The sequence below is a fragment of the Pleurodeles waltl genome, chromosome 4_1 (assembly GCF_031143425.1).
Source record: "Pleurodeles waltl isolate 20211129_DDA chromosome 4_1, aPleWal1.hap1.20221129, whole genome shotgun sequence".
In the NCBI taxonomy this organism is placed as follows: Eukaryota; Metazoa; Chordata; class Amphibia; order Caudata; family Salamandridae; genus Pleurodeles; species Pleurodeles waltl.
The window spans coordinates 460,342,326-460,630,683 of record NC_090442.1 but is presented as its reverse complement, the minus strand read 5'-3'; the positions used below and the strand labels follow the sequence as shown (position 1 = coordinate 460,630,683).

The following is a 288,358-nucleotide window of genomic DNA, read 5'->3' as shown; positions in this document are numbered from 1 at the left end:
TGTTACTTTCTTACAGCATCAGCAGAGGCAGCACATGTCTCTCAGCCTTCCACAATCTGCTGGGATAAACAAGTAGCTCTTCAGGTAATAATGAATGCACCTTACAAGGAAACTGCACAGAGCTTCATGAGGGACTACTTCATCACACAGATCCCTTCTAGCTTCATGACCTGGGGAAAAACATCTTTCTCCTCACAATGGAAACACGCTGGGCTTCTCCTCTTGGACAGTCTCACCTTCTGCAGTGCCAGGAACACACTTTTCTTTTGTCAGCAGGCAGACTGGCTTTTAGGCATTTCAGGTAGACCCTTTACTCTTCCAGCAGAAAGTGCAGACTTCAGGTGATGTCTCCATTCCTTTGGGCGTCTGATTGTCAGGCAGACACCAGCTCTGGCTGTAGAGCAGCTATCTAAGTAGTCTTTGGAAAACTCCTTTCCTTGGTCAAGAAAACATAGGAGAGGTACAAAGTGGGATTGTTTGGATCCCACTTTTATAAACATTTTTCAGACAGTGATGTGGATCCACTGTCTAAAGCTTCAAAATCAGTTTGGGTTGATGCTCTTTGAAAAGTAATTTTCAGGCTGCTCTCCTGACACCACCGTCATGCAAACTGATGGTTCTCACAGAAGGCACCTATCGGCTATGTCCAAAACAAGGGCAAAATGAAGTGTATGATCTCAGCGCCTTGCTGTCATCAGCCTGCCTGAACCAGGAAGCAGAGACAGACTAAAGGGCAGGCCCTACCTAGACACTTTTTAAACATTCAAAACTTAAACTGCATAAACCGCAGTCCTCCCCCATTTCTCCTACCATTTGCCAAATGTCAACAGACAGGAAAAACTAATCAGCACCCACTTACTAACAAAAGTCTTCACAGAATTTCTAAAGGTAGTCTTGTCCCTTTTTCTTCACCTCAATGTCTGGGTCACCACCCTCTATCCACATAAATGCAGGCACTATCCTTCCACTTTTTGGGGAAGCTAACCTCATCCTCCATTTTGTGCCATGCTAATTTGGGGTATCCAAAATGGATTCCACAGGCTCAAGTAACAGGACCTACACTTACACACACGTGCTACACACACACTTGTATGCATAGGCAATGTCAGTGGAATATTGATTTTGGATTCCCAACACAGCAGTCCTTTACACAAGAGGGGTCAGCAGACCGCTCTCCCTTTGACAAAGAGAGAAAGGTCTGATCCCACTACAGATTCACAAACAATGGTGCTCTGCCACCACGACTTTACGTTATGTGCCCAGGGAATGGATAATAGCACACTTGCTGCACCCCCCAGGTCAAAAACAGGTCCTGACCTCGCATTATCAGGGGCAGGCCTAGAGCTCTGTGCACACGCTCGGACAGTGTTACTTCAGGGCTTAAGTAAAAGTCAGGATACCAGTTTCAAATGCAGTTGAGCATTCAGGACAGAGGAACACACCCATTTATCATGCAAAGGACATTTCTATCCCAACAGGGGTAGACAAAGCACAGTCAAGGTCTATTCAGATGTTTTAGCAAAGATCCTTTTTAATTGCATTGCAATACATGATATATCTGTTCACACTATTGTTTTTCAAATTTACATTACAACTTTCTTATAATCACTGTCCATTTGTGTTATAACTAACACAGGTATCACCCACACAGTAATAATGCCTCACCGTGAATGTAAGTGGGGATAAGGATAACTTGTTATCTATAACATTTTATTCCACAGTTTGCACGATATCCAAGCTCTGCAAATAATAGATATTATTATTATTACCTAATGTAATGGCATCTAATTTACCTTCCTCAGATAGATGAAAGGCTGAATTGTCCTAGCCAGGATTCAGATTTGGTATATTCAGATCAAAGCAAATGTTATCGAGCTTTTAAGTCACAGAGATATCCTTACAATTATGTTCGGATAGCGCGGCTGGGAGGGCAGAGGCCCACTGAAATCCAACACTGTGAATTATGGTGCCACTGCAGAGCCCTCACTATCAGCAATGGATTGTTTAGGCACTTGCAACCTTCTACCTATCCTGTGAAATAAAGTGAGTCTCTGATTTCTATGCCTTTGACACTAATTGTCAGCGTCAAGATACCTGCAAAGTAAATGTTGCACTTTATAAATGTTTGCTGATAATTATCTTTTAATAATAATTACTTGTTAACAATAATAGGCAAACACCCAGTGCTTTAGACACAGCTTAGTCTACTCGGTTTAAAGATCTCCTGACAGTGATTCCTTCTCATCCGCCCTCCAGAAATGGTAGTTTCTCCTTCTTAGTCCTAGCCTGGAACAGGCCTTGAGCCAACCATGTTCTTGGTACAACTTGGGGGGATGGGTTCTAATATGATATATTGGCAAGATATGGATGCCTAGAGATGGATAATATGCGATAACAAGTCATAACTCTTTGCCTTTTGTGAGTTACCACTCCACTCCCAAGACACCTTGATGTAAAAGGAATGTTTTTCATAATTTTTCTTATTGTGAATTTTATTATTAAAAAGTACTATTATAGTATATTGTGAGAATTTAATTTGATAATAATTATAATAGGAATTATGATTATATTAAATACCATGTAAAATGTATACTTTTCTTACGAATTTCTTTTACAAGAGCTGGTGGTGACTAACCGTGCAGCATCATGAAGAAGACAAAACAGCACATCCTATCCCTCTGATCCCCAGTGTATAATTCATTTATGGTCAAATGTCCAACATGACAAGCCTGCAGGACTACTCATCGTGGAAAACTTTGTTAGAGGCATGTCAAGTAAGGAATCACATTCAACGGTTAGACATTGCGAGAAATGTAGAAAGCAGCACAGTTCCCCAAGTATTTTACCACAGGAAGTGCAGTGGCCTATTTACTATGAAGAGAGATTTACAGACTATTAAGTGAAAAGGTGAAGCAAGTGTCAGTGATGCTGGAATGAGTGAGTGCACAAGTTAACACTTAACAGAAGAACATCATTAAAGTCAAATGTGTATGCTGATGGATGTATATTTTGTGAAAAGATAAAATTCCACAAGCGAACATCAACATGTGAGAAATTAAGGCCACAGAGCTTAGAGTTGACAAAAGACTGTGCGAGTGTGCAACCATTAATTGTGATTCAAAGATCTTAGCAGCTTATAGTAAGGACATAGTGGCTGCAGAAGCCCATTATCATGCATTTTGTTATAGGAACTATACAATGGTTAAATCAAAGGAGGAAGATCATGCATCTGGCATTCATACCAATGATCTCTACAAAAATATGAGAGATTAAGCATATGATGAACTATTTCAATACATTAGAACAGTGATTATTCCTAACAAAGAGGTAATAAATGTGACGACTCTCACTGAAAGGCTTGAAACCCTCATGACATGCAGAGGAATACAGGGACTAGACAAATCAACCAAGAAGAATATTAGAAGAAAATTGGACTCTGAGTTCAGTGACAGCCTCTACATATTCCCAGACAATAAAGGAAAATTATTGGTCCAACCAGATAGTGTCATGCTACAGGACATTGTAAGAGAAAACCAGAGTTTGAAAAGAGAATTAACAGTTTTAAAGGTTAAAGCAACAGACATGAACAAGATCATTGATCAAACATCATCACACATAAGAACAATGATTAAAACAAGCTTTGCATCAACACCATGGCCATATCATCCATCAGATGTTGATAAAGATTCATTTACAGTGCCTGATTACCTTAAATGGTTCCAGTTAGGACTTCTGACTGGAGATCCAGAAAACACAAAGCCATCCAAAAGGGATGCCTTATGAAATTAATCAGTCAGGACATGATATATGCAGTTACAAATGGCCATTAGAAATCCCCCAATCAATTGTTGCTCCCAAACGCCGTAAAAACACTGACAGGCAAAATTGAAATCATTCACACGCTAAACAGAGTTGGTCATGGGATTTCATACTCACAATTAGAAGAAAATGATACCACCTTGTGTCTTCAGAAGCTTGCTGCTACCTTAAATGAGCAAATTGTTCTTCCGGCCGACTTATAGCTTTATGTCTCTACTAACTTGCCATGGGATATTATTGATATGCTGAAAGAGACTGTTACTGGTAAGAGGGCAATTCAATGAGTCAGCGGTACAGCTGTGCATCCCAAGTTGTTTGGACCACAACAGCTCCTCTCCCAAGCATTGAGAAACAAAAGCAAAGAACATTGACCACCACAAATTCTGAAGAAGAGTTCATGTAAGTTTCTGGTGGATGAGTTGGGCTTCAGCCATGGATGACAAGTACCAAAGTCATACTGGAATGTGTTGTCCAATTGAAGCTTTCACAAAATAAGATCATAATCTGGGTTGTTACAAGACAAGAAGCAAGCCGGGCACAAATAATACCAAATTAGACAGGATTTAACATCAGTACTGGAAACCTAGTTAGTGTACACTATTAATGCCCCTGAAACTGAGTTGACAACTGTTTCTGAAATTTTGAAACAGTCAGAGCTGATAAGGGAATCACAGCATTTGGCTCTCCATGTAAAAGCAATTGAGATTGTGTGGATGCTTAAAGCAATGTACAACAGAATAATTCTTCGAATAGGTACCTTTCACACCATTTGCACATCATGGAAATTGCTTTCCAGGTGCTGGCCTTTGCGACCTTTGCATTGAAGCAGATATGATAGCAGAAGTATCAATATCATCAGTACTAGAAGGTTGTATGTAGAACTGTGCAGTTCTCGTACACAAGTGCATGTATGAAGCTATGTTGAGACTGGCTTGGTTGGAATTTATCCCCTTGCTATAGAGGAATTATGAATAGAACATTCAGATAGTCTACTTCTTCACTAAGGATGATAATGACTTTGCAAAAGGCATATGCCAACAGAGATTAGATGACCTCTTGCAGAATGCTGCCTTTGCTGAAGTAAGACAGCTTTGGGATGTTTTCCTGGAACATCTTCTGCATGACAATGGAGTTCTCTCTGAATTTTGCATATGGTACGGGGGTATTTTTGAAAATGTCTTGCTGGCTGTGCTGTGTGCTGCTTGAGAAAGAAAGAGGCATTTACATCTTGGCGCCATACACTCTATGATCCCATGGTGTTTTGCATATGACAGGAAGGACTAAGCTAGATATCCTCCTGTATACCATGCCGAAATAACATTACTTGCAGTGAAACATTCATAGATATGCCACAACTTTATCAACAGATGCTTTTCAGTTCAACAGGCAGATGTTAATTCTTTTGGAGAAATTCCAGTCAATCAATTAATAGAGGTAACAGTCAACAAAGACACACAGACTCCAGGTGGTATGACAAGGTTCAACCTCAAGGTGGGTGCTGTGAAAAAATATTATATGAAGGCTGAACACAGAAGTGCCTTTTTAGGTCAGATAAGGGAAATGGTTCATAACAACAGATCAGATCTCACTCACTAAGACCCACATAAGTCACAAATTGAAAAAGACGAAGATATTTTTATGAGAGCTGTTAATCTGGTTCAAAGCTGGATAAACCCATTTGTTGGCCCACATGATCTAATTAGTCTTTCCACAGCAAGAAAGGCTTCTTAAGACATAAGCCCTCATTATGAACACTGGTGGCTGAGCCCGCAATGCAGGTGGCGGCGGGAATGACTGCCACCGGGATGACGGGCTAAGGCGCCAAATATAGAAGGCTGTGGGAACCGCCACAGGCGGCCTTCCACCACCGCCAGGCTACAACCAACAGGCATCCTGACGATGGCAGAAATCATTTGCCGACAGGGCAACGCTGCCCTCCGGATAATGATCCCTTTTCCTCCAGCCTTTACCTGGCGGGTTCCCCCACCAGGGAAAGGCTGGTGGAAGGGGTTCTCCGGGACCCCCCAGGGGGCCCCTGCACTGCCCATGCACTTGGAATGGGCAGTGCAGGGGCCCCCGTGCAGTGCCCCATCGTGCAGGTCACTGCCCAATTTCCGGGCAGTGATCTGCGCAACGGGTCCTGCTGCACCCGCCACACACCAACATTGGCGGTGGCTCCATTTGGAGCCGCCGTCAATGTTAAGGCCCTTTTCCCTGCTGGGCCAGTGGGCGGAAACACTGTTTCTGCCCACCGGCCCAGCAGGGAAAACATTATACGGCCGGCAAGGTGGTCGTCGCGCTGGTGGTTTTCTGTTGACTGCCAGAACTGATCTCGGCGGTCATAATGAAATAGGTGAACACTGCTATACAGACTTCAAACTTGAGCGACTTGAGAATAGGTTTCATGACCCAATGAAAATGAACAACTAAAAACCTTCACTAACATGTCCAAGAAGAAGGCAGTGAACAGCAATGGCAAGACAATCATCAGGGAAGCAGACAAAGCACTATTTGGTCGAAGCATTGTGACAGCACAGAATCGGAACCTTCCAATGGCAGATGTACTCTCTCATCCCTTAGAAACTTTACCATGGGCTTTAGCAACTCCAGAAGGTCTGTTGCTAAAGACAAACAACACTGTTTTAGCAACATACTTCCAGAAAAATGTTTCCCCTGCTGAGGAAATACCTGGAAATTCAGCCACCCTGATTGATGGTATGGTTCTTGTTCAGAGAGTAAAAGGAGATGAATCAAACTTTGGGGAGGTGGCTATGTCTGTCTTGTCCATGACTTTGCAGGAAGGAAATAGGAGTCAAAGAATTGATGTTGTGTTTGATACATATAATGAGATATCTATTAAGAACAGCAAAAGGGCAATCAGAGGGGAAAAACTCGGGCACCAGCTGCAGAACATCTCACCTTCCCAGATTTTCAGACAGTGGAGGAAATTCCTAAGGCACTTAAGGAATAAAACAACTCTCATCACATTTCTTGTTAACCAATTGAGAAAACCAGAGTATTTTGTAAAATTTGAGAATAAAACACTGTTTGCGAACTGTGAAGATAAATGTCACAAAATCACATCTGAAGGGAGCCACAAAGTGCCAGATCTCAACAGTGCACATGAAGAAGCAGATCGTTGTTTGTTGCTAACAGACATACACACAAAACATTTTTGCAGCTTGGAGGTGAATGGGATCTCTCTGAAGAACCAATGGACAGATTGGAGCAATTCTTGTGCTTGCTATATACACCAACATCTTTGGTTCATCACATGACTGACTTGAGATATGACCTATTCTAGCTTGCAACTGCATTAGGAACTGCAAACTGCCAACACGTGGCTACTGTCTAAATGACCTCAAGTGCACTGACGTGTGCAGATTTCCCACCTGTGAAAATCAAACAGATGCAGAGAATGATGACACCTATTCAGAAGAAGATGATGACGACGAATGTGAGTAATAGAATTTTGTTCATGTTCACTCATGACATACATTGCCTATGTAAGATGTGACAACTATAATTATTTGAAACTGTAGGTGAACATTATGCATATAATCTATATCAATATATGAGGAATACAATAAAGATGTATTATTATTTTAAGGACCATGTTGTTATTATTACTATTAATAATTATAATTATTTTTAAATTATATTGAATTTAACCAATCTGGTGGAATTAAATTTATTTATCCACATATTATGATAAATTTGTATGCTATTTATCAAAAATATGAAAACCATTATGTTTTTTTGGCTATGGTTGCTAACCCAATGATATCAGACAATGGCAAAGAGTGATGACTTGCTATCACATATTTGCCATCTCTAGTCATTCATACCTTGCAAAAAAGTCATGTTAGAATCCATCCCCCGAGTGGTAGCAGTGGCTTAAATTTGGGGTTCTGGCTCATGGCTTAGAATATTCTGCTGGTATGACTCCAGATCACTCAAAATAATAATCTTTTCTGAAAAACCTCAAATTATTATCTGTTTACCTCACTGTAAGGCCAGTTCTCAGGACTGTCAGTTTCTGAGCACCGGCACACTCCCTCTGTATCTGCATGCTTTATAAATCCAATCATTAATATATTTATGTATAAATACCCAATAGCATCATGCTCGAGATTCACCACTACAGATGTAATAGAGTTAACATTTATTTTCAGAAGGGCTACTTTACGTGCAACAACAAACAAAATCAAAACTACTACTGGCACGAAGAGATTCCTGTTGCAAGGCTACAGTTTTTTACTGCATATTTTCTTTCGAGCGCCGAAGGGGGGGCAATCAAACCATTGACTCAGAGGTGCTGTAAGGCGTGGTCAAAATGGTGTCTGGGGGGGCACATAGAAGAGTCTTGCCCTGATGACCATCAATAATTACTAAACAGATTGTTGAAAATACTTTTTTCCTTTCATATGTTCTTAATGTGAGTGGGTTGTGAGAGTTTACTATGGACATTTTGCAGATAAATGTTGTATTTATGTTTGATGCAACATCCATAAAGTTTCTACTGGATCAAAACAGGACCGTACGCATGAGAAACGTAACGGTGTCACATTGCTGATTTGCAGTGATATTAGTGAGCTGCTGCTGTTTTGCAATATTAAAAACGCAGGTCACTACCCCTCAATATTGGATGTAAACACATTTAGAAATTGAACGAGTGTGCCTGTGCACTGGCAGGGACCCCATGAAAGGACTGAAACTAGATCATAAATTCAAAGCTGTTCCGAACAGGAGCCCACAAACTTCATTTGGCCTTGGCCCCCCAAATCCTTAAGATGTCCCTGCGTTGACTGACAAAAGCTTCTCTAACATGGTGTGACATTTTAAAACATGTTAGGAAGCCAAATACTTTCCAAAAGGCGGTTTCAGTTTACACACGCTTTTCTTACACTTGCCAAATACGTGAGAACATTCATAAATCAGAAGGGGAATATGCGATTTTACATTGTCATTGTTTACTTAAAAGTCCATTTCACTGCCCCTGTGAGCATTTGGTTGTCGTTTGATTAGCAATAACTACGCCGACAATAACGCTCTAGAATTATGCACACATCTCTCTGTCAGGGGCTTAACAGAGCGCCTCTAATGGGTTTTGACAATTTTTCCTTTTAAAGGTTACGAGCTCTTGGAGCAATTGGAATAATTTTTACTTATTTCAAAATTCGATATTTGCACATATCTGGTTTTGCACATTTCAACTGAGCGTTGAACACGAGACAGACGTCTACACGGTTTCTATGGGAACCGCTGTAAATGCACTGAGGCGCTGGGGTAATGTAAGTGGCTGCAATTTTGGCATGCAAGGGGGCTATTAGCCAGCACCCACCGGATTGGAACAGTCTCATAACATGACACATGGAGATTTCTTGTATGTGACAGATCTGCAAACATATCCTGAAAATGTCAATAACGTGGTGGCAGTGAACAAATGTAGCCCACATCAGAAAAGACAGCTCGCTCTTTGTGATTCAAATTATTTTTTTCTCACAATAGAAGCAGAGGGTAGTATGTAATTATATGGCCAGCGCACCCTGATTGCCAAACACCGCTGAGGCATAACACGAAAAAACAGCAAGACTGAAAATATTTACAATTCATTTAATTAATAATAATGAGAAAAACAGCTATCAGGCAACGGGCAGGCCTGCTTAGCATCACGGGATCCCCATATCAGCTAATAACTGTTTAACCCCAGCCTGCAAACTGCAACCACGGGTATTTGACTAGGCACAATAAAGAAAGGTACTTTTGTATATTAAGTTTATGCACGTTATTTAAGTATAAGTAGCGTTGGTTCTTATCACACAGTCCTTAGCGCCGCCATAGTGTCATTTTTTTTCCGCTAGGGCGATGCCAAGGTGGCATTTTTCCCACGCCATATTTACAAAGTGGCCCAATGCATGCATCACGCCACTTTGCAAACCCCTGCCACACATTATGTCTGCACCAGGCATAATGTATGCAAAGGGGGTGTTCCACCGTTAGTGGGGAGTAAAAATGACGCAAGGAAATCTTAGAGATTGCCTTACGCCATTTTTATTGGCACTTTCAATGCCAGCTTAGAGCAGGCGTTAAAAGAGAGCATACCATTATTTATAATGGGCCCCTATGTACTCTGCAGGAGTAGCGGCAACATTTTGGCACTACTCCTGCAGGGTACATCAATAGCATAAAAAAAATTATGCTATTGCCTCCTACCCTGTGCCACGGTGCGTCATATTTTAAATACGGCGCACACATGGTGGCAGTAGGGGGCGCTAAGGGGCACATGGAAAGTGGCGCTGCACAAAGTGCAGCACCACTTTACTTAAATCTGCCCCAGAATCTTGTTCATGACAAAGATAAATAGATCACTCACTCTATAGGTCTTACGTGATAAAGGAAGTTCAATAAATAAGTGCACAGATGTAATTCATCAGAGCACAATACATGAACTCCAACACTAGGGTTCCAGTTGAGACATGATATAAAATTATCCAGGGCTAATGGATAATTGTTGAAGTTCTCCAGTGGATTGTAGGACAAAAGGTAATACTGAGTGGACATTGTTATTACTATTAGGAACACAGTTCATAATAAAAATTGCTACAAAAATACTAATATCCTAAAAAATCCAGAAAGATGACCGAGCAGGCATAAAAGAGGAGAATTTAAATCTTTTTTTTTACTTCCAGAATGTGAACATTGCTTTGGAAGATTGCATATGATTAGAAATTTATATAAAAAACACCACTGAACACCATATAACTGACAAAAAGAAGTGATGAGGTAATTTCTCGTTGGTGACCGTGCTGCTGTCTGTGCTGCTTTAATGCATGTTGTTCAAGGAGATTGCTTGGGTTTCATGACAACTAGCTGAAACAAGCATTTGTATAACCAATAGGTCTCACCTATTGGCTTTGTTAATGTCTTTAAGATATGTTGTAGAGCATTGTGGCTGCTGTGCAGCATGTTGAAAAGTTATAATAAGAAAGCGTTATAAGCATTTGTGTTACCTTATATTTAACCAAGAGAAATGTCTTCTAGGTTTTTTGTCCTTGCAATGCTGGCAACTTCTTTCTGCATGTTCTAATGTTTGTTTGTTATCACTTTTTTATTTTGTTATTGGGGTGGGACATAAACAACAGGAGGGGGGAGGTTGGGAAATAGTACCTGAATTACAACAAGAACAGCAGACGGACACTAGGGGTGATTCAACAGTTGCCAGATTCCCAGGGCAGACTGAAGTGGTGCTGAGTGATGCTGAGGTGGTTGTGAGCTGGTGCGGAGGTGCTGAAGCAGGTGTCTTAATTAGAATTATTAATGAATGCCTATATATTTTGAATAATGAAATATGTAGAAAACATAGAGAAAAATAATGCACATGTTTGAAAATGTAACCTCGAAGAATGGCCACCAGTGTTCATGAAATGTACTAATTGATAGTTAATACTTATGAAATATTGAAAATGTACTAGACTAATGTAGTAATATGTCAAATTTAGGGTTTTGAAGTATGCTTTGGCTTATTAATTGTAGGCCTTAACTTAGTGAGTGTCTTGGCCTAGTTTTTCCAGGCCTCATGCAGAAGCTGTATTTCTTAGCATTTAACAAAATGCTGACAGAGTGAACTAAACTGTGAAATGTTCATTGTCTTGTTAAAAGTGCTTAACCAAAGCTTTCTATGGGAACAGACGGACAGGAGATGATGTCTCTAGTAATGTATCGAAATGTGTGTAATGTGTGTGAGATATACTTTCCCAGGACCAGAACAATGAAGACACTGACTGGAGAGGAAGATGCAACAAATTTGTTACCTGACGAGCCACATGATGAGGAAATCGTAAAGCGGACCAATCAACTTCGTGTGAAGAGAGAAATATTAGAATTCATAGATTTGGTATAGAAACATCATTGGATAGTGTTTAAATGTACGATTAATTGACCAATAGGGAATTAGGGGATAGTTTAGATGACTTTGATACAACAACACAACAGAGGAAAATCATTCAGACTAGAGAGAGATTTTAGAGAATTACTGCGATACTGAGAGTAGAAGAGACTTGAGATTGGGCTCATACTCTCTGACTGAGAGCCTGATGCTTTGCTGATCGACTGATGACCTGGGGATGAAGACTAACTCTGCTTGCTGACCCATACCGTGGATAGGTAGATATGACAATGTGACTGAATTGCATTTTATGCCTTTTCTTTCTAGGTACCAACTGCGCTGTCTTAATAGTTTTCCTAGCTAGATGCTTTCCTAAATTTGTGTTCAAAATAGTTTTGCATTAGCCCCACATGCTGATGCTAATCTGAGTTAGTTGAGGCTATTAACATGATGACCTAAAAATTGCAGGGACTAATGTTTGATGAGCTATCTTGCTGAATTCTATGTACGTGATTACTTTGTTGCAGCTGACTTTGCTATTGATCTGCACCATTGCCTTAGAATGTGTTTTGATTCAAGCCTTGATTAGATCGCGTTTCTTTTGTCACTTTGGTCAACCAGTATTGTTCTTATATGTGTTTCATTTGATTTTGAGATTAATCTACATGACTTGAGCATTGTTAATATAAGGGAAATAAATTACTAAACTTTTACTAAAGGTGTGGTTATTCATGGGTGAAAGGTCATGGTGCGTGACAATTACTGACTCTATTAATTATTGTTTTGACTAATGATTATTGATTATTGCGTATTGAATATTGATTCTGTTCTGGAGCTATGGTAAGAACATCTTGAACCAGTCAAAAGGTTCATCGACCTATACGCGTCCCCATGTAAGTTTACTGTAGGAAAGTACCATCTTGCCTGGCATGTTACCCCCATATTTCACTGTATATATGTTGTTTTAGTTGTATGTGTCACTGGGACCCTGCCAGCCAGGGCCCCAGTGCTCATAAGTGTGCCTGAATGTGTTACCTGTGTTATGACTAACTGTCTCACTGAGGCTCTGCTAATCAGAACCTCAGTGGTTGTGCTCTCTCATTTCTTTCAAATTGTCACTAACAGGCTAGTGACCAATTTTACCAATTTACATTGGCTTACTGGAACACCCTTATAATTCCCTAGTATATGGTACTGAGGTACCCAGGGTATGGGGGTTCCAGGAGATCCCTATGGGCTGCAGCATTTCTTTTGCCACCCATAGGGAGCTCTGACAATTCTTACACAGGCCTGCCACTGCAGCCTGAGTGAAATAACGTCCACGTTATTTCACAGCCATTTTACACTGACTTAAGTAACTTATAAGTCACCTATATGTCTAACCTTTACCTGGTAAAGGTTGGTTGCTAAGTTACTTAGTGTGAGGGCACCCTGGCACTAGCCAAGGTGCCCCCATATTGTTCAGGGCCAATTCCCCGGACTTTGTGAGTGCGGGGACACCATTACACGCGTGCACTACATATAGGTCACTACCTATATGTAGCTTCACAATGGTAACTCTGAATATGGCCATGTAACATGTCTATGATCATGGAATTGCCCCCTCTATGCCATCCTGGCATAGTTGGCACAATCCCATGATCCCAGTGGGCTGTAGCACAGACCCTGGTACTGCCAAACTGCCTTTCCCGGGGTTTCACTGCAGCTGCTGCTGCTGCCAACCCCTCAGACAGGCTTCTGCCCTCCTGGGGTACAACCAGGCCTGGCCCAGGATGGCAGAACAAAGGACTTCCTCTGAGAGAGGGTGTTACACCCTCTCCCTTTGGAAAATGGTGTGAAGGCAGGGGAGGAGTAGCCTCCCCCAGCCTCTGGAAATGCTTTCATGGGCACACATGGTGCCCATTTCTGCATAAGCCAGTCTACACCGGTTCAGGGACCCCTCAGCCCTGCTCTGGCGCAAAACTGGACAAAGGAAAGGGGAGTGACCACTCCCCTGACCTGCACCTCCCCTGGGAGGTGCCCAGAGCTCCTTCAGTGTGCTCCAGACCTCTGCCATCTTGGAAACAGAGGTGCTGCTGGCACACTGGACTGCTCTGAGTGGCCAGTGCCAGCAGGTGACGTCAGAGACTCCTTCTGATAGGCTCCTTCAGGTGTTGCTAGCCTATCTTCTCTCCTAAGTAGCCAAACCCTCTTTTCTGGCTATTTAGGGTCTCTGCTTTGGGGATTTCCTTAGATAACGAATGCAAGAGCTCATCCGAGTTCCTCTGCATCTCTCTCTTCACCTTCTGCCAAGGAATCGACTGCTGACCGCGCTGGAAGCCTGCAAAACTGCAACAAAGTAACGAAGACGACTACTGCAACTCTGTAACACTGATCCTGCTGCCTTCTCGACTGTTTTCCTGGTGGTGCATGCTGTGGGGGTAGTCTGCCTCCTCTCTGCACTAGAAGCTCCGAAGAAATCTCCCGTGGGTCGACGGAATCGTCCCCCTGCAACCGCAGGCACCAAAGAACTGCATCACCAGTACCCTGGGTCTCCTCTCAGCATGACGAGCGAGGTCCCTTGAATCCAGCAACTCTGTCCAAGTGACTCCCACAGTCCAGTGACTCTTCAGTCCAAGTTTGGTGGAGGTAAGTCCTTGCCTCCCCATGCCAGACTGCATTGCTGGGAACCTCGACTTTTGCAGCTACTCCGGCCTCCATGCACTTCCGGCGGAAATCCTTTGTGCACAGTCCAGCCTGGGTCCACGGCACTATAACCTGCACTGCACGACCTCCTAAGTTGTCCTCCGGCGACGTGGGACTCCTTTGTGCGACTTCGGGTGAGCACTGTTTCTCTCCACTTCATAGTGCCTGTTCCAGCACTTCTGTGGGTGCTGCCTGCTTCTGAAAGGGCTCCTTCTCTTGCTCGACGCCCCCTCTATCCCCAGACACAATTGGTGACATCCTGGTCCCTCCTGGGCCACAGCAGCATCCAAAAACCCTAACCGCATGATTTGCAGCTAGCAAGGCTTGTTGGCGGTCTTTCTTCAGGAAAACACTTCTGCACGACTCTCCACGGTGTGGGAGATCCGTCCTACAAAGGGAAAGTTCCTAGCCCTTGTCGTTTCTGCAGAATCTTCAGCTTCTACTGTCCAGTAGCAGCTTCTTTGCACCCACAGCTGGCATTTCCTGGGCATCTGCCCATCTCCAACTTGCTTGTGACTTTTGGACTTGGTCCCCTTGTTCCACAGGTACCCTCGTTTGGAAATCCATCGTTGTTGCATTGCTGATTTGTGTCTTTCCTGCATAATTCCCCTATCACGACTTCTAAGTCCTTTGGGGAACTTTAGTGCACTTTGCACTCACTTTTCAGGGTCTTGGGGTGGGCTATTTTTCTAACCCTTACTATTTTCTAATAGTCCCAGCGACCCTCTACAAGGTCACATAGGTTTGGGGTCCATTCGTGGTTCGCATTCCACTTTTGGAGTATATGGTTTGTGTTGCCCCTATCCCTATGTGTCCCCATTGCATCCTATTGTAACTATACATTGTTTGCACTGTTTTCTAAGACTATTACTGCATATTTTGGTATTGTGTACATAGATCTTGTGTATATTTGCTATCCTCATACTGAGGGTACTCACTGAGTTACTTTTGGCATATTGTCATAAAAATAAAGTACCTTTATTTTTAGTATATCTGTGTATTGTGTTTTCTTATGATATTGTGCATATGACACTAGTGGTACTGTAGGAGCTTCACTCGTCTCCTAGTTCAGCCTAAGCTGCTCTGCTAAGCTACCATTATCTATCAGCCTATGCTGCTAGACACCCTATACACTAATAAGGGATACCTGGGCCTGGTGCAAGGTGTAAGTACCCCTTGGTACTCACTACAAGCCAGTCCAGCCTCCTACATTTACTTATTACTTATTAAGGTCCGACGTGCTAACAGAGGTGATAGATGGTGCTCAGTGATGTTGAGGTGAGGCTCAGTGATGCTGAGGTGGTGTTGTGCTGGTGCGGAGGTGATGCTCAGGTGATGCCGAGTGATACTGAGGTGGTGCTGAGTGATGCTGAGGTGGTGCTGAGTGATGCTGTGGTGTTGAGTCATGCTGAAGTGGTGGTTCTGCACTAGTGCTCAAGTGGTGCTGAGTGATGCTGAGTTGGTGCTGTGCTGAAATGATGCTCTGCTGATGCTGAGGTTGTGCTGCTCTGATGCTGAAGTGGTACTGTTTTGGTGCGGAGTTGCTGTCGAGGCGGGGCTGCGCTGGTGTTGAGGTGGGGCGGTGCTGGTGCTGAGGTGGTGGTGCACTGATGCAGAGGTGGTGCTGTGCTGATGCTACAATGGTGCTGTGCTGATGTTGGAGTGGTGCTGCAGTGGTGCTGCGTTGGTGCTGAGTTGGATCTGCACTAGTGGTGGTGCACTGATGAGAAGATGGTGTTGTGCTGATGCAGAGGTGGGGCTGCACTGGTGATGAGGTAGTGGTGAGTGATACTGAGGTGGTGCTGAGGTGGTGGTGTTCTTCTGCAGAGGGGGTGCTCAGGTGGTGCGGAATGATACTGAGGTGGTGTTGAGTGATGCTGAGGTGGTGCTGAATGATGTTTTGGTGGTGCTCAGATGGTGCTGTGCTCAGGTGGTGCTGAGTGATGCTGAGTTGGTGCTGCACTGATGCTGAGGTGATGCTGCACTGGTGCTTAGGAGGTGCTGCACTAATGCTGAACTGATGCTGACTTGCTGATGAGTTGGTGCTGGGCAGGTTCTGGTGCTTTATAAGCTAAGGATATGCGCAATGTGTTATTTTATTAATTAAATGAAACTTCAAAACCTCAAATCCCTCCTATAAAAATGAAAATAGATTAATGGACTTCAAGGTTTCATACAGAAGGCCCTACCCTAAGTGTGTGCTCATAGCCTTCCTGAATGAAAGGGAGATTCCCTTCTATTCAGAAGAGTTTGCTGCATTTCAGACATCCCTTCCTGGCCACATACAGGCCTGTTTGAATAAAACTCACCAGCGTGTTACAATTTTCAACAATGAACCACACATTCAAATGCAGGAATGGACCACAACCCTGACCTTGCAGATGCTGTTTAAGAGGGATATGTTGATATCTGTGATTAAATTCAAATTTTGTGCCCTTATGCAAGGCTTGGGTGCATGAAGGCTTCATTACCCATCAATGGATGAAGGTGAACACTGCGCCCATGTTGATGAACTTTCGTGTATTTTTGAGATAATTTGAAACATACCATCTGTTCCTTACCAATGATAGAAAGTGCCTTAAAAATGGCCAACACCTGCTTTATTGTTCTTTGAATATTAGTCTGAGTGTTGCCAGTTTCTCAGGAACATTATTTGAGATAAACAAGGGGCTATTTGAGAAAAAAGAGTAGTTTATCCGTGATGTACTATCACAGTTTTCAAAGACCATGCTCTGAGCAGATGGGCACATGTGCTTGGTGGACTCACTTGCTGGTTGTTTTGAGCTCTTCCAGACAGCAGCTACACAGAGCAGATGGTACTATCTCGACATACCACCACATCCTATTAACCGGATCTGTGCCTTGGACGAGGTGACCTCGTCCAAGGCTACAGTTCCCGTGTGCCTTGGACGAGGTCACCTCGTCCAAGGCACACGGGAACTTGGGGGAGGGCTAGCGCGCCCCCCCTGTGCACCCCCCTCCCCCCCAAGGCAGGGATTGAAGGGGAAGACCTTCCCCTTCCACCCCGACCCCCCCCCCACCCCTGTGACGTCAGCGCGCGAACGCGTGCTGATTTGTCACAGGGGCCTCCCCCATCGCGCTGGAAGCAGAGCTTCCAGCGCGATTGAAAGAGAAATGCAAAGCATTTCTCTTTCAATCACTGGGAGAGGCCCGGAGGGGCTTCAAAGGGAAGGAAATGTATTTCCTTCCCTTTGAAGTCTCTCCCAGTGTTTCAAAAGCGCAATCCGGCTTTTGAAACCCCACTAGACACCAGGGATTTTTCTTTTTCTTTTAGAAAGTGACATAAGGGAGCGACCCCTTGGGCAAGGGTCGCTCCCGGGGCAGGCATTTTTCAGGAAGGCCTTTTCTGCCCCCCCCTGGGGGCAGATCGGCCTAATAGGCTGATCTGCCTCCAGGGGGGGCAGAAACCTCTAGGCACCAGGATAATTTTTTTTTTGTTTGTTTTATTTGTTATGTTATTTTTTTTTTTTTAGGTGGGGAGCGACCCCTTAGGCAAGGGTCGCTCCCCTAAGGGGCAAATTATAATTAGGCCATTTCTGCCCCCCTTGGGGGCAGATTGGCCTATTTTGATGAGGCCAATCTGCCCCCAAGGGGGGCAGAAACCACTAGACACCAGGGAGTTTTTTCTTTGCGTGAATTTCACGCAAGGGGAACGACCCCTTAGGCAAGGGTCGCTCCCCTGGGGGCAAATTGTATTTAGACCATTTCTGCCCCCCCTGGGGGCAGATTGGCCGATTTTAGGTCAATCTGCCCCCAAGGGGGCAGAAACCACTAGGCATCAGGGATTTGTTTTTTGGCGCCAATGTCACGCAGGGGGAGCGACCCCGTAGGCAAGGGTCGCTCCCGGGGGGGGGGGTTGGAGGGGCAAATTTATTTTAGGCCATTTCTGCCCCCAGGGGGGGCAGAAACCTCTAGGCGCCAGGGCAAATTTTTTTGTTGTGTTTTTTTTTGTTTGTTTGTTTTTTTAGAGATGGGGAGCGACCCATCAGGCAAGGGTCGCTCCCCTGGGGGGCAAATTGTATTTAGACCATTTCTGCCCCCCTTGGGGGCAGATTGGGCGATTTTAGGTCAATCTGCCCCCAAGGGGGCAGAAACCACTAGGCACCGGGGATTTGTTTTTTGGCGCCAATGTCACGCAGGGGGAGCGACCCCGTAGGCAAGGGTCGCTCCCGGGGCGGTGGGTGGGGGTTGGAGGGGCACACTTATTTTAGGGCATTTCTGCCCCCCCTTGGGGCCAGCTGAGCTAGAGGCCAAAATCCACAGGTAGGCACTTTGCAAAAAACACCTCTGTTTTCTGTGAAAAAATATGTTGTGTCCACGTTGTGTTTTGAGCCATTTCCTTTCGTGGGCGTTAGGCCTACCCACACAAGTGAGGTACCATTTTTATCGAGAGACTTAGGGGAACGCTGGGTGGAAGGAAATTTGTGGCTCCTCTCAGATTCCAGAACTTTCTGCCACAGAAATGTGAGGAACATGTGGTTTTTTAGCCAAATTTTGAGGTTTGCAAAAGATTCTGGGTAACATAACCTGGTCAGAGCCCCGCAAGTCACCCCATCTTGGATTCCCCTGGGTTTCTAGTTTTCAAAAATGCGCTGGTTTGCTAGGTTTCCCCAGGTGCCAGCTGAGCTACAGGCCAAAATCCACAGGTAGGCACTGTTTTCTATGAAAAAATGTGATGTGTCCACATTGTGTTTTGGGCCATTTCCTTTCGTGGGCGCTAGTCCTACCCACACAAGTGAGGTATCATTTTTATCGGGACACTTGGGGGAACGCTGGGTGGAAGGAAATTTGTGGCTCCTCTCAGATTCCAGAACTTTCTGCCACAGAAATGTGAGGAACATGTGTTTTTTTAGCCAAATTTGGAGGTTTGCAAAGGATTCTGGGTAACAGAACCTGGTCCGAGCCCCACAAGTCACCCCATCTAGGATTGCCCTAGGTCTCTAGTTTTCAGAAATGCATAGGTTTGGTAGGTTTCCCTAGGTGCCGGCTGAGCTAGAGGCCAAAATCTACAGGTAGGCACTTTGCAAAAAAACACCTCTGTTTTCTTTCAAAAATGTGGATGTGTCCACGTTGAGCTTTGGGGCATTTCCTGTCGCGGGCGCTAGGCCTACCCACACAAGTGAGGTATCATTTTTATCAGGAGACTTGGGGGAACGCTGGGTGGAAGGAAATTTGTGGCTCCTCTCAGATTCCAGAACTTTCTGCCACAGAAATGTGAGGAACATGTGTTTTTTTTAGCCAAATTTTGAGGTTTGCAAAGGATTCTGGGTAACAGAACCTGGTCCGAGCCCCACAAGTCACCCCATCTAGGATTCCCCTAGGTCTCTAGTTTTCAGAAATGCACAGGTTTGGTAGGTTTCCCTAGGTGCCGGCTGAGCTAGAGGCCAAAATCTACAGGTAGGCACTTTGCAAAAAACACCTCTGTTTTCTTTCAAACATTTGGATGTGTCCACGTTGCGCTTTGGGGCATTTCCTGTCGCGGGCGCTAGGCCTAACCACACAAGTGAGGTATCATTTTTATCAGGAGACTTGGGGGAACGCTGGGTGGAAGGAAATTTGTGGCTCCTCTCAGATTCCAGAACTTTCTGCCACAGAAATGTGAGGAACATGTGTTTTTTTAGCCAAATTTTGAGGTTTGCAAAGGATTCTGGGTAACAGAACCTGGTCCGAGCTTTCGATAATCTGACATTGCAGGGAAAAGTTACAGAGTAAAACGTAGAGAAAAATTGATGTTTTTTTCACCTCAATTTCAATATTTTTCTTTTTCAGTTGTTATTTTCTGTAGGAAACCCTTGTAGGATCTACACAAATGACCCCTTGCTGAATTCAGAATTTTGTCTACTTTTCAGAAATGTTTAGGTTTCTGGGATCCAGCATTGGTTTCATGCCCATTTCTGTCACTGACTGGAAGGAGGCTGAAAGCACAAAAATTGCAAAAATGGGGTATGTCCCAGTAAAATGCCAAAATTGTGTTGCAAAAATTGGGTTTTCTGATTCAAGTCTGCCTGTTCCTGAAAGCTGGGAAGCTGCTGAGTTTAGCACCGCAAACCCTTTGTTGATGCCATTTTCAGGGGGAAAAACACAAGCCTTCTTCTGCAGCCACTTTTTCAATTTTTTTTGAAAAAACGAATTTTTCACTGTATTTTGGCTAATTTCTTGCCCTCCTTCCGGAGAACCCACAAAGTCTGTGTACCTCTAGAATCCCTAGGATGTTGGAAAAAAAGGACGCAAATTTGGCTTGGTTAGCTTATGTGGACAAAAAGTTATGAGGGCCTAAGCGCGAACTGCCCCAAATAGGCAAAAAAAGGCCTGGCACAGGAGGGGGAAAAGGCCTGGCAGCGAAGGGGTTAAATCAAACCCCTGTGGGAGCGTCCGTGCTCGTTTCATGGCTGTCAAGTTTTCTGGACGTGCATCTTTGGGTGTGACAGCTGTTCACAAGGATGCTCAGTTTGGACAATAAGAATCAAGCCGGAGGGTCAGAACCTAAAAAACGTCATTACCTGGTGTGGCGGTGATGCAAAGGAGGGCACAGAGACTAACTGGTCATCTGCTTGTACAGAGCTACCCCCACTTCTGATTTAGTACCCACTAGCTGAGATAGTGTATCACACCCAATTTCAAGGCAGACACATGAACAAGGCTCCTAGTAATTTGACAACGAGATCGCTCACAGATCTGCCAGGTCTGCCAGTGAAGTCTCAAAGTTAGTCCTATATTTATACTTTTTTAGCGCCGCAGTTGCATAATTTTTTTATGCAAAAGTGGCACAAACTTGCAAAATACAATTGTATTTTGTAAGTTTGTGCCGTTTTGCGTCAAAAAGCGGCGCAAATGTGGCGCTAAAAAAGTATAAATATGGGCCTTAATGAGAACTGAAGCTAACAGTGTCCTATTAAAACTCACTTGTTTGGTGACCAGCATGCAGGACACTAACAGGCTGAGAACCCTCATCCCGCCCACCAAACAGAACTACTGGCGGAGACAGAGCACCCTCAGCACTCCCAGCAGACCAGAAGTTCAGCATCACTGCACTTGAGGGAGACAGACACAAACACACTTACTGAGAAGGACCACAGAGCTGTTCTGGGTGTCTGCCATGCTGGAGTACAGAACTTTGCTGTTTAGGATTATGAGTGATGTGAGTGCACAAAAAGGAAACACAAAATGATACCACTAATGCTAACGTCACAAGCAGAGTCCTCTGTGCAGAGTACAGTTCAGCATAAAGGGAATAGTTGGGAGCCGTAGCTATAATGCTACAAACATTGGGGTTATTCTTGCAGCAATGCTCGACAGAGGCCAGAGGTTATTTTAAACTGTGAGAGAATGGTATTGTTGACAGTCTGAATAGTTGAACGTCCCTCCCTGAGCCTCCATTAGAGAAATATACTCCTCCGGATCTGTTTCACTGCGCAGGTTTTGGCAAACAGAGAGAAAACTCTCAAACACAATTGGCCACCATGAAAACAACAGCACAAGATAACATATTAAGTCTTAAAGGAACCTCACTGAAAGGGAATGTCAGAATGAAACAAGAGAGCACGGCAGCTGTGAACGCATCAAACCTTGTTTGCTTAGTTATGATAACTTGTAAGGAGACGCGTCCTTAGGCCAATGAACCTTTTGACTCGTTTAAGATGCTCACACCATCCCCTCACATAAATATCACCAAATTAAACAATACAATTCATTAGAGTCAGTAACTGTACGCACCAGGACCTATTTGGCTATGAATAATCACACCATTTAAATGTTTATTTCCCTATATTAACAGTGCTAAAATCACTTAAATTAGTCTCAAAACCACATGATAAAGATACAAAAACAACACAGGTTGACCAAATCTTCTAAAGAATCTCAACTTAACTAAAGCTTTTATCATAAGGCTTTTGATGGCGATAGTATAGATCAATAGCAAGATTAATTGTGCATTGGAAATAGTTTACGTTGAAAAACAGCAATTGAATGTTGTCAGTTCGTTATAATCAGATGCATATGTGAATCTCCTCACTAACTCCAGATTAGCATTAGCATGTTGGGCATCATGCAAAAGTTTTAGTAACACAAATTTAGAAAACATCTAGAAAGGGCTCTATCAAAAGCAGCAGTTGGTACCTAGAAAACAAAAGATAAATCATCAATACATAATCTGCACACAGTATACCTGTCCTTAAAGATCAGCAAGCAGTGCTATCGTCATCAGGAGGGCTTCAGCATCAAGACAGAGGAGAATTTGGGAGGGGAACAGTTCAGAAGGCTCTACGTTCTCTGAACCATCAAGTTAATCTTTTGGGCAAATCAGGAAAGCGCTACAAGTTTTAAGCATCAAGCTCTAAAGTAAGCACCAACATCATTGCATGGAGCACAAAAATAACTCAGAAATAGCAGAGTAGCAGAATGTCAGCAGACAGGCTGTCAAGTGTCAAAGTGACAGAGTGTCAGAATGACAGTGCATTGCAGAGAAGTTGTGACATGAAACTCCAATAGTAGTGCGGTTTGGTTAAAGTTGTCCCACACTTGCCATTGTCAGAAGCATCTGACGATGTTGATTGTCCAATTATAATTTAAGTACATATTAGAATGAAATACTAGGCAGACATCCACATATTAATGATTGGTTCTTCTCCATTTGTTTACATCCAGTTGATACAATAAGTATAAACTTGAGGATCCTTCCGTACATTATCAGAACGCCCATTGTTCACTGCATTACCAAATATGCTTTGAGTCGACAGTTAAGGGTGAAGTAGAAACATTTTCAGGTTACGCATTTCCTCAAAAGAAATACATTTTATTAATACAAGTCTTAGACAAGTTTAAGACTCAAACAAAGGATTTGTTATACAATAGACATGAGATCATTCTATTAATGTTGCCTCTGTCAGTATTTGGCAGACATTCAGGATTCAGATTTAACTTGAGGCCTTTTAGTTAGCACGAGTAAAGTTTATAACATTTAGCTGTAAGTATAATAGAGCAATGCATTTGAAACAGATATAAACTCTTAATACATATTAATACATTATTTGTGAATAACTCCAACAATGATGGTGGCTAATCAAGTAGGCACATTATAATTCACACGTTATTTTCTACGTTAATACATTTTATATGCTAAATCAAATACAGGACTATACGAAATAATTATTAACATTAATTTCAGCTCTCACGATCTCTCCTTTGATGACTAAATTTATGATCACATCTTCATTCCAATAAATTTTAAATTTTGTCTCTTGCACATTTGTATTTATTCTTTTTCCCCTTAAAATTCCCCTAAATACTTTTTCCATTCTAATTTCCTCCCTCCTCTGATTCTTTTTCAGTCTTTTCATCTTAATCACATTATGCAATTTACGTATTCCCCATAATCCGATAAGCAAATCACAATCATCAAAATTCCCTGTGTTATCTTCATTAAGACTCCTTTTCCCAGGTTGCCAAGCAAATTTCCCACAGCAGCCATTCCTTTGCCAACTTTTTCCCAAACAGTAGGTTCAGTTAGTTCTTTCAAATCAGTTTTATTTTTGGTTAGATTGTTATTAAAGCCTCTACTTGCTTCACTTTTGTCCTGTATATATGAACAACAAAGTTGCGGACTAAGCAATTTACAAACTCTGCCCTCCTTCGCTAAAAGGATGTCTAACGAAGGCGGTTCTAAAGAGTCATAGCTCTTACCACAGCCATTTCACTGTCCATAAGGACAATGTCTCCTGCAAAATCTGTCAGCATGTTATCCACAATAGTAGACAACTGCTGAATTTTAACAGAATTCAGAACAACTCCTACTGACCGAATTATTACTCCAAATATGTCTATAACAATGCCAGAAACGGATTCTAGCTTTTGTCTCTTATTTTGTAATTCAATCATTTTAGGTAGTTAGTTCAAGTCTTCAAGTACATTTTTGAGAAGACTATCCCCAAATAACATGTGCCATACTATCCTCTAGGAAGACGGTACTATGCATTTTTCCCACAGATGTAATAAATACCAGACACTGCTGGATCCTGACCATTCAACATAAATGTCCATTTATACTGAAACAAAAACGCATCACTGCATTCACTCATTTCCACAAATACTTTATCAACTCTAGACTGTGGCCTATACACACAAATCTTTCCTACATGTTGCACATCTAAAGCTAATTTCCCTTGCTTAGTGATGTCAGTAAATGCATAGTCATTACCAGGTTTTCGCAAAACTAATCTCTCATCCATTTTTGTCTTCCATACTCTTCTCCTATCTTCTGTGTGATCTAAAAACTCTTTTCTACTGGTGTAAGCAAACATGTTAAGTTATTCTTATGTGCATAAACAGTTCCAAACGTTAATGTAGGCTCAAAGAAATCTCTCACTATTACTATGAGATCATCCTTAGCTATTTTATTAAGAGCTTTAATTTTAGGAACAGATAAAACACTACATCATGGTTGAAAAATAAATATTGGAGATACTCTTGGTTATAAAATCTTGTTAGTAAAAGGCTACAACGTATGCCGTAAGTCAATAGCAGACTATGATAAGCTATTCCTTCCTCAACAGAGGCTGGAATGTGTCTGCACACATTACACACTTTCACATCCATTGTATTAACATACTCACGCAATAAGCAATAGAAAACATTCGAAGAAAGTTCTACTTGTGTATCATCTACGTGCAAATATTTCTCATCTAATCTAAACCTATCAATTGCTGAGAGTGTAGTAGTTGTCTCTACAGCTGTGGTATGGTTGGCTTCAATCTTATCAATAACTGTTACACCTACAATCAATATCAGGCACACCATTATACAAACAATCGCCAAACCAATACCCATATATTTACAGCATTTATTTCTAGTGCCCTGTTGGCTACTCACGGTCTGTTAAGAAACAGAAAGTAGAAGCAATAAAAAAATGATTGCTATGCAGCAAACATCAAAAACAATCTTCAATCTTCTTTAGCAATTATTTACAGTTTTCAATCGTACTTTCAAGATCCTTTTGTCAAAAATCGGTAAATTTGTCAAAATCAGTTTGGCAGCTTGTTAAAATTCAGGTAGCAGCTTGGCAAATCAGGTTATCAAATTCTTTTACAGTAATGTTTTAAACAGTCTCTTTTTTCACATTTTCTCAGTTTGCAGTTTTCAACAATTCAGTTCAACGACTTTCTTCATGTGCCAAAATATTGACCTGGAATATCTTGATCAAACCAAAAATTCAAAAACTCTTCTTGTCATTCGTTGGTAATTACATATGCCCAATTAGGACCTGAGTATCTTCGATTTGCAATTTTTTTTCTCTTCAGCTTTTGATCTTAACTTAATTCACCATCACTCAGATCTTCTTTTCTGGTGGTGTCAACCTCTTCCTGGATTGATGGTACTGAAATTACCTTCGTTGTCTTTGACCTTGACTCTGGCAACTTGTCACCTTTCAAGGTTTTCCTATCAGTGCTCCTTTCAGTATTGGACATGAGTTACCTTCGTCTGACTTTCCCACAACTGTTTCAGGAGAAGTCAAATCTCTTTGGCTTTGATCTGCCTCAACTCCTTTCCTACTGGGGTCAGTTATTTGTTCAGTCTCTTTTTCAAGACCATCTGCTTCTGGGAGAACGCTCCTCTGGTCGGGTTCTCCTTTTGTTCCACTTGAGGTTGGCTCATTCTCATCCTCCTGTATTCCTTCCACTTCGCCTTCACAGGAGTGGGCAAGTCAGTTGAGGGGTGTTCCGGCACTTTTTCCAGTTAGTCTCATCTTCTCTCGTGCCTTGGATTATGTTTGGATGTTGTTGGTAATCTCAACAACTCCTCTTCTTGTTCAGTTGGTTTAGGTAACTTCCGAATGTGGCTGTCATGAATCCAGTTCGGAAGTCCAGCACACTTTACAGCTGTGGTAGTGATTAATACCACCTGGTACGGACCTTTTCACTGTGGCTCCAGACACGATTTCCTCATATGCTTTTGGATCACAACCCAGTCTCCTGTTGTCAGGTTGTGTCCTTGGTCTTGAGACGGTTGCAGTGTGGTAGCCTCCACCTCATGAGAGAAAGAGCGAAGCACATCAGCCTTGCCTTTGCCGTACTCCAATACCATATCATCTATTATGTTCACAAGAGCATTTGCAGGATAGCTGGCAATCTCATGGCCCTTCCCATGAGGATCCCGTGAGACGAAAATCCTGTTTTCTTGTCAGGCGTGATTCTCGTTGACATCAGAACTAGTGGTAATGCATCAGGCCATTTCAGATTTGTGAATGCACACATTTGTGATATTTTCAATTTCAAGGTACCATTCATCTGTTCTACAAGTCCTGAGGCTTCAGGGCTATAACTACAGTGCAGTTTTTGCTCAATGTTTAAAGCTGAACATAGCAGTTTGATCACTTAATTGTTTAAGTGGCTTCCCCTATCTGATTCTAAAGAGACAGAGAAACCAAAACATGGAATTAATTCCCTAAGCAGTAACTTTGCTACTGTGAGACTGTCATTTTTTCCTGTGGGATAAGCCTCAATCCAGTGACTAAAGATGCACACAATCACCAACATATATTTCAAACCTCCAAAGAATAGACATCTCATTGAAATCCATTTGCATTCTGCTGAATGGTCCTCCAGCCATGCCAATATGGCCCATACTGACCACTGTTCCTTTCCCCACATTCATTTGCTGGCATATGATGCACCTGTGGCAAATTGCTTCGGCAACCTGTCTAAATGTAGGATTAAATCAAAACTGCTTAAAAGTTCTGACCTTAGCATTCCTTCCAACATGTGTTTGACCATGATAGTATCTATCCATTTGAGTCAACAGGCTATCAGGCAGGACCACTTTACCCTCACCTGAGACTCAAACATCATCATCTGTTTGCATGCATTTCAATTTTTGCCAATCCCTACGCTCTTCTTTTGGGACATTATCCTGTAAGGTTTTTAACTCTTCCAACGTGTCTATAATGTGCATTGCATAATTTGTATAGATCTCATCATTTTCAGGTAACAATCTCCACTTTCCCTTGAAAGATATACCGTTGAAGGTACAAAACCTTGCGACTTGATCCTTTTATCCATTACCCATTGATACGTAATCCTTTGATCTCTCTTGTGCACTGCCTTTCACCACACCAATCTTTTCGGGCAACTGAATCGCTTGTAACAGTTCATGTATTCTTTCACCGTTTCTTACTGGTGAGCCTGAACAGGTCAGGAAACGTCTCTTTGATCACATATGTCGAATCCTTATTGACTGTCTGTGTAAATAGTAACTTTAATTTGGGTTGAAATTTGGCATGCTCTAGTAAGAGCCACCAATTCTGCCATTTGTGCAGAAAACACTTCTTGAAGCCATGAAGCTTCCAGTATGCCAGAGATAGTACACATTGCGTATCCTGCTCTCAATGTGCCAATAATATCTCTCAGGCAGGAGCCATCAACAAAGACAATTTGGTCATTTTCTTCAAACAAGTATCTCTAATATTGGCTCTTGGTTTTGTGCGCAATTCAGTTATTTCCAGACAATCATGTTCAATGTCATCCATTTTATCAATGTTAACATTTCCAGTTGGAAGCAAAGTTGCTGGGTTAAGCACTGTACATCTCTTAATTGTCTCGTTAGGAGATCCTAGGATGGCGATCTCGTACCTGGCCAACCTAGCACTAGTCAAATACTGAGTTGTAAGCAAGACCTCAATAGAATGGAGAACCATTATAGTAAGGGGGTATCCCATAACAATGCTCTCACACCGAGTGAGGCTCTGCTGAACTGCTGCAACGGACCACAAACAACTTGGCAAGGCTGCTCCAACTGGATCCAAAGTGGCTGAAAAATATGCCACTGGGCGATTCACACCGCCATGATTATGAGTCAAAACAGACAAAGAACATGCATCACGTTCATGACAAACAACTGAAAGGGTTTTGTGCAATCAGGCATACCCAAAGCTGGAGCTTGGCACAAACTCTCTTTCAGATCGGTAAATGTATTCATGCAGGCTTGATCTAGCACTAAAGGATGGGAAACATCCTTGTGAGTTAGTTTCTGCAAGAGCTTTGAAATGATTGAAAAATTCAGGATCCATTAGCAGCAGTAGCTCACCATTCCCCAAAAAATCCTCACATCTTTCTGGGTAGTTGGGGCTGGCATCTGTATTATGATTGCAAGCCTCTCTCTGGAGATTTTCCTGATGCCTTTCTCAATGAAATCACCCAAATATTTTACTTCTTTTTGACAGTACCGCAATTTAGCTGGGGACACTTTATGACCATTGTCTCCCAGATAGTTCAGCAATGCATTTGTATTATATTTGCACCCTTCTCTCGTTTTGGATGTGATCAGTAGATCATCAATGTACTGCACCAATGTCAACTGGTAAAGTATTACTAATGATTCTAAATTCTTTTTCAAGATCTGGTTGAAAATGGATGGTAATTATGAAAACCCTTGCAAAATCCTACACCAACAGTAGACCATATTTAAGGATTTGAAACAGAAGAGTTATCTGCTGTCCTTCTGAAGAGGCACAGAAAAGAACGCTTGATACAGGTCCACTACAGTGAACCATTCAGCATTGCATGGGATTTTAAACATAATCACAACTGGATTTGGCACTACTGGACAATAATTAACCACACTGTCATTTATTTTCCTCAAATCCTGAACAATTTGAATTTTCCCAAGGGCTTGCGCAGTGCCATTATTGGTGAATTACACGGGCTGCTCAACACTTCTTTTAAAATTCTTTGTCATCGAGTTCTGCTATTATGGGTATCACACTTTCAATTACCTTCTTTGTAGTGGTATTGTGGGGTCTGGGGAAGAACTGCATTAGGCTTTACTGTGACTCTAACTGATCAGAGGAAATTTCTCATTTACTGTGTCATTGTTAACATTAAGTATCGGATCATCTTCATCATCACTAATTGTCTGAATCTCAATGCCATCATTTGAGCTGTGTAGGGAAATGCCTCCCTTGGCATGGTTACCCCCTAACTTTTTGCCTTTTGTTGATGCTAGTTATGATTGAAAGCATTCTGGGATCCTGCTAACCAGGCCCCAGCACCAGCGTTCTTTCCCTAAAGTGTACCTTTGTTCCCACAATTGGCACAGCCCTGGCACACAGCTAAGTCCCTTGTAACTGGTACCCCTGGTACAAGGGCCCTGTGGCCAGGGAAGGTCTCTAAGGGCTGCAGCATGTATTATGTCACCCTGGGGACCCCTCACTCAGCACATGCGCACTGCCTCACAGCTCGTGTGTGCTGGTGGGGAGAAAATGACTAAGTCGACATGGCACTCCCCTCAGAGTGCCTCGCCCTCAACCCACTCCCTGTGGCATAGGTAAGTCACCCCTCTAGCAGGCCTTACAGCCCTAAGGCAGGGTGCACTATGCCACTGTTGAGGACATAGTTGCATGAGCACTATGCCACTACAGTGTCTAAGCCAGACCATAGACACTCTAAGTTCAGGGTAGCCATAAAGAATATATGGTCTGGGAGTCTGTCAATTACGAACTCCACAGTTCCATAATGGCTACACTGAAATCTGGGAAGTTTTGTATCAAACGTCTCAGCACAATAAATCCACACTGATGCCAGTGTGAGATTTATTGAAAAATAGAGATGCCCCTGTATACCAGTCCAAACATCAGTGTTAGGCTGACCAGTTCCTATCAGCCTGCCACAACCAGATGGGTTTCTGGCCACATGGGGTGAGTGCCTTTGTCACTCTGTGGCCAGGAACAAAGCCTGCACTGGGTGGAGGTACTTCTCACCTCCTCCTGCAGGAACTGTAAACCTGGTGGAGAGCCTCAAAGGCTCATGCCTGTTGTTACAGTGCCCCAAGGCATCCCAGCTGGTGGAGATGCCCGGCCCTCCGGACACAGACCCCACTTTTGGCATCAAGTCCGGAGGAGATAATGAGAAAAACAAGGAGGAGTCACCCACCAGGCAGGACAGCCCCTAAGGTGTCCTGAGCTGAGGTGACTCCTGCCTTAAGAAATCCTCCATCTTGGTTTTGGAGGATTCCCCCAATAGGAATAGGGATGTGCCCTCTCCCCTCAGGGAGGAGGCACAAAGAGAGTGTAGCCACCCTCCAGGACAGTAGCCATTGGCTACTGCCCCGCAGACCTAAACACCCCCCTAAATTGAGTATTTAGTGGCGACCCTGAACCCAGGAAATCAGATTCCTGCAACCTGAAGAAAGAAGATGGACTGCTGACCTGAAATCCCTGCACAGACGACGGAGACAACAACTGACTTGGCCCCAGCCCTACTGGCCTGTCTCCAGACTCAAAGAACCTGCACAGCAATGCATCCAGTGGGACCAGTGACCTCTGAGGACTCAGAGGACTGGCCTGCACCAAAAAAACTAAGAACCTCCAGAGAACAGCAGCTCTGTTCAAAAACAGCAACAAGAAACCAACTTTTAAAGAGACTCCAACTCTGCACCCGATGCCCCCGGCTTGAGTTCAGGACAACGAACACTGCAGAGAGGACTCCCAGGTGACTCCAACGACGTGGACACCCTAACTCGACCTCCCTGCAGCCCCACAGCGATGCCTGCAGAGAGGATCCAGAGGCTCCCCCGACCGCGACTGCCTGGTAACAAAGGAACCTGACGCCTGGACCAAGCACTGCACCCGCAGCCCCCAGGACCAAGAGGAACCGCCTACCAGTGCAGGTGTGACCAGCAGGCAGCCCTCACCCTAGCCCAGTTGGTGGCTGGCCCAAGAAGCCCCCCAGTGCCCTGCCTGCATCGCCAGAGTGACCCTGGGTCCCTCCATTGTTTTCTACGACAAACCCGACACCTACTTTGCACACTGCACCCGGCCGCCCCGTGCCGCTGAGGGTGTGTTTTGTGTGCTTGTGTGTCCCCACCCAGTACTCTACAAAACCCCCCTGTTCTGTTGCCTCCCCAAAGATGCAGGTACTTACCTGCTAGCAGACTGGAACCGGAGCACCCCTTTTCACCATAGGCGCCTATGTTGTTTGGGCCCTCCTTTGACCTCTGCACCTGACCGGCCCTGTGTTGCTGGTGCTGTGGCTTTGGGGTTGCCTTGAAACCCCCAACGGTGGGCTGCCTATGCCCAGGAGACTGAACTTGTAAGTGCTTTACTTACCTGAAAAACTAACCAATACTTACCTCCCCCAGGAACTGTTGATTTTTGCACTGTGCCCACTTTTAAAATAGCTATTTACCATTTTTACCAAAACTGTGTGTAATACTGTTTTACATCAAAGTTCTATACTTACCTGTGTGAAGTACCTTACAGTTTATGTACTTACCTCAAATTTTAATATTGTGGTTCTAAAATAAATAAAAAAAAGGATATTTTTCTATAGAAAAAACTATTGGCCTGGAGTTAAGTCTTTGAGTGTGTGTTCTCATTTATTGCCTCTGTGTGTACAATAAATGCTTAACACTACCCTCTGATAAGCCTACTGCTCGACAACACTACCAAAAAATAGAGCATTAGTATTATCTAATTAATTTTGCCACTATCAACCTCTAAGGGGAACCCTTGGACTCCGTGCAGGCTATCTCTCACTTTGAGATAGTATATACAGAGCCAACTTCCTACAAGCAAGTAATCGAGCATCTTGTTTTACACAATAAGTCTCTTACCAGTAGGGACACAGGACTTGAATCACAGACTCCGAATTTGTGCAAACCTTTAAAATTACCAATTTTAACCGGGACTGGTTCTGTAATTGGGTTCGGCAAATATTGATTTGCAACTCCTGCAGTCTGGATCGTCTTCCCTCATAGGGGCAGGTCTGGAACGTCTGCAGTTTGCACTGTAGAGCATGTAGCTCCAGTGGCAACATAAAATTAGACCTTATGACCATTCACCTTTCCTTTAACATAGGGAACATTTTGATCTACTTCTAATGAAGAAACCAACACACATTCTTCTTCATTTACCCAATCATCATCTATTCCATTCTCAATGTGTAAGGGGAATTGGTATACAGTATTATTACTCTGGTTCGATCTTTGACCTGTGACCATCTGAGAAAGTATCACCTGCTGCTGGTCCATAGAGGCTTGAGGTATTTGAATTTGTTGTCTAGGCACCATTTGCACCTGGGGTTGCATCTGTTGTATCTGGGGCACTTGTACCTGCAATGGCTGTACAGGTTGTATGGGCTGCAGGGCTTCGAAACCTTGCATTGGATTAACATTATTCTGGAAATTTGAATTTGGACCTCTCATTCTCGGTCCTCTCATGTTCTGGAAAGAATTTACATAATTTATTTGCTGAACAACACCTCCCTGATTTACCATCAGGCACACCCGTTTCCAATGCCTGGGGCCTCTGCAAGCGTGACATGGCAACATCCTTTTCATCCCTTGTGCCTCACCTTATACCACCACTGTATTCAAATCAGGACTACGATATACACTTCCCCTTCCTCCACGACCTCTACCTCTGCTTTGATTTTGAAACGGCATGTTTTCCTGTTGCTGCTCAAATGGACCACCTCCCTGAATTCCTGTCTGTGCCGCTTTAATCTGCATCACCATTGCCTTTTCTTTCAACTTTCTCTATTTCAATTCAATCTCATCACTACAGTATTTCGCATATTGCAACACCTCATCAATTGGCTTTGCTTGCCAACATATCAAATGGCTCTTAATCATCTGGCTAATTTCTGGTTTCAGTCTTTCGACGAATCTGAACACAAAATGAATCATGTCTTTCGGCTCAATTGTTTCTGTGCCACTGTAATGCTTAAATGCCTGTAACAACCTCTCATAGTATGCGTGAATTGACTCTTTCGCTTCCTGAGCTGTCCTGTCTATGCGCTGCCAATCAATGTTCTTGGGAGAAATTCTTGTTTTAAAAAATTCAATTACCTTTCAGTAATATTTCATTACTTCAGGAGATGGTGCACCTGTTACTGGATCTCTCTTTGGCTCTCTTGTTGGGCCATCTATGCTCCTTGTGCATTCATTATACAAGTCTGCTGGAACTACTATCTCTAAAAGAGTGTTCAAATCTTCCCACCAACACTTTGCAAATTTTACAAACTTGTCTATCTGCTGATACCTTTCTACAGGTTTCTCCCTCAACCTGGGATAATCATTTGTGAATGATAAAATATCACTTCTGCTCCAAGGGACATGTACAACATTTCCTCCTGGAATCTCTCTCATTGGTAACATTTTCACCGGATTCTCAGCCTGTTGCATGTTTGCAGGGAGAATGTCAGAATCCTTCTCCCCTTTCTCTCGTTTCTTTACCCATCGCCTTCCCGTTTGTCTAACGCTCTCCATGTCTGAATGCTCTGGAGTAATTCTTTAAGATGCGTTTTCTTGCCTGCAGTGATCATGTGTTCAAAATCTTTGATATCAAACTCAAATCTGTAACTCCTCTTCAAATATTTAGTTTTCTCAATGTCTATGTTGAATTTCTCTGCCAATTCTGCTAACCTTCGATGTACCTCACCTGCTTCCTTAGTAATTTTTAGACATAAGTATTGCAATTCTGCCTCAGTGTAGGACTCTAGTCGATTTACACCCATTGTTCCCTCAACAAGTTCACCTGCTTCCATTGCGAGCCTAACATAGTCTAGATATTTCCCTCCACTAGAAGCATCTTGAGGGCTCTTCAGCTTCTCTAACCACTCAGTTAATTGTTGAGCTGTCAAACCCTGCAGTGAGATTTTGTTGGAATGAGTACTTGGTAACTGTTGAACAGTCAAGTTCGGAGGTTGGGTTGTCATTAACTTCAAGATGGATCTGATGTGTGACCCTGATTCAGTGTTCGGAGGAACTCTGAAATGGCTCAAGTCTCACAATGACCCCGTTCCATCAAAAGTCTGTCCCACAGGAGAGACTATCCTGACATTTTCATTGAGTCCTCCTCCCAGTAGACTCTGACTCAGGATTCCCTGTTCATTTGTGCCATTGTTTCCCTGAGCAAACTGTGGTATGACTGGACCAATAGTGACAGGTACAGACACAGCGTCCGGACTCGGTCTAGCACTAGCTGCATCACTCCTGTGTTCTGGCTCATCAATACAGACATGTCTGTCTATGTCCCTGTTATAGGAGTGTATTTCAGAATTGTTTGTGGCTTTATTTGAGGCAGTAAAAGCGGAGTTGGCTCTGGCTGAACCAACATCAGTTTCTGATAAACCTGTCCTGTTGGCACTATTAGGTTAGTTGCTGCATCCACAATTCCACTGATTCGCAAGCAAAATTCGACCTGCAAATTTTACTCTCAATCTCTCAATGGGTCTGTCCTGGGTCTGTCCTGGTGCACATAGGACTCACCAAATCTCAGTTCGAAAAACCTTTCATTAAATTGAAAACACAACCTCGACTTGCCAACCACGCCTGAATGGCCTACTAAACAGACAAATTACAACAAAAAAAACTAGTGTCTCAAAACACTTTTCAATATACTCCAGAGTCTTAGATCTCGCAGGGCCCGTATACCAACAACCACATAGACAATTCTTTAGCACAAAGCGCCACATACTTGTGAAGTTGGCCGACTTCCCTACTCTCACACATCGGAGTACGTGCACTCCTACAATATCATTTGGAGTACGCAAGCTCGCTAAACCCTCACAAACAACTCAATTCACCTGCAATTTGCAAAAACTGTGCAGGTGCATAATCTACTCCAATCACCCTGTCAATAGAATGCCTAGAACATCTTCAAACAAACATAGGCAAACTCCAAGGGCCTGGGAAAGTCACCCTGGATGTTCAGGGGCACATCTGCTCTCTATTTTGCATCATTGAATACAAAAATCTTAACCAAAATCAACCAACGTTAGGGAGACGTATTTTAACTACAGGACTCTCTGATAATTTCTCTAAGGGATGATATGCTCTTAAAGTGACATACCCATCATGCTCTGCTACCAATTCTGTGAGCGTGTCAAACCTTATTTGCTGAGTTATGATAACTAGTAAGGAGACGCGTACTTAGGCCGATTTACCTTTTGACATGCTTAAGATGATCACACCATCCCCTCACATAAATATCACCAAATTAAACAACACAATTCATTAAAGTCAGAACTGTACGCACCATGACCCATTTGACCACAAATAATCACACAGTTTAGTATCAGATAAAATGTTGATTTCCCTATATCACCAACACTAAGATCACGTAAATTAGTCTCAAAACCACATGATAAAGATATAAAAACAACACAGGTTGATCGAATCTTTTATAGTATCTCAACTTAATTAAAGCTTTTATCATAAGGCGTTCGATGGCGACAGTACAGATCAATAGCAAGATTAATTGTGCATTGGAAACAAAATACATTAAGAAACAGAAATTGAATGTTGTCAGTTTGTTATAATCAGATGCATAGGTGAAACTCCTCACTAACTCCAGATTAGCACGTTGGGCTTCATGCAAACATTTTAGTAACACAAATTTAGAAGACATCTAGCTAGGACTCTATCAAAAGCAGCAGTTGGTTCCTAGAAAACAAAAGACAAATCAACAGTACATAATCTGCACACACTATACCTGTCCTTAAGGATCAGCAAGCAGCGCTATCTTCATCAGGAGGGCATCAGTATGAAGACAGGGGACAATTTGGGAGGGGAACAGTTCAGAATCGGGCTCCAAGTTCTCTGAACCATCAAGTTAATGTTCTGGGCAAATCAGGAAAGCGCTACAAGTTTTGAGCCTAAACCACTAAAGTAAACGCCAACATCACTGCATGGAGCATAAAAATAACTCAGAAATAGCAAACTACCAGAATGTCAGTAGACAGACTGGCAAGTGTCAAAGTGACAGAGTGTCAGAATGATAGGGCATCGCAGAGAAGTTGTGACACGAAACTCCAAGAGCAGTGTGGTTAAGTTAAAGTTATCCCACGCTTGCCATTGGTCAGAAGCATCTAGCGATGTTGACTGTCCAATTATAATTTTAGTACATATCAGAAAGAAAGACTAGACAGACATCCGCATGTTAATGATTGGCTCTTCTCCATTTGCGTACACCCAGTCGATACAATAAGAATCAACTTGAGGATCCTTCCGTACATTATCAGTAGGCCCATTGTTCTTTGCATTCCCAAATACGCTTCAAGTCGACAGCTACAGTGATGTAGAAACATTTTCAGGTTACGCATTTCCTCAAAAGAAATACATTTTATTAATACAAGTTTTAGACAATTTTGAGACTCTAACAAAGGATTTGTGATACAGCCGACATGAGATCGTTCTACTAATGTTGCATCTTTCAGTATTTGGCAGGCATTCAGTTTTAGCTGTGGCCTTGCTAACTTCAGGCCTTTTAGTTAGCACAAGTAAAGTTCATGACATTTAGTTGTAAGTAAAATAGAGCAATGCATTTTAAACGTATATAAACTCTTAATACATATTAATACATTATTTGTGAATAACTCCATATATGATGGTGGACAATCAAGAAGGTCCCTTATAATTCACAAGTTATTTTCTGTTAATACATTTTATATGCTAAATCAAATACAGGAATACACAAAATAATTATTAACGTTAATTTCAGTACACACACAGCCGTGAAGAAAGATGAAGCTCCTCAAACGAAGCAGCAGCCCGCATTACTTTTATCAACACGGCACCCAAAGTAAACAAAACACAAACACTTATAAGAAGTGCTCGTTCTAAAGTAAACACAAAACAGTAACAGTCACAGCATCAGGCGATGTGGGAGCAATTCAAAGAAAAACTAACCGAAAATCAAAAATAATGCATCAGACAAGCAATGGAGCGAGAGGTGGTGGTGACCCAGCTGAAAGTTAAAAAGTAATGTGTCAGACAAACGATAAATAAACGAACGAGGAAGACTAAATGTAACAGGGGCAGTCTCCCTGGGGGGAACAAAACACTAAAAGGCAGGACAAAGACAACAGAGGAACCATAGAAAAGCAAGATTGTACGGTGGGCACTACAAGGTACCAATGAGAAATGGTGGGCATGATCAAAGCCCATAGAGAGAGATATACAGCATGTCTCCAAAGACAGCCTGCGCTCGACCTAAAAGGACAAGAAGGATGGTAGGATGGTAAGGTGCACAACTTTTATCTGTAGCTGTTGAATCTTTGTTTTCTTTCATACTGTGATTAATGAATGAAGCTATCAGAGTTGAGCATGATAATCGGATGGTTTTTAGTTGACTTTGTAAAGTGAGCTACACATTTTTTCCCTGCCTAATAACCTACCCTTGTCTACACCTCTTCCTATCTCATTCTGATCGTACGCACACCTTCCTCAACTAGCTCCTGTCTCTCCTGTATGCTCTGTCTCCTTTAGAAACCTCAAAGGTACCATTTTTTTGACTATCTGCTTCCTCCACACCCACATGCCCCCAATCGCAACAATCAACATAAAAGACATAAATATGGACTAAAAACAGAATATCTTGGAATTGACTAGACATTATACCATATTCTCAACTTCACACCTTTGGCTACCCATCTAATCCCTCATGTCCCCAATTCCTACCCGCATACCTTTTTTCCCTAAACCCCCATTCGGACCACCATTCTACCCATTCATCCCAAGGACTCTCCTGGTGCAGTTACCTTCCCTTGCCCCAAGTCTCTAGTCAACTGACAGGAGCAATCAGAAGAGCCCTGCAATAGACCATGTAAACTGCCTCTGGTGCCACAATTGCCGGAGCTGCAACTTTAACTACAAGAATTAAGCAGTTATTTTGCTGGCTCATTTTTTAAATCAATAACCTTCATTGCTATGCATCACAAGAACCTGTGCAGTCCAGGTTATCTCAAGATCTTCTTCGACAATTTAATACTATGTCAAACTTGTCTCTTCTCCAACACTGAAGGGCTCTGCTTCCACCAACTGGTCACTAATCCGGCCACTCAGCAGGCCACATCCTTGATACTACAGTTTCTCAAATAACCCTAATCTCAGTCACAGGAAATAGCCCTGTTGCATGGAGTGATATGACTCTGTTTACTTTTCGCTGAACTTCCACATGGCTATAAAACACTCTCCAGGCTTAAGTCAACCATAGTTGCTATACTCTGGAAGATATTCATTGTAAACTTGTTCCCTCTCCTCCTCTCCAAACACTGCCATGGAATTATCCATAAAACAGTTCCACTGCTGATTACCAGGGGCTTTCGACATGGTGGTCCCTCCAAATATAGATTTATGACCTAACAGAAAGACTAACACTTTTGGAATGTCCACATAATCCTGCACTTGACGGTAAACCTTCCAATAGTTTGATGAAGTTTGAACACTCAACAACTTGGTGATACCTTAGCAAACCATTTCATTAAGAAAGCCATCAACCTCAAAGCCCACTTCCTCTCTGAACCAAGCAATGTTCTCTGATGCTCCACCACTAAACTGGACTAATCAAAGCCCTCAAATTACACTGAGCTCATTTAACTTTCTAACACAAAAGGAAATCTTTTTGCCAGCCACACATTTTCAACTCAATCCTGTTTAAGGCCTCTCTGGCATACAAGTGACAGTGATCATCAACTTTTCCTTACAAGCTGGTGAATTTCCAAGTGAACTGAAATCAGAATACATGAAACTTATTCTAGAGATACACGGTCTTGTCCTGGCTAACTTAACTAATGACTGACCAAGAGCAAATGCACCTTTGTTAGCCACATTCATAAAAAACAGCCTTCTGACATATTAACTTTCATCAAACAAAACAATCTAATGCCTGACACAGAATGGATTCAGACTGGGAAGAAATAGAGAAGCAATACTGATTTTGATTTAGGATGACCTTGAGCACAACAAAAAGGTTGCTGATTTCCTGCAGTTGACCTATCACCCGCTTTCAACCTACACTGTTGACCATCAAATACTAGCTAAAAGGCTTTTTGTCTTTGGAGTATAGAGCAAATTGCTCAACTGAATAAAATCCTTCATTAAGGTAAGGGCCAAGGTTTTTTCCTTACCATTATTCAATTATTTGCCCGACATCAGCTAAACAGGTGTCCCTGCAAGCTCCACCATTATTTTTTATGTTTACATTGCCCCTCGTCTTGAACTGGTGAACTCTTTCAACCTCCTCTGCTACAACGAGGCTGGTAGTAGTCATATCATGGCAGACATTCCAAATTCATCAAAATGTCAAGACTTGTCTAATGCCTATTGGCTGTAGAACAATAATTGCTAGAGAATCCCCTCAAACTCAATTCCTCCAAAACAGAAATTCTCACATGTGGGTCAAGGCAAATCTATAACCCAATACCCTCTTGGCCTAAGGGAATAGCTCAGTCGCCTACCATTTTGACTGAAGTGAAATTCGTCACAGTGATCATGGACTACAACCTCTCACTTGAATTCCAAGTCACCAAAGTAACCAGAGAGCCCTTGAGTATAATGAGGATTCTAGTACTCAGTTACCAATATCTAGGGCTCCTATACATAATGCAGGCAACACCAGTTCCATTGATATCAAGACAGGGACTTAAAATGGACTCACTAGAAACTCAGTCGACAAATGCAAAGAATATAGAACACAGGTTCCAGGCAAGTCCTCAATCTAAACAGTGGGTCCGTATTACACCTCCTCTCAAAGCACTAAATTGATTAGCAAGGACCAGAATATCCTGAAACACCTTTTGCATTGGATATTGAGTGATTCACAGGCTAGGACCTAGCTTTCTACAGTAGACATTAACACTTTACAGCTAAAGGAGAAATCCAAATGAGGAATGGCCCACTGCTGGTAGTTTCCACTTGCTATAAATCCGGGACAGGAGACAGCTGCTTCTGAATACGGACATGCAAATTATTGAATAAACTGCAAATCAATCCTATGAGAACATCTTGAGAAAATCAGATCTGTCAATTGCTGTTTACATTCCAGAAGGGCCATAAGGTTCTGGCTTTTCCTATAATCTAGTCTCCAGGCCACCAACAAACTTCTCCCAAATATGCACCTCAGAATCAGAGGTCTACAATAAGAGGTAGGAACAATAGAGAACTGCTGCAAAACAATACCGTTGTTCTACGATGTATAATTTCATTTACAAACTAGGGGCCATATGACAGAAATGTTGCACTGGTGCATAAAGAGCATACATGACAAAATATTGATTCTACTTTTCAAATGTGATAGATGGGACTAACCTTGAAGGAAAATCATTGTTCCAGTTTCATTACATCAACAAAAGCAGCAGCAAGTCAGCGGCCTGGCTTTTTGTTAAAGAGTTTTACATGGACTAGGAGTTTGTTTCTAAACATTCTGGGGTATATTTAGCTAGCAGTAACACCACCATCTATCCTATCATTTTGCCTGTGTGGAAAAATATTTCTGTAAAATGGACTTGGGGAAAATGTATTTGTTTCATTCCCTACTACACAAACAGCAATATAGTAGAATTTGGTTTTGCTCTGTTATTTGCACTAGTGACTATGCACAATTGCATGTGATAAACAGTTGGACTACTTTTAATGCAAATCTCAGTGTAGCATCCAGATATGACAGTCTGAGTAATTGGGCACTCTACCTTTCCCCTGGTGCCGCTCTCATGCCTGCCCACACACTCATGTCCTGCATCACACGCTGTTGCATGCTGTTGCAGGCTGGTCAGAGGATTGGCTGATCACCTGGAAGTCTGGAACCAGGAATCTTCTGTGGCATGAGCTGCCATAGTAGGAGGGCTCATGCTGCATCATTCCTCAAAAGGTTCACTGCTCAGGAATCTAGTAGCTCTCACCCACCTGATGCTGCTGGTGCTGCCACTGCTATTGTGCCCCACTCTCGCATGCAGCCATGTGAGCGTGGGTGTACGGCAGGGTAGGGGCAGTATCTTGCAGTGGGGTCAGGCTGGAGGGTTTTGAGTTAGCTGTAAGCCCGGGTGCAGTAGCGCTACAGCAAGTTTAACCCCCAGCCCAGTCCAGTCCAGGCCCAGTTCAGCTTCAAGAAGGATCAGTGAGGGTCTTCTGGGAGTGAGACCCTTTGTGAATCATTGTCAGCAAGATTCACTGTAGGCATTGATGTACATTGAGTGACTTGGAGCCCTGAGCCGGAACTATATGGGCGCTCACTACTGCTCACCTACAGTTTATAGTCTACAGTCCACAGAGTGCTGTTTGCTGCAGCTTTGCTCCTGCCTGTGGTTGGAGATGGCGGCCATTACTAAGCCCGGGGAGAATGTAAGTGCCAGTCCAGGGGGTGCTACAGTGCTACAGTGGCCTGCATCTTTAGTCTTGTGAGGAGGGGCCTGCCACTTCTGTTCTGTTGTTTTTCATTGCTGTGCTAAGCAACAAGCTATTTTCCTTTTGCCCTCTCTCCCTTGTCTCCTCCCTCATAGGTACTGTTCTTCCTTATAACTGCCTGAGGGTAACCTGTTTGAGTTACATGGGTAAGCGTAAGCCTGCCGCGGCCCCTAGGGTAGCTCCTGGTGTAACAATTGACAGATTCTTAAAGCGAGAAGTAAACATTATATTCAAGGAGATTGAACTTGCTGAGCGTCGATTGTCCTTTTCTTCATCACCCAATCTTGCTCCTAGTATTGCCTCTGTATCAGCATTACTGGTTTTAGACAACCGTTCTGCTAGCGGTGGAATGATGGTAACAGATGTGGAGCCCAGTTTGATGTAGAGGTGTCTGAAGATTATTGATGTTGATTTTGACGTTTTTCTGCTTACTCAGCTGCAGGGAGATAAGTTCACAACCCACAATAGTGAAATGGTCACCAGGAGGCAGGCTGTAAAAAGGTAAAAAGCTCCCGTTAACACTAAAGCTAAGAGGCCCTGTGTGTCTAACCTTACCCAAAGCCTGTTGAGTCTGCTAAGAAGACTGCAGAGGAAGATGCCATTAATGAGAAAAAAAAACTGTATACTGTGACCTTCAGGCCTCTATCCTAAGCAAGCTTCACCCTATTAGTTCTCACTTGGAAGCTATTGAAGCAAAAAGTAGGTTGCTTAACTATCTCTCCTGTAGGCAATAACTCTTCAGAGACACCCTCCGTGGGGTAAAGCGAAGGAAGGGGGATTTTCTGTAACAACTATTCCACTGGAGCAGTTACATCACATGCTGCCTCTCATGCTGAAATTGAGCACTGTAAACCAGCCTCCGTTACCCCACATGTAACTTTGGTTGAGGGTCACTCTCTGGAGTCCCACAATGTGTGGAGTACCTTCCTTCAACTCTGTACCAAGGCTACCTCCACCAATAATTTTGCTTCCTGTTGTGACTTACAGTATGTAATGATTTTGTCCAGCTGTTGCACCCCGGAGTCTGCGGTCGATCTTATCAACAAAATGGCACACTGGGTTCAAGGCAATATTAGGTGCAGAGGCAATATATCCTCAGAGATTCTTACAGCTAGGTGTGTGGGCTGGGTAGGGAAGATAAACAAGGAATTTGAGGGGGACTGTGTTCTTGCCACGTTTCAAAACCCCAGGGCTGTCTGTGATCTTTTTAGGGCCCTAAGGCACGGTCATGCCAATTATGGCAGAGTTAAGGTATTTACTCAAGGCTATTTCTATGGGGACCTGTTGTTGCCATCCAACAGATGGGAGAGACTCCCTCCTTTCAAGCCAGCCCAGTCCTCCTTATTTAATGTGTTTGTTCAAAACCAGTTTCCACACTGGGGGACCCTGAGAATTTCTAACTGTGAAACTATTGTGAGCCTAAGAAGTGACACAGCAGGAAACGGCACGTTGAGGACTCCAAAACGTCTGAAGGACAGTTAGTTGAAGAATTGAGCCTGAAAGAGCCCTCACCAGACCCTAGATCCAGCCCTCACCCAGTAGCACTGAGGTGTGGAAGGCCCTTAGGGAGAGGTGCCACCCTTATGTCGCCATCATCACACAAGGGGTTTCTAGTGCCGTTCTATGTACAAACCAATGTGGTTAAGGCCCTTTTTGGAACATTGCTGGTCTTATTAGCAAGATAGATTGTGAGGATTGGGTCATTTTTCTCCAGATGTATGACAATGTATTCTTTCAGGAGACACAGGCTTGTGAAAACTATTACCTTGACGGTTACCGCCCTTATGCTGTACCTGCTGCTCCATACTGAGCAGCCAGTGCTAGGGCTGGGCTAAAGTAACCCTTGATTGTAGTATCAGTCTGGTCCCCTCTTACAGCACCCTGTTCCATGCACTTCTTCTAAGGTGGCCAAAGGGCATTAGCATTGTTTTATACATTTTTACAATGGATTTTACAAAGGATAACATAACTAATTTTAACAAGTTATATGATTTTATTGTGGACTGAGAGGTTAAAAATGCACATTTGCCAAAGAATTTCAAATTGTCCTAGGGGATGACTTCAATGCAAAAGTGAGGTTGATGCAGAGGGAGCCTGGGCACTCCTTGGGCTCCAAAAATTGGATTATTCCCGTTCTTCCCCAAAGGGACTGATTGGTCAAGTCTTTTGACGTGGTCAATGTAAATGAAGTATGTGACCCCAATTTTGGATGTAACCCCACTTTTGAGAGGGATGAGTATTCTTCTGTCATTGATTACATCTTTGTTGCCCATGATTTGTTGGATAGGGTAACCCAGATGTCAATTATCCCTAGTGTCGCCCAGGGGCTGTGTTTGGTTTGGAAAAATGTAGATATGCATGTCCTTGTTGCTAGGCTGTGTTTTTATCATATGCCACTTGTTTTTCAATCAATGCTTCAGTACTTAGACATAATATTTGGAAAGGGCCAACTCATTTGTACGGCTGAACCAGGAGGTTAACAATTTGCTAATGAAGCCATATAGGTCCGGTCCCCCAGAGTTCAAGTGGTTTGACCATCCTTGCAGGATGGCATCCTCATTGCATCATGAGGCCCCGAAGGAGGTACCCAGAGCCCTACATAAGATACACAAATGTAGGCTGGAGTATAAGGCAGCTATGTGGAACAGGAACAAGGAACCGCAGAATGAGACTTGGGGCAATCTGATTAGGGCTTGTAGCTGAAGAATACTAGGGCTTTTTAGACAGAGGCAAATAAGATCAGATCTGTGTGTCCCAAGTCCAATTCTGTTGTCTTGTGAATCAGCCCAGAAGCCTGGGTAGTTCATTTCTTCGCCAACTATCATTATGAAGAGGTGGAGGTGACATTCCCACTAGCCCTGGAATTCACCTGTATTTAAATTCTTGAGGCAATAAAAAACGAGTCTCCCAAAAGAAGCCCCGGGCCCGGACAGTGTCCCCATGGACCTTTATAAATCCACTCCTGACTTTTGGGCTCCATTTCTCTGTAATGCTCTTAATGCTATGTGCAAAGTGGTCCTCCTGCAGACCTGGCACTCTGCTGTTATTGTACCAATTTTCAAGAAGGACAATTCGTAGTCCATTGGGTGCTATCAACCCAATGCCCTGCTTGATTCAGCTGTTAAGGTGGTGGGCAGAGCTGTACTTGAGAGCCTTCTCACCTTGCTTAAGGTGTCTGGCATGCTGTCGGAGGTGCAATGTAGGTTCCGTGAGGGCTTTGACACGATGGAACAATGCCTAAATCTTCACCTATTGGTCAGTAAATATACTGTTGCTAGGCAGGACACAGTCTGACTGGCCTTTATGGACCTCCTTTGGGCCTTTGACAGCATGACCAGGTCACAACTGTGGGAAATCTTAACTGACCTTGGAGTCGAGGTTGACCTGGGTCCGTTTTTGAGCACCATTAAATATGATTTGTCTACATCTGTGAGGTTTGGTCCATCTGGTGAATGGACTGGGAGCTTCGAGCTTGGGAGGGAGGGTACAGTAGGGTTGTGTTTTGGCCCCTATTTTGTTCCTTCTGTACATAAATGGCCTTAGCGCAGCACTTCTTGGGCCAGATGTACGAAATGTTTTGCATGGCGCAAACTGTGAAATTCGCAGTTTGCGCCATGCAAAGCGTGCATCGCGATGCACAATCCCATTTTGCGAGTCGGTAACTTGGTTACCGACTCGCAAAATCGGAATGCGACTCGCAAATAGGAAGGGGTGTTCCCCTTCCTATTTGCGATTCGCATCGCGATGCAGAATTGCTTTGTGACCGCGAACACGGCCGCAAAGCAATTCGCAGTTAGCACCCATGTGAAGTGGGTGCTAACCCATTCGCAAAAGGGAAGGGGTCCCCATGGGACTCCCTTCCCCTTTGTGAATGGCTCTAAAAATATTTTTTCAGAGCAGGCAGTGGTCCTATGGACGACTGCCTACTCTGAAAAAATGGAACCAAATGGTTTCATTTTCTCGAGTGTATTGCAACTCGTTTTCCTTTAAGGAAAACGGGTTGCAATACCAAAAAAAAAAAAATGCTTTATTAACAAAGCAGTCACAGACATGGAGCTCTGCTGTCTCCAGCAGGCCACCATCCCTGTGAGTGCAGGGATTCGCAAGGGGGTCGAAAATTGCGACCCACCTCATTAATATTAATGAGGTTGGTCTTTGTGACCCCCTTGCGATTCGCAGATGGTGTCAGGGACACCATCCTGCATATGGGATTGTGACTCGCAAATTGCGAGTCGCTCCGACTTGCAATTTGCGAGTCGCAATCCCATTTCTTCCTACATCTGGCCCCTTGAAACAGTTGTGGATGCTCTGCTCGTTGGCAGGAAATAGGTCCCTGTATTGCTATACGCTGATGATGCGTTTTTCTTATTTGAACTCCAAAAACTTTGATCTTTTATGGGGACCCTGGGGCTGGTCACGAATCAAGCTAAGACCTTCATTATGGTCTGTAAGCCTAGAAATTATAAGTTGCGGAGAATTTGTTTGCATGGTCGGCTGGTGGCCCAGTCTGAGGATTTTTCATATCTGGGCATTGTTATGGATTCCAGGGGTAACTGGGATCCCTGTTTAGCCAAAGTGAGGCAGAAATTCTTAAGTGTGGTGGGTTTTATTTTTAACTTGTCTAAAGGTATTGGAAAAAAAATGGTTGCTCCCTCTTCTGGATATTTGCAAGATGAAGTGTCTCTCTGCTCTTACTTATGCTGCAGGGATTTGGGACTATTACAACCAAAGCTCACTTCAGGTGAAACAAAATATGGTGTGTAAGTGACTTTTGGGTGTCCCACCTTCATGCCCCACTTATATATTACACCAGGAGCTAGGGAGGGATTTCGCTGAAGATATTAATAAACTTGCCCCTTGACTTTGTGTGGCGCTCCATCCATTGTCGGCCACCACAAATCTCAAGGGAGAGGCGGAGGGATGGTCGAAATAATTAAGAAAAAAAAGTAACTGTCCCACCGCTGGCCGCCTCTCTCCTCTTCTCACTTCTGATGGTGTACCAGCAGACCCCCACACAATGGAGTCCCCACCACAAGCCCCTAATCCACTGGAACCTTCTCAATGTTTGATCCCTCTGCAAGCACACCAATGAAATCAAGAACACCTTCAACACCCTCAATCCCAATGGAATGTTCATCACAGAAACCTGCCTCACCCCTCCTTCGCTTCTGACATTGCCACCACCACCCTCGCTGCATACAAGATGATCCACAGCAACCTCCCCAGGAGACACGGCGGAGGATTTGCCATCATCCCCAAAGACCACATCAACTGCACTTCCACAGACAACAACTCTACCACGATCATTGAACACCTCAGATTCCAGATCACGTCAGACACCAACACTAATTTCAGGAGAACCCTCACATTCAGAACCCCACACCAACTTCTGCAACCAAATCTCCAACTTCATTGCCCCCTGCCGATAGACTCCGACCACTACCTCTTCCTGGGTGACCTAAACTTCCACCTAGAAGACCCGGACGACGCAAACTCCACTGCACTCATAGAAAACATGAGCATCATAGGCCTCACCCAGCTGGTCACTTCCTCAACTCACTGCACAGGGCACTCCCTCGACCCCATCTTCTCCTCAAGTGACAGAATCAAGTTTTTCCACACCACCATGGTAACGTGGACAGACCACAACATCATACACTTCACCATCAACCAACTGCCTGAAGCCACTACCACTCTCTCCCCCGATGAATCTAGGCCAAGGTGAAGGAAGACTCATGGATCAATGCCCTCAAAGAATGCAGACCCAACTCTGCCCACACCCTTGAAAGCCACATCCAAAACCTCTCCATCTGGCTCACAACCACCGCCGACTCTGTCACCCAACTCAAGAACTCTTCCAACAACAAACCCAACAAACACACTCGACCCTCAAGTGCAACTGCAGGAAGCTGGAAAGACACTGGGGCACCAACAAAACCCCTGACAACCTCAACCACTTCAAGGCTGCCCTCAGCAACTACCACCACCAAATCAGGGAGTCCAGGAAAGCCACCTTGGCCACCCGCATCAAAACCAGCGCCAACTGCACCAAATAACTCTTCAGATTCATCAAGGAATTCTCCTGCCCATCCACCACCGAGAACACCATTCATCCCTTCCAATCCCTCTGCAATAAGTTGTCAGACTATTTCCACCTCAAGATAATCGACATCTACAGCAACTTTGACCCCTAGCCTGCCGACATCATCCTACCTCTCACCCCAGCCCACCCCACCCCTCCTCAACGCATCACTGAATGGAAACGGATCTCCACTGAAGACAAAGGGGGTCATTACGACCTCAGCAGTCTTTTTGCAAGACCGCTGAGGGACCGCCGTGCGGAAGACCGCCTATGCAGGCGGTTTGCCACTCGGCGTATTATGACTGTTGGCTGCTCTCCATCGTTATTCCGACGGAGAGCTGCCAACAGCCATACTTGCGGGCGGCGGGGAAGTGGAGGTTGCTCCATCTCCACCGCCATGCCAACAGAACACCGCCCAGCGAATCACGTCTTGTGATTCGCCGTGGTGGTGTTCTGTTGGCGGTGTGGTGTTGGCGGAGCTGCCCCGATGACTCCCGTCCCCTCCCGGAGGATCGACGGACCAGGTAAGTCGATCGTCCGTTAGGGGAGAGGGTGGGGGGGTTTTGTGTGTTGTGTGCGTGCATGGGGGTGTGCGTGTGTGTATGTAGAGGGGGTGTGTGGGTGCGTGTATGCTTGCAGGGGTGTTGTGTGTATGGGAATGAGTGCGTGTATGGCTGTGGGTATGGCTGTATGGATGTGTGGGTGTATGTTTGAATGTGGGTGTGTGTGTCTGACTGTGTGTGTGGATGTAGGCATGTATGTCGGGGTGTGTGCGTGTGTGTTGGTGGTGCCTGCATGCGTGTCGGGTGTGTGGGAGTAATGTTATGTTGGGGGTCGGGGTGGGGAGAGGGCCCTGCCACCTTTGGGGGGTGGCAGGGGTGGTGGGGGGTGTAGGGGAGGGAGTAGAGGTGGGGGTGGGGGGTGGGGGAGACCACTATCAGTGCCAGGGAAGGAATTCCCTGGCACTGGTAGTGCTTACCGCCATGGATTTCATGGTGGTTGAAACCGCTGGAAATCCACGGCGGTAAGCCGGGTCCAAATACCGCCAGCGGTATACTGGCGGCCGCCGAACTGTAGACCCAGGTCTCCAGCCCGGCGGTTGTCTCCGCCCTGGCGGGCGGGACGGAGAACCGGCGGATGACCATGGCGGGAACCGCCATGGTCATAATTCACCAAGGTACGACCGCCAGCCTGTTGGCAGTCTTACCGCTGGTTCTCCGTCATCCGCCAGGGTTGTAATGACCCCCAAAGTCACCATCATGTCCTCCACCCACTCTGGATCGCCCTCTGAGCCCTGTTCTCACCATTTCTACAAACTGGGAAAAGAACTTATCGGGGAACCCCTCACAGAAATCCTCAGCACCTCCATCTCCACAGCCATCAAGCCCAACTCCTTGAAACATGGGAAGTTGAAGCCCCTCCTGAAAAAACCCACAGCCAACACCAGCAAACTCAGGAACTATTGTCCCATCTCACTCCTCCCATTCCCCCCAAAACCTGGAAAAGGTCATCAACTGCCATCTCACAGATTACCTTAAACTCAACAACCCACTGGAACCCTCCCAATCCGACTTCTGCCCATACCATAGCACATAGACTACCCTCATCGCAACCACCGATGACATCAGATGCCTCTTCGATCATGGTGGATCAGCAGCCCTCATCCTTCTCGACCTGTCGGCTGCCTTCAACACCGTCTCTCACCACACACTCATCACCAGACTCCACAGCACAGGAATCCAAGGCAACGCACTCAAATGGATCGCCTCCTTCCTCTCCGGCTGTACTCAGAGAATCCTCCCTATGCCTCTGCCCCTAAGGAGCTCATCTGCAATGTTCCTCAGGGCTCCTCCCTCAGCCCCACCCTCTTCAACGCCTATATGGCCCCTATCACAGAAGTAGTACACTCCCACAGACTCTGCACCGTCTTCTATGCCAACAACACCCAACTGGTTCTCTCTCTCTGGCAACGCAGACGCAACTAGAGGCAATTTTCAAATCACCATGACTGGTGTAGCCAAATGCATGAAGTCCATTATTTTTTTTCAGCTGCTGACTCTTAGCCAGTGAGGTGACGCTCCTTGGCCATTGCGTAGGAGCCGCCGGTGGCTACATCTGCGCAAACCATAATGCCTTGCTAAATAGAGAAATTATCATCCATTGCCTCAAGTGTGAGAACGGCATGAACATCCTGTTGCTTGATTACATCAATATTGAATTCACAAAGTTAGGTAGCCCAGCACTTTTTACCATTCCCTCGTCAATTTGCACAGCGGATATACTTAGGGTAAAATCAAGGGAAGGTCAACAGCTCTTAGAGAAGATACAGAACTAAAAAGAAGGTCCAACAAAGAGTATGTGGAGATTCAAACTTCTCCATCTTTCTAACCATTTCTAGAGTGAATTGATGGCTCCTGGGACAGGTTATTACTTACCAGTTTCAGGTTAGGCTTTGCAAAGTAGCATCTTGGTTTTCCTCTTGGCCAATTTGCCCCCATCAAAGTACTGATATGCCCCTCTGATGAGTCTGCCCCCGCAACGTTTGTTGCATTTTGTTCTCTTCTGTAAGTTATATAAAAACCTTAATAAGAGGTTCTTGATCTCAATTTTATGCAACAAAGGGCTCAGATCCTCGAGACTAGCCCTAGTGTATCTGCAATAGCGTGATTCCCCTTCTAACTGTGCCAGTATATGTTCCTTCCTTAAACGTGCAATTACCGGAAGAAATTCTTTAATCTTGTAATTGATAGATTAACCTTTTATCCTATTATTACAAGATTTATACAGAATTTTTAATTGTATTTTTGTTAAAATGTGCACTTTACATGGTGTAACTGGTCATGCACATTCATAGTCTGCTTGACACTTTTTAACGGTGTATTTTAATTTTATGCATGTTTTTCCAACTATGAAGACTGTTTTGCTGTTTATTTTAGCTGTTTTCAGTGTGTGCTTTTATGGTCACTTTTGTGTCCTCAATAAAGCCTTGATTGATTAATGGATTGAGACTGTCTTGGGCAGTGTTTACTAACTCTTACACATGAAGTGGTAACTAAAACAGAGGAGGCAGGAACAAGGGGACAGGCAATTGAGACACACAAACGGAAATATATGAATCACGAGCTCCATATAGATCTGAAAGGCAAATTATTGTCACTAGAGCTTGACATGTTGGGCACAATGGTATTTGTTTATCTTCCAGTACATGAGGTTGTCTATACGAGCTCTTTTGCTGGCACAATGTGATAGACCAACCGTTGAGAATGTAGCTTTCCAGTATAAAGCTACCAGGCTATCTGAAAGATGAGACAGTGCGAGATATTGTTTGAGTAATTTGAAAGAGTTAGATTTGGAGCTAGGGGAAGAAGACCAGGGATGTAGATGGCAATAGATTCAGCCAATTAGGTGTAGGGTAAAGGGCAAGGTCAGAGACCTATTTAAAATGTATGTTAAGAAACTGTTAGGGTGGTCATCCTCCAACTTTTTGCCTGCTTTCCTCCACTGTTTTGGTGGTTTTAGGAGTCTGCACACTTTACCACTACTCACCAGTGCTAAACTGCATATGCTCTCTCCCTTACACATGGTAACATTGGTTCATCCCCAACTGGCATATCTGATTTATTTATGGGTCCCTAGTACAGTGCACTACATGTGCCCAGAGTCTGTAAATTAAATGCTACTAGTTGGCCTGCAGCACTGATTGTGCAACGTAGCCCATTAACCATGTCTTAGGCCTGCCATTGCAAGGCCTATTTGTGCAGTTTCACAGTCACATAGACTTGGCATTTAAAGTACTTGCCAAGCCTTAAACTCCCTTTTTTCTACATATAAGTCACCCCTGAGGTCGGCCCTAGGTAACCTATAGGGCAGGGTGCTATGTAGGTAAAAGGCAGGACATATACATATGTGTTTTATATGTCCTGGAAAAAGTCCTAAATTTGTTTTCCACTACTGTGAGGCCTGCTCTTTTCATAAACTAGCATTAGGACTGCCCTGGTATACCTTTTGACTGGTAGATTCTGATCTGAAAGGGGTAACCAAGTCATATTTAGTATGGTCAGAAAGGTAATAGAAAATTCTGCTTATTGATAAGGTTGGATTTTATATTACTATTTTAGAAATGCCACTTTTAGAAAGTGAGCATTTCTCTACACTTAAAACCATCTGTGCCTTACAGCCTGTCTCCAATCAACGTCTGGTCTGTGCTGGGTGACAGCTGCCTTGTGCATTTCACCCAGACAACCACAAACACAGGACACTCAGTCACATCTGCATTCATCTGCATATTGAATGGGTCTTCGTGGGCTGGAAGGGTGGAGGGCCTGACATTTACATTTCAATGGCCAGTGGCCTGCCCTCACTCAAAGTGCTGATAATGCCCCCACTGGGACTGTGGCAGACAGGACTGGGCTGAAGAGGAACATGTGCACTTGAAAACCACATTTTGACGTCTCCCCCACTTCAAAGGCATTTTTGGTTATAGGAACTTGGTCTCTGACTCCAGCAACTCTGACACTCCTGGATCTACACCTGCACCCTGTCAGAGGAGCTGCCTGGCTGCCCAAAGGACTTATCTGGACTACTTTGCTGATAAGGACTGCTGCCCTCCTGTTGTCCTTCTGGCTTCTGACTTTGCTGGAGGGACTCTTCCTTCCCCTGAAGTGCTCTCCGAGGGCTTGGATTGATCTTGACTCTTGTTTCTGAAGTCTCAGGGCCTACAAAGACTTCACCTCTTCAAGAAACTTCTTGTGTGTCAAAAATCGCCGCAACCCCTGCAGAAATCAACTCAAATCCTGCATTGCGGCAGAGAAATTGCCACAGCAGCCCGACCGGAATGATGCAGCACCAACTTCCCAGTTGGAAATTCAATGCAGTGTGTACCTCGTCATGGAAAATTTGAGGCATCACCTACCAAATTGACACAATGCCTGCTCCTTCTTCCAGCGCGTCAAGGACTTTCAACGCATCGTTCCTGGGCGTCAAAATATCCCCGCATCTCAGTGGGGAACCAAGACTGCATGCCGAAAAATGATGCAAACCCCTTGCAGTATGGAAAGAAACTACGCATCATCAGTGCTGCGTCGGAAAATCCAACGTAACACCTTATTTTTCCACGCATCTCCTCCTGTGCGGTCTCTGTGCGTTGTTATTTTTGACGCATCCCAGGTACTGTGTGTAACAACTGTTTATTTCTAAGTATTGAGACTCTTTTAAACCTTCTAAAAGTGATATTTCAACTTGTGCTGATTGAACCTTTGTCGTGTTGACCTTATTTTATTCAGATAAATATCATCTATTTTTCCAAACCTTTGTGATTTTTTCATTGTGTTAGTGTATGATTTATTGCACAAATACTTTACACATTGCCTTCTAAGCTAAGCATGACTACTCAGTGCCAAGCAACCAGAGGGTGGGCAGAGGATAATTTGGATTGTGTCGTGACTTACCCTGACTAGGATTATGGTCCCTACTTGAACAAGGGTGCATACCTCTGTCTACTAGAGACCCCATTTCTAACAGTGGCTTATCTCCTGACCCCATCTTCACTTTACATAGGAGATGGTGTTAAGCCAGTGAACCACAATATGGCTTTGTTATGGAGAGTAAATGCCAACGTTTTGTGCTCACAACTGTTGAGACAACCAACCGCGCTCAGTGAAATATATCAGGTAAGATATGAGGACTCCAATGCAGGGTGATTTCTCTATCCGAGACCTACCCCTTCACTACGCACGTCATATCCCCATCACACAACTTAAAATCAAACAAATGACACTATTGATGGTGACTGAAATGATTTACCAAACCTTTACTGGTGATCATAACCATTTCACATTACGACCATGTACCACTGCTTTTTGACTGCGATTTGTCCAACGAAACCTTGAAAATTATCAACTGATTTTGTGGAGTGAAAAATATGGACGCAGTAAACAGAATTCGAGAACAATAAAGAATTATTTTCCCCACTGAACTAAATTTCGATACCTTCCTGAATATGAAAACTGTGAGGGTGTGTCCCTGCGAGGGAATCTCAGCACAACTCAACATTAGTAGGACCCTTATGGGATTTAGGAGGAATGTACCCCACGCCGACTCACGATTCCATGTCACCTCAAATTGACAATGTCACCCAAAAGAGTAGGAGTAAAACACTTCTTCTGTCTTTCTGCATAAAACACTAGTTCTCAGAAGGAGTTGCTTCTGCATATGCATGGTTTGCCACTCGACTGGACAATCCTTTTCTATTTTTGACTAGGTCATTTGGCTTAGAAGCAACCATACCTGGCATAAGCCTCACATAATGCTTTCTGAAATCCATGTAAGTCTTGCCAACCTAAAACAACACACTAATTATAACTTTTAATTTGCTTAACAGACAGTTCTTTCATTTTATCTTTGGCAGGCCCACTGCACGTGCCTATGCATGAGATAATAAACAAATGTGCAGAGGACAAACATCTGTGACCAATATGAAAAGGCAGGTGCTACTAATATTGGCACAATGGAATAGATTGCTGAAAGAGCAGATGCGTGGGTTATGCATTAGTCCAAAGTAAACCTCGATCTGATCAATGGGCATTCCCTATGCCAAGAATGTAAGCACGCTGTTATTAAACTGAAAAGCCCTGGGCGTGAAGACGGGAAGCAGCATACTCTGATAATAAAACATGAGCTCACCACCAACAAATAATAGTAAGTAGAATACAAAACACTACTACTCTTAATCTTTTTTCGTAATATGCAATCATTTTTAATGGTTTCCAGGTATGAGAGTTCTGATTTTAACGTCAAATAGCTTTGTTTTTCCCATTGACCAACTTGCCGAGTGAATTGTCCTGGCTAGCATTGAGACCATTATTATATACTTTTTTGAATCCACTGTTTCATCATCGTGGAAAGTCCACGGCTTTTACAGAAAGCGCAATGAACAATGCCAATCGTTTATTATTGAAGCAGGTCTCAATGCTTTGCAGGCACATGAAATAAGAAACTGTAAAACTGCAAAATACCAGGAAATAGCAGTGCTATAGCGTTCAGGTTAGGTAAGTGTCCGGAGTCACACCCTGATGCAGAGATGCTATCATCATTATTAAGATGTGTTTTTAGTGACAACACGTAGCTGGTCGTCGAGTCTAGTACAGTGGGATAGTGCGGCATCTGGCCCGGCCTTGCCTGCTGAAGTGGCTAACATGCTGAGTGTTTTACCTGCGATCTCAGGGCAGCTGCATCCCACTCAGTGGCAGATGCACTAGTGAGCAAGGGGGCTGGATGGCAGAACAACAACAGCAAAGTCCCATCTGTACTTATCCAATATCCTCACCTTCACAATATTTTCCTTGTTGAAATTCTTTGTGGAACTCTATGTCATGGTAGTGTTTAGAAAATTAGGTGTCACGTGAATGAAAGGATTTCAGTAATGAGAGGTCCCTTACAGCTAGAGGTATGATGTCTCCCCATCTGTAGATTTCATATGAAGTTAACAACATGGTTCCAGTCAGCATATGGTGTTCAGGGAATAGAGAGTGTGATATACTCCATTTATAGCCATATTCCTCAACAAAATCTATCCCTTGAGGGCCTTGGTCCGGGGACTACCTATATCTGTAAAAGTGACCTTGGAAAGTCCTACCTCAATCGCTCTAGTTAATGTAAATGGAGGGGGATTCTGTGATACACCTCATTAAAGTTTTGTCATCAGGAGAAGTTTTCCTCAATTGTGTGAGGCTATTAAAATACGGATAGACTGTGGTTAGCCAGCACGGAGAAGCAATCATAGCTACTATGAGCTTTCTCTTGGAACAATCCTAGGCCAGCAGGACTGATGGCAGCCACGGTGCTTTGTGCAGTGTCACCGCTGGAGTCAGTCCACCATGGTCGAACAAGCACACAGGTCACCTCTCTTTTGAATGCCCTTTGTGGGTCAGATTATACTTGGGCTGCATTTGAGAAAAATGGTGAAACAGGCAACAGAAAATAGGAAGATGGATTTACACTTTGCTTGCTGTCCTCTTCCTGGGCGGACTGTGTCTCAGTGAGTGGAACACCATAGTCAGACTATTCGAGAAAGGTCCACATGCCGTGTTTTACCAGTTGGTTAAAAATCATCCAGCAGCCCCAGCGCAACCACTGCAGCAGTCACCCTGTGGATCTGCCTGCGACATAGATAACTATTTAGCTTTCAGTCAGAAGCCAGGATTATCGGTTATTTTTGGGTTGAAATCAACCGTGGAGTGTGAAAGGGGTCTCAAAAGAGTCACAGGCAGCAACAGGGAGTGAGGGGTGGAGGTGCAACCCAGGAGCTTGGGGAAGGGTTGAGGAAGCAATGGGCAAAGTGGGTGAGGTAGAAGGGGTATCATCATGGAAAGCTAGGGAAAATATGAGAGGAGAAGAGGCAAAGGAGAGAGCAAAAACATGCACTTCCATAAAATGTTGAAATAAAAAGGAAAAAATAGTTCCCTGAATATAACCAGTGGATACAATTCATCCAATCGAAAAGATGGTAAAGAAGCTATGCTACAAGTGAGGAACAAAACGAGAAAAGGAAGGAATGCCAATGAGTAAGAGCAAGTGAATGAGTGACAAAAAGTTAACAGATGCTAAACAATAAGCTGACCAAAAACCCACAATAAATGTTGGTATTGTCCACAACAGATGGACAAGTAATGCTTCACAGTGTTTAAAGTGACTCAGCCTCTGGTCATGGCTGTGTCCTTAGGGTCTTTCCTTGAGTTATTTTATACAAATTGTTTTTTATCACATTCAGGGAGGGTATATGACGCAATGGTATGTGCAAATTAAAAGTCTCAAGCTGCTTTAGGCCTCGACTAAAATATTTACTTTGATTGCTCTGAAAAGGAGCAGTTCCTTGGGGAACACCACTGGTGCTTCTTCGACCGACTCGCCCTTCCTTTTTGCACACATCTCTGTAGTTTCTCACAACAACCCCTGCCATCCCAGGATCAGCTGCAATCCCAGTAGCAGCAGACACAGGCAAAAACAAAACTCACCGGCGCAAACAAGTGCAGAGCTGACTCCAGGTGTTCCTTGAGAAGGGAAGCAACTCTGAAAGCAGAGGGGGAAGATTCTGATGGGGGACTAAAGCTATCCCTGGAGGCTGCGCTACAGGATGTTTGAGCCGCAACTTTGGTAAAGGAGGAAAAGGCCAGGGAGATGCATTTTCATGATGTTGATCAGAGTCTTGGCACTGGAGAGGGAACTGCTGGCTAACGTTTCAGTCTTTTCAAAGTGTCGCACATCGAGGAGCTATATAGGACATGCAGAGTTATGGGAGGGTCCCACAGACGGAGAGTTAACTACTGCCATTCGAAAATCACTTTATTCTAATTAGCCACTGGAGAAATTGTGTGAGGGGTTTGAGAATTTTTAAATAATTAGACTCAGTAAATATTTTGAAAATTCAATTTCTTTGGGCATGTTTACATTGAGATATAATGTGGCTTATATATAGATACAGTCCCCCTATTAACAGTCACTACAGCCGTCATCTTCTTAGTCAGTTCTTCCACAAATCTGTGGAAGGGCACAGAGTAAACCCAAGATTTGCTTCACTTTTAAACTTAATAAACTTAACAATATAACCTGTAGTGCTACCTTTTGAAGCAATCATTGGCAAAAGGCGAATGCCGACCTACTGGTTTTGTCAATGCTTATTTTTACATTACCATTCTATAATGCCAATGTTGGAATGGTAAAATAAAGCAGCCATAGTGCATAAGGATACATGTGTGTTCATGCATTGAGACAGAGGAGTATGAAAGCACACACAAAGCAGCCATCTTTGATTGTTTTTTTATCCTTTCCACGATTGGCTGTCAAGCAAGCAGTTGATGGGACACTTTAGGCCATCAAAAAGGTTTAAAAAATAAAGAGCAAGGCCGAGAGGTACAGGAATCAATGAAGGGGCCGGGGAAATGGAAGAGGAGTTTATTACAGAGAGACAAAAAGTGTGGAGCCCCGAATGGGGCTTCTTTTATGTGTTTTATGATTTGGAGTGCGCTTACGTTTTAAAAATGTGTGGGTCTTCTTTTGTGGTGCTTCCATGCTGCCTGTAGGTGAAATCTAAAAATGCAGGACTAGAGTCGGTCCTGGAGGATGGCGGTTTACTGTACATGCAAATCAAGGTAGAGGTTTGGGACCAGGTTTTTGTGTGGCTCAAGTTTCATGATTCCGATTAGCAATGGGTGGTGCTTCATGCAGGATCATAGCATCTTCTGACTACAAGCAGCAACCTGGAAGTGCTCAGTTGTGGAGTGGCTGTTCCTTGATTGGCAAAGAAAATCTGGTTGTGAGTGGAGAGTACCTGGGTTGGATTATTGTCTCTTTTCTATGTGCATGTGAACAGTACTTCTGGAGTGTAGGAAATAGACTGGTGGAAGAGCTGTTCTTCAAAGCACAGCAGAATTCTAAAGCCCTTATTACGAGTGGACTATAAATCCCTGAAATTACCCATCCCACAAAATTATGATTTTCAGGGATCTTTGTAATTCTGGGGGAGGACATATAACAGGAATTACAATATTTTGGTGGAATTACTGTGTGGAGATCAGGGAAAAACATGCAACAATCAGCACTGTCTTCCCATGCCAATTCCAACATGTTTTTTCACACAGAGATTTTGGCTAATTCACAATGTGATACATAACATTATAATTCTGATAGGCCCATTGCAATTCGTATGCCACTAGTAATCAGCACCTGCATGGCCACCTAGCTTGTGAATGTTAGTGGTCTGAGTTCCAAAGTCCGGCTGTCTAAGTTCAGAAAGCTCTAGTCAAAGTCGTTTGGACGAGGTGCTATAATATCTCGACTGTATTCAATAGGCATTATTTGGTCAAATATTTTTGGCCAAGTATCAATGATTTGATGATAGTTACGGGCAGATAGCACCAGTGTGGAAATTATATTTGAGATGTTTTCCCATGATTTATCTAAGGGCTGTAGTTACAGTTTGCAATAGCCATACAATAGGATGCTCGTGTGAATAAGAAACTATATAGTCAATTCATCACACTAACCAACAGGCAAGTCATATTTAATGAATATTGATTAAGATTTCTGCACACAAGTAGGGATATTTATTTAAAGAACCGATCCTTATTTGACTTCAAAGTTAGATAAACAAAAACTATAATTGTAGTCTTTATTTACTCAGCTGTGGTAATTAAAGCAATCAGCACAAAGACTTTCTGATTGTGTGCAATTCAAATGCAATAATATAATTTAATTGCATTACAACTTAAAGACTTAGGGATATGGAAGTGCCTGTTGGAACTTATTTTTCTTTATAAATATAGTTTCTATGTTTTCTATCTCATGATTTGGAGAGCCGGGAAGTGAGTAAAGGTTTATGGTGCATCTGCTTAAGTCTGAATTGCCTCCTGGCCTTGAACATTTTTGGAAACTTGTTTGAACATTTAACACTAATCATTTAAAGAGACTAAGGGCCTCTTTTAGAGTGTGGCAAAAGGGTACTCCATCACAACACATCAAATATTTGGACAGACAAGAAGATCTTGTTAAGGCAGTTAATACTGCCACTTGCGTTGAAGTCACATCTGGTAAAGGGGAAGCTTCCAGAGCTTCTGAAATAGAGTATTCTTCAGAAGTAACTTTCAGTGGTCCATACTGACCTTTCAAACAAGAACCATCAACTTACAATATAGTATCAGCCATTTCTAGAGGAACTTCTTTAATGTCTGATCTTGGTTTTTGTGCATAATTCAGTCACCTTGAAACAGTTGTGGTCTAATTCATCATCCATTTCTTCTTTCCATTCCATACCATTCTTGTCTGAAATTGGAAGCAGTGTTGCTGGATTTATACTATTGCATCTCCAAATAGAAGTGTTATCTGCAGCAAGTAACACATGCTCATAAACAGTCAGTCTGCAGTTTGGTTTATGTTGAGTTCTTGTTGTCTTTGTGAAAAGGATCTCAACCAAGTGAGGGACTTAAACAATTAAAGTATGACCCATCACAATTCCTTCACTTTGTGTAATTTCCAGACAAACAGCTGCAACAACTTTCAAACAATCTGGAAGACTTACAGTTACTGGAGTCAACACACCAGAAAGGTATGCTACTGGGCACAATATCTCTCTGTATTTTTGTGCGAGTATTGAAAGCGCACAAACATCTTTCCAATGGCAGAATAGGAAAAAACATCATAATATATTCAGGCATCCAGCGTGCGGGCGCATGACACAAACTCTTTTTCAATTTTTTTAATGCGTCAACGCAGACTTCCACAGAACAAGCTGCAGAATGGGTAGCAATCTTCAGCAAATGGTACTGGATCTTGAACATCATTACTTGTCAATTTCACTAAAGGTTTTGCAATTAAGAAACACTTTGGAATCTATTGACAACAGTATTCAATTCAAGAAACATCGAAGATCCCTCTGGGTGGTCAGCGTACTCACCTTCAGAATTGCAAAAAAACATTCTTCAAGGAAGTAGTGAGATATAATACTTTTCTTTTACTCTGTATCTTACTCAGGGTAACCTTATGCCATTTCTCAGCTAAATGATTCAACAGGGCAATTGTATCCAGATTACAGTCCTCCTTTGTTTTTGATGCAATTAGAAAATCATTAATCTACTGCACTATAAGTGTTCTGTCCTTATTTTGAACATTCACCCAGTCCTTGTCAGTAATACCAGGGATAATATTTGCAACACAAAATACCTCCAAATCATTTTAACTCACCTCTCTTAAAGGAAATGGCAGGCAGCTAAAAAAAACTGAAACAACATTCTTCACACCAGGCACATATTGTACTTCATAATTGAAATCTAGTAATCACACATGCATTACAGCAAGGAGTGGTGATGCATTGTTTAAACCCTTAGTGGTTAAAACCTTCATGAGCAGTTTATGTCACTAAGTAGGGTGACATTTCCCCCCAAATATACTACCTGAAATGTTCAAGGCCCCACACTCAAGCAAGTATTTTCGTTCAATAACAGAATATTTTTCTTCTGTCGGAGTTAATGAATCGGCAAATTTAATGGTCGTTTCTCTGCCCAAAATATCCTTTTGTGATAGTACATCCCCAATACCTCTGTTGGTGGCATCTGTAGTAACTGCACAATGTATCACAGAATCAAAACCTTGCACAGGGGGTGCACTACAAATGTCTGACTTTTAGGGTTTTAGGAAAGGAATGTTCTCTGACATTGTTTGGACCATTCACATTAGATTTTTAACTTAAGCAACTGTCCTAACACATACGTTTTTGAAGAGAAATCCCTCACAAATTTAGAGTAGAATTCATCCAACCCCAAAAATGCTCGTTTGTCATCCCTATTGTTTTGTGTAGGTGCCTCTTTGAATGCCTCTAATCTTTTTTTTTTTTTTTTTTTTAGGTTTGATCCCTTCCACTGTGACTACGGGCCAGATGTATCAAGCTCCCGGTTTGCTTTTCTTGAATAGCAAATTTTAAGAAATCGCTATTTAAGAAATGCAAAATGGGATGTACCAAAATTACGATTCAGTAATAGCGATTTCTTAAAATTCGCAAACGCAATTTACGAGTTGCAAATACCGAATCGCAAAAAATAGAGATTCGGTATTTGAAAATCGCAAAATTGCGAAAACGGCAAACTGGAATAGCCTGGTGACTTCACAACCAGGAAGTGAGTCAGCCCATGCTGTTTCCAGGAGCCACACTCACAGGAGCAGGCAGAGAGACACAGCCCAGCACCAGGGAGGCAGCCTTGTGAGCTAGCCAGGACCAAACAGCAACATGGCCACTGATGGGAATGTGAAGGAGAAAGGAGACAGGAAGGACAGGCTCAAAATCAGTGTGCAGGGATTGGAGCTGCCCACTGAGGAGGTGGTCAGGAACCATGACAGACATTTTGGGAAGAACTCACTCCAGGTACCTGAAAGTTAGAAGAGGAAACTGTGGTCGCACATCCAGACCACAATATGGGCAGTGGGCATTGCACAGCGCTCCATTGAGAAGATACACAAGTGATTGTACGACTTGCGTTCCCGTGCCAAAGAGAGCGTATCCAGCAGGCTAAAGGAGGCAAGGAGCACCGGAGGAGGACCACCCACCCAGAAACCGTCCACACCAATGGAAGACATCGTGGAGTCCACACTGCTTCTTGAAGCTGTCAGTGGTGTCACTGACATTGACACCTCACGGACACTCAGCACCAGCAAAGGTAAGGGCAGTAATGATATGTTTCCCCATATGTGCATGTAGAAATACCCCCTAGAAAATAGCTATTAGCATGATGCAGTGTGATAAGTAGTCCATGCCACCTCTTACATATAACACAACAATGCCTTATGGGAGTGGTAGTCCACGCCCCTAAAGTGCAACTAGCAAGACAGTGTTCTGCCAAATAGAGAAACAACACAAACAACTCTTAGTGATACTATGTCAGTGTACATTTAATACTATTATGCAACTATTTTTGAAATAATAAAAAATGACATGCAGCACATTGTCATTGTAGATGTTCCTGGCCCTGACGCAGCAGAAGGTGGAAATGTGGGGGATAGCGAAACACAGCCACAGTCCGACTCAAACACCAGTGAGTCCTTCATTATTGCACCAACTAGATGCAGGGCAAGAGTGTTACCTCTCCCACAGCATAACCTGGACTCGGATGAAATGCCGGATGAATTACCCACACTACCCCCAGAGGCTAGAATCACAGTAAGACAGCAGTCTCTGCCCCAGCGTCAGTTCACTCCCCTCAGGAGGCGTCACGATGCAGGCAGACAGTGCACTGATGAAGGAGAGGGCCCATCACTCTTTGGCGGCCTTGAAGCTTCCATACCGAAAGTGCAGCGCCTGCAATGTAAACACATGAGGTCAATGCACAGGCTGTTGGTGTTTCACAATTACAACATGGGAGTAATGCACAAGCAGTTGGAGTCTCTTAATGAAAACATGTGCAAGCTGCATGAGGGACAGCAAACAGCAGCAGAAAACACAAATGAGATGACAAACGCCATTAGGGAACTCTGTACTGTGATTCAGCATGAGCGTGTCAGCCACCGTAGGCGCCATCACCAATTGATGGGCAGGTTGGATGGGTTCTGCAGATCTGTCAATCGGCTTGCTACCTCAACTGCCTTGATATCATGACGTGCTGTGGGCCTGCAAGTGCAGATGGCACATTGCAGTCGGGACGTTGCACAAGGATTGGTGCAAATAACCAAAGTTTTGGAGACAATGCAGATAGCACGGAGTGCTACAAACAGCAAACTGGGTGGTAGGGATAGTGAGGAGCTCTCTAAGCTCAGCAGTCTCACAGCCCCTGTGATGAATCCTAGGTGTCGCAGTACCAGACACAGTACTGTCTTTGAACCTGCTACAAGAGGTCCCACCGAGGCCACTGAGCACTCAAGTGGGGCGCGTGGACGTAGGAAGTGATGATGAGGGGTGTAGGGGACTAGCTTAACATGTAGCAAAACAGTTATACAATGATGCTTATAGTGTGACACTGTTATTCGCACCTTTTTGTGTATAGTGCATAGCTATGTCCCAATCACACATATATTACCTGAAGTCAAGGCAATAAAGATGCTACCTACAGCAATACATATAATAGACATGGTATTGTCATTACTTACATCAGAAATGGTTGCCCGTGATGTCAGCACATCTTTGTCTGCCCTCTGCTGCACTGCTTCTGTCTACTGGGTGAAGAGGTGGTAAGGGATCACCATCCTCATCTGAGTCCGGCTCAGTGGTTTCCACAGGTATGCCCCTCGTTGTAGCAATGTTGTGCAACATAACACATGTAGCCACGATTTTGCATGTTGTTTCAGGGCTGTATTGTAGTGCACCACCACTCTTGTGGATGCATTTAAAGCGGCTCTTCAGCAGGCCAAAGGTCCTCTCCACAACACTGCGGGTTGTCCTGTGAGCAGCATTATACCTCCTTTCAGCTGGCGTTGCAGGACTCAGGTAGGGCGTCAGTATGAATGACCGCACGGCATAGGCGCTGTCTCCTGACATGAGAGTAAAATGAGTACTTGTTATACATTATGTCATATTTACATCAATGAGACATTGTCATCTATGACATTACCCAGCAGATATCCTTCGCCAAACTTCCCAGCTAGTAGTCTTGTGTAAATTCCACTGTGCCGAAAGATGAAAGAGTCATGTGTGCTACCTTTATATCTGGCCATGAGATCGATTATAATGTTGGATGCATTGCTAATTACTTGTATGTTCATGGAATGTGAATTTTTACGGTTCGGATAAACATACTCTGTGGCCGATGGTGGACAGATAGCTACATGTGTCCCATCGATGGCGCCTATTACATGTGGGAATCGGGCAATCTGGTAGAAATCAAATTTTGCCTTTAGTAATTCCTGTGGGGTGCTGTTGAATTTTGCTCAGCATGGCATTGAGAAATGCATTGAAAAATCATGAGAGGGCCCTCTGTGAGACCCCTCTAGCTGCTGCTATAACCCCTTGATAGCTCCTTGAGGCTAATAGGTGCAGGGAGCCTAATACCTGCACATGGGTGGGTATACTATTGGTCCTGTGTGTGGTGCACTCCAATATGGGTTGTAGATCAGCTATCAGGCCAAGTATCATGGCTGAGCTTAACCTGTACTTCTCATATATCGTCTCCTCTGTCTGTTCAAAAAGGGTGATGCGCACTCTGAAAATGCACTCCTGTCTCCTCAAACCTGCCAGGATCCTCATCCTCCTCACCATCACGTAGAGTGCGGCCCTTGAGGAAAAGGGGCTGAGTCATTCTGGGCCTCTTTACATTGGTTGCACCTGGTTACCATCTGATTTCACTTTGTGGTAAGTTGCATGTGCAAAAGGCCATTCTGCGAATAATCGCTATTTGCGTATTTCTGATGCATGGCATTGCGAGACGGAATTTGAGTGTCACAATCTGCGTATCGCAAATAGCGACATGCTTTTGCGGATCACTATCTGCGATTCGCAAATCTAGGTTGCAATTTGCATTACGTAGATTGCAATTTGCTAAATCATGCTGCTATTTGGATACGCAGATTGCGACACGCAATTGCAAGGAATCGCTATTTTAGCAATTTCTTATATTTGCACTGCAAATGCCTTTCATACATCAAGAAAGGCATTTTTGCATTCCCAAACGGCCAAATTTTGCAATTTGCACCGTTTGCTAATGCAAAAATAAGTTTGATACATCTGGCCCTACATGTCCAAGGTATGTGACTTGGTCCCTCACAAACCACACTTGCTGAATACTGCTGTCAAACCTTTCTGTTCCAAAATGCTCAGTACTTGTATGATTTTCTGATCGTGTTCTTCTCTAGTTCTACCGATAACCAGAATATCGTCTTGAAAAAATAATACTTTTTTGACATCTTTGAATATAGCATGCATAAGTCTTTGAACATGCCCGTCGCAGAGGCTAACCCAAAAAGTACCATCTTGAACGTAAAGCAACTAAGTGGGGTCACACATTTAGTGAGACTCTTGCTATTAGGATGTTAAGGGGACATGATGATATGTGGCCAGTAAATCAATCATAGTAAACCATTTCTAACCTTTGGTAAGTGACAACATTTCAGTAATCCTTGGCAAAGGAAAGTGGTCAACCAATATGTTTTTGTTAGGCTCTCTAAGTTTTATGTACAATCTCAACTTGTCATTAGCACATTTGGCCACCACTAAGGGTGCCACCCACTCTGATGACATAACCTGTTCTATAATACCAGGCTCTTGTAATTTCACAAGTTCTTTCTCTACATCTTCTGCCAAAGAAAAAGGAATACTTCTGACCCTACATATGCAGGTTTCCGCTTCAGGTTTCAATTGTGTCTTGTTTGGACACCCTTGAGTTTCCCTATTCTATGTGGAAAAACTTTGGGAAATTTCTTCACATTGATCTGGCTATTCTTCCTCTAGGTGTAGTAGCAAAGCCAGTTCTGAGCTATTGATGTTTATTGTTATTCCTAGTTTCCCTTGATCCATCCATCAAACCCAGCACTTATGGCCTGGTCATAGAAACATAAAATTTACCAAACGACTCTCTGGTTTTAAATTTAAACAACAACTTTCTATACTCAATTGTCAATGGGCTCATTTGGGAATGTCTTAGGTACAATGTTGGGTTTTTCTAAATTCTTTCTAAGTGCTGGAACAAATTTACTGCACATACTTCCTGTGGATGATGAAGGAGCCACAGCAGAAATGCCTACTCGAAAAACTGACATTTCACACATAGGTTTCTTTTTTTCCATTCACACTCAGAACATCCACATCTATATTCAACACACTCATTTAACTCTGTATTGTCAGAAGAACTAGAGTGAAACTCATTAGCAGAATCAACTATCTTCACTACTTTTTTTCTGGCAAACTTTATAGAAATGTCCTAAAATTCCACACTTGGAGCATTTCTGCTCACATGCAAGGCATTTTTAATCATTAGCCAGATGATTGCTACTCCCACATCTATAGCATTTCCTAATGGTAGCAGATTGGATAGATTTCCTCTCAAAGTCAGATTCATCAGACCTTCTTTTCCCAGAAGATCCATAGGAAGTACTTTTGGCATTTCCTAGCTTGGCAACCACATAACTATCTTCTTTGTTTTTTCCTTCAGATAGCACAGCTTTTGCACCCCTACCTGTCAATTCTGCTCGCTTAGCAATGTCAATTACATCCTGAACAAAAGTGACCTTGTTTGCACAGAGGTTAAACTGTATGCTAGAATTAGCCACATGCTTTACAATTTTGATCACAGATGAGTTTTGCCATGCCATAAAAGTCTGAATAACAAGAGAGGGTTGTATGGCAAAATGCAGAAAGAGCCATATGTTAGTGCTTAAAAATGCAACTGTTTAACCACCTACTCTTTGGCTAAAAAGGCCCCTCCCAACTATCTGTAGTACAGACACCAACATATCACATATTTCACATCACCAATCATAAACAGATGTGTAATACAGCACCAGAGGTATGGAGAAGAAGAGGTTCCTGATCCTTCATACTTTCTGAATGTTGATGTCACAGTTATTCATGCTCGTGTAGAGATAGTGATGTACCCACCTGCAGAAGGACACCACCAGTGCCACACAACAAGGTGTATGGGTATTAGAGAAAAGGTACCACAGAGCAAAGATGATGATAACTGTAGAGTCTTCCCCAGCCTGGATACCCTCCACACCACACACGGAGCTGTAGTAAAACACGTCTTTATTCTTCTGAGTGTAACCGAAAACTCAACAGTCTAAAACAACATTCATTTCACTGCATTCTAAATGCTTAAGTCACCAATCTATGGAGTCCATCAGGAGCCATCATGGTTCTGTCATTCACAACTCAGAGGACACTACAGCTCCCGCTCTGTTAAATGAAAAATTATATATTTTTAATATATACATATATACAATTGTAGTTCTTTGATGAGCCTTTTATGGCTCGTCCTGAGTGTGTCTTTAGGAACTGTCAATGATCACCAGTAATGTCTATGACATGAGTTGTTAATGTCAGGGTAATCCAAGTCAGGGTTTCCTCCGTGGGTTCTTCAATATCAGCTTCCTTTCTTGCAGAGACATTTGATGAGTGCTGAACTGCATGTTTGAAGTGTTAAGACACTCGCGTAATAGACTTCTTGGGACATTGGGTAGTAATCATGTGTATTAGTAAACTGAAAAGGTTCACTGTTGAATGGAACATCAGATTTTTGCTTGTGTGACTGACACACAATCACTCGATCTCCTAGAGTGAATACAATGTCTTCAGCATGCCGTTGTCGATCCACATAGGCCTTCATTTGTTTCTTACGCCTCAAATCTTTTATCTGTACTTCCTTTTTAGAGCTTGAGCGCTGGTTGGTTCATTGAGGTAACTTGGTCATCATAGCTCTCCCGAACATTAATGTTGCAGGGCTTTCGCCTGTGGTTGAGTGAGGAGTCAATCGATACGCTTGCAGGGTAGAATTCAGATCAGTTTTGAGGTCGAACTTTTCTGAAGCAGCACGCTGAACAGCTTTCTTTATTGTGCTCATGAATCTTTCAACAAGGTCATTGGCCTGGGCCATGGAGGTGTGCTTTCCTGATGCTTAACATTTAACTGCCTGAGAAAATCTCAGAACTCTCGACTGTTGAAAGGTAGGCTATTGTCAGACTTCAAGATTGCTGGAACACCCCATGTCAAAAGGGGAGTGTCTAATCTCTCAATAACATTTTCTTGTGTGATAGAAAAGAGATCTTCAACCAAGGGAAAAGTATTCATCAAGTACTACCATCAGGTGATGTCCATTCTCAAGAGGACCGAAAAAGCCAACAGCAATTGTCTCCTACACATGCTTTGGCAGCTCTAACATGCACAGATGAAATTTTGTTTTCAACTCTTTCATTAAGATGAATTGGACCAAACTTCCACGATGTCCTTCATGGGCCACTTCAGTTATCTGTTTGTCTCAAACTTTCCGGAATTAAAATTCTCAAACCTCTCAGTATTATGTCTTCTTGAGATACAGAAAACTCATCTTTGACATTCTTGAATTGCTGATACTCACTGTCAAAGGCAAGAGGTCCATTGTGCTTGTCCCACGATTGGTGTATTATAATGTCTCTCAGTTTCAGCATGTCACTGTCTTGAATTGTAGCAGTAAGAACTTTCTCCAATAAAATGGCAGCTGGTATAATAGATTTTACAAATAAGTTTATGTAAGCTTCAGCTGTTTTGAAGGGGTAGCAAAACACAGCATAGGCACTTTGGTAAAAATAGTCAGAAGTATTATTGTCTTTTCAAGAATGGTGCACAATTGTGTAATTGTACTCCTGTAGTTGTAGGCCCCAATGTTCAATGCGAGGAAGCATCTTGGCCCTTGGATTACCAAAGATGGTTAACGAAACTTGAGGATCTGTCAATGGCATAAAAGGCTTCTCCTACAAGAACACGTGGAAATGTTCCCAAGCCCACACCAGTGCTAGACATTCTTTCTCAGGTTGAGAATAAGCATGTTCCCTCTGTGACAAACCTCTACTTGCATATGGCACAATATGGCATCTAGCATTTGGGTGTCTGCTTTGCTGTACAAGTACTGTGCCTAACCCAATGGGGATAGCATCAACAACAACTTCGGTATGAAGCTTTGGATTGAAATATGCCATTTCAGTCGCATTCTCGATTGCTTGCTTGATTTTCTTAAAACTTTTCGAGTGACCAATGAAATTAAACATTCTTGTTCTTCAACTCTGTCTATGGAGCACTCACAGTGGAGAAGTCTCTCACATATCTGGAAAGGTAACTGGCCATGCAAAGAATGAGCATAGCATTGAAACATCTTCTGGGGACTGGCAGATGACAACACTTGTAGTTTAGCAGGATCCAGTGCCATACCCCAATCTGGAAAGATATGGCCAAAGAATTTTAGCTTTGTTTTGTGGAATTCACACTTTTCAGCATTGAAAGTTAAACCTGCATTAGCAAGTAAATGACAGACCTGCTTGAGAGCTTTGTCATGCTCTTTCAGTGTAGCTCCGAAAACCAATATATCACTATAGTTGAAAGTATTTACAACATGCCGTATGATACATCGTATAACATATTGGAATAACTCTGCAGTTGATGACACACCAAAACCCAACTTTTTGTAATGAAATAGACCAATGTGTGTAGAAAAGGTTGTAATGTACCTGCAATTCTCCTCGAGTTCTGTTGTAGGCGACAAGTTCTGTTTGGCTGAGGCGAGGCACTAGCCAGGCAGAACCTACCACTCCTGTCAAGGGTGGATGATTACATTCACTGTATAGCCTGCACTCACCCTTGAGTAGCTTGGGACAGAGCAGTCAGGCTTATAACAGGGGCAATCTGGATAGCGTTGGCACAGCACTACCACACAATAAATACACTGAGGATTACAAAAGAGACTTCACTCAAGGTGTATGTAAATAAAGTTTGTATTCAACACACACATTAATTAACACAACATGTACAGCATGTAAATCTGGGAATAAATCACATTTAGAAATATCAGTAGCAGTACTAGGCCCAACTGTGTTGAAACGACATTAGCAGTATGTACACGTGAGAAAAATAATAAACCTTTTCCTCCCAGCACCGTCATGCAGTGCCAACCCGCTGTTAGCAAGAGACCCACCACAGCGATGTCGCCAAATCAATGTCACACAATTCTAGGTTGCATCCCGGTTCACAATGATAGCAGCAATGTGTACATACAGAGAACAGAAGCACTTTAGGATAGTTCCACAGTCTAGGTTATACAAGTAAAACTCATTGTCAACCATGATAGTCCACACACCAAGAAACAATGTATCTACCACATCGCCGTGTGGTGTATTCAATCACAGGTGGTCACTCCCACTAACTCTATCTGCACCGCACAGCTACACGGTGCCTAAGAAATCAGACTGTCTAGTATAAAAAGCACTTGCTCACACTCGTTCCAAGCACCCTAATGCAGTGCGCTGATATTCCGCAGGCTAGTGGTCACTGCACTCTCAGACCCCCCCTTTGGGTCCGACCCTTCCTCCACTTTTCAATCAGTACCTATTACCCCACACCCTCACAAGCTGGAGATGATAGCACCCTTCCCCAGGATACTAGGCCACTTGCGGCCGAAATTATACTTATTCATGATCCCGTGGCAAAGGTGTGGTAAGCAAAGAGATAAAGGGTGATCAGGCAATAGTCGACAAATGAAGATCTGGCCACTACTCTGGGGGTTCACTCAAGGGTCTGTGCACTGTGTCATCCAGCATGGGCCCTGGTCCGCCAATCATGGTGGGAGGGTCACTCTGGGGCACACACTGTTCAGAGTGGCACCCAGCCAGGTGCTCCAATATACAGATAGTCACCAAATCTGCACCTCCCTGGTATGATGCACAATGTCTGGGGCGCCATGACTTGAGTCACCCGGGCAGTCCCAGTTGCACACAAAGAGTTACCCAATCGCACTTCCCTGGAATGAGGCACATCATCTGGTGTGCAATAATTTGAGTTGCACCAGACAATTCCAGACACACAGAAAAAGTTACCAATGCCTTACCTCCCTGGAATGAGGCACAACATTTGGTGCGTGATGACTGAGCGGCACCAGACAGTTCTGGACACGCACAAAAAGTTACCAGTGCTCTACCTCCCTGGAATGAGGAACAAAGTCTGGAGTGCAGTGACTTGTGTTGCACCAGACAAATCTGATCACACACGGAAAGTTACCAATGCTGTACCTCCCTGGAATGAGGCACAACATCTGATGCGTGATGACTTGAGTACCACCAGACAAATCTGACCACACATGGAAAGTTACCAATGCTGTACCTCCCTGGAATGAGGCACAACATCTGGTGTGAGATGACTTGAGTCGCACCAGACAGTTCCAGACACACACAAACGTTACCAGTGCCGTACCTCCCTGGAATGAGGCACAAGGTCTGGTGTGGGATGATTTGAGTCACACCAGACAAATATGATCACACAGGGAAAGTTACTAATGCGGCACCTCCCTGGAATGAGGTAAAATGTCTGGTGTGTGATGACTTGACCTCCTAAAGGACATGGAGCAAGCCAACAAGCCCTTGGAGAGCATACTTCAGAGTGCCACACAAAAGCAACCAGTTTGTCCAGACCAGCCACGATGCAGGAAGAGTGCACGGTCCCTTCCTAGGCAAGTAATTACTCCTAGTGCACAACAGATACTTCAGTCAGTGTGCACCATGTTCCTTCAAATGCATCTCTACTTTGCTGCAGTGGGGCACCAGTAGGTATACTGTAGTGTGCCTTTGAAGTTGGGGAGAGGTTCAGAGGGTTCCCCTTTGAACCACAGATGCCTCCCGTAAATTTCAGTCCTGTCTGTCATGGGGCCGTGGAATGCAGATCTCAATCTTTAGTGGGGCCATGATCTGGCTCTGAGAGGCCAAGTGTCAGAACCTCTCCCTTCAATCTATCTAGCCAGGCCCACAAATGGCAGAGGTCTTTGTTCCAGTGCCCAAGTTTTATAGCTGTTCCTGTGTAATGCACAGATGTGCTCCTCCATCTTCACTCTCTGGCCATACATGCCCTTGCACACATACAAGCCTGTATTGGAAGGCTGGACACTTGTATACAAGCCCCAAAGATGCACATGCACACACAGGCCTGCTAAGTCAGGCATGCTACAGGTTTAAAGTACCATAGGTGCTATTGCGCACACCTAGGCCAGCACCACTTCCCACAATAGGTGGGAAGGCGCACAAGCACGTTCACACTGTACTACAGTAGAAAGTGCCCCAGGCCCTAACGCCACTAGGGGAGAATCAGCAAAACCTACCAGAAAAAGCAAACAAGTTTGAGGAAACACCACCTTAACGTGTCAGGTCTAACAACTTTCAACTGATTATATCCTTTATTTAAATCAAGGCAAGAGAAGATTTTCGCATCATTCAATTGGGTGATCATGTCAGCAATGTGCGGACCAGGATGTTGTTCTATTTGAATTTCCTTGTTTGCCTGACGCATATCCATGCAGATGCATACAGTTCCTTCACTGTCTTTTTTGGGCACTACCAATATGGGAGAAATCCATGGCATTGGACCAGTGGAACGCACAATGATATCATGTGTAAGTAATGATTCATGTTCTTTTTCAACAGCCTCTTGTAAATGAAATGCATTTCTTCAGTGTCTTTGAGCTACAGGATGAACGTCCTCATTGATGTGCAATTGTACTTTCATAGTCTTCCATTTTCCTAACCCAGGAAACAACAAAGGACACTGACTGATTATTTTGTTGTGAACATTTATGTTGTAATTCACCGAAAATGGCCCCATGTCAACTGCTGTGCTAAACTGAGTAAACAGGCACTTGATGCTGTACCTTGCAATACATGAATGGACACTTGCACTTTAGTCTTCTTGTGCTTCATTGTCGCTACAAATGAACAGTGACTTTTCAAAGGCTTTGATGCAGTCCATGTATATACTTTTGTTTTTTTTGGTGTCAACCGTGGCAATGGAGACAGTTCATTAAGTTTTTCTTCAGGCATAATGTTTATCGATGCACCACTAGCTATTATGTAAGGTATTGAACAACCATTTACTTTCAGTGTAATCTTCAGACAATGTTTGAATGACTTTGGTGCTTTGTCATGTTGACTGTTTGATGACTGGTATTTTTCCCTACAGACAGCCAGTCGAACATTTGCATGAGAACTCAATCTATACTTAAAGTTTCTCTCAACATTTGTCTTCGGAACTAGTCTGATAAGCATCCATCAAACACTCTGAGACATATGGCTTGTTCATCCCTAAATTTATTGACCTTACAGTGTTTGATGAACATATCATGTCTCTCAACAAATTCATTGATGGTTTCATCAACTCTCTGTTGGCCTTGGATTGAACTTGAGATTCAAAGCATCTTTGATGTGACAGTAAGTGATTTCATCATCTCGCGATATTATCTTTATGACTTCTTTTACACCGTCATCAGCCCGATTTTTTCAAGTTATTTGATAATCCTCTTGTTATCTGTTTCTTCCAGTGCATCAATGAAATCTTCAAATGTCTCTAGCCAAGCAGTCCATTTAGCCACAACATTTTGCTTTTTGGCAGTGTCAAACGGTGGTGGCCGTTTCAAGAAGGCAGCAGTATTATAACCAGTGGAGTATTGTCTGTTCCCCGATTGTTTGTTCTCTAGGATATGTCCCATTAATACCTTCTCTAAGCCCTTGTGATGTACTGACTTCTGGGTCATCCTTGATAACCTCAGGATAACCTCAGGAAGCGCAACCTTTTTCTTCATCCCCATGGCTCACACAGGTTTTCGTTCACTCTCCTGCTCTTGGCATTCTAACTTTCGAAAACCTGTGTTGTTGTTCTGAACCCCACTCTGCAACTTTGGACGAATGGTCGCTTCAGGTAGGAACAGCTCTGTAAGCACAACCCTGGGCATTGCGTCTTCAAGCGTTCTCTTCTACTTGCTGATACCTGGTGATCTCTGCCACACAGCGCTGTCTTGCACATTGTAGTAAGTGTTTGCTGTGCATTCAAAACCTGGTTGTATCCCTCTTCAGCAGTCTTACTCTGTCTGACGTACAACTTTATGTGGTGTAGCAGCACAATACCTCTTTGTATGACCCTGCCAGCAGGTTCTAGGCCAAATATTTGTAATCTTCTTAGTGAAGCTTCTGCCATCTTCAAATGCTTCACACTGGCTGGAGTTGCGCTTTGACTCCACACACAGCATATATCGATGTGGCACTTCGACCAAGGCACATGCACAACCAGTTTGTTTGGACCATGGCAAACTCTCTGGGAGAACACTGTCGATCTTCAGGTTACTTTTTTCCATTATCTCATCACCAGTTGTAGCATCCTCCCCAGCCTGGGTACTGCCAATAAAAATGACACACACAGAGCTGTAGTAAAACGCATCTTTATTCTTCCGCGTGCATCTGCAAACTCAACATTCTAAATCAGCATTCACGTCACTATGTTCTAAATGCTTATGTTACCAACCTACGGAGTCCATCGGGAGCCATTATGGTTCCGTCATTCACAACTCACACAACACTACAGTAATTTCACTCAGATGTCTACTCTGTGGACACAAAAGCAGGTCCTAAAATGTTTACAAAAAACATTGTTATACCCACGACTGTCTGTGTGACCACCTGAGCTATTTTACCAGTCTTGAGCATGGAGGCTTTCTGGAAACACATATACCTTCCTTATCCTAGTGAGCTTCCTTACCAGCTGATAAACTTGACCACCAGATGTAACAATTAAAATAAGGTTGTGGATTACCATAGGTTTCCGTAGATTACCGCAGGCTCTAATCTCATTGTGACAATTACAGCTTTTCACTTTTATGAAGTTTATCAAGCAAGCAAGGCTGAAGTGGGTAAAAACCACATCATATTCAATTTTCTACATCTGTAAAATGTTTAAAAAGTGCTAAACGAAACAAATACAAGTGTGCTAAAAGTGCCGGACTGGGAAGAGTCTTGCTATTTTTTTAAGCATAGGTGGTGCTTACGTTCCAGATTTTGCTTTAAATGGGATGGTAATACCACCAGCAGACAGCCTGTCCCAGTCGCACTTCTGCTTGGACTTAGTCTTAGCTTTGTCCTTTGAGGAAGGATGGATTGTGATAAAGAAATTGTGGCAGTAGGTTATTTGTTCTGATTTCCTGTCTATTGTTAGTAAATTGGTTGCAAGATTACACTGCGACAATAAAAATATTTGCAGCAACAAAGGGCCTGATTTAGAGTTTGGCGGACAGGGTACTCTGTCACAAACATAACGAATATTCTGTCTGCCGTATTACTATGTCCATAGAATATAATGAAATTGTAATATGGTGGATGGGATATCTGTCACATTTGTGATGGAGTAACTCATCCAACAAACTCTAAATCAGGCCCTTAGTTGCTGCAAATATTATTATTGTCTCAGTGTTTGGCAGACGGGTTACCCCATCACAAATATGACGGAAGTCCTGTCCACCGTATTACGATGTCTATAGGATATAATGGATTTGTCATATGGCAGACAGGATATCCATCACATTTGTGACAGAGTAACCCATCTGCCAAACTACCGCCAGGGCCAAAACGACGGGAGCACCGCCAACAGGCTGGTGGTGCCTCCCGGCGTATTTGGACCGCGGGGATAGCGCCGCGGTCGTACCGCCGGGGCTGGCGGTATACCGCCATTTCAGCCCCGGCGGTGATAATCCGGATTATGACTCCCCTACCGCCAGCCTGTTTCTGGCGGTTTGCACCGCCAGGAAGAGGCTGGCGGTAAGGGGACTCAGGGGGCCCCTGGGGGCCCCTGCACTGCCCATGCACTTGGCATGGGCAGTGCAGGGGCCCACAGGCAGAGCCCTGTCACGCATTTCACTGCCCGAATTTCGGGCAGTGAAATGAGCGACGGGTGCTACTGCACCCGCTGCACATCAGCATTGACGCCGTCTCAATTACGAGCCGGCGGCAATGTTGATGTGACTTTTCCGCTGGCCCAGCGGAAAAGTCAAAATAGGGAGCCAGCCATACCGCCAGCAATTCTGCGGTATTCTGGCGCCCGCAACCTCGGCGGTCTGCTATGCAGAACGCCGAGGTTGTAATGACCCCCTAAGTCTGCTAGCGAACCATTCATGTAGACAGTGATTGCTAGGTAAGATACCTAGATTGTTGTTTGATATTTTATCAGTGATTGTTGCATTTACTGTACTTGAATTTCACGCTAATAAAATAATAAGTGATTGGCCTCAATTGCATTTGGGCCTGTGCACCTCATGGTCTAGAATGTGCCCTCCTGCTTGAGGTTTTCTTTTTTTAGATCTCTCTGCAGCAGACTACATTGTAAGCAACACTTCTTTGAGTAAACTTCAGGTCTACACCTTGCTCAAAACTGGATGGTTAACTTGCCAGTCTCAGTTCATAGTTTTTGATTTGATAGATTTGCCTTCTAGTCTTGTGTTTGTCCCGTCCCTGCAGAATTTAAGTTTCACCATGATTGTTAATTGGTTCACTGTACCTTTCAACTGTCAATGTCAGAGAACTACTTAAAACAAAAAAAAATCATTTGTGACATATTACTTCATGGGTGTGCATGTCCTGGTGTTTCCTTCCCTATTTCTTTCCCCTGACTAGATACTTCTAACTGCTGCTGCTCGCTTTGTTCTGGTAAGCTATACTTTGTTAATTTCCCAAGAAGTGTTAATGTTATCCCATTACCAGTGAGATGATTGCTTTTGCATCTGAAAGGCTAGCTCTGCGCCCTCACCCAATGGGCTTTTTAACCCTTAGTTGCCACTAAGAAAAAGGCAGATAGGCAGGAGCATGTCGTCATCTACCATCCCTGGCCTTGCAGGGATGGTGGATGACAGCACTGTTGCATTGTGGGTCTTGTAGTTTTTCTTTTAACTCTTTCAATATGGACTTAAAACCCAGCACACAAAGTGCTGTTGTCTAAAATTGTAAATTTGGCTGGAGGGGTTATACATGACATGGTGCCAATTATCAACTATGTTTTAACATTTTAGCAAGTCGCCTACTCCATTTAAAAAACTGCTTGTTTCAAATGGAAAACCAAAAGAACCAAAAGTAAACTCTGTTCACATATTTGTTGTTTTCTCTTACACTCACAAATGTATGAAATCAAGCATTGGCAGTATATGTTATTTTCTCTTTTGCCTAGTGGAAAGTTGTATATCGAGCTTCACAACACGTGAAATATACAACATGGATATTCATAGAGCAACTTTCCTAACAGAAATATTAAGTTAAGGGCATGGGGCAGTAGAAGAAGGAACATCACATAATTCTCTCACACATACATCAAAGGTATAACACAGGTAGTTAATACAAAAGAGAGAGAGCAAGAAACATTAAAGGTCTGTTTTATGATTTTGCATAAGCAGGCATAAGTATCCAAGAAGTACAACATTACTAAAAAAACAGCCAAACCTCTTATGGATTTACCATACATTCATGTACTCATATAAGATGATGTACGCTCAATTACCTAGTGTTGTTTTCTTCATCAGTGGGTTTCACATTTAAAAATGGGAATCATCCAAGAGTACTGTTCTTCTTTGATTGTACAATCTCTGGCTTATGGGTTTCTTAATTTGAATGATGTTATGTCAAAATGTATTCTCTCTACTTGTTAAACAGTCAGACTTATGTTATGTTGTATGTAGGTGAGCCAAAATGTTTTTTACTGGTGCCTCCCCACCACAATATTGAAAACAGGAGGGCTGAGCAATGAACCCTGCTTCTCTTTTCCATCAACATGTTTAGTTCCTCAAATATTTTCTCTCTGGGCTGAGGCATCTTCCCTAAGAACAAAGCATCTCCTTCCTCACCACCAGCACCAGTTGGGCAGTGGAAGTGAGGTGGTGATGGCTGGTTCTCATTATTCTCTGTGGCCCTATCTGTGTTTTATCCTGTCTGCGCAAGCAGCACCATGAGGCTGAGGGGAGCAGCTCCTAGCTCGGATGGACATCCTGCCCTGCTGCAAGTATCACTGACTTCCTCTTTTATATATAGCCAAGTTATAAACCTTTACAATACAAATTGTTATTTTGGATTGTTTCATTGGAGCACCTTAAATTATATCACTGCACGGAGTAGCCTTTATTAAAATTTGTGAATGATGCCCTTTCTGCTGTGATAAATTTATTATTGACTCAAGAGGCAGGACAGTTTTGTTTTTTCGAAATGAGCCTTTAGTTATAGAAATGGAGCAACATTATGGTGAATGCAACCATACATCAGAGAGGTTGTTGTACAGTGTGCATCTGGAACTATTTCAAGGTGCTCACATACACAATGATCATGTTAAAAGAGGCACAGTGAAGAAAAGTATTTGTATAGGGTCACAAGGTTTGGTGAAGCTTAGATTGAAACTAGGTTTGCTGATTAGACATTGTGCAATTCAGATTCTGGATGCATATGTCTTTCCCCTTCTGCTTTGATGACAATTGTATCAGTGATCCAAGAGGCAAATCGATTGTTTTGTACCTCCTCTACAAAAAATTATTTCTGCGATAGATGGAACAACGCCATAGTGCTCTTACAAATGTGATCACCACAAGAGGGAAGAAAAGTAATTGCCCAGAGTCATACAGTTTGGCCAACGAGGAAAGATGTGATTGGAACCATGGCCTCTGTGTCAGGGTCTGCAACTAGGTTTGCTGTGGGATCAACAGAAGACTCTGACTGATCTGGACATGTTAGGGAAGTGTATATCCTCTGTTTTTCAATAAGATGGGGCAGCAGCTATAAAAATACCCCTCTTCATAGAACAGGTACAACTCTGGCAGAAACAGTCAGACTTCCCTCCTTCAGAGGACCAGTGCAGCTATGTTAGCATCAGGACAAGCATTTCCCATCAAAGCGCAGATACAAATCAGGCAGAATAGGGACAGCATAGCCGTAGCAATGCAACCTTTCATCTCTCACAGAACGCAATGGGTGCAGTCTTCAATTTTCCACAGAACAGATCCAGCAGAGCAGAGGTGTACAAGCTTTCATCACCCTCAGAACATGAACAGTTCATGAGTGACACCTATGTTACAGAAAGGGTACTCAACTCACTGAGGTGAAATATTTCGGCCCTGAAAATCCTACTGCTGTCGCTCAGGTGCCAATCTTCCTAAAGATTTTAAATGATGCACATACATCAAACTCCGAGCAATCTCTGTCTCGTGCTGCACCTGTTCAAAATGATGAGGGCCGCCAGTGATGATAGCAGTGCCATTCATTCTACATGAAGTACAAGGAGCCAGTGGAATAATAAAAGCACACAGCTGTATGGTCTCATGTTCGAGTCAGAGCAGATCTGAGCTGCAGCACCCTTCACCGTGGGATGTGTTTCTCTATTGTCAAAAACTGCATTGAAACAGTGCTACGCTGCAAAGGTAGGCTACCCGCCAAACTTAACCCGCCACCTGACCGCTAGCGCTGCCAGGACACCGCCTGCCCTATTCCAAGTTCACTGCGTGGTCAGCAGGCAGAAACAGTGTTTCCGCCCGCCGGCTAGCCCTGAAATGAAGAGGGCCTTCACATTGACGCCGGCTCGGAATCGAGCCGGCACCAATGTAGCGGTGCAGCAACACCCGTCGTGCATTTCACTGCCCGTAACTCAGGCAGTGAAATGCATGACAGGGCTGTGCATGGGCACCCCTGCACTGCCCATGCCATGTGCATGGGCAGTACAGGGGACGCCAGAGGGCCCCGGGTGCCCCCATTCCGCCAGCTTTTTCACTGTGGTGTAAACTGCCATGGAAAGGCTGGCGGATGGGGACTCGTAATCTGGAGGGCAGTGCTGCTTGCAGTGCTGCCCTGGCGGATTACAACCACCAGGACCACCAGGACCGCCAGGCTGCAGGCTGACTACAGCCTGGCGGTCCCGGTGGTTGGACCGAGGCGGTTCAGCCTCTGTCAAAATGGGGCGGATCGGACCGCCACTACGGCGGCGGTCCGACAGCCACACGAGTCTGGCAGTCTCAAGACCGCTAGACTCAGAATGACCCCCCACAGTGTTGGCTGATCTATTGTTGGAATGGTATTTTCAATGTCCACTAAAATCTTTTTAATCTTGCTCTCAAAAAACAAGGCTAAGTCATCACAGAGTGCTTGAGTAGGCTTAACCTTTTCTCTAATACATTCTGGGCTTGTCAGTTCCCGCATGATGTTGAATATTTTTTTGGAACTGTTTACCGCATCTATAATTGTCTTAGCATAGTAATTATCTTTTGCCTTTTGTGCTTCTTTTTTGTGTTTATTTAACTCAACCTTTAATATTTGTTTGTCCTTTTCTGAGTAGGATTTGTACCATTTCCTTTCTAATATTTTACATGCTTGTTTAGTTAGTTGTAGTAGTTTTGTGTACCAAGATGCAGAGTTTTACTCTTTTTTATAGGTATTTCCTTAACCAGTGTCTCTAAGATCTTAGGCCCATATTTATACTTTTTTAGCACTGCATTTGCGTAATTTTTTGACGCAAAAGCGGCACAAACCTACAAAATACAATTATATTTTGTAAGTTTGTGCCGCTTTTGCAGCAAAAAATTACGCAAATGCAGCGCTAAAAAAGTATAAATATGGGCCTTACTATATAAGGTGTCATAGTTCTCATCTGTTGCCTTTATGGCATCAAAGCAAGGCGCCAGGTTGAATACCTTCACTTCTTTTGGTCTATTCAGTTTATGTCAGACTCTACTTAGCTTTGTTTTGGTGTTTCATTCTGTATTATATGTTTTTTCCCCTTTATGTGAAAATCAACCAACGAAGGGTCAGTCCAACTCAAGGAAAGAATGACCTCTACAGAGAATAAATCTTCTAAATAAGATCTAGTTTATGTCCACCCTTGTGTGTTAGGGCATGTACCAGTTGATGTAACCCAATTAATTCCACATAACCCTTGCAGTTCTTTAAGGGGTTATGACGTCTTCTCTTCTGCTGACATATTAAAATCCCCCAAAAGGAAGTAATTTGAGTGTGTGGGGGGCCAAGTTTTACACAAGCTGTAGAAAAGGTTGTAGGTAGGGGCGTACTGGGCATAGTGGTCGATAGCATAGGATTCCAGGAAATACACTAACCTTTTTTCATCTTTGAAGTTAAGTCTATTAGTTCTGGTCGCACCAGTTTATCAAGGTATAGGATGGTGAAATTCAAGTTCTTTTAAAACATTATTGCTCCACTGCTCCACTCCATCTGCCCCCTTTCTGGCCTCCTGTGGCCTTTGCAAGGCTTTATAGCCTTGAGGATAGGCCCACCCAAAATCAATATCTGAATATTTTGAGGCCCATGTTTCTGTAAGACATAATGCATCCCAATCATTGATTTCTAACAACATATTAATCTCCAGGGAGTGTTTTATCAACAATCTTGAATTCAGCACCCCACATCTGAGTTTAACAGGTCTTTTGTTAAGATTACATATGGAAGTATTAGGGTCTTTGTATGCATTAACTATATCCCACCTTAATGTATCTTGATTACAGCTCTTACTTATCTGGATGAGTTGGTGACTTGAGTGACAAATTCTTCCCTTCATTTTGTGCTCATTCAGCCCTTCTGACTTGCTTTGACAACCAGCAGCAAGGCTGGCGCTGTGTGTGGTCTGAGCGCGGACAGGTGCAGACGGGCCTACCTTTGACACACCATTGGCGCACCCACAGTGCGGTTGCGACAGAGTGCGCATTAAATAGCCGTTCCTCTTTGAAAAGACTAGAACACTAACAAAAATGGCAGCCATCAAGTGCCTCAGCATACCAACAGTGTAATAAATCTCTGAGTGGTCAAATTCAATTCACATTACAACGTTGAAAACTAGTCCCCTGCATTAATCAGTGTAATACGTCTAACAGCAGCTTTTCTTACAGAAGCAAGCAAGGATGCGCCAAAGAACACATCAAACAGCCTCTGTTTGAGAACACTAGAATGCTAACAAAAATGGTGGCCATTAAGTATCTAAGCATAGTAACAGCATCTTAAATCTCAGAGTACTCAAATTCAATTCACATAAAAACTTTAATAAGCAGTCCCCACAGTAATATGTCTAATATTGCACTGTAGTGTCAAAAGTGTTAATTTGTATATGCTATAAGACTTACATAAAGAAGAATATCAGTCTGGTACTTCAGGGTTACCATAAGTTTTGGGGGGTGAATAGGGAACTATGGAAAAAAGTGAACTTTCCAAGGAATGTCAAGTACAATATTCAATATAATCTTTTCCTTCTTGTTTTGAAAATGATAACAAAAATTCTGCAGAGAAATTGTACAGGTAAAATGTAGTTTACTTTACTAGAATCTTTGGTCAGGCTCTATTGAACTATTCCGAAATGGAGACGCAAATCAAATAATACTATGTGTGAAGAATGTTATTTTCCAGATTTGAAGTCTTTTCGAAACATATTCTTGAAAGAATATGCAAATTATTTGATTTAGACTTGGGTAGACTTAGAGCCGAGTGATACTAAAAGCAGAAAAGAGATGGGACAGACTACAAAGGAAGAGGTTTCATAAATATTCAAGGGTAATTTCAGGTATTCATGTCAATACTGGTGGACTCTATTTTTCGTATCACAGTTGTGGCTAAAACAGATAGTGATATTATTTGGATTCAGTACTCAGGGCTTCAGTTGACAGTACCAAGAATGCTTCCACAAATTGGCAGTTACTCTATGCTCCCACAGATTTCCTTGCCTGTAACTTTTAAAATGTGGGGGATGGGTGGTAGTGGATGATGGCAGAGCTGATGCCATCCATGCCAACAGGAAACATCCTCCAAGGACTCAATGCCAGAGAAAACGGAGTTAGATGGACGGCTCTATTTAAAGTAAACGGTCCAACCCTGTCCTTACTGGCATGCTTCCTTTCAGGGGTCGTCACTGATTTGTACATTGGTTTCCAAGGGCACACCCTTTTCATAGTGTCTGTCTTCTGACAACAATGAGTAGTGACAGAGCCACTATGCCACTGTGGAAGAACTGACACTGTTCTTTTTACCCCAAAATGGTGCCTGCCCAGGATGCACGAGCTGTGTTGTGAAAACAAAATTCTGACAAAATGGATCAATCCAAATATGGTGGGCTGGACACAGACGTTGGTTGGTAGAGGTGGTGATTCCTTGACATCAGTCTTATGGAGGTCGGTTCTTCCAAGGATAAACGGCACCTTTAGTGTACATCCAGGAGTCATGTGACAGCATCATGGGCTACAGCGCTGTTAGGAATTATTCCTGCTGTTGGATTGCGCCATCAGTCTCTTAAGGGTGATACAGCAATGCACCTAATTATAATTTATGCTAAAAGCAATGCATGCTAATGCTAAGACTGTTGTTTTGCAGCATATGCAAGGAATTACCTATTATTAACTTGATTAACTTGATTAAGGGTCACTGAACTCACTTGTATAGTTGTGCCATAATGCATTACCAAGACCTGGCACGTTAGTGAAAAGCCTGAGCATTATGGGCCACCACGGGCACATAACATTGGTAAGACTACATCCTACACAAACGCTGGTTACAATGTAGACATGCCTGATCCTGCTGTGTTATCAAGTACACGTGTGGTACATCTAAATAGTAAGAGCTACTCTTACCAAACAATGCAGCCTGTTGTGGTAGGTTTTTTTCTATGGCTATTCAGACACATGCAAGAATGTGTGAGTATGTAGAGACCAAACACTGATAGGTACCTATGAATTTGCAAATTTTACCCGTTCTGTGCGGGGTGGAATGGTTACGTCCACCGGCACAGTGCTCCTGTGCAGAGGACGTAACCATTACGTCCTAGCACATAGCGCTCCCTCCGTAGGCTTCCCTCCCACCACCCCCCAAGGCAGGGATGGAAGGGGAAGCCCTTCCCCTTCCACCCCAAACACCCCCACCCCCCACTAATGATATCAGCGCGCGATCGCACGCTGACATCATTAGAGGGTGCCGGTCACGCTGGAAGCATTTGCTTCCAGCGCGACCTCGGAGAAACAGGTAAGTTTCTCATCCGGCAAAGGGGGGATTTTCACACAAAGAGACATCGGGGAAAGGAAAGGCTTTTCCTTTCCCCCAATGTCTCTTTGAGCATTCCTGCTGCCTGATCGCATCGCGATCGGGCACAAGAATGCCCACTAGACACCAGGGATGTTATTTCTGTGTTTTATATGTTGTTTGTGTTGTCGGGGAGTGGCCCTTTAGGCAAGGGTCACTCCCCTTTGGGGGGGCATATATTTTATGGCCATTTCTGCCCCCTTTGGGTCCAAGGAGGTGTGGCTTGCCTGGATCCCCCAACATTTTCTTAACCAGACTCCTCTGCAAACCTCAAAATTTTCTTTAAAAAGCATATTTTCCTCACTTTTCTTTGTAGGATCACTGCTCCAGCACAAATTTCCTACCACCCAGCGTTCCCCTCAGACTCCCAAGTAAAATGTTACCTCACTTGCGTGGGTCCCCAAAGCAGAGTCAGCCTAAAAGATGTATAAAAGGAAAATATGTGCTTATCAACTCTCTGTGCCATCCCCTCAATCCCTACAGGTTTTTGGCATTTTTCTGTTGCAAGAACCTGGTCAGAGCCGCACAAGTCACCACATCTTGGATTCCCCTAGGTGTCTAGTTTTCAAAAATGTGCAGGTTTGCTAGGTTTCCCTCGGTGCCGGCTGAGCTAGAGGTCAAAATCCACAGCTAGGCACTTTGCAAAAACAGCTCTGTTTTCTTTGGGTAAATGTGATGTGTCCACGTTGTGTTTTGGGGCATTTCCTTTCACAGGCACTTGGCCTACCCACACAAGTGAGGTACCAATTTTATAGGGAGACTTGGGGGAACGCTGGGTGGAAGGAAATTTGTGGCTCCTCTCAGATTCCAGAACTTTCTGTTACCGAAATGAGAGAAAAAAGTATTTTTTTTGGCCAAATTTTGAGGTTTGCAAAGGATTCTGGGTAACAGAACCTGGTCAGAGCTCCAAAAGTCATCCCATCTTGGATTCCCCTAGGTGTCTAGGTTTCATAAATGCACAGGTTTGCTAGGTTTCCCTAGGTGTCGGCTGAGCTAGAGGCCAAAATCCACAGCTAGACACTGTGCAAAAACAGCTCTGTTTTCTTTGGGAAAATGTGATGTGTTCACATTGTGTTTTGCACCATTTCCTGTCACAGGCGCTTGGCCTACCCACACAAGTGAGGTACCAATTTTATAGGGAGACTTGGGGGAACGCTGGGTGGAAGGAAATTTGTGGCTCCTCTCAGATTCCAGAACTTTCTGTTACCGAAATGAGAGAAAAAAGTATTTTTTTTGGCCAAATTTTGAGGTTTGCAAAGGATTCTGGGTAACAGAACCTGGTCAGAGCTCCAAAAGTCATCCCATCTTGGATTCCCCTAGGTGTCTAGGTTTCATAAATGCACAGGTTTGCTAGGTTTCCCTAGGTGGGGGCTGAGCTAGAGGGCAAAATCCACAGCTAGGCACTTTGCAAAATACAGCTCTGTTTTCTTTGGGGAAATGTGATGTCTCCACGTTGTATTTTGGGGCATTTCCTGTCACAGGTGCTAGGCCTACCCACACAAGTGAGGTACCATTTTTGTCAGGAGACTTGGGGGAACGCTGGGAGGAAGGAAATTTGTGGCACCTCTCATATTCAAGAACTTTCTGTCACCAAAATGAGAGGAAAAGTCTTTTTGTGGTCAAATTGTGAGGTTTGCAAATGATTCTGGGTAACAGAACCTGGTCAGAGCCCCACAAGTCACCCTATCTTGGATTCCCCTAGGTGTCTAATTTTTTAAAATACACAGGCTTGCTAGGTTTCCCTCAGTGCCTGCTGAGTTAGAGGCTAAAATTCACAGCTAGGCACTTTGCAAAAAACAGCTCTGTTTTCTCTGGGAAAATGTGATGTGTCCACGTTGTGTTTTGCAGCATTTTCTGTCACGGGCGCTAGGCCTACCCACACAAGTGAGGTACCATTTTGATCGGGAGACTTGGGGGAACGCTGGGTGGAAGGAAATTTGTGGCTCCTCTCAGATTCCAGCGCTTTCTGTCCCCGAAATGAGAGGAAAAAGTGTTTTTTTGGCCAAATGTTGAGGTTTGCAAAGGATTCTGGGTAACACAACCTGGTCAGAGCCCCACAAGTCACCCCATCTTGGATTCCCCTAGGTGTCTAGTTTTACAAAACGCACAGGTTTGTTAGGTTTCCCTCTGAGCTAGAGGTCAAAATCCACAGCTAGGCACTTTGCAAAAAACAGCTCTGTTTTCTTTGGGAAAATGTGATGTGTCCACGTTGTGTTTTGGGGCATTTTCTGTCGCAGGCACTAGGCCTACCCACACAAGTGAGGTACCATTTTTATTGGGAGACTTGGGGGAACACTGGGTGGAAGGAAATGTGTGGCTCCTTTCACATTCCAGAACTTTCTGTCACCAAAATGAGAGGAAAAGTCTTTTTTTGGTCAAATTGTGAGGTTTGCAAATGATTCTGGGTAACAGAACCTGGTCAGAGCCCCACAAGTCACCCCATCTTGGATTCCCCTAGGTGTCTAGTTTTAAAAAATACACAGGTTTGCTAGGTTTCCCTCAGTGCCTCCTGAGTTAGAGGCTAAAATTCACAGCTAGGCACTTTGCAAAAAACAGCTCTGTTTTCTCTGGGAAAATGTGATGTGTCCACGTTGTGTTGTTTTGCAGCATTTTCTGTCATGGGCGCTAGGCATACCCACACAAGTGAGGTACCATTTTGATCTGGAGACGCGGGGAACGCTGGGTGGAAGGAAATGTGTGGCTCCTCTCAGATTGCAGAGCGTTCTGTCACCGAAATGAGAGGAAAAAGTGTTTTTTTGGCCAAATTTTGAGGTTTGCAAAGGATTCTGGGTAACACAACGTGGTCAGAGCCCCACAAGTCACCCCATCTTGGATTCCCCTAGGTGTCTAGTTTTACAAAATGCACAGGTTTGCTAGGTTTCCCTCTGTGCCGGCTGAGCTAGAGGCCAAAATCCACAGCTAGGCACTTTGCAAAAACAGCTCTGTTTTCTTTGGGTAAATGTGATGTGTCCACGTTGTCTTTTGGGGCATTTCCTGTCGCACGCACTAGGCCTACCCACACAATGTGATGTGTCCACGTTGTCTTTTGGGGCATTTCCTGTCGCACGCACTAGGCCTACCCACACAAGTGAGGTACCATTTTTATCGGGACTCTTGGGGGAACACAGGGTGGAAGGAAATTCGTGGCTCCTCTCAGATTCCAAAGCTTTCTGTCACCGAAATGAGAGGAAAAAGTGTTTTCTTGGCCAAATTTTGAGGTTTGCAAAGATTCTGGGTAACACAACCTGGTCAGAGCTCCACAAGTCATCCCATCTTGGATTCCCCTAGGTGTCTAGTTTTACAAAATGCACAGGTTTGCTAGGTTTCCCTCGGTGCCGGCTGAGCTTGAGGTCAAATTCCACAGCTAGGCACTTTGCAAAAACAGCTCTGTTTTCTTTGGGTAAATGTGATGTGTCCACGTTGTGTTTTGGGGCATTTCCTGTCGCAGGCACTAGGCCTACCCACACAAGTGAGGTACCATTTTTATCTGGAGACTTGGAGGAACACTGGGTGGAAGGAAATTTGTGGCTCCTCTCAGATTCCAGAACTTTCTGTCACCAAAATGAGAGGAAAAGTCTTTTTTTGGCCAAATTGTGAGGTTTGCAAATGATTCTGGGTAACAGAACCTGGTCAGAGCCCCACAAGTCACCCCATCTTGGATTCCCCTAGGTGTCTAGTTTTTAAAAATACACAGGTTTGCTACGTTTCCCTCAGTGCCTGCTGAGTTAGAGGCTAAAAGTCACAGCTAGGCACTTTGCAAGAAACAGCTCTGTTTTCTCTGGGAAAATGTGATGTGTCCACGTTGTGTTGTTTTGCAGCATTTTCTGTCACGGGTGCTAGGCCTACCCACGCAAGTGAGGTACCATTTTGATCGGGAGACGCGGGGGAATGCTGGGTGGAAGGAAGTTTGTGGCTCCTCTCCGATTCCAGAGCTTTCTGTCACCGAAATGAGAGGAAAAAGTGTTTTTTTGGCCACATTTTGAGGTTTGCAAAGGATTCTGGGTAACACAACCTGGTCAGAGCCCCACAAGTCACCCCATCTTGGATTCCCCGAGGTGTCTAGTTTTACAAAATGCACAGGTTTGCTAGGTTTCCCTCGGTGCCGGCTGAGCTAGAGGTCAAAATCCACAGCTAGGCACTTTGCAAAAACAGCTCTGTTTTCTTTGGGTAAATGTGATGTGTCCACGTTGTCTTTTGGGGCATTTCCTGTTGCAGGCACTAGGCCTACCCACACAAGTAAGGTACAATTTTTATCGGGAGACTTGGGGGAACACTGGGTGGAAGGAAATTCGTGGCTCCTCTCAGATTCCAGAGCTGTCTGTCACCGAAATGAGAGGAAAAAGTGTTTTCTTGGCCAAATTTTGAGGTTTGCAAAGGATTCTGGGTAACACAACCTGGCCAGAGCCCCACAAGCCTCCCATCTTGGATTCCCCTAGGTGTCTAGTTTTACAAAATGTACAGGTTTGCTAGGTTTCCCTCAGTGCCGGCTGAGCTAGAGGTCAAAATCCACAGCTAGGCACTTTGCAAAAACAGCTCTGTTTTCTCTGGGAAAATGTGATGTGTCCACGTTGTGTTGTTTTGCAGCATTTTCTGTCACGGGCGCTACGCCTACACACACAAGTGAGGTACCATTTTGATCGGGAGACGCGGGGGAACGCTGGGTGGAAGGAAATTTGTGGCCTCTCAGATTCCAGAGCTTTCTGTCACCGAAATGAGACGAAAAAGTTTTTTTTTTTGCCAAATGTTGAGGTTTGCAAAGGATTCTGGGTAACACAACCTAGTCAGAGCCCCACAAGTCACCCCATCATGGATTCCCCTAGGTGTCTAGTTTTACAAAATGCACAGGTTTGCTAGGTTTCCCTCGGTGCCGGCTGAGCTAGAGGTCAAAATCCACAGCTAGGCACTTTGCAAAAACAGCTCTGTTTTCTTTGGGTAAATATGATGAGTCCACGTTGTGTTTTGGGGCATTTCCTGTCGCAGGCACTAGGCCTACCCACACAAGCGAGGTACCATTTTTATTGGGAGACTTGGGGGAACACTGGGTGGAAGGAAATTTGTGGCTCCTCTCAGATTCCAGAACTTTCTGTCACCAAAATGAGAGGAAAAGTCTTTTTTTGGCCAAATTGTGAGGTTTGCAAATGATTCTTGGTAACAGAACCTGGTCAGAGCCCCACACGTCACCCCATCTTGGATTCCCCTAGGTGTCTAGTTTTTAAAAATATACAGGTTTGCTAGGTTTCCCTCAGTGCCTGCTGAGTTAGAGGCTAAAATTCACAGCTAGGCACTATGCAAAAAACAGCTCTGTTTTCTCTGGGAAAATGTGATGTGTCCACGTTGTGTTTTGCTGCATTTTCTGTCACGGGCGCTAGGCCTACCCACACAAGTGAGGTACAATTTTTATCGGAATAGTTGGGGGAACGCTGGGAAGAAGGAAATTTGTGGCACGTCTCATATTCCATAACTTTCTGTCACCGAAATGAGAGGAAAAAGTGTTTTTGTGGCCACATTTTGAGGTTTGCAAAGGATTCTGGGTAACAGAACTCGGTCAGAGCCCCACAAGTCACCACATCTTAGATTCCCCTAGGAGTCTAGTTTTCAAAAATGTGCAGGTTTGCAAGGTTTCCCTAGGTGCCGGCTGAGCTAGAGGCGAAAATCCACAGCTAGGCACTTTGCAAAAACAGCTGTTTTCTTTGGGGAAATGTGATGAGTCCACATTGTGTTTTAGGGCATTTCCTGTCACAGGCGCTAGACCTTCCCACACAACTGAGTTACCATTTTGATCGGGAGACGCGGGGGAACGCTGTGTGGAAGGAAATTTGTGGCTCCTCTCAGATTCCAGAACTTTCTGTCACCGAAATGAGAGGAAAAAGTGTTTTTTTGGCCTAATTTTGAGGTTTGCAAAGGATTCTGGGTAACAGAACTTGGTCAGAGCCCCAAAAGTCACCCCATCTTGGATTCCCCTAGGTGTCTAGTTTTCATAAATGCACAGGTGTGCTAGGTTTCCCTAGGTGCCGGCTGAGCTAGAGGCCACAATCCACAGCTATGCAATTTGCAAACTACAGCTCTTTTTTCTTTGGGAAAATGTGACGTCTCCACGTTGTATTTTGGGGAATTTCCTGTCGCAGGCGCTAGGCCTCCCCACACAAGTGAGGTACAATTTTTATCAGGAGTCTTAGGGGAACACTGGGTGGAAGGACATTTTTGGCTTCTCTCAGATTCCAGAACTTTCTGTCAACGAAATGAGATGAAAAGTGTTTTTTTGGCCAAATTGTGAGGTTTGCAAATGATTCTGGGTAACAGAGCCTGGTCAGAGCCCCACAAGTCACCCCATCTTGGATTCCCCTAGGTGTCTAGTTTTCATAAATGCACAGGTGTGCTAGGTTTCCCTAGGTGCCGGCTGAGCTAGAGGTCACAATCCACAGCTATGCACTTTGCAAACTACAGCTCTGTTTTCTTTGGGAAAATGTGATGTCTCCACGTTGTATTTTGGGGCATTTCCTATCGCAGGCGCTAGGCCTACCCACACAAGTGAGGTACAATTTTTATCAGGAGTCTTAGGGGAACACTGGGTGGAAGGAAATTTGTGGCTTCTCTCAGATTCCAGAACTTTCTGTCACCGAAATGAGATGAAAAGTGTTTTTTTGGCCAAATTGTGAGGTTTGCAAATGATTCTGGGTAACAGAGCCTGGTCAGAGCCCCACAAATCACCCCATCTTGGATTCCCCTAGGTGTCTAGTTTTTAAAAATATACAGGTTTGCTAGGTTTCCCTCAGTGCCTGCTGAGTTAGAGGCTAAAATTCACAGCCAGGCACTATGCAAAAAACAGCTCTGTTTTCTCTGGGAAAATGTGATGTGTCCACGTTGTGGTTTGCTGCATTTTCTGTCACGGGCGCTAGGCCTACCCACACAAGTGAGGTACAATTTTTATCGGAAGAGTTGGGGGAACGCTGGGAAGAAGGAAATTTGTGGCACGTCTCATATTCCATAACTTTCTGTCACCGAAATGAGAGGAAAAAGTGTTTTGTGGCCACATTTTGAGGTTTGCAAAGGATTCTGGGTAACAGAACTTGGTCAGAGCCCCACAAGTCACCACATCTTGGATTCCCCTAGGAGTCTAGTTTTAAAAAATGTGCAGGTTTGCAAGGTTTCCCTAGGTGCCGGCTGAGCTAGAGGCGAAAATCCACAGCTAGGCACTTTGCAAAAACAGCTCTGTTTTCTTTGGGGAAATGTGATGAGTCCACATTGTGTTTTAGGGCATTTCCTGTTACAGGCGCTAGACCTTCCCACACAACTGAGTTACCATTTTGATCGGGAGACGCGGGGGAACGCTGTCTGGAAGGAAATTTGTGGCTCCTCTCAGATTCCAGAACTTTCTGTCACCGAAATGAGAGGAAAAAGTGTTTTTTTGGCCTAATTTTGAGGTTTGCAAAGGATTCTAGTTAACAGAACTTGGTCAGAGCCCCAAAAGTCACCCCATCTTGGATTCCCCTAGGTGTCTAGTTTTCATAAATGCACAGGTGTGCTAGGTTTCCCTAGGTGCTGGCTGAGCTAGAGGCCACAATCCACAGCTATGCAATTTGCAAACTACAGCTCTTTTTTCTTTGGGAAAATGTGATGGCTCCACGTTGTATTTTGGGGCATTTCCTGTCGCAGGCACTAGGCCTCCCCACACAAGTGAGGTACAATTTTTATCAGGAGTCTTAGGAGAACACTGGGTGGAAGGACATTTTTGGCTTCTCTCAGATTCCAGAACTTTCTGTCACCGAAATGAGATGAAAAGTGTTTTTTTGGCCAAATTGTGAGGTTTGCTAATGATTCTGGGTAACAGAGCCTGGTCAGAGCCCCACAAGTCACCCCATCTTGAATTCCCCTAGGTGTCTAGTTTTCATAAATGCAAAGGTGTGCTAGGTTTCCCTAGGTGCCGGCTGAGCTAGAGGCCACAATCCACAGCTATGCACTTTGCAAACTACAGCTCTGTTTTCTTTGGGAAAATGTGATGTCTCCACGTTGTATTTTGGGGCATTTCCTGTCGCAGGCGCTAGGCCTACCCACACAAGTGAGGTACAATTTTTATCAGGAGTCTTAGGGGAACACTGGGTGGAAGGAAATTTGTGGCTTCTCTCAGATTCCCGAACTTTCTGTCACCGAAATGAGATGAAAAATGTTTTTTTGGCCAAATTGTGAGGTTTGCAAATGATTCTGGGTAACAGAGCCTGGTCAGAGCCCCACAAGTCACCCCATCTTGGATTCCCCTAGGTGTCTAGTTTTTAAAAATAAACAGGTTTGCTAGGTTTCCCTCGGTGCCTGCTGAGATAGAGGCTAAAATTCACAGCTAGGCACTTTGCAAAAAACAGCTCTGTTTTCTCTGGGAAAATGTGATGTGTCAACGTTGTGTTTTGCGGCATTTCCTGTCACGGGCGCTAGGCCTACCCGCACAAGTGAGGAACCATTTTTATCGGGAGATTTGGGGAAACGCTGGCTGGAAGGAAATTTGTGGCTCCTCTCATATTCCAGAACTTTCTGTCACCGAAATGAGAGGAAAAAGTGTTTTGTGGCAACATTTTGAGGTTTGCAAAGGATTCTGGGTAACAGAACTTGGTCAGATCCCCACAAGTCACCCCATCTTGGATTCCCCTAGGTGTCTAGTTTTAAAAAATACACAGGTTTGCTAGGTTTCCTTAGGTGCCGGCTAAGCTAGAGGCCAAAATCCACAGCTCGACACTGCAAAAAACAGCTCTGTTTTCTTTGGCAAAATGTGATGTGTCCACATTGTGTTTTGGGGCATTTCCTGTTGTGGGTGCTAGGCCTACCCACACAAGTGAGGTACCATTTCCATTTTTATCGGGAGACTTGGGGGAACGCTGAGTGGAAGGAAATTTGTGGCTCTTCTCAGATTCCAGAACTTTCTGTCACCGAAATGAGAGGAAAAAGTGTTTTTTGGCCAAATATTGAGGTTTACAAAGGATTCTGAGTAATAGAACGTGGTCAGAGCCCCACATGTCACCCCATCATGGATTCCCCTAGGTGTCTAGTTTTCAGAAATGCCCAGGTTTGCTAGGTTTCCCTAGGTGCCGGCTGAGCTAGAGGCCAAAATCCACAGTTAGGCACTTTGCACAAAAACAGCTCTGTTTTCTCTTGGAAAATGTGATGTGTCCAAGTTGTGTTTTGCGGCATTTCCTGTCACGGGCGCTAGGCCTACCCACACAAGTGAGGAACCATTTTTATCTGGAGATTTGGGGGAATGCTGGCTGGAAGGAAATTTGTTGCTCCTCTCAGATTCCAGAACTTTCTGTCACCGAAATGAGAGGAAAAAGTGTTTTTGTGGCCACATTTTGAGGTTTGCAAAGGATTCTGGGTAATAGAACTTGGTCAGAGCCCCACAAGTCACCCCATCTTGGATTCCCCTGCATGTCTAGTTTTCAAAAATGCACAGGTTTGCTAGGTTTCCCTAGGTGCCGGCTGAGCTAGAGGCCAAAATCCACAGCTCGACACTGCAAAAAACAGCTCTGTTTTCTTTGGGAAAATGTGATGTGTCCACATTGTGTTTTGGGGCATTTCCTGTTGTGGGTGCTAGGCCTACCCACACAAGTGAGGTACCATTTCCATTTTTATCGGGAGACTTGGGGGAACGCTGAGTGGAAGGAAATTTGTGGCTCTTCTCAGATTCCAGAACTTTCTGTAACCGAAATGAGAGGAAAAATCGTTTTTTTGGCCAAATATTGAGGTTTGCAAAGGATTCTGAGTAACAGAACGTGGTCAGAGCCCCACAAGTCACCCCATCATGGATTCCCCTAGGTGTCTAGTTTTCAGAAATGCCCAGGTTTGCTAGGTTTCCCTAGGTGCCGGCTGAGCTAGAGGCCAAAATCCACAGTTAGGCACTTTGCAAAAAAACAGCTCTGTTTTCTTCGGGAAAATGTGATATGTCCATGTTGTGTTTTGGGGCATTTCCTGTCGCGGGCGCTAGGCCTACCCACACAAGTGAGGTACTATTTCCATTTTTTTCGGGAGACTTGGGGGAACGCTAAGTGGAAGGAAATTTGTGGCTCCTCTCAGATTCCAGAACTTTCTGTCACCGAAATGAGAGGAAAAAGTGTTTTTTTGGCCTAATTTTGAGGTTTGCAAAGGATTCTGGGTAGCAGACCTTGGTCAGAGCCCACAAAGTCACCCCATCTTACATTCCCCTAGGTGTCTAGTTTTCATAAATGCACAGGTTTGCTAGGTTTCCCTAGGTGCCGGCTGAGCTAGAGGCCACAATCCACAGCTATGCACTTTGCAAACTACAGCTCTGTTTTCTTTGGGAAAATGTGATGTCTCCACGTTGTATTTTGGGGCATTTCCTGTCGCAGGCGCTAGGCCTACCCACACAAGTGAGGTACCATTTTTATCAGGAGTCTTAGGGGAACACTGGGTGGAAGGAAATCTGTGGCTTCTCTGAGATTCCAGAACTTTCTGTCACCGAAATGAGATGAAAAGTGTTTTTTTGGCCAAATTGTGAGGTTTGCAAATGATTCTGGGTAACAGAGCCTGGTCAGAGCCCCACAAGTCACCCCATCTTGGATTCCCCTAGGTGTCTAGTTTTAAAATATAAACAGGTTTGCTAGGTTTCCCTCGGTGCCTGCTGAGTTAGAGGCTAAAATCCACAGCTAGGCACTTTGCAAAAAACAGCTCTGTTTTCTCTGGGAAAATGTGATGTGTCCACGTTGTGTTTAGCGGCATTTCCTGTCACGGGCGCTAGGCCTACCCACACAAGTGAGGAACCATTTTTATCAGGAGATTTGGGGAAACGCTGGCTGGAAGGAAATTTGTGGCTCCTCTCATATTCCAGAACTTTCTGTCACCGAAATGAGAGGAAAAAGTGTTTTGTGGCCACATTTTTAGGTTTGCAAAGGATTTTGGGTAACAGAACTTGGTCAGATCCCCACAAGTCACCCCATCTTGGATTCCCCTAGGTGTCTAGTTTTAAAAAATACACAGGTTTGCTAGGTTTCCTTAGGTGCCAGCTGAGCTAGAGGCGAAAATCCACAGCTATACAATTTGCAAAAAACAGCTCTGTTTTCTTTGGCAAAATGTGATGTGTCCACATTGTGTTTTGGGGCATTTCCTGTTGTGGGTGCTAGGCCTACCGACACAAGTGAGGTACCATTTCCATTTTTATCGGGAGACTTGGGGGAACGCTGAGTGGAAGGAAATTTGTGGCTCCTCTCAGATTCTAGAACTTTCTGTCACCGAAATGAGAGGAAAAAGTGTTTTTCTGGCCTAATTTTGAGGTTTGCAAAGGATTCTGGGTAACAGACCTTGGTCAGAGCCCACAAAGTCATCCCATCTTACATTCCCCTAGGTGTCTAGTTTTCATAATGCAGAGGTTTGCTAGGTTTCCCTAGGTGCCGGCTGAGCTAGAGGCCACAATCCACAGCTATGCACTTTGCAACTACAGCTCTGTTTTCTTTGGGAAAATGTGATGTCTCCACGTTGTATTTTGGGGCATTTCCTGTCGCAGGCGCTAGGCCTACCCACACAAGTGAGGTACCATTTTTATCAGGAGTCTTAGGGGAACACTGGGTGGAAGGAAATTTGTGGCTTCTCTCAGATTCCAGAACTTTCTGTCACCGAAATGAGATGAAAAGTGTTTTTTTGGCCAAATTGTGAGGTTTGCAAATGATTCTGGGTAACAGAGCCTGGTCAGAGCCCCACAAGTCACCCCATCTTGGATTCCCCTAGGTGTCTAGTTTTTAAAAATAAACAGGTTTACTAGGTTTCCCTCAGTGCCTGCTGAGTTAGAGGCTAAAATCCACAGCTAGGCACTTTGCAAAAAACAGCTCTGTTTTCTCTGGGAAAATGTGATGTGTCCACGTTGTGTTTAGCGGCATTTCCTGTCACGGGCGCTAGGCCTACCCACACAAGTGAGGAACCAATTTTATCAGGAGATTTGGGGAAACGCTGGCTGGAAGGAAATTTGTGGCTCCTCTCATATTCCAGAACTGTCTGTCACCGAAATGAGAGGAAAAAGTGTTTTGTGGCCACATTTTGAGGTTTGCAAAGGATTCTGGGTAACAGAACTTGGTCAGATCCCCACAAGTCACCCCATCTTGGATTCCCCTAGGTGTCTAGTTTTAAAAAATACACAGGTTTGCTAGGTTTATTTAGGTGCCGGCTGAGCTAGAGGCGAAAATCCACAGCTATACAATTTGCAAAATACATCTCTGTTTTCTTTGGGAAAATGTGATGTCTCCACGTTGTATTTTGGGGCATTGCCTGTTGCAGACGCTAGGCCTACCCACACAAGTGAGGCACCATTTTTATCGGGAGAGTTGGGGGAACGCTGGGAGGAAGGAAATTTGTGGCACCTCTCATATTCCATAACTTTCTGTCACCGAAATGAGAGGAAAAAGTGTTTTTGTGGCCACATTTTGAGGTTTGCAAAGGATTCTGGGTAAAAGAACCTGGTCAGAGCCCCACAAGTCACCCCATCTTGGATTCCCCTAGGTGTCTAGTTTTTAAAAATACACAGGTTTGCTAGGTTTCCCTCGGTGCCTGCTGAGTTAGAGGCTAAAATGCACAGGTAGGCACTTTGCAAAACACAGCTCTGTTTTCTCTTGGAAAATGTGATGTGTCCATGTTGTGTTTTGCGGCATTTCCTGTCACGGGCGCTAGGCCTACCCACACAAGTGAGGTACCATTTTTATCGGGAGAGTTGGGGGAATGCTGGCTGGAAGGAAATTTGTGGCTCCTCTCATATTCCAGAACTTTCTGTCACCGAAATGAGAGGAAAAAGTATTTTTGTGGCCACATTTTGAGGTTTGGAAAGGATTCTGGGTAACAGAACTTAGTCAGAGCCCCACAAGTCACCACATCTTGGATTCCCCTAGGTGTCTAATTTTCAAAAATGTGCAGGTTTGCTAGGTTTCCCTAGGTGCCGGCTGAGCTAGAGGCGAAAATCCACAGCTAGGCACTTTGAAAAAACAGCTCTGTTTTCTTTGGGGAAATGTGATGAGTCCACATTGTGTTTTCGGGCATTTCCTGTCGCGGACGCTAGGCCTACCCACACAGGTGAGGTTCCATTTTTATCAGGAGAGTTGGGGGAACGCTCGGAGGAAGGAAATTTGTGGCACCTCTCATATTCCATAACTTTCTGTCACCGAAATGAGAGGAAAAAGTGTTTTTGTGGCCACATTTTGAGGTTTGCAAAGGATTCTGGGTAAAAGAACCTGGTCAGAGCCCCACAAGTCACCCCATCTTGGATTCCCCTAGGTGTCTAGTTTTTAAAAATAAACAGGTTTACTAGGTTTCCCTCAGTGCCTGCTGAGTTAGAGGCTAAAATCCACAGCTAGGCACTTTGCAAAAAACAGCTCTGTTTTCTCTGGGAAAATGTGATGTGTCCACGTTGTGTTTAGCGGCATTTCCTGTCACGGGCGCTAGGCCTACCCACACAAGTGAGGAACCAATTTTATCAGGAGATTTGGGGAAACGCTGGCTGGAAGGAAATTTGTGGCTCCTCTCATATTCCAGAACTGTCTGTCACCGAAATGAGAGGAAAAAGTGTTTTGTGGCCACATTTTGAGGTTTGCAAAGGATTCTGGGTAACAGAACTTGGTCAGATCCCCACAAGTCACCCCATCTTGGATTCCCCTAGGTGTCTAGTTTTAAAAAATACACAGGTTTGCTAGGTTTATTTAGGTGCCGGCTGAGCTAGAGGCGAAAATCCACAGCTATACAATTTGCAAAATACATCTCTGTTTTCTTTGGGAAAATGTGATGTCTCCACGTTGTATTTTGGGGCATTGCCTGTTGCAGACGCTAGGCCTACCCACACAAGTGAGGCACCATTTTTATCGGGAGAGTTGGGGGAACGCTGGGAGGAAGGAAATTTGTGGCACCTCTCATATTCCATAACTTTCTGTCACCGAAATGAGAGGAAAAAGTGTTTTTGTGGCCACATTTTGAGGTTTGCAAAGGATTCTGGGTAAAAGAACCTGGTCAGAGCCCCACAAGTCACCCCATCTTGGATTCCCCTAGGTGTCTAGTTTTTAAAAATACACAGGTTTGCTAGGTTTCCCTCGGTGCCTGCTGAGTTAGAGGCTAAAATGCACAGGTAGGCACTTTGCAAAACACAGCTCTGTTTTCTCTTGGAAAATGTGATGTGTCCATGTTGTGTTTTGCGGCATTTCCTGTCACGGGCGCTAGGCCTACCCACACAAGTGAGGTACCATTTTTATCGGGAGAGTTGGGGGAATGCTGGCTGGAAGGAAATTTGTGGCTCCTCTCATATTCCAGAACTTTCTGTCACCGAAATGAGAGGAAAAAGTATTTTTGTGGCCACATTTTGAGGTTTGGAAAGGATTCTGGGTAACAGAACTTAGTCAGAGCCCCACAAGTCACCACATCTTGGATTCCCCTAGGTGTCTAATTTTCAAAAATGTGCAGGTTTGCTAGGTTTCCCTAGGTGCCGGCTGAGCTAGAGGCGAAAATCCACAGCTAGGCACTTTGAAAAAACAGCTCTGTTTTCTTTGGGGAAATGTGATGAGTCCACATTGTGTTTTCGGGCATTTCCTGTCGCGGACGCTAGGCCTACCCACACAGGTGAGGTTCCATTTTTATCAGGAGAGTTGGGGGAACGCTCGGAGGAAGGAAATTTGTGGCACCTCTCATATTCCATAACTTTCTGTCACCGAAATGAGAGGAAAAAGTGTTTTTGTGGCCACATTTTGAGGTTTGCAAAGGATTCTGGGTAAAAGAACCTGGTCAGAGCCCCACAAGTCACCACATCTTGGATTCCCCTAGGTGTCTAGTTTTCAAAAATGTGCAGGTTTGCTAGGTTTCCCTAGGTGCCGGCTGAGCTAGAGGCGAAAATCCACAGCTAGGCACTTTGCAAAAACAGCTCTGTTTTCTTTGGGGAAATGTGATGAGTCCACATTGTGTTTTGGGGCATTTCCTCTCACAGGCGCTAGACCTACCCACACAACTGAGTTACCATTTTGATCGGGAGACGCGGGGAACGCTGTGTGGAAGGAAATTTGTGGCTCCTCTCAGATTCCAGAACTTTCTGTCACCAAAATGAGAGGAAAAAGTGTTTTTTTTGCCTAATTTTGAGGTTTGCAAAGGATTCTGGGTAACAGACCTTGGTCAGAGCCCCAAAAGTCACCCCATCTTACATTCCCCTAGGTGTCTAGTTTTCATAAATGCACAGGTTTGCTAGGTTTCCCTAGGTGCCAGCTGAGCTAGAGGCCACAATCCACAGCTATGCACTTTGCAAACTACAGCTCTGTTTTCTTTGAGAAAATGTGATGTCTTCACGTTGTATTTTGGGGCATTTCCTGTCGCAGGCGCTAGGCCTACCCACACAAGTGAGGTACCATTTTTATCAGGAGTCTTAGGGGAACACTGGGTAGAAGGAAATTTGTGGCTTCTCTCAGATTCCAGAACTTTCTGTCACCGAAATGAGATGAAAAGTGTTTTTTTGGACAAATTGTGAGGTTTGCAAATGATTCTGGGTAACAGAGCCTGGTCAGTGCCCCACAAATCACCCCATCTTGCATTCCCCTAGGTGTCTAGTTTTTAAAAATAAACAGGTTTGCTAGGTTTCCCTAGGTGCCTGCTGAGTTAGAGGCTAAATTCCACAGCTAGGCACTTTGCAAAAAACAGCTCTGTTTTCTCTGGGAAAATGTGATGTGTCCACATTGTGTTTAGCGGCATTTCCTGTCACGGGTGCTAGGCCTACCCACACAAGTGAGGAACCATTTTTATCGGGAGATTTGGGGAAACGCTGGCTGGAAGGAAATGTGTGGCTCCTCTCATATTCCAGAACTTTCTGTCACCGAAATGAGAGGAAAAAGTGTTTTGTGGCCACATTTTGAGGTTTGCAAAGGATTCTGGGTAACAGAACTTGGTCAGATCCCCACAAGTCACCCCATCTTGGATTCCCCTAGGTGTCTAGTTTTAAGAAATGCACAGGTTTGCTAGGTTTCCTTAGGTGCCGGCTGAGCTAGAGGAGAAAATCCACAGCTATACAATTTGCAAAATACAGCTCTGTTTTCTTTGGGAAAATGTGATGTCTCCACGTTGTATTCTGGGACATTTCCTGTTGCAGGCGCTAGACCTACCCACACAAGTGAGGTACCATTTTTATCGGGAGAGTTGGGGGAACGCTGGGAGGAAGGAAATTTGTGGCACCTCTCATATTCCATAACTTTCTGTCACCGAAATGAGAGGAAAAAGTGTTTTTGTGGCCACATTTTGAGGTTTGCAAAGGATTCTGGGTAAAAGAACCTGGTCAGAGACCCACAAGTCACCACATCTTGGATTCCACTAGGTGTCTATTTTTAAAAAATGTTCACGTTTACTAGGTTTCCCTAGGTGCCGGCTGAGCTAGAGGGGAAAATCCACAGCTAGGCACTTTGCAAAAACAGCTCTGTTTTCTTTGGGGAAATGTGATGAGTCCACATTGTGTTTTGGGGCATTTCCTGTCACAGGTGCTAGACCTACCCACACAAGTGAGTTACCATTTTGATCGGGAGACACGGGGGAACGCTGTGTGGAAGGAAATTTGTGGCTCCTCTCAGATTCCAGAACTTTCTGTCACTGAAATGAGAGGAAAAAGTGTTTGTTTGGCCTAATTTTGAGGTTTGCAAAGGATTCTGGGTAACAGAACTTGGTCAGAGCCCCACAAGTCACCCCATCTTGGATTCCCCTAGGCTTCTAGTTTTCATAAATGCACAGGTTATCTACGTTTCCCTAGGTGCCGGCTGAGCTAGAGGCCAAAATCCACAGCTATGCACTTTGCAAAATACAGCTCTGTTTTCTTTGGGAAAATGTGATGTCTCCACGTTGTATTTTGGGGCATTTCTTGTCGCAGGCACTAGGCCTACCCACACAAGTGAGGTACCATTTTTATCAGGAGTCTTAGGGGAACACTGGGTGGAAGGAAATTTGTGGCTCCTCTCAGATTCCAGAACTTTCTGTCACCAAAATGAGATGAAAAGTGTTTTTTTGGCCAAATTGTGAGGTTTGCAAATGATTCTGGGTAACAGAGCCTGGTCAGAGCCCCACAAGTCACCCCATCTTGGATTCCCCTAGGTGTCTAGTTTTTAAAAATACACAGGTTTGCTAGGTTTCCCTCGGTGTCTGCTGAGTTAGAGGCTAAAATACACAGGTAGGCAATTTGCAAAAAACAGCTCTGTTTTCTCTTGGAAAATGTGATGTGTCCACGTTGTGTTTTGTGGCATTTCCTGTCACGGGTGCTAGGCCTACCCACACAAGTGAGGTACCATTTTTATCGGGAGATTTGGGGGAATGCTGGCTGGAAGGAAATTTGTGGCTCCTCTCATATTCTAGAACTATCTGTCACCGAAATGAGAGGAAAAAGTATTTTTGTGGCCACATTTTGAGGTTTGCAAAGGATTCTGGGTAACAGAACTTAGTCAGAGCCCCACAAGTCACCCCATCTTGGATTCCCCTGCGTGTCTAGTTTTAAAAAATGTACAGGTTTGCTAGGTTTCCCTAGGTGCCGGCTGAGCTAGAGGCCAAAATCCACAGCTGGACACTGTGCAAAAAACAGCTCTGTTTTCTGTGGGAAAATGTGATGTGTCCACATTGTATTTTGGGGCATTTCCTGTTGTGGGTGCTAGGCCTACCCACACAAGTGAGGTACCATTTTTATCGGGAGAATTGGGGGAATGCTGGGAGGAAGGAAATTTGTGGCACCGCTCATATTCCACAACTTTCTGTCACCGAAATGAGAGGAAAATGTGTTTTTTTGGGCCTAATTTTGAGGTTTGCAAAGGATTCTGGGTAAAAGAACATGGCTAAAGCCCCACAAGTCACCACATCGTGGATTCCCCTAGGTGGCTACTTTTCAAAAATATACAGGATTGCTAGGTTTCCTTCGGTGCCTGCTGAGTTAGAGGCTGAAATCCACAGCTAGGCACTTTGCAAAAAACAGCTCTATTTTCTCTGGGAAAATGTAATGTGTCCACGGTGTGTTTTTCCTGCATTTCTTGTCACGGGCGCTAGGCCTACCCACACAAGTGAGGTACCATTTTTATCTGGAGATTTGGGGGAACCCTGGGTAGAAGGAAATTTGTGGCTCCTCTCATATTCCATAACTTTCTGTCACCGAAGTGAGAGGAAAAAGTGTTTTTGGGGCCACATTTTGAGGTTTGCAAAGGATTCTGGGGAAAAGAACCTGGTCAGAGACCCACATGTCACCACATCTTGGATTCCCCTAGGTGTCTAGTTTTAAAACATTTGCAGGTTTGCTAGGCTTCCCTAGGTGCCGGCTGAGCTACAGGCGAAAATCCACAGCTAGGCACTGTGCAAAAAACAGCTCTGTTTTCTTTGGGAAAATGTGATGTGTCCAAATTGTGTTTTGGGGCATTTCCTGTTGCGGGTGCTAGGTCTACCCACACAGGTGAGGTACTATTTCCATTTTTATCAGGAGAGATGGGGGAACGCTGAGTAGAAGGACATTTTTGGCTCCTGTCAGATTCCAGAACTTTCTGTCACCGAAATGAGAGGAAAAAGTGTTTTTTGGCCAAATATTGAGGTTTGCAAAGGATTCTGAGTAACAGAACGTGGTCAGAGCCCCACAAGTCACCCCATCATGGATTCCCCTAGGTGTCTAGTTTTCATAAATGCACAGGTTTGCTAGGTTTCCCTAGGTGCCGGCTGAGCTAGAGGCCAAAATCCACAGTTAGGCACTTTGCAAAAAAACAGCTCTGTTTTCTTTGGGAAAATGTGATGTGTCCACGTTGTGTTTTGGGGCATTTCCTGTCGCGGGCGCTAGGCCTACCCACACAAGTGAGGTTCCATTTTCATTGGGAGAGTTGGGGGAACGCTGGGAGGAAGGAAATGTGTGGCACCTCTCATATTCCATAACTTTCTGTCACCGAAATGAGAGGAAAAAGTGTTTTGTAGCCACATTTTGAGGTTTGCAAAGGATTCTGGGTAAAAGAACCTGGTCAGAGCCCCACAAGTCATCACATCTTGGATTCCCCTAGGTGTCTAGTTTTACAAAATGTGCAGGTTTTCTATGCTTCCCCAGGTGCCGGCTGAGCTAGAGGCGAAAATCCACAGCTAGGCACTGTGCAAAAACAGCTCTGATTTCCTTGGGGAAATGTGATGAGTCCACATTGTGTTTTGGGGCATTTCCTGTCACAGGCGCTAGACCTACCCACATAAGTGAGGTACCATTTTGATCTGGAGACGCAGAGGAACGCTGGGTGGAAGGAAATTTGTGGTTCCTCCCAGATTCCAGAACTTTCTGTCACCGAAATGAGAGGAAAAAGTGTTTTTTGGGCCAAATGTTGAGGTTTGCAAAGGATTCTGAGTAACAGAACTTGGTCAGAGTCCCACAAGTCACCCCATTTCGATTCCCCTAGGTGTCTAGTTTTCATAAATGCACAGGTGTGCTAGGTTTCCCTAAGTGGCGGCTAAACTAGAGGACAAAATCCACAGCTATGCACTTTGCAAAATACAGCTCTGTTTTCTTTGGGAAAAAGTGATGTCTCGACGTTGTATTTTGGGGCATTTCCTGAGGCAGACGCTAGGCCTACCCACACAAGTGAGGCACCATTTTTATCGGGAGAGTTGGGGGAACGCTGGGAGGAAGGAAATTTGTGGCACCTCTCATATTCCATAACTTTCTGTCACCAAAATGAGAGGAAAAAGTGTTTTTGTGGCCACATTTTGAGGTTTGCAAAGGATTCTGGGTAAAAGAACCTGGTCAGAGCACCACAAGTCACCACATCTTGTATTCCCCTAGGTGTCTGTTTTTCAAAAATGTGCAGGTTTGCTAGGTTTCCCTAGGTGCCGGCTGAGCTAGAGGCGAAAATCCACAGCTAGGCGCTTTGCAAAAACAGCTCTGTTTTCGTTGGGGAAATGTGATGCCTCCACATTGTGTTTTGCGGCATTTCCTGTCACGGGCGCTTGGCCTACCCACACAAGTGAGGTACCATTTTTATCGGGAGATTTGGGGGAATGCTGGCTGGAAGGAAATTTGTGGCTACCCTCATATTCCAGAACTTACTGTCACCGAAATGAGAGGAAAAAGTGTTTTTGTGGCCACATTTTGAGGTTTGCAAAGGATTCTGGGTAACAGAACTTGATCAGAGACCCACAAGTCACCCCAACTTGGATTCCCCTAAGTGTCTAGTTTTCATAAATGCACAGGTTTGCTAGGTTTCCCTAGATGCCGGCTGAGGTAGAGACCAAAATCCACAGCTAGACACTATGCAAAAAACAGCTCTGTTTTCTTTACGAAAATGTGATGTGTCCACATTGTGTTTTGGGGCATTCCCTGTTGTGGGTGCTAGGCCTACCCACACAAGTGAGGTACCATTTCCATTTTTATTGGTTGACTTGGGGGAACGCTGAGTGGAAGGAAATTTGTGGCTCCTCTCAGATTCCAGAACTTTCTGTCACCGAAATGAGAGGAAAAAGTGTTTTTTGGCCAAATATTGAGGTTTGCAAAGGATTCTGGGTAAAAGAACCTGGTCAAAGCCCCACAAGTCACCACATCTTGGATTCCCCTAGGTGTCTAGTTTTAAAAAATGTGCAGGTTTGCTAGGCTTCCCTAGGTGCCGGCTGAGCTAGAGGCAAAAGTCCACATCTACTTACTTTGCAAAAACAGCTCTGTTTTCTTTGGGGAAATGTGATGAGTCCACATTGTGTTTTGGGGCATTTCCTGTCACAGGCGGTAGACCTACCCACATAAGTGAGGTACCATTTTTATCGGGAGACACGGGGGAACGCTAGGTGGAAGGAAATTTGTGGCTCCTCTAAGATTCCAGAACTTTCTGACACCGAAATGAAAGGTAAACGTGTTTTTTTGGCCTAATTTTGAGGTTTGCAAAGGATTCTGGGTAACAGAACTTGGTCAGAGCCCCACAAGTCACCCCAAGTTGGATTCCCCTAAGTGTCTAGTTTTCCTAAATGCACAGGTTTGCTAGGTTTCTCTAGGTGCCGGCTGAGCTAGAGGCCAAATTCCACAGCTATGCACTTTGCAAAATACAGCTCTGTTTTCTTTGGGAAAATGTGATGTCTCCACATTGTATTTTGGGGCATTTCCTGTCGCAGGCACTAGGCCAACCCACACAAGTGAGGTACCATTTTTATCAGGAGTCTTAGGGGAACACTGGGTGGAAGGAAATTTGTGGCTCCTCTCAGATTCCAGAACTTTCTGTCACCGAATTGAGAGGAAAAAGTGTTTCATGTGGCCACATTTTGAGGTTTGCAAAGGATTCTGGGTAAGAGAACTTGGTCAGAGCCCCACAAGTCACCCCATCTTAGATTCCCCTATGTGTCTAGTTTTCGAAAATGCACAGGTTTGCTAGGTTTCCCTAGTGCTGGCTGAGCTAGAGGCCAAAATCCACAGCTAGACACTGTGCAAAAAACAGCTCTGTTTTCTTTGGGAAAATGTGATGTGTCCACATTGTGTTTTGGGGCATTTCCTGTTGCGGGTGCTAGGCCTACCCACACAAGTGAAGTACTATTTCCATTTTTATCGGGAGATTTGGGGGAACGCTGAGTGGAAGGAAATTTGTGGCTCCTCTCAGATTCCAGAACTTTCAGTCACCGAAATGAGAGGAAAAAGTGTTTTTGGACAAATATTGAGGTTTGCAAAGGATTCTGAGTAACAGAACGTGGTCAGAGCCCCACAAGTCACCCCATCATGGATTCCCCTAGGTGTCTAGTTTTCATAAATGCACAGGTTTGCTAGGTTTCCCCAGGTGCCGGCTGAGCTAGAGGCCAAAATCCACAGTTAGGCACTTTGCAAAAAAACAGCTCTGTTTTCTTTGGGAAAATGTGATGTGTCCACGTTGTGTTTTGGGGCATTTCCTGTCACGGGCGCTAGGCCTACCCACACAGGTGAGGTTCCATTTTTATCGGGAGAGTTGGGGGAACGCTGGGAGGAAGGAAATTTGTGGCACCTCTCATATTCCATAACTTTCTGTCACCGAAATGAGAGGAAAAAGTGTTTTTGTGGCCACATTTTGAGGTTTGCAAAGGATTCTGAGTAACAGAACGTGGTCAGAGCCCCACAAGTCACCCCATCATAGATTCCCCCAGATGTCTAGTTTTCATAAATGCACAGGTTTGCTAGGTTTCCCTAGGTGCCAGCTGAGCTAGAGGCCAAAATCCACAGTTAGGCACTTTGCAAAAAAACAGCTCTGTTTTCTCTGGTAAAATGTGATGTGTCCACGTTGTGTTTTGCGGCATTTCCTGTCACGGGCGCTAGGCCTACCCACACAAGTGAGGAACCATTTTTATCGGGAGATTTGGGGAAACGCTGGCTGGAAAGAAATTTGTGGCTCCTCTCATATTCCAGAACTTTCTGTCACCGAAATGAGAGGAAAAAGTGTTTTGTGGCCACATTTTGAGGTTTGCAAAGGATTCTGGGTAACAGAACTTGGTCAGAGCCCCACAAGTCACCCCATCTTGGATTCCCCTAGGTGTCTAGTTTTAAAAAATGCACAGGTTTGCTAGGTTTCCTTAGGTGCCGGCTGAGCTAGAGGCGAAAATCCACAGCTATACAATTTTCAAAATACAGCTCTGTTTTCTTTGGGAAAATGTGATGTCTCCACGTTTTATTTTGGGACATTTCCTGTTGCAGGCGCTAGGCCTACCCACACAAGTGAGGTACCATTTTTATTGGGAGAGTTGGGGGAACGCTGGGAGGAAGGAAATTTGTGGCACCTCTCATATTCCAGAACTTTCTGTCACCGAAATGAGAGGAAAAATAGTTTTTTTGGCCTAATTTTGAGGTTTGCAAAGAATTCTGGGTAACAGAACTTGGTCAGAGCCCCACAAGTCACCCCATCTTGGATTCCCCTAGGCTTCTAGTTTTCATAAATGCACAGGTTATCTACGTTTCCCTCGGTGCCGGCTGAGCTAGAGGCCAAAATCCACAGCTATGCACTTTGCAAAATACAGCTCTGTTTTCTTTGGGAAAATGTGATGTCTCCACATTGTATTTTGGGGCATTTCCTGTCGCAGGCGCTAGGCCTACCCACACAAGTGAGGTACCATTTTTATCAGGAGTCTTAGGGGAACACTGGGTGGAAGGAAATTTGTGGCTCCTCTCATATTCCAGAACTTTCTGTCACCAAAATGAGATGAAAAGTATTTTTTTGGCCAAATTGTGAGGTTTGCAAATGATTCTGGGTAACAGAGCCTGGTCAGAGCCCCACAAGTCACCCCATCTTGAATTCCCCTAGGTGTCTAGTTTTTAAAAATACTCAGGTTTGCTAGGTTTCCCTCGGTGCCTCCTGCGTTAGAGGCCAAAATCCACAGCTAGACACTGTGCAAAAAACAGCTCTATTTTCTCTGGGAAAATGTAATGTGTCCACGGTGTGTTTTGCTGCATTTCTTGTCATGGGCGCTAGGCCTACCCACACAAGTGAGGTACCATTTTTATCTGGAGATTTGGGTGAACCCTGGGTAGAAGGAAATTTGTGGCTCCTCTCATATTCCATAACTTTCTGTCACCGAAGTGAGAGGAAAAAGTGTTTTTGGGGCCACATTTTGAGGTTTGCAAAGTATTCTGGGGAAAAGAACCTGGTCAGAGACCGACAAGTCACCACATCTTGGATTCCCCTAGGTGTCTAGTTTTAAAAAATGTGTAGGTTTGCTAGGCTTCCCTAGGTGCCGGCTGAGCTACAGGCGAAAATGCACAGGTAGGCACTGTGCAAAAAACAACTCTGTTTTCTTTGGGAAAATGTGATGTGTCCAAATTGTGTTTTGGGGCATTTCCTGTTGCGGGTGCTAGGTCTACCCACACAGGTGAGGTACTATTTCCATTTTTATCAGGAGACATGGGGGAACGCTGAGTGGAAGGAAATTTTTGGCTCCTCTCAGATTCCAGAACTTTCTGTCACCGAAATGAGAGGAAAAAGTGTTTTTTGGCCAAATATTGAGGTTTGCAAAGGATTCTGAGTAACAGAACGTGGTCAGAGCCCCACAAGTCACCCCATCATAGATTCCCCTAGATGTCTAGTTTTCATAAATACACAGGTTTGCTAGGTTTCCCTAGGTGCCAGCTGAGCTAGAGGCCAAAATCCACAGTTAGGCACTTTGCAAAAAAACAGCTCTGTTTTCTTTGGGAAAATGTGATGTGTCCACGTTGTGTTTTGGGGCATTTCCTGTCGCGGGAGCTAGGCCTACCCACAAAAGTGAGGTTCCATTTTCATTGGGAGAGTTGGGGGAACGCTGGGAGGAAGGAAATTTGTGGCACCTCTCATATTCCATAACTTTCTGTCACCGAAATGAGAGGAAAAAGTGTTTTTGGCCACATTTTGAGGTTTGCAAAGGATTCTGGGTAAAAGAACCAGGTCAGAGCTCCACAAGTCTCCACATCTTGGATTCCCCTAGGTGTCTAGTTTTACAAAATGTGCAGGTTTGCTATGCTTCCCCAGGTGCCGGATGAGCTAGAGGCGAAAATCCACAGCTAGGCACTTTGCAAAAACAGAGCTCTGTTTTCTTTGGGGAAATGTGATGAGTCCACATTGTGTTTTGGGGCATTTCCTGTCACAGGCGCTAGACCTACCCACATAAGTGAGGTACCATTTTGATCAGGAGAAGCAGAGGAACGCTGGGTGGAAGGAAATTTGTGGCTCCTCTCAGATTCCAGAACTTTCTGTCACCGAAATGAGAGGAAAAAGTGTTTTTTGGGCCAAATGTTGAGGTTTGCAAAGGATTCTGAGTAACGGAACTTGGTCAGAGCCCCACAAGTCACCCCATTTCGATTCCCCTAGGTGTCTAATTTTCATAAATGCACAGGTTTGCTAGGTTTCCCTAGGTAGCGGCTGAACTAGAGGACACAATCCACAGCTATGCACTTTGCAAAATACAGCTCTGTTTTCTTTGGGAAAAAGTGATGTCTCCACGTTGTATTTTGGGGCATTTCCTGAGGCAGACACTAGGCCTACCCACACAAGTTAGGCACCATTTTTATCGGGAGAGTTGGGGGAACCCTGGGAGGAAGGAAATTTGTGGCACCTCTCATATTCCATAACTTTCTGTCACCGAAATGGAAGAAAAAGTGTTTTTGTGGCCACATTTTGAGGTTTGCAAAGGATTCTGGGTAAAAGAACCTCGTCAGAGCACCACAAGTCACCACATCTTGGATTCCCCTAGGTGTCTATTTTTCAAAAATGTGCAGGTTTGCTAGGTTTCCCTAGGTGCCGGCTGAGCTGGAGTCGAAAATCCACAGCTAGGCACTTTGCAAAAACAGCTCTGTTTTCTTTGGGGAAATGTGATGAGTCCACATTGTGTTTTGGGGCATTTCCTGTCACAGGCGCTAGACCTACCCACACAAGTGAGTTACCATTTTTATCGGGAGACACGGGGGAACGCTTTGTGGAAGGAAATTTGTGGCTCTTCTCAGATTCCAGAACTTTCTGTCACCGAAATGAGAGGAAAAGGTGTTTTTTGGCCTAATTTTGAGTTTTGCAAAGGATTCTGGGTAACAGAACTTGGTCAGAGCCCCACAAGTCACCCCATCTTGGATTCCCCTAGGTTTCTAGTTTTCATAAATGCACAGGTTATCTACGTTTCCCTAGGTGCCGGCTGAGCTAGAGGCCAAAATCCACAGCTATGCACTTTGCAAAATACAGCTCTGTTTTCTTTGGGAAAATGTGATGTCTCCACGTTGTATTTTGGGGCATTTCCTGTCGCAGGCGCTAGGCCTACCCACACAAGTGAGGTGCCATTTTTATCAGGAGTCTTAGGGGAACACTGGGTGGAAGGAAATTTGTGGCTCCACTCAGATTCCAGAACTTTCTGTCACCAAAATGAGATGAAACGTGTTTTTTTGGCCAAATTGTGAGGTTTGCAAATTATTCTGGGTAACAGGGCCTGGTCAGAGCCCCACAAGTCACCCCATCTTGGATTCCCCTAGGTGTCTAGTTTTTAAAAATACACAGGTTTGCTAGGTTTCCCTCGGTGCCTACTGAGTTAGAGGCTAAAATGCACAGCTAGGCACTTTGCAAAAAACAGCTCTGTTTTCTCTTGGAAAATGTGATGTGTCCACGTTGTGTTTTGCGGCATTTCCTGTCACGGGCGCTAGGCCTACCCACACAAGTGAGGTACCATTTTTATTGGGAGATTTGGGGGAATGCTGGCTGGAAGCAAATATGTGGCTCCTCTCATATTCCAGAACTTTCTATCACCGAAATGAGAGGAAAAAGTGTTTTTGTGGCCACATTTTGAGGTTTGCAAAGGATTCTGGGTAACAGAACTTGGTCAGAGCCCCACAAGTCACCCCAACTTGGATTCCCCTAAGTGTCTAGTTTCCATAAATGCACAGGTTTGCTAGGTTCCCCTAGGTGCCGGCTGAGCTAGAGGCCAAAATCCACAGCTAGACACTGTGCAAAAAACAGCTCTGTTTTCTTTGGGAAAATGTGATGTGTCCACATTGTGTTTTGGGGCATTTCCTGTTGTGAGTGCTAAGCCTACCCACACAAGTGAGGTACCATTTCCATTTTTATCGGGAGACTTGGGGGAACGCTGAGTGGAAGGAAATTTGTTGCTCCTCTCAGATTCCAGAACTTTCTGTCACCGAAATGAGAGGAAAAAGTGTTTTTTGGCCAAATATTGAGGTTTGCAAAGGATTCTGAGTAACAGAATGTGGTCAGAGCCCCACAAGTCACCCCATCATGGATTCCCCTAGGTGTTTAGTTTTCAGAAATGCCCAGGTTTGCTAGGTTTCCCTAGGTGCCGGCAGAGCTAGAGGCCAAAATCCACAGTTAGGCACTTTGCAAAAAAACAGCTCTGTTTTCTTTCGGAAAATGTGATGTGTCCACGTTGTGTTTTGAGGCATTTCCTGTCGCGGGCGCTAGGCCTACCCACATAAGTGAGGTTCCATTTTTATCGGGAGAATTGGGGGAATGCTGGGAGGAAGGAAATTTGTGGCACTGCTCATATTCCATAACTTTCTGTCACCGAAATGAGAGGAAAAAGTGTTTTTTTGGCCACATTTTGAGGTTTGCAAAGGATTCTGGGTAAAAGAACCTGGTCAAAGCCCCACAAGTCACCACATCATGGATTCCCCTAGGTGTCTAGTTTTCAAAAATGTGCAGGTTTGCTAGGCTTCCCTAGGTGCCGGCTGAGCTAGAGGAAAAGTCCACAGCTAGTTACTTTGCAAAAACAGCTCTGTTTTCTTTGGGGAAATGTGATGAGTCCACATTGTGTTTTGGGGCATTTCCTGTCACAGGCGCTAGACCTACCCACACAAGTGAGTTACCATTTTGATCGGGAGACACGGGGGAACGCTAGGTGGAAGGAAATTTGTGGCTCCTCTCAGATTCCAGCACTTTCTGTCACCGAAATGAGAGGAAAAAGTGTTTTTTGGCCTAATTTTGAGGTTTGCAAAGGATTCTGGGTAACAGAACTTGGTCAGAGCCCCACAAGTCATCCCATCTTGGATTCCCCTAGGCTTCTAGTTTTCATAAATGCATAGGTTATCTGCGTTTCCCTCGGTGCCGGCTGAGCTAGAGGCCAAAATCCACAGCTATGCAATTTGCAAAATACAGCTCTGTTTTCTTTGGGAAAATGTGATGTCTCCACGTCGTATTTTGGGGCATTTCCTGTCGCAGGCGCTAGGCCTACCCACACAAGTGAGGTACCATTTTTATCAGGAGTCTTAGGGGAACACTGGGTGGAAGGAACTTTGTGGCTCCTCTCAGATTCCAGAACTTTCTGTCACCAAAATGAGATGAAAAGTGTTTTTTGGGCCAAATTGTGAGGTTTGCAAATGATTCTGGGTAACAGAGCCTGGTCAGAGCCCCAAAAGTCACACCATCTTGGATTCCCCTAGGTGTCTAGTTTTAAAGAATACACAGGTTTGCTAGGTTTCCCTCGGTGCCTGCTGAGTTAGAGGCTAAAATGCACAGGTAGGCACTTTGCAAAAAACAGCTCTGTTTTCTCTTGGAAAATGTGATGTGTCAATGTTGTGTTTTGCGGCATTTCCTGTCGGAGGCGCTAGGCCTACCCACACAAGTGAGGTACCATTTTTATCGGGAGATTTGGGGAAACGCTGGCTGGAAGGAAATTTGTGGCTCCTCTCATATTCCAGAACTTTCTGTCACCGAAATGATAGGAAAAAGTGTTTTTGTGGCCACATTTTGAGGTTTGCAAAGGATTCTGGGTAACAGAACTTGGTCAGAGCCCCACAAGTCACCCCATCTTAGATTCCCCTATGTGTCTAGTTTTCAAAAATGCACAGGTTTGCTAGGTTTCCCTAGGTGCCGGCTGAGCTAGAGGCCAAAATCCACAGCTAGACACTGTGCAAAAAACAGCTCTGTTTTCTTTGGGAAAATGTGATGTGTCCACATTGTGTTTTGGGGCATTTCCTGTTGCGGGTGCTAGGCGTACCCACACAAGTGAGGTACTATTTCCATTTTTTTCGGGACACTAGGGGGAACGCTGAGTGGAAGGAAATTTGTGGCTCCTCTCATATTCCAGAACTTTCTGTCACCGAAATGAGAGGAAAAAGTGTTTTTTGGCCAAATATTGAGGTTTGCAAAGGATTCTGAGTAACAGAATGTGGTCAGAGCCCCACAAGTCACCCCATCATGGATTCCCCTAGGTGTTTAGTTTTCAGAAATGCCCAGGTTTGCTAGGTTTCCCTAGGTGCCGGCAGAGCTAGAGGCCAAAATCCACAGTTAGGCACTTTGCAAAAAAACAGCTCTGTTTTCTTTCGGAAAATGTGATGTGTCCACGTTGTGTTTTGAGGCATTTCCTGTCGCGGGCGCTAGGCCTACCCACATAAGTGAGGTTCCATTTTTATCGGGAGAATTGGGGGAATGCTGGGAGGAAGGAAATTTGTGGCACTGCTCATATTCCATAACTTTCTGTCACCGAAATGAGAGGAAAAAGTGTTTTTTTGGCCACATTTTGAGGTTTGCAAAGGATTCTGGGTAAAAGAACCTGGTCAAAGCCCCACAAGTCACCACATCATGGATTCCCCTAGGTGTCTAGTTTTCAAAAATGTGCAGGTTTGCTAGGCTTCCCTAGGTGCCGGCTGAGCTAGAGGAAAAGTCCACAGCTAGTTACTTTGCAAAAACAGCTCTGTTTTCTTTGGGGAAATGTGATGAGTCCACATTGTGTTTTGGGGCATTTCCTGTCACAGGCGCTAGACCTACCCACACAAGTGAGTTACCATTTTGATCGGGAGACACGGGGGAACGCTAGGTGGAAGGAAATTTGTGGCTCCTCTCAGATTCCAGCACTTTCTGTCACCGAAATGAGAGGAAAAAGTGTTTTTTGGCCTAATTTTGAGGTTTGCAAAGGATTCTGGGTAACAGAACTTGGTCAGAGCCCCACAAGTCATCCCATCTTGGATTCCCCTAGGCTTCTAGTTTTCATAAATGCATAGGTTATCTGCGTTTCCCTCGGTGCCGGCTGAGCTAGAGGCCAAAATCCACAGCTATGCAATTTGCAAAATACAGCTCTGTTTTCTTTGGGAAAATGTGATGTCTCCACGTCGTATTTTGGGGCATTTCCTGTCGCAGGCGCTAGGCCTACCCACACAAGTGAGGTACCATTTTTATCAGGAGTCTTAGGGGAACACTGGGTGGAAGGAACTTTGTGGCTCCTCTCAGATTCCAGAACTTTCTGTCACCAAAATGAGATGAAAAGTGTTTTTTGGGCCAAATTGTGAGGTTTGCAAATGATTCTGGGTAACAGAGCCTGGTCAGAGCCCCAAAAGTCACACCATCTTGGATTCCCCTAGGTGTCTAGTTTTAAAGAATACACAGGTTTGCTAGGTTTCCCTCGGTGCCTGCTGAGTTAGAGGCTAAAATGCACAGGTAGGCACTTTGCAAAAAACAGCTCTGTTTTCTCTTGGAAAATGTGATGTGTCAATGTTGTGTTTTGCGGCATTTCCTGTCGGAGGCGCTAGGCCTACCCACACAAGTGAGGTACCATTTTTATCGGGAGATTTGGGGAAACGCTGGCTGGAAGGAAATTTGTGGCTCCTCTCATATTCCAGAACTTTCTGTCACCGAAATGATAGGAAAAAGTGTTTTTGTGGCCACATTTTGAGGTTTGCAAAGGATTCTGGGTAACAGAACTTGGTCAGAGCCCCACAAGTCACCCCATCTTAGATTCCCCTATGTGTCTAGTTTTCAAAAATGCACAGGTTTGCTAGGTTTCCCTAGGTGCCGGCTGAGCTAGAGGCCAAAATCCACAGCTAGACACTGTGCAAAAAACAGCTCTGTTTTCTTTGGGAAAATGTGATGTGTCCACATTGTGTTTTGGGGCATTTCCTGTTGCGGGTGCTAGGCGTACCCACACAAGTGAGGTACTATTTCCATTTTTTTCGGGACACTAGGGGGAACGCTGAGTGGAAGGAAATTTGTGGCTCCTCTCATATTCCAGAACTTTCTGTCACCGAAATGAGAGGAAAAAGTGTTTTTGTGGCCACATTTTGAGGTTTGCAAAGGATTCTGGGTAAAAGAACCTGGTCAAAGCCCCACAAATCACCACATCATGGATTCCCCTAGGTGTCTAGTTTTCAAAAATGTGCAGGTTTGCTAGGCTTCCCTAGGTGCCGGCTGAGCTAGAGGCAAAAGTCCACAGCTAGTTACTTTGCAAAAACAGCTCTGTTTTCTTTGGGGAAATGTGATGAGTCCACATTGTGTTTTGGGGCATTTCCTGTCACAGGCGCTAGACCTACCCACACAAGTGAGTTACCATTTTGATCGGGAGACACAGGGGAACGCTAGGTGGAAGGAAATTTGTGGCTCCTCTCAGATTCCAGCACTTTCTGTCACCGAAATGAGAGGAAAAAGTGTTTTTTGGCCTAATTTTGAGGTTTGCAAAGGATTCTGGGTAACAGAACTTTGTCAGAGCCCCACAAGTCATCCCATCTTGGATTCCCCTAGGCTTCTAGTTTTCATAAATGCATAGGTTATCTGCGTTTCCCTCGGTGCCGGCTGAGCTAGAGGCCAAAATCCACAGCTATGCAATTTGCAAAATACAGCTCTGTTTTCTTTGGGAAAATGTGATGTCTCCACGTCGTATTTTGGGGCATTTCCTGTCGCAGGCGCTAGGCCTACCCACACAAGTGAGGTACCATTTTTATCAGGAGTCTTAGGGGAACACTGGGTGGAAGGAACTTTGTGGCTCCTCTCAGATTCCAGAACTTTCTGTCACCAAAATGAGATGAAAAGTGTTTTTTGGCCAAATATTGAGGTTTGCAAAGGATTCTGAGTAACAGAATGTGGTCAGAGCCCCACAAGTCACCCCATCATGGATTCCCCTAGGTGTTTAGTTTTCAGAAATGCCCAGGTTTGCTAGGTTTCCCTAGGTGCCGGCAGAGCTAGAGGCCAAAATCCACAGTTAGGCACTTTGCAAAAAAACAGCTCTGTTTTCTTTGGGAAAATGTGATGTCGCCACGTTGTATTTTGGGACATTTCCTGTTGCAGGCGCTAGGCCTACCCACACAAGTGAGGTACCATTTTTATTGGGAGAGTTGGGGGAACGCTGGGAGGAAGGACATTTGTGGCACCTCTCATATTCCATAACTTTCTGTCACCGAAATGAGAGGAAAAAGTGTTTTTGTGGCCACATTTTGAGGTTTGCAAAGGATTCTGGGTAAAAGAACCTGGTCAGAGTCCCACAAGTCACCACATCTTGGATTCCCCTAGGTGTCTATTTTTCAAAAATGTGCAGGTTTGCTAAGTTTCCCTAGGTGCCGGCTGAGCTAGAGGTGAAAATCCACAGCTAGGCACTTTGCAAAAACAGCTCTGTTTTCTTTGGGGAAATGTGATGAGTGCACATTGTGTTTTGGGGCATTTCCTGTCACAGGCGCTAGACCTACCCACACAAGTGAGTTACCATTTGGATCGGGAGACACGGGGGAATGCTGTGTGGAAGGAAATTTGTGGCTCCTCTCAGATTCCAGAACTTTCTGTCACCGAAATGAGAGGAAAAAGTGTTTTTTGGCCTAATTTTGAGGTTTGCAAAGGATTCTGGGTAACAGAACTTGGTCAGAGCCCCACAAGTCACACCATCTTGGATTCCCCTAGGCTTCTAGTTTTCATACATGCACAGGTTATCTACGTTTCCCCCGGTGCCGGCTGAGCTAGAGGCCAAAATCCACAGCTATGCACTTTGCAAAATACAGCTCTGTTTTCTTTGGGAAAATGTGATGTCTCCACGTTGTATTTTGGGGCATTTCCTGTCGCAGGCGCTAGGCCTACCCACACAAGTGAGGTACCATTTTTATCAGGAGTCTTAGGGGAACACTGGGTGGAAGGAAATTTGTGGCTCCTCTCAGATTCCAGAACTTTCTGTCACCAAAATGAGATGAAAAGTGTTTTTTTGGCCAAATTGTGAGGTTTGCAAATGATTCTGGGTAACAGAGCCTGGTCAGAGCCCCACAAGTCACCCCATCTTGGATTCCCCTAGGTGTCTAGTTTTTAAAAATACACAGGTTTGCTAGGTTTCCCTCAGTGCCTGCTGAGTTAGAGGCTAAAATGCACAGGTAGGCATTTTGTAAAAAACAGCTCTGTTTTCTCTTGGAAAATGTGATGTGTCCATGTTGTGTTTTGCGGGATTTCCGGTCACGGGCGCTAGGCCTACCCACACAAGTGAGGTACCATTGTTATCGGGAGATTTGGGGGAATGCTGGCTGGGAGGAAATTTGTGGCTCCTCTCATATTCCAGAACTTTCTGTCACCGAAATGTGAGGAAAAAGTGTTTTTGTGGCCACATTTTGAGGTTTGCAAAGCATTCTGGGTAACAGAACTTAGTCAGAGCCCCACAAATCACCACATCTTGGATTCCCCCAGGTGTCTAATTTTCAAAAATGTGCAGGTTTGCTAGGTTTCCCTAGGTGCCGGCTGAGCTAGAGGCGAAAATCCACAGTTAGGCACTTTGCAAAAAAACAGCTCTGTTTTCTTTGGGAAAATGTGATGTGTCCACGTTGTGTTTTCGGGCATTTCCTGTCGCGGACGCTAGGCCTACCCACACAGGTGAGGTTCCATTTTTATCAGGAGAGTTGGGGGAACGCTGGGAGGAAGGAAATTTGTGGCACCTCTCATATTCCATAACTTTCTGTCACCGAAATGAGAGGAAAAAGTGTTTTTGTGTCCACATTTTTAGGTTTGCAAAGGATTCTGGGTAAAAGAACCTGGTCAGAGCCCCACAAGTCACCACATCTTGGATTCCCCTAGGTGTCTAGTTTTCAAAAATGTGCAGGTTTGCTAGGTTTCCCTAGGTGCCGGCTGAGCTAGAGGCAAAAATCCACAGCTAGGCACTTTGCAAAAACAGCTCTGTTTTCTTTGGGGAAATGTGATGAGTCCACATTGTGTTTTGGGGCATTTCCTGTCACAGGCGCTAGACCTACCCACACAACTGAGTTACAATTTTGATCGGGAGACGCGGGGAACGCTGTGTGGAAGGAAATTTGTGGCTCCTCTCAGATTCCAGAACTTTCTGTCACCGAAATGAGAGGAAAAAGTGTTTTTTTGGCCTAATTTTGAGGTTTGCAAAGGATTCTGGGTAACAGACCTTGGTCAGAGCCCCAAAAGTCACCCCATCTTACATTCCCCTAGGTGTCTAGTTTTCATAAATGCACAGGTTTGCTAGGTTTCCCTAGGTGCCGGCTGAGCTAGAGGCCACAATCCACAGCTATGCACTTTGCAAACTACAGCTCTGTTTTCTTTGGGAAAATGTGATGTCTCCACGTTGTATTTTGGGGCATTTCCTGTCGCAGGCGCTAGGCCTACCCACACAAGTGAGGTACCATTTTTATCAGGAGTCTTAGGGGAACACTGGGTGGAAGGAAATTTGTGGCTTCTCTCAGATTCTAGAACTTTCTGTCACCGAAATTAGATGAAAAAGTGTTTTGTGGCCACATTTTGAGGTTTGCAAAGGATTCTGGGTAACAGAACTTGGTCAGATCCCCACAAGTCACCCCATCTTGGATTCCCCTAGGTGTCTAGTTTTAAAAAGTGCAGAGGTTTGCTAGGTTTCCTTAGGTGCCGGCTGAGCTAGAGGCGAAAATCCACAGCTATACAATTTGCAAAATACAGCTCTGTTTTCTTTGGGAAAATGTGATGTCTCCACGTTGTATTTTGGGACATTTCCTGTTGCAGGCGCTAGGCCTACCCACACAAGTGAGGTACCATTTTTATCGGGAGAGTTGGGGGAACGCTGGGAGGAAGGAAATTTTTGGCACCTCTCATATTCCATAACTTTCTGTCACCGAAATGAGAGGAAAAAGTGTTTTTGTGGCCACATTTTGAGGTTTGCAAAGGATTCTGGGTAAAAGAACCTGGTCAGAGCCCCACAAGTCACCACATCTTCGATTCCCCTAGGTGTCTATTTTTCAAAAATGTGCAGGTTTACTAGGTTTCCCTAGGTGCCGGCTGAGCTAGAGGCGAAAATCCACAGCTAGGCACTTTGCAAAAACAGCTCTGTTTTCTTTGGGGAAATGTGATGAGTCCACATTGTGTTTTGGGGCATTTCCTGTCACGGGCGCTAGGCCTACCCACACAAGTGAGGTACCATTTTTATCGGGAGATTTGGGGGAATGCTGGCTGGAAGGAAATTTGTGGCTCCTCTCATATTCCAGAACTTTCTGTCACCGAAATGAGAGGAAAAAGTGTTTTTGTGGCCACATTTTGAGGTTTGCAAAGGATTCTTGGTAACAGAACTTAGTCAGAGCCCCACAAGTCACCCAATCTTGGATTCCCCTGCGTGTCTAGTTTTAAAAAATGCACAGGTTTGCCAGGTTTCCCTAGGTGCTGGCTGAGCTAGAGGCCAAAATCCACAGCTAGACCCTGTGCAAAAAACAGCTCTGTTTTCTTTGGGAAAATGTGATGTGTCCACATTGTGTTTTGGGGCATTTCCTGTTGTGGGTGCTAGGCCTACCCACACAAGTGAGGTACCATTTCCATTTTTATCGGGAGACTTGGGGGAACGCTGAGTGGAAGGACATTTGTGGCTCCTCTCAGATTCCAGAACTTTCTGTCACCGAAATGAGAGGAAAAAGTGTTTTTGGGCCAAATATTGAGGTTTGCAAAGGATTCTGAGTAACAGAACGTGGTCAGAGCCCCACACGTCACCCCATCATGGATTCCCCTAGGTGTCTAGTTTTCATAAATGCACAGGTTTGCTAGGTTTCCCCAGGTGCTGGCTGAGCTAGAGGCCAAAATCCACAGTTAGGCACTTTGCAAAAAAACAGCTCTGTTTTCTTTGGGAAAATGTGATGTGTCCACGTTGTGTTTTGGGGCATTTCCTGTCGCGGGCGCTAGGCCTACCCACACAGGTGAGGTTCCATTTTTATCGGGAGAGTTGGGGGAACGCTGGGAGGAAGGAAATTTGTGGCACCTCTCATATTCCATAACTTTCTGTCACCGAAATGAGAGGAAAAGGTGTTTTGTGGCCACATTTTGAGGTTTGCAAAGGATTCTGGGTAACAGAACCTGGTCAGAGCCCCACAAGTCACCCCATCTTGGATTCCCCTAGGTGTCTAGTTTTAAAAAATGCACAGGTTTGCTAGGTTTCCTTAGGTGCCGGCTGAGCTAGAGGTGAAAATCCACAGCTATACAATTTGCAAAATACAACTCTGTTTTCTTTGGGAAAATGTGATGTCGCACGCTGTATTTTGGGACATTTCCTGTTGCAGGCGCTAGGCCTACCCACACAAGTGAGGTACCATTTTTATTGGGAGAGTTGGGGGAACGCTGGGAGGAAGGAAATTTGTGGCACCTCTCATATTCCATAACTTTCTGTCACCGAAATGAGAGGAAAAAGTGTTTTTGTGGCCACATTTTGAGGTTTGCAAAGGATTCTGGGTAAAAGAACCTGGTCAGAGTCCCACAAGTCACCACATCTTGGATTCCCCTAGGTGTCTATTTTTCAAAAATGTGCAGGTTTGCTAGGTTTCCCTAGGTGCCGGCTGAGCTAGAGGCGAAAATCCACAGCTAGGCACTTTGCAAAAACAGCTCTGTTTTCTTTGGGGAAATGTGATGAGTGCACATTGTGTTTTGGAGCATTTCCTGTCACAGGCGCTAGACGTACCCACACAAGTGAGTTACCATTTTGATCGGGAGACACGGGGGAATGCTGTGTGGAAGGAAATTTGTGGCTCCTCTTAGATTCCAGAACTTTCTGTCACCGAAATGAGAGGAAAAAGTGTTTTTTTTCCTAATTTTGAGGTTTGCAAAGGATTCTGGGTAACAGAACTTGGTCAGAGCCCCACAAGTCACACCATCTTGGATACCCCTAGGCTTCTAGTTTTCATACATGCACAGGTTATCTACGTTTCCCTCGGTGCCGGCTGAGCTAGAGGCCAAAATCCACAGCTATGCACTTTGCAAAATACAGCTCTGTTTTCTTTGGGAAAATGTGATGTCTCCACGTTGTATTTTGGGGCATTTCCTGTCGCAGGTGCTAGGCCTACCCACACAAGTGAGGTACCATTTTTATCAGGAGTCTTAGGGGAACACTGGGTGGAAGGAAATTTGTGGCTCCTCTCAGATTCCAGATCTTTCTGTCACCAAAATGAGATGAAAAGTGTTTTTTTGGCCAAATTGTGAGGTTTGCAAATGTTTCTGGGTAACAGAGCCTGGTCAGAGCCCCACAAGTCACCCCATCTTGGGTTCCCCTAGGTGTCTAGTTTTTAAAAATACACAGGTTTGCTAGGTTTCCCTCGGTGCCTGCTGAGTTAGAGGCTAAAATGCACAGGTAGGCATTTTGCAAAAAACAGCTCTGTTTTCTCTTGGAAAATGTGATGTGTCCATGTTGTGTTTTGCGGCATTTCCTGTCACGGGCGCTAGGCCTACCCACACAAGTGAGGTACCATTTTTATCGGGAGATTTGGGGGAATGCTGGCTGGAAGTTAATTTGTGGCTCCTCTCATATTCCAGAACTTTCTGTCACCGAAATGAGAGGAAAAAGTGTTTTTGGGGCCACATTTTGAGGTTTGCAAAGGATTCTGGGTAACAGAACTTAGTCAGAGCCCCACAAATCACCACATCTTGGATTCCCCTAGGTGTCTAATTTTCAAAAATGTGCAGGTTTGCTAGGTTTCCCTAGGTGCCGGCTGAGCTAGAGGCGAAAATCCACAGTTAGGCACTTTGCAAAAAAACAGCTCTGTTTTCTTTGGGAAAATGTGATGTGTCCACGTTGTGCTTTCGGGCATTTCCTGTCGCGGACGCTAGGCCTACCCACACAGGTGAGGTTCCATTTTTATCGGGAGAGTTGGGGGAACGCTGGGAGGAAGGAAATTTGTGGCACCTCTCATATTCCATAACTTTCTGTCACCGAAATGAGAGGAAAAAGTGTTTTTGTGGCCACATTTTGAGGTTTGCAAAGGATTCTGGGTAAAAGAACCTGGTCAGAGCCCCACAAGTCACCACATCTTGGATTCCCCTAGGTGTCTAGTTTTCAAAAATGTGCAGGTTTGCTAGGTTTCCCTAGGTGCCGGCTGAGCTAGAGGCAAAAATCCACAGCTAGGCACTTTGCAAAAACAGCTCTGTTTTCTTTGGGGAAATGTGATGAGTCCACATTGTGTTTTGGGGCATTTCCTGTCACAGGCGCTAGACCTACCCACACAACTGAGTTACAATTTTGATCGGGAGACGCGGGGAACGCTGTGTGGAAGGAAATTTGTGGCTCCTCTCAGATTCCAGAACTTTCTGTCACCGAAATGAGAGGAAAAAGTGTTTTTTTGGCCTAATTTTGAGGTTTGCAAAGGATTCTGGGTAACAGACCTTGGTCAGAGCCCCAAAAGTCATCCCATCTTACATTCCCCTAGGTGTCTAGTTTTCATAAATGCACAGGTTTGCTAGGTTTCCCTAGGTGCCGGCTGAGCTAGAGGCCACAATCCACAGCGATGCACTTTGCAAACTACAGCTCTGTTTTCTTTAGGAAAATGTGATGTCTCCGCGTTGTATTTTGGGGCATTTCCTGTCGGAGGCGCTAGGCCTACCCACACAAGTGAGGTACCATTTTTATCAGGAGTCTTAGGGGAACACTGGGTGGAAGGAAATTTGTGGCTTCTCTCAGATTCCAGAACTTTCTGTCACCGAAATGAGATGAAAAAGTGTTTTGTGGCCACATTTTGAGGTTTGCAAAGGATTCTGGGTAACAGAACTTGGACAGATCCCCACAAGTCACCCCATCTTGGATTCCCCTAGGTGTCTAGTTTTAAAAAGTGCAGAGGTTTGCTAGGTTTCCTTAGGTGCCGGCTGAGCTAGAGGCGAAAATCCACAGCTATACAATTTGCAAAATACAGCTCTGTTTTCTTTGGGAAAATGTGATGTCTCCACGTTGTATTTTGGGACATTTCCTGATGCAGGCGCTAGGCCTACCCACACAAGTGAGGTACCATTTTTATCGGGAGAGTTGGGGGAACGCTGGGAGGAAGGACATTTTTGGCACCTCTCATATTCCATAACTTTCTGTCACCGAAATGAGAGGAAAAAGTGTTTTTGTGGCCACATTTTGAGGTTTGCAAAGGATTCTGGGTAAAAGAACCTGGTCAGAGCCCCACAAGTCACCACATCTTCGATTCCCCTAGGTGTCTATTTTTCAAAAATGTGCAGTTTTACTAGGTTTCCCTAGGTGCCGGCTGAGCTAGAGGCGAAAATCCACAGCTAGGCACTTTGCAAAAACAGCTCTGTTTTCTTTGGGGAAATGTGATGAGTCCACATTGTGTTTTGGGGCATTTCCTGTCACGGGCGCTAGGCCTACCCACACAAGTGAGGTACCATTTTTATCGGGAGATTTGGGGGAATGCTGGCTGGAAGGAAATTTGTGGCTCCTCTCATATTCCAGAACTTTCTGTCACCGAAATGAGAGGAAAAAGTGTTTTTGTGGCCACATTTTGAGGTTTGCAAAGGATTCTTGGTAACAGAACTTAGTCAGAGCCCCACAAGTCACCCAATCTTGGATTCCCCTGCGTGTCTAGTTTTAAAAAATGCACAGGTTTGCTAGGTTTCCCTAGGTGCCGGCTGAGCTAGAGGCCAAAATCCACAGCTAGACACTGTGCAAAAAACAGCTCTGTTTTCTTTGGGAAAATGTGATGTGTCCACATTGTGTTTTGGGGCATTTCCTGTTGTGGGTGCTAGGCCTACCCACACAAGTGAGGTACCATTTCCATTTTTATCGGGAGACTTGGGGGAACGCTGAGTGGAAGGACATTTGTGGCTCCTCTCAGATTCCAGAACTTTCTGTCACAGAAATGAGAGGAAAAAGTGTTTTTTGGCCAAATATTGAGGTTTGCAAAGGATTCTGAGTAACAGAACGTGGTCAGAGCCCCACACGTCACCCCATCATGGATTCCCCTATGTGTCTAGTTTTCAGAAATGCACAGGTTTGCTAGGTTTCCCTAGGTGCCGGCTGAGCTAGAGGCCAAAATCCACAGTCAGGCACTTTGCAAAAAAACAGCTCTGTTTTCTTTGGGAAAATGTGATGTGTCCACGTTGTGTTTTGGGGCACTTCCTGTCGCAGGCGCTAGGCCTACCCACACAAGTGAGGTTCCATTTTTATCGGGAGAATTGGGGGAATGCTGGGAGGAATGAAATTTGTGGCACCGCTCATATTCCATAACTTTCTGTCACCGAAATGAGAGGAAAAAGTATTTTTTTGACCTAATTTTGAGGTTTGCAAAGGATTCTGAGTAACAGAACTTGGTCAGAGCCCCACAAGTCACCCCAACTTGGATTCCCCTAAGTGTCTAGTTTTCATAAATGTACAGGTTTGCTAGGTTTCCCTAGGTGCCGGCTGAGCTCGAGGCCAAAATCCACAGTTAGGCACTTTGCAAAAAAACAGCTCTGTTTTCTTTGGGAAAATGTGATGTGTCCACGTTGTGTTTTGGGGCATTTCCTGTCGCGGGCGCTGGGCCTACCCACACAAGTGAGGTTCCATTTTCATTGGGAGAGTTGGGGGAACACTGGGAGGAAGGAAATTTGTGGCACCTCTCATCTTCCATAACTTTCTGTCACCGAAATGAGAGGAAAAAGTGTTTTTGTGGCCACATTTTGAGGTTTGCAAAGGATTCTGGGTAAAAGAACCTGGTCAGAGCCCCACAAGTCACCACATCTTGGATTCCCCTAGGTGTCTAGTTTTACAAAATGTGCAGGTTTGCTATGCTTCCCCAGGTGCCGGCTGAGCTAGAGGCGAAAATCCACAGCTAGGCACTTTGCAAAAACAGCTCTGTTTTCTTTGGGGAAATGTGATGAGTCCACATTGTGTTTTGGGGCATTTCCTGTCACAGGCGCTAGACCTACCCACATAAGTGAGGTACCATTTTGATCGGGAGACGCAGAGGAACGCTGGGTGGAAGGAAATTTGTGGCTCCTCTCAGATTCCAGAACTTTCTGTCACCGAAATGAGAGGAAAAAGTGTTTTTTGGGCCAAATGTTGAGGTTTGCAAAGGATTCTGAGTAACAGAACTTGGTCAGAGCCCCACAAGTCACCCCATTTCGATTCCCCTAGGTGTCTAATTTTCATAAATGCACAGGTTTGCTAGGTTTCCCTAGGTGGCGGCTGAACTAGAGGACAAAATCCACAGCTATGCACTTTGCAAAATACAGCTCTGTTTTCTTTGGGAAAAAGTGATGTCTCCACGTTGTATTTTGGGGCATTTCCTGTTGCAGACGCTAGGCCTACCCACACAAGTGAGGCACCATTTTTATCGGGAGAGTTGGGGGAACACTGGGAGGAAGGAAATTTGTGGCACCTCTCATATTCCATAACTTTCTGTCACCGAAATGAGAGGAAAAAGTGTTTTTGTGGCCACATTTTGAGGTTTGAAAAGGATTCTGGGTAAAAGAACCTGGTCAGAGCACCACAAGTCACCACATCTTGGATTCCCCTAGGTGTCTATTTTTCAAAAATGTGCAGGTTTGCTAGGTTTCCCTAGGTGCCGGCTGAGCTAGAGGCGAAAATCCACAGCTAGGCACTTTGCAAAAACAGCTCTGTTTTCTTTGGGGAAATGTGATGAGTCCACATTGTGTTTTGGGGCATTTCCTGTCACAGGCGCTAGCCCTACCCACACAAGTGAGTTACCATTTTGATCGGGTGACACGGGGGAACGCTGTGTGGAAGGAAATTTGTGGCTCCTCTCAGATTCCAGAACTTTCTGTCACCGAAATGAGAGGAAAAAGTGTTTTTTTGGCCTAATTTTGAGTTTTGCGAAGGATTCTGGGTAGCAGAACTTGGTCAGAGCCCCACAAGTCACCCCATCTTGGATTCCCCTAGGTTTCTAGTTTTCATAAATGCACAGGTTATCTACGTTTTCCTAGGTGCCGGCTGAGCTAGAGGCCAAAATCCACAGCTATGCACTTTGCAAAATACAGCTCTGTTTTCTTTGGGAAAATGTGATGTCTCCACGTTGTATTTTGGGGCATTTCCTGTCGCAGGCGCTAGGCCTACCCACACAAGTGAGGTACCATTTTTATCAGGAGTCTTAGGGGAACACTGGGTGGAAGGAAATTTGTGGCTCCACTCAGATTCCAGAACTTTCTGTCACCAAAATGAGATGAAAAGTGTTTTTTTGGCCAAATTGTGAGGTTTGCAAATGATTCTGGGTAACAGAACCTGGTCAGAGCACCACAAGTTACCCCATCTTGGATCCCCCTAGGTGTCTTGTTTTCAAGAATGCGCATGTTTGCTAGGTTTCCCTAGGTGCCGGCTGAGCTAGAGGCCAAAATCTACAGCTAGGCACTTTGCAAAAAACACGTCAGATTTCAATGTAAAAATGTGATGTGCCCATGTTGTGTTTCCTGTCGCGAGCATTAGGCCTACCTATGCAAGTGAGGTACTATTTTTATCGGGAGACTTGGGGGAACACAGAATAGCAAAACAAGTGTTATTGCCCCTTGTCTTTCTCTACATTTTTTCCTTCCAAATGTAAGACAGTGTGTAAAAAAGACAACTATTTGAGAAATGCCCTGTAATTCACATGCTAGTATGGGCACCCTGGAATTCAGAGATGTGCAATTAACCACTGCTTCTCAACACCTTATCTTGTGCCCATGTTGGAAATACAAAGGTTTTCTTGATACCTATTTTTCACTTTTTATATTTCAGCAAATGAATTGCTGTATACCCGATATAGAATAAAAACCCATTGCAAGGTGCAGCTCATTTATTGGCTCTGGGTACCTAGGGTTTTTGATGAACCTACAAGCGCTATATATCCCCGCAACCAGAAGAGTCCAGCAGACGTAACTGTATATTGCTTTAAAAAGCTGACATCAGAGGAAACAGTTACAGAGTAGAACGTGGAGAAAAATGGCTGGTTTTTTTTTTCCTCAATTTCAATATTCTTTTATTTCAGCTGTTATTTTCAGTAGGAAGCACTTGTAGGATCTACACAAATTACCCCTTGCTAAATTCAGGAATTTGTCTGCTTTTCAGAAATGTTTAGCTTTCTGAGATCCAGCATTGGTTTCACACCCATTTCTGTCACTAACTGGAAGGGGGCTGAAAGCACAAAAAATAGTAAAAATGGGTTATGTCCCAGTAAAATGCCAAAATTGTGTTAAAAAGTGGGGTTCTCTGATTCAAGTCTGCCTGTTCCTGAAACCTGGGAAGATGGTGATTTTAACACCGCAAACCCTTTGTTTATGCCATTTTCAGGTAAAAAAAACACAAGCCTTCTTCTGCAGCCCTTTTTCCCCATTTTCTTTAAAAAAAATACAATTTTGCTGAATTTTGGCTAATTTCTTTGTCTCATTCAGGGGAGCCCACAAAGTCTGGGTACCTCTAGAATCCCTAGGATGTTGGAAAAAAAGGTCCAAATTTGGCCTGGGTAGGTTATGTGCAGAAAAAGGTATGAGGGCCTAAGCGCGAACTGCCACAAATAGCCAAAAAAAGGCTCAGCACAGGAGGGATAAAGGCCTGGCAGCGAAGGGGTTAAACAGTGAAACGTTGACTTTTCAAATATAAATCTAAAGGGTTTTACTGTTACTATTAGTATTTTGGTGTAGACACACTATGAATAAGGTTTGTTAAGTGATGGCTAATCACACAATTTTAAATTACATTGTGGGTAACAGGATAGGGCTCTTAGTTGCAATTCACTAAGCTTTTGGATAAGCACAGAACAGGGATCTCCAAGATAGGGCGGCCTCACCAGGTGACACTGTTCAGGCAGGTATGAAGCAAGGAAGCAGCTTCAGAACAACAACATCTATACAAGCAAGGCCCCGGAATATGTCATAGGTCTTTATCTATGAGTTTTACACCAGTGAGGAGGAGTTTAGGAGCCTCAGTATGTTTACCAGCTCTCCCTTTGGCGATTCCAAGAGATGTTTTGTCATAAGCTCATTTGTTAATGTTTTTTTTTACTTTTTATACTTTTAGATATTCTTCTATATGTGCTAATCAGAACTCTCTTAGAATTGTCAGACTTCTCAGGGTGGGCACATGCCAGGCAGAGATTACTGAGCCTCAATAGTGGGTGTTGAGGTAATTTGTGTCGTATGTTCCGAGGTCTGCCGTAACAAACTGGGCCAAGTACAATGATTTCAGCCCTTCTCTCAGTGCAAATGATGGTGAGCAATATTGGGCTTCTCAGGGATGTGGTTTAAGTGTAGTGGAGCTCAGCACTCAAAAAACAGACAGTGATAAATGTCTGTCCGTCCCACTGCTTTACATTCAAAAAGAGAAGTACTTTAATGCACACTAGCTAAATATGACACAAATGACATAAACTTGATGAAACTCAGTGTCCTGGGCACTGGAGGCGGTCTGCATTATTTTCCATTATTGGCTCTGGTCCGCCTCTTATAGTTTAGCCGTGTCCATTCCAGAGTCAATAGCAAGTTTGATAAGGCTCAAGTGCAGATTACCATTGTAAACTCTCAGTGAGCACAATCTCTCTCACAGCTCACTTTCTCACCAGGTGAAGCTTCTCATTCTGTGTTTGGGTCAGTGCTCTCTAGTGGCAAACTGGCGGCTCCTCTGCTCAACAAATCTCCCACTTCTGAGACGGTATGATCCACCAGTTCATGTCAGGGCCTCTTCACGGGCTGACAGGGCACCTGCTTTGCATCGTCCATTCACTGGGGTGTCTCCTGAAGCAGGAACGACTGTTTTGGGAAAAACGTCATCACACACTGACAGGGAAAACACCTGCTCGAAGATTGGTGCAGTCACTTTTGGGATGATCAACTCTGGGATGATGCCGCCACTCCCCAGGTGGACTCCAGATGGTGTAGTCATGCACAGGATGGTACCGGTGGGATGGGAAGGCCCAGCATAGGCCAGTCTCAATGGATGTGAAGGCCTGGCATAAGCCAGTATCGGTGGTATGGGAAGGTCCAGCATAGACCAGTCTCTGTGAGATGGGGAGGCTCAGCACAGGCCTCACTTTCTTACAAATGTGGCTCACATCACTACACGGTTTTGTCTTTGGGCATAGCAACTCAGGGCATGCTGCAACTTCTTTGTTGTCACAGAGCCTCAAGCCACACTACAACGTCTCTTGTGGCTCAGCAGCTTAGGCCACACCACCAAGGAGCATATCCCCAAATGGGCTCCAGTGGTCTTCGGTCACAATACATGATTCCTGACAGGAACCACAGGTTAGAAACTGCTGGCTACTAACACCAGCACAGACGGGTCCTCTCCACAATCTTCCTCTTCTGGTAGACACCAAAATGCCTTGGCATGTTGTACCTCGCTCCTCCTGAAAGTCACTCTTACTGCAGAGTTGGCAGGCTGTGTTCCTCTCACAGGAGGCAGGCTTCATTCTAGCCACTTCAGGAAAGGTGAACAGCTTTTACAGCAAGTGACAAACTCAGGCGATGCCCCTCCCTTCTGAAAAGCAGGCTGTCAGTTAGACAACAGCTCTGGCTGCACTGCAGTTCTTCTGAGAACTCTGTGGAGTACTCCCTTCCTTAGTCACAGACAACTTGAAACTGAACCACGAGTGGGTCCCACTTTTATACAGTAAAAGCAGAGAGGAGATTTTACAGGATCCAGTATCTGCACTTTCAGAATCAGTTTGAGGTGATTTGCCTTTCAAGCATCCTCTCCAGGTTGCTTTCTAGAAATAGGGGGTCATCCTGAAGTCCCGCAATCAAGTTGCCAGTGTGGCTGCCTTACCTCGGGCCCCTTTACGAGTTCCCCCCTGGGTCACCATTTCCGCCCGCTGGCCCAGCAGGGAAAAGGCTACAACATTGACGCCAGCTCATAACTGAGCCAGTGGCAATGTTGCAGTGAGTAGGGTGCATGCAGTGCTGCCCTGGTGGATTAGGACCCCCTCTATGCCAGTCCCTCCTGTGGAGGAGAACTGCGGTGCTGTGGATCCGACCGTGGCACAACCGCTACAGTCGTAGTGTGGCAGTCAGACCACCGTCAAAACGGTCGGACCACCACTTTGGCGGCAGTCAGACCGCCACTGCGGCCCTGGTGGTCTGAAGACCGCCAGTGTCATAATGACCCCCATAGTATGTGGAGTGCTACTTTGCGCATCAGGGTGTCTCCTAACTGAAGAATCTACAACAGAAGAACAAAGAGGGAAACGGTTTCTGCAGTTGGCTGCCGTCAGCCAACTGAAGAGTGTAATCAGGGAAAGACAAAAGGCGTGGCCCCACCTAAAGGACCCCCTTCATCTTGCACAACACGGTCTGCAGTCTCACCAACCACGTCCACCTGAGGTACTGGGTTTTTCAGAACCGGTACTGATCCGGTAACCCAGTGGTGCCAGGGTACACCCAAACACCTCGGGTACTTTCCTGATTCAGACCACAGAAACTCAGAGTCTTCTAGGTGAAGTCAAAGATCGAATTTATTGGCTGCAACCAAGTGGCAAGCGTCCTAGAAGTACAACAGCACGGTTTGTATGTTCTCAGGAGACTGTGTTTCAATGCAAAGTCAGGTTTCCTTATATACAGTTTAAGCTTCAGGCAAACATTCTTGACATTTTGGTTGGTCATTCACATGTTTTCACTACAAAGGAAAAAACAGTGTCATGATGAAACCTCATATTTCATGTCATCCAACCCATAATAAATTACCCGGCAAGGCCTAGTATTTTACATCAGATAAGTGTGGACCCCCAATAAAAACGGGCACCTCCCCCTCGTAAAGTAAGAAGAAGAAAAGAGCAGGTGCAGGTGTGAGCAAGATTAGGCAGGGTGTGTGAGCGATAATAAGGGTTTTATGGCATGGTGTGCCTTGATGCTATCTGATTCGGCCACTGGGAGAGGGACTGACCAAACAGGTTTGGCCTGAGGCAATGGTTCCAGCTTGCCCAGGTCAGAGAAAAGTCAATCAAGGTGTACGTGTCCTTGGAATCAAATCTGACTGTATTATAAGCCTATGTGAGGGCAACTTTTAAAAATGGCTGCCGTGTATAAAATGGGAGCCACGAGTGCAGGACGAAAATGGCGATTTCGAGGTGAAAACGCTGCTGGAATTGAGCGAAAATGCTCATGCTTAGTGTACTAGTCATTATCGGTCTTTTGATACTAAAATCGTACTGCTGTGGCAAAGTAAATTACATGGGTCCAGAATTTTTAGAACCACACACCAAATGGCAGTGCTTCTGGAAGAATAATCAGAAGCTCCTTACACAGCAAAAGGGATAATTAAACCTCCAAAACTGTTTAGTCTTATTTCCCCTCACTTTAGTGTCTATGGCTCCTCCCTCTAGCTTCATGAATGTTACCAATACATTACCACTGTTTGGAAAAGCAACCTCACCTCAATCTTACATAGCTAGTCAGGCTTGGGTTATCCAAAATGGATCCTGCAGGCCTACATTACTCTGGTTCACCTACATACATCATTCATGTATCATGCAGGCCACATACAAAAAACACTCACACATACACTTGGGTTAGTGTTAGGATCTGGGTAAGTCAATTGAATTGCAGACACAAATAAAAAGGTCTGGTCACAACCATTGAGTCACTAAATATGCTATGCTACCACCACCGCTACGTGTGCTAAACCCACAACAGGGATAGGAGGGCACTGTCAGTTAAAGAACAGCACACTTGGTGCACTTCTCCTGGACACAGGACAGGTCCATTCCCACAGTCACTTCAAGGGACAGGCCTAGGCCTCAGCCCACACAGTAGATTATTGTGAGGCTAGGGACAAAATCATAAACCAAGATACCAAATGCATGCAATCAAGCACTGAGCGCGGAGTAGTACAACTTTACCATGCAGTCGACATTTCTGTCCCAACAGAAATGGTTTTTAATGTACTAACATTGTAACAACGTTCCCCCATGAATGCTGTTAACAAAATCCTTGTTTAACTTAATCAATCAATCAATCAGTCAGGGTTCTTGTTAGTGCAACTACTCACCTGCGAGGGTCTCAAGGCGCTGAAGGGGAGTGAGGGAGCGAGCTGCGGATTACTTGAAGAGCCAGGTCTTGAGGTCCTTCCTGAATTTTGGCATTGATAGTGATTACCTGAGGTGCAGAGGCAGGGAGTTTCAGGTCTTTCAGCGAGGTAGGAGAAGGATCTTCCTCCAGCCGTGGCCTTGCGGATCCGTGGAATGGTGGCCAGGGGTAGTTGGGCAGAGTAGAGATGTCTGGTGAGAGAGTAGAAGGAGAGGTGGTCATTGAGGTATGCAGGTCCAACGTTGTGGAGGGCTTTGTAGGCATGTGTGAGGAGCTTGAAGGTAATTCTTTTGTTGATAGGTGGCCATTGAAAGTTTCTCAGGTGGCCAGTGATGTGGCTGTGGCATGGGATCTTCAGGATGAGTCTGGCGGAGGCGTTCTGGATGTTCTGTAGTTTCTTTAGGAGTTTCTGGGTGATGCCGGCATAGAGTGTGTTGCTGTAGTCGAGTCTACAGCTGACGAGTGCAAGGGTGACCGTTTTTCTGGATTCAGTGGGGAAGCAGGCGTATAGAAGCAGGAGGATGAAATGGAGATGATTTGGCAGTTCATTGAGAGCAAGGAGTCCAGGATGATGCCAAGGTTTTCTGCGTGGTCCATGGGTGTGGGGGGTTCCGAATGCTGCTGGCCACCTGGAGTTGTCCCAGGCTGAGGGGGTGGAGTCCAGGATGAGGACTTTGGTCTTGTTTGAGTTAACTGTGAGGCAGCTGTCTTTCATCCAGGTGGCGACTGCCTTCATTCCGTTGTGGAAGTTGATCTTGGTGATTGTGAGTTTGTCTGTGTTACACTGCTGTGAGGTCTGCTCCTTTCATAGGCTAACATTGGGGCTACCCTCATATACTGTTTGAGTGGTAGCTGCTAATCTGAAAGGAGTAAGAAGGTCATATTTAGTATGGCCAGAATGATGATACAAAATCCTGCCGACTGGTGAAGTTGGATTTAATATTACTATTTTAGAAATGGCACTTTTAGAAAGTGAGCATTTCTCTGCACTTAAATCCTTCTGTTCCTTACAATCAATGTCTGACAGGGTTCAGTTGACAGCTCCCTTTTGCATTCACTCAGACACACCCCAAACACAGGATACTCAGCCTCACTTCCATACATCTGCATTTTGAATGGGTCTTCCTGGGCAGGGAGGGTGGAGGGCCTGACACTGTCAAAGTAAAGTAGCCTGCCCTCACACAAAGGACTGCCACACCCTCTACTGGGACCCTGGCAGAAAGGATTAAACTGCACTTCTAAGCCACTCTTTGAAGTCTACCCCACTTCAAAGGCACATTTGGGTATTTAAACAGGGCCTCTGCCCCTACCAACTCAAACAATTCCTGGAGAAGAGAAACTGAACCAGATCCTGCATCCTGCCAAGAAGAACTGCCTGGCTGCCCAAAGGACTCACCTGACTGCTTTCTGTGAAGGACTGCTGTCTTGCTGTTGCCCTGCTGCCTTGCCTCTCTCTGGCTGTGGTGAGAAGTGGTCTCCAAGGGCTTAGATAGAGCTTGCCTCCTGTTCCCTGAAGTCTCAGGACCAAAATGACTTCACCTCTGCAAGAAGGATTCCTTGTGTGGTGAAAATCGACGCACAGCCTGCCAGAAACGATGCACAGCCTGCATCACGGTGAAAAATTCACCGCACACCAAACCGGAACAACGCAGCCTGACTTCGCAAGGAGAAGATTGCCGCAGCATCAGCGTAGCGACCGGAAATTCGACGGCCCACTGGATCGACGCTCAGCTGAGCCGAAACAACACAACCCGACTTCCAGAGAGGAATCGAGGCACCGCCTGCCGTGCGGTAGAAATTTCCACGCAACGTCCACCGGATCGACGCAGCCCCTATGACTTTGTCCTGTCAGTGCCGGAAATCCACGCATCATCCCCGGGGCGTCCAAAAACCCCGCAACCTGAAGAGGATCCACGACTGAGTGCAAGAAATCGATGCAAAGCCTTCCCTGCGTGAAAACTAAACGACGCATCACCGTGTGCGACCTGAGAAATCAACGCACATCTCCTTGTTTTCCACGCATCTCCTCCTCTGTGGTTCTTTGCGGAGACTTTGAACGCCAACCAGGTACTTTGAGCTTGAAAGAGACATTTATTGGTTTTAAAAGACTAAAGACACTTTATATCACTTTTACAGTGATATCTCTCCATATACTTATTGCATTTTAATCGTTTTGACCTGCATCTTATCAGATAAATAATATATAGCTTTCTAAACACTGTGTGGTGTATTTATGTGGTGTTCTACTGTGTTATTGCATGATTTATTGCACAAATACTTTACACATTGCCTTCTAAGTTAAGCCTGACTGCTCAGTGCCAAGCTACCAGAGGGTGGGCACAAGATCATTTGGATTGTGTGTGACTTACCCTGACTAGAGTGAGGGTCCTTGCTTGGACAGGGGGTAACCTGACTGCCAACCAAAGACCCAGTTTCTAACATTGGTGATCAGCGGTAAGGATAGGACTTGTGTTTGTGCAGTGACATACAATAGCTAAGCATTCCCTTCCTACCCACAGTTGAAAGTCAACTTGATTTTTTTTTGTTGCTGCAATTTCGTTTTTCTTCCTGACATTGTTTAACTGAAATCCTCACTCATCATGTCTCTGGCTGGGTCTCAAGCAGGAGATGAAGATTTTGATCTGGCCATGCTGGAGACCTACACTGTTAAGCAGCTGAAAGGGTTCTGCAAGGATATGGGAGTACCCACCCAAGGTGCCTCCAGAAAGGAGGAATTTCAAATAGCACTGAGGGCCTGGGCAGAAGCCCAATCAGGGGAGGAGATTGAGGAAGTAGGTTTAGAGGATGGCCCCTCAGAGGATTTTTTCCATCAGTGAAGGATGTTGCCACTGTAATTGTGCCCCCTGCCAAACCAGGGAGCAGTGTCTCTGACCGTGGCCTGACCGCAGAGGAAAGGAGGGAGGAAAGAGAATTTTGGTTACAATTTGCAGAGTTGAACATGGAAGCAAAGGAAAGAAAAGCTCAAAGAGCAGCAGAGGAGAGGAGAGCTGAGTCTAAAGCTGAAAGAGCAGCCAAACAGGCTGAGAGAGCCTTGGCTGAAAATAAACTTTTGTTGGCTCATGAACTGAGTCTCAAGGAGCTGGATATAAAGGAAAGACAGTCTGAGTCCAGCAGTGATGGTGGCAGCATACATATAAGACCTGTTGGGGAGAGAAAGGTTTGTATACCCATAAATGTGGTGCCAAGTTTTGTGGTGGGAGATGACATTGATAAGTGGTTGGCTGCCTTTGAAGTTGTACTAAGGGCTCATGGGACCTCTGAGGAGCAATTGGGGGCGGCCTTGTGGTTTTATGTACCAGCAGTGGGGAGGGACACACTCCTTATACTAGATCCACATGATCAGAATGTCTATGCACCCATTAAAGCCGCTTTACTGGCCAAGTTTGGACTGACTCCTGAAAAACACCGTCAGAGGTTTAGGGACAGCACCAAACTTTACACACAGACTTGGGTAGAGTGTTTTGATTTCTCCAATAAGGCACTGAATGGATGAGTGCGGGGCAGTGAAGTAAAGGATTATATGATTTGATTCTGAGAGAGCATATGCTCAGTATTTGTTTTACAGAGTTGCACCAGCATTTAGTAGACAGTAAGCTGACTGATACCAGGAAGCTTGCTGAGGAGGCGGACCTCTGGGTTAGCACCAGAGTGTCCAGAAAGGTATCTGGGGGGACACCCACAAAGGTGGTCAGGGTTCCCAACATAAGACAGAGGGGGGAGAAAAATTAAAGATAAGAAACTCTCAAAAGCCCCCCAGAACAATTCCCAAGGGGGGCGGGGCAGTGGTAAGCAATCCTCATCTAAATTTGGGAAGAAGCCAGGGTACTTTGATAAGAAGCTAGGTAAGTTCATCCCCAAAGGCTTAGAGTGCTACCAGCATGGACACTCAAAGGATGACTACCAGTGTTCCAAGAGAGCACAGCCCACCACTGGAGGGCAGACACCTGGTTTGGCTAGTGTAGCGCTCGGAGGGGAGACAGTCCCAGTTAGTTTTGGGGCGCAGATAGAAGTGTCCCTAGTGTCCTTGGGAGATAAGGAGATGGTGCCAAAAGCCCACATGCCTGTCAATACTTTCAAGTATAGGCAGTGGGTCACCATTGATGGGCAAAGGGTGGAGGCTCTGCTTGACACAGGAGCCAGTAGGACTACTGCTTAGAGTCAGATGTTGTCAGCAGAGCAGATAGTCCCTAATACATTCCACCGGTCATAGTCGCTGACAATTGCAGGAGTCACCTACCGGCGGCTCTGGTTCCCTTTGAGTTGGGGGGGTCTCTGGTACTCTAAAAGTAGTTGTGAGTCCTGCCATGCCTGTAGATTGTCTGTTAGGCAATGATCTTGAGCATACTGCCTCGAAAGAGGTATGGCTCAGATCCCACCTGGAGATGTTAGGTTTGCCTGAGTGGGTCTGCATGGCCACAAGGTCCATGGCTGCCCGGGAAGGGAGTCATGGGCGTTTGGAGCCTGGAACAATGGCCCAGACAGCTGCACAGAGAAAGGGCAAGAGGCGCAGAAAACCCGCCTCAGATATTCCCACGGTGGTGGACGGGGTCCCAGAAGAGGAGGCCCCTAAGCCAACAAGAGAGGATATTGCTGACCTGGGCAACCTGCCTGAACTTGCTGGCTGGCAAGTAGAGGGTGGGACAACCAGCGAAGAATTCTGCAAGGCACCTAAAGAATGCCCCACCCTTGAGGGTCTGAGGCAACAGACTGCAGCCCAAGCAGCTGGTGAAGCCTCTGGCGATCACCATATCTACTGGGACAATGATCTCCTTTACAGTGAACCTAAGGCTCCGGCCATTGGGGCAGCACGTGTGCTGGTGGTCCCCCAGTGTTACCAGGCCTTCCTATTGGGTCTGGCTCACGACATCTCCCTGGCAGGACATTTGGGCCAAGACAAGACCTTTGCCATGCTTATCACCCACTTCCATTGGCCTAGAATGCGGATAGCTTCAGATAGTTTCTGCAGGGCCTGCCCCAGCTGCCAGGCTAGTGGGAAGACAGGAAAAAGGCGTAAGGCCTCCCTGGTCGCACTCCCCGTCATTGGCACCCCCTTTGAAAGGGTGGGCATCGACGTCATTAGTCTATTGGACCCCAAAACTGCCTTGGGCAACAGGTTTATCCTGGTTTTGGTTGACCATGCCACCCGCTACCCAGAGGCAATCCCTCTGAGGACAGTGACTGCACCGGTGGTGACCAGAGCCCTGATGGGAATATTTACCTGTGTGGGGTTCCCAAAGGAGGTTGTGTCTGACAGAGGCACAAACTTCATGTCAGCATACATTACCACCCCTTACCATCCTCAATCCAATGGGCTTGTTGAGAGATTCATCAAGACCCTCAAAGGCATGATCACTGGCCTACCTGAGACCATGAGGCATAAGTGGGACATCCTCTTGCCATGCCTTCTCTTTGCTTATAGGGAGGTAACTCAGAAAAGGGTGGGGCTCCTCCCCTTTGAGCTTCTCTATGGTCACTGTGTCAGGGGACCACTAAGCATAGTGAAATAGGGCTGGAAGAAAGCTCCCATGACACCTCCCCAGGATGTGGTCAGCTACATGCTGGCCCTCCGCAACCAAACCCAATGCTTCTGGAAGCAGGCCAAAAATAACCTTGAGGCCAGTCAAGAGGTGATGAAGGAGTGGTATGACCGGAAGGCCACTCTGGTCGAATTCTCACCTGGAGACAAAGTTTGGATAATGGAGCCAGTAGAGCCTAGAGCTTTCTAGGACCACTAGACTGGCCCATTTGAGATCTAGGAGCAGATGGGGGAGGCCACTTACCTAGTGGACCTTAAGACCCCTGGACATCCCCTAAAGTTTCTCCACCACAACCGACTCAAGCCTCATTTTGAGAGTTCTGAGGTCAGTTTGCTCCTTTTGACAGATGAGGGCATGAAAGAGGAGAGTGAACCTTTCCCTGACCTCCTCTCTGCCAAAGAAGGTGATGGGTCAGTGGAGAGTGTCAATCTCTCTGACTCCCTGACTCTAGATCAGAGAGGAGACTGCTACGAGCTGTTGGAGAAGTTCTCTTCCCTGTTTTCCCTTACTCCTGAACTCACCCACTTGTGTGTCCACGGTATTGACACGGGAGACAGTCCCACTGTAAAGAACAACATTTACAGGCTGTCAGATAAGATGAAAGCCAGCATCAAGGAGGAAGTTGCCAAGATGCTGGCCCTAGGAGTTATTGAGAAGTCCAGCAGTCCCTGGGCCAACCCAGTGGTGCTAGTACCCAAGGCTTCTGCACCCGGTGCCAAGCCCGAACTCCGGTTCTGTGTGGACTACAGAGGTCTCAACTCAGTCACACGGACTGACGCTCCTCCCAACCCCCGAGCTGATGAGCTTGTAGACAGAATAGGCGCTGTCAAATTCCTCAGTGCTTGTGATCTCACATCAGGGTACTGGCAGATCACCTTGACTGAGGGGGCTAAAGAGAGGTCTGCATTTTACATACCTGAGGGCCATTACCAATTCCGTGTGATGCCCTTTGGGTTGAAAATGCCCCCGCTACCTTCCAACGGTTGGTTAACGGGGTCCTAGCTGGCAAGGATGCCTTCTGTGCAGCCTACCTAGACAACATAGCCGTCTATAGTTCCAGCTGGGAGGAACACCTGCTCCACCTCAAGGAGGTGCTTCAGGCTCTGCAACAGGCAGGCCTGACCATCAAGGCTAGTAAGTGCCAGATTGGGCAGGGTTCCGTGGTGTGCTTGGGACACCTATTAGGTGGTGGCAAGGTGCAGCCACTCCAGGCCAAGATTGAAACTATCAAGGCCTGGCAACCACCTAGAACACAGACAGAAGTGAGAGCCTTCTTATGCCTCCCTGGAACCGTAGGTTTGTCAAGGGGTATGGATCCATTGTGACACCCTTGACAGAACTTACTTCCAAAAAGCAACCTAGGTTGGTGAATTGGACAGAGGCTTGTCAGAAGGCCTTTGATTCCCTGAAGGAAGCCATGTGCACGTGTCCCGTGCTCAAGGCCCCTGACTACTCCCAGGAATTTATTGTGCAGACAGACACTTCAGAGCATGACATAGGGGCTGTTCTAGCACAGCTAAATGAGGAGGGCGTAGACCAACCAGTAGTCTTTATTAGCAGAAGACTATTACCAAGGGAACAGAGGTGGAGTGCTCTTGAGAGAGAAGTATTTGCTGTGGTCTGGGCCCTGAAGAAGCTGAGACCATACCTGTTTGGGACTTATTTCCGGGTCCAGACAGACTACAGGCCCCTCAGATGGCTCATGCAGATGAGGGGTGGGAATCCTAAACTCTTGAAGTGGTCCATTTCCCTCTGTTGAAACCCTCTTTGTAGGTGTTTCAAGCGAATAGTATTATTGTGCTTACTTTTGCAAATTAGTGAACATTTAGAATATGTAATGGCCATTTTCACTCCTCCCCCCGCTTAGCGCACCTGTGGTGCAAATGTTGTGATTACATCATCTCTGATTACAGCCAGGACTTGTCGATATAGATGAAAGTGCATCCAGCCCAGCACCAGAGATGACTCTTGGTGGTAGCACCCAGCCATCCCTCTCATGGGGAATCAACAGTAAAAGAATTCAACCTCTGAGGCACCCAGACCAAATTTCCAGTAATTTATGGCACACTAAAAGCAATGTTCACAGACTTGCAAAATGCACTTGGCCAAGCTTTGTTACTTGAGACATCATTTTGGTGCCTCATATTGGCTTTGCCTGTTCTGTAGCTGACTTTGTGGTTTCTGCCATTCTACTCCTTTTAATGCATCTTTTGATGTCACACCAATAGGTGAATAGTTAAAAGATTTATAAGTAAATATCTGTAACTCATATTGGACATATTGCAGCCAATCAACTGCACAGAATGTGATTCAGTATTTTGATAGGTTAGCGAAGTTGTTCACCCTCTCAACCTGATAATCGCTAACTTTGAGATAAAGCAAGATAAGAAAGATGCAGATTTATGGTCCTGTAGAAAACTCCTACATCATAACAGATCCATTTACATTTAAAGAGGCACCAGATCTTACCACTAGGGCCCCTACATTCATCTTGGAGGCAGGAATGGCCTCTGTCTCTGTCAAAATTCTGCCTGATTGTTGCCAGTTATAAAGTTGGGACATAAATGCAGATATTGCCATGATACAATACCCCTCTCCACTCTGAACGTGACCTGCCTGCAAAACGCATGCTACATTAGAATTATGTGATAGCTTTCATGGCATTGTGGACGTTTTTCACAATTGAACTAGAATGTGCATCAGTACTAGTTGTTCTGTGTTTGAATTTGCACATGTGTAGTAAGTAACATGAGCTGTTGCAATTGAAACAAAATAATTCTGATGGGTTTTAGCATGTTTTTCTGGAATAAAGTTAACTAGGCCTGAGTCCAGCCTCGTCTCCATCTTTGTTCAAATGGCAGTTGAATCATCATGTTCACTCTGTGTTCATATGTCTTACCTGACACTACATGCAGCAAAATATGTACTGTTTATTTTGTATGACATGGTTCTCGAAAAACTCATTGGAGGAAGCCTTTTGCCATTCTCAAGGTTATTTCTGTTAACACACCGTTTTGCATTCATTCACAATTGTTTTCTGTTGTTTGTGTTACTATTTTGTTCTCAAACCTCCAGAGGACATTACGGTGAAATCAATATTCATGTAGAAAGTTAGTGCCAGGATGATAGGGTTATATAAGATTTAAAAAATGAAATATAATTAATTGTAAAAATGTGCACACTATGCTAATTTTGCAGTTTTGTTATCATGATTCCCTTTGCTGAAATGGCTATATTTGCCCATGAATTTGGGGATAAGCGAGACTGTTTCTCAAGCCTGTAGGGATACTGCCGGTTTTTCTATTGATTTGCTCCACATTTGAGACTTAGGGCCTGAATTAGATTTTGGTGGATGGGTTATGCCATCGCCAAAATATAAGTCCCATTTTTTCCTATGGCATTTTGATTTTGCTTGTTGTTTTTTTATTCCAATTACTGAGAGCCTTCATGGCAAATGACCTCTGTGTAATTTAATGGGATTACTGCTGCAATTGCATTTTCCCATCTTCCCTTTTGTATTTTAAAATTGCAATAAACCTTCATGGTTTTCTCTAAATATCTGATATCAAACTCCCTTTTATTAGTCAGTCTTTTCTTTTTGGTTGTATTTTGAAATGCTGTCTGAATCTTGTTTCTAGGGAAACATTACCTCATAGACTTTAGGGTCGGCACCATCCCTGACTCCCACAAATTCCGACGAGTTTTGGGTATGTAAATTATCTACGCAATAGGGTGCCCATAGCATGACAATAACATGGCTGCCAGGGAGGAAAGATAACTGAAGTGGTGGTGAGGACCACCAGGTCAGACTATATAGTATTCCCCCTTATCTCCTTTCCTCTGGCTCAGGAAGACCAAGGAATTCTAGATGGCTTTCTTTGCATTCACGGTAGGCTGAAGGGTTTCCTGTTAAATTTACAGAGCTCCAGGAAGGGGCAATGACTCCTTTAACCCTTTCATTGTGTTGGATTATGGTCGCTCGAATCACACATCCCCGAGATTCCTCATACAGTACACTGTGGATTTACCCCAGCATGAGGGCAGGGCAAGTCCCAAGGATTCAACTTGGCCCAGGAAGTTTCCACCAGCTATGGAATCTGCCAGGTGGCCATGCATTATTGCCTTGCAAAATAATAACATCAGGATAGCATTACTTACACCACCATGCAGATGCCTCCCACTTTCCCACCATAGTCCGCCCACCTCTAAAATGAGGAAACTCACCCCAGCACCTGTGGTGAGAACTTGGTAGGGCAGTTTTGGTTATTCTGCCCTGCTGGGTGGAGTGCCCTTGCCCATGTTTATATAGATCCTTAAATAACTGCGTAGCTTAAGCTCCTACTCCCAAAGTATTTTATTTTCAATTCAATCCTTAAAGCTGTTGCTACATTATAGCAATGTTTACCCTGGGTGCATGCAGTAAACCTATACCTATTGGTATCCAGCCACTCCATTTGGTGACATGAATAATTCAAGCTTTGGGGCATAACAGGAGTGAAACAACTTCTACTTTGACATTTCCTCTTGTTGTTGTCAATTAATTATAGAGTTAAAGTTAGAATCGGTAGTAGATTTAACATAATACATAAGGGGCTGTGGTGGAATTACACCGTAAATCAAGCTATTTGGCTAAGGGTTTGTTAGTAATTATTTTCAGTAGTGGGGAAAAAGCACTGAAATATGTTGTACATATCCCACTAAAATGTTCCAGCCTCGGAATCCAGCTGAAAGCAATGGATCACTACATTGTACTGAGCCACATAATTGTGGGGGATTCTTTATAAACTAGAAGCAATCGCTAGTTGCATGTCCCAGTGCTCACAAACTCGTGTCTCGACATCTCAAACTATTTTAGGGAGGATTAGCAGAAGTTACATGGGTGCATGTCCTTTTAACGCTGCAGGTGCTTGCCAGAGAGACCGATGGAACATTAAGTTCGCAGCTGTGGCATGCACCCATTTGACCCTCGTCACATAATGTTCCTGGAAGCCGCAATAGTATCCCGGATGCATCCGAACGAAAATGTCTGAGGGGTGGCATGTGAGTCAATGACTAGCCCTTTCACATGCTAGTTTCCGGTTTTCCTCTGGCCCCATCATAAAAGAACCATTGTCAGAACATTGTCCATAAACATGAGAACCACACTTTGATCATAATTGATGGAACAGAGGACCTCATTTATGCCGGATGAGTCAGGACCGCACTGGCTCTGCACTTGAAGCACAAAATAATAGGGAGTCGAAGTTTCAAAAGAGGAAAACAGAAAAACAGGCAGACTTTAGGGAAAAAACGTGTGTTCAGATTGGAAGTAAAGTTGTGTAAATCTAAAATGTGCGGTAGCATGAATTACAGACGTAAATAGAAAATTAGTTATTCTATGCATTAATTCACAAAGGTAACTTGCACTTGTGTGTAATTTACACATGTAACTTAATTTACTCTTACAATTTAGAGTACATTTGCTCCTTTTGGCTATTCACAAAATCTGAGTGTGAAGTTACTCAAAAGTGTAGGCTTACACCTCTATCCCTTGAAAACGTGGCTGGAGCCAAATTATGGGTGTTATCTACTACTGCCAAACAAACAAACCAGTGATAAGTCCAGCACCACACAGGGCCAACTACAAATACACAACACCCTCCTATAAAATAATAGAGGTAGGGACTTAAAATAAAACCCAGTAGGAAATAATGTAAAATTGCATTACATTATATAAAATAGTAAAAACATATAAATAAATATAATTTATTGTTGTAACTATCTAAACAATTAGTACATAATGTGTAATTGTAAAATATAAAATAAAATAATGTAACAGTAGTTTTCTATCAACATGTAATTAAACTACTATTAATTCTACACATTGCTTTTAAAAATAATTAATGCACAATATTTTATTAACTTTAGGTGAAAATGTATTTTTTAACTTAAACTTCAGAAAAATACTTGTATTTATTTTATCCATTTAAATTAACTAAAGCTTTAATTTAAAATTAAGTTAACAGTGCTGTAGCTTTATTGTGATCTTCATTTAGAATACAGTATACAATTATTTTATACTTATAGTTAACATACAAATATGTTTTACTGATTCATTATAACATTGAATAAACTTTTTAATTTAAATGCAAAAAATATTAAACATGTAATAATTAAATAATTATGTTTTAATGTTAGATTTTCCAAACATTAAATTATATTCATTTTTATTTTTAAATTATTTAAATAATTTAACATTATTTCCAAGATTGTTTTATATTAAGTCCCCTACCACCATAATTTTCTGTGAGAGGGTATTGCAGTAACAGTGGTTTGCCAGTAGTGCTGGATTTACTCCAGCTCTGAGCTGAAGTAATTTACCTCTGTTTTGCATCCCTTTCTAGCTGTAGTAACTTTAGAAGTGTAGTTAGTGAATGCCATTGGACATAGGGCCTTATTAGGAGTTTGACGGACAGGAAGACCCATCTGCCGAACTGCTGATGGGGAGTTTCTCGCCACACTGGATACATCTCTGTTGGACCCATTAAGTCGTTCCCGCTAGGCTGACTGGCGGAAATTGAGGTTTCTGCCAGTCAGCCTAGAGGGAAAGTGGCATCAGCATTGTCTCCTGCTTGTAATCGAGCTGGCGGCAATGCTGTCGCCTTCACGGTGCACCAGCACCCTCACAATGTTCACTATCTGCAGAGCAGAGCAGACAGTGAACATTGCAAGGGTGCTGGGCAGGGGGACTCCTGCACTGCCCATGCCAAGTGCAACCCAAGGCCCACCCACCCCACCTGCAACCACCGTACCCAATGACTCCAGACCCCAGCAGATCTTATCCAACTGGACCACCCTCACCTCTGACGCCACCTCTGACAACACCCTTAGGATCATGAAGAGCATCCACTCTGGAGCCCCCTTGGATCCCTGTGTTCACCACATCTTTAACAGAGCCAACTCCGCTATTGCACCCAAACTCTGCTGCACCATCAACTGCTGTATTGAGTCCGTCACCTTCCCAGGAAGACTGGAAGCACGCAGAGATCAACCCCCTGTTGAAGAAACCCTCTGCTGACCTGACAGACCTCAAGAACTACAGACCCATCTCATTGCTCCCCTTCCCAGCCACAGTAATCGAGAAAGCTATCAACACCCAACTCTCTGAGTTTATCGCAATGAACCACATCCCAACCTCTCCCAATTGGGCTTCAGAAGCAGCCACAGCACAAGACCGCTCTCCTCATCACTACAGACAACATCTGCACCCTCCTCAACCAAGGCATAACTGCTGCCCTCATCCTCCTGGACCTCTCAGCCGCCTTCAACACAGTCTTCCACCACACCCTCTGCACAAGACTTCACAACGCCAGCATGCACAACATTGCCCTAGAATGGATCTGGTCCTTCCTCACTGGCTGAACACAGAGAGTTAGACTTCCACCGTTCAACTCAGAATCCACATATATCAGCTGCGGAGTGTCTCAGGGATCCTCCTGGAGCCTCACCCACTTTAACATCTACATGGCCCCGCTTGCAGACATCATCAAAAGCCAAGGACTCAAAATTGTCTCCTACGCCGATGACACCCAGCTGATTCTCTCCCTCACAGACTGTTAGAAATTGGGTCTTTGTTTGACAGTCAGGTTACCCCCTGTACAAGCAAGGACCCTCACTCTAGTCAGGGTAAGTCACACACAAACCAAATCATCCTGTGCCCACCCTCTGGTAGCTTGGCACTGAGCAGTCAGGCTAAACTTAGTAGGCAATGTGTAAAGTATTTGTGCAATAAATCATGCAATAACACAGTAGAACACCACAAAAATACACCACACAGTGTTTAGAAAAATATAAAATATTTATCTGATAAGATGCAGGTCAAAACGATTAAAATGCAATAAGTACATGTTGAGATATCACTGTAAAAGTGATATGAAGTGTCTTTAGTCTTTTAAAACCAATAAATGTCTCTTTCAAGCACAAAGTACCTGGTTTGTGTTCAAAATCTCTGCATAGAACCGCAGAGGAGGAGATGTGTGGAAAACAAGGAGGTGTGCATCAATTTCTCAGGCCGCACACGACGATGCATCGTTTAGTTTTCACGCAGGGACGGCTTTGTGTCGATTTCCGGCACTCAGTCATGGATCCTCTTCGGGTTGTGGAGTTTTAGGGCGTGGATTTCCGGCACTGACAGGACAAAGTCATAGTGGCTGCGTCGATCCGGTGGGCGCTGTGTGGAAATTTCTACCGCATGGCAGACGCTGATTCACTTCCTCTCTGGAAGTTGGGCTGCGTCGTTCCGGCTCCAGTGGGCCGTGCGTTGAATTTCTGGTCGCTACGCTGGCGCTGCATCGATTTTCTCCTTGTGAATTTGGGCTGCGTCGTTCCGGTTCAGCGTGCAGTGAATATTTCACCGCGATGAAGGCTGTGCGTCGTTTGTGGCAGGTTGTGCGTCACTTTGTGCCGCACAACGAGTCCTCCTTGCAGAGGTGAAGTCTTTTTGGTTCTAAGACTTCAGGGAGCATGAGACAAGCTCTATCCAAGCCCTTGGAGAGCACTTCTCACCACAGCCAGAGAGCAGCAAGGAAGCAGGGCAACAGCAAGGCAGCAGTCCTTCACAGAAAGCAGTCAGGTGAGTCCTCTGGGCAGCCAGGCAGTTCCCCATGGTAGGATGCAGGATCTGGTTCAGGTTCTCTTCTCCAGGAAGTGTCTGAGTTGGTAGGGGCAGAGGCCCTGTTTAAATACCCAAATGTGCCTTTGAAGTGGGGGAGACTTCAAAGAGTGGCTTAGAAGTGCACAAGGTCCCCTTTCAGTTCAATCCTGTCTTCCAGGGTCCCAGTAGGGGTTGTGGCAGTCCTTTGTGTGAGGGCAGGCTACTTTCTTTTGACATGTAAGAGTCAGGTCCTCCACCCTCCCAGTCCAGGAAGACCCATTCAAAATGCAGATGTATGCAAGTGAAGCTGAGTATCCTGTGTTTCGGGTGTGTCTGAGTGAATGCACAAGGGAGCTGTCAACTGAACCCAGCCAGAGGTGGATTGTAAGGCACAAAAGGATTTAAGTGCAGAGAAATGCTCACTTTCTAAAAGTGGCATTTCTAAAATAGTAATATTAAATCCAACTTCACTAGTCAGCATGATTTTGTATCACCATTCTGGCCATACTAAATATGACCTTCCTACTCCTTTCAGATCAGGAGCTACCACTCAAACAGTATATGAGGGTAGCCCCAATGTTAGCCTATGAAAGGAGCAGGCCTCACAGCAGTGTAAAAACGGATTTAGGAGTTTTACACTGCCAGGACATGTAAATTACACTGGTACATGCCCTGCCTTTTGCCTACACAGCATCCTGCCCTATGGGTTACCTAGGGCATTCCTTAGGGGTGACTTATATGTAGAAAAAGGTGAGTTTTAGGCTTGGCAAGTACTTTTAAATGCCAAGTCAAATTGGCAGTGAAACTGCACACACAGGCCTTGAAATGGCAGGCCTGAGACGTGGTTAAGGAGCTACTTAAGTGGGTGGCACGATCAGTGCTGCAGGCCCTCTAGTAGCATTTAATCTACAGGCCCTGGGCACATATAGTGCACTTTACTAGGGACTTATAAGTAAATTAAATAATCCAATTGGGTATGATCCAATGTTATCATGTTTAAAGGGAGAGAGCATATGCACTTTAGCACTGGTTAGCAGTAGTAAAGTGAGCATAGTCTTAAAACCAGCAAAAACAGTATCCAAAAAGTGAAGTGAGGCAGGCAAAAAGTTTGGGGTGACCACCCTAAGGCTATCAGGTCTTACATGTGTCCCCCCAACTGAAAGTGGGGCGAGCTACCCAACCTCCTGGGAGCCTACTCAGACATAATTACATCCACAGGTTTGGCACTGAAATGTGTAGATAATTTAGCAATCCTCAATATGAAGCTCTGTAAGAGTGAGCCCACTCACTTAGATGACCACCTGGTAGACCTCATTCTTCAAGAAATGTAACATGTCAAATCAATTCCTTTTGCACAAACCTACAATTAAGGGGTTCCCTTTAATAAAAGGCTAGTAGAAAGACCTACATTTCTTACACTGCAAAGTAAAATTGGAAAGACTAAACCCTGCCAGTCTGCAACCCATAATCCAGGGCAATGACGGGATGTACTCTGCTGCCCTGACATACAAACTGCTATATTTAGAGATCTCCATCTGTCTGGAGGAGATCTTTATGCCTTCAGAGGGGCCCTCATAACAGCTCCTCTTTCAGTTCTTGATGACCATGTTATTGGAGCACTGATTTTATTAGGCTTCCCAGAAGCCTTTTACACCATGAACCATTATATCCTCTTTACAAAATTGGAAACATTTGGCATATCTGAAAAGTCCTTAAACTGATTAAATCTTTCCTCTCAGAAATGTCTCAGGCACAGCACAACCCCAGGTTTCATCCAGGGAAAATAATCTGAGCTCTGGGTTTCAACAGGAAACTGTCATTTGTCTGTTCACATTCAATCTCCATATGCAGGCCCATCTCCTCTCAACTTTTTGAAACAGCGGTGTCAAGCAGGGGTGTACTGTTACATGTATACCAATGATATTTAATTCTTTTTTGGCTTTTTCCAGCCAGCACACTCTGAGGCGGAAAAGCAGAACCCAGGTCACCTGCCAGAGTGCCTTTCAACCAACTGGAGGTGGATGTAGACCAATTTGCTGAAATTATACTCAACTAAAACAGAGATTCTACTGACTACCACTGACCCATTAAGCTAGGTTAATCATGTCTGGCTAGAAGTAATGGCCTGCCACCCCTTCCAAGTTGTGCAGAATCTACGGGCCTTTTTTGATTCGGATTGGTCCATGAACACCCAGATGGAGATAGTTTCCAATGTTTGTTTTGCCCAATTGTATCCTCAAGGTTCTCCTTTTCATTAAGGGCAACATTAGGAAATTCAATATATACTTAATAATGCCAGTTCCATCTATTGTGTGGCACCGGAAATATACCCTTATCATCTGCAGTTGGTCCAGAATACTGCATCCTGCTTGCTCACCGGTATCAATAGACAGCACCATATCATTCAAGTGCATAAAAACCTCCACTTGTTGCCCATCTGTGTCATTATCGCCTTTAAAGCCTTGTCTTTTAAACATGAAGCAGTCTAAGTTCAACCTCCAGGTTTCCTAGTAGACAAGCTCATTCCTTACTGCCCAACTCAGTTACTAAAGTGCTGTAAGGGAACCGAGTCCTACAGTTCAGCCAGACGGGAACGTCATATTATAATGTTCCCACAGGTCACCCTGGCGAGAACATTGTAACATGAAGGGTGGTGACGCAGCGTCCTCCCCATGGCATTGGTCCCATGGTGTGAACGCCAATGTCGTAATTAGGGCCTTAGTTCTATATGATACTCTCAGGCAGTTAGTTACCCACCGTCACTTTTGATCTTCCTTTAAAGCCATTAAGTGTGTCCCCAAGAGCTATTCCTAGAGTATGATTCCTAATGATATTCACTTTGTTTTGAATTTCTACACTGCTCAACCCCTTCTTCAATCTCAGTTCAAAGACTACATGAGGACAGTTACTACCTGGGAGGATCTCCTTAGATCCCCTTAGATCCCACATTCCTTAGATCCTCCCACATTCCATCTCAATACTGACAAAAGAGAAGTTCTCATCTTTGGCAGTAGCTCTTTGTAGTCTCATGCTTGGTGGCCCCAAGACCATGTCCCAGCTTCCACCACCAGATCAGCTAAGAATCTTGGAGCAATCTTTGACCCCCATCTCTCCTCTCTGCACACAATCAAGCTCTGAAACACCTTTTTTTCTATCTGTAAGATTTCCCCACCTTCTACTTGAACACTATCACAAAACACTACCATCTCATTTGGACTACTGTAGTGCATCACAACTTGGTCTCCCAGTCTATTTTCAGGATCAACTTCTGCACCGACAGAATACTGCTGCTTACTTGATCCTAGGACTCAATCGGCATACCAGGTTATCTCAACACCTTCATGTGGAACCGTCCACAAGAGATGCACCTTCAAAAAAAGCATTGTGGCCCTCATTATGACATTGGCAGTAAATTCTGATTACTGCCGCAATGACGGCGGCCAACATACCGCCGTGGAGGCGAACATCCGTCCACCAGATTATCACATATACACACACCAAACTGACAGAAATCAGCCACAACCTCAAATCCGCCAGAGCCAATGAACAAGATAAACTGTTGGAACTAGCACCCATACCGTTACTCCACCAAAACAACGCCCACCAAATAATGACCCATGAATTACCTCAGCGGACACACAACGGCAGTAAATCAATGGCAGTGCACACCGCCGCGGCTGAAATGGCTGCCAAAAACAAGACAACATTGGGCAGAACAAAAAACCCACACCTGACACAAATACACACACCCCACACACCCACCATCCGCAATATAAAACACACCCCTACATCACCCACATACCTTTGCAAACACGAGAAGACTACTACACCTTGCCACGCCAATCCCAGAGACAACTTCACACACACCACAACTACCCATTCATCCATCACACACCATACACCACACACCCCACCACATCACACAACACTCTCTGCAGAACACACACACCACACAACACCAATGTCCCCACAAAGGCACCCCCGTTTCACTGATGAGGAGTTGCGGGTGATGGTGGAGGGAATAGTCAGGGTAGAGCCATAGCTGTTTGGAGCACAGGTACAGCAAATCTCCCTTGCCAGGAAGCTGGAGCTATGGTGGAGGATCGTGGACAGGGTGAATGCCGTGGGACAACATCCACGCACAAGGGACGACATTCGGAAGAGGTGGAACGACCTAAGGGCGAAGGTGCGTTCCATTGCAGCAGGGCACCAGCTCACCATCAGGAGGACTGGCAGTGGACCCCTACCTCCTCCCCCACAGCTGACAGAATGGGAGGAGCAAGTCTTGGCAACACTGCATCCTGAGGGCCTCACTGGAGTAGCCGGAGGACTGGATGCTCGTGAGTCACCATTACCAATCTACCACCACCCCATACCTGCATGCCATCTCACACCCTCACCCTGACTCCCTTCACCCCACTCCATCCCAGACAGTGCACCACCCCAATTACCACACATAAATGTCTACCCCTGCATGCCATACACACAGCAAACACATCCCTCCCAGCTCAGCATGCACACACACCACCAATGCATGGACAGCATGGAGAACTACCAATCCCACAATCCATCACCATACACTACCAAAGGTGGGAGGACAACACCAATATCACTGGGGAAGGTAGAAATGCGCAATATGTAACAGACAATTCCCCTAACAAATCACTCACAACCTCACAGGTACCCCAGCCAATGTCAGCGGTGAGGAGGTGCCACTGCAATCCAGTACCCCACCAGATGATCCCCTCAGTGATGACAGCAACTCTGGAGGTCTTGATCTGGATGAACTCCCTAGCCCATCTGGGACCACTGGTCAGTCGGCTACCGCATCCCACAGCCAGTCCACCATAGCCCCCCCCCTCAGACTCAAACACCACAGCATCCAGCCAACACCCCAAACCTCTGTCCCCAGGACACGTCAATCAGTAGTTTACCCACCTATACAGGGACCAGAGTCGACACCACACAGGCAAGACGATAAAGGTCCTGGTGTCAGTGGGAGTGGGCACACCGTTCAGGGGACACAGGTACAAGGGGCCAGGGAGAGTCAGAGGACAGCTGTGCACCAGGGGGAGGCCAGACCTAGGGAACCGACTGCCCAGGAGGCACTCACAAATGTCCTGGGGGCATACCAACAATCCCAGGACAGGATGGATCAGGTGTTAAACATCATGCAGGAGAACCAGCAGCTGCAGGGGGAACACCACCAGGAGGTCATGCAACAATTGAAGGCCTTGAATACCACCATGGCCTCCACTGCAGGCGTGCTGAGTGACATGACAGACATCATGCAGGAGTATGCAGCACACCAGTGGGCCCCTACCACTAGCCAGTGTACTGACCAGCTCTCCACATCTGCTGCAGCTAGTGAACAGGAAGCCCCGTCACAGTACTGACAGGCCACCAGCACCCCTCCCCCTGCAGAAGGTGAACCACCCCGCAAACGTTCCCTGCAACCCAGACAGACACCAGAGACCGTTGCCAAGACCAAGACCACTGCCAGGAAATGAGCCCTTCAAGAATGTCCCCCTTGTGTTCCACTTAGTAACCTTGTTAACTTTGGACTGCCGTTACTCCTGTTCCTATGGCCCCTTGGACACTGGACCTGTACTACAAACAGACTGGCCTACTACACTGGACTGTTCCCAACCATCACTCCACTCAATTGCACTTTCCATTATTTATCTTATTCAAATAAATATTCTTGAACACAACTTGAGTAATAGTGCTTTATCAGATACAAATCTGCAAGTGTTGAACTGTATTGTATTGTATTAAACTGCATTACCCTGTGCAAATGTCCTTTAATGTGCCAATCCATCCAACAAATGTGTCTCAGAAGTCTGTAGTCATGACATCAGTACACTGTTGTAACCACACCAACATCTGCAATAAGGGAAGGCATAGATGACAGTCAATTGTGATGCAAAGGTAGTGACTCACACAACACTACAGCCACACAGCACCTTACTAAAATGAAGACATGTATAGATCAACAGTCTTACCTGAGTGTCATTGGAAGTACTGCTGAATGATATGTGTCCTGTTGTTCACATTCTCCTCCTCTTCCTAATCACTGTCCACTGCTGCCACAAGTACATTGTCACCCCCCTCCTCCTGCAGATAGGGCACATGGCGTCTGAGTTCCAAACTGTGCAGCATGCAGCAGACTACCACAATTTGGCAGACTTTCTCAGGGGAGTAGCATAGGGATCCACCTGTCAAATGGAGGCAACTGAACCTGGCTTTCAGGAGGCCGAGAGTGTGTTCCACAATCATCCTGGTATGCCCATGAGCATCATTGTAGCGATTTTCAGCCCCTGTTCTCGGATTCCTAATAGGGGTCAACAGCCAGGACAGATTTGGGTAGCCGGAGTCAACTGGAAAAAGTGAGGGACACACATTAGCCATGCACAATGGCATGGGGTATGAGTCCAGTAGGCATACACTGACATACATTGGGTGGGAACTCAAGCTCACCTATAAGCCACACTCTGTGCTTCTGTAGTCATACCATCACCTGTGGGACGCTGCTATTCCTCAAGACACAGGCATCATGCACAGATCCAGGATACTTGGCAGTTACTTGGGAGATGTACTGGTCAGCAAAGCACACTATCTGGACATTGAGGTGCACATTCTGAGTTTGGAGGGTGGCAGAGGCCACCCGCCAAACTCAACCCGCCACCTGATCGCTGGTGCTGTCAGGATACCGCTGGTCCTATTACCACTTCTCCCCAGGGCCGGCGGTTGGAAACAGTGTTTCCGCCCACCGGCCCTGCGGTGAAGAGGGCCTTAACATTGACGCTGGCTGGGAATTGAGCCAGCACCAATGTGACGGTGCAGTGGGTGCAGCAGCACCCGTCGCGCTTTTCACTGCCCATAATTCGGGCAGTGAATTGCGCAACGGGGCTGTGCATGGGGGCCCCTGCACTGCCCATGCCAAGTGCATGGGTAGTGCAGGTGCCCTAGGCACCCCATTCCGCCATGGAAATGCTGGCAGAACAGAACTTGTAATCTGGCGGGCAGCATTGCTTGCAGTGCTGCCCTGCTGGATTACAACCGCCGGGACCTCCGGGCTGGAGGCTGACCACTACCACGGCGGTCCAATGGCCACCCCGAGTCTATCGGTCTCAAGACGCCAAGCTCGGAACGAGCACCTGAGAGAGTGGAAGCTCTTCCTATTCCTGCATACCTGCTCATTTGCCCTGAGAGGGACTATGGCAAAATAGGTCCCATCAATAGCCCCAATCACATGTGTCCTATTGCATAGAATTTAGCCTTCACAGTGGGCAAATCTTCACTCTGGGGGAGCAAGATGTAGCTGCACATGTATTTGAGTATGGCAGCCAAACCCCTTCCAAGCACAATCGAGAACATTGGCTGTGACATTCCTGCAGCCAAGCCTACAGTAACCTAGAAAGAACCAGTTGCCAGGAAATAGAGCACTGACAGTACCTGCACAAGGGGGAGTTACTGTGGTGCAACGGATAGCAAGTAGCAGATCAGGCTCCAATTGTGCACACAGCTCTGTGATTGTGGCCCTGTTGAGACGGCAGGTGAGTATGATGCACCAGTCCTCCAATGTAGCCAAGTCCACAAGGGGTCTGTACCTGGGTGTTTGTCTCCTCCTCCTATTGCTCTGCAGTGGTTGGTATCTAAGTGAGCCAAAAGATAAATGGGTGTGACTACAGGACCTATAGACACACAACATCATAAACCACAGAGCATGTATGTATGTAGGACACTAGAATTGTCTTGGTGTGTACAGTAAACACCAATTACGCACATATAAATACTAAACATGATTACTAACAGTAGGAAATGGCAACCGCTTGTCCTGTATGCAGGGACAGGTGGAAGTGACCTCACTCCGCCGACATTAGGCATAATGGCGGATGGCGGTCTGCACCGCCTGGGAATTCCTCATTGGCTAACATGGGGCTCTATAGAGTACAGGATCCAATGATGATCAACACCGGCGGTGACGGTGTTCACCACCGCGGACGTGACTGCCATTTTCCTACTACCACTTCACTTGATTCCCGACTTTCCACTGAACGGCATCTCCACTTCGTGTGCTGTTGTGACCTGTGTCTGAAACCTTCCATGGCCTGTGCTACAGGGGAAAGGGCCCCAACCTTCACATCAGAGGAGTTGGAGAGGCTCGTGGATGGGGTCCTACCCCTGTATGGGCAGTTGTATGGGCCTCCAGACCAACAGGTGAATACATCATGGGTGCGTTGCATGCGACATGGCTGCATGTAGATGTATGTGTGTGCTAGAAGTGTGTCATTTGGGGGGTATGGCTGCAGGCAATGTTAATGCAGAGGTACGGGTCATGTGTGTGCTTGATTAGGGTCAAATTCAGTATGTAGGCCATTTGTGTGACAGGCTGGATAGTATGGTTCATGGTGTCCTTTTGTCTGTTACCTCTGAAGGTCAGCGCCCATCAGAAGAAGGGGTTGTGGCTTGCCATCGCCAAGGAGATGCCAACCCTGGGGGTCCATAGCCGGCAGAGGAGGAAACGGTGGGAGGGCCTGAGACGCTGAGCCCGGAAGACCGGGGAGGCCCAGCTGGGGACAGCTTCCCAATGAGGGAGGGGTGCCCGTTGAAGCCTGACCCCCCCCCCCCTAGTGGCCCGCATACTGGCGGTGGCCAATCTTGAGTTGGATGGGCGCTTGAGGGCAGCAGAGCAGCTACAAGGGGGTGAGTACAGTGTTTTGATATCACTTTTTTGTTTCTGCCATGGGATTTGAGTGCAAGGTTCAAGTGAGTGGATGCCCCAATATGCCAGTTTGGCCATTCCTGTGTGGGCCTGCTTAGCTACGTAGGGTGGTATCCATTTTTGGTATTGCTAGGTAGCTAGCATGCCATGTCAGACATGGCTTAGGTGGTCCCAGTAGATGTGCAGATGGTAGTGTTTGGGTTCCTTCCTGCTGTAGTACCTAGGCATTGGTTTGTCACTGTGGTCCATTCTGCACACTGTAAGTCCCAGGGAGTGATTGTGATGTGTATGCCATCAGTGCTGTGATTGATCGTGTGTGTTCCCTTTCTTTCTCCCCCCTCTACTTTTGTCATCCTGTCCATGTGTGATTTAGTATCATCTGGCGAAGAAGCAGGGGCACTGGCGAGTGAGGGAGCTGCAGCCCACGGGAGCCAGGAGGCAGAATCCACCAACACAGAGGGGACCAGTCAGTTGGATGGCGAGGGGAGCACCACGGGGAGACTGGAGCTGATACAACTGACTCTGATTCCTCCTCTGATGGAAGCTCCCTTGTGGTGGCGGACCCCTTTTGGACCAGCCTAGCTACAAGATCTTCCACTACCCCCGTACCAGCATCGCCCTTCCAGTAGCCCCCCAACCAGTTTCCCGTGCCCACTCACACAGGAGTGTGGGCGTCTCCTTCTCCCCAGGCACCTCAGGCCCTGCTCCAGTCAGCCCTGCTACCCTCAGTAAAGGAGGCTCTTCCGCTCCTGAGATCCATCTCTGTAGGGCAGTCAACAATATTGAATGCCATCCAGGGGCTGGCATCCCAGATGCATCAATGCATTGCCTACCTGGAGGGCATTCACGGTGGCTTGGCGGCCCTACAGAGATAGTTTCAGGCTCTGGCCTCCTCTCTGACGGCAGCCAGTGTCCCTGTTTCTTCCGTCCCCCCTCCAACTACCTCTTCCCAGTCCCTGTCTCCTCTCCCCAACCCATCCCACGCACACATTCTGAAAAGCATGCACCCAAAACAACAGACAGGACTCGCACTGACAAACACAGGCAGCACACTTCACTCCAAAAGCACACACACAGCCAACACACAAATGCACACACAACAATAGCCACTGCCTCCACTGTCTCCCCCTCCTCCTCCTCCCTCACAGTCACATCAGCACTCACACCTGCATGCACTGCATCAACAGTCCCAGATCCTGCCACCTGTGCAGCCTTGCCCACAGTCACCACAACAGCAGACCCGCAGACATGCACCCCACACACCACATGCGCAATCACCACCACCACCATCACCACCTCTTGCAGCACACCCACCTCACTTGCAGACAGCACCTCAACATACATCCACACATCCTGTTTGACCTCCCTCACCCTGTCTGCCCCCCCAAAGACACATAAACGCTCCCACTCAATAGCCATCCACCTCACTCATGTACACTGTCCATGCACCTGCACCTAAGTCGAGCACACCTCCTCCTCCTCCAACAACCACTCCGTCTACCTCCACTCCCATTGCTCCACCCACACCCCACCCCATTGGTCTTAAGAAGCTTTTCCTTTCCTGCCATGACCTCTTCCCTCCCCAAACCCCCCACCCTACCCGTAAGAGAAAAGACCCACCTCCCCAGACCAGTACCTCCAGCTCCAAGTCGACTCCTGTTCCTCCCCCTAAGAGTACTCCTACCACTAAGGTGAAGAACAATAGCACTCCAGCCCCCCCCATCCCAAGGCCACTCCTCCGCCCCCAAAACAGAAGGGCAAGGACCCATCCCCTCCCAAACCCAAGCCCAAGGACCACACTCCTAAGAAGAAACTCCTCCCCGATCCCACCACCCCTCACCCCCTGAGGTGCCTGCCTACCATCTCGATGATGCCCCTGACCAGTGGAGTGCCAAGGTTGTCAGGAGTCAAGTTGGGCCTTGGACGTTGCCCTGTGTCCATTTGCGTACTTTGGACTGGCCAATGGCCCTGCCTCTATATATGTTATTAATTATATATATGAATTTACACTCATTATCCAACATGATTGCAGTGGTTGGACCAGAGGTATGTGTCCTAGCTTTCTTTGTTCCTGGCTTCTGTTGCTGTCGATTTACTCTGCAGATAGTTCAGTGTGTGTGTGTGTGTGGTGTGTATGGTGTGTGTTGTGTGTGTGTGTTACTCTCCCCTCCCTTCCTTGTGTGCTAGGCGGCTGTAGTCACCGTAGTCGTCTTCATCGGCGTTGGTGCTCCTGGACTGCCACTGCGTGGTACAGCATCGGTAAGACTTCCAGTTCAGGTTCCATGGTGGCCGCGGACTCCTCTGTGTCCCTGGAGGTGAGTGTCTCCTTTTATATGATGTGTTCCTCCAGGCTTTTGGTGGCAGTGCTAACGCCCCGCAAATCCTCGCAGTCTGCTATGTCATAATATGGTGGGCGGATCCTTGTCTTCCGCCAGCCTGTAGGTGGCTACTGCCATGGTCAGTGGTCGTACTGCGCTGGTGGTTGGGGTGGTACATTGGCTGTCTATGGGAGGGATCACCGCCATGGTCATAATTTGGCAGTCATTACCGTCAGCTTGGCGATGGTACTACCGCCATCACCGGTGTGGCGGTCACCTGACCGCCAGTGTCATAATGAGGGCCTGTGTTCTTCACAAACCCCTCTTTGCACCTCATTCAAACTGCATGTCGACCTTCTTTAGTAGGTATGTCCTGCTCAGACCTCTTTGTTCCAGCTCTGTTAACCTTCTGTGAATTCCCAGATTTCCCAAATCCTGTGCTTGCTGTTGAGGCTTCTCAGATCCCACTTTGAAAACTTGGAATGATTTTCCCTATAATCTTCACTCAATTATGAGCTTGACTACCTTCTCGAAGCGACTTAAAAGTCACCTTTTTGCTAACTAAGGACCAGCTGCAAGAATATCTGGTTGTGAAATACTGGTCGTAAATTGCAACTAGAATTCTGATGACCAGCAAAGATTTTTAAGAACCTTCATATGTACTAGTAGGTCTGTTCTTAAAAATCTAAATCATAGAAGGCCACAATCCTCCCTACCTCATGAATATTAATGAGGTAGGTCACAAAACTAGACTACCACAAATGAAGGCCATCACAGGGATGGTGACTTGCTGGGTCCGGTACACCAACATGTCTGTGTTTGTCTTTCAATATACTACTTTTTATATTTTTAAATTTTTTAATGCAGCTTATTTTACTTAGAGGAAGCAGGACTGCATTTAAATAGAAAAGTTTGCTTGTTTTCATTAAGAATTGGCAGTGTTCCCGAGGACCATTGCCTACTGCCTACTCTTCAACAAATTTTTTGTATACATTCACAATGGGGGAATAGGTTTCAAAGGAACTCCCTCCCCTTACCAAATGCATTACCATCTCCTTTGAGGTGCCAGTAAAATATGAATGTTTTGCGACTGGATTTCATTCGCAAAACTTTGATACATTAAACACCAATTTGGTATTTGGAAGGGATGTCTCCAAAGTGCCAGATGCTGATTTAGTGTCCATTTGCAATCACATTTTGGGAGTCAGGTAAACTTTTCTGGCTCCTACAAAGATATTAGTACACAAAAAAGCATTTTCAATGGACAGACCACTAAATTGGACTGCTTCCAGCTCTTAAAATGTCTAGTACATCTGACCCTAATACTCTTCTGTATTCCCCTCTGTAGCCTAGCACCATTACACTATTTTCCATGCTATGTGCACACTTTATGAAATCAAAATCAAATCATAATAACACACAAATATATTTTCCAGCACCTGGGTTTATGGCGTTTAGGGCCTGATCACAAGTCTGGCAGTCTCAAGACTGCCAGACTCACGGAGGCGGTCAGACCACCGCGGCAGTGGCCTTCTGACCTCCACATTACGACCCTGGCGGTCTGCCCGTCAGGGGACCGCCATCTCTTCCAGGATCTCTGATACAAATGGGAGGACGGAGGTCTTGGTTATGATCAGCCAGGGGGGCACTGAAGTCAGCTCCGCCCTGCTGATTACAATCTTGTTCTACGCTAGCCTTTTCACTGCAGTCTGACCACCATGAAAAGGCTGGTGGAGAACAAGTACAGGGGGCAGAGGGAGGCCCTGCACTTCCCATGCGATGGGCAGTGCAGGGGTCCACCTGCCCAGCACCCTCGAAATATGCACTATCTGCTGCGCAGACTGTCCGCATTTCAAGGGTGCTGGTTCACCCTGTGTGCAGCAGCATTGCCGTCGGCTCAGTTATGAGCTGGGAACAATGCTGCTGCTCCCTTCCCACTGGGCTGACGGTTCCGGCATATCAGCCCAAGTGGAAATTTGTAATGGGGCCAGTGGGGAGACGACCAGCACCGTGGCAGTCTCCTCATTGGGAATTTGGCAGTCGGAGGTTTCTGACCTCCAAACTCTTAATGACCCCATTAGTGTACTTGTTAATAGTTGTGATAGGGAGCACCTTATATGTGGGTACCCGCTGCCATGTAGTATAAGTATTCTGTAAGTCAGTGAGGAGTTATTTATAAGGCTATGGAACTCCTAAGTGATTCGTAAAATCCTTTTATCGAACAACAGAGGCTACTGTAGACTTTTGATACAGGGTTACACCACTGGTTTCCCCCAAAAAGCCTAATTCCTTGGCCTCTTGCTCAAATACAGTTGCAAATATGAGGAATAAATATAGTAAGATATAAAGCAATTAGTAATTTGCTGCAAAAATATGTTGTATGCAATTTAATGTAAGTCACTTTAAAATAACTTCTATGATTAATAATGCATAGCAGAATACAGAGGTCTCTGCACTCTTGTAATGATCTACAGCTGTGTACAAAATAAACATGCTACCATGAATGGTTCCTATCTTCTAATAACTGTCAACTCCAGGAACCAATTCAGAAGAACTGAAAAAATTGCTTTGATATTCTGCTGCATAAGGTACAATTTTGCTGTGTGGGATTGTAAATGACAACATATTTGAAAAGTTCCAGGCTGGTCACTTGCTGCTGACTGGAGTAAAGCCTGGAAATCGTTGGACCACTGTGATAATCAAACCCTTACTTTGAAACTCATATATGCATCTTTGACAAGTGGTGAAGAGGGGAGGAACCCAAGGTCTCAAAACAGGTCAAACCACACAAAAATTAAACTGCGAATATTAACATTTTCTAGTGGAGGCTTTAAACAACCGTCTCAGACAAACAAAACTAGCACATAACTCTCACAACAAATGCAGTGCTAATGACCTCACAATGTTTATTAGTAACACAGAAAAACATGATGCAATTTCAGAAAACATACACAAACCAACAAGTAACACTAGATTCATAGTGGTTTCTTTCAAAGCGCTAAGGGTAATGTGATATATAATCTCATATGTAATATTTACAACATTTGTAACTGTATCTGTCACACCATGGGTGAGATCAATAAGCACTGCATTTGTGGTGTGAGTTATGGTTTGTGTGGCTGTTGGGCAAGTTATGAAATGGGCCTAACCATAACTTAAGAATTTCAGTGGTTTACCTGTTTTAATTTGCACCCATAACTGAACTTTTAACTTCGTTTTTTAAACATATATTGAGGTGTTATAACAAAAGGAAGCCCTAAGTACTCTTTAACCTTTGTTTTTTACAGTATTTTCTCTTTCTTTTTTCTGTGCTCATATACCTCTTCTAAAAATTCGGTGGCCTACATCTAGGCATTGCACCCAAGCCACCATGGACATTCAACCCCTGCAGCCTTCAGCAATGGCGAGCAGTGAAGGTTGGCCACAGGGTTTGGTCTTCGGCTAAACCCTGCACCAAACCTACACCGGATGGTCAACCTCCACTGCACACAACCAAAGAACATGCACAGCAAGATTGGCCAGGTGCAACTGTAACACACCAAACTCTTTTTTTCTTAACGAGTTTTCAAATCCAGTGCTAGATTTGTGAGTCTTCAGACTTCTCAGGAAGATCCAAAGGATCCAGGAAAGGTCTCCGACTCACACATCCAGCACAAGATTTTAGAATATTGTGCTATTTATTTTAAAATTAATTTTAATACTGGGGGATGTTTGTTGTCATCTTACATGGCCCTGGGGTTAGGGTAGCCTTATCCTACCCAATTTGTTTTTATTTCTCCCCAACACAGTGTTCAGTGCACTGTGTTGGATAATTGCAGCTGCAACTGAAACTGTTTTAAGATAGTCAGTCAATTGTGGCAGATTTGTAAATTCACAGGCGGTGTGGCTTCATTTTTTTAACCGGATTCACACATCCTCTGTGGATTTGCAAATCCATTGAGTATCCATGAGGTAATGGTCCAGACATCTCTAAAAAGTGTTCCCTTTTGGGCATGAAGAGGCCAAATTTTAAACGCTAATTTTCTGAAACCTACTGAATGGCTTTACACAAAACCAAGAAACGACACTTCATTGAGTAAATATTTAATTTCCAAGTTTGGTGCAATTCTGTTCAACCATTTCTTCGTTATCGAGTATTAAATAATCTTACAGTAGTTGAAATTGAAATGTCACTTTTGGGATGCCCTTTTCTGGCCCTTGCTAGCTTGATCTACATGAACGTTTTCATGTAGAGGCCAAAGTAGTTACATATTTCGAATGTTGCATGCGATTTGAACAGGTCCAAAGTTATTAAGAAAACAGAAAAATGGCTTTTCAGTGGAAACTCTGACCTCTGACCTAAACGCAACTATGCAGGCCATATATATATATAATCTTATATATAAAAATTGCATCTCAAGTGACTAACTCGAGCCCTAAAGTAACCATAACTCATGTCCTTGGCATGCACTTATAATTACCTTCCATATTTCATTACTTATAAAATGTTCTCTAACATCATTGATAACATGACTGTAACATCTGAAATGACGTCACTGATGACAACACTGTGCACGGCAGGGGCACGCAAGCTACTTAGGGTTCAAATAATAGTTACTTGAGATACATGTCATAAATACTTTATTCAGCCGATTTGGCCATAAAAGCACAACACACAGTTAAAAATATACTTAAAACACATATTATAAAAACCCAGTATTAAAACACCAGATTTACCTATATAATATACAATCCATAACATACTCAACATACAATTAAAAGCATCACATCCAAAGAACAGATAAAATGCAGGTAAGGCTTAATCCTCATACAAAGAAACCATTCTTAGATTTTCTAGATCACAATCACTCTCCTTTTAACTCCATCAAAATAGCCCCTGTCCCTTCGTGTCACTATTCCCCAGGATATTAAACTAGTTTGAAATGTATAGGTCCAAAAGACTAGATTATAATAATAGAGCCACAATTTAAAGTGCAAGTGTGCATAACTGTAACCTACACTATCCCTCCTGTTGGTATCTCTACGGATCACTAAGAAGTTGTCTCTGCACACTGGATCTAATACTCCAGCTCCAAAGGAGATACTTGTCGGCTGCACAAACTATAGGGTCCTTAGTCTCAGCTCTCAACGTCCTTAGAGCCACAACACATTGCCTGACCCCCAGCTATTTACAAATGGGCAGGATCCACCTCGCCCTTGGTTTGTTACATCCTGAGCAAAAGAGAGAAAAATGAACCATATCCTCTTCTGCGTTCTGATGCACAGTGCAAGCCATACCCTGGCCTAGCCTAGAATTCCAGCTCACACAGAATGACTTCAAAGGAAGAGTGCCATGCCTAAACTTAATGTATAGTAGCCTTGCTGCTGGATCTGTGATGTAATTAAATTAAAAAAGGCTCCCATGCACCGAGAAATTTTAGATTAAAAAAAGCAGTAGAAAGGGAACCCAGGTTACGTCTACCCACCTCTGCTGCCCATATATAAGACCAATAGACTTCTTTGATAGTATTCTTGGAAAGGGTCATAGTACATCTTGGGTTGTTCCAGTTATCCTTCAGACCAATCTGGCAAAATATATTCCTGTACCATTTCCACCTTAAAGTTCTTGTCTAAATTGATCACTTCATCAATGGCATCGTTATAGACTGCTAAGGCTGGGGTAGATTTCAACCTCCTCCAGAACATTAAGGGTCTTACTTATGCGTTAAGAGTAATTGGCTTGACAACCAAATTCCATTGCAGGGGTAACAGCGGAGTACTCTTGGGAACGCCAACCAGTGATCTTAAGAAAGTATTTTCGGCCTTCCCTAAGCATGATGGATCTGCCAAGTCCCACAATTCTGCTCCATATAGAGCACAACCCTCAATCTTAGCACCATAAGCTTGGAGCACTGGGGATATCGGCCTGTTTTTTGAAGCATTATACATCCTCTGAATCCCTGCTGCATAAAGGGATAGATTCAGACTGCACTTCTTTCCCTGGGGTGACCATTGCATGCTACTTGTGAGAATGATACCGAGATCATTAAATTAGGTCACTCTTTCTAGGTTCTTTCCCCCAAGTTTAAGGGTCCCTCTAAAGGACTTGCATGGGTTGAGAGCCATGAACTTGGTTTTGGCATGGTTTATTATCAATCCCCTCTCCATATAGAAACCTTCAAATCGAGCAATCAATGTCTGCAGATCCATAGGGGTTTTTTAGACTAGTAGAGTGTTATCCTCAAACAACAGAATGGGGATTTTTTGCCCTGCAATTTTCCGGGCATCATTATCACTATTTTCCAGGTAGGTCACCACGTCATTCATGCAAAGGGAGAACAATGTAGAGGCAAGGGCACAGCCCTGCTGAACATCCTTCTGTGTTGTTATAGATCTTGTAAGTTCCCCACAGGACCCATCAAACATGTGCATAAGTATCCTGATGGAACCTCATCGAGACACTTACTATAGCTTTGAGGAACCCACTGTTCTTTAAGACCACCCACAATTTGTACTGCAGAATCAAATTGAATGTGGATTTCAGATCTACAAAAATGAAATATAGATGGGAATTTTGCAAGACTACAATATTCTAATAAATGGTCATGAACCTGAAAACCTGGTCGATAGTACTGATGTCGGCCCGGAAGCCAGCCAACAGATTAGACAGTGCTTTGGACTCATCCATCCATACCTTAAGTCTGTCTAAAGTCTGCCTGCATAAAACCTTCTGTATAACATCAATCAGCTAATGGGTCTATAATTTAAAGTTGAGTCCACAAAGCCTTTCTTATACACTGGTACTATTTCAGCTGCCTTCAAACTGGCCAGGATCTCAGCACCCTGTAATATTGCATTAGAGAAGATGTTTATATAAGTGGCTCAGTTCATAGGGTCCTGTCGAAAAAGGTCACCTGGGACCCAATCCGAACAGCCGCTTTCCCCATTGCAACACAACCCACAGCAGATAGAGTTTCACCTCTCTCCAGTTTTAATGGCAAAGAATGCACCTGAAGACCCAAATCCTCAGGTGCACAGCCCTTCACAGACGAAACAGGAGGGAACCCAAACAAGTCTGCATACTGTTTATACCAAGTTTCTCGGTGAATGGAATTTGACAAGGACTGCTTGGTACACTTACCCCTGTTGGCCAGCAGACTCCATAATCGATTAATGTCCTGAGAGGCCCCAGCCTCACACAGATTCTCCCATATCTAGCTTTCTCATCTAACCCAAGCTTTAGTCTGGATCTGCATGTATACTTTCCTCTGCATCCTAATACCTGCTGGCTCCCCTTCCTTCAAAGCTAAGCCTAGATTTTACTTGTCTATCCTGCACTACTTAGTAAACCAGCTCACAGTAGCTTTCCCCTGTTATGTAGATTGGGGGTGTCTCTGCCCAAAACCCTCCCCCAAAAATTGAAACAGGTCCTCATGGATCTCAACAACCTCATGAGTTTGGGCTTGCTTGGATGAAAGATTTTCCGGGACTACTGTAGCCTTATGCACAGCATTGTTCATAACCATTACAAACGCAGTCCTAGATACAATATTGTCCCATCTAAATCTTCGTCTATTATTTGTAGGATTCAAGTTAGCAGAATGCAATTCCCAAGAAAATTTGTCATTTTGCATACACCAGCGTTATGGTCACTATCGCACCTATTTATGACCATGCTGTCAACAACACATTTCCATAAAGACAAGGCAAACAATATGTAGTTGATCCTGCTGGAACAATTAACTTGGTATGTATGGGTTGCAAGCAGGTCAGACCTTGTGGGACCATTATAAGCCCTCAGCCCAAAACATGGTATAAAGGGAGCAGTTGATAGGCAGCCTCTGTCCATCTTTTCACCAGCAGGATATCAAGCGAAGGGCCCCCATTCCTCGTATTCCTCCTCAGTAAGTAGGTGACTATTGCTTCCAATGGGCTCAAATGTAGTATTGAAATCCCCTGCAATGATTATATTATCATGTGAGGAGAATTGCTCCCTATTCTCCCTCATCTGCTTTAGGGTAGGGGTCTGTGTACGACCTCTAAAACCCCGGTTATAAATATTATACAGGTAAACCTCATGTTTATTCAGCCCAGTAATTTTAATACATTGCAACTTTGAGGTTGGAAGATATTTGGGACTCAACAATGCATTAAAAGAGATGTGAATCGAAACCACCAGATCACCCTAAGGGCACCCGTTTCCTACTGGAGGTCCCTTGCACAAAAATTTAACATAACCAGGCTTGTGAATGGGATCTGTGCTCCAGGTCTCTTGAAGCAGGCAAATGTCGAATTGGTCCACAAAATGATCCCAATCTTATTGCCCACCTTAGAACTCAGCCCTGCAACATTCCAAGATAAGATATTTAACTTGGGTAGAATCCTGGCCTGGGAATCATCTGATAATCTTATCTTCCCTCCTTCTATATTTAGACGTGGTACATCAGACATATCACAAGGGGATGGGCAACATGCATAATCCATACAAAGCAGGGGATTCCCATCATTTTTAATTTGAGAATGATTTCTAGCCTTAGGTCAATCTATCCGTGTCAGCCCTGAATCACTTTTGGTCCGCATTACACCAGTGTCCTGTATTAGAGTTGCAACAAAAGGGGAACTAAATTTAAATTGCATGAGCGTGCACGATGGGGGAGTTTTCCTCACCTCTAACCCCACAAACCTTTCAACTAAGTTGGAATTTTTTGGTCTAAGCTCAAAGCAATCTGTCGAACCCCCATGAAACCTTTTAGCATACATCACCGGACCTGATTACAGAATAAGACTCCCTGGTGTGCCTTATCTAATGGATACGTATTAATTAAGGGCCCCTCATGCGCTTTTGTCTCTCTTGGAAGCTTTGGGACATTAATCAATATTTTATATTTTGCGCACTTCTCTCAAAAGATAAGTGCATCCTGTTTGCACCTAGGGGGGATGTCTGGGAAGGAAGGCATAAAGGGTGTGATTTAGAATGAAGGTGGTGACTTGAGGTAGCACTTTGGATAGATGGATGATGACCAGTTACAACAGAACAATCCCTCCTTTTATTTTGTTCTGGTATCAACATAGTATACACACTATTTGGAGTAGCAGTAGCACACTCCCCAATCAGAGCCCCTTCAGAACATTTTAACTTCTCAACCTCCCCCACCACCATCGTCAGCTGTACCCATAGCTCCATAACTTTGTCTTGGAGCCACTTAACCAGAGAGAAGACTCTAAACAAATCAACACCATCACTAGAGCCTGCCTTGGTATATGTCCCCATACCATCACCACAATCATCTTTTTCTGCACAGACGTCCCCCCAGCCCTCTTGGCCACTTCTCCATTAACAGGGTTCTGTTGAATGTTCGCAAGTACTAAAAATCTGTTTGAACAAACAATTACTGGCTCTAAAGGTACAATCCCCTGATTGGATGCAATATTAAGGAAGGAAATACCCATATTTCCTCCTTCTGACAGCCTTAACAGTGAGACATTTGGCCTTTCTGGGTCTGTGGATACAAGCTGATGGGAAGCTCTCCGCCTAGGTGCCAAGATCGGGCTAGCCTCCCATTCACCTTGCTTTGCTTTCCACCGTCCCCGCCCTCTGCCCCCCCAAGAGAGTTTCAACTTCTTGAATAAGGGTGTCGATATCTTCCAGCATTATACTAGCTTGTGCCTTAGGAGCCGCCACACATGAGACAACCTTTAACAGCCTGCACCTAATCTCTTCCATTATCTCTTGAAATCTGAATGGTTTCCTTCAACGTTCTATTAAATCCTTCAACCATACCATTTGTTTCAGGATGGTATAAGGCACACCTTGTATGAGTGATTCTCCTATCTCCCAGAAACATTCACATTTCCTTCTGTTCCACATTTCAATCTGTTGTCAGTAAGGGCTGTCCTCGGATTGCCTTCTCTTGCAAATGTTTCAGATAAAAACTTGATGATTGCATTGAAATTAATTTCAGTAGTCAATCCTACCTCTCGCCACTGTGACAGCATATCCAAAACAACAAAAGAGAGAGTGAGAAGGAACAACTACCTGCTTACCTTTCCATATACATATTAACAAAACCAACAGAAGAAGGTGTGCCAAAATGGTGCATGAAGCCAAATTCATGTGTTCCTAACACAATCTTTTGTTCCTTTTAAGAGACCCCTCACCCACCGACCTAGCTGGTGGCATGTTTCATCATTGGAGTCCCACCCTGGGTGCCTAGGGCCTCGAGGTTGTGCTTCTATGCCTGATTCCAGCAGAGCATTTTGAAAAGATTTATATAGTGCCAGTGTAGGTAGACTCTGAAATATGCAGAAAATGAGAAAGAAAGTATGTAGTATTAAAATTGTCTAAACAGCTCCTTTATACCGCTTTGTCTGCTTTATGATTGGTGCTCTCTGACAAGATTAAAAACAAATGTGATGTATCTGGAGTTGTTATGTACCCCTACATCTAAATCAAGGTTGGCATGTTTCAGCCATCAATCTTTATGCCTCCAACGGGGTCCAAATTGGCTTTCTTCAGGACCTAATACCTCATCAGCTCAATAAAGCTGGTACATCTTTTTTTATTCTGTTACTCATGGATCCTGAAATGAAGTACCTCCGGTAGGTTTTACTTAGTTTTATTACAGTAACAGCAGGTTAAGTCAGCTTTCCTCGCCATACATTTCACAGGCCCGACTCCAACCATCAACTGCTTCCCCATTGAATCTCCAGCCCCCCGCATTCAAATTACTCAAAACAATTCCCTGTGCAAGTGTCGTGATCACCCTTTCCTCGGAATCTGCTGGTTGCTGAACAAGATTGCCCACCTCCCGGCAGCACCAAACTCAGAATGCTTTAATAGCACTGAGCCTAGGAGATGCCAGGCGAGGGGAAGGGAAATTAGGAAGGGAACAGCAGGAGGGAGATCTGAAAGACAAAAAGTTAGTGCAAACACAAACGCAATGACTGAACAATGTGCAATTGAGAAAATGTTTGAGTGTTCAAAAACCACAGTCTAATTCTTTCCAATTTCACTCCAATGAAATTATATATACATATATAATTATATGTTACTTTCCTAATAAAGATTTTTATAAACAACCTAAGCCCTAAAAAACTCTACAAATGTCGAAAGACCTAATTGCCATAATACAAGCTAAACTAGGACGAAAAGGGCTTCATTAGAAATAGTAAAGAAAAACTGTAGCCGAAAGCAGGCGCCGAAAAGTAATGGCCTCTTGACAATAATTACGAAGCAAAGGTTAAGAATCGTTTGTGTGCTTAGATTAAATGAAACGAAAATACAATGTTTCACTTTTGCCTTTTGAGAAACCAATAAGTTACATTGTCAGCTGAAACTGTGTCAAAGGAAAAGCTTAGGAATAGACAAAATGCTCACCCTCGATTCCGGAAACCAGAACAGCAGAGAGACATGTGCCACCTGAAGATTCCAAAAGACCGAGGATACAAAGTATCCTAATGAAGGGCAAGCGAAGAACACTTCCAAGAAAAGGCTTACCTGAACGAGTACGACCTACTTGTTAAATCTTTGCCGAGAATAGCAAAGAACACGCAGAGCAGAACGCGCTCCAGCTCCAAGGCAGACTGCAGAATAGTGAGCAAGCCTAGAAGGGTGTGGCTGCTATTTATAGAGCGGCCACACCCAAAGATGGCCGCCGCCCCGGTGGGACTGAGAATGATTGTGTTTGTAAAAGTTCAAGGCTCATTCTTCATATGATGCATGATGGTGTTAGAGCGTAACCACCACCGACCTGTCCCCGCAGCCCAATGTGCTCTACCACACGGGGAGCGCAGCGAACGCGACTTTGCACAAGAAAGGATTATAACTGGTGACATCATATGGGCATTGTGGGTAGTCGTTATGGAAACGATAGTGGGGACGGGTCCTAGACCACGGGATGCTCTACCCTTGACAGCAAGAGAGAGCAGCGTGCTCTACAAACCACAACCAAATACATCTTCCCCCTTATAATAAAACATAAACAATTGGTAAATAATAACAAATTAAAAACAACAAGAACATACTGTAATACCCATAGGAGTACCCATCCTATTTACATCACAACACATTAATATAAGAACTTTCAACATCTTTCAATATCTGTCCATAACATAATCTTCAAATCTCTTAGGTGGTCTGACAATTCTGGTGGGAAACTTGTGTGGACCTAAATCCTCCCTTCCCTCTGTAGCGTTGGTAGATTTTCTGTGATCCAGAGTTCTGGATAATGAAATTTTCTCCTTGTTCCACCATTTTCCATCCTCCAGTTTCACAGCACTCTCACTCATTCGCACTATATTTTTCCTTTCACAAAATCTCGATTTACCTTTTGAAATAATTATTGGACACTTCACTCTCACTCCATCCCCTTCCTTCCAAATGAATCTCCATCTTTTCGTTCAATGATGATCCTGGACATACTTCTTTTGCGCACACTCACTTTTTCTCATCACATCATCAACTTTATCCCGTGGTACCACAAATTGACCCATCCATTCCTTTACTAACTTGGAAGAAGGAATGAGATCTCGCAGTATTACAAAAGGTGAGACTTGTGTCTCAGCATTATTAGTAGTACGTATTGCCCATAACAACTTTTCTATTTCAGATTTACAATTCAACCCACTCACCTTAGACAATTGTATATTATCTTTTATAACCCTGTTCAGTCTTTCCACTAGACCATTACTTCTTGGGTAGTATAAGGAAGTCTTGGTATGTTTAATGCCCAAAAACACAAAAAAATTCTAAAATTGTTCAGACGGAAAACTGACCGCCATTATCTGTTAAAAGTTCATCCGGAATGCTTTCCCTCACAAAATATATTCCAACCACTTTATTATGTAGCTGGTGTAGACCTGTGTGGTCAAGTGCACTGCTGTTGAAGAACAAATAGAGCAACAGAACTGGAGTATTTTGTGTAGAATTGTGCTTGGTAACTAAATGACTGGTCTGGTCTGAGGAACCCGAAAAAAGGAGTGGACCCTGCAGATAAATTTCATTAAGCTTGAAAGACCAATCACTTTCAGGAAAAAAATGATCACACATCACCCCCCAAACATTGCAAATCATCAGATACAAGTTTACAAATTTGTTGAACTCCCTCACTGTCAGACAGCCACCACATACATCATCAGTTGTCACTCACAATCACTCAATATATCACCACTCTGTGCAATTATTAGTAATTACCTCTTCCAATCCAAGCAAGAAAGTTTACCAAAACATCTCGTCTTTGATGGTATAATCAACACATTGGAATTTGGCATTGGCACTGGCAGTCTAATCAATGATGTTCTAGGGCAGCCCTGCTAGGTGATGTAAAAACATAGGATAGGCAATGGCATTTGAGGCACGCAGGCATCAACAAATGTCCTGTGGGGGTTTCTTCACTACACACGGGTCCAACTCCAATTCGGGCTTATATGTGACTATAAAATGGTGGGGCAGTATAAATCTGACACAAACATAATGTTCCACTAGCATTTTTTTTAAAGAAAGAAAGAAAAAAAGAAGTTCAACAAGCATTAAAAAGTTCTATGGTGGCACTGACATACTCAGTCCAGAAAATAGAGTTCATCCTCAAACTCTGGTGGTTCACCCAGAAGTTGGTCAGCTAACACACTTAGGGGGTCATTACAACTCTGGCGGTCGGTGTTAAAGCGGCGGTAAGACCGCCAACAGGCCGGAGGTAAAAAAAATTGGAATTACGACTGTGGTGGAAACCGCCAACAAAGGCAGCCACTTTAACACTCTGACCGCCACGGCGGTACAGACAAACAGCTTGGTGGTCACCGCCAACAGACAGGCGGAAGACAATGTACCGCCCACACTATTATGACAGGCCAATCCGCCACCTTTTCCGGGGCGGATTCACTGCGGATAAAAACACGTCAGAAACAGGAATTTCGAAGGGAAAACGCTCACCTCTACACACTTCACGAGGAACGACGACACCATGGACCCGGAACTCCAAATCCTACCCGCGATACTCTTCCTGCTCCTGCACCAATGCCGGCGGCGAAGACCACGTGAGTACTGCACCTACGACACAGGGGAGAGGGGAGGCAAAAAACAGGGACACACACACGCAACACCCCCACCCTCATCCACTACAACACACACACTAATACATGTCTATACATCATAGTAACACCCCCAACCCCCCCGGAAGAATGCAAAGACAAAAGGAAATTAGTGTAACCATTGTAATATATCAAAATGCAGTAAGCAAAAATATACATATAAACACTAATTACAAAATATACACCGAGAAAATTAGTCCAGGTATTGCACCATTTATAGTCCGTGGACCACTGGGCCCAAAATGCATGGGCGAGGCCCACACACGATACCAGATCAAAACGGAGAGAACACTGCAGGGGCATCAGATAGAAATACAACAGGCACCTCAGGAGGACGGGAAGGGGGGGCACCTCAGCTGGATGAGTGCACGACGCCAGATCCACGAGAGGGCTCCATGCCCAATGATGTATCGTGGGGAGTGCAAAGCCACAGTCTCTCAAGTCCATACAGTGGGTGGTTTGCCCACTGTTTAATCCTGGGGAGTGCAAAGCCACAGTCTCTCAAGTCTCTACAGTGGGTGGTTTGCCCACTGTTCAATCCTGGGGAGTGCACAGCCACAGTCTCTCAAGTCTCTACAGTGGGTGGTTTGCCCACTGCTTCATCCTGGGGAGTGCAAAGCCACAGTCTCTCAAGTCTCTACAGTGGGTGGTTTGCCCACTGCTTCATCCTGGGGAGTGCAAAGCCACAGTCTCTCAAGTCTCTACAGTGGGTGGTTTGCCCACTGCTTCATCCTGGGGAGTGCAAAGCCACAGTCTCTCAAGTGGATAACAGTCTCCACTGGTTCTGGAGGGGGACTGGTGCCAAGAGTGCTTCATCCTGCTAAGGACAGAGGTAGTGGATGCATGTCTCCACTGGTTCTGGAGGGGGACTGGTGCCCAGAGTGCTTCATCCTGTGAAGGACAGAGGTAGTGGATGCATGTCTCCACTGGTTCTGGAGGGGGACTGGTGCCCAGAGTGCTTCATCCTGTGAAGGACAGAGGTAGTGGATGTACGTCTCCACTGGTTCTGGAGGGGGACTGGTGCCCAGAGTGCATCACGCACCCCGTGACGGTCCCAGTTGCGTCGGTGCCCCTGCCGCTCATGGGCTAGCGGTGCTTGAGTTGGCGGTGCCCTGTTCAGCGGTGCTTGAGTTGGCGTGCCCTGTTCAGCGGTGCTTGAGTTGGCGGTGCCATGTTCAGTGGTGCTTGATATGGCGGTGCCCTGTTCAGTGGTGCTTGAGTTGGCGGTGCCATGTTCAGCGGTGCTTGAGTTGGCGGTGTCCTATTCAGCGGTGCTTGAGTTGGCGGTGCCATGTTCAGCGGTGCTTGATACGGCGGTGCTCTGTTCAGCGGTGCTTGATACGGCGGTGCCCTGTTCAGCGGTGCTTGAGATGGCAGTGCCATGTTCAGCGGTGCTTGATACGGCGGTGCCCTGTTCAGCGGTGCTTGAGTTGGCGGTGCCATGTTCAGCGGTGCTTGAGTTGGCAGTGCCCTGTTCAGCGGTGCTTGAGTTGGCGGTGCCCTGTTCAGCGGTGCTTGAGTTGGCGGTGCCCTGTTCAGTGGTGCTTGATAAGGCGGTGCCCTGTTCAGCGGTGCTTGATACGGCGGTGCCCTGTTCAGCGGTGCTTGAGTTGGCGATGCCATGTTCAGCGGTGCTTGATACGGCGGTGCCCTGTTCAGCGGTGCTTGAGTTGGCGGTGCCCTGTTCACCGGTGCTTGAGTTGGCAGTGCCCTGTTCAGCGGTGCTTGATACGGCGGTGCCCTGTTCAGCGGTGCTTGAGTTGGCGGTGCCCTGCTCAGCAGTGCCTGAATTGGCAGTCCTTCATTGCCCAACTGGGCTGGGGCTGGCGGTCCTTCATTGGGCAGCTGGGCTGTGGCTGGCGGGGCCCTCCTGGGCAGCTGGGCTGTGGCTGGTGGGGCCCTCCTGGGCAGCTGGGCTGTGGCTGGCGGGGCCCCCCTGGGCAGCGGGGATGATGGCGGTCTTCTCCGCCGTGCTGCTCCTCCCAGACTTGCCGGGTTTCTTGTGGCCCTTCCCCACCTTGGGAGGAGTCACAGCTGAGTCCACACTCCCACCGGGCCCCCTGGGAGCGGCTTGGGTGGCTGGAGTCTTCCCCATCTCCCGGCAGGCACTGGCCAACTTCTGGTGCTTCACAGGGGGGGACTCGCTGTGCTGTGGCTCCGTGCCACACTGGCTGTTCTGGTGGCCGGTGCACTCCACATACCTGTGACCACAGGCACCACTGGTCCCGGAGATTTTGTGGCTGAGGTGCAAGTTCGGGACCTATGAGTTGGACAGGGGGGGTGAGAAATAGGTTAAGGCTGGACAGGAAAAGTTGTTTGGACACACTGGGACGGGTAGCTGGAGGGGGTATGGGAGTGGAGGAAGAGGTAGTGGTTGTAGGAGGTGTATGTTTTGTGGCTTTGGGTGCAGGTGCATGCGCTGGAGGCTGTTGTGAGGTGGATGGCTGTTGGGTGGGTGTGTGCCTGCGTTTGTGTATCTTCAGAGGGGGCGTCACAGACACAACGGGAGAGGACACAGGGGACATGTGTATGGTAGTGGGGGTGGTGACTGCACGTGAACGGGGTGTGCTGGTGCGGGACGTAGTGGCTGTAGAGGTAGTGCATGCAGGTGTGAGTGTAGACGAGACTGGGAGGGAGGAGGGAGACGACGAGGGGGGGGACACAGTGGAGGCAGTGGATGTTGGTGTGTCTGTATGTGTGTGATGCTTGCGTGAGTGCCTGTGGGATGTGTGGTGCTTATGTTTGCCTGAGATTCCCTTGTGTGGTGAGGTGTGTGCAGGCTGGTCTGATGGTGTGCTTGGGATAGGCAGAGGTAAAGGGGATTGGGTCTGGGTGGAGGAAGTTGGAGTGGGGAGGCTAGACACAGGGACAATGGCAGCCATCAGTGCTGAGTCCAGAGTTTGAAAGGCTCGGTGAAGGGCTGCCTGACCAGAATGAATGCCCTCCAGGAATGCATTGGTTTGTTGCAACTGCCTTTCTACACCCTGGATGGCATTCAAAATGTTAGACTGCCCAACACTGAGGGACCTGAGGAGGTCAATGGCCTCCTTACTGAGGGCAGCAGGGTTGACAGGGGCAGGGGCTGAGGTGCCTGGGGCAAAGGTGATGCCCACCCTCCCGGGTGAGCGGGCACGGGGCGAAGGCTGAGGGGCTGCTGGGAGGGCGGTGCTGGTAGGGGGGGTGGCGGCTGTACCTGTACATGCGGGGGCACAGATGTTGCCGCCACCACAAGGGAGATCCCATCGGAGGACGAGTCCGTGTCGCTGGTTTCAGCTCCTGTCCCCGCCGTGGTGCTCCCCTCGCCCTCCGTCCCACTGGTGTATTCTGAGTCCGTAGTGTGGCCCTCCATGGCCATGTGGGATGCAGCTCCCTCGTGCTCCGGTGCCACAGCTCCTCCGCCTGATGATGCTAATGCACAGAAGAACAGGGAGACCACAAAAAAGGGGGGGTTGAAAGACATGTTGAGTGCATGGGTTACCGCTACCGCTGGCGGACAAGACAGACGCAGAAGCCCCCTGCACTACGTCGTGCTGTTGGGCTCTACAGTGCAATTCATGGGAAATGGCCTACAAGGCTATGGACGACATCTGCACACATAGATGACACAGGTGCATGAATAGCTGTACTTGGCACTCTACAGAGGTGGGGTGGTGGGCAACAGGGCCATGCCTTACAGAGGGGCCTAGCCTACGGAACTCGCCCTGGCCTAGGGAAACCCACAGCCTTCCTCCCCCACCCAGACACCTCCACTGCGCGCAAAGTCAGCAGAATGAGAGTGTACTCACCCCCTTGTGTCTGCTGTGATGCCCTCAAGTGCCCATCCAACTCCGGGTTGGCCACCGCCGGGATCCGGAACAAAATGGGGGTCATGGTTCGATGGGCACCCCTCCCACGTTGGGAGGCCATCCCCAGCTGAGCCTCCGCTGTCTTCTTGCTCCAGCGGCAAATGTCCTCCCATCTATTCTGGCAGTGGGTGCTCCGTCTGTGGTGGAGCCCCAGGGTCCGGACTTCCTTGGCAATGGCACGCCAAATATCCTTCTTCTGGTGGGCGCTGACCTACATGAAATGTACAGGGGAAGAAGAGAAGTCATTACCAACTGCGCCGTCAAAGTGAGTGGCCCCCATCCCTACCCTTGCCATGTGGCACATGCACCCACCGTCTTTCATGCACGCAGAACTCTGCCCCCTTCCTTCTTACAACCAGCCCTCTCCACACAGGCATAGCCCATACAACATGCTCCCTGTGTACTTACCTGTTGGTCTGGAGGACCGTAGTGTAGCGTGTACTGGGGGAGGACCCCATCGACGAGCTTCTCCAACTCCTCCGATGTGAAGGCAGGGGCCCTTTCCCCAGACGCACAAGCCATTGTCTCTTCCAGACCAAGGTCACAGCAGCACTTGCAGTGTAGGTCCTCTCCTGTCGAAGATCAGGTATCGAGTGATTATACAGATAGAAAATGGCGGTCACGTCCGCGGCAGTCACGTCCGCGGCGGTGCGTACCATCACCACCGGCATACATCGTCATTGGCTCCTGGGACCCATAGGGTCCAATGTTAACCAATGCAGCACTGCGCCACGGTCTTCGACCGCCTACCGCGACGGTGTACAACGCCAGCGCAGTTACCTCACATCCCATTATCCCACTTTATAGGTCAGGCAGCCGCCATTTCAGGGGCCCACATGGCCTAATTACCAACTGCGTCACACATACCTAGGCCTAGTCTCAACACACATACAGGCCACATTTTGTGTATGATTGGTGTTCTGTGTAGACTGTGGATACATACCTCTGAGTTGTTTGACTCTGTGCTCGCTGTTGTCCTTCATAGGCACCGTCCGCTGGGACATGTGAGGAGATGGCGGAATCCTCCGGTGTACCGACCGCTGGTGGACCTGTCGACAATGGAGGAAAGAAATTTGATTATCACCTACAGGTTTGACCGTGCCACAATCCAGGAACTGTGTACCCAGTTGGAGCCTGACCTGATGTCAGCAATCCGCCATCCCACAGGAATCCCCCCTCAAGTACAGGTGCTATCAGTGCTCCATTTCCTTGCAAGTGGGTCATTTCAAACAACTGTGGCCATGGCATCAGGGATGTCCCAGCCTATGTTTTCCAACGTATTGTCCAGAGTGTTGTCTGCCCTGCTGAAACACATGCGGAGCTACATCGTTTTCCCTCAGGTGGAGGATTTGCCTACAGTGAAAGGTGACTTCTATGCCCTTGGACATATCCCCAACATCATAGGTGCCATTGATGGGACCCATGTGGCTTTGGTCCCCCCCACAGGAGTGAACAGGTGTACAGGAACCAGAAGAGTTATCATTCCATGAATGTACAGATGGTATGTTTGGCAGACCAGTACATCTCCCATGTGAATGCCATGTTCCCTTATGTGATGGGTCAACTCCAGAGGCACCGTGTGTGGCTATTAGGTGACTCTGGTTACCCCAACCTGTCATGGCTACTGACCCCAGTGAGGAATCCCAGGAGAAGGGCAGAGGAACACTACAATGAGGCCATTGGGCGAACTAGGAGGGTGATCGAGCGGACCTTCGGCCTCCTGAAGGCCAGGTTCAGGTGTCTGCATATGATAGGTGGATCCCTATTCTACTCACCAAAGAAGGTGTGCCAGATCATTGTGCCTGCTGTATGCTTCACAACTTGGCTTTGCGACGACAGGTACCTTTTCTGCAGGTGGATGGTCCAGATGGCGGTGTTGTGGCAGCTGTGGAGCCTGTGGACAGTGATGAGGAGGAAGCAGAGGAAGAAGACATGCAGAACAGGGACTCAGTGATCCAGCAATATTTCCAGTGAAACACAGGTGAGAATACATTCATGCCTACTACATGTACTTTTACACTTCTACCTCTATCCTGTCTGTCGTTTTCACCCAGTGTATGGTCACTGAGTTGTCACTTTCCCTTACGGTTTCACAGGTGTGGGTCCCAACGTGTGTCATCTGCTTAGATTCCCCATGGACTAGAGCTGTGTGACATAGGTATGTTGACATTACTATTTCAAGAACATTTTGTCACTGTAATAGCAAATACACTATTTCGAAATCACAGACAGACTCCAGATCTTTTGGTGCTTTAGGTGTGTTTATTTAAATACAAAATATTCGAGGGGGAAGTTAAATGATGAGGGGTGATGGTGGAGGTGTGTCCATGGCAGAGTCCAGTCTATTAGTCTCACAGGTGCATTGCCCATATGGGCGTAGGAAGTGGAGCTGGGGCAGTTTCAATATGGACAGGGTGACAAAGTGGGACAGTGGGATGACAATCAGGGTGGTCTTATTTCTTGGCGGGGGTCTTGGCATCGTGCTCTGTCTTGTTCCTGGATCTCAGGGACCGTTTGCGGGGTGGTTCTCTGTCTGCAGGGGGTGGGGTGCTGGTGTGGTGGTCCTGTGGCGGTGCCTCCTGTCCACTAGCGCCGGCGGAGGTGGTGGGCAGTTCATCGTCCATTCTAGTGTTAGGGGCCCCTTGTAGTGCCACAGTGTCCCTCCTGGTGTTGAGTACTTCCTTCAGCACCCCTACGATGATGCCCAGGGCGTAGCTGATGGTTCTGAGTTCCTCCCTGAACCCCAAATACTGTTCCTCCTGCATCCGCTGGGTCTCCTGAAACTTGGCCAGTACTGTTGCCATCGTCTCCTGGGAGTGGTGGTATGCTCCCATGATGGAGGAGAGGGCCTCATGGAGAGTGGGTTCCCTTGGCCTGTCTGCCCCCTGTCGCACAGCAGCCCTCCCAGTTCCCCTGTGTTCCTGTGCCTCCATCCCCTGGACCGTGTGCCCACTGCCTCCAGGTCCCTGTTGTTGTTGGGGTGGTGGGTTATCCTGGGTTCTCTGTAGTGGTGGACACACAGCTGATTGACGTGTCCTGGGGACGGAGGTATGGGCCTGCTGGGTGGGTGCTGTGCTGGTGTTTCCTGTGGGGGGAAAGTCTGTGGTGGCCTGTTCCTGTGTGAGGGGAACCGACTGTCCCGAGGCCCCCGATGGTCCGGGCTGGTCATCTAGATCCAGGTGGACAGAGGTGCTGTCATCACTGTGGGCCTCTTCTGTGGGTGGAGTGGACATGTCTGGACCCTCCTGTCTGGTGACGTTGGGTAGTGGTCCTGCAGGGGTGGAAAGGCATGATTATTGCATCTGTGTGTGTCATGGTGTGCAATGGGTGGGTGACCGTGTACCCCAGTGCTGGCATTCCTGTGTGTGGGCTTGTGTGATGATGGTTTAGGGGGGTGTATGGGTATGTGCAGTGGGCATGCTTTAGTGATGGGTGTCCATGCGTTGTTGTTGCATGCAGGGCTTGGTGTTGGGATGTGTGGTTTGGGATATTGATACATTTGTGAGGAGTTGGAGTGATAGGGGTGGGGGCGAGGGTGGCGGTATGTGATAGCAGGCAGGTAGGGTGGGGGATGTAATAGTTAAGATTTGACTTACCAGAGTCCATTCCTCCACCGACTCCTGCGAGGCCCTCAGGATGCAGAATCGCCAAGACCTGCTCCTCCCATGTTGTTAGTTGTGGGGGAGGAGGTGTGGGTCCGCCGCCAGTCCGCTGAACCGCCTGGTGGTGTCTTGAGACCTCAGAACGCACCTTCCCCCGTAGGTCGTTCCACCTCTTCCTGATGTCCTCCCGATTTCTTGGGTGTTGTCCCACTGCATTGACCCTGTCGACTATTCTTCGCCATTGCTCCATCTTCCTTGCAATTGAGGTGTGCTGCACCTGGGATCCAAATAGCTGTGGCTCTACCCGGACGATTTCCTCCACCATGACCCTGAGCTCCTCCTCCAAGAACCTGGGGTGTCTTTGCGGTGCCATGGGGTGGTGTAGGTGATGTGTGGGGTGGTGTGTGTGGTGATAAGTGTGGTGATATGTAGTGGTGTGTGGTGTTTTGTGCACGGAAGTTGTGTGGGTGATGGTGTTGTGTGCCTGTGGATGCTAGTTTGTTGATGGTGGTGACTCACTCTGGCCTTCTCTCTGTAATTGTGGTCGTAGGGGTTTGTGGGTGCTGTGGGTGTGTGTTTTATATTGTATTGGGTGTGTGGGAGTGGTGTGTGTATCAGGTGTGTGTATTTTGAATTGTCCAATGTGGTGGTGTTTTGGAGATGTGTGTGTATTTTGAGCGCGGCAGTGTGTACCGCCAATGGAATACCGTGGTTGAAAGACCGCCGCGTGGATTCGTGTGTTGTGATAGTGTGGGCGTATTTCTGTTGGCGTGACGGTGGAGGTTTCTTTCTCGCCAGTTTATCACTGACCTTTGGTGTGGCGGACTTGTGTGGGTGTCTGAATTTTGTCAGATTCCGAGATGTGGGTCATAATAGCTGTGGTGGAATTCCGCGGCTGCGGCAGTGTGTTGGCGGTCTTCTGCACGGCGGTAAGCGACTTTTACCGCCAGGGTTGTAATGACCACCTTAGTTTTGACCAATCATCCTGTTCCTTCTACTGTGGTGTTTCCGGAATGTTGCAATCAGCTGGTATAAAATGATGGTTCATTTTGATCATGGTTAATCTCTCCACATTTTGAGGTGAGAGGCTGGTCCTTCTCACTGTAACAACTGCACCAGCTGCACTTAACACACATTCAGCAGACAGGCTGGCTACAGGACAAGCCAGTAACCTTAATACCAGCCTGCTTCCCATACGAAGACACCAATGGGTTTTGATCCACATATACTGGAACATCCTGTGAATGGTCATTGGTGCTGCCACTTGCTCGACCGCCCTTTTTTTTCACCTCTGCACTGGACTTAAGACATGCCACTTGAAGCCAAGCCAATGCGGAGGTTGGGTCTGATTCTTCTGTTGCTGTTGTCATCTGTGTTCTTGTTGTAGGTGTTTGCTGCTGTGAGATAAGTCTGCCCTCTCTGGGGGCGTGGCCAGCGGCTGATGGAGCCGCACGATTAGGGCAGAGCCCCGGGGCGGTGAAGGGGCCTGGCCCGCTTAATTCCGCTGATCGGCACTCAGAAATCGGAGCTGATCACAGGCAACGGCACCGCAGGACCCCTGGATCATAGGGGGGCCCTTGCGGACTTTAATCCGGTTCGGAGAACTGTATAAAGAGTTTTATTACACCGCGGCCCCCAGAAACAATGGCGACCGCGATCGGCTGAGCGAGCGGCAGACCTGTGGCGAAGTACGGGGGAACCGGAGCGAGGGCCGTGGGGGCCAGAGGACTGGTGCTGATCGGCGGGACTGCATGAGACAAGCGACCCGTCCAGTGGGACAGAGGAGAGGTCGGTGAGTGGCGAAGCGGCCGGACAGGGGGGGCCTCGGCCTCTTGCCCAGTAGCGGAGCGGGCTCGGGCCCGGTGACCGGGGGCCCCGCCGGGGACAGCGAGTGGGAAAGGTGGGCCCCCAGCGAGAGAGGAGCAACGGGGTGGGCGCGTGGCCCCTCCCCCTGCCCACACGTAACATAACATAGCCGGGCCCCGGGAGCAGCACGGAGTGGGGGCACGCGGCCTCTGTCACGCCACCCACCTATAGGATTCTAAATTAAGATTGTTTATGGTTTGGACGGAAATAGTAATGGCTACCGGTCCTGGGGAATGGGAGTTGGGTTTCAAATTTGTTCTTATAGTTAGAGGGGTTTACATCGCACCAGTCATCCACAAACCTAACAACTCTAGTCACCAATCATTAACAATTTCATATAACGGAAGATTTGACCAGCGGTCCGCACCCGACAATAGCTACCAATTTAAAACTCATAGATCATGGCTGTAGTCTACAAAATGATAACATGGAACGTTAGAGGCTTAAATAACATGTCCAAGCGGTATAAAGTATACAACTACCTCAAACGTAGAGGGGCACATATAGCTCTACTACAAGAAACTCATCTACTAGAACAAGAGGTCACAGCACTCATAAAAAGATGGAGGGGCCAAATATTTGCCACAAACTTCTCAGCATTTGCTAGGTGGGTATTATTATGATCCGACCAGGGGTGCCATTCCAGGCACAGCTAACAATGATAGATAAAGAAGGGAGATATGTGGTGGTCAGGGGAAGGCTGGATGGAAAAGAAGTGACAGTTGGAGGCCTATATGCGCCGAACTCAGACCAAAAAAAATTCTTAGATAAACTATCACGGGAACTAGGCCCGACCCTCAAAGGCCCAAAAATACTTGGCAGGGACTTTAATTGTATAGCTAACACGCACTTGGATAGATCCCACCCCCCCTTACAACACACGCAAACTCAAAAAAACGCTAAATTTTTCACGGAATGGCAGCAACACTGGCAATTAGAAGACTGCTGGAGACAACTCAACCCTCTAGGCAGAGACTACTCCTATTATTCGACAATACACGATCTACTCACTAGACTAGATACCTTTCTGGTCTCCCAGGAACTACAACACACCGTAGTAACAGCCAAATACCTAAGTCGCACCATATCGGATCATAACCCACTGGTGGTCTCGCTGGCGTGGGGCGGGGAAAAACCGACAATCCCCACCTGGCGAATGAGAACAGAGGCGCTCGAAGACGAGGCCTTCAAACTCACTTTACACCAAAATATTGAGGAATTTTTCTCACTAAACGCAGGGACAACATCCTCTAGAGCCCTAGAATGGGAAACCTTCAAAATAGTAACAAGGGATAACTGCATAGGCGAGAGTATTGGGGTCCGAAAGTCAATTGAAACCGAATTAAAAAAACTGGAGGACTCCCTCAGAGAGACTGAGCGCAAGCTCCCGACACATCCCGAACTGCTATCTCTCCTAAACGAAACTAAAACTAAAAAAATTGAAACTAACTCAAGATTATCCCGCTTTGACTATAAGCAGCATTTGAACAAGCAGCACGCAGAGGGTGACAAAGCAGGGGCCCTGCTGGCATGGCTTGCTAGGCCCCATAAACAACAAACTCCCATAGTCGAGATCAGGACGCCCACAAGTGGCAGTATCAATCAATTAAATTTATACAGCGTGCTACTCACCCGTGAGGGTCTCAAGGCGCTAGGGGTCACTGCTGCTTGAAGAGCCAGGTCTTGAGCTGCCTCCGGAAGGCGAGGTGGTCCTGGGTGGTCCTGAGGTGGGCGGGGAGGGAGTTCCACGTCTTGGCTGCCAGGTAGGAGAAGGATTTCCCACCTGCAGTGGTACGGCGAATGCGAGGGACGGCGGCGAGTGCAAGGCTGGTGGAACGAAGTTGACGGGTGGGCGTGTAGAAGGTGAGGCGACGGTTGAGGTATTCGGGGCCCTTGTTGTGGAGGGCTTTGTGTGCGTGGGTGAGGAGCCTGAAGGTGATCCTTTTGTTGACGGGTAGCCAGTGCAGGTGTCTCAGGTGGGCGGAGATGTGGCTGTGGCGGGGTACGTCGAGGATGAGGCGTGCAGAGGCATTTTGTATTCGCTGAAGACGTTTCTGAAGTTTTGCGGTGATTCCTGCGTATAGGGTGTTTCCGTAGTCTAGGCGGCTCGTGACAAGGGCGTGGGTCACAGTTTTTCTGGTGTCGGCGGGGATCCAGCGGAAGATCTTTCGGAGCATGCGGAGTGTGAGGAAGCAAGAAGACGAGACGGCGTTGACTTGTTTGGTCATGGTGAGAAGGGGGTCCAGGATGAATCCGAGGTTGCGTGCGTGGTCTGAGGGGGTCGGTGCAGTGCCCAGGGCTGAGGGCCACCAGGAATCGTCCCAGGCGGACAGGGTGTTTCCGAGGATGAGGACTTCCGTTTTGTCTGAGTTCAGTTTCAGGCGGCTGAGTTTCATCCATTCTGCGACGTCTTTCATTCCATCCTGCAGGTTGGTTTTGGCGGTGGCTGGGTCTTTGGTGAGGAAAAGTATCAGCTGGGTGTCGTCGGCGTAGGAGATGATGTTGATGTTGTGTTTGCGTGCGATGTCGGCGAGGGGGCTTATGTAGACATGAAGAGAGTCGGGCTGAGCGAGGAGCCCTGTGGGACGCCGCAGATGATCTCAGTGGGATCCGAGCGGAACGGCGGGAGGTAGACTCTTTGGGAGCGGTCAGAGAGAAAAGAGGCGATCCAGTCGAGGGCCTGTCCTTGGATACCGTTGGAGCAGAGGCGGGATATTAGGGTGCAGTGGCAGACGGTGGTGAAGGCAGCCGAGAGGTCGAGGAGGATGAGGGCGGCTGTTTCTCCGTTGTCCAGCAGAGTTCGGATGTCATCGGTGACTGCGAGTGGGAAAGGTGGGCCCCCAGCGAGAGAGGAGCGACGGGGTGGGCGCGTGGCCCCTCCCCCTGCCCACACGGAGGTGCGTCTTCGTGGGGGGCCAAGGCCGGGGCCCCTCGACGGCTGGGGACTGCTAGGTGGCGTGGTGGTCGGAGGCGACCTGGCTGTTGGGTCCCCCGCCCCAGTGGCACTGATTCTCAAGAGAGGAGGAAAAAGAGTCGAGGAAATTGGACACTGTGACCTGCGGTGGTGCGGCGGTACCGGCCTGGCCCCATAGAGGCAGCCCCCCCACCGGACTTGGGGACAGTTGACGAACGGAGGAACGGGTGCGGACGCGCCCCCCAGAAGCCTCTGAAAAGCCTGGAACTGCCTGAGGGGGCCCCCAAACAAAATGACACAGCATGCCACAAATAAGAATCGGAGAGGCACCATCTTGACAGCCCCAGTAACATAGAAGCAGCTGGAGCGAAGAAACCCTGCAGCTGGGGGGGGGCACGGGACCCTCGCGCTCCCGGCTGGGGGGGAAGGGTGATCGGGGGCGCCCCCTGGCTCTCCCCCCGCTGTCCGCCCTTGCGGCGGCTCCGGGGCCCCTGGCCTCCCCGCTGCGCCGACTCTGCGGGAGGGGGGATGGATCATAAAGACCCCCAAGCACAATAATAAAAAAACAACGTCTAATCTAACGACCCCTCCAACAATGGGGAAAACCAAAAAACGTGAGGAGCAGAGCCAGGGCGAAATAGTAAGTGCTAAACCTCCACACCCCTCAGAAGATTCGTCACCACAGGAAACAACACAGGACACGGTCCTCCTGGCCATCAAAGATTCTCGCGAAGCACTAGAGAAGAAAATAGATAATTTAGCAACGGATCTTACTCTACTGAGAGACGACCATCGCAAATTAAAGGAGAGAGTAGGAACCAACGAAACGTCGCTCACGGCACTGACTTTGACACAAAAATCAATGGCCGCCGATCTCATGGTCCTCTCCTCCCGCATCAAAACCCTAGAAACTAGAGCAGAAGATGCCGAAAATCGTGCACGCAGGAGCAACCTCAGAATAGTCAGGATACCAGAACAAACCGAAACGTCTGCAGACAGTATGGAATCCTTTCTAGAAAATTGGATTAAGACCACAGTGGCCCCTGAGGGCCTATCAGCATTCTTTGCAATAGAAAGAGCACATAGGGTACCTGGCAGACGGCCACCCCCAGGAGCTAGACCGCGACCAATAGTGGCTAAATTACTACATTACAAAGACAGAGACTATATTCTTTCACAAACACGTCAACTCGGACAGATCACATGCAACAACCAACAGATCATGATCTTCCCAGACTTCACCAAGGAAACGCAAGCACAAACGGCCTCCTTTAACGACTCCAAACGTGCACTACGTGAGAACAGCATAAAATATGCAATGCTATTCCCAGCTAAGCTCAGGGTGGAACACGATGGCAAAACGCACTTCTTTACATCACCGCAACTAGCACGCGAATGGCTGGAATCTCGGAATGTAGCTATTCTGACCCATCCCTCTAAAACCCCATGCAAACCGGACAGGAAACGCAGCAGATTCTCCAAAAGAATCACGGAGGCGGCTCCCCCGAGACACCAGTCACTCCGCGAGAGGCAGTACGCAGTGGAAGCAGCGGCGGCCTGGAGCGGGAGAACAAGCCCTCCTCCACAAACCCCGAAAATGCATAGGACCTTGACTCAGACTGTGGGAGTTCCTCAACCTTGCGTGACACCTTAACAAGTCTGCCTAAAATCACGCCAGGCACCGCGGAGGAGATTATCTAACCACTAGACTTAAAGATTTAGATCTATGCAAGTACTAACATGACAAATGCCGACACTTATAAGACGCCAAGCAGAGTCCCCTTCAAATTTGCCGACGAACTAAACTTATTATGTATACTTCCTGGGACCTAGATATAACATAGCCGGGCCCCGGGAGCAGCTCGGAGTGGGGGCACGCGGCCTCTGTCACGCCACCCACCTATAGGATTCTAAATTAAGATTGTTTATGGTTTGGACGGAAATAGTAATGGCTACCGGTCCTGGGGAATGGGAGTTGGGTTTCAAATTTGTTCTTATAGTTAGAGGGGTTTACATCGCACCAGTCATCCACAAACCTAACAACTCTAGTCACCAATCATTAACAATTTCATATAACGGAAGATTTGACCAGCGGTCCGCACCTGACAATAGCTACCAATTTAAAACTCATAGATCATGGCTGTAGTCTACAAAATGATAACATGGAACGTTAGAGGCTTAAATAACATGTCCAAGCGGTATAAAGTATACAACTACCTCAAACGTAGAGGGGCACATATAGCTCTACTACAAGAAACTCATCTACTAGAACAAGAGGTCACAGCACTCAAAAAAAGATGGAGGGGCCAAATATTTGCCACAAACTTCTAAGCATTTGCTAGGTGGGTATTATTATGATCCGACCAGGGGTGCCATTCTAGGCACAGCTAACAATGACAGAAAAAGAAGGGAGATATGTGGTGGTCAGGAGAAGGCTGGATGGAAAAGAAGTGACAGTTGGAGGCCTATATGCGCCGAACTCAGACCAAAAACATTTCTTAGATAAACTATCACGGGAACTAGGCCCGACCCTCAAAGGCCCAAAAATACTTGGCGGGGACTTTAATTGTATAGCTAACACGCACTTGGATAGATCCCACCCCCCCTTACAACACACGCAAACTCAAAAAAACGCTAAATTTTTCACGGAATGGCAGCAACACTGGCAATTAGAAGACTGCTGGAGACAACTCAACCCTCTAGGCAGAGACTACTCCTATTATTCGACAATACACGATCTACACACTAGACTAGATACCTTTCTGGTCTCCCAGGAACTACAACACACCGTAGTAACAGCCAAATACCTAAGTCGCACCATATCGGATCATAACCCACTGGTGGTCTCGCTGGCGTGGGGCGGGGAAAAACCGACAATCCCCACCTGGCGAATGAGAACAGAGGCGCTCGAAGACGAGGCCTTCAAACTCACTTTACACCAAAATATTGAGGAATTTTTCTCACTAAACGCAGGGACAACATCCTCTAGAGCCCTAGAATGGGAAACCTTCAAAATAGTAACAAGGGATAACTGCATAGGCGAGAGTATTGGGATCTGAAAGTCAATTGAAACCGAATTAAAAAAACTGGAGGACTCCCTCAGAGAGACTGAGCGCAAGCTCCCGACACATCCCGAACTGCTATCTCTCCTAAACGAAACGAAAACTAAAAAAATTGAAACTAACTCAAGATTATCCCGCTTTGACTATAAGCAGCATTTGAACAAGCAGCACGCAGAGGGTGACAAAGCAGGAGCCCTGCTGGCATGGCTTGCTAGGCCCCATAAACAACAAACTCCCATAGTCGAGATCAGGACGCCCACAAGTGGCAGTATCAATCAATTAAATTTATACAGCGTGCTACTCACCCATGAGGGTCTCAAGGCGCTAGGGGGTGGGGGTCACTGCTGCTTGAAGAGCCAGGTCTTGAGCTGCCTCCGGAAGGCGAGGTGGTCCTGGGTGGTCCTGAGGTGGGCGGGGAGGGAGTTCCACGTCTTGGCTGCCAGGTAGGAGAAGGATTTCCCACCTGCAGTGGTACGGCGAATGCGAGGGACGGCGGCGAGTGCAAGGCTGGTGGAACGAAGTTGACGGGTGGGCGTGTAGAAGGTGAGGCGACGGTTGAGGTATTCGGGGCCCTTGTTGTGGAGGGCTTTGTGTGCGTGGGTGAGGAGCCTGAAGGTGATCCTTTTGTTGACGGGTAGCCAGTGCAGGTGTCTCAGGTGGGCGGAGATGTGGCTGTGGCGGGGTACGTCGAGGATGAGGCGTGCAGAGGCATTTTGTATTCGCTGAAGACGTTTCTGAAGTTTTGCGGTGATTCCTGCGTATAGGGTGTTTCCGTAGTCTAGGCGGCTCGTGACAAGGGCGTGGGTCACAGTTTTTCTGGTGTCGGCGGGGATCCAGCGGAAGATCTTTCGGAGCATGCGGAGTGTGAGGAAGCAAGAAGACGAGATGGCGTTGACTTGTTTGGTCATGGTGAGAAGGGGGTCCAGGATGAATCCGAGGTTGCGTGCGTGGTCTGAGGGGGTCGGTGCGGTGCCCAGGGCTGAGGGCCACCAGCAATCGTCCCAGACGGACAGGGTGTTTCCGAGGATGAGGACTTCCGTTTTGTCTGAGTTCAGTTTCAGGCGGCTGAGTTTCATCCATTCTGCGACGTCTTTCATTCCATCCTGCAGGTTGGTTTTGGCGGTGGCTGGGTCTTTGGTGAGGAAAAGTATCAGCTGGGTGTCGTCGGCGTAGGAGATGATGTTGATGTTGTGTTTGCGTGCGATGTCGGCGAGGGGGCTCATGTAGACATTGAAGAGAGTCGGGCTGAGCGAGGAGCCCTGTGGGACGCCGCAGATGATCTCGGTGGGATCCGAGCGGAACGGCGGGAGGTAGACTCTTTGGGAGCGGTCAGAGAGAAAAGAGGCGATCCAGTCCAGGGCCTGTCCTTGGATACCGTTGGAGCAGAGGCGGGATATTAGGGTGCAGTGGCAGACGGTGTTGAAGGCAGCCGAGAGGTAGAGGAGGATGAGGGCAGCTGTTTCTCCGTTGTCCAGCAGAGTTCGGATGTCATCGGTGACTGCGATGAGGGCGGTTTCCGTGCTGTGGTTGGCCTGGAATCCGGATTGGGAGGGGTTGAGCAGGTTGTTGTCTTCGAGGAAGTTAGAAATTAAAACAGCAATAGAAGGCATGGCCAGAGGTAAAGTCCCAGGAACGGATGGACTCCCAATGGAGTTTTACGCTTTGTATCAAGACCTTTTAGCCCCAAGACTATGCTTATTATATGCTGAGGCATGGCATAACAATAAACCCCCAATCAACTAACGAGGCCATAATGATCCCCCTGCTAAAACCCGATAAACCACCCACAAACGTTCGCTCCTACCGCCCACTATCCATGTTAAACCTGGATTACAAAATATTAAGCCGAATACTGGCAAACAGACTGCTACCCTATATGACGTCACTAATCCACCAAGACCAGGCAGGATTCATCCCGCAACGCAGCACAGCACAAAATATTAGACGTTTAGTCTCAATCCTACATGCCATGCCATCAACTACAACAATACCAAAAGCAGCAATAATATCAGTAGACATAGATAAAGCCTTCGATAGCCTACGATGGGACTACCTGGAACTGGTTATGCTAAAACTAGGGCTTGGGGAGGGCTTCACGCACTGGACAAGGTTACTCCATATTAACCCCACAGCGAGAGTACGCACAGGTGGCATCATCTCCGACTCATTCCCAGTGGGTAGGGGGACCAGACAAGGCTGCCCACTATCTCCCCTTCTGTTTGCCATGGCAGTGGAGCCCCTTGCACAAACAGCAAGAACTGGGAGGCACTATGAAGGTATACTGATTAGCAATCAAACACACCTCATAGCACTATACGCAGATGACATGTTACTATTTCTTAAAAAGCTGGGTGCAGGTTTGCCAGGGGCAATAGATATGCTTGAAAGCTTCGGTAAAGCTTCTGGCCTCCGAATTAACTAGAGGAAGTCCACCATCTTTCCCCTGACTGCTGACACCCCCGAGCCCGCAGATACCAGAGGCCTCCCCTGGTCCCCGAATACATTTAAATACCTGGGGGTCAACATATACCATAAAGTAGAAGATCTCCTAGAAGGAAATGTACAGAGAGCAATTAGTGGACTCAAAACCAATATGCAATTCTGGAGCACACTTCCCCTGACTGTCTTTGGGAGAGTCGCTCTGCTAAAAATGATAGCACTGTCCAGGCTATTATACTACTTCTCCACCATGCCCCTAATAATCCCCAAAAAAGTATTCAAAAACATAGACACCCTAATTGGGAGTTTTATATGCGGGTCGAATAGACGTAGAATAGCACTTGGCACACTCCAGAGGCCCACTTCAGAGGGCGGGTTAGCTGCGCCAAACTTTGAGATTTACTACTGGGCAGGACAACTACAATGGATAGCTAGGTTGATCGGCGAGTTCCTAGAAACAAACAACTCACAGACTTTATCAAACTGTCCTCTAGAAAACATTTTAAATACTTTACTTAACCCCATAAAACCAACACAACAGCTCCCATTAGAATGGGAGACACCTAGACATTGCTGGGACCAATTCTTAAAACGCACACGCACTAGAACCCCCTACTCACCCGAGATCCCCCTAATAGCTCTAAACCTTATCCCAAGGGGCCACATCGCACCATATAGAAGCAAAATGATAAAATATAACATCACGAAAATGGGAGATTTGTTCAACAATGGTAAACTCTGTGATTACATGGAACTACAAGAGCGGTTCAATCTCCCGTCGGGCTTGTTCCTCACTCATACTACCTTAGTCAACACTGTTCAAAAGCTATGGGGCACAAAATCAAGTGAACCAGACACACATGGAGTCTGCCACCTCCTCTGCGCAATGGGAGACCAGAGAGGGGTAATATAAAAAATATATAAATCTCTACAAAGTGCCACCTGCCAACCGCTGAATAAACTTAGATCCAAATGGCAGTCCGATCTAGACACTAACCTTGAGGACACTCAATGGACCAGAATCACCTCCCAAATTTACTCCGTATCCAGGAACGCAAGGTTCAAATTGATAAATGTATATATTTACCATAGAGCTTATTTGACCCCACAATTATTAACCAAGCTTTACAATACGAATAACTCTAAATGCCCAAGATGCGAAGAACTATCAGCAGACCTTCTGCACATGCTTTGGAACTGCCCGAAAATTAACTTGTACTGGACTGAAGTGCTCAGAAAAATCACCTCCAGCACAGAAAGAACAATCTCGCCCACCCCGATAGTAACAATACTAGGAGATTTCCCTCGCCCTCAGCACAAAACATATCCAATAGATTCATAGATCTGGCGCTACTACTAGCAAAGAGAGAAATAACTTTCCACTGGAAAGAGCCGGGAGGTCCCATAGTGGACCGATGGCACAATGCTCTAGTGAAATGGGCCGAAATCGAGAGCACAGTACTTCTGAAGGAAGCACTGCAGGGTCAAAGACCTAAAGACAACGCCAAACACTGGGATGCACTGCTTGTCAATCTTAAGACAATGGATGCCTCTACCTCAGAGGATAATACATCTGACTCAGAATCTGGTTCCGTGCAGACAACAACTGCTATGACACAAAATACACTAACGAACACCGACTAGTCTCCTGGCAGCAATGGAAAGTTGCAATAAGAATAACAGATGACGGACTAAATGCGAGAGGGGGCAGGGGGGTTAGAATACTCAGTTGGGACTAATCCAGTATCTATATTTGTAATGCGACATAATTCTTTGTTAAAAGCAATAAAAGATATATTTAAAAAAAGTCTGCCCTCTCTGGAAGTTGAAGGCCGCACCCCAGGACTGCAGAGTGGGACTCCAAGATCCAGCCATTCTTCCTCCTGTTCTCCGGCTTGCCCAACAATCCACCTCTTGTATTGTGAAACATCACCTTCAGAAAGAGGAATTAAAGTGGGAAGAATGGTTTTGTAATGTGGAACAAGTAGGATGGCACCGATGTACTCTTTGGAGGAGATAATGTAATTGCAGCCTTGCATTACAAGTCAAGCGATAGCTTAGGTTCTCAACCAAGGCATGCACTTCTAGGTTTTTGTTTGCACTCCTGAATGTTGATCCTTCCAGACACCTTCTCTAGCTGCTCCTGTAGCAGATGCAATAATGGGATAGCTTGGACCATTGTATTACCCTCCTAGCAAACTTCCCAAGTGAAAACCTTAAAAGGGTGCATCATCCGTGTGAGGCATTTAACTAGGCCCTGTTTGTCCGCATCCATGGTCATAGCTTACCCAAATGCATCCCCTCCTCTTTGAATGACATAGTCATTGATCTGTTTGTACTGCTCAAACAGACGTTGCAACATATAATAGGTTGAGTTTCCATGTGTTAGCATCTCCTGTATCGGGGTTTTAACTGGTACTTTATTACCATCCTGAATAATTCACAACTGCTTCCGGGCTTTAAAGGAATGGCTGAGATGAGTACAGCTGCATCTGCAGGTGGTCAGTATGTGGCTGACTATGTCTTCTTTTTTAAGAAAGTCTTGCACAACCAGATTGATGAAGTGCACCAAACACAGGACCCTGAAATAGCCACTGTCTTCCATAGCCTTGACTATGTTACTGCACTTGACCGTGCAACAAATCCAATTCAAGTCACAGCCATTCAGACACACTGCTATTAAATTCCTCCAAGATGTTTGCAGCTGTGTGTGATTTCTCCATGGCAAACATGGCTACTGTTGCTTGCCGCTGAATGCTCTGACAAATTTCTTCTGGGCCAAGACCCGTAGATAGCGTTTGCTTTACCCCCACAAAAGAGATCCAGTGTGCAGTGAAGCACATGTAATCAGTCGCCTGACAACTAGTACACATGTCTGTCGTCAGGTGGATAGTGTGGACAATGCTTTGCTGCAAAGCTTTTCCAACCAGTTGCCGCACATCATGATGCAGTGCTGGAGCAGTAACTCTGACAAAATAGTTCCAACTTGGAACCTTCCATTGCGGGCAGATGGCTGCCACAAACTCTAAGAATCCCACTCCTTCCACAAAAGAAAAAGGGAGAAGGTCCAGTGCTTAAATTTTTGCCAGCTTCCCATTGTTCAAACGTGCCCTTAGGTGGTTGTGGCTGTAGGGCCCCTCCTGCCTATACATGCCCGTAATAGTAGCCTGGATTTTCTTCATTTGTGGGGCCACTGACACCGGCGGCTTTCAAGAAGTAGTAGGTGGTGGCAGACTTAATGTGCATTGTGGGGCAATAACTATAAGTTGTGGTGTCTCCATCTGACTCTAAGGCCCTCACTACAACCTCTGCGGTCTTCCCAGAAGACCGCCAAGGCTGCAGGCGCCAGAATACTGCCAGTGCTGGTGGTATGTCTGGCTCCCTTTTTCGACTTTTCAGCTAGGCCAGCGGACGGTAACACTGTTACCGTCCGCTGGCCCAGCAAAAAAGTCACACCAACATTGCCGCTGGCTCGTAATAGAGCCAGCTGCAATGCTGATGTGCAGCGGGTGCAGTAACACCCGTCGCGCATTTCACTGCCCGAAATTCGGGCAGTGAAATGCACGATGGGTCCCCCAGGGGCACTCCGACTTCTCTTACCGCCAGCCTTTCCATGGCGGTGTCTACCACCATGGACAGGCTGGCGGTAAGGGGAGTCGAAATCCGATGGCAGCCCTGCTTGCAGCGCTGCCCTGGCAGATTACAACTGCCTGGACCGCCATGGCGGTATACCGCCGGTCCCGGCAGTGTTACCGCGGCGGTACCACCACGGTCAAGATGTGGTGTGCAGTACCGCCAGCCTGTTGGTGGTACTAACGCCAATATAGCCCTGGCGGTCACCGACCGCCAGGGTTATAATGAGGGCCTAAGTCTTCTTGTGCCACTGTGAGGGTGCTGAGGCAGGTGATTGTGGCACACTGATACAGACAGGGCTGCTTTGCGTGAGGATGATGTCACCCTCTTCTTCCTCACCTTTCACCATGATTTGACCAGTAGTAACTGATGTTTCCCAGCACTCCTCACCTTCACCACTGCAACCACATTCAGCCATTTTTAAAGGGGCTCCTCCCACCGGATTGTGTGATCTTTTTTCATATGGGTCACCTGGCCTCCAGTACTATGATGTGAACCAGGCTCACTTCGATGAACACTGGTGTGGCAAATGTAGCATATCGCAATGTTCCCTTCCTTCTGGCTAATCGTAAAAATTTCCTAAATTGGGGAGGGGGTACTTTCTTATTGGGCTACTCCCTATGCCTGATGAAGAACTGGAGGTAGGCGGGTGTGTTGATTGGTTCTCTGCAGTGCATACTTCTACTGGGATACTGGTTGGTGCAGGTCTCTGCTATGGCCTTACAAATATTGGAGCTGGCAGTGCTGCCTGTGCCACATCCCTTGGAGCAGGTTGTATAGTAATATAGGACTACTCGGGTTCAGCTTCCACAATGACTGTCTCGTCATCATCATCCCCTTTCATGATTCTAAGGGTTTCTGGAACTGTTTTTCCATTGCTTCGTCTGGAGTCTCCCAGACTCTGCCAGAGTCCACTCAATGTCCCTTTCATCATCATCAGAAGTGGTGCTTGGAGAAGATGGTGGAGTAGTATCCCTCTTTTTTCTTGCAGGATAGCAGAGAGCCCTTGATTCTAAAAGAGGAGACTCTTGCTTGACAGAAAACTCAACCTCCTGTTCTGTTCCAACTTCGAGAAGATCTACTATATGGCTGGCTGTGGCTGCTGTCTACTTTGCTCTGTTTCCTGAATTGACTGGGTACTACTTTGCAAAAGGGACAAATCCAATTCTACATCACTGCTCGTCGTCATTACCATGATTGCAATTGCTGCATCACTGACAGATATGGTCTTGGGCTTAGGCTGGATTGCCAACGCCCCCCTGTGGCTCCTGCACCTGTCTTGAAGGTTTCTGGGTGATTTATCTAGTGGGGTTCCAAGAAAAAGGGTGGCGTCCCAAAACGCTTTTGCCCCATGCAATTTTCATAGGGATTTTGAGACACAACTACAGCCTGAGCCGCTGGACGAAATTACACCAAATTTGGCAGACAGGTAGCCCTCGGTCCAGAAAGTCCCCTTTTTGTTATTTGGTGCAAATCCATTCAGTAATTTCAGACACAATTTTAACATAAAAAATATATTTAGGACGTGGATCCTTTGCGGATCCACCATTCCCTGTGCTGATATCTATACCAGGAAGTGTTGGAAGCCATTTTGGGACTCAGACTCAGCTGAGTCCCAAAATAAACCTTAAAAATTAAGACAAGGGGGCAGGGTAGGAATACCAAGACCCCCTAGGCCTGGTGCTGGGGTCACCCAGGGACCCGGCCATTGCCAAACAGCATTTTTTTTATATCTTTTCACAAAACTGCAGAGGATCCACAGATCCCAGGAAAAAAATTCAAAAACCAAGCACAGTCTTCCATGCTTGGTTACAGTTGAGCCTCTAGCCGTGCAACATCCCCACCCCCACCCCCTCTGCAGCCATTAATGGCCCTGAAAATCACCACCCCTCAAGGCCGGCTCCCTATCCCCCAAGGTGCCCAGCCTTGGAAGATAACAGTTTGCTTTCACTTGGTGGGAGCTTATACAGCTCGCGCCAAGCTGTTGTACAGCTATTTTAGCCATGTTTTAGACACGTTGTTTTATGCTAACTAGGCCTGATGCTGGGTACGTTAACCCCGTTACATTTAATTCAGTATTGCTTTATTTTTCTAGCAATAGCAATATTTGCGGTGCTGTTTTATTTTCTTTATCTCATTGTACTTTCGCCTAGGAAAGCATTATGTTCTTTGTAGGACATTTATTTCACTCTGTACTTTCTCCAGGGCTACAGTCAGATATGGTTGCCGACAAACGTGATATGCTGTGTCTCCAACATTCACAGAAAACACACACTCATACGTGGGGAGCTTTTCTTAGAATGCCAGCCCTTTTTTTTTATAGAAACACCCCTTTGTCCCAGGCACGTTAGAGGGAGCTTACGGCCAGATGACCACGACTGCACGCTGATTGCTGACTGCTTTGCTGCAGCCACTTGCCTAGACGGCCGGACCCCCGATCCACATGAGGACGGTGTCTCTCTAGATCACAGGCTTCTTAATCCAGGTATGAGGAATGATGTACCCCCAGGGGGAAAACCCAAAGGGAAGATTAGGCTTAGCCATGGTGTACGTAGGAGAAATATATGCATCCCTCCTAGTGACAGTATGGTAGGATTATTCTTGTGTTTTACTCTGTTAGTCACTGGTTTGATTTTATTGTATTTTATCATCCTAGTTATTGCAATACAAGCCTTTTTATCTAAGATGCAGTTACTTCAATAAATCCTTATTGAACTATACTCTGCCTCTGTTGTCTTTGCCTGTATGAGACATTTTGGTAACTGAGAGAAAGGGATGGGATCTGATTGACCATGATTCCCCTGAGGAGTCTTCTTGTCAGGCGTCCGGTTGCCACAATCATCTCGGCTAGAGATGAGGCGCTGCTAGTTAGCCGGAAGAACCCGGATTAGGCCGACAGGTGTCATACGGTGTGGAATTCTACTCAGTAGCCACAATCCATGTGATCCTGTCTTCCAAATCCAGTAGCCTCATTACCATAGTGAGGACCTATGCGACAAAGCGAGAGCAAACAGTAACTCTTCTCTCAGCGGGTGCGAGCAGGAAAACTGCTCCTGCCCGCTAGGAGTGCAGTTTTCATCTGTATCCCCGCCCACTGTCAAGCGAACAGGAAAACAGATGAAAAAAATGTTGCAGGTAGAAGCATTTTTTGCTGCTCCCTGTGTGCGGGAGCACTGCTAGCTCCCATAGGAGGTGGGGAGCCAGCAAGGACCGTGGGGGCATTACAGGCCTGCAGGCCAGTGGGGGCATTGCTGGCCTTCGGCACAGGGTTTGCATGATCTTGTGCAGAGATCTGGTTGGTTGATAACACTTAAACAGCAGAAGTCATCGAAGTTTTGTCAGCCATCTTGGGACTTGACTGAAGCCATGTCCCAAAAAAAAAGAAACAGGGCCATGGTATGAACACCCTGACCCCTTAGCTCTGGTGGTGGGGTCCGAAAAAGCATTTTTTTATTTTTTATTTTATGAGTGGAGTCACGGTGGATCTGCCATAAAATTTAAAAACCTGAAGCGCAGCCTTTTGCACTTCATTATTATAATGCTTTTGGGTGGGTCAAGTCATGAGGGCTTATGTGTAAAAAAGCAGGGGGACCTCCTGGCCCCCCTCCTGCTGCCCTGGTGACCACCACCTCCCCGGGGCCTATCAGTTTTATGCTTGAGGGCTGCATGCCCCCTGCTGTCCCTGGGCTGTTATCTAATGTGTGGAGGGTCAGCTAGGCCCCCTCCTGCTGCCCCGGGGACCACCACCTTCCCGGGGCATTCAAGTAATAATAAGCAGGGGGCCATGTGCTCCCCTGCTGCCCCTGGGACCTCCACCCCCGGGGCAAATATTTAAAATAAGAAACACATCCCGGGGACCACCACCCGCTGGTGCTATGTCCGAGTTGGAGGGGGGACACGCCCTCTTGCAGCCTCAGATGGCCCTGAGGATTACCACCCCAAGGGCTGACTCCTGCTTTGTTCTGGGGTGCCCACCCCGGGACATAGCTGTTTGCTGTGGCTTTGCTGCAGCTCTGCAGGTGCACTTAAGCCACAGCAAACACTTCAGATTTTGACAGCGGGACCTGTTACAGGAAAATGTAAAACTGGATCAGGACTTGCTTCAATGTTATCATCCAATTCACATAAAAGTATGCAACATTTCTACATCACTTATCTCTAAATTTGAAGGCATGCATTTAGTATCCACATTTTGATTATTTACTTTAGTTCCGAACAATTTCTTTAACTTCAGTTTTCTAATGAATTGAAATAAATCAATTTGACTTTGAGTGTAGTTAAAATGTATTACCAGACAAAAGGATAATCCTAATGACAATACTTCTCTTTCTGAATCCGATATATATCTATCCGAGAGATTAATTACCTTTATCTTCTCGATTAATTACCTTCATCTTCATCTTCATCTTCTCAAGGGGCCAAATTACTTTGTTGTCATTTGGCCCCTTGTTTGCATTCCTATCGGAATTTCTTTTGACTCTCCTGATCCTCTTTTTGCTCATTTTCCTCTTCCTCGTCTTCAATGAGATTCTTTTCCTCTTCCTGCTTGTTCCATTGATCTCCCTTGGGCTATCAGGTCAAATTCCTTTAAAATATTGTCTTTTACTCCTCCTGTCGGATTGAATGGATATATCACTCTCATTGTCTTTACTTTTTCTTTTGTTTCCTTTCTTACATCCGTTTGTGTTTTTTCTATCTCATCTATCGTTTTTATTGTGTTTTCTTTTGTAAAACTAACCGTGTTAAATCTTTCCCTAAATTTATTTCTAACAACATCATATTTTCTTCCAAACATAAGAATTTGTCCTTTTTCGTAATCTTTCAGATCTCTTATAAAAAAATGTTGTTTCTTTACTTTCAGAGTTTCCTCAGCCTTCCGTAACTTTTCATTTATTTTCTCCATTTCTTTGTCAAATTCATCAATAGAATTTCTTTCTTTCAATTCTTAGTAATTTTTTCAATTTCTGCATTTAACCTGTCTCGATCTTTCCATGCATATTTCACCAGTATTTTCAACATATTGATGCTACATTGGTGATTATTTTCCATCCATTCCACTACCATTTCAGGATCTGGATTCTCAAAAGTAGGACTTGAAAAAATTCTTAAACCTCTGGGAATTCGTCCACAGTCAATGTATTATTGTAATGTGACTGCTTCCAACCATTTCGATTGTTCTTTCCTTGCATATTTCCACATCATATCCCATAATGCTTTTTGGCTTTTGCCTAACCTTCCGGGATTCATATCTGTACTTCCATTTGTATCAGTCTCTTTATGACCTATATTATCAAAAAGCTGTTCTGCTGCTGCATGACGTAGTATTTCCTCATCTGTTGCCATATTTATTTGTATTCATCCAGGACATCTGCCCCAAGATGTTCTCTAATCTTAGTGCTCTGTTACCCCTATTAGTTATTTTCATATAGTTTAATCTGTCAGAATGGAGCTTTATTTTTAGTATAATAATATATTGTATTAGACTCACCTGTTATTGTTTAGCAGGGGTTTCATCCATCCTCCGACCGATGTTCTCCCTGCTACATTCTACAAAGAATTAAGGGGATTGCGACCCCGTCTCGGTCTGTCGTGAGGGCGCAGACTACCGCACGCTTGAAAGGAAGAATATATATATATATGTACAGGGAGTGCAGAATTATTAGGCAAATGAGTATTTTGACCACATCATCCTCTTTATGCATGTTGTCTTACTCCAAGCTGTATAGGCTCGAAAGCCTACTACCAATTAAGCATATTAGGTGATGTGCATCTCTGTAATGAGAAGGGGTGTGGTCTAATGACATCAACACCCTATATCAGGTGTGCATAATTATTAGGCAACTTCCTTTCCTTTGGCAAAATGGGTCAAAAGAAGGACTTGACAGGCTCCGAAAAGTCAAAAATAGTGAGATATCTTGCAGAGGGATGCAGCACTCTTAAAATTGCAAAGCTTCTGAAGCGTGATCATCGAACAATCAAGCGTTTCATTCAAAATAGTCAACAGGGTCGCAAGAAGCGTGTGGAAAAACCAAGGCGCAAAATAACTGCCCATGAACTGAGAAAAGTCAAGCGTGCAGCTGCCACGATGCCACTTGCCACCAGTTTGGCCATATTTCAGAGCTGCAACATCACTGGAGTGCCCAAAAGCACAAGGTGTGCAATACTCAGAGACATGGCCAAGGTAAGAAAGGCTGAAAGACGACCACCACTGAACAAGACACACAAGCTGAAACGTCAAGACTGGGCCAATAAATATCTCAAGACTGATTTTTCTAAGGTTTTATGGACTGATGAAATGAGAGTGAGTCTTGATGGGCCAGATGGATGGGCCCGTGGCTGGATTGGTAAAGGGCAGAGAGCTCCAGTCCGACTCAGACGCCAGCAAGGTAGAGGTGGAGTACTGGTTTGGGCTGGTATCATCAAAGATGAGCTTGTGGGGCCTTTTCGGGTTGAGGATGGAGTCAAGCTCAACTCCCAGTCCTACTGCCAGTTCCTGGAAGACACCTTCTTCAAGCAGTGGTACAGGAAGAAGTCTGCATCCTTCAAGAAAAACATGATTTTCATGCAGGACAATGCTCCATCACACGCGTCCAAGTACTCCACAGCGTGGCTGGCAAGAAAGGGTATAAAAGAAGGAAATCTAATGACATGGCCTCCTTGTTCACCTGATCTGAACCCCATTGAGAACCTGTGGTCCATCATCAAATGTGAGATTTACAAGGAGGGAAAACAGTACACCTTTCTGAACAGTGTCTGGGAGGCTGTGGTTGCTGCTGCACGCAATGTTGATGGTGAACAGATCAAAACACTGACAGAATCCATGGATGGCAGGCTTTTGAGTGTCCTTGCAAAGAAAGGTGGCTATATTGGTCACTGATTTGTTTTTGTTTTGTTTTTGAATGTCAGAAATGTATATTTGTGAATGTTGAGATGTTATATTGGTTTCACTGGTAATAATAAATAATTGAAATGGGTATATATATTTTTTTTGTTAAGTTGCCTAATAATTATGCACAGTAATAGTCACCTGCACACACAGATATCCCCCTAACATAGCTAAAACTAAAAACAAACTAAAAACTACTTCCAAAAATATTCAGCTTTGATATTAATGAGTTTTTTGGGTTCATTGAGAACATGGTTGTTGTTCAATAATAAAATTAATCCTCAGAAATACAACTTGCCTAATAATTCTGCACTCCCTGTATAAAGAAATAAAAAGGGACCGCGGGAGGCCCTTGAGGGCTCCCTCGTGGTCCCAGAAAGCCCATAAAAGTTTTTTAAAAAAGTAAAAATTAAAATAAAAAAAACACATCGCACACCTTCACAATGAGCTTTGGGGGCTTGAGTCCAAATGGACTAATTTCCCTCTTTTAAAAAATAAAATAAAAATTACTATCGTTTTTAAATAATGTTTTATTTTAAATCTAACACAAATATCTCGTTCTAAGTATATGAGATATTAAAGCATAAAAAAACTCTATCTCTTTCTCTCTTGCTTTCTTTCTCTTTTAGTCTCTTTTTCAATCAATTTCTCCCACTCACACACCCACTCAGACACTTAGGCACCCACTCACAGACCCACTCAGACACTCACGCACCCACTCACAGACCCCCTCAGACACTCACGCACACATTCACAGACCCACTGACACCCTCATTCTCCCACTCACAGACCCACGCACACACTGACGTACTCACTAAAACACTGATGTATGCACTCTTACACACAGAGAATCTGACAGTCACTCTCTGTCGCGCAGCAGCAGACCGCGGCGCGAGCCGGCCGTTTGGCTCGGGCCGCAGCCGCAGTTCCTGACAGCCAGGCGTGCCGTGCCCCTTCTGTTCTTTATTTCCTTGCACTGAGCCCCAAAGTGGGCATGGGGCATCGGCGAGTCTTGGGCGCGGTGCACCCTCAATATTAACTATGGGCACCTTCCCCCAACCCCTCACTTACCTGGTGCAGCCTGTTCCTTTCTTCTTTTTCTGGATCCAGAGCTAGTTCAGGTCATTCTAGAATGGCCAACCCCCTCATCCATCAAAGAAACTCAGTGTTTTTCAGGTCTGGCCAACTTTTATTGCCAATTTATTTCAGACTTTGCTCAACAAACTAGTCAAATCACACAAATTCTTAAAAAAGAGAACTTGTGAAATGGTTTCATCTGGACAGATGTGGCTGAAAATGCTTTCCAAAACCTAAAACGAGCTTTCACCCAAAACACTTATACTACGGCATCCGGACACCAACAAACAATTTATTGTAGTTACTGATGCTTCAGAAAGAGATATTGGGGCAGCATTATTACAAAGACAGGACGACGATGAATTAGAACATCCAATATTTTATCTGTCTCTTGTGCTTTCTGATTCTGAGCAAAATTATTCAGTGTTGGAAAGAGAACTTCTAGCTCTAAATACAGCTTGTCAAGAGTGGAGACAATTCCTCAGGGGTTCTAAAGAACCATTCTAAGTGAGAACAGACCATCGCAATTTACAATGCCTGCAAAACTTTCAGTGCTGGAACAGTCATCAAGCCCGTTGCGCCTTTTTCTTTAGCCAATTCGATTTTTATGTTACCTATATTCCAGGTTCTCAAAATATCTTGGCAGATGCTCTGTCTCGACGCTACCCTGAAAGTACTAACACCCCTTCACAGCACCTAATTGAACCAGAAATAATAATTGGTTAAGTCCAGACTTTCCTCGATGAAGTACAGTCTGAGTACTTAACCCTTTCAGAATAAGAGATGAAGGACCTACATCCAAAATTACGCAACAGTAAAGGGTACTACTATCATAAAGACACGTTATTCCTACCTTTTAAGACAGTGCAAAGAAAGGCACTACAAATGTGTCATGACTCAACTGTGGCCGGTCATCATGGTATCAAAGCCACGCAGGAATTACTCCTTCATTCTTTTTGGTGGCCTACACTTAAGCAAGATACTGAAAGTTACGTGGTATCTTGTCCCATCTGCACCCTAGAAAAAATACCCCATATGAGGCCTGCAGGACTACTTCAACCTTTACCGGTTCCACCAGTCTCTTGGCATAAAATATCAACCGATTTTATGTGTTCATTACCACCTTCAGTAGGAAACCGAGTTATAATGGTGACTGTAGATTTGTTTACAATAATGGCTCATTTTACTGCCTTAAAGAAGCTACCCACATCTAAAGAATTAAGACAGGTCTTCACCCAAGAAATCTTTCGTCTCCATGGCCTTCTTCAAGTTATTGTTTCAGATCGGGCCCTCAATACATATCATGTTTTCGGAAGCACTTCTGTAAAACCCTAAATATCGATGTAGCCTTATCTTCTGAATTTCATCCTCAAACTAATGGGCAAACGGAACGCCTGAATCAAGGACTCGAGCAATATCTCAGCTGTTTTTGTAATATCACTCAGAATAACTGGACCACGTATTTACCCATTGCTGAATTTTCTTACAATAATACTGTTCATAGTACTTCAAAAGCCACCCCTTTTTTCTGCTCATATGGATTTCATCCCAAATCTTTTCCTGCCACTCCTAAGACCCCTTCTACACTTCCTGCAATTACCCCCTTTTCCCAAACATTACATAGAATTCAACGTCTTATACGGTCTAATCCTTTGTTAACTAAAAGACACATGAAAAGAATGTCTGATAAGAAACGATGTGAGGCTCCATCTTATCAAATCCAAGACAAACTTTGGCTTCCTTCTGGATTTTTGCCCCTCCGTCTATCACAAAATAAGTTTAAACCCCGTTATTATGGACCCTTTTTAATTCTTCAGAAAATTAATCCAGTGTCCTTCCGTCTCCGTTTACTTCGAACATGGAAAATCCATCCAGTTTTTCACATCTCTCCATTAAAACCCTATAAACCTGACCCTTTTCATAGACAATTCACATGCCCTCCCCCTTTGTTGGTGAATGACGAACTGGAATATGAAGTTCAAGAAATATGTGATTCTCGCATATTCCGAAACCATCTCTAATATCTTATTCATTGGAAAGGCTATCCTCTTAGTGAATGCTCTTGGGAAGATGCTCCTTCTGTTCACGCCCCACTTTTGATCCATCGTTTTTTTCGTCTGTAGCTGTACAAACCTGGGGCTCCGGGGGGAGGGGACTTACTGTCGCGCCACAACGCGAGCCGACGTTCGGCTCGGGGCGCGGCTTCGGTTCCTAATGGCCAGGCGTGCCACGCCTCTTCTGTTCTTTACTTCCTCGCACAAGGCCCCAAAGTGGGCATGGGGCCTCAGCGAATCTTGGGTGCGGCGCGCCCTCAATATTAACTATGGGCACCTTCCTCCCAACCCCTCACCTACCTGGTGCAGCCTATTCCTTTCTTCTTTTTCTTCTTTTTTCTCTTCTTTGTCCTTTTCTTCTTGTTCTTATTTTCACACTTAGCATCCATGTTCTTCTTTCTCCCAGCATGACTTTCTTTTTCCCTGCATGCCTTAGGACCCTTTTTCAAAATGGTGTCTTTTCTCTACATGTTCCTATGATTCTTTCCAAATCCATTATGGTGACTTTCTTCTTCCTGTTGGTCATTTCCTGTTTTAGGGTATATAAGGTGTGTGATTCCTGTTCTCCTTGCGCTGCAACACTTCCTTTGGTGGTGATCTTCGCTCCTGTTATTTTTTCTCCAGTTTTTTCCCTCATTTGTTCTAGTTTCTTCCAGTATTGTTTTTTCTTGTTGGAAAACTCACCTATTTGCTTCTTTTTGTTCCAGGGAGCTCCTGCTATAGAGGTTTTTCCCTTTGGGGTTTTTTCCCCTGGAACTCCTCCTGGAGGGCACGGACTGCCTTTTGGCGTTCCTTCGTCAGCAGCACCATGGCTACCAGAAAGGGCTGCCCTTACCTTGGTCAAGGTAGAACCTACAAGAATCAAGACCACTCTGCAGTTCCAGTGGGCCAAAGACATAAACAACGAGGAGCCCGTGACACTCTCATCCACACCCACCCTCGCACACCTATTTTCACACCCAGAGAAACCACAGCCAACTCCTGCCACACACAAAGGGCTGTGCACAGCGTGTGTTTGGATGGTTAGGGGGTATAGGCCGCAGAGTCTGGCTGCAGGCTAGGTCTTGCAGACAGCCTACCCTGAGCACGGGTGAAGGCCGTGCACAGTGCAAAGTTGGGTGCTTATAGAGGGCAGGCCTCAGGGCCTGGCCTCAGGCCAGACCCAGTGGCTAACCGCAGCAGCGCATGGCAAAAGGCCGTGCGTGGCGTGGTTGGGTTAGTGTATAGTAATTAACATTACTATTCGTTAAAAAAAACATCGAAATTCACTGAAAAAAACAAAGGTTACAGGGACGTTTTAGTTAGGAAATAGAATAAAAAAAAATTTGAAATTCACTTAAAACACCAAAAGTTACAGGGACGTTTAAGTTAGGCTCACAATTTAAACGTGTAAAACCATAGAAATTCACCAGTTATAATTAGAGTTACCTCAAGTAACTATTACTCATGGACTAAGGTAACTATAACTAGCGCCCACGCCATGCACTGCTAATTACCCCACAAATGACAGCACTCATGCCATCTTTCATAACATAATTGATAATATCAATGTAATATCTGCAGTAAAACATTTGATGAAAAAACTGTGCATGGCAAGGGTGTGAGTTTACTGTGGATCAGGTGCCTAGCGCGATCTTTGTAACAGGAACCTGGCTCTCAGATAATTCAGAACTAGATATCCCTTTAGCCGGTTCACCAGGCAATGCCGTACAGAGATTGGATAGGTGAGTCCAAAGCGGGTTGTGAAGCAGCTCTCTTTTCTCTAGCCTGCTTTAGCAACGTTGTCCTATCAGGGATTCTTATTTATAGTTCACCGGGCTGTGCCTCCAGTTTTATCACAGCTTTGGCTGAGGTTTTACCTCCTCTGGTTCTGCATTACGCCAGCTTCATCGTTGTGGTAGATGTGAATCACCACTTTGGAGATACTCGGGCCCATATTTATATTTTTTTAGCGCTGCATTTGCATAATTTTTAGATGCACAAGCGGCGCAAACTTACAAACTACAATTGTATTTTGTAAGTTTGCATCGCTTTTGCGTCAAAAAATGACGCAAATGTGGCGCATAAATATGGGCCTTAGTGTCCTGCAGTAGCTGCGTTCGTTGAGGATTTGGAAGCTCTGCAGTTTCCCCAATTAGTTTCCTTTCCCACACATAGGCGTGGTCACAAGCTCGATTTCATTTTTTCTAACGTAAACAACATACTTGTGAATCCTTCATTACCTAACTAATGGTCTGACCACTCTGTGGTACCTTTTTGGATCCCTTCTAAAGCTGTTTTTCCAGTCTTAGAAAGGGGCTAAAATCACATCTGGGAGTTTCACCCAGGCTTTGACCACTAGTGGGCTCAATTTTGGTAGCTGTATTACCACGTCTTGCACACCGGTAGAAGATTGGATATCAGTTGCGCTGGACCTCTTTGCGCTAGTGGTCGACAGAACAGTGCACAGAACTAAGCCCACTGCATATTGGTTCAATGAAGAATTTACTATGCTTAAAAAGCACTGTAAGCGATATGAGCATGTTTGGCGCAAGGACCTGGGATGAAGCTAGCAAGGCTAACTATCACTCTGCTCTAAAGTCCTATCATCACTGCATTCAACAAGTGAGGCATGATTTTTACAATAATAAAATCAAAGGGGACTTCATTGCGTGAAGTATTCGCGATAGTGAAGTCTTCGTCCTCAGTAGATCATGCCACAGCGCATAGTTCCCCCTCGGAGGAAAGCTGCAATGCTCTTGCTACTTTTTGTCAGCACAAAGTAGCATAAACCTACTGTTCCTTCCTGGAGAGCGCTTGGAACACTCCATTTCTCCAGATCTGGTTTGAATCATCACAAGATTAATATTGCCTGTTTTAGTTTCAATCTTGCGATTTTGACGAGCTACAACCTCTGATGCTGTCTATAAAATCAGGCTCTCCTCTGGATGCGGCCTCTCCTACTTTCCTGCAATTGGTAGCTGAGGAGATGTACCCTGTGCTGAGAAAACTTAATAATAACTCTTTTGCTTCCGCCCTGGTCCCCACCCGTTATAAGCATGCCTCAGTTGTGCCGCTCCTGAAAGAGCCTTCTTTGGATCCTCTCAAACCTGAGAATTACAGACCTAGCTCACTGCTACCTTTTTCCACAAAAGCTGTGGAAAACTTGCTAACTAACAGCTTTCAATGTTTATTGAGTCTAGGGACCTGCTTCATAATACACAATCGGGCTTTCCCCCCGGTAGAGCACATAATCTGCAATGCTGTTGGCCTCTGAGTACTACTGGGTCTTTAATAAAGCAGGGGCTAGCTACCTGCAACATTTTATAAAATCTTACCTCCCTTTCAGGTATTTGAGATCCTCAGGGGCTTTGCTGGCAGAAATTCCTCCAGTTAGGAAGGCTCAGATGGGCCTTCAGCTTGTTGGCTCCCAACCTACAGACCTCTCTTCCATTGTACCTCAGGCAATCTAAGTCAGAGCTGGTATTTAAAAAAAATCTTAAAACATGGCTCTTTAGATAGGTTCCTTTGTTCGGTATCTAGAACCTCAGTGCTAGGACACTTCTTTGAGGTAGCCATATGCTTTATAAATTGTACATATATATAAATCTGTAGATGTAAATTATTATACATATATATATATACGTATATATATATATGTATATTTAGATAGATAGATAGATAGATAGATAGAACACCACGCTAACAGAATAAATAAAGTACATGTATGCATGTATACACCTATGTATGTATTTGTTGGTAGCCTAGTTAATAACAAGTAAATCGTTAAATAGTACAGCACCACCATTTTCCTGTCAGCTGCAAGCAAAAAATAACTTGCTTCAGATGTGGTATGATGGGATCAAAAATTATGAGTAACAAATGTGTAAACTTTTTGGGGTAAAAGAAACACTTCTCCAAATGTTGCCAGATGAGTACTATAAACAGGGAGTTGAACGAAATGTAGCATCAGGGTAGTGAACCTGCTGTTGATTGAGAACAATGTTAAGATTCATGAAGCATGTATCAATAAAGATGCACAAATGAAAATGTTAAAACGTTCTGTAAAAGAGAAGGAATTTAGTACAGACTATAGGTGACCTCAATTAAAAGGCCGACTAAAAGTGAGCATTCATTAAGAGCAAGTATACAATTTCAAACAGCATTAACACGTGGGAATAAATATTACCTCAACTGCAGACAGTTCCCTTCACTGAAGGGTTTCATGTTGTCCTTGATCTCAAACAATATGTCCTGGGCATCAGGCTAGGTGAAATTCATCACCCCTGTACCGCTAATGTTTATTTTGCTGAAGCTGTTTAAACTAGTTGTTGTGGGATATCTGGATATTGTAAAATCAAAACGATGTATTAGATTAGATTTTGCGATTTTGAGGGCCCAGGTTTATTTTTGGATGTGGTGAGGTTAGTTAGGGTTTGCCAGGAGCATTACTACAGCAATAAATTGCGTAAAACAAGGACGCTTCCAATGGTTTGGACGAGCTGTTTGATATTTTTTATATTCTTAGCCCTCTTATTATGAAAGTAAAATATATATATATACATTTTATTTATGGTTGCTCAAAGTGGCCAGAAATTACTTATAGAGAAGACGAAGTGAGTCATTTTCTGGAGAACTGGAAAGTTTTTCAAGCTAATTTCTCAGGAGAAAGAAGTGCAACCTGTGTTCAATGGGAAGAGAATGTTTGTGAAGAGGTATCATGCAAATAGTGCTTTGTAACATCATGAGACAAACAGGATGGTAGAAGATTTAGTAGAACCATAAAATAATGCATCCAGTTAGCGAGGAGTCATGGGAAGAATTAGAAGGAGGAGTTGCATGAGGAACTCTTACTGGTAGATCGAGTTCACATTCAGCTAATGGAAGAATGCCCTTAAAATTATTCAAAGGAAAGAAAAGTAAAGGTTTATCCTGGCTGGATGATTTGACACAAGGGTTCAGTGAGTTTGAGTATGAGTATGGATGCTGAGTGAAGCAAAAGGGAACTGAGAGAGGAAAATGTGATATGATGGAAAGAAATATGTAAAGAACCTCCCTGTTAAGGTGGGGGGATACCGTAAGACAAATGTCCCTGTGAGGAGGAAAGAGCTTTCTAAGTTTTTAAAACCATTTAAGGTGATGAAGCTGGTCAAAATACGGGAAAATTAGAGGAAGGCTGCATCTAGAATCCAAACAGAATTACTGTTTCAAGGCAGGTATGGCCTGAACTAGCAAAATTCTGTGACGGATATGCCAGAAACTGCCTGCCTCTATCATAGTTGCATCATGCGACTGAGTCTAGGTAACAAGAAACGTTTTGTCAGAGAAAATAAAGGTATGAAAAGACCTACACAAAAACCTGTTTATTTTAATGATTTTGCATTAGGTTAGTAACATTATATTAATATAATGTGGTTGCATGGTGCATATCTTCATTTCTTTTTTGTTTTGATGTTTTTCCTGTGCAGAACAAGTTGTTTGAGATACATTTCACTACGTCTTTGATTTCAGGTTGTTATATATTCTTTGAACTCGAATTATTGCATTTAGCTGTGCTTTGCGTTTTATTCCTTTTGTAAATTTAAATTTTTAATTACGTTTTTTCCGATGTCTATTTATCATGAAGGAGGAGTGCAACATGTAGCTCCATGAAGTAATGCCATGCATCAAAACGTTCTAAATGATGACATGCGAGTGGTTCCAGTTTGGCAAATTGTAACAAACCAGAGATGAGTCCGGAAGTGCAAAAGGTTCTCTGATAATAAAACGATTATTTTGCACCTCTGATGTGTTATTGGATCGTTCGCATGTTTTAAGTTAGACATGTTTTTTGCTATTTAAAATTCAGTTGTAATTCTGCACCTAGACCTTTATTTCACATTACAAGTGGGCAACTTCTATTAATGAATATATCATGATTCGTACAACTGATTTCTTGTTCACCAGAAAAGCTGCTTTTAATAACTGTTCCCCAGGTTATAAAGGAACACTCCGGACATATGGCATGTTGCCTGCAATCACCACACACAGACCGGTCTTTAATGTCCCTATTACAATCTAATGGTGACTTCACTAGTCACTGCTAATAGGAAAATACCTTGCTACTCTGAAGAAACATCACAAGTCCTGCGCTCGGAGTTAGCTGACACTGTGAAAGGAAAGTTATTCAGCATATTTACAATTGCTCTTTTAACAAATACAGTCAGAGGTAGCGTCTTAGATCTTTTCCTTCTGGACACGTTTTTTCTACAAATTAATGTTCCTTAGCTAGTAAGAAGGCATTCTTGGTAGCATCTGTTCTTGCTACACTGCTGAAATTCATTACCACAAACCAGGACATTTATCCGCAGGTTACCAGGTTATTTTGAAAGTCAATTAAAATATGCATTGTTTAAAATAGGCCTTGGCACCACATTCACCCTATACATTTCATATTTATCCTAAATGTCAATAGAAGGAGGAAGAAATCAAGCATTGGTAAGGCTGTTTTGGGGCGGGTGACAACGTCTAGTTAATGTATACTGACTATGTTTCGGGTATCCAGAGATGTATGGTCATGACTGTTCTTCCTTCAGTCTAAACTATGGATCTGCCAACAGAAGAGTCTCCGATCTAGAAGTACCCTACAAGTGATTATGTTTTTTTCAGAAAATCCTGCTTCGCGAGAAGTTACTTTTCTGTGCAGGCATTTAAAGTTTAGAACTCTCTCCTTGCATGAATAAGGGTATTTAAAAACCAACTAAAATGCCAGAAATCAATAAAACAAGACTCTTCCCCCACACGTGTTCCTTCAGGCACAAGTTAAATGATGGAACAGTATGTAGAAGCAATCTGGCTTGCTTTCCACACGACGTTAAGACATGAGTGCTGTGAAAAGCTAACTGCAACATGGGTGGAGCACGTCTTCAAACCTCATATGACACCCAACTTTCTGTCCATAGCCTACAGAGAAAACACACTCTACCAAACATGCACAACAAATACACCTACTTCACTGACCACAAGAAGCTCATCAAGGCCTCAATTTGGGGTAGGAGAAATACAATATCCTTCAATTAGTTATTGGTTTTGGAGTGAGTCGAATGAAGAATGGGGTCAAGGGTCATCCATCAATCTAGGTTCGCAACGGACATATGAGGTTAAGGGAGAAAATATCGAATCCAGAACAAAATAGTCCCTTTGTCCATAAACCCAGCAGGACTAATGCCTGAATTAATGCTTGACATATTTCTAAATATTTTTAAATAAAAAAACAATTCACGGAAATATAGACACATTGCTACAATCCATAAAAAAACAAAATATATGTTAAAAAAACAACCAGTAAATTTTAGTTTATATTTTTGTAAATATTTATTTTTCTACCTGTTTAAATTTGTCCAGGTTCATGTTAAGACCCACATTCTTTATTGTAAATATCTTCTGCACATCAAAGCTTTTTTGGTGCAGTTGGGCTTAAACCACTTAGCAAAATGCAATGTAGAGTATATTAACGCCAGTGTGCACAGATCAAAATAGAAGAAAAAAATATATATAAGTATATATTTGTGCAACATCCAATGTCCATTCAACTTAGTAAATAAACAGGACGGGCTGGCAATTAATTAACTGTAGTAAATTATCACCGTTGTCATGGATATAAATAATCTATCATTCTCTCTTGGCATCTTGGCACTAACATCCCTGCACTTGCCACCTCTGCTGCATCACAAGCAAACGCATGCATACCACATCTGCTTGCTTACAACAAGCGAGCGTTCATGGGCACATTCATGGTGTGTATCATGCGCCACTTTCAAACTGCGGAATGAGCATCTTTCTAGTTATATTGATTTCCCCTTCTCATACTTTCAGATGTCTTCACAGGCCTCCTTCACACATCCAAATTGAATTCAACGCCACCTGCACTAGGCACTGGAGTCTTGCCTCCTTATTTAAAAAGTCTTGTTGCAATCTCACCAGAAAGGTGTGGCACTAGAACATCGTTGCCAGACTATCATCTGGCATGATTACTGGTATTAATAACGGAACAAAGTATTCAGGACACAATATTTATATCAGAAGACATTTTGCAATAAGATATTCTGACGTAGAGCCATTTTCTATGTCAGATATCCTGACATAGAAAGTCATGATTTCAAAATACAACCTCCTTACGGAGTCATCCCCCTGATTGATAAACTACTGATAACCCAAGGGTGGGGGGAGATATGTAGCTGTCTCCACCCCCCATTTGTGGAATGCATCACACACTCATGCTCTTTAATGACCACTTTAATGCCCACTTGCATTTCCTGTGAGAATTAAAAACACAAGGAGCCTTCCCAAATATTATATTGCCTTACCTAATGTGCTCTTGCCCTACTTTATTACCAGTAGAGTTTGGACTCCACGTTCATTCAAATTCCACCTCTCTGCAAATGGTTAGAGCATTTTGTAGCTGGCAGGATTCTGAACAAAAAGTATTACATAGAACAGGAAGATCTAGTTTATTTCAATAAAAGGCAGTTAGATAGAACACAGCACTCAAAAACCCTTAAATCAATTTATATGTTATATACACTCCAGATCAAAGGCCATTGTGCTATTATACCATTTGCAAAAAGCGGTTACGCATAGAATAGTGTTTTGAAAACAGACTAGAAGGTTGGTTCACAAAATAACAACCTGTTCTGCTTTGTGAACCAGTTAGCTCCCCAATTTGGGGGTCGATTAGTCATCAGTGGTTTGCGACCCCCACTGCAGTTGCAAATCATGAATACACTGGTTTATGAATATGAAATAGGAGGGAATGTTCTGTTACAGCCACTCCACTTTACGATTCAGACAGCAATGCAAAAGTCCTTTTATGAGTAAAAAAAGATTTTCTTACTGGTAAAGGAGTATTGGTACATAAAGGAAAGCCCTTCTGTGATCGCAAACCCTGTGATTCCACAAATCACAGGGTTTGCAATTGCAAAAGTTAATGAGGCCAAAGGTGGTTTCCTCTTGAGATCTGCACACGTTCGCTTAAAATAACTAATTTCATGCATTTACCTCATGGCACTAGAACTGTATATCAATCAACTTCATAAGAAACAGCAAAGACACAATAAGAATGGACACAGCCAATACATGCGAATAGACTCAGTACCAGAGCAAATTTCTAGATACAACACGTTTCTGTACATGGCTTGCCATTTAGCATTTTCTGAAGCTTTTCCTACTGAGGCAACCGTAAATATTTCAGGTAGGACTTGAAAACCTAGTCTTTGAAGCCAGACACCCCAAGCATAATTTAATAAGAGCCAGCTTGCATTTATAAAATAAACCATGACTGGCATGCTCAAAAGACATTGGCTTTTCGTTTGCTTCTTTCAATCGAGTTCAGATACCACTGTAAAGGCAGCTGGGATTCACGTACGCAGTCCCGTAGAGGCAAGTAAGGAAATGGAACCTTAGAAAACGTAAACGTTTATTGATAAAGTCATGAACATTAGTGTGAACCACTAAGACAACAAAGAACATCAGCTTTTCTTGCATTTACATTCAATAAAAAAAAAAAAAAACTCTGATTGCAGTACACATCACAATTAACACTGTACCTGTTTCCGAAAGAATTTATTTGTAGAATTCACTGCCTCAATTTCATTTTTTATTTAGTTTCTCACATTTCTTAAACTGTACAATTGTGCATATTTCACCAATGATGTATAATAAAGTAAGCACAAACTCTTTTTAGTTAAGCACTACAGACTGACACTATGAATATCCACTCAGATTATAAAGCCTATGCCAGATCAGCACCAATCGCTGAAGGATCCATACTGCAACAGGCTACCAGTGAGCAGATATCGGTCAGAGATGGAAAGTAATTCCACTCGCTCAGACTGCAGGTGTGCACGTCTTCATATGCAGCCACCTTGAGTCCATTACCCCACTGTGCAGCAGTTGACTTGTTTTAAAAGACAGACAATGACAACCACCACTCTCAATCCATCACTCAGTTAATGAGACTCACTCATAGTAAAAGTCCCCAAAAAATCCATGTGGTTAAATGGGTTGGAACCCATTTTTCTACATTATGTACTAAGTTCAAAAGATAGAGAGTGCTTCACAACAACATGTATGTATGTGTGTTTGTATTTAAATATATTTTACCGAATGGCATGGGTAGTTACAGTTAGGAACGGGGGGACAGATGTATCAAACATTTTTGCGATTGCAAACAGCCCAACGGGCGATTTCAATCGCAAAACTTTATTTTGGTATGTAACAAGTCCAATTTGCAACTCGGTAACTTGCTACCGAATCGCAAATTGGATTTGCGACTACATACGGATTCAGTATTAGGAAGGGGCGTGTCAAGGGCGTCGCTTCCTAATACCGAATCGCAGAGGTTTGTATGATTGTTTTGTGACCGTGAATGCAGTCGTAAAACAATCGCAGTTACCACCAATTTCAAGTTGGTGGTAACCCATTTGTAAAGAGGAAGGAGTCCCAAAGGGACCCCTTCCTCTTTGTGAATGCATGCTAAAAGTTTTTTAAGAGCAGGCAGTAGTCCCACGGACCACTGCCTACTCTTGAAAAATGAAAAGAAAAATTTTCATTTTTTATTTTTAAACGCATCTCGTTTTCCTTTAAGGAAAACGGGCTGCATTAAAAAAAAAAAAAAATTGCTTTACTGAAAAGCAATCATAGACATTGGGTTCTGCTGAGCCCAGCATGCCACCATCCCTGTGATTGTAGCCATTCTTAGTGGGTCGCAAATTGCAACCTACCTCATGAATATTAATGAGGTAGGCCCATTTGCGAGGCCTTGCGAGTCGCAGAATGAAACTCCTGGAGTTTCATACATTCCAATAGCGATTACTTAATTGCGATTCACTAAAACACGCAATTAGGTAATAGCTATTGTGAAGAATGAAACATATGGCCCAGGTTTCCTTAGGAAATGCACTTTTTGTGTTGGTAATAACTTTGGTGCTGTTTGACAAATTTCAACTAAACTTTCTAAACAATTGCTACTTTTTGACTAGTTTACGCATGGAAAGTTTCAGGGTGATCCCTCAAATGGGGGCCGAGAAAAAGGGGGGCCCCAATATTTGTTTTCCCATTAACTTTTCCATAGACACACCCACAGACTAAAGCAGTGAACAGATTTACACCAAACTTGGCAGAAAACTAGATCTCTGTCTAGAAAGAGTGCCTTTTGTAACTTGTGTAAATCCAGTCAGTAGTTTTTGAGCAACTAAGGATCAAAATCTTCGTCTATATCAGCCCACAGAGGGTCCACAGACCTGACAGATTGTCTGCTGTGAAACAACGATGTGACAGCAGCCATCTTAGGACTCAGCTCTCAGTCCCAAGTCCTAAAGAAATACAAAAAGACGTGTCAGGGCAAGATATACCCTGGCCCCCCAAGTCTTGTGGTGAGGTGCCCCTCCCCAGCCTAAAAAGACCCAAGGGAACCCCTTTCCTGAGACCAATTTCAACAAAAAAGGGGAAGGGCCTGTGCAACCACCCTCCTCCCTGAGCCTCTAAAGGCCCCAGAGATCCCATGCCCCAGGGCCACCTCATACCCTGTGTCCTGGGGAGCCCACCCCAGAACACAGTAGTTTCCCTGCCTGCATCAGCAAGAGCAGGGAAACATATATTTGCTCTCGCTCTGTGGGAGCATTTTTAACTCTCCCACCAGGTGGGAGCAAACATGCCTTCTCTGCCTGCAGTAGCATGGGCTGGGAAAGCATGTCTGCTCATCAAACATAAAGACCATGAAAAATATCCACAGTAGGGAACTAGAGGCTGTAGGGTCTCACAGAACCTGTTATATACACAAAAGAACCACCTGAATCATTTTATCAAAACATTTTCAGTTATCCCCCATTTGGTAATTTCTATGTTCCTAGCCTGCTCCTAGGCACACATAAAATTTTGACGGGAGGTCCTCACACATCACCAAGTGTCATGCTTCATCATAGAACATGCCCTCGCTCTTCAAAAACCTGGTTTGATGAAGAGCAGGCCTACGCCCTGGATTTAGGGAGGCACCTTAAAGAAAACTAAGGATTTGTGAGAAAAAACACTAAAAACCAATGTGGCAACCTAGTTTTTATGTTATATAGGCCACCATTTGGTATTCAGAACTCATTGTGGAGAGTATAGCTAACTGTAACTGGTGAATTTCAGTGGTTTTGTACTTGCGCCCTAAGGTAACAATAACTTGTGTCCCCGTCTTGCACAGCTTTCTCATCAATAATTGTACTGAAAATGTTGCAGTGATACTATCAATGATGTTATAAAACATGTCATGAATGGTGTAATATCTGGGGTAATTAGCAGTGCATGGCAAGGGCCCAAGTTATAGTTACTTGCAATAACTCTAACTATAACAGGTTAATTGCTATGGTTTTGTAGGTTTTAAATGTGAGCCTACCTATAACGTCCTTGTGACCTTTGTTTTTTTAAGTGTATTTCTATGTTTTTTTTTATTCTATTTTCTAACTATAACGCCCCAGTAACCTTTGGATTTTTAAGTGAATTTCTCAGTTTTTTTTATGTAAAGTGATTTTAATTACTATGCGTGAATACAACTCAGCACCACGCATGGCATTTGGCGGAGGTTGGCTGCAGGGCCTGGGCTTTGGCCATGACCTGCAGCCAACCTCTTATAACCACGCAACACCTCGCCGCACATGGCCAAAGGCATGTGGCCAGGCTCTGCGACCAATCCCCTGTAACCACCGAACCCTGCGCCACGCACGGCCAAGCCCTGTGGCCAACCCCCTTATAACCACCCAACCCCCCCCATCAAGGTTTACATGTAACATTTCCAGGTGAAAATGCAGACAAAAAACTCTTGCATTGCTTTCTCCATACACAAGAAATGTGGATGATTAATACTTTACAGAAGTGAAGCTTTAACTTGGGCACCTGCTTTGTTTATATCTGTAAATGTTTCTTGTTGAGGTTTAATTTCTCTGAAATGAGCATGGTTCCAGAATGAATCCTGCCCTGTGTATTTATCCAAGAAGAGGCATGAATTTTGTGCAGAATATCTACCCACTTGGAGTACTTTCTACTGGTTAATTAGTAAGTGCTGCCTCGTTGAGAAAATGTATAGTGCATCTCCTACACTACAAGTCCCTAACGCCCATATTTATACTTTTTTTAGCGCTGCATTTGCGTAATTTATTGACGCAAAAACAGCGTAAACTTGCAAAATACAATTGCGGCGCTAAAAAAAGTATAAATATGGGCCTAAATGTCTCCAGTGACCTTGTGTTTCTGTAACTTTGCCAATGTGATTGTTCCTTGAGCATCACCATCAGATAACTTTACGAGGTGGAACTGCAGTGAAAACACAGTTGGATGATTTGTACTTTACAAAAGTAAGTGCTTCTTGGTTTATTGCAAAGGACCACAGGAGGAGCCTCAAGGCCCCTGTGGTCCTAGTCTGCTCTCTACCTCCTGGGGGAGTTGGCATTGCTCCCGCGCATAGGGAGCTGCTGTAAATGCAGCTCCCTGAATGCGGGAGTAATAGTTTCATCTCTTTCCCTGCCCGCATGACAGCAGGCAGGGAAAGAGATGAAAACTCTGCTCCCAGCAACCTGGAGCAGTTTTAAAGCGCCCACTTGCTGGGAGCAGAGTTATGTTTGCTTTTTCTTGATGGGACCTGTCACAGCTCTCACCAGGCAGAAGCAAACAGCTACTACCCAAGGGTGGGCACCTCAGAAGGCAGCAGGGGCAGGTCCCCACATGATCATTATGTTATAGTCCCAGGGAGGTGGTGGTTCCTGGGGCCTGCGGGGGACTCAATGCGCCCCCTGCATAATTTTATTATTGTAGCCCTAGGAGGGTGTCTGTCCCCGGGGCCCCAGGGGGTCTGCACAGGCCCCCACATTTGTCTTTGCTCTTGCCCCAGGGAGTAGGTGGACCCTGGGGCCCAGGGGGGTGTGCAGGGTCCCCCACACATATTTAAAAATTAGCCCCAGGGAAGTGGTGGTCCCTGGGACCCGGGAGAGTCAGCGCAGCCCCCCCTATTCTTATTAAACATTGCCCCAGGGAGGTGGTGGTCCCTGGGGCTTTTGAAAGCCCTAGGAGGGGGGCCCTATGCGCCCCTTTCTTATTAATTATAAAAGGTAGCCCCCGGGACCTGGCCCACCCAGGGGCAATATAAATAAAAAGCGCGGGGCACGTGCTTTCTTTTTATCATGGCAAAATTTGCGAATATTGGTGAATTCGCAAGTGATTTTTTAAAAAAATATGCTTTTTTGCCCAGGCGGGGGACACCTGCATGACAGCTAGGGGTTAGGGTAAACGTACCCTGACCCCTTTCAATATTTGTTTACGTTTGTTTATGAGACTCGACTCAAGCTGTCTAAAAATGCCTGCCAACACTTCCTAGTTGAAGCGTTGGCAGCCAATCAGATCTCTACACGGGACTGGGAGTATTTGCAAAGTGCTTGTGCCTCTAGGTATCCAAATTTTGTTTTCCTTTATTTCTCTTAAACTTCTGAAGGATTTACATCAAATAAAAAAGTGTAATGCTTGGACCACAAGCATCCTTTCTGCCTAATTTGGTGTAATTCTGTCCGGCGGTTCGGGCTAAATAAACTATGGGAATTAACATGGCAAATGCACTTTTTTTGATCCCCCCGTTTTTCTCAGCCCCGCTTGACAGATCATGCCAAAACTTTCAATACACAACAAGACCCTAGAAGGCACTTTTTTGGGGAAAATGTCATGAAGATCCATCAAGCGACGGCAAAGATATAGGCAAGTCAACACTTTTTCTATGGAAACTAGGTCCTAACTATAACAAACTACTGCCCACCGCCAGTGGGATATATATATATATATCAAAACAAATCCCTTTCAGGGTTAGAGTGACGCATAAATTATGCAAAAAAGAGAAGAGAGAACTCTGGGTAGCTCCCAAGTTTAGGTGGAGAGGAGCTCTAGTGAGGAGCACTCTGCAACACCAGCGACACTCTAGATTTAGGTTTATCTAGCAAAGCTTTTAAGCATTGGATCAGCACAGTGCTATCCACGCCGAGCTAGATAGTGACAAAGTCTTTTGCCATTTATACAGCAAAGTCTTTAAGCATAGGTTTGACACAGTGTCAACCTTGCCGAGCTGTAAAATGACAAAAGCCATTTACCACTCCAAGCACAGTATTACAGCTTTGGACTGGTAAAATACTGTCCAAGCCAACCTGGAATGAGCAAAAGCAGCCCCTGACATGTGTTTCGCTCTCATAAGAGCTCATCAGAGAAGCTTAGCTTTGTCCAGACATAAGGGAGCACCCAGTATAAGTCAAAACAAATCCCTTTCAGGGTTAGAGTGATGCATAAATTATGCAAAAAAGAGAAGAGAGAACTCTGGGTAGTTCCAAAGTTTAGGTGGAGAGGAGCTCTAGTGAGGAGCACTCTGCAACACCAGTGACACTCTAGATTTGCTCACCTCAAATGTCTGCTTATCTAGCAAAGTTTTTAAGCATTGGATCAGCACAGTGCTATCCACGCCGAGCTAGATAGTGACAAAGTCTTTAACCATAGGTTTGACACAGTGTCAACCTTGCCGAGCTGTAAAATGACAAAAGCCATTTACCACTCCAGGCACAGTATTACAGCTTTGGACTGGTAAAATACCATCCAAGCCAACCTGGAATGAGCAAAAGCAGCCCCTAACAATTGTTTCGCTCTCATTAGAGCTCATCAGAGAGGCTTAGTTTTTTCCAGACACAAGGGAGCACCCAGTGTAAGTCAAAACAAATCCCTTTCAGGGTTAGAATGACGCATACATTATGCAAAAAAGAGAAGAGAGAACTCTGGGTAGTTCCCAAGTTTACGTGGAGAGGAGCTCTAGTGAGGAGCACTCTGCAACACCAGCGACACTCTAGATTTGCTCACCTCAAATGTCTGTTTATCTAGCAAAGTTTTTAAGCATTGGATCAGCACAGTGCTATCCACGCCGAGCTAGATAGTGACAAAGGGGCATATTTATACTCCGTCTGCGCCGATTGTGCGTCAAAACTTTTGACGCACAATCTGCGCAAACGTTGCCCCGTATTTAAACTTTGACGCCCGAGCCCGCGGACGTCAAAATTCCACCGTGTGCATCATTTTTTGGATGCAGCAACCCGCCTTGCGTTAATTATATGCAAGGTAGGCGTTCCCGTCCAAAAAATGGCTTAAAGGGCCGTGCGCCGTATTTATGCTTTCGGGCAAAAACGACGCACGGCCGGGAGGCGGAGCCAGAAAATGACGCACAGCCCGATTTGCGTCAAAATGTAACGCCTGGGTCAGGGCAGGCGTTAAAATGGGGCAAACACACCTGTTTTTAATCAGAACACACAGAACCAACAGCAGAGCAGCAACAGGGAGCCATGGAGGTGATTCTAATCCAGCATGCACGCAGACGCAGAGCCCAGCAGCAACAACAGCAGCTACAACAACATCAGCAGGGACCCCAAAGGCAGCGCAGAAGACAGGAGAGGATATTCCGCCCAAGAACCACCCTGCAGGGCCTCAGGGAACACAACATCATACAGAGGTACCGGTTGAACTGGCAGGCCATTCAGCAGCTGCTGCGCAACATTGAACAGCAGTTGGCACCCACTTTGGTGACACCCTGCACCATCCCAACAGAAACAAAGCTGCTTGCCGTACTTCATATGCTGGCAAGTGGCTCTTTCCAAACAACTGGTGCCCTGGTTGGCGGAATATCACAACCATCATTCTTCGCCTTTTTGCCCAAAGTCTTGGATGCCATCATTGGACTGACACCCCGCCACATCTGCTTCCGTAACACACTGCAGAAGCAGCAGGAAACAAAACAGGGGTTCTACGCAATCAGTGGCTTCCCACACGTCCTTGGTGCAATCGACTGCACACATGTACGCCTTGTGCCACCTGCTGCAACTGAACACCTCTACCGCAACAGGAAGCACACACATTCCATCAACGTGCAGGCCATAGTCGATCACCAGGGATTGATCACCAACATCGTGGCTAAATATCCTGGGAGTGTACATGACTCATACATCTTCCGTCACTGCACCATCAATGAACACTTCCAGGATGGCCGGTATGGCAATGGACTACTTGTTGGTAAGTACAAAAACCTACTTATATACACACTGCATAGCAACCCTCTAGGACACACAACACATACACCACAACAGCAACATGTGAACAGGAACATACTGAGGTCGTGACATCGCTAGCCATGTTTCTGAAGTCACCATTGAACCTGTCACACATCGGAAATTACTGTACAGCCTAATGTTAAGACGTTAATGAGTGTGGTTGCCTAAATGTCACCTTGCAAATTGTAAGTGTCCCAATGACCTTTACATTAATACATTGCATAAGTTTCAAGGTATGGGATGTCTAGGGTACTTTGATTTGAACGTGTTAACAACACTTTCAATTTTAACTGTGCATGGAACTATCATCTCACCCCCAGTGAAGACACACGGACACCTGTATCACAAGTCACAATGCTAGGGAGGGCACACTGTACTGCAAATCCCAAAATATACTGCTGACAAACCGTTAGCAGACAAACACTTGTTCAGCCAAGGAAACAACACAATGCAGATGGTACAGCCTAATAGCATAGGATGCCACATTAGTACACAAAAGAGTCACAGACAACACAAGACAACTACTGCCATGAAAGGTCTTTTCAATAGTGCCAGCTACATCAACATGATCCCATTCATTTTCTCTTCAGCTGATCAGGGGTATGGCATCCAGCCATGGATTATGACACCATTTGGCAACCCAAGTACTGCTGCAGAGCGTGCATACAACGAGGCCCATAGGAGGACACGCAGCATTGTCGAGCGGACCTTCTGCATCCTCAAGTCAAGGTTCCGCTGCCTCGACATCACTGGTGGTAGCCTCCTATATTCCCCCGAGATGGTCTGTAGGATCATCCTCACATGTGCAATATTGCACAACATATGTATCAAAAGAAACATTCCCCTCCTGGAACCACAGCCACACATGCCTGAAGAGGAGGATGCTGGCCTGCAACAGGAGGGGGAACTACAGAACACAGCTGCTGGTATACGCAGGCGGCAACAGATTGTAAATAATTTCTTCTGAATATGATCACCTTCACCACTTTAGTTAACGAATTGATATAAACACCTATTCTAATCACCATATCATGGTCTGGCTATTCCTTTTTGCACACCTTCATCTCTACTCATGGAGCATTGCTGAGATACTGAGTAGGACACAGAACATCCCAGAGCTAATGTGATGCCTAACATACAATGGTCACATACACACACACTCTTAATGACATATATCATATACATATCTCCTTTGAAGGCCAATAGCAGAGGACCACAACTATTTCACACATACATGTTGAAAGCAAGGTCCAACGCAGCATATGGCACAAAACTATGACACCATCACTCAATAAGGGGAAAACAAGCCTCATACATGAGGCAGTCAATGTGCTTTGGCATCACTAACAGGAATGCCTGACCAGACCCTTGACAGCAGTTAGTCCAACTGCATCCAATATTTGCAAGGAATATCTGTGACTAGAGTTCCATATAAGCAGAACATAGACAGCACAAGTGCCACACATATGACATGCATTGCGCACATGACATTCCATGTACATGTCAGCCCATTTCCTAACTCCTGACACACCCATGCACCTGGTCACAACCCACCTGTAGGAAGAGGTCCCTGGAATACTAGGATGTGTACCCTGATAATACCTCCTCTACACACACAGACCAACATTAGCAAACCAGTGTGCTACACCCTTTCCTAAGGTATGCCATTGTCATATAACATCTGACTGCAAGGACGTCAGGTCAATTTATACACTGTCTTCTAGTTTCAAAGCCCTGTTAGCACATGTAGATTGCTTCCCCTTGTGAAAATGTCTGTTGGCCCTTAGAATGCAAGTCTCACCTACAGGACTGGTGAGAAACAGATGCAGCCCACACCTGTGATCACCTCCATGCACACCACCCATTTCAAAAAGCACTGCCCCTGATGATGCCTGGAACAGCATAGGAGTTGCCATTATGTCAAATACACCGTCAACCATTGATACTAATTAAGCCGTGTAACACAGCCCTTGGGTTCATTTGTCACCTTCAAAAACACAGGACGTACACAGTTTGACATGTCAACTGTCAACTTTGTCCTCAATACAGTCTCAGTCAGACCACTGATTACGTAACTTTTCAAGTAACTGGATCCTGAATCACCTTGCATTCTGTCAGCCTGACTGGCAACTGTCTGTGCGTCACACTAAAGTATCCCTGTGTCTACATATGTGCCACACGTGCGTAAGCAAACCTCCCATTCATCAGGGGGCACTGGGTATGGGCTTCTTCCATGCATACCCAAATACATTGTATAGCATCATCTGCCTTTTAACTGTACCATTTGAGTTACATCCTCTTGGAAAAGCAAAATTCATGGCCCATCCCTTGTCTGGGTTGCATATATGCATGAATGACAAAGTGTGACAGTGTCCCAAGGTCATAGGCAGGGATTGGGTACGGGGCTTTCAGCACAACCAGCAACCTCTGATAATAGTCCATGAATAATACACAAATGTCAGGACCATGACAGTTCACACACAGCATCACAGTGCGCACAACATAGTGATGGGCCGTGTGTGGTGAATAGCTGCGAGAATAAACAGCACAGAGGCTATGATGTTCCCAGATGCAGTGGGAAGTGCAGAGGCCAACCTGTGTACAAATGTAGTAATGACACCTGCCGGAACATGACAATTGAGACATTATCTCACTCAGCACACCAAGTTTGCCCTGTTGACTGTCTCATTACACGTCTTTAGTGACAGGGTGGGACCATCCACATGTTGGTTCACATGTCCACATCTACTTTACTCACATTGGTCAACAAAGGATACTCAGTAGTTACAGGAATAGCTGCCACTTACTCATGATGAGTCCTGGTCCGAACTGTGACAAATTACACCCCAAACAATCTACAGGATCATCATTGGACCACACAGATGAACAAGACACCTATGTGCAATTGATCACTGGAAATATGTGGACACGTGCTGTCTTGTATGCTGGTCCACCACAGCCACTTGATAGTTGGGGCTCACTTCTATGGCCTCAACTGTGGTGTCATCATACGTATGAGATTGACCCTTGTCTGTCTGTGCAAACAACATGGTACCCACTTCCTCAATGCATGTGTATGACTCACTGTGGGATTCATCAACTAGTGCCTAGGAAGCTCTTACCAATACTCTAGGACATAGGATGTAGAAAATGTGGACCATTGACATGAACATGCGTCTGCCATCCATCTGGTGCATGCTATGTCACATGAGGTGTCTACGTGACCCTAAAACTTGGAAGTATACTTTACGGGTGTTGTTACATGTATGACTAACATATGCCCTTGCTCATTTTCTATTTGACTTGCATCTTAGGATTGGACACATGGACGTCACGTTCATACAACCATATGTACAATTATGCTTCATGTGATACACACACACTTGGTCAACCAACATATTAGTTGTCAAAGCACACAATTTGAGCCAAAGGAATTTAGGTATTGTACATATGTGCGTCACAATGCTATCCTCTCCTTATGACAAACATGCACAATTTGTGCCACACATATATGTAGGCCACACTTATGACCATCTATTGCGTCAGCCAACTGTAAAAATACTGTGAAGGGTGTAGTGGATGATGTTCCGCTGCAGTATGATGTCACACATGTGAACATACACCATCAACACCATACTGTCTTCAATTAGCCAATCTCTGATGTGTTCCAAATGTAAAATAACCAAAAAACAAGTAAAAATGCCCCAAACCAGTTAATGCACTGTAATTTTGACGTCCCTAGTGGTGTGCGTCATTTTTTGTTTACCAAAACTGTATTTGCGTAATTTGTTTTGACGCACAGGAGTGAAATTTAGCCCGCATCCAGATATTTGTACAGTCCATGTATCATTATGTGGATGCGGGTTAATATTCACGTCTGTGCGTCAAAAAAAATGACGCAAATACAGTTTTGTACAACAAAAAATTACGCATAACGCGAAAAAGGCGGGACTTTTCATACAGGAAGTGATGTAATAGGATATCCTGTTTACAGATCATGTACAGTGGGTGTACTTTCACTTTCACTTTGCAGTCTATGATCCTTCTAGTGCTGTATTTGTCCTGTGTGCTATCTGTAAAGTCCTTATGTGAAATAAATATTGTTTGTGTATACTGTAGTACTGTGTTTTGTCTACATTTGTCCATTTATCTTGTGTATTTCTTGTTTGTGGGAGTCTGTTGTGGGTAGTGTTAGTTTGGGGATAGTGGGGCTCTTTTAGTGTTTAGGTTTACTTTTTTTCTGTCTTTTTACCCCTACTTTCACCCTTTTCCCCTTTCTATTTCTTTTACCCCTATTCCTTATCGTCATCTATAAGTATGTCTGGTAGGCCACGTCTTGGCAGGATGGGGGAAGAGGAGTTGGGGGGCTTCATCTGGCTGGTGACACATTTCTTGCCGCTCATGATCCAGGCAGGGGGCAGGGTCATACAGGGGTATCAGACAGAGGCGCGCAGAATCCGGTGGGGAAAGGTGCTGCATCACCTGCAGCGTGTGTATGCCAGCCAGAGGAGTGACCACCAGCTGAAGCACCGGTGGGCTGACCTCATCACCAGGGAGCAGGATCTCTTGGACCACCTGGGAATCATGATTGGTGGCACTGTTGGTGAGTCCGACTATTGTTAATGTGCATGATTAAATGCTCTGTAGTGACATCAGGGGATTAGTGCAATGTCTGCCAGCTAACTTGATGACTGTGTGTAATGCTGGGGAAATATAAGGGGATCATTGATGCACTATGGCAAGGATCACAATTGCTAGCTGTCAGGTAGCACGTGCTCAGCAAACTTACAGGTTACTTTACCATGAAGGAAATTGGTGAGGCCTTTTTGTCAGCACAGCTAACAAAATAGGAGCCAATCATGTCTATATAGGGTACTATTGACAGAGAAGTACAGATGTACCAACATTTAGGCCAACTATGTTGACGCAATTGCTAGACTGACTTTAGAATCACTACATGATGCTGAAAATGAGTGCTGCCTTCACGTCAATTGATAATAGCAAAGTGGCTCAGACATTGGTCTCATGTTAGTCTGGTGAGTGTGGAAGGAAAGCGTTCACAGAAGTACTATGAATGTGTGGGATTATTGTGTTTCTTGATCTTTTTGGATACATGTCAGTTCATGATTTGAAAACATTGTGAAAAGGTGTAAGGTGCCCTCAGCTAACATCTTGAGATGTTTGTTGGAATTAGTTGAGCCACAATCAAAATATGGATGGCAGTCCAAGTGTATGCACATGGCTTCACATCTCCATGGTTGGTGCAAATCACCATAGCTGGGCCACATCAATTGACTATACTGTAACAACAGGATGGCTTACAGGAGTCCCTGCCCCTCCCTCTGTACATTGGGCCTATGTGCAATAAATGTGTCATGGCCACAAGGCATGTTTGACTGGTAATGCAGTCCTCAAGTAACCAGGCGTTGGATGTTTCTCTTGGATGCACATGATGAGACGATTACACTCCATATTTTTTAGTGCTCACCAATTATGGGGCATGTTTGCAACCACATGATAGTTAGGGCCAATGTATGTGTGCAGATATGTGTGTAACTGTCACAGGAGACACATGCTATGTACAAGTTGGCCGTGACATATCAGATGCAGTACCATCATTTCTGAATGGCTGCCATTTCCTTATTCAGCCTACACATTGTATATGTTTATAAAATTGTTGCACTGTGCACAGATTTTGAGCACATTTCTTCCTTTCATACCTTACAGGTGGACCGGCACCCTACACTGTGGGAGAGGTGGCGACATTTGAGGACCCCGACCACTCCAGTAAGTGTTGATATGTCTGTTATGTGTTGTGTTTGCTGGTTATGGACTCGTGTGAGTTGGACGCATAGCAAGGTGTGATGCGTTGGGCAAGCTTTTCACTTGTTCCATGAGTGGGAATGCAGTTCTCACATGTTTTGAGTTTGCCAATGCGTATCCAATGGTATCATGTAGGGATTGTAGGACATCCCTGTAGGCCCCACTGTGAGTGCAGGGGATAGTCATGTGTATGACACTTGCATCACCAAGAGTCGCAATGGAAGTCAGCCCCTATTTAGTCAGCCTGTCAGACCCACATTCTCTAAGATTGGTAGAGCTAATAGCTTTCCAATAGACATCTGCTTCCCTATTTACCTACGTACGTTTGAAACAGTAGGTAGAACCTCCTAGCAGCATGTACTTCCACATGTAGTGCATCAAGTCTGTGGAACCTGAGTGTAATGGCCTAGGTGTGCATGCAATTCATGATCATGGGTGTTCTAGCAACTCTGTGTCTGATGTAAGTCAGGCCTCACTGGAAGTATATGTTGTGTACTAAGTTCTGCATTTCCTGACATGTCTGACCCTATGAGTGCTCTAGGGTTTGCTGACTCCTAATTGTAGATAGACCTTACCTTTGGTGTGTCTTTAGAGACAAACATGTGTGGAGTTGCCTATACACTCCTCGGTGTACATGTTGTTGGCAAATTATAGTTGTGTATCCACCGCACCCCCTTAAACACGGCCATGGGTTTGTGAATGGGGTACCTAGTACTGATGCTACCAGTATGTTACACATACCTGTGAATAAGTGACGGTTTGGTTGCATACTAGTATACACACTCAGGTTTGGCACTTGGTACCATACTGGAAAGTCCAGTTACAACTTGCAGACCATGTGGCTTTAGTTTTGCTTTCCGTACACTGACATTTGTAGCCCAGCTCTTGGCGGAGGATATGCAGCATGATTCTTAGAAGATAACTGTCAGAAGTCAGATAGCAAGTCAAAGCCAGTTGTTACCCATCTTGTAGGTTATGGATGTGCTTTGTGTGATGTGACCTTTGTTGTCTGGCCTGCCATATACTTCCTCAGGGACATTCAATGCTCTGTATCGTGATATGAGCTGTTACAAGTACAGTAGATGTAATGTCTGATTAACTTGCTGTGCCGTTTCACACAATATAGTTACTAATGTAGCATATCTGCATTTGTCTTCACAGCAGCTAACATGACTCCAGACCAGGTCCGTGAATTTCAGCACCGGGCCATGCGATACCAGCACATCCTGCTGGTGGAGTCTGGGTTCCAGAGGATGGCCCGGCGATATCGCCATGAACGTGCCTCCGGGGCATGGTGAGCCTTCCCACAGGGTGGGCCTACTTTGCCCACCACAGCCACCACAGAAACAACCACCAATCAGAGCCAGGTGGCCCCACCCACAGCTGCCACTGTTGATCCAACATCTGCTGGACTTCCTGGCCCCAGCATTGCCACCGGTGCAGGACAGCCCACACAGACCTCCTCCACCGGTACCCAGACTGCCACTGCTCCATCTGTTGACCCTGCAGCCTTCAACAGACTTGAACATAAGATGGACAAAGTGCTGCGCAAGACGAGCCACCTGAGCCGGGACGTGCGGCACATTAAACGGCGGGTCAAGGATATTAAGAGGACCCTCCGGAGGGCCAACCTCTAGACACTTGATTTGATGGACATGATACCCTCCCCTCCCTCCTCTTTCCTTGTTCTTATAGTTAGTGGGCTTAGGGGGCTTAGTGTTAGGTTAGTATACGCTGTTAGTTTAGTTAGTGTTAGTGGGTGTGGGGTGGGGGGTCCTGCTTTTTTCTTTTCTGACTTATTACATGTGTGGGTGGGTGGGTGTGGGGCTATGTTGGGGTTCTTGTGTGTAAAAAATAAAAAAAAATAAAAAAAAAATAAAAAAAAAAATTTGAAAATACAAAAAAATATATATTTGTTTAGGATAGTATAGTATGTGTTTAGGTTAGTATGTGTTGTCCTCAATGTGTCCCGTCTCATAAGCGGGGTGGGGGGTAGATGTTTAGAACGTTTCGTTACATGTGATAAGTAAGTGTAGCTTAGGTTAGTTAGGGACAGTTGTGGGTAATGAGTAGTCAGGGTAGATTAGGGTAGGTAAGATTTTTCCTTCAGTTTCCTCATCTATGGTTAGCTTTTAATAAATATTTGGTTACCCCTTAATAGTATGTGTTGAATGGTACTTGATCGTGGGTTTGGATTCAGTGTACATCAATTTGGTACTATAACATGTGTCCTTTGCTACAAACAAATCCCAACTGAGCTGTACGATTGGCAGCTAGCCCAGAGCTACCTTGCAAAGTGTCTACCCTTTGTTGCAACCACCAATCACAGTTAATATGGATCCCAATGTGTTTCTGTTGATAAGTGTGTTTTCAAAGTCACTAACAGTGCTTCCAGACTTGATATTGGGGAAACAGTTTTAGGTCTGACTGCAGTGTGATGATCATGCACACCCTTATAAGATGAGTTCTCATTGGCAATCTTGTATTCTTGTCTTCATGACCCGCATACATCATTTGTGACACAGTTCGGCATGATTACCTATTTGTATGTTAACTCAGATACCTTCATTTGTGCAGTTTTTTTAGTATTTACTTAGATTAGTGTGGCATGTTTATTGTGTTATGTTTGCATGGTGAAAACATTTTGCGGCCACTATTTGATGACTTAGTTATCCCCTGAGAAAGCATTCTTCTGTCCTACACAGCATGGTGGTGTATGGTTTCTCACTTCATCAGATTTGTCCCTCAGGATGGGCAGAGTATGATGCAATCATGGGCACTGTGCAGATTTCTCTAACTACATATTATCAGGACAGTTGTATTGACAAGCTACGTAATTTGACAGTAGGCACATTTCAGTTATCTGCTGCACAGTTGATATGTCACATTACCCAGAGACAGATTTGTTGTGTAAGTGCTATTTATTGAAAAGTGCTGTAGTGCTATCTGTACATTGTCCATGATTGTGAGTCCATTATAGTGATATCTTCCATTGTGATCCAACACAAGGGTTTACCAAAATGCTTTTGTCATGCTGGGGTTGCTGTTTCAGACAGTGCAGAGGGACAGACTTAGCCAATGAGTAGGAGAGAGACAATCACTGGGCTGGGTGACAAGATATACAGTGGTTTGCAGAACAGTGCTTGAGTACAGTTGTTGCAAGACTGGCAAGTTACAAAGCGCAGGACCTTGGTAATAGTTGGCCATGTGGCAGGGACTAGTGGGTACTTTTCCTTGTGAATGTGATCTGTTCCATGTCTTCTTCTTCTGATGTGTGTGTTGCCTACTATGTCCTTGTTGTTGTTGGTTGTGAAGGGGCAACACACACCTCAGTGTTAGAAGACGTGGAGTCAGTCATCCCGGTCGCTGCTCCCTGTGAAGGTCTTAAGGGCAGTACTGCTGCAAGGAGGGCCTGCTGGTTCTTGAGAATAGCAGCCACATCACGATGGTAGGCAGCCAGGTCGGCCCTGAGGGGTTCAATGTTGCACTCGTGCACGCGTTGACAGGATTGCTGTTGTAGGTGTTGGGTCAACTGTATTACAGCTGTGCTGATTTCCTTCTGGGTTTTCTGCAGTTCCTGCAAGATAGATGTTAGGGCTTGCATAGCTGCTGCCTGATCTGCAGATGACATCATGCACGAACGCACCCCCTCTAGGCTGGCTGCCATATTTTGCATCCCCACCCGCACCTCCTTGGCCAGCTCCCGCTGTACTCCCACTACAGTTCTCTCAAAGCTGGTGCGAGTGTCGTCTGAGTCCTCAGCTGTATTGGAGCTGGCAGGTTTTACAATTGGGGTGGTGGGTCGTTCCTCTGCGATGGCTGCTTGTTCTGTGCACTCCTTGTGACAGAAGGCGGGGTCTGGAGGGTTTCAAGGACCTTTTCGATAGTCTCCTGGGGAATGTTTATTGGCTCGTCATCCATGTCATCAGGGAAATCTGGCACAGGCATATCGGCAGGAGATCCATCTTCCTCTGCAATGAAACAGGGTACAATTAGTGTGTCTGTGTTGTGGCAATTTTGATGTGACGTGCCTGCCTTTTGATGAATTCACTTTGTGATCTTGTTTTGTGTTAATTTCTCCAGTCCTTCAGATGAGCATTGTTTCAGGCCTATGGCCCACCTGTGTGTCACATGTATGTTATTGAGTTATCAGACTTGTCAGCCTCATCGCCTCTAGGTGTTGATTTTAGCCAAATAGAGAATTGCCACCTTCTTTTCCTACTCAACCCTCCGTGTACATCCATTCTCATGGTGAGACCTTTCACTGGCTGTGGGTGTTCTGATGGCCGTGGCAGCACACTTAACAATCTGGACCTGCCCCAATCCCTGATCGTTCACATCCACTTAAATGTAATTGACATGTGGCATATCCTATGCATGGCAATGTTATGATCCGATATGGATGTTGACTTTGTTAATGTGTCCTGCCGATGTTGGGTAATGTGTGTTACATTGATTGCCCTGATAGTCGTATCAGTGTCCTATTTCGTCCTCTGACTGTGCAGGTGTATTTCAGTGACCAGTTACATGTGTCCCCTCCTCAATGCTGTTGTCTGAGCAGTATGACATTTGGGATGTTGCCTTGTTACCCAGGCACAGGATGGACCCTGACATATGCAGCATGGGTGTGTCCTTAGTGCTGTGTCGCTCCTATTGTTGTTTACTTTGGCTGATGTTTGTGACAACTATGGGCATTGACATTTGAGAGTACTGGGGCCTTTGTCTTGTTTCTGGGGATTGTTGCAGTTGTCATCCTCACCCCCTAATTTAGGTATGTATGATCCATGGGGAGGTTACTGCCATTGGCTACTTGAGCTGCACACAGAGCAGAGGTGGCAGTGGCAACTGTTGTCGCAGTTACATTGCAGTTGTCGGTATGGCTAGAGGATTGCTAATAGGGCCCTAGTTAATGTAGGGGGTATGTTGGCTGACGAGTGCCAGGATGTCATTTTGACGTAGTGGCCTTCCCTCCTGGCGTGGCTTTCCCTTTGCTACATCGTTGGCATGACAGCATGCCCCCATGGGACTGTTGTTGGTGTAGTGTAATGGTGTGCCCCAGCTTCTGTCTGTGCAGGCCATGGCCCAATGCCGTGCCCTTTTACCCATGCCACTCCATGTATATCATGACTTCCATGCATTTTGTGGTCGGTATCCCCCGCCGCTTGCAGTTAACATTTGTGCATTTTAATTCCCCATGCAACTTACCCTGCATGTGCGTTGTCTCCTGGTAGTCTGCGCTGTCCTGTCCTTGAATCCCTGTGACGATCTCCTCAGGGATGACGGCTCCGACCATCTCATCCATGTGGTCCAGGGCCTCCTGGTGTGCTGGACTCCCCCCTCCAGTCTGCAGTGCTGCCTTCCTGTTCCTGGCCATCTTTTCCTTGGTCCTGCGTTTGCAGTCATGCCAGCGTTTCTTGCACTTGATGACTGTTCTGCGTACTTCAGCCACACTGTTAATCTTGTCGACAATTTGTTGCCATATAGCCTCTCTCCTACTGATTGGCAACTTTGATGTGACAAACAGTTGGTGCTGGTGTTCCGTCACCTCTTTAACCAGAATTTCCTGCTCCTCTGCACTAAAGCGACACTTTCTTTTCTTCTTAAAAGTGTCCTGGTTCTTGTGTGGGTCCTCCTGGCTGGTTCCTGGTCTGCTGTCATCTTCCTGGGGTCTGTAGTTGCATCTGGGATCCATTTTGGCTCTCCTCTGGTGAAATGGCTGTGTTCGCTGTGTTTTTTTACGCAAAGCGTAAAAAAAACGGCACATATCCGGTTTGCAGTGTCGTAAATTGACCCACAGTCATTTCTGCTGCGTTAACGTTGTTTTCCTTTACGACTTGGCGCCGCGGTGTGCGTCAAAAATAATGACTCCCACCTGTTGTTTGCGCCGCCGTGCGTCAAAGTATAAATCTGATGCCCGCACGGCGCACCAAAATGGCGTTAGCCGGAGGTAATATTTTTGACGCAAAACTGCTCTGGCGCAGTTTTGTGTCAAAAAGTATAAATATGGGCCAAAGTCTTTTGCCATTTATACAGCAAAGTCTTTAAGCATAGGTTTGACACAGTGTCAACCTTGCCGAGCTGTAAAATGACAAAAGCCATTTACCACTCCAGGCACAGTATTACAGCTCGGGACTGGTAAAATACCGCCCAAGCCAACCTGAAATTAGCAAAAGCAGCCCCTGACACGTGTTTTGCTCTCATTAGAGCTCATCAGAGAGGCTTAGCTGTATCCAGACACAAGGGAGCACCCAGTATAAGTCAAAACATATCCCTTTCAGGGTTAGAGTGACGCATAAATTATGCAAAAAAGAGAAGAGAGAACTCTGGGTAGTTCCCAAGTTTAGGTGGAGAGGAGCTCTAGTGAGGAGCACTCTGCAACACCAGCGACACTCTAGATTTGCTCACCTCAAATGTCTGTTTATCTAGCAAAGTTTTTAAGCATTGGATCAGCACAGTGCTATCCACGCCGAGCTAGATAGTGACAAAGTCTTTTGCCATTTATACAGCAAAGTCTTTAAGCATAGGTTTGACACAGTGTCAACCTTGCCGAGCTGTAAAATGACAAAAGCCATTTACCACTCCAGGCACAGTATTACAGCTCAGGACTGGTAAAATACCGTCCAAGCCAACCTGACATTAGCAAAAGCAGCCCCTGACACGTGTTTTGCTCTCATTAGAGCTCATCAGAGAGGCTTAGCTTTATCCAGACACAAGGGAGCACCCAGTATAAGTCAAAACAAATCCCTTTCAGGGTTAGAGTGACGCATAAATTATGCAAAAAAGAGAAGAGAGAACTCTGGGTAGTTCCCAAGTTTAGGTGGAGAGGAGCTCTAGTGAGGAGCACTCTGCAACACCAGCGACACTCTAGATTTGCTCACCTCAAATGTCTGTTTATCTAGCAAAGTTTTTAAGCATTGGATCAGCACAGTGCTATCCACGCCGAGCTAGATAGTGACAAAGTCTTTTGCCATTTATACAGCAAAGTCTTTAAGCATAGGTTTGACACAGTGTCAACCTTGCCGAGCTGTAAAATGACAAAAGACATTTATCACTCCAGGCACAGTATTACAGCTTTGGACTGGTAAAATACCATCCAAGCCAACCTGGAATAAGCAAAAGCAGCCCCTGACACGTGTTTCGCTCTCATTAGAGCTCATCAGAGAGGCTTAGCTTTGTCCAGACACAAGGGAGCACCCAGTATAAGTCAAAACAAATCCCTTTCAGGGTTAGAGTTACGCATAAATTATGAAAAAAAGAGAAGAGAGAACTCTGGGTAGTTCCCAAGTTTAGGTGGAGAGGAGCTCTAGTGAGGAGCACTCTGCAACACCAGCGACACTCTAGATTTGCTCACCTCAAATGTCTGTTTATCTAGCAAAGTTTTTAAGCATTGGATCAGCACAGTGCTATATATATATATATATATATATATAAATCCAAAGCTAAAAGAAACCGCTGCACACCGATCTCCTGAAAATTAGCAGTCTTTAATCCATGCCAGCATACATCAATGCGTTTCAACTCCAAAGAGAATTGGTCACATGATCAAGACCCTTCGGAGTTGAAATGCCGCTGGCACTGGCAGTTTAAGTGCACTGTGTCAGATCGATGACCGATTGTTTTATATATATATATATATATATATATATATATATATATATATATATATATTTTTTTTTTTTTTTTTTCACTGAAAAAACTAAAGGATACAGTGATATTATAATTAGGTTCTCAATTTACTCGTAAAAAAACATAGAAATTCAGCAGTCATAGTTAGAGTTCATTCAAGAAACCATAACTCGTGCCCTAAGGTAACTATAACTCGCACTCTTGCCGTGCACAGTTTTCTTATCAATTATTTTATTGGAAATGTTGCAGTGATAATATCAAAGATGCTAAACAAGATCTCATCAATCATATAATATGTGGAGTAATTAGCTGTGCATGGCGAAGGCGGAGTTATAGTAGCAAGGTAACAAAGGTTACAGGGACATTATAGATAGGAAATAGAAGTTTTTTACCAACAGAAACATTTACTAAAAAAAACAAAGGTTACAGGGACGTTATAGTTAGGCTCACATTTTAAACGTACAAAACCACTTACTACTAGGTAAGTGGTTTCAGATGTGGAGCCAGTGCTTGTAATCACATCATGTGACAGAATATTAACATCATACATCTCTCATAATGCATTGTTGGTGTCAACATTCTGTACTGCAGAGCTGTTATCATAATCCTGCTGTAGTAGCGTTCAAGAACTCCACAGTTCTCATTCATGTCAATAATCACAGTGTATCAAATATTATAATAGATTAGCCACATGTTCCAATACAGTTCATATACTGTTCTGAAAAGATCACTTAACTGGAGCTGTTGCCATCATTTCTTCACCAAAGACGGTAAAGTCTGACGCTTCTAAAAGTGAGGTCTAATCCCTCTCTCTCATCCCTTTCTCACCTCTGATGTTAACTATTTAAGAATAAATGCCCAAACTACTGCGAAGACAAGTGGGTCATGCCCCAGAATATCTAATGAAAATCAAATGCATCCCATTCACCAGGGACCCCCAACCCTGCAGGGCGGCCTCAGCGTCAAAGGTAGAGTATCCTGTTGTATTATTGCAACAGCCAAAAACGAAGTGCTGTCGCCCAGTTCCAGTAAACTTTCAAGTGTAAGGACTTGTAGCACCACCAGTTTGGCTCAGATGAAGCAGGCTCACACTGGGCGCTTAAAAGGGCCTGCCACCACTGTGGCATGGGATGCCCAGTTTTGAACACCTTCCACTTACTGGACTGATCTGCTGGGGTGGGACTACATCCCTCAGCAGGCCTTGTGGCACCACTTGTTTGGCCCAGAGGAGGCAGGCTCATGCTGTGCACTTAAAAGCAATTGCCACCGGCGCGGGATGTGCACGGGATGCACCTGTTTTTAGATTTGGAGCAAAAGTTTGGAGCAAGCCTATTAGAGAGATACTACAACTCGATAAAAGTAAATGTATTGGGAACGTTGTTTATGGGGCTCCCATGTGGGGAATGGGAAATAGTAAGTCACTGCAGACGCTAGAGAATAAATTCTTATGCAGACTATTGGCTGTCCCCTGTTCTACTTCTGCGTATGTAGCCCGTACGGAATTACTGGTTCCTTATCTAGAGGACACCATTGCTACTAGCGCGCTTTTAACCTGGTGTAGTATTTGGAGTGAGTCTGAAAATGTATTCTCTAGAAAAGATAATTAAAGATTGCTTGGCTGTAGATTGCAGGAACAAAATTCCCTGGTTGACACATGTGAAAAGTCTCCTGAATGATTTAGATATTAAGGCTAGCTTAGATGATCCAGCTAGTATTTTGTACTAGAGTAAAAAGGAATTGAAAATATTGTTCATTGTTTACAAAGTGACAAGGAGAGGAACAAAAGAAAAGGTTAGAACAGCTGCTCAAAGATATTTGACCGGTCCTGTGCAAAGGGGAACCCAAAGTTATTTAACCCTTGTACCTAATACACAGGAAAGATTCTATTTTACAAGAATCCGTTTTGGCACACTGTACTTTTTGGTAGCATTTCGGAGAATGGGTGTATGGAACAAAAGTCTTTCCACATGTCCCTGTGATGGTTTATCGACACAATCTACTTTGCATTCTCTTTCTGTAAATTTAATCAGGATAATGGGAATCGCTATTTAAAACCATTATTTATTGCGCACATATTATTTTATTATAAAATGCATTTTATTTATGCCTGTTAGATACAGTGGATTTGTGCTTTGCAGTTTCTTAATTCACTTTATCTACAATAAAGCACACAAAAGCATACCTTTCATTTACAAAACTTACTGTATGAAACAGATCAAATAAGTTAAGAATTAAGATATATGATGAATAACCGAACCTGGAGTTTTATAATTAACGTTTTTATTGTATAATAATACTGGTTTAAAGTTATATAATTAATTTTGTGTATTTTGAAATGTATCTTTTATGGATTTTATCCAAATAAAGATTTAATGATGATGATAACCTATTTGATTATGACTTACATTACCAAATCTAGGAAAATGAGAAAAATCACAGAATCCAACTGGGACACACTAAAATGTGATCCCACTCTTGATAACATCTTAGATGGTAAACCCAGCACAACATATATAAACGGAAGCTCCTTAAGGGACCGTTTGGTTCAAAATGGTGTGATTATCAAGAGAGATATCTGCAATCAGGAGCTTAAAGCTTTGCTTTCTTTACCTATGGTAAATGTAAAGCTTGCCACTACAGTATGAGCATTAGAGAGTTTGAAGTACTCTACGGGAAAGGCACTCGAAATACTCAACAGTTTCTGAAACATAGCACTCAGTTTGTTCTTTACATTTTGGTGTGCCCTTGTAATAGAAGGTATGTGGGCAGCATTATTCATGTAGTGAAAAAGAGAGTGCTTGAGCACACGTGGGCTGTTGACAACAATGATCCCCATTACCCTATTTTAAAGAATCACATTTTAGTGATAGAACTAAACTAGCATATTTTGCTACAGATCATGTGCATTGTAATAATAAGGGAGGTGATAGAGTGACCATCTTCAGGAGAAAAGAATCTAAATATATCATAGATCTGGAAACAAAAGGCCCTGGTGGGTGGAATATAGTGGAAGAACGTAAGGTACATTTAGGTGAGGAGTAATTGTTTCCGGAGGATATATATACTGGAATAATGGATAGAGATGAATATCCAATACTTACTTGATCAATGGTATACCTATACATTAGACTAAGATGAATAGATGTGAGCATATTGAATGAATATGCATCTATAAGTACGGAAGAATTTATAGCATATAATAATGGGCAAGTGTTTCTCTTTTGTTCTACTTGCTTGAAGAGAAGGAAGGTAATCTCAAGTGGGATGTAGTAATGCCCCTATGGGGCTGTATCCCCCTATCCTTTTCTTCAATCTGCGCATCATTTGATGTTGGACACTATTTTCAGATAAGAATTTTAGTTGCATTCTGGTTGATGATTCAGATACTGATATTATTACTTGGCTAACTGTGATATATGAGAAATGAGGGGCTGTAGAATTGGCCAACAACAGCCCACCTGTGCTTTATTATATTATGCAGGATATATATAGTTATTGCTTGTGAATTTCAATCCAGACTATGATTATATTTATGTTCTTGATTTGTATAAAATGATTTGGGTTGACTATACAGTTATGACGATTATTATTATTCCACTCTGGATTTATTGTAAGATTGTGGAATATTCTTATAAAAGTTTCAATCTGAGATGGGACTGCCTTGTAACTTCACAAAACTGTATGAACAGTTATGTTTTTTCACCGTTTAAAATGAGGTTCTTAATCTTATAAGATGGCGCCCGTTTTTGCAATATGTTGTACGCACATGGTTAGTCCTTTGTATCTATTTTTTTAAGGAATGAGGTCACAGTGGTGGTCATGTGAAGAAGATCCTTGGAGACTGAAACTTGTTGTGTGTTTGTTTGAATAAACTAAATGGTATTTCTGAAGTTACTGAGTGAGCAGAATATTTTCTGCTTTTTGCTTCAATATTACCAAAAGGCTCCATTGTATACACTCCACCACCGTTTGGAAGGAGCATTGTGTTTGAGATATAACTATGTATAGGTGGATGCAATTTCTTAGCACTAATCTAGCCAAAAGGCAGCAGAGCACTGTATCTGATCATAGGTCAAATTAAACTTGGTGAGTAGTATGAAAGGAAACAAAGTGGTAGATGGTTAATGCATTGTGATATATTGTTCTTTAAATGAGTGTGACTTTCCTGAATTGGAGCACCACTGGGGTAGTATACAATAGTATAAGGTCCTCATTCAGAATTTTATAGACAATTATTGGTAGTTACTGCACCCAGCAAATACTATTATTCAGGGGTGTGATTTTTAATGGGTGTGGTAAATAGCACCTACTCTACGTCTGCACTTTGGAATGTGGTATAATATGTGGTATCATTTTCTGTGCACTACTTTGTACATTTTCCAATCATTTTCACCTGGACAAGTTTGCCATGTTTTTCTTGTCAACAAGGGAGATCGTATTTAATACAGTAAACAATTGAAAGTGAGTAAGCTATAAGGTTTTGCTAGGGCTAGTGAATGTGGATAAGGCATAAGTGATTGGGTGAGCACTAGAGTTAGGGGTGAGATTTAGATTTGAAGTACATTTCAGCTAAACTGAGAATCTGCAAAATATCTGATTAAACAATGGGGAATAGTTTTGGCTTTTCTAACTTTAAATTGTAATCTATCAACCTAGATGCGATATAGCACAAAACACGGGATCACCATCTTGATCTTCTGCAGCTCGACGGCAGAGGTGTCAAGGATAGAACCTTGTGTGACATTGGTGCTGCACGTTAGCTGCAAATATATGGGCCAGTTCTGGACCCCATTACCCATGGTGTGCCTCACAGCAGCATCCATCGCAATCACCTCAGGAATTGCACTATTTTTGGAACCACCGTGCGATATTTATCAAGAGAACCGACTCCTGCTGAATCCAACCACGCCGCTAAGCTGTACTGGTTGGAACAGTATGGAAAAAAACAGAGAGGGGCATTCCCTGTGGTTGCCTGCACAGGCCTCGCCCTCAGTCGTACTCTCAAACCATATTTGGGTTTCCAGCCACCATTTATACTCTTGAAATTATATAAAAGGCCTTACTGCCTTGCACTGCGAAAACATTCTCACCCTGGCTTTTCACATTTTGCCACGAAAATAATTGTACTGCTCTATTTCCGTAAAAAAAAAACACACACACTCAAGTGGAAAGCGAACAATAGCCATCAATTATACATCTGCTAAACCCCATAGGCAGATGGCATTTTAATTGTACACCTGAAATATAAGCCCAATTTACACGTCCCAGCCTCCTGGAAGTGATTGCTTTACTGTAAGCAGCACTTAAAGATATAAATGGAGGATGCATAATTGATAGACTCGCCATAACTATCATTTTGGAATCTGTATAGTGAGGTTCTATTGTTTCAGATTGCTATTTTAGTTTGTAAATACGAGGTTTGGGAATATTGACGGCACAATAAACGCAACACGTAGGAAGCGCAGGGGACAAATATGGTCATCTTAGGCCAACTTACTTGGGAGAAAAAGCAATTAACTGATTATTCTTCGTGGGAGGGAATCATCTAAGTACTATAATGAGCATCGATGGTGTTTTCTAAAGGAGCAGTGACTAAGTGCCAGGATAAACGTGACGTTTTCTCCACCATTCAAATAGTACCGTAGGGCAATCTAGTAAGTGCACGAAGGGACTCATGAAAGCATTAAAAAGATTTAGTTATATTTAAAAATTAAAGATTAGAACATTAAAGATGATTTGTTTGTAGTGCTTCCTTTGTTAGTGAGGCCATGAAATAAAACGCAAAGCCTCCTATTCAGAAACAAACAGGCCTTCCGCGCGCCATCACGCACCAGCGCGGAGCTCGAGTGTCGTCGCAGGGACTTTCCACATCTAGGAAGCTACGTTTTCAAGAAGTATTGCACACATACTTTAAAACAGTATCTAAGAAATGACGTGTACATGCAGAAATGCTGCCCTGGTCAGTATGTATTCATGCCAAGGCAGTGCTTTGGGAGTCATTTTAATAGTTGTCTGGGATCTGGGAAATTTTGTTCAGCATCTGGGTTAGGGTGCGTAACACTTTTTCTTGCAAACCCTAGGAAAATTATGCAACGGAAATCGTGAGTAGGGCGTTCACCGAAAAAAATTGCAATTTTGTGAGGTGGGTATTTAAGCATTCCCCGCCTGTTTCTGGCGAAAGAAGGTAGAAAATTCCATTCACGCTTGTACACTGATTCCCATGCATCCCTAAACCTCCACCCTCAGCTTTCTGGGATCTGCAGAGGTTCCGGGGGAGTTAGATCAGTGCAAGTATTTCGTTCATATATTTATCTGGAAGTCTCCATACTAGGAGTAGTAGGCAACCCTTACCTGCGCATAATTGTATAGAGCATCCTACTCATATCATGGGCACATCTAACTCCTGGTAACCAAGGATATCCCCCTCAAGTCCACCCTGTATGTACCCAAACTGGTTTATCCTGATGCCACCTGTCCAATATTTGAATTTTCAACACGCAGTACTCTTCCACAGTCAATAGGTTAGATTAGATTATATTAGATTAGTTTAGATAGATTACATTAGATTAGATTAGATTATATGGTATTTGTACACCACACAGCTACTGTATAGGGCATCCCAGCGCTAATCAAACCACATCTGCAGAGGCAACACAAACATCCAAAAATGATTAAAACAAATATGTTTTTAACAGCTTCCTAAATCAAATTTCTGACTGTTGCAGTTTCCGGACTCCCGGCAGACCATTCCACAATTTTGCTACAAGATACGCAAAAGAACGGCCCCCAAATCTAGCCTTCATGATTTTGGGAACTGCCAGTGGGCCATGTGTTTGTGATCGAAGTAATCTATTGGTAACGTAGGGTGAAACCAATTTCCTAATACTGGGAGGGCCTTTGCTGTATAGTATCCTGTGGGTAGTGAATAAAGCCTTAAAAGTAAAACTTTTCTAAACTGGCAGCCAGTGCAAGGCTGCCAATGCAGGAGTTGCCAAATGGTATTTCAGAATTTTGAAAATAATTCTGGGTGCAGTGTTTTGAACTACCTGCAGTCTTTTAATGACATACTGTAGGCTCCCTAAGTAGAGGGAGCTCCCATAATCCAATGTCGATCAGATAAGACTCTGTACCACCACTCTCTTGGTGGAGGGATGTAGCCATTGCAGGCATTTCCTAAGCAATCTCAAGATACTGAAACAGGAGCCTTCCAATTTTCTGGCTTGTATTTCCATCAGAGAGCTTTTCATCAATCCAAACAACCAAGGTTCTTTATAGCCCGGGCTGGTTCGGAATGGTCGCCTAGAAATTCTGGCTAGGTGACTTCTATTCATCTTCTAGGATTGTTCCCAACTGCTAGTACCTCGGTCTTTCCACCGTTAAGTTTCAGGCAGCTCCCCGACATCCATTCCATGACCTTCATTAAACACTGACTAAGTCTGAGTGAGGCAGACTCAGAAGCTGGGTTTAGTGCCATAATGATTGGCATGTCATATGCACAGGACACCATGTCTAAACCAAATGACCAGATAATCTGTGCTAAGTGGCATGAAATCAAACTTTACATATAAGAAAATGGAAATGCGCTGACATTGTTTGACTCAATGGGCGAGTTGAACTTGAGCCTGTTCTCTACCACCTCTTTATGGAGACTTCTCCTTCTTAACTTTGGTGTCTGAGGCTGTCGTGTCGAGTCCAGTCCGACCTGAGTCACCACATCCAGCCAAGTGTAGGTGCGTCCAAGCAAACTTCTCACACACCAACTGTAGTATGAAACACTTTATTACCAGAAAGAACAAGCATAATTTGTGTATGACACTACCAGCAAGCCAGATTTTTATCTAGAAAGCTGAAAGTCATGTACACTAATCATACAGAGGTAGTACACACATTTACAGGAACTGCAGATTCCTGATCTTCCAATAGATGATTCCTCATTTTCCAATCGACACACGTGGTACAACCAAACAATGGAAGAATAATGGTGTTCAAAGACAGAGATCACGAGAAAGAAAGTTGATGACCTTTTGTAGTAACAAAAATGTAAATATTTTCAGATGAGCGAGCTAATTAACATTTTCTTGCCTTGGGAGCCAAGATGTGAAAGAGAGGGTCAAAAGCAACAGAAACAGGCACCTAATTTAGGCAACTGTTAGCAAGAGTAGAGAAACATGGTTGAAGTGAGTTACAATAATGCAAAAAAAATCATATTTATACAGCAAGATCATTAAACCACTGATCTCTTCAGTTTCTTCATGCTCTTATCAACTCATTGCCTTTCGAGAAACACCCAATTGGTAGTAAAAACAACTGCTGTACTAAGAAGGAATTCTATAATTAATATTGTAAAAAGCAAGGGATAAGTTTTGGCACTGGCCCCTATGCAAAACGAAACACGAGTGTTATTTAATTCCCCTCCCCTTGGGCAGGGCAGTGGAGTGATGGTGGCAGTAAAAACATTCCTCCCGACTTCTTGACATGGCAAGGAATAGTTCTATAATACTTCTTCCCAGGAAAGCCGAGGTGTGAAAAAATCCTATCCCACTGCAGCTGTTGCCATGGCTGGGCTGTACTGACAGCATAGGTGTATGATCGTTCTAGGCACGTCCATCCACAGGCCTTCAAACAAGGCCAGTGAGTGGAGGTTGCACGGCCACCTGGTCCCTAATCAAGGTCGCATAGTGTGGAGAATACATTAAAGTCTGGACCTTAAGCAAAGTAAAGTCGTGGATACCTAATGAATGCAACATACGGCCCCTAACTAGAGAAGCAGAAACATTCCTCCCCTTGGAATGGTTCAGGAAGATTCGGCAACTGAAAGCCGGACCATGAACATGGGCAAGCCAAGTGGGTTGAGGGTGAAGCCCTCGTTTGAACCACAGCACTTTCTTGTAGCCGTTTTAACATGGGGATTGAGGCCTTCAGTCTGCCCACTTTCAAATTATGCATCAGCAGCTCTCTCACTTTGAAGTTGCTTTTTTTCAACTTGCTCTCAATGTTTGTGAGCACTAGGAGATGTTCTGAAAGGGAATGCACGTTTTCTTCGCAAACCAAAGCATGGCACACTAGATCTACCCGTTTGAATAGCTTATATTTTAAGGGAAACATTATTTGTTTTTCCCATTGACTGTTAAAGGCTTCATGTCAATGTCAAATACGAGGGAAACAGTGAAAGATCTTACCAGCTCCCAGACGTCAAGTGGCATTTTTTATTCAATCCTTTTTTTCTGTTAACATCGTGGACATTAAGTGAATTTGAATACTTGTGGTCTTCATTAGACTCGTATACATCTGTTGATCTTCGCTAGAAAAGTAATAGGTGTATACATAATTCTTCCATGCACGCTGATGGTTTTTTTTCGGGAGGGAGTGGGTTTTCTGGAATGGCTACACCAAAATGCACCAAAACTGCAAACGGAACCAAACAGAGCCAAGCACTGTTCCAAATTGTGTGCATTATATGTCATTGCAGGGATCATAGAACAAAGGCAGTAATTCCTCTTTATAGATGATAGACACTGAAGCTTTCAGTACAGTCAATTATTACATATCCTGTCGGAGTGTGTATATAAGGGAAATAGTGGAGTTGTGCAGCGCAAATGTTTTCCTACAAATGGTAGCAGGATTAAAAGTTGCATTTTAACCAGTGGCAACCAAATGTCCTCACCCAGATACCTTAGAGAGTAAAAGCTGATGGATTTCCTCTCATAAGTAATGGATCTGCACACATTAAATAATGTTGAAAGGCTGAAGTTCCTTTGTCATTACTAGATGTCTTCACACAGGACAGAGAAGAAAGGCTTCGGGCGTTTTACCTACAAGTAATAAAATCGATCAGACAATTAATGCACTTGGAGGCTTGCAGTATTACTGTCATCAACTACATATCCTTGCAGACAATATCCAAAGATGAAAGCTTTTTGTAGTTATATTTGTGAGATAGTAGCATGTATCGTTACACATGCAAATGCAGTTCTAAGCCTGCTGTACCAGGGTCCACTTCTAGGTGTTCCCTCACATATTATATTGATAACCACTATTTGCTATTATTCACTTTCTGAGGCGTGTCTGCACTCCTCTGACGTAGGCCATGCCAATGCCCATGCCCCTTTATGCCAGCCCTTTTAGAGGACTGGGTAGTTGCGTCCGCACAGCAGATGCGTGCAGCAGGCGTGCTGCTGTCACGTGGAAGGCACACCTAAGGCAAGCCTGTTTGGACCCATCTGCGGCTGGACTGCGCCTTGCGCCAGAACCCCTGGCCGTTTTTCAAACCTGGTTCCTCGCGGGATGAGCTGTTGTACCTTCGCTGTAAGGGTAGGCAGAACTGTTGTGAGATCTATAACTGTAACTCAAACTCAAGCCATTACTGTTGACACGCTTGTAACTATGCATTTAGCTCTACTCCAATTTGGCTCACTGGTAACATTTTATTGCCAACCTCCTCACATGCTACCCAGATTTCAGGACACTTATCCGAGTCACTCACCTGTGGGTTATTGAACACCAGATCCTTGATTAAAAATAAGCATGAATTTTCGGACGTCATGGATATTTATGTCCCAGGCTTAGTATTTCTCACAGAGATCTGAACCAACACCTCATCAGACCTACATCAGACAGTTGCAATCCCTGAAGGCTATGACGTATATAGAGTACACAGGCAGAGTATATGCTAGGGGTGGGATTGTGATCGTTTATCACAATTAAATTAAGGCACTGTTTAATCCCGCCACTCAGCTGGATGGAGAAGCTCTGATTTTTATAATTAAATTTAATAACATTACTGCATTCAATGGCACCCTGGTGTATCGTCCACTGGGGCCGAGGGATACGTTTATCACATCTGTAAAGACATTTATGGAGTCTTGTATGGAGTTCCCCAATTTCACCATACTAGGTGACTTTAATTTTCATCTGGAGCTTGAAGGAAACCTACCCACCAGGCCAATCATACTTTGAATGGTATATTTACGAACAATCCGGACTTAAGTTTTCGTAACACTCTACCTTTAACATGGTTGGACCATAGGGAAGTCTTTTTTAAATTTACAGTTCCAACCAATAAATCGTATTCTCTTAATTCTTCTAAGCTTTTTAAATTCCACCCTTAGCAGACAATCGATAAATCTGAGCTCAATAATGCACTAAAAATCATAGCCTAGAAATAAGCACTAACATAGAAGCAGCTACTACGAATTTGACTAATTCGATAGATTTAGCAGTGACTCGATTAGCCCCAGAAAAAACCCATTAATAATCAGAAGAAAGGTCCATCGGCTCCCTGGTACTCCCCTGAGCTAAAAAAACTTAAACAAAAATGCTGGGTCCACGAACAGAGATGGAGGAGAGACTATAACCTTGAAGAGAAAAATAAATCCAAATTAATCATTAGTGATTACAAAGCTCTAATCATTTCTGAAAAAAACAAATATTTTTTCAGAAAAATTCAATATTGTCAAAAATTCCAGAAGACAACTTTTTAAGGCCGTCACAATTCTTTCCAACTGTTAAAGCAGTAAGGTCTTCACCGCAGATCAAGCTTTATGCAACAAGTTAGCAGAGTTTTTCCAATCTAAGGTTAATAACATATATGAGGAATTTTCCTCCAATCCAGTGGTAAATCCCTTACGCTCTTTCATATCTTTTTCAGGGCTTCATTATAATGCTAACTTGGGCCTTAATGTCCTTGATAGCTTCACTCCTTTTACTGAAGAAAGAGTAGTAACATTTCTGGAAACTATTAAGTCAGGTTCTCCTTTAGATCCTTGCCCGCCATATGTACTGCAAATAATCTCTAGTATGATCTCTGTGCATCTTCCTGAACTTTTGAATAATATTTTGCTTTCCAGCCACTTTCCAGTGGCCTGGAAAAAGACTTTGGTGCTTCCTCTTCTGAAAAAAACCCTCCCTTGACCCAGGTGACCCTATGAACTACCGGCCCAAATCCGGCCCATAGTTGCCTGTGAAAATATTGGAAAAGGCTGTTAATGAGAACATGATGCCCTTTCTTGATAGCAACAATCTTCTCAACAATCTTCTCGATCCATCACAATATGGCTTTCGACCTCAGCACTGCACAGAATCAGCCTTAGCTGCTGCTACTGGGGAGATTAGAATGTTGGTAAACAAGGGAGGGAGTGTTGTGCTAATTCTTCTTGATTTCTCAGTCGCGTTTAATACTGTTAACCACTCTTTGCTCTTAATACTCTTTTAACCACTCAACTGGCAATAGGGAATAGGGATCTGAGGCGCAACCCTCACCATCCTTAGATCCTTTTTATTCAACAGAGAACACTTGGTTGCCTTTGGGAATTTCACTTCTAATCCTTTTTCTCTTTCCTGTGGGGTGACCTGGGGATCATCTTTAAGCCCCATGCTTTTCAACATCTATTTTACCACTCTGGCAAAACTTATTCGGTTCCATGTTTTTTCTGCAGTCTCTTACACCGAGGACACACACATAGTTGTGTCAATTTCATCTGACATGGACGAGGTTGCCATGTATTGTAACATGCATACAGGAAAACTGTCTTAACCTGAATTGTGAGAAAAAGAAGGTGCTCCTTCTCGGAAATAACATCTGGAATACCTCTTGGTGGCCCTTTACTCTTGTCTGCCTGCCATCTCCGCCTCAGAAGGTGAAGTACCTAGGGGTGGTATTTCATAGACAGCTATGCTTCTCTGAGCAGATCAATGATGTCACCTCTTCCTGCTTTTGTCTTCTTAGGATCCTGAAAAACGTGTTCCATTACATCCTTTCAAATCTGCAAAAATTGGTTATTGTGGCCCTTGTCCTTTCCAAAATTGACTATTGCAATGCGCTGTATCTGGGAATTCAGAAAAGCGTGCAATCGAAGTTCCAATCCTTGCAACCCGTCTGCTTCTAAAAATGACTAAATTCAGTTGTTTCACAGAGCATTTTTAGCCTTCATTTGGTTGCCTGTTTGTGAGAATGTCAAATTCAAGGCTTAGTGTTTAGTTAAAAGGCCCTTTACAAGTCTGGCCCTCTCTATTTTCAGAAAATCTTTTTCTGGCATGTCCCCAGTCTCAATCTCAGATCAAGTTCGGCTAAATAAGGGGGCATTCCGAGAAATAATAAGGATAGATGGGGAGGCAGAAGTTTTTCATATGTAGCATGTAAGCTTTGGCTCTTTTCTTGAGATCTTAACCTAATCGGACACATTTCAGGAAAATATTAAAAACATGGCTATTATCCTCCATTTCCAAGTAGACCCTTTCTCGCGAGTTCTCATAGGATGCAAGCACCGAGATGCTATTTGGCATTCACAAGCTTTTATAAATTTTCACTTACTTTCTAATAAATGCAGAGGCATTTTTACAATAATAGTTTCTATATGATCTCGAGAACCATATTGCCCTTAACTAAAAAAATCTATTGGATTCTCAGGACTATTTTTAGATGTACTAAAACATATTTTATTTTACACGTACTCCTGCCCACAGCTGTGACTAAGCACAGTCTGTGAAGATAGGGTGTAATCTCTGACCATGCCCTGTACCCAGGACTAAGAACCCTGTGCACACCGAGTATCACTTGCGGTTATGCCAGCAAACACAGCCTGTGTTCGGTAACTACACTGTATACCAAGAACCCAGTTGTAAATGTTGCAGTATAAGACAGAACAGCTAGATGTGCCTGCAGAAATTATGGTGGTAGTTTACGCTGCATTAATTATGCTCACAAGCAATGGAAAACACATTAATTGGCTTTTTTAAATTGGCAATGCCGCTGTCAACATTTATATGTCCCAACAGGGGAAAGTCTATATTTACATGTCAATATGTTTGACAGAGAGTAATTGAGAGAACTGTTTTCACTGATAGGGTAGAATGATGCCATTACTGAAGTTGCTAGTATCACCAAGAGTAATGCAACTGATGGGGTCAGATGTGATGATCTTGTATGCAAGGTCATAAGCAATGCACTTCCCGGGTATTATGATTACACAGCTAACCACAGCTGAGGAAAATCAGTATTTCTAAGGAGTTTGTCTTAACTGCAATGTATCTTCAAATGATTTAATCTTTTTATAACGTTAGTAAGTTATTAATTTCAGTAGCCACCCAAAACATTGGTTAATGAAAGCGTTTTAGTTAATTTCTGGGATCTTTAAAGATATGCTTTCACACCTGCCTGTAATTTGCGAATCGTTTCAATGCCCACTGGGCACCCACTTTTGCCACAACTTGTACTAAGTGATCCTGCGCTAATACTCAGGGGACATAGAAAGAGCCCTGTACCCCATCAGCAAAGTATGCAGGGCAGAGTTTTCTGTAAAGGTTTACTTCCTTTCAATTTCCTGCTAAATGCGCTCAGTTTGCTAGGGTAAAAGCACATTTGAAAGAGACTGAAAATCCTGCATCCTAACGAAGTGTTTCTTTTTCTGGGGTCGCTGAAATAACAGGCTTGCAAATATAGATAAGTAAAAGTGCAAATACTGACCAAGATGATCCCTATCTATTCATGGTCCACCCACAGCGTTTCAGGTTTTGGGTCAAAGTATAAAAACAGGGTGTCACTGTCATACTGTGTTTAACAGAAGTAGATGGAGGACATTTATGTTGATTCCTATACCACACAGGGAGACATAAGTAAGAGGAAACTGGGCTGATTGGCAAATTCAGGATAGAACAAAGCAAGGGCCCACTTGATAAAGTTCTGTGTTATATATGGTAAAGTACCAAATACTGGGAATTACAGGGGATCACAGGTGAAAGGGTGAGCACCGGAGTGCCAAAAGAGAATGTCCATTTAAATTGCTAAATCTCTGAGGTTTGGTTGTTTTTCCTCGCCCTAGGGGAATTGGTCCTGTTGCTTGCTCATTCCCACATGCAGCCCGTGCCCTCTAAAACCCCACCCATTACATCATTAAATAAATGTTACCCACATATCAATTCACCATCCTGACACTTGCTCTGCCTTATACCCTGGGTTGTAGATCCAGCATAAACTAGATGTCCAGCACCATCTAATCCATCCAGCTGATCCTGGAGATTCCGAAGCAGATGGTTTTGCTCCCCTTTTCATCCCTAGCCCCAAAGGAGTCCAATCCATACGTCCTACCACAGACACCCAAAAAAACGAAAGTAAAACACTCATTTTTAACTAGGTTATATTTTTTTCTTACCCACCATGCATCTTAGTACCAGAATAACAGGTAAGTTCAATAAAACGTAGACTGGTGGGTGCTGCCACTACCTCCTTTCCATATCCATCACCCCATGTCATGCGGGGGATGGATTCCAGACTAGCTGGGTACCATTATGGTGTTTCCCTCAAAACAGGTGACAACGGTGTTTTCAGAGCATGATCTAATGTATCAGGCTTAAAAGACAGTGAATTTGAGTACAATGTATGAGTAGTATTCGGATAAGCATCAATTGAAGGGAATCTGTTATGTTTTTTATAATTCATTTATGGAAACACATCTGGACATACCATCTACTTATTGCTTTGATAGCCTACCTCTACATCAGTACATGTGAGATGTTATCTGTTTAAAGGTGCGGAACGTCCTTAGCTTTTAACATCTTAAGTCATTCACCCACTTCTTTAAAGTAAATGACAGACTTCAAATTGCATCTTCTTTTTGTAAAACAGTTTTGGAATTAACAGCAACAAAGAGTTCTCTATGATGCAGATCTCATCTGGACCACTCTGCATGCACAATTCCTAGTACCCTCACATGAATCTGCTCCTTTGTATTTTTGTATATTTTATGAGCAACTAACATGCACGCTGTTAGGCCTGGCATCATTGGCATGGTTTCCCCTGACTTTTTTGCTTTCTGACCTATTGTTTTTCTTACTTAATTTTTGCTGGCTTTAGGAATCTGTTCACTATTACCACTGCTAACCAGTGCTAAAATGCAAGTGTTCTGTACTCTAAAACATGGTGATATTCACTTATCCACAATTGGCATATTTAATTTACTTGTAAGTCCCCAGTGAAGTGTATTATATTTGTGCCCATGAACTTTAAATTAAATGCTACTATTGGGCTTTAAGCACTGATTGTGCCACCCACTACAGTAGACTCTTAAACATGTCTAAGGTGTGCCACTGCAGATACTGTGTGTGCAGTTTTATATTGCCATTTCGACCTGGCAACTGCACTCACTTGATGGGCCCAAACCTTCCTTTTTATTGCACATGTCACCCCTACAGGAGGCCCTGGTTAGACCCAAGGGCAGGATGCAGTGTTTTTTAAAATCTGGACATGTACTTTTAAGTTTACACCTGAATAGGGCTGTACCTGCCCCCGAACAGAGAAGGAAAGGCAGGGACCTTGTGCAGTTCAAAGGCCTATCTTTGAAGTCTCCCCCACTTCAGAGGCTCAATTGGGTATATGTACTAGGCCCCAAACCCTATCAAATCTGTACAATTCTAGATCTGAAGTAATTCTGTTAGGAAGAAGGACTGCTATGCTGCCAGGTGGGATTGCCACTCTGTTGAACATTTTACTGTGTTGGCCTGATGCCTCTTGCCTGTGAGTGAGAAGGACTGGACTTATATCTCTACATCCTCTAAAGAGCCAAGCGACTTCAAGGGCTTGCTGGCTTGCCTCCTGTTCTGAAGTCTCAGGGCCATGAAAGACTTTCCCCAACTTTGCAATAACTGCTGGACTCTGCCAACTGTGAGTCCTGGCCTGCCAAGAGATGCCAATCCAAGCCTGGGCCTTGAAAGGTGATTTAGCAACTGTTTACTCACAAAAAGCTGATGCGGCGATGCCATTGCACCGATTGGAACTGCTGCATCCTCCCTTGATGCCGACACATCGCTGATTCCACTGAGGTTGAGGACTCTGCATCACCAATTGAGTGGCTCAAGATCAACGCATCTCCACCAACGCTGGTGCATTGCTTTCACTGTGCGGCTCAACAATAACGCATTGACTCCTTCACAGAAAGTTAGATGCTGCACTTCAGGGACACCACTTCAACAACTGCTTCTTTTGACGATGACATCAGAACCGATGCATTGCCTCTGCATTGCCTTGATGTCGACACAGACCTCCAAACAAGGTACTTTTCAGCAGGTCCCAAGTAGGTCATGTAGCCAGCCTGCTCTCCATCGCGGTCAGCCCAAACTTTGGAGTTGCCTCGGTCTAGCACGACCTCAAGTAACCTTTAACCGCTATTGATTTATGAGCACTGTATTGCAGTTTTTTTTTTTTTTAAATCATATCTAGGTTTCTACTTATTGGATTTTAGTTGTTTTGGTCTTCTTTTACTCAGATAAATATTATTTATTTCTCTAAATTGCTGAGGAGTCTTTTTGGGGGTGTATTCACTTTGTTACTGTCATCTAAGTGTTGCACAAAAGCATTACACTTTGCCTCTTAAGTTAAGCCTGACTGCTCTGTGCCAAGCTACCAGAGGGTGAGTACAGGTAAATTTAGGGTGTGCATCAGACTTACCCTAACTAGGATTGTCGACCCTGCTTGGGCAGCGTGCATACCTCTGCCAACTAGAGACCCAATTTCTAAGACACACATTACCCTACAATGACACCCAGTTCATTCACACCAGTTGCTCTACATGCAAAACACCTACCAAGCACCATCCTTTACCCATGCTTGCAGATCATGGGTATTGCACATAAGGATGTTATGGAGTAAAATAATGTTAAAAAAAAATACAACCCCACTATAAACATGTATGTCACAACAACGATTGCACTGAGTAAACGCCACTGTACCACCTAAGTCTTAAGATGACATACATTAACATACATGGATCTCTTCAGAACTGGAGGGGCCCTTGTACAAAGTATCATGTGCATTTAGTGTGTTTCTGTTACATATCTCTGGACTATTATTGCAACATTGTTACTCATACCCTTCTGCACTGCTACAGAATTGCAAGAGGCCAGCTGCAATATTATCCATATCCACTATGCATTCTTGAAATTCAGATTATGATGCCTCTATTAGGTGTGCACTACTGTGCTATTTTCAATTGACAAGGTCTGCAACTTGAGGTAATTTAGTTTATGTTATTTATCCTAAACATCAAGTATTTTGACAAAAAAAATTCTGACAGCAGTTATGATGAGCGTTCATCCTTATTTGACAATCTGCCTGGACATTCTGGGAAATATGAATCGCAAATTGTTTTCAAAGTATTTCAGTAGCAGCCAAATCTTCAACCCACGCCCCTGCTCCCAGTCTAGCTGAACACACACAATGAACTATCCACATCACACTATTCCTTTCTGGCCCCAGACATCCTCAGTGAACAATCCCCAGTCCTTAATTTGGCCCAGTGGTTCTGGTGGGGTCCGCCAGGACTCATTCTTGGGGACCTAGAGACATTGATAAGACTTTGACTCAGAACAAGTGAAAGATATGCAGAATAGGGCAGGGTGACCAACTAGTAATGAGACAGATTCGGAGCAATGACATTGTAAATTGAGGACAAAACCTCATTATGAATACATCTGAGGAGGCCAAGCAATAACATAATAATAAATAAATGGATGGCAGACACAAGCCAACTCAAAATAGGCATATATTATTTTTGATTTGTATTATACATAGCAGCATTGAGCAAACATGCATGTGTAACTAAACCTATTTAAAGATTGAAAAAGTAACAAACATGCATACCAAGCAAATTTAACAGCCGACAAAGTAAGGGGGAGTCTGTCCCCTTAGCATGATGACAGTAACAAAAGCAAACATTCAGGGCATGGCAGCAATAGTCCCAAAAGCACAACATTTAAAAAAAAAGATAAAGTCGTCCTACCTCAAAAGAAATATTGTACTGTAAGAATGTTACATGCATGTCTGCATGAGCAACCACATACCCAAAATACCCTTTTATACAGCACTTACTAGTGAGTGCTTGTTACCACCCAAAGGAAACCTTGTTAGCAACAATGGAATAAGGAAATGTTAAGAAAAAATTTAAGGTTTCTTGAAACGGGTTCACAACTCATTAAACTAAATTACGAGGATTATAACTTCTGACCGACAGGTACCACAATGAAATCTGTAGCCAAAGCATTAGCTCACTGAGCTATCTACGCAAATTACAACTCTGTGATCTGTATGTTACGAGTTGTGCTTTGCAGTGTCCACATTAAGTGAGCACTTTGCAGTAGACATATTGAGTAAGTACATCATGGTCACCTGATCCTCAGACCCACCACTGGAGACCCACACTAAAGAGCAAACAAGCAGGGAGTGAAGGCCCAAAGTCCTCCAACCTGGACTCCAGGTTGTCATCTTTGCTGGAAAAACATACCAGCCAATGAGACTCTTGGCCACACAATAAGAGGCATCATCATCATGGACAGGCACACAGACAGGACAGCAACAGATTCAAGTATTGTGTAGAAGTGAATGAACAACAGCTCAACAAAATCTTTAGGAGTAAGGCTGGAGAGTTTGGGTGGTAAAGTTCACAAGTCAGGTTGCACCATTCAGTAGTAGAAGCAGACAACCTAGATACACTGAGATGGCGTGGTGACTCTGATATTTGATTGGCTTAGCTCATTTAAGTAGCTCATTAATATCCGTATTAGGCCTCCAGACACTGACCAACAGCAGCAGAGCATAGACCCCCCCCATGCACATTGTCTTGAGTATGGTTGTATGACATTACAACATGGCTCAAAACCACACGTCTTTACCACACATTGTTACCATGCAAAGTTTTACCACACATATTCCTTTACCAAGCACTGAAAGTCTATTTAAGACAAGTATGATTATGATATATATATATATGTGTGTGGATATATTTATATATATATATATATATATATATATATATATGTTTGTGTGTATTATTAAGGTAAATATATATATATAATTAAGGTACATATATAAATAAGTATTGTTAATATATATATATATATATATATATATATATATATATATATATATATTTACCTTAATATTACACACACACACACACATATATATATATACTGTGAACAAGACTCCATGGGGAGCTGAAACGCGTTGGTGGTTGTTACCTAAAATAAATATACATTATTGAGACTTCGTGGAGTGTGGGGAAAATTCTTGGTTATTTATACTTTTTGAGATTGGTCCTCACTGTCACTGGGCACCAGCAGTGGAGTGCGCCGCCCAGCAACTCTTAGACCACTTTGTTCGATATATATCTATATATATATATATATCTATATATATAGATATATATATATATAGATATAGATATATTAACTAGTGGCGGTCGTTAGTATAATGCCCCCAGGTGGGCCAAGTCCAAGGGGCTTTTTAAAAAAAAAAAAAGAGGGGGCCCTACTGGCCCTAGCCCACTGCCCCGGGGACCACCACCTCCCTGGGGCTCTTTTTTTTTAAATAAGAGATGTCATCAGTGATGTCATTGATATGTGGGGTCATAAGCAGTGCATTACTGGAGTCCCAGTTATAGTTAGCTGAACTACCTATAACTGCTGAATTTCTAAGGTTTTGTATGAGTAAATTCAGAACCTAACTCTAACGTCCATGTAACCTTTGTTTTTTTTCAGTGAATTTCTAAGGTTTTTTAATTCTATTTCCTAACTATAACGTCCATGTAACCTTTGTTTTTTTAGTGAAAAATAAAATAAAATGTATATATATATATATAGACACATATTTATTTATATATATATATATATATATATATATATACACACATATATGTATATATATATATATATTCGGGAACACAAATCTGGGTACTCTTGGGGTTATGAAAATTATTAATTTATTGCCACACAGACAAAACTGATAGATGTGTTTCTGCACTAGCCTTTGTCAAAGCTACTGATATTGATGCCGTGCACCATCCTATACATCTCTCATGATTACAGCAACAAAAGGCCAATAAACATAAACAAAGTCTTGCTGGCTCAGATCATGGTCGACTGTAATGAAATGTAACTAGGCGGTCATCTTACAATGTGTTCACATAAATACCTTGTGATCTATCATTTTATTTCCATAAATCACATATTAGGAATAACATGACAATTTATGCCCAATCAATTTCATCATACACCCAGTATTTTCACCTTTTCAACTATTGGACAGTCTGCTTGCACTCATGCCACTTTTATTGATCCCTATCCCAACATCAATCGAGCCCTAAATGGGATAATATTAGCAGCATTAGGTGCGGCTCATTACTTATCTGGCCTCAATATAGGTGACCTTCTTTGTTGACCTACCATTCTAATACACCCCAAAAATATTTAGTTAAAATAAGCAAACAAAATAATAAAATATGTATAGTCGACCAACATGCCTTCTAATAATACATAAATAAGATTCATAGCACATAATAAAAATGCAATTCCACTTCAATGTGCTTCCTATGGACCAAACCCTAAGTGGTATCCATCTTGCTGCCCCATTTACTGTGTGTGACCTGACTTGTATAAGGCTTTAAAAATCAATTAAGGCAATTGGAATCTAAATATATTATTAGTTTGCAGACCAACGTACCAGTAGGCCTCAACAGTGATGAGGAGCTTTGGATTTCTAAAGGAAAATAATTTTAGAATGTCAAAGGTTACCAGTAGGAGCCTTATGAGATTTTATTAGCCAATTTAGGTTGCGATTTATGGAGATGAAATGGTAGTTTGTGAAGTATTTTTGAGAACACATTATTAGATGGCTGCTAAGTTTCACTGGCAAAAAGCAAATAGCACTGACAAATGCTAAGTGCCAAAACACGCCTGTTGATTTTGTAACACCAAGAGTGCCCGGATTTTTATTCCCCACTGGGAAACCTTTTTGGAAATGAAGGTGTGCGCTCCACCCTCATGCAAGCAACCCTATACCACAACCCCTCCCTAAACTCTAAAATACCTTTACTACCCTATACCCCCACCCATCCATGAACCCCTACCCAACCCTAAATCTAAAACCCTACCTTAAACCTTATACTTACCTTAACTGGATTTCCAATGTGTGGTAAAGGCATATGTGTGGTAAAATAAAATGTGTGGTAAAGACACTGCATGGTAATTTCCACATTGAGGCTGTCTCCCTTTAAGCACTGTACTTGATCATTTCCTCATACCTGTCAGTGTCAGACAGTTTCTATCACTGGCTTTCTTAAAGGCATGTAAGAATCATGCCAGACTGCATTAACTGATAGCCAAATTATCCATTTACAGTGGTAACTCAGTCTAATGAACCTCTACAAATGTACTCCTGTTAGTTTTCCAGGTTTTACGTGTCCAAGTAGAGTATTGTTTTTACAAACATGAAATGTATTCAACTCACTGACCATTTATTGTGTAGCTTTCTTCCTAAATGATTCTTGCTCCAACTTCATTGCACAACTGCTGCTGCGGGAGGCAGGAGGGGGTGAAGTTTTGGTGAAAAGGGCTGGTGGCAGCTGGCTCTGTGGTAGCTGACACGGCCGTCCTTCCAAAGCTTCTTATCCAGTGCTTAATTTGTGCTTGTTCTTTCCGGTGCTGAGAACCAGCACTTATTTTTGAGGGCCGGCGCTTATTCTTCTGCCTCAAGCATTTGCCGCGAGCAAAGACATATATGGGAAAGACGGTGGAAGAGAAAAATGAAAAAGCGTCACAAAGGTAGAAAGCAGAAAGCTGCAAGAGTGAGCCAAAGGGGCAGAGAGGAGCTGTAAATGGATTAAAGTGGCCTGCAATGGCTTTAGGATTACGCTGCCTCAGTATTCCATCAGTATTCCATGTTCGCACATTTAATTGCAGCAGCTGCGTGTTTAAGATGGGGGCTTTGGGCACCGGCACGTTTTTATTTACAAATTAAGCACTGTTCTTATCTCGTACTTCACCAAGAGCCTGACTCTAGCTGCTCCATTTTTTGCTCTCTGCCAAACACGTGCTGAGACCTCACTAGATTTTTTTTTAATCAACAACAAAATGAAGAATGACAGAACTTAAAGCATTAAAATCAGAGCCGGACTCGGGGAACCAACAGCAGCTCTTGCACAAATGCTAAAACCAGCCCTGCACCTTTCGCTGCCTCGCGCTACCTGTCTCTCTCCATAAATCCTCCCCTTCTCTCTTCTCCCTCTCCGATTGCTTTCTTTTAACCTTCTCTTTCCCCTCCCCCTCATTTCTTCCTTTCTTGAAGTCTCAAAATGCCTGCTCCAATTAACCTGGGGGAAGTGACAGAGGCACGAGGAGCAGCACAGGGCTTTAAAACAAGAAGGGATCCAGCCCAACGGGGAAATAAATGTCCAGTGAAATAAAAGGCCTGTCGGCCTCTCATTAAAATTATCGGCAACCACTGTCCTCTACAGTAACAATCACGGGCAACAGGCGCTCTCCCCAAAGGATAGACAGTCCGCGCTAATGACCTATACATGCACAGTCAGACTAGAACAGGGGGAAAGAAAGAGGCCAGGTATGGCGCAAGAACAGCGAGTGGAGAAACCAAAGAGGGCGGGGAGTGTCTGGTGGTGGCTGAAAGAGGAATGAGATGGAATCAAGAACACAGGGTTGGTGGTATCTGGCAACCCTGAGTTTCAGAAGCTCAGGCTGTGCGCCTCCGACATAAACTTCGAGCACCAGAACATATTTTACAAAGTAAGCACTGACAATCCCATTCTTCATCCTAACCCTTCCCAAACTCCTGAAGCATTCTCGGTTTTCATCCAACTACAAAGCACTAAATTAACAAGCATTTACAATGCAACGGGTCTCGCGTTTGCTCATGTTAGAGCTGATCGCGTTGTAAACTCCTAACCCGACTTTTCACCTATCGGGCAAAAGTGCATTTATGTACATAACCCGAAAAGCGCTGGACTTCTGCCAAGCGAGATCGCGCTCGTAAATTAGAGAAAAAGAAGTCCACGAGCCCGATGGAAAACAGCGAAACTCGCATGTTTTCTGTACTTGGTCGCTGTGCTCGAGGAGGGCTAGCCACCAGAAAAGGCATGAGTATGCGTGCCTTCCACTAATGAAAGCAAGCAGATTTTATTAGGGAAGCCCACGAACCAATGAAAAACACTGACGTGAAGTTGACAGGGCTCCGAGCCCTTTTCTAAATACAAAAGAGTCTCGCTGCGATACGCATGCGCGAGCGCATGCAACGCAGGCTCGACCCTAAAAATGTCAAGCTCCATGTTACCCTTTCTCTGACACACCCCTGAAGCAGTCCCTTTCTTATGCCACCTCTTCCCTACGGCAGGACTGCCCGAGAAATTCACATTGCATTTGAGGCCTGCCACTCAATATATCTCCTTCGACGCAGGTTTCCTGGGCGAGGTTAGCAAAAGCTCAGCCATGGGCAAGGTTGCCTCTGTCAATCTAGAGAAGGATTCTTGAGATTCGAGGTGATAATGTCACTCACACTTAACCGTGCCAAGTATGAATACATCTACTCCTGGCATTATAGGAGACTTGAGAGGTCAATAAGTGAATGATGGCTATTGGCAGGCTGGCAGACAGGTTTTAGACAGGTAAGTGTTAAGGGCTGTATCAAGTAGTCGCTGCTTTTTGTTTTATCTTCATTGCATCAGCAGCCATAGTGTCACCCTGCAAATGCAAAAGGTGACTGGTGCCTCGAACAATTAACCCAAAAGGAGGGGAATGCCCAGTGAATAATCTGAGCAGGACTGTTGATGGGGACCACCAGCACTTATTTTAGGGATTAGCATGTATTTCTTTATCAGACTGTCCCAGAGCAGGAGAGAGAAAAAACAACAAGGAGAGAGTAGGAAGAAACAGTGACAAGGAATACAGGGATGAAAAAGAACCTGAAACAAGGAGACAAGTGGCAGTGAGTGTCTGGTGGTTGAAGGAGACATGAGGTGGAATCAAGGCTACTCAGCCTTGGCATTCTGCATCCCCAACATTAGAAAGCTCTGACTGCAGGCTTCTGAGCAAAACCTTGGGCACTGCACTTATTGTTTTACACGTTAGACACTGGTGAAACCACAAGTGCATTAATATTCTCTCAGGTAATCAAAGTTCTTAGCAGAAGATGAATTGGAAGCATTAAGGCATCAAACTGACAAGAACAGGGTACAGAAAACAGCCAGTAAGAGAGCTTCAGGAATTCAGAAGTCCAGTAGCTATCAAGCTGCAGAAATAGTTGGACAAAAATTGAACGAATAAATCAATAGCAAGTGGGCAATGAACGCCACAAAATAAATACTCTGGAAGCTTTGCAAGGCATACTTCTTAAATACTAGCTTTTCATATGTGGTTTAGGCAGGCTATGATGTCAACGGAAAAGTTTGGAAAGCTATCTTGATTTGGAAATAAAATTAGGTCTAATTTGAAGTGGCAGTCATACTAGAATGGAAAATATCGGAATTGTCTATTCCCAGCACATCTAGAAGAAAAAGAAAACATGGAGAATGTAGAATTCCTTGCAGCTAAAATTGTTCATTTTACACAAAAGGGCAAGGTGTCCCTCCTGCAATGCAAAACAAAACATCAATAGCTTAGGGGTTCATCCGAACTCCTTGCAGCCTTGAAGGCGTAGTGTAGAGCCACAACAGACTGCCTATGCGAGCGCAGCACCCTCTTGGCTGCATCAAGCGAGCAAGGTCTCTCTAGCTTGCTCAAGGCTCAAAACGGTTTTACCTGCTGCTGAGGACGTGGCAAGATGGGGAAGGAAGCAGCAGGGGCGGCTCCTCCGTTAGCAGCAAAAGATGCGAAACCTTTAACAAACGAAACAATAATATTGTATATCAGTGCGCATGAATGTAGGGCTGGCAGTCTCGGGCCGGCCAAACACAGATGCACAGTAGGCTCTTTACAGAGAGAGCCTGCACAGTCTCCCAGTCTGCTTGGGAGTGCCCTGGCTGGGCGCTCCCAGCCAATTCTGACACTGCTCTGAGCAGCGTAAGGTTTGGCCGCAGGGCAGGCTGCGAGCCTGAACCTGCTTGCAGCGAGGAGATGGAGGAGCGGAGCGGCGCACAGCGGTGAGGTAAGTGTTTATTTTTTTAAATATATTTTTTAACAAATTTTACCCCCCATCCCTGCGCGCCGCACCCGTCCCGCCCCTTGAGACCCAAGCGAGCCGCTACTGGGAAGCAGAGCTTTATAAACTGGTCTGGGAAACTGTATGGACACCTGCGACCTCCACTGCAGGGACCAATCACAAGAGTAAATGGGTTACAGTATTTCTTGTGCATTAGGAGCTTTCCTTTAGATCTTGCATTCCTTGCCTGTGATGTAGCCTTTCCTTCTGCCATGGTAATAAGGTTTCCTTGATTTAACTCATGAGCATGAGCAATAGGTTACAGTGTCTGGGCATGATGGTTGTTGATTCTGTAGTATACCAGGGTGATCACATACCCTTTGACTCCGCCCCACCCAAGCAACCGAATTAGAGAGTTCAACCTTTGTCCCACCTTTAGCCTTTTAGCATCCTCTTATTTTCAGCTGAATGCTTACCAAAGCTCCCTGATATGTGTATTTCAGCTGCTGCTTTCATGACCCCCTTATTTGAAGGTGAGAAGGGGTGTGCCAGGGATAACCAAGGGAAATCCAATAGTAGCGGTCGATCCAATGGCTACCCTTCCTGATGTACACGCTGGATATGCTTGCAGCCTGAAGGCAAAATATTTGTCTGTCAGTGAACAGGGTGAAAGTGTCACTGAGCTTGGGGTAAGATGACTCTCTGCTTGGCTGCAAGTTGGGAGCAAAACGATGTGACACATCACCATCTATGCAGATAAAAAGGGTATGCAGTTCCTAAGAAGAAGGGAAGAGGAAAGGGAGTGGAGGAAGAAGAAACTAAAACAGGTCGGAAAAAGACTAAGTGGTCTGAACAGAGGATCTGACTGCTCAGGAGCAAGAGCCCGCACACACCCGTAAGGGTGTCATGCTTCATCATCAGGCAGCTCCTAGTCCTCGTTGAGCCGGAGCTACAATGCCTAACGGGCCCCGCATGGGAGCTCTTTGCCAGAGATCTTTTATTTTCTAACTTCTTCTTTCTAGGAACTGCTTTCCCTTTTTATCTGCATAGTTCGAATGGGGGCTTGTATGTTGTACCTTAATTTGCCCTCTGTCCCTTCTTGTTATGGACATCACCATCTATGCCTGTGCCATCCATGTCTACATTGGCCCACAAGTCACGTTAGACTCCTCAAGATCAACAACTTATTTTAGACTTACTTCCATGGTGCACTACTCCCTGTCACAATTGTTATAGAACATTGAGGCCCACCACAAAACATTTTGTGAGTTGTGGGGCTGGCTGCTTTGAGATTAGTTGGCTGGCTGATGTTTGACTGGTAGAACATGATGGCATGCTACTTTTGCAGTTTCCATGGGCTGCGGCTGCAAACTATTTAGCCCTGCACCTCCATGTACTGCTTATAATTCAAAGTGCATCAGGTTTTCTCCCCAAACACGCATCACTGTGTGTTGTTGTACGCATGCTGGTGCTCCATGAAGGAGAAATGCTGTACAACACTCATATTTATCCTGTCCAATTGCTGCTCCTATTTCACCACTGGAGTCTTATTTCCAAAGTTGATTAAGGGATGCACCCTGTATGTATGATTGCGATATCTGTAGATTGTAAACCTATCCAAAGCCATTGGAGCACCATCCTCCTCCATGACCGGACCCTGAGGTCTACGACAAGGCAGTTGCAATGACGATGCCTCTTAAGGTATTTCCCACATTTTTTACAATCCTCAGTATCCCATTTAACAATATCTTTAAGCTTGCCTTTTCCACGAAAAACTCACACACCCAATGCAGGGTATGTGAACGGTTGAATCCACAAACTGCCCAAATAAGTGGTCAGATTCTCAAACGACCTAAGAGAGGGTTTTTATTCAGCCTGAGAGGATTTCTACTTTCTCTGACTTTCTGCTATGCTTCTGTTGATACTGGAATGACTTGTGGCAAACTGCAATATAGTAGACTTTAGTAGCAGTACAAAGGGGAGGCAACAGAAAATTGCTGTGAGGTTTTGGGATCAGAGGTCGGTTTCTTTTGCTACACCAATGTAGCAGTGGCTGGAGGAATTGCCTTTGCATCTTTTGTTTTGCAACACTCATGTTGCATTGGGACTAGTGGAGCGATTAGCAAGCAAGCACTTTATTACCATTTGCACATCTGTCATTTATCTGCATGCATGTGATATTACTTTGTGCAAGAGTAATGCAGCGCTTTTGTAGTATATATGGCACTGCAATTTTTAACTGTAATCCAACATAAAAATGTAAATGATGTAGTAGTATGCCATTGTACAAATGAAGTAATGATAATACTGTGTTGCGGTATTCTATGTGCCTCTACTGCATCAATCTAGATCAGTGGTTCCCAACCTTTTGACTTCTGTGGACCACCACTTTAGCAATACTGGAACCCAGGACCCCCGATTGAATCATTAGTGGAATCTGGGGACCTCCCACTGAGTCATTACTGAAAGCTGGGGACCTAATCTGTTAAATTATTAAATTTTCTAAGCAGTCATGGACCCCCTGATGAGGCTTCGTAGACCCCCGGGGGTCCCCGGACCACAGGTTGGGAACCACTGATCTAGATGATCCCATAATATTTCTGGGAACACTCCTTTTACAAATAGAGCAAGAAAGAACATCAGAATAAGAGAAGACTATAAATGGTGAGAGAGAAATATAAATAGAAATAGAAAACACAAATATATTGACGTGATATGCCTGTTTATGCATGAGGCGAGTAGGCATGCTATAGAATGCTGAATGTGACTGCTGTGAAAATGTGCAAATGCACAGAATGCTGGTGTCTCTTGCTGGATAAAGCCTGGGAGGCTGTTTGAAGCTGGAAGGAGAATATAGCCCTCACAGGACCTACCTGCTGCAGCTGTAACCTAAGTGCTTTATGTTACAGGATAAAATCTCTTCAGTCAACATGTTCTATTTTTTCATCTCTGAGTTGTGTGTTCAATACCTGGTGATTTATTTTGTTTGGAAAGAAGGGATCACAGTTGGGGAGGCATCTAAGAAAAGATCCTGAAGTTAACTTCATCTTGGTGTCAAACATTTTCTTAAAATAAAGCATGTATCTCTTACTTGAATGACCCCAGACTATTGCGTGAAGACCTTGCTCTCCAGCTGCTAAATTTTGTGGTGTGGCAAAGTGGGGAACAGTAGTACCCTGTTGTGTGAGGTTGCATGGGGGAGTACCACGTGGAAGAGGAATAGTAACATATTGCAAGAAAATGTGAGGAAGTGTACTACCACGTGTTGTGTGGCCTAAAGCCACAAGTTTGGCTGGAGTGTGCTCTGGGGTCAACTGTCAATGTGTATCAATGGGAATTTTCAACATATGTGTGGCGTTGGAGGCAGAGTACATCAGTGAGAGGTACAGCCTGCCTTTGCTTGTGATTGGGTCTTGTTTCACCTATATGTGCTCTGGGACCATATGCCTTTTGTACAAATTACAGTGTGAGCATGGATGGCCCCTAAATTCTTACACCTCAAAAAGATATCTCAAATATATGCCCGCTGATGGAGGGGTAGGGGACAGTGTTAAGTCTCAATTTCATGAGGCAATGAGTCCCAAGGAAAGGAACAACTCATCATATCAATAATACAGTAAAAAAAGACTAATGCAATGAGTGAGCTCTATGGTAGAAATATACAATTTAGAAAGTTTGATTACAAAAACTCAAAGGGTGCAATGCAGAAATTCTAAAGTGCAGATGCAAAATGTCATTGCCATGAAGGCTCTTAACAATAGGGCAAAATAATAAATATTCTATAGCCTTAGAGTCCACTGTAGGGGGCTATGTCAGCCATTAAAGGCCTACTCCAGTGTTAAAGGCCTGCGCTGTTGCTGTGAACAAAGAACATTGGACTGTTAACGCCTGGGGCTTTTACCAACCAGTAAAAGCCAGAGCACTCCATTGTCTCCAATGGAGCTCACAACATTCCAATGCTCTAATATAGCCTTAGAACCCGCCGTAGCGGGCTCTACCGGCTATTAAAGGCCCACTCCTGCGTTAAAGGCCTGAGCCGAAGGCGAGGGCCTTTAACAAGGGAGAGGGCCTTTAATAGCCAGTAGAGCCCACTACGGCGGGTTCTACGGGTATTAGAACATTCTGCCATTAGAAGGCAGAATGTTCTCATAAATAAAACAAAGGCTTCACGGAACCGGAGGGGATTAAATTCCCCTCAGGCTCCGTGAGGCTTTTCACAGCTGTTGCTGTGAACAAAGAAGATAGAAATGTTGGCGCTCCAGGCTTCTACCGGCCAGTAAAAGCCCAGGGCACTCCATTGTCTCCAGTGGAGCGCAAACATTCCAATGTTCTAATAAGCATTAGACAGCAGCCAAATCATTAAAGTAATAATCATAGAGCATCCATAGCATCAGTACGTCATCTGGCTTACACTCAAATTTAAAGGTTTACATAGGAAATCTTCCAAAAGACTAACACAGAAAGTGAAAATTCATCATGGTGTGAGCAAAAGAATAACATTTTCAACAAATCAGAGCACAGTAAATTAGAGTGTCATACAATTTCCATAACATCAGAGCACAGTAAATTTGAGTATCACACTACCTTTCCATCTAAGCACTATCCCACTACATGAGCAGTGATTCAACCCACTCAATGCTGACATTCGGTAATAGCAGAACAAACCAGTTACAAAGCAGTAGATATTGTAAATGAGTGCAATACAGCACGCAGGAGGAAGAGACCTTTGATTTTGTGACATTACTGGGGCCATGTTAGAAAATCTTCTTAAAAAACAATGCAATTTGAAAATAAACAAACATAAATTTGCTTGACTGCATGCAGCAGAAATATTAATCAGTGAATATGCAGGGTGAGACATCCATTTTGAACAATATGATGTTGAGCCCTAACTAAGGCCCAATTAATCGTAAGCCAAGAAAAGGCACTTTAACAGGGCATATCAAAATAGTTTCAAAGGCAATAGTATCATATAAGTATACACATGTAATCAGAGAGTAGACTTATATTTCAAAACATTGTTAATAACGCACAAAATTAATAAATGCACAAGAACTCCCACAACATTATTTGACAGATGCATGGTGCTGGAGGCAGGTGTATGACTGTGTGTAACCGGTGTTTGAATACTGTGTTTTGAAAAGTTTCAGTCTGCAAGTACTAGAGGCTGTCATCATGTGTGGGAGTCACTCCTCCTGATGTGTGTGCAGCTTCCAGAGGACGTGGTCCTTCATACAGATGTAGGAGATTTCTTCAGCCAAGTATTTGATCAGGCTGGTTTGGCCAGCTAATAAGAATTGCTTTTGGGAATGTGTGAGGCTTGTGAAGGGAGGGGGGGAGAGGGGGAGGTTGTTTGATGGAGCATTGTCCTTGTGGGCCTTTGTGCGTTGCTTGTGAAAGATGGAGAAAGTATGGCTTTTTGCCTTGTCTCTGTGTTACTGTTGTATTGTTTCAACATTTGTCCTGAGTAAGGATATGAGATTATGTAGTGACACTATGTATCTGTGTATGAATTGACTGAATGAGCACACTGTAGAATGTTCAGTGTGGATAATGTGGTGAAGTTATGAAGAATGGAGTGTTAGGTTTTGTGTGCTACAGGAAACCTAGGAGGTTGAATACAATGGACGGGGAAGTGAGCCGTAGCAGGACCTATTTGTTGTAGCTGTATCCTGAGGGCTTATCATGAAGTAAATAATGTACCTCTTAACTTAATGGCTCCAAACTCTTATGTGAAGCCCCGCCCTCCAGCTAAAAGAAAGAACAAGCACAATGGTTGAAATGAAGACAGAAACAAAGGAAAATGTAGAGATATTTTGTGGACTCTGAGGGCCAGATTTACAAGGGCCTTGTGCCTCCTTGCGCCACACTAGCATCAATTTTGTTTTTTACAGTAATGTGGCATTAAGGAGGCCATTTCCCCGCACCATATTTACAAAGTGGCACAATACTAGCATTGCACCACTTTGTAACCCCTTGCGCCACATTGCACCTGTGCCAGGTATAAAGTATGCAAGAGGCGTTCCCACACAGGGAGGCCGTAAAAAATGGTGTGTGAAATCAACAAAATTTCACTGCAACATTTTTTCTGTCATTTTTAATGCCTGCGTGAGTCAGGCGTTAAAGTAACAGGCCCTTAGTAACCTATGGGCTTCCCTAATGCTTTGCTGCACTACCATCATAATTTATGGCGCTAATCCAGAAAAGCACCACAATAGTGTCATAAATGATGACGCTATTGAGAAAGGAAGCGTCATTGTGTGCTATATTGTAAATACGGCGTAACCATGGTGTCGTTATGTGGGGTACGGGTGGCGCAAGACAAGTGGTGCATCAGGACCAATAAGCCACATTCTTGTAGATCTGGCCCTCAGCTACAGCCAGAAGTGTACCAATGCCTGGATGTCAGTAATTGTAGTGTCCCCTCTTCTGCGATGGTACATTTGTTATGTCTCGTACTAATTGACAAGCATAGTAACATGTATGGTTTCATGGCAGTAAATAGAAACCCTGTTTCTGTGAAAAGTGAGATACTACTTCAAGATGCAATCATGCACAACAGGCATTCAATATATGATCATTTTGTCATTAAAGTCATATTGCAGCCATTGCAACACAGCAGATGTGATGTTTCCGCCAGTAGTGTAGGGTTAGAGGTCTGAGAGCTCATCCAGTGATCTAGTGTAATGCTGTCTCCCCAGGGACTGGATGACATATCGCCTGCTGAGCCGTAAAGCCTGTGATCGATACATGACATCCCTTCCCCTCGCACTCTGCAACTCATGCAGAGCTGCAAGAATAAAGACGGCAGTGCAAGGCCGCCGAAGGGTGCATTGCTTAAAACAGAAAGAGGACACAATACTGAAAACAGACTGAAGATGTCTTTGTTTTAGGAGCACTTTTGATAAAGAAAGCAGTGTGTTTAGAAACGTGTATTGTCCAGAGATGTGCATAAGTGGGCTATAATTAGATAAATTCACATTCAGAATTTCATCCCTTGCTGGAGACACCTTTCATCACATATGAGCTACCATGAAATCCGTGTCCCGTACATAACGGATTTTTTCGGAGTCAACAGTGCTGACGATCAACTGGATGGCACATTTAAATTGCCACTTTCATAAAGAGAAGGGAAGGGAGAGACTGGGAGAAAAATCGAATATTTAACGTTATATTGTTAAAAAAAATCAGACCTCCAATGGCAAGAAGAGCATCTGCCAGGTAAAAAAGGATAGTGCTCTTGGGAGGACATGTAGCTCAAACAATGACGTCATCTGCTAAATAAATGTTACCTGATCAAACGTGCCAGCGATATCTGAGCTCTTCCCACATGTGCTGTACTATACACCAACAGATCCCTTCACCAGAATAGTTCAATAATTTCCCAGTGCCATCCTTCATCTTCAGTGACCATGACAGAAGCAACATGTTTTAAACAAGGGAAAGTTCCAATTCTACCATGCTTATCTTTGTGTTTCTCTGCATAGATCTTGGTGAGAAATCTCTTATGACACAGGGCTTCATGGACCTCATAAGTTATAAGTTAGGGAGGTTATGTTGGAGGTGCCTCGCAGTGACGTTCAAGCAGCACACACACACATATATAGATATATATATATATTTTTTGCTGCATGTCTAGTTTTTACTTACAGCTTATTTCAGAAACCGAGGGGTTGGCTTTAAATTAGGCAGTATTCACATATAAGTGCAAATCTCATTAGATATATGACACACTCTCCTTTGTAACATTCACCAGTGTTTATTTTAACAACCTCCTACAACAGCACATCATTCCAAGGTGTTCACTTCTAGATTTGTGCTCTTCCTGGCAATCATTTGCATTAGTAAATGTTACATTCAATGAGCACATTGGCGAATTTAACGAGATTATTTATACCTGGGAATGTTCTATGTCAAATGACCAAACCCGGGTGTGCTTGCTCTCCTAGGGTTATATATACCCTCAAAAACAGGAAGTAGGCGTATTCTCCAGGCGATCAGATGCTTAATATCCACCTTATTGACCAATCGTTCATCCACCTGGGGAATACAAGCAGGGCCCTCAAGTTTCACAGTTACAGGCACCAGTAGCTAAAGCATTCATTGTGAGGTGGCTGAAAAGCAGTATGCACACCTCACAAAACACAAATAAAATGAAAACAATAAAGAAATCCTCTTGTGCGTAGATTGAGAAATATTAGGCACCATAAAACAAAGTAGGTGACCTTGCTGAGAATGTTAGTAAGAAATGTGGGTTTCCGAGTTTAAAAAAAAGTAAATACGGCTATGATATATAGGCGAAAAGAGTGTTTCCATAAAGCACTAAACACCTTACAACTAGCAGTATCTGTCTTGTACTTATTAAGATTGTCTGGAAAGATTTAGGCAAAAAGACGAAACGCAAAATATTAAAACACTGTTGTGAATAAAATGTTAACTGACAGCTCGAATTTGTGACTATATACTGTGCTTCCAGGTTCTAGCGACATGACTATCTTCCTGTCCGAGTGCTTTTTGTTAACCATTAAGACACCCGCGAGCTAATACTCCAGAGGGCGTTCTCAATAAACTCCTCTGGTCCATTAATGTCAGCCTCGCGAGACCCTCCGATCCTATTCTCAAAGATCAATACCTGCTGCCCAAGGCTGGAGCATACACAAGGGATACAGGAAACATTTCCCTCAGCAGCACAGGCCTTTTGCATCACAACACAAAGCAGGAGCAGCTTGAATGAGTCTCAAGGTAGAAGATTATGCAATTGTCCACTATGTGAAGCACACTGAAATATACTCGCTGAATATACACGGTACCAGATGACTTGCTGTAACCAGGCACACTATGAGCCAGAATTAAAAGGCCTTAGCGCCACCTCAGCATCACGTTTTGTGACGCTGAGGTGGCACTGTTCAGTAAGCCACATTAACATGGCAGCACTAAGCCACTTTTTGTGACTTAACGCCACCTTGTAAATGTGGGCCCCTATGACACAGTTTTCGGCGTCACAGGGGCGTGCAATGGGTGGTGCTGTGGGCGTCCCACCACAACACCCATTGCTTTGATGTTGCCACAGATTTACAAGAAGGGGTAAATCTGTGGCAGCGCCAAAAACTAACGCCACCCTAGGGGTGGTGTTAGCATGACACACATAGGAAGATCAAAAGACCATGAATGATTGTTTATATGCAGGAAGTTGTCCCTTCCTGCACAGAAACAATCATTCAAAAATTACGACTTGGTACTTCTATGTGTGCTGCATTCTGCAGGATACTAGAAGTGCCAAATTGCCATTGTAGATAGTTTATGTGCAGGAGGGAACACCTTCTTGCCCATAAATAATCAATCCCCTCAACGCAGACACCCTTGCACTATGGTGCAAGGTTGCCTGCATTAGTGCTGGCAGCTAAATTTAGGTCAGTGCCGGCGCAGGGTGCAACACAGGAATGCGCCATATTTCAGTAAATACGGTGCATCCCTACATTTCTAAAGTGGAAGTGGAATAGAGTGCAGTGGCGTAGAGTGCAGTGTTTCAGAGTGGCATAGAGTAAAGTGGCATAGAGTGGGGTAGTGCAAAATACAATGGTGAAAAGTGCAGTGAGAGTAGACTGGTGAAGAGTGCATTGCCACAGAGTAGAATAGTACAGGGTAGAGTAGAGAGGTGCAGCGTGACGTGCCAGAGAGTGCACTGGAATATAGTGGAGGGGTGCAGAGTGCAGTGGCGTTGAGTGCTGTAAAGTGGAGGGGTGCACAGCTGAGTTCAGCAGTGTGGTGAGTGGTGCAGAGTGGCCTACAGTGGATTATTCAGTGTGTGTTAGCATACTGCCATTATAGACAACGCATTTCAATTGAAATGACCATTACATTTGCACAGCTATACAGTTTTACTAATAAAACTATACAGTGCACAAACACAAATGTGAAGAATTTTGCATCACCTAGTCTAATGACTTGTTTTGCTCATATTAAAGTATTAGTTTCCAACACACTTAAAATATAACAAAAATTTGCTTTATTTGTGCGTTCATAATTCTGATATATTCCGAACTACTTACACGGTTCATTTAAATGTTGTCATGTGGTAGAAAAAATCCTTTCCTACCCCCAGGATCCAACAAGACTGTCAGATAAATCCTCTCACTTTGAAGTCAGAGAAAGAAGAGCAAACAGGCATCCTTGGAAGACACCGTCTGAGATCTGACCTGGGTCTTTGATTAACAAAAAACTATGATTCCCAAAATTTAGGGGCTGATTTCAGAGCCCCTAGCGTCTCCCTGTGCCACATTAGTGTAATTTTTGTTACGCTAATGTGGCCCGAGGCCAAAAACGCCTCACCAGATTTACAAAGTGGCACAATGCATGTATTGCGCCACTTTGTTACCCTAGGTGCTACAATATGCTGGCACCAGCTGGGGGGGGGGGGCGGGCGAAAAAAATGGCACAAAGAAATCTAAAAGATTTCTTAGCCTCATTTATTTCAGTACTTTTAACGCCTGCTAATAGGAGGCATGCCATTGTTTTCAATGGGCTTTGCAGGATTAGCATCAAACTTTTTGACGCTACTCCTGCAAAACTCCGAACTAGCGTCAAAACTTCTGACGCTAGTTCCCTAACTACCGCCATGGTGCGCCATATCTTAGATATCGTACACACCTAGTAGCGTTAGGGGGCGCTAAGGGGCGCAAAAATAGTTCAGCGCCACTTTTCTTAAATCAGGTCCTTAGTCTTTTTGGCTAACAAGGCAGGGTCAGCCTAGGCTGTCCCTTGTGAAATGGGGTTACTTGGCAGCTGTGAATACCTGTGGCTCCTAACCCTTTCATCGATGCAAAGGAAAGATATATTCTCATGGCGAAAGCGCTGCAAGGCCATATTAATGTTCACTTGAGCACCATCTAAAAGTTGAATCACAATACAATATGCAGTTTTACAGAAGATACATCTTAACTATACTTACAAGATGGTCCCTGTCAAGAGAGGCTCTATGTTTCAGCCTTGGTGGTTCGTATAACAAAACAGATGCATTCAGGGAGTTGTAGTCCTGATTCCCCACAACATGACTACAGCTCTGCTCTACATTGCAGTGTTTTTCACAGGAGGAAACCGAACGCGTATTGCGTCACTGGTGACCTTAATATATTAGACGACCTGACATCCTTGTTAAAACAAAAATACAGCAGCAAGAGCATACACTCTGTGCAGATTTGATTTTTAAAATATAAGAGTGCTAAGCTCAAAATGTCCACCGTGCTGTAGACACACACTCGACTAACGGTAACCGACAAAAGGGGTAACGCGTCCCCGCCCCAAACAATCCAGCAGCACTTCAGCCTCCTCAGCTATAGGGAGCACCATGCCATTGCTACTTACTTTACCTATTATTTTCATTTCGACATACGACACGGTACCTGTATGCAATCTAGGACCACATATTACAAATACCACAAATAATCAAATTTGCCAAACCTTGAATGGTTTGCTAACACTCCCAGAAAGCTTTGCTAAAATGTAGACTGCACTTGCAGTGTACTTGCCAAACCAAAAATCCCATTCTGCTTGTCTAGAAACAGCCACGGTTGATTCCCTGTGGAGCTAACACTTACAGGAAACATACAATTACGCAATCGCTCCTCTAACACTGATCATACCGGCTGTGCCACATGCGCGCGCACCAGATGGACGCCCCCTTCTCGCGCCTTCCAGACTGCATGTGATTGATTCCCCCGGGAGCATTCTGAGCGCGAGCAGGCAGACATTCGAAGATAATTGTGGGAAAGGCCTTTGTTAAGGCAGAAAGATAAATTAATCTTCAAATTACAAATCATTATGTTTAAATTTGGATGTAAGTTGTGTGGACGGGATGTACGGGTGTCTGGGCTTGTTATACCAAACGGGAATACTGGGATGGCATGAAATCAAAGTACGTTTTGTCAGGGTTGACATTCAATCGGTAGCAGAGTATAATGTTCACGTCACAGTGCAATATACTGAGTACCTTCGCTGGGTTACTAAGAGCGCCAAACGGGAAGCGGCGTATTATGTGAAAAAACATTGATTGTGAAAACCCAATATTTTTTCAAATAGCAATTCATTGAGAAAGGCAACACACTGGTTTCCTCACTGCCGTTCACAGCATGTAGGGAACAGCAGCACACAACGCAAAACGCCCTCGCTATAATGACCAACGCCATCTTCCACTTGGAAGTAAAACAGACATGTCTCTTCAGACTAAATAAAGAATGCATCCCTCGCTTGTTTTTCCAACCCAATCACCATTTACTTTAATGCAGAACTACAGATCTTCAGGCCAACTTTCCTGTTATGTATCTTGGTTGCTAAATCATAACAAGTGTCTCCTGTTGACCAAAACATTTTACCCCAACTATCAGGACTCGTTCTGGATGTGGTGAAGGCATCTTTCTGCATCCACATGTGACGGAGACTTAATGACGTCATATGCAAATAGCATGACTTTAAGCATTGTCTGACAGCTGAAGTTACTGATATCCATGGCTGGCAAGACACCCAATTAGTGATGGGTGAGATTGCCTAGATTCTTTACTGATAATTGTCATATCCACCACATCCCTCTCACCAGTCCTTAAGCAATGAGCAATACCTCTTCAGCCAAAGAAGGGTGTAAGGAGAAGAGAATACGAGAAACAACACTAATCATGTGAAACCAAAGACTTGCATAACTCAAGACCCACACATTAAAAAACCCGGAGACACAGCTCTATAATTGAAAGGTATCAGGCTCCCACTAAGCGCTTTACCAGGGGCGCAGTTTTTTTTTTTTGGGGGGGGAACAATAAGCGCTTTACCAGGGGCGTAGCTAAGAGGGAGGGGGTATTTAGGGTATTACCACCTCACAAAGAAGCTGACGATCTCGCGCTTTAAAAAAAAAAAAAAGTGAAAAGGGAGTTTTATTCGGCGCAGCGCTTTTACCACGCGTTATCGGTGCAGCTAATTTTCCGCGCTTTTTCCTACGGGAAGCGAGCGGACACTAACAATGGACGTTAGTGAGGCGGAATGCTTGCGGGCGGCGGTGGCGTTGCTCGAAAAAGCCGGGCGCATGGACCTGCTTAGGAGGGAGGCCCTTCCGGCGCTGCGCCCGGCACAGAAAGCGGCGCATGGTGTTGCCGCGGCGGTGATGGCTTGCTCACCGCCGCGCTCAGGGGCCAAGTTAAGCCAGGTGAGGAGAGGGGGGCGGGGAGGGGGAAAGCTTTCGGCGGGAAAACGCTGTGTGGGGTGCGGCCCGGCGGGGCCCGGGAAGGCTCCTGTTCTTGAGTCAGACTCGGGGAAGGGCGGGATCCAGCATGGCAGCGGGAAGGGTCTGGGCAGGGGAGGGCGGGGCACCTCTCGGGGGGCATCTGGTTCGGGCACCCTGGGGGCCCGGTACAAGGTCAGTAGGCCGGTTGGGGGTAGGGGTGGGCAGGCGGGAGAGGCTGAGCAGGGTGTGCAGCCTGTTGAGGAGGTGGAGTTGAGCCTGGGGCATCTTGAAAGAGGTGATATGGGGAGGGGATAGAAGGGGGGTCAGGAGGAAAACGGAGAGGAGTATGACCCACGAATTCCGGTAGACAGCAAGTGGCCTACTATATTGGATTGGAGTGCCTCTGAGAGTGAGGGTGAACAGGCAGAGGCGAGGCAGGAGGAGCGTGGGGGGGTGCCTCCCTCCCACTCAGTGCGTCGCGGTCCCCCTAGGAGAGTTTATGGCGGGCCTGGGAGTGTGGGGCCAGAGCAGGCGTCAGGGGGGGGGCCCCGTTTTTTCACAGCTAGGGATTTCGTTTTTTCCGGCACGCCGGACCGGACGGGGCAGGGAGAATGTCGCGAGGAGGAGGAACCAGGTGAGCTTTGGGCGGCTCGGTTACCCTGGTCAGAAGGACAGGCAGAGCCTCGAGCGGCTGGCCGAAGCCCATCACCGGGATGGTTGGCGGAGAGGCGAATGACTGCGGACGCTCCCGGGAAGCGGTGTGGAGGCAGGGGTCGTGCACCCGCCGGCGCCCCCGCCTCCTGGGAGCGGCGTCCGGGTCCAGCGGGGGTACACGCGGGGGTGCGCAAGAAGGCCGCGGTCAAGACGGCATTGGGGGAAGGGCCGCAGCGGGCCCAGGAGGGCTTGGGAGCATGGCATGGACCCATGGTGTGTGGATAGTGTCTTGGATTATGATGAGACCAGATTGGAGGAAGGGGAGCTGGTGGATGATGGTACGGAGGAAAGTTGGTGGGAGCAGGGCGGGGTGGGGCCCGCTAATGCTCTACCTCAGTCGTTGCAGGCTACACGAGACCAGACTCGGCCTCGAGGGCGGTCGTCCGACGAAGGATACAGTGGGCAGCGGAAGGCACAGGAGCGGCCACCGTCACTGCCGGCAGGTGAGGAAGCAAGCGTTACCATGGTGTCAGTGGCGGTTGAAGCGAGTGAGCAAAAGGGGTTGGGGTCTGCGCGCCTGTTTAAGGGGATATATGTTGCTGATGCGGGGGTGGGTACGGAAGGGATCGGGGCGCAAGAGGCGGTGAAGGGTGAGGACTGCGAGAAGGGGAAGGGGCAAGTGGTGGCCGCGGAGGCGGAGGACAAGCAGGCTGGCGTGAAGGGAACAGGGGACAAGACAGAGCAGCCGGCATCGAAGCGGGCGCGATTACCGTACATGGGTACTGCGAAGCCGCTGGGGGCGCATCTTATGCAATCCACTAAAGAAAAGATCTGGAAGGGTGAGTACGTGGAAGTTCTCAAGCTCCTGCATAGAGAGGTGCGGGCCAAAGAGGGATCGAAGGAAGAGGAGTTTGAGCTGTCAAAGCGCCCTAGGGTGGCAGTTACCATTGAGAACTGGACGGCGGCATTCCTAATATTTGCGAGTGTGTACTGCGAACGCTATCCCGAGCGGGCGGTGGCGCTTTTTAAATACATGGATATTATCCGTAAGGCCCAGTTGAATTTCGGGGGCTTTGCCTGGCGCCAATATGATGAGGAGTTTAGAGCGAGAATGGCGGCGGATGCGGACGTCCAATGGGGGGAAATTGATGCTGACCTATGGCAGCACACCATGGGTCCAGCAAAATTCGGCAAAACAGTGTTCACGGCCAGTGGCCTTCCAATTACGTATCGGCCCTTTCGGGAGCGCCCCACCCAAGGGGTGGGGAACGCCAGTGGTAATCAGTTTGGCTCCTCATCCTCTTCGGGCGGAAAATCAGGAGCATGTTGGGACTACAATAAAGGGATCTGTGCCCGCGAATATTGTACGTTCAGGCACAAGTGCTCCAAGTGTGCTGGGAGGCACCCAGTTATCCACTGTGTTGGCCCGTCAACAGCAGGGAATTCGACCGGACAAGGTCAGACAGGGCTCGGAGGGCGTGACCAGCGCTTCCGATCAGGAGCTGCGGGTAAGGGCTCATACGCTGGTTAATGTCCAAGTTTTGGCTGCCTGGCTTGCTTTTTATCCATGCAGGCAGGAGGCGGAGTTGTTGCGGCGCGGTTTCGTTCACGGGTTCCGTTTGGGATACGAGGGACCGAGGGTGCGTCGCTGGGCGGAGAATTTGCGTTCGGTGAGGGGTAAGGAGGACTGGGTAAAAGCTAAGCTGGCGAAAGAAGTGGAGGAAGGACGGATGGCGGGTCCTTTTCTGCGGTGGCCCTTGCCAAATCTTATTGTATCCCCCATTGGGGTCGTGCCCAAAAAAGAAAAAGGACTGTTTCGCTTGATACAGCACCTTTCTTGGGCGGAGGGCGCGTTGGTTAATGATTTCATCCCGGAGGATTGTTCGCGGGTTTCGTATGCGTCGGTGGATGTGGCGATGGATATGGTGGAGAGGTTGGGACCCGGGGCGCTGGTGGCGAAAACAGACATAAAGTCGGCATTCCGCTTATTGCCAGTGCACCCGGATGATTTTGAATTGTTGGGTATACAGTTTGATGGTGCTTGGTTTGTGGACAAGGCGCTGCCTATGGGCTGTGCGAGTTCGTGTGCATTGTTTGAACGTTTCAGTTCATGTTTGCAGTGGATATTTATAGAGGTGTCTGGACATGCGCAGGTTACGCATTACCTGGATGATTTATTTTTTGCGGCGGAAGCTAACTCTCTGCGGTGCGCGGAAGTGTTAGGCCTTTTCCAGCAGCTCATGGGGGACCTTGGTGTGCCCTTGGCCCTCGAAAAGACAGTGGGGCCTGGTACGGCGCTGTCTTTTCTTGGCATTGAGTTGGATACCGTGGAGGGGATGGCTCGGCTTCCGCAGGATAAGAAATTGGATATGCTACACAGGACAAGGCAGATGTTGGGGAAGGAAAAGGTCACGGTGCGGGAGATACAGGTTTTGTTGGGACATCTTAACTTTGCATGTAGAGTAGTCCGGGCGGGGAGGACCTTTTGTAGACGGTTAGCGCTTGCTCTCTCGGGTACACGTTTGCCGCATCATCATGTGCGGCTTAAGGTTGGCGTTCGGGAGGACCTTCGAATGTGGCTGACCTTTTTGGAGACCTTCAATGGCATACCTTTGAAGGTATGGCAGGAGTGGGAGTGGGATGTTCAGATTTATTCGGATGCGGCAGGAGCGGTGGGTCTCGGACTTTTTTGGCAGGGTCGGTGGTGCGCGGAGTCGTGGCCGGAGGCTTGGAAACAGGGAGGGAAGAGCATTGCCTTTTTGGAGTTCTTTCCGCTTGTCGTCGCAGTGTGCTTGTGGGGAAGGGATTTGCAGCATAAAAAGGTTTTGTTTAGGGTGGACAATATGGCGGTTGTCCAATTGGTGAACAGGCAGTCGGCGCGTGATGCACAGGTCCTTTGTCTTCTTCGGGCTTTTGTTTTGCAGTGTTTGAAGCATGACATTGCGTTTCGGGCGAGGCATGTTCCAGGTGTGTACAATGACGTTGCTGATGCTTTGTCTCGTTCACAGTGGGACAGATTCCATGGGTTGGTCACGGGCACGGCTTTGTGCAGAACGGTGATGCCCGAATCGCTTTGGACCATAGGCACGAGCGGATGCTTCAACTGGTAATCCAGTCTCTTGCCCCTTCTACTCGTCGGGCGTATTTAAAAGCGTGGGAGGAATTTAGACAGTCGAGGTTGCGGATGGAGGAAGTTGTCGAGGACGTGGTACAGTTCATATTGTCATTGATTGAGAAAGGTCAGTCGCGCGTTACCATAGCAGGTAAGTTGGCGGCGTTGGGTTTCATGGGTAAATGCTTGTGGGGGTATCAACCGACTGCGGGGGAATTAGGCCAGCGGATACTGGAGGGTTGGGCGCGCGAGAAGAGGACGGTAAGCAAGCAAAGGAGCCCTTTGTCGTTGTCTCTTTTGAAGGCCGTGTTGCGGTCGCTGCCCGGAATATGTTATTCTACCGGGGAGGCATTGCTATTTCAGACACTTATGTCCTGGATGTTCTTTGGTGCATTTCGGGTCTCAGAGTTGTTGGGTACTGCAAGGAAGGTGGGGCTGGGTTGGGAGGATGTCCGGCTGGGGCCGACTGGTGTGCTGGTGCGCGTAGGCAGCTCTAAGACTGATCAGAGAGCAGCGGGAGTAGCTGTATGGCTGAAGAAGTATCCAGTGGCGGGGATTTTCCCTCTGGCTCTGGGGCGGCATTGGCGTCGGCAGACCGAGCAGGGGGCAGAGTTGGTTTTTCAGCACAGGGATGGCAGTAAGGTAACAGCTGCGCAGCTTTTGGCCGTACTTCGAAAAGGACTGTTTGTTCTAGGCGAGGACCCTTACCTTTTTGGAACTCACTCCTTTCGCATTGGGGTAGCTACGGAAGCAGGGTGTCAGGGTTGGTCGAGGGAGGCCATTATGTCTTTGGGCAGGTGGAGCTCTGATTGCTTCAAAAGGTACATGCGAAGACGGGGAATTGTATCGGTGTGCGCGCTCTAACTGTCATTTTGTTTTCCAGGTGTTGTGGCGGGCCCGGAAGATGATTTCATCCGCATATGGATAGTGGGTCATTCTTTCGTGAAGTGGGCGCATCGCCAGGCACAGCGAACGGCTTTGGGGGGGAATTTGGGGTTTGATTTACGTGGTTTTCAAGTTCAATGGTTTGGTAAGGGCGGTATGCGGTGGGAAGAATTGATTGCTCGGCTAGCAGGGATAAAAGGAGCGGGGCCTTGCCCAGATGTTCTGTGTTTACATGTGGGAGAGAACAATATGGTTAAGATGACAGGTTTATATGTGTTAAAGTTGATGAAGAAGGATTTGATGACTATTAGGTCCCAGTGGAGGGGTTGCCATATTGTTGTGACGGGTTTTGTGCCGCGGCGGGTTTGGAGGGGGGCAAGGAAACCAGGGGCAGTGGAAAGGGCAAGAAGGAAGTTGAATAAGGAGATGAGGCTTTTCTGCTTGGATAAGGGCATTTCCTTTCTGGAACATAGGGACATACATTTTGAGGATGTTGAATTCTTTAGGGATGACGGGGTTCACCTGTCATTCGTAGGAATGGAGCTATATTTGTTGGAGTTGAAGGATTTCCTGAAGGCGTTGTTTAAGGTTACGTAAGTAGGTAGGTGTGAGGGACCTCCAGGCAGGGGGTGGGGGGCAGAAAAGCCAGTCGGCTTTTCTGGTGGCGGTGATTACAGTTTGCAGCCAACTAAATGCGTGCGGATGGGCAGAAGTGAGGGGCAAATTGGTATAGTAAGGGGGGGGTACAGCGGCAGGTCGCGACGGGCAGGAGTGAGGATTGACAGGCTCGGGATGATAACGAACGACCAGGATTCAGAGGTAGATACACAATACTTGAGAGGGGTGGCAGGAGAATTTGACAGGGAGGGGGGAGGCAGGGGTAGGGGAGGGGGGGAGGACGGTGCTTAGGTAAAATTGATGTCTAGTGAGGCTTTAGTTTTGTAAGGCAAAGGCAGAGGGGAATTATTTGTGAGTGCACCTGTTCCAATAAAGCGGCCTTTTACACACAGCCACGGAGTCTGGTTTCTGTGCCTTCCTCCCCAAATCATTATGTTTAAATTTGAATGTAAGTTGTGTGGATGGGATGTACGCGTGTCTGGGCTTGTTATACCAAACGGGAATACTGGGATGGCATGAAATCAAAGTACGTTTTGTCAGGGTTCACATTCAATCGGTAGCAGAGTATAATGTTCACGTCACAGTGCAATATACTGAGTACCTTCGCTGGGTTACTAAGAGCGCCAAACGGGAAGCGGCGTATTATGTGAAAAAACATTGATTGTGAAAACCCAATATTTTTTCAAATAGCAATTCATTGAGAAAGGCAACACACTGGTTTCCTCACTGCCGTTCACAGCATGTAGGGAACAGCAGCACACAACGCAAAACGCCCCACCACAACCTACTAACAGCTCTCCCAATGGCCTTTTTCCCTCGCTACAATGACCAACGCCATCTTCCACTTGGAAGTAAAACAGACATGTCTCTTCAGACTAAATAAAGAATGCATCCCTCACTTGTTTTTCCAACCCAATCACCATTTACTTTAATGCAGAACTACAGATCTTCAGGCCAACTTTCCTGTTATGTATCTTGGTTGCTAAATCATAACAAGTGTCTCCTGTTGACCAAAACATTTTACCCCAACTATCAGGACTCGTTCTGGATGTGGTGAAGGCATCTTTCTGCATCCACATGCGACGGAGACTTAATGACGTCATATGCAAATAGCATGACTTTAAGCATTGTCTGACATCTGAAGTTACTGATATCCTTGGCTGGCAAGACACCCAATTAGTGATGGGTGAGATTGCCTAGATTCTTTACTGATAATTGTCATATCCACCACATCCCTCTCACCAGTCCTTAAGCAATGAGCAATACCTCTTCAGCCAAAGAAGGGTGTAAGGAGAAGAGAATACGAGAAACAACACTAATCATGTGAAACCAAAGACTTGCATAACTCAAGACCCACACATTAAAAAACCCGGAGACACAGCTCTATAATTGAAAGGTATCAGGCTCCCACTAAGCGCTTTACCAGGGGCGCAGTTTTTTTTTTTTGGGGAGGGGAACAATAAGCGCTTTACCAGGGGCGTAGCTAAGAGGGAGGGGGTATTTAGGGTATTACCACCTCACAATAAATGTATTTTTGGGAAAATGGTTGGGAACAGACGCTTTTAGTCGCGTATGACGAGGCCTCAGTCGGATTTCATCATACATTTTTACCTAAACACAGAAAAAACGCACACACACAGTCTCCCTCTCTGCTTTGAAAGTGTTAAAAAATGTTGGTTATTTTAAAAAATATTGTGTTTTCTCTCATTTACTACCCCTGCTAATCCATATTCATCTCCCTTTCTACTGCCCCTTTAGTCCCTCTCATGTGCCGCGCTTGCCCTTTTTGTTGGAAAATCTGACCAGGCCACGCCCCTGCGCTCCACAGAACAGGGCAGTGTCTGGCTTCACCAAGGCAGACATAGCTGAGGAGTTCCTCAGTGGGCTTGAGTATAGGAGTATGGACAAATCCGTAGGTGGAGGAGGTGCGTGATGCAGTGGGGAAGACCAGACTGGCTTCCTCACGTCGAACCGTCTATGCCAGACACAATACAGGAGACAGTCAGTCTGAATAGATACAGGGAGACAGTGTTCCCGGTCTGCCACAACTCGCAAGGCAGATTTCTGAGCGCACTTGGGGACTTGGGGCACATAGGCCGAATGGGTGGAGGACACATATAGGTAAGTTGCAGCGAGGGAACTCGTTTCTCATCTCTTCTATGTGAAAAGCCAGAGGTAAACACCCATTGTCTCATCAACTTGGTTTGTACTGGAGGTGACATGTCAAGAGAGAGGCATTCTACTGGGATGAAAGACTTTTAATCTGATACTTGTTTTAGTGAACTATTCAAGGCTGACTATGTAGCTGGAACTGAAGTACAGCTATGGAGTACTGTCGGTTAGCAGTAAAAGTATTTTAAAACATATTTTTAGGTAAATAGATTTTTGTTTTAAGTTTTGTATTCCATGTAGATTCCTAGTGGAGAGAAGATTTTTTTTTTTGGGAAAATATTCCTTTCCTGAACCTTCACTTCCTTGGAGGCATTAAGGCCCATATTTATACTTTTTTACACAAAACTGCACAAATGCAGTTTTGCGTCAAAAAGTTTAGTGCTGGCTTGTGTCAAACTGTCACTGAGTGCAAGAAACGCTGGCATGATTGTAAGCGAAGAGCTAAGGAGAAAATGGCCAGGAACAGAAAGGCAGCACTGCAAACTTGAGGTGGAAGTCCTGCACCACAGGAGGACCTGAATGAGATGGAGGAGATGGTTGAGGGGTCATTCCGGAAGAGCTGGTCACAGGAATACGAGGACAGGACAACGCAGACTTTGAACAACCACCACAAATACAGAGTAAGTTGCATAGCGTAAAGACCAATTTTACAAATGGTAGAAGGGGGAGGCACATAGGACTAATTGCCAATGAATCAAGTTTCACCATTCAAAGATAAGCAACACATGTACACATGCCTCGGTCGTGCATTGCACCACAACCCATACACAACCTGGACATACATCAATCACCAGGGCTACATATCAACATGTACATATGAAGCACATAGGATGGAAGGCATGTTTTATTACTGTGCCTGTGTCATCACAACACCTCTTGCAGACAGTCAAAACGATCCTTCCCACACAACTGAGACATCAGAGACTAGAAAGTCAGTCAATACCATTCCTGGAGTTAGGTCACGGTGGTGTCTCTTGCAGAAACACTTTGCAACTGCCATGTCCCATTGCCAGAACACGTGTGCTGCATCTTACAGCACACATTAAAATGGCACCTTCGCTAACATCACCCAGACATGCGCTGGAACCAACACCACCCCGTACATCAACAACACATCCTCATAAGGCAGCCACTTCTCCATCATGCAGCAAGAATGCTTGTCTGGGTGCAGGGAAAACGAATCTGTGCAGCTGCTGGGGGAATAGCAGTGTGGTCCTGTATCACAGGAAACATGGCACTACCCTATGTAACTCACCTAGTGCAGTGTGGAGCCACACATGTTGACGCTGATCAGAAATGTGCCACTAGAGAACATATGCACTACAGATTGCAATCTGTAAAATACAACACATACAGGCTGAGCCCACAACAACTCTGACACAACCATGTGAACCACATAGGAATGGGGAAACAATCCCACAAACACAACATATAGGGGGTCATTCTGACCCTGGCGGCCGGTGGCTGCCAGGGCCACCGACCACGGGAGACCCGCCAACAGGCTGGCGGTGCTCCCGAGGGCATTCTGACCGCGGCGGTTCAGCCGCGGTCAGAAAGGGTAAACCGCCGGTCTCCCGCCGGTTTACCACTGCCCGTTGGAATCCTCCAAGGCGGCGCAGCTTGCTGCGCCGCCGAGGGGCTTCCGACCCCCCCTACCGCCATCCGGTAGGGGGGGTTGCGGGGCCCCTGGGGGCTCCTGCAGTGCCCATGCCACTGGCATGGGCACTGCAGGGGCCCCCGTAAGAGGGCCCCTACAAGTATTTCACTGTCTGCTTGGCAGACAGTGAAATACGCGACGGGTGCAAGAGCACCCGTCGCACCTTCCCACTCCGCCGGCTCGATTACGAGCCGGCATCCTCGTGGGAAGGGAGTTTTTCCCTGGGCTGGCGGGCGGTCTTTTGGCGACCGCCCGCCAGCCCAGGGGAAACCTCAAAATACCCACCGCGGTCTTCCGACCGCGTTACGGTATTTTGGCGGCTCCCGCCGGGCGCACGGTGACCACGTCCGGCGGGAGTCAGAATGACCCCCATAGTGTATGTCTGTGAACATCATGGTGCACAATATCACATTGACAGGCGGGGGATGCCACATGGGCAAGTCTGGCGTTGGTAAGACTGCTAGTGCAATTTACCCTCCGAGGTTGGCAGTATGAGTTACATGCTGGTATGGCAGGTGGAAATCTGTCTCTTCATGTCAGCTCTGTGGGGCAGTTACCACAACATTGTTGCTGGATCAAACAGAACCAGCGCCAATCTTGGGGTGCATTCGGTGTGACAGCACAGGTTTCACTTGTCGCTGCAAATTAGTCAGTGGAAAGCGCAAAAGGTATGGCCATGGGGCCCCCTGCACTGCCCATACCAGGGACATGGACTGTGCAGGGGCACCCAATGGCACACCACACCACATTACTACCAAGCTTTGCATGGGGCTTGGACCGCCATACAAAGGCTGGTGGAAAAGTGGTAACATACCTGAAGGGTAGCGCTGAGTGTAATGCTGGGATTGTGTCACAAGACAGGTGGCAGTGCCAGTCTGTAAGCTGCCGGCAACCTGTCAGTGTCAGGCCATTGGCCTATGCGGGATTCCCCATGGTCAACATGTGCCGCTTCCACCTGCACTGTTTGGCGGTGGTCATATTGCCAATGGCAGTCTGGTGGTCATAGGACTGCCAGACTTGTAATGAGGGTCCATATATGCACCAGTAAACTAGCTGCAAAATCTCCATCAAACTAGCCAGATGCCCTAATCAAAGTTGAAAATTAGTCCGTTGGCCTTGTCCATAATTTGTTTGCATCAGGAACTGTCATGCAGAAAATGATGTTCAACAAATGATACCCATGCTGGCCATCCCTGTGTGCACCCCTTTGCCAGTGTTAAATTAGCTGCACTGCCACAATGCTGCATCCCTGGCACTATAGTGCAATTTTGGCTGCATTGAGGGGGAGACATAAGTAATGTAGGAGGAGCACCTTCCAGCACAACCAGAAACTGAAATGGCAATCTGCTAGGTCGGTCCATGTGTGCTGTGGAATGTAGCACACATACAAATACATCAATGTGAGGAACAATCAAAGGGAACTACAATATTGCACCTTGGTAATGCCATCCCTGGGGTGGTGTAAGGTTTTGGTGCCACCCTGGTGTATAAAAAACACATACAACTGGGACAGAGGCAAATTGCAATGTGTGTTGGTGTGGCTTGACCACTGCAAAACCCATTACAAGTTCCTACCATGCAAATTGATGCATAGGAAGGGACCACAATAACAAGATGGCATCAAGCCACCAAAGGAAATACATCACACCTTGTAAATATGATGCAGCCTATTGAGCCACCTGACCTTCCCTTTACGTGACACTCAGGTGGGGCAAATGGCTGATAAATTGCACCCATAATGTACAAAAACAATGGTTGGGGTGTCAGTTGTCACTTAGCCTCCAATAGCAAATCAATAAAGTGACATGTCAACTGCCACAACATAGAAAGACTGATTTCACACCATCTCTTTGCAGAGGATGATGGCTCTGCTGCTGATCTGCCTGTCCTGGAGTTCTCCAATGACCTGGATGACCAGATGACAACCATCAGCCAACAGACCCACCAGGATGTCCTGGTATCCTTCCAGTTGCAAGGAGGACAACCAATGTAGCAGCCATCCCAGATAACACACCCAACACTCAAAATGTACAACCTGCCAGTACAGACACAGCTCAGGACTCCGAGGACCCAGGGACAAGCTTCCAGAGGACAGTGGTAGGAGTCCAGCGGGAGCTGGCCAAGGAGGTGTGGATGGGGATGGAGACCGTGGCAGCCAGCCCAGAGGGAATGTGCACGTGCCTCATGACAGCTAATGAACACACAACTGCCAACCGAGGCACACACTCCCCACTATGTGGAGTCCATCATTGTCTGAAGGACATGGCTGCTGCCATGAGGGAGATGTTACAACATCTGCCCTCCAAAACTGGCAGTAGCATGATAGAGAACAAGCTGGACTCCATTCAGTGTGAAGTGTCCTCACTCAGGGAAGACAGGCTGCCTACCACAGGGATGTTGCTGCTATCCTGAAAAATCAGCAGTTCCTTCTTGCTGCAGTGATGCCGCATGTTACATCACAAATGGCAGCTGGCGGGAATTGAGACTCCACATCTTCAACCACTGAAGTGTGTGTGGCCCCCCCTCTACCTCCCTACCACCACCACCAATGGTACAGGAGACACCACACATTGGAGGATAAAGATGTGGAACAGATCAGCTTTACTCAGAAGAGTACCCGGTAGCACCAGTCTATGCCACATAGACAGTGTCCTCCTTAGTTCTGTGCTAAAGATCATGCAGTGTTGTCACAGTAGGATATGCACACTCTTCACCCACACACTGTTGACCTGCCTACTATGGACTGTCATTGTTTCTCACTTACCAATTGGCAATTTATGTTTCTCCACACTTATCAACATTACTCTGAAGCATGTCCCAGGACATATCCCTCAACCCTGGATTATGATTGTGTCAAGAAACTGTTATTCACAAATGGGGTTTCACACCTGGACATTGTTGATATATCGCATAGACATCTTCACATGCAAATAAACACTTTATACACATTTTCCATGTCAATGTATTGTGTGACCCACCTACGCAGCAAAATGATGGTATTGTGTGAATTCATGTCAATGACTTCAGAAGATCAGTACATGAGTGCTGAACAGTGAAGCCACAAGGATCCAAACATGACAATGGTGTATGATGTAGACTTCTCATAAATTGATGGATACATATAGACTTTGCTCAAGATATACGTCAGGTCAGATAAAACAACAAGTAAAAGGCAATATAGCCAGCTGGGAGTACCAAAATAACTCACTGATGTGATACCGAGGTAGCTAACGTTATCAGTGATGGACACCGGCCTGTGTTGCAGGATAGAGTGCCATTTGGGGCTGATGTCAGATCTGTCACAATTCCCAACATTGTCCAAACAGGACCCCAACAATGAGCTAAAGGACCAGACTTACCGGTCCAAGAGAAAGCATACATAGACATAATGAATGGAGGCTACACTGCAAGTCAGATGCATGGATTAGTAGATTTGATGTTGCAGCCAACGTGACAGCTCTGTTGTCAATAGGTGTCCCACATGTTAAGAGAGGGATTTGAAGGTAGGACGGATTCCCTAGGCCAACCCCCAATTTGCCCTGTGCACTCATGGGAAGACCGTAAGACTCAAATTGTATGGGAGAATGCAAAGCTATATATTATTAATTCAAGAAACCTAAAACCAACTAAAACCTATCCTAACTATACTTATCTAAAAACTAAAGCTATCTACCCTATGCTAAACTTAACTTACACATTGAAAACCACAATGTAAACACTGGCTCTCTATCCCTCTTTAGTAACAAGACACAAGCAGGACAACAATTACTAATACTACACATTTACTAACTAATCCTAAAAAAATATATATTTTAAATTTTGTATATTTTTTCTATGTTTTTTTTTTATTGTTAAACACATAGATACCCCAACATGACCCCCGCAAATAAGCACATAAGAAACATAAGAAGAACCCCCCCCCCCAATTAGACTTATCCGAACTATTCTATATACCTACACTAAACTAACACTAGCTCTCTAACACCCACAGTACAATATATGGCAACTTCATAAGGGAGGGGAATGAACTGGTAGGTGGCAAAGAACAAGTAAAGTCAAAGTTTGGCCTTCTTAATTTTCCTCTTAATGTATCTAAACATCTTTTTGTTGTCCACTACTTCCCCATCAAACTTGTCCAAATGATTTAGAATGAGGGACATTTGCCTATACAGATCCTGTAGCAACTGCATGGAACTGGCGGCAGGTGGTATGAACAGTTATGCCTGTGTGGCGACCGGTGCAGCCGATGTGGTTGCGGTGGGGCCAGCTGTGCCCCCCTGCACTGCTGAGGAGCCTGAACCTTGGTGGACCTTTTTAGACTGTGTGGGGGCTCTATGTAGGAATGCCTACCATCCCCCAGTAGCCTTCTCTGCCAGGAAGCGAAGACCCATGTGTCAGTATCCTGACTCCACTTCCAGGATGTGGCGGTACCGTACTGCCCTCTTGTGGAAGTCACGCCTCTCCTCATTTGTCATGTTAGCAGCTGTAATATGAAGACAAGCGACCATCAGTGTCAGCATTGGGTGGAGTCTGTACAGATTACTAATATACACTGCTACATCGAATAACACATGCACTCCAACACACATTCCAGAAAAGGCAAAATTCATCCTCATCTATCTTTATTTCTAACCAAACATCACCAGTATCTTGTACATGTCAGTGGGAGGAGGGGAACCGTTGGGAACCATGAGAGATCAGAGCTGATAGGTACACATGCAAACCTGATCAACATAACTGTCACCTACACTGTGAGCATCACGTCTTTCTATAAATTTGGTATTCCTCACCCCCTGAGCCTAAGGGGGGATGGCCATGCTATCCATCATCTCAACAGTCCTAGTCATCCACCAAAGCCTGACCTCTCATTCATGGAGCCAAGGAGTGGACCATATGATAGGGGAGCTGCCAGCTAGAAAGCTGGTATCCAAAGGTCAATGACATCTGCATTAATGTGTTCAGGTGTAGACACCCATGAATATGTGGTCTGCCATTACCATTCCTTTCACAGTTTCATGCCAGCACACATTGGGCCTTGACCTGCATGCAAGCCAATGACCTTCCACAAAAGTGGAACATACATGGAGTGCAAAAGAGGGGCGCCATGCTGGGGGAAAATTGGCAGCCCAGACCTCCACCTTCATAACAACATAGGGATTCACCAAATTAAATCCAATATAGTGCACCCCTGTATTGTCACCTATGCCTGGGCACATATTGCTTACATACATCAAGCTAGGGAGCCTCGTCCCATGGTGCATAAATCGCTGCATTGAGGGGCAGATCAGTTTTGTGCCGGAAGGGACATCTTCCAACACAATTGAGAAGCTGACAAAAGTCTATACAATTTAGATGGGTGGTGCCTAGTGCATCAGCCATTGAAAGATCACAAATGGAGGATATATAAGAGTATTCATCCTTATTGCTCATTGCTAAGGCCCCCCCTTGGGGTGTGAGCTGAATTTGGCGTTGACTGTGGTGTGAGCAAATCTGTGTGCTGCACTCTGCAACACACAGAGAATGAGCGAATCACATATGGAGATAGTTTTTGTGCAGGAGGGTGTCCCTCCTGCACAACAACTATCCTCCCTTTCAATGTAGCCATCCATGCACCATGGCGCAAGTGTGGCTGCGTTAGGGCTCAGCTGCAGATTTAGCAGCAATGCAGGGGACAGCACAGGGGTACACTGTATACGATTAAATACAGCGCATCCCTGTGTTGTGAAAATAACGGAGTCCAGCGCTACCAATTTTCGCACAGCTTCGCACTCCGTCATTTTTAGTTACATATGGCCCTAAATGTGGCTTGACACCACCTTGTATACACGGTGTTGGCCATAGCGTACCACAAGCCTCACAAGACGTGACCCTCTGGTGGTGCTTGGGCTCTTAAAAATGGGCCATAATATCACCATCTAGCCTACTATGATATCTGATCATTGGCCATTCTAAAACATCTGGCATTGCATTCCACACTCATGACTCACTCACACCATACCCTGGATTACTTCACAGGACACACATTCTCGCACTTACTGGATGCATCGGGGTCTTCAAACCGCGCCACTTCACCAATTGTGTGGGGGGCTGGTCCACCTGTAAGACATGAATGGTAAACCATGCTTAGTGTCAATTCAAAGTCACTGCAAGTGGACAACAAAGTTCAGTGTAAACTAGTTAAGCAGAGTGAGCTAGTCATCCTAGTGAAAAATCAGAGCAACAGACAAACCACTACAATCACTCAATGACATACAATCAGATGAGGTAGAGCCATCCATCTGAACACTAGCACTGGGCCAGAGACTCCTGTGGTGCTACACCCTGCAACATTTATATGTTGCATTGTCATGCAGCTGTCTGTGGGCACCACACCTCCATTACCAAATGGGACTGTTTGATCATGTACTTTCCATCTGAGGGCCATGCAATGGTTGGTGCAGTGACAGGAACATTGTCACACCCATAGCATTTCTGCCTGCAACAGATGTAGTAAACATCTACGTCATCATCATAGCTCACAGACATGCTACTACCCTGGGATTATATGGGTATTGGAAGGTGTTGAGGATTGGCATTATACGCCTTGCAATTAACAAAGTTAAATGTGTGGGCCATCACAAGGCAGATACACTTAATGAATTGCTATGGCTGTGGACTCATGTGCAGGTGGTTTATCTACCTGCACATTGACTGAATTGAGACATGTTTGTATTGCAAATAGTGGTTGGCCTGCCATTGTTGCCATTGTATACCATTGTTAATCCAGTGAAGATTAAGTACATGGGCATAGAAATAGCTTGTGATGTGGCAGAGATGGAGCTGATGCAGTGCAGCCCCGTACTGTCAGTGAGGAGCTGTAGGCCAGTGAAACAGACTCTGCACATGTGTGTGGTATGGGGGCAGTGGAGGTGTCTGTAATAGAGCATGAACTGGAACATGGAACTGCCAGTAGTCTCTTCCCAATTCATGTTCAAGCTCTCTTACATGGCCTTGCCTAATGACATGAAGGGGCCAATAGGATTACTGTGGTGCAGCACCTGGGACTTGATGAATGAAAATCAATTGCCGCCTTTGCATCATTTTCAGACACAAAAGCAACGCAAACTTACAAATCATAAGTGTAATTTGTAATTTTGTGCAGCTTATGCGTCAAACAATGATGCAAGGGAGGTGCTAATCTTTCATAAATCCAGCCCTTAGTGCTGCCCCACATGAAGTATGCCCCTTAGCACTCTCCTGACAACACCATGTGTGGGCCTTCTTTACAAAACGGCACACCGTGGTGTAAGGGAGAGTTGTGGTGAAAATACCTGACACTACCCTGGCGCTTTGCAAGACTTACATCTCAAGTACTTACCCTAGTCCTTCAAAGCACCCAAAGGCGCTTTGTAATTGAAGTGCAGCTCTTTTGAATGATTGCAATGATCATCCGTGGCAAAGTTATCTCACTGAATCAATTGTGCCATATTAATTGTCCCCTTTGGGCGGGTAAACCCCCATGCAAACATAATGCCTGGTGCAGGGCTCATGTGTGTTAAATGTTGACAAAGTTGTGCTATGCATGCATTTCTGTCACTTTGTTGACACAATCCTGGGAAAAATGGTTGGGTGGCAGTGACCTAGCGTTTCATACATGACACAATGCCGGTGCAGAGGTGGCGCTATGGGCACTGAATTTTATCCCTTTGTGATGGTTGTGCAGGACTCATCAAACATCTGACCTGCATTGGTTTCATTGTTGGACATGTGAACTCCAGGCCTGAACTGGCGCAGGGACTCTTCATACCTTTTGCATACAACCTGTTCACAATGCTTTGCATGCAGCACTCCAACTTATCTGCTACTTTCATTCAAAAGCAATAAACAGTCAATAGTATGAGATGGGAGACTTA

The 288,358-nt window shown here is 45.0% G+C and overlaps 1 long non-coding RNA gene across 1 annotated transcript; it reads right to left on the bottom strand.

The window, feature by feature from the left end:
* Window positions 1–62,116: 62,116 nt before the first annotated feature.
* LOC138288526 (uncharacterized) lies at window positions 62,117–269,853 on the bottom strand. Its single transcript, XR_011202437.1, has 3 exons — window positions 269,804–269,853; window positions 63,285–63,665; window positions 62,117–62,499 (listed from the first exon to the last, which is right to left on the bottom strand). It is a non-coding gene; the product is annotated as an uncharacterized lncRNA (long non-coding RNA).
* Between the last annotated feature and the right edge of the window lie 18,505 nt (window positions 269,854–288,358).